This window comes from Peromyscus leucopus, chromosome 20 (assembly GCF_004664715.2).
Source record: "Peromyscus leucopus breed LL Stock chromosome 20, UCI_PerLeu_2.1, whole genome shotgun sequence".
In the NCBI taxonomy this organism is placed as follows: domain Eukaryota; kingdom Metazoa; phylum Chordata; class Mammalia; order Rodentia; family Cricetidae; genus Peromyscus; species Peromyscus leucopus.
In genome coordinates, this window is record NC_051080.1 from 51,659,982 (window position 1) to 51,863,449 (window position 203,468).

General features: G+C 37.5%; 2 protein-coding genes and 1 long non-coding RNA gene across 3 annotated transcripts; all 3 read left to right on the forward strand.

Moving 5' to 3' along the window:
- The first annotated feature begins 11,472 nt into the window (after positions 1-11,472).
- Positions 11,473-159,834, forward strand: Pkhd1l1 (PKHD1 like 1). Its single transcript, XM_028867944.2, has 78 exons — positions 11,473-11,620; positions 13,359-13,448; positions 21,255-21,399; positions 23,345-23,453; positions 25,232-25,289; positions 26,538-26,631; positions 29,485-29,538; positions 30,025-30,098; positions 31,355-31,397; positions 35,490-35,560; positions 37,090-37,200; positions 38,862-38,951; positions 41,499-41,767; positions 43,112-43,203; positions 45,393-45,552; positions 45,943-46,078; positions 46,686-46,829; positions 47,411-47,568; positions 48,826-48,939; positions 50,833-50,982; positions 51,586-51,710; positions 52,003-52,166; positions 52,727-52,899; positions 59,037-59,184; positions 60,672-60,826; positions 62,773-62,895; positions 63,622-63,727; positions 65,379-65,489; positions 66,703-66,867; positions 67,768-67,889; positions 70,771-70,903; positions 71,631-71,823; positions 73,428-73,570; positions 74,201-74,305; positions 76,653-76,841; positions 77,572-77,742; positions 78,005-78,231; positions 78,954-79,938; positions 83,681-83,929; positions 84,546-84,695; positions 86,388-86,562; positions 87,454-87,610; positions 87,981-88,137; positions 90,151-90,230; positions 90,892-91,021; positions 91,948-92,077; positions 96,180-96,421; positions 98,147-98,283; positions 99,932-100,961; positions 102,640-102,831; positions 105,521-105,672; positions 106,910-107,069; positions 108,034-108,205; positions 109,586-109,674; positions 110,142-110,290; positions 112,214-112,343; positions 113,583-113,701; positions 114,449-114,578; positions 116,086-116,259; positions 120,840-120,943; positions 122,275-122,404; positions 123,789-123,910; positions 125,882-125,972; positions 129,381-129,529; positions 129,612-129,734; positions 130,908-131,019; positions 131,100-131,216; positions 133,486-133,651; positions 135,953-136,185; positions 136,390-136,557; positions 144,739-144,896; positions 146,365-146,500; positions 150,052-150,393; positions 153,602-153,753; positions 154,891-155,037; positions 155,346-155,499; positions 156,452-156,709; positions 159,619-159,834. The coding sequence occupies exons 1-78, from the start codon at positions 11,548-11,550 to the stop codon at positions 159,627-159,629; spliced, it is 12,750 nt and encodes a 4,249-aa protein (XP_028723777.1). The 5' UTR covers positions 11,473-11,547; the 3' UTR covers positions 159,630-159,834.
- Positions 159,835-177,376: 17,542 nt separating this feature from the next.
- Positions 177,377-196,107, forward strand: Ebag9 (estrogen receptor binding site associated antigen 9). Its single transcript, XM_028867945.1, has 7 exons — positions 177,377-177,457; positions 181,760-181,857; positions 185,532-185,610; positions 186,297-186,455; positions 187,945-188,052; positions 191,448-191,539; positions 194,893-196,107. Exons 2-7 carry the CDS (start codon positions 181,775-181,777, stop codon positions 195,011-195,013), a joined length of 642 nt encoding a protein of 213 aa, XP_028723778.1. The 5' UTR covers positions 177,377-177,457; positions 181,760-181,774; the 3' UTR covers positions 195,014-196,107.
- An 863-nt stretch (positions 196,108-196,970) lies between these two features.
- Positions 196,971-202,314, forward strand: LOC119086390. The gene is made up of 2 exons (XR_005089676.1): positions 196,971-199,673; positions 202,136-202,314. It is a non-coding gene; the product is annotated as an uncharacterized LOC119086390 (long non-coding RNA).
- The last annotated feature ends 1,154 nt before the right edge of the window (positions 202,315-203,468 follow it).

Here is a 203,468-nt window from a genome sequence, read left to right on the forward strand (position 1 = left end):
ATAGCTGGTGTTGGAATTGATCCTGCATGTATGTTGTGTGTGTGTGTGTGTGTCCATGTGTCACACATGCAGCTGCACGTGTCTGACCCTTGCAGAAGCCTAGCTTGTGTTTGACTTCCTAAAATCCTATATATTTTCTACTAGGAACCTTTGAACAGAAATTGAATGAACCTACCAAGGAAACATAAGTACAATCAGATCATTCAGGTTCTGAACTCATGATACTGTGTTAACAGATAAGAATGACTCTTCCCTTGGTTTCTCTATTTAGATAGTAAATCATAATGTCCTGGCTGGAATTAATAAAGACTTAAATACTGATAGGATAACGAAAGCATATGGATTTATGTTACCAAGAAATTTAGAAATACTGTAATTACACGTTTTACCATGCTTGTGTGTGAAAAAAAGAAATCACATTTGTCAGGAGTTTCTGGATAGTATAGCTGCTGTGAAATGTACACAAAAATGTTGTCCCTGGGGTGGGGAGTAGTTGAGTTTTAGGTGCATACTTGGAATGATTCAAAGTTGGTTCCCAAGATCAATGTCACTCTGTAGCACTTAGCAAAAAGGGTTGAAATTTAGCCATTTTTAGCCTCTTAACTCCTCTGTGGCTTGGACTGTATCACATTTACCTTTCTGTCTTTAGTACTTAACAGAAATCTTAAAATGATCTTTTACCTGAATCAACAGCAAGAAAAATACAAATAAATTTATGGCAAGTAAATTCAATATTTTCCTTTTTATTCCAGATTTCAAATTATGTTTGGTTACTCTACTTGTCAGCCACAAGGGGGCCCCTGGCGCCCATACTTTGATCCTCTCTGGGACTCACTAATTGAACTGTATCACATTTTACCAGGCCCAGTTCCAATTTAGAGGCCAATCAGCTTGTTCAAGATGAAAGTGTTGGTTTAAAACTTGATGTGAGAACATCAGAATGTCCTTCTGGTACAAATAATATGCCTCTGTCATTCATTGTGGATGTCAGGCTGGGGTCTTCAGTAGTCAATTTGGGAATTCAGGAAGTTGATTTAAAGGGCATATACAATTCCCAAAATAAAATAAAGCATGTACGATTCCCCAAGTAGTTTTATTTCACTGACTTATAACCAGAAAGGGAAAAATATTTTAACTAATTGACCCTTATATTTATCACAGTGAAGGGGATAAACATGGGACCTCGTGCATGCTAAGTAAATGCTTATTGCTGAGCTGCATCCCAAGCCCAAGAGTCTTAACAAATGAAATAAAAATATTTTCATTGTTCCCAAAAGAATAATATTCATGTTTATCCTTTTCATTCTCTGTTATATTTTAAAGAGAAAAAAAATACAGGGCATATGTAATACCCCAAACCTACGGACATTCAATGATGTGTTTTACAATGACCGTAGTAATCAAAAAGAAATCAAGGAATAAAGGCATGTGGAGTCTATACTCATGTTGCTATGTTGCATTAGCATAATTCTAAATATAGGAGCCGTGCCATATTTATTGCATGGTTTGACATTGTGCTTGAATCGCCAGAAGTAAGTAATAGTAAATGACTTCCACTTGGCCTAATTGTATTGTTGTTGAGGACATATCCTTCAAAATGTATCCCTTCTAGACAGTTACTTATATCAAACTGGGGCTTTGACAAGGTAAGAGCCACACCACAAAACAGGATAATAAATGTCCATAGAGCTATAACTTGGTTGCTATTCAAGTGCTATAAGTAATAATGTACATTGTATGATTTGAGGCATATTCAGTTTGGTGAAGATACTGACACTGTGGCCAAGATGCTAACAACATGGGAGTGTTGTTTCTACCATTAATATGGTTAAGGACTTCTTCAGTTACTTAAGAGTTCCACCTGACAATGCCTATCAATATGGTATCTCTTGTTTTGCTAGGGACATTCATACTGCAATGAAGTATGAGATTATGGGTGTGCCTCAGGAAAGGTGATATAAAAATCAAAGTAATGGAAAGATACTAGCACATATATTCTGACATCTAGTCCTCATAAAACGGTTCTATGCAGAAGGCTTGCCTTTCATATTTTACACACCCTTAAAGGCAGGTTTTGCACACAGATATACACGCATATTTAGTGGAAATGAAGACATTTATCCGCTGCATTTTCTGTTCTCCAATTCTGCCACTTTGTAGCGCCTTAGTACAGACTTCAGTGAAGTCACTATCCCTTTTATTCTTATAGTAACTCTACAGAGCTGCAAGTACTTCACTTGAGCTAAGAGTCTGTGGTTTATCATTAGAGCACCCTTGCCTGCTTCTCCTTTTTTCTAATCACACATGGTCCCATTTATTAACTTCAACATGACTGCCCGACACTTATTTTGTGGAGGTACCTATCATTTGAACTTTGTTGAAGAACAATTCATAGCCCTACATTTGCTTAAAAATAGCTGAATTCTGACTACTACTTGGCATAGGTTTTGATGTGGCATTCACTCTTGGGTGTCAGAGGATTCTTCTCAAGGTCACTTGACCTTGTGCACTTGGGCAGAGCACTGAAGGCAGAAGCCTGTGGTGCAGAAGGCCCAGCACTTCCTGTCAGACAGAAGGGGGACAGAGACCATCCCCTCCAGCTCGGCTCCCCATTCAGAATTCACCACCTCCCAAAATAGAAACAAAGCATTCAGTACATGGGCCTATGGGAGACAATTTATATTCGAAGTGTGACAAATCTTAATTAAGTGTGCTCGGTAGTTTTTGTTAGCCTGACAGAAAATAAAGTCATGTGGGAAGAAGAACCCTCAATTGAGGAATGGCCTCCAACAGATTGGCATGTCTGGGCATGTCTGTGGGACCTTTTCTTGACTGCTGATTGATGTGAAAGGGCCCAGCCTATAGCAGATCTCTGAGTTTGAGGACAACCTGGTCTACAGAGTAAGTTCCAGAACAACCAAGCTTAGGCAGGAAACCTAGTGAATATGTAATTGAATGAGGGTGCTGTGCTCCAGCGCCAGCAAGCAGCAGAACTTGGTAGCTTCAGCCACATGGTTCTGACTTCAAGGACAGAAGGAAGGCATTATGGAACCTTCATCCACAAGTAAGGAAAGCCATTGAAGTTAGACATGTGTCAGGAATGTCCCTGAATGGAGGCATAGAGGGGCCATTGTATGAAGCTGTGAAGATGAAGCCTGGATTGTCTTGGAGCCCCCAAGACGTTGGACATGCCAGAGCCATGGGATACCTGCTAAGGTTGTAGTTTGTATGGTTTCCATTGTAAACATTAAGACCATTACAGCCTTATCTCCTTAGAAGACTACATAGCCTATATCTTCTAGTGTATACCTTTTTCTTCTTCTAGTAGTCTTAAAGTTTCAGGTTTTCTGTTGAGGTCTTCTATCTGTTTTCAGTTGATTTTTGTGAACAAAGAGAGAAGGCTCTGTTTTCCTTCTAAGTATGGATAAACAGTTTTCCAGTATCATTTGCTAAATAAGGCTACCTCTTCTCTAGTGTGCATTTTTGTTCTCTATCAAAAATCAAATGGTTATAATTGCATAGGTTTATGTCCAGGATCTCTAATCTATACCACTGATCTATATGGCTGTTTTTGTTCCAGTACCAGGCTGTATTTATTTTTCTTGAACTCTTCATTTTCGGCAAATGGTACTCATTGGTATAGTTGCTTAAGCTGGAAACTTTTTTTAAATTTAAATACAAGAATTTATTTGACTTACTGTTTCAGAGGGATAAGAGCACATCATAGTGAGGAAGCATGGCAGCAAGCAGGAAGCTGAGAGCTCATATTCTCAAAACCCAAGCAAGAAGAAGAGAGAAAACTAAAAGTGGTGTGAGGCTTCTAATATTAAAGCCCATCCCCAGTGACATACTTTTGCAAACAAGGCCATACCTCCTAAATCTCCTCATCAGTGTCACCAGCTAGGGACCAAGTGTTCAAATGCCTGAGTCTACAGAGGACATTTCTCATTCAAACTACCACACTCTACTCCTTGGTCACCATAGGTTTGTGGCCATATAATACAAAATCTGTTTGATCTAACTTTACAAGTCCTCACAGTCTTTCACGGTCTCAACACTGTTTAATGATCCAAAGTCTCTTCTGAGACTCAATCTTTTAATTGTAACCTCCTATAAAATAAATAAGCAAATTACATACTTCCAACATATAATAGCATAGAATATGCATTACCATTCCAATAGGTAAGAATGGGGACATAGTAAAGAAATTCAGGTCCAAAGCAAGACCAGATCCCAGTTAGGATGAAGTCCTGTATCTCTGTGGCCATCATCAAAGGGCTTAGATGGCTCCACCCTTCCAGCTTTTCTCCCTGCAACACACAGCTCTCTTCTGGGCTGATTCCATTTCCTGTACGCAGCTCTCACAGAGTGATATCCTATTGCTCTGACATCTCCAATATCTTTGATCTCCAACGCAATCCAGGCTTCACTTTCACAGCTTCATACAATGGCCTCTGAGGGCCTCTTTCCCTCTCATGCAGGGACTCCCCTGACACACTGTCTGGCCTCAGCAGCTCTCTGAAACTACAGAGGAATAATCCATGGCCTCTTTACTCTTTCATCCTTTATGCCTGTAAAGCCAACTCCATGTGGACAACACTGCCAAGCATGGCTCCAGTATGGGATAGACCCTGATCCCCATGAATCCCATCAGTATCAACATTTTTGTCCAGTTCCTTTCTGAGAAAAGAAAATCGCTTATGCCCCTTCACAAATTGGAAGCTTAGCTGGGTGGGGTCTTTCCCAGAGGACACCCTTCACTTAACTCCAGTGCAGAGCAGATCTCTCCTTAACTGTGCTGTTCTCCTTAATAATCACAGTCTCTCTTCTAGCATACACCTCGGCTGTGACATTAAATATCCTTGTGCTCTTTTTCCCTCAAAACTGTGCATTTTGTATTTCATTTTGGCCCACTTGCTCTTTTTCACTGTAAACTTGCATAGGGGTTATCAATAATTACCATACCACAGTTCCAACATCATGCACTCTTGAAATTTCCTCTGCCAATGAAATTAGTCCTTTGCTTTTTAATTTAGCTCCAGGCAAGTTCTCAGGATACAAAGAGAAGGCAGCCAGAACTTTTTGGCTAAAATATCATACAAGTAGTCTCTAGGCCAGTTACTGTTAAAATCTTCACTTCCTTCTGAAACCTCTTGAGCTAAGCCTCTACAGTTCACATTGCTTTCAGCACTGCTGTCTTTAGGACTCCTACTGGAACAGTGGGAGCTCTGCTTACCACATTCAGTGGCTTTTCTAGTCTAAAGTTCCAAAGTATTCCACATTCTTCCAAACAGCAGCATGCTCAGGTTCTCCACAGCAGCAGCCCATTCTCTGGGACCAACTTCTGCATTAGTTATTCTGTATTAGTTACTTTTCTGTGGCTGTGATTAAAAAACACCATTACCAAAAGCAATTTATAGATGAGTTTATTTGACTTATGGTTCCAGAGGGATAGGAGTCCATCATGTCAGGGAAGCATGGCAGAAAAGAGCAAGCATGGCAGCTAGAGCAGGAAGCTGAGAGCTCACATCTTCAAACACAAGCATGAAGCAGAGAAAGTGATCTCAAAGTGGATCAAGGCTTTTAATCTCAAAGCCTAGCCCAATGACATGCTTCTTAAGCTAGAAACCTTTGAGTTATCCTTAATTTATCCCCTTTTTATCCCACCTCCCCTCTAATCCATTATTTCTGTCTATTTACTAAACTTAATCACTATATCTACTTCCACCACCAAGTAGTCAGTCTCCCATCTGTACCCTGAAAACTGGATTACGTCTGCAAATAAGGATACCTTGACTTCTTCCCATCCTATTTGTATCCTTTTAATTTCTTTTTCTTGTCTTACTGCTTTAGCTAAGACTTCAAGCACTATATTAAAAAGAAGTAGAAAAAGTAGAGATCCTTGTCTTATTCCTGATTTTAGTAGAAATATTTTGAATTTTTCCCACCTAGCATAACGTTGCTTATAGGCCTGTTGCATGTAGCATTTATTTTGTTGAGATATGTTCTGGAGACCCTACTCTCCAGGGCTTTTATTAAGAAGAGATGTTAGATTGTGTTGAAGGCCTTTTCTGGATCTACTGAGGTGATCATGTAATTTCTGTCCATGAGTCAATTCATATGATGAATTATATTTATTGATTTACATATGCTGAGCTGTTCCTGACTCCCTGGGATAAAGCTAACTTAATAGTGATGGTTGATCTTTTTGATGTGTTCTTGAGTTTGGTTTGTAGCTATCATTTTCTTGCAGTTTTTTTTTTAAAGTGTACACTATAAGTATTGAGAGGTAGTTCAGGAGTAGAGTACATATCCACCATGCCCTGGAGCCTGAGTTTAATATCCACCACCATAAAACAAACAAATGAAGACAACATTCTATATTTGTAGAATAATAATCACAAATGCCCCTTTTATTGTACACAAAGTTCAAAAAGTATTTGAAGGGGATAAATCAGTAAGTGGAAGAAAGTTCATAGATCACCAAACTACAATATTTCTATTTCTTCACAATTTTTTAGCAAGAATAAATGACTTTAACATCAACAATTGTCTTAGTAGTCGTATGTATTTGACATTGCTTCGGCTGTGTCGCTTCTTAGAGAGTTATGAAATTTTACTTATTCCAGTTATCTAACACTTTAACACACAGTGTAAGACTTCAACTCTTCCCAGGTATTGAATACAACTGCTATATATCCTACACATTTTCCTTACTTATTGTCTATGGCAAGAATATAGCCTCTATAAATATGGGACATTTAAAGGATTAACCATATTCTTATTGTCCTGGATGCTAAATATTTGTTAAAGGCAAGCTATTGTTTTGTACATACTTCATTTTGTCATCGTCACAGTTAAGTCTAGTCATAAAATCAGGCTCCAGCATTCAGCTGGGTTTCAAAGTTAAGTCAAACACCCACAGTTGGAGGCTCCCTCCAATTCCCTCGGCTTCCACACAAATTTTTACCAACACCTTTCACTTTCTCGTTGTTTCCTAGTCAAGGGATGATTTTAATATCTCTGTGTCTCAACACACAATTAAGAAGGACAGAAGCACCGTTTTCACTTTTCGAGACAGCCTGCAAAGTGAAAACAAGGAGCCTCTGACTCAAAGTGTGAAGGATTCAGGATGGAAACTTCAGAGCACTAAATGACACAGAGGACTCCAGCGCTCGGGTGCCCATGACACAAGCCTATAGACAAGGATTGGTTAGAGAAATACATGACATCAGGGGTTGCTTTCATGCTTCCCCATTGCCCATGATGGCTGTAAATTACAAAAGCTTGAAGATTTTAAGGACGAATACTGTTTTAGTCATAAACCACATAGCCACATATTTAGACCCTAGAAGACCTTTAGTTACATGAATGTTCATCATGTTATAATTATTTATTGCCACATTACCCACTCAAATTATTTTAATAATTCAGGATTAAAACTCTCACTGGTGTGATCTTATCTCATGGAGTTTATTTATCATATAAATAAGTACCATTTAAAGAGGGAAAATCAGGTAAAGATGCTCATTCATTCAACAAAAGCTTATTAAAAATTTATATATGCCAAGTACAGTGCTTGGCTATTTAAGAAAGCAAGCATTATAAGAAAACAGGCTAATTTGCTTTTTAAAATATTAACTATTTTAAAGCCAATTAGCCAAATGATCTATTTGTTGAGTAACCAATTTGTCAAGTCAGATGAATAGAATGACTGTAGAAATATTTGTCTGCTTTTAACAGGACTTTTTTAAATTTGGGATACCAATTATTATACATAATATATATAAAGTATATAAAATATAAAATGAATCAGTAATAATGTGACATCACATATTCATATGCATCATGCACATATGTAGCAATATACATGCAAACATGTATTTATGCACATACACACATAGTTATATACACACAACTTGTTTAAAAAGGCTAGAGTTAATGAAGGTGAGGCTCAGTAGAGAGGACAACTGTAATGGACCAGGTAATTAGTCTTCGTTCAGCAGAAACGCAAAATAGGACACAATAGGTCCAGAAAGATGTCTCAGAGAGTCCAGGCACTTATCACCAAGTCTAACGCTCTGAGTTTGACCCCTGGGTCTCACAAGATAGAAGGGAGGAACTGACAACTGCAAGTTGCCTTCTGATTCCCAGATACTGTAGCAGAGACACCGGTGCCCACACATGAATGTTCATGCAAATAAATAAATACATGTAGATTTTAAGATGTTAAAAAAATAGAATATGATTGAAGTAATCAATATTATATTTTAAATAGCGATTATTGTACGCCACTTTTTAGGCGACAGCTGACATGTTGTCTAAAAAGTTTTAGAAGAATTGTAAAAGCTGGCCTTAGTGATGGAGGCCTGTAATGCTAGCTACTCAAGAGACTGAAGCAGAAGCATCACATGTTTTGAAGGCCTACCTAGGCCACAAAGTGAGTTCTAGGTCAGCCTGGGCAACTTAGCAAGGCTTTCTCAGATTTAAAAACAAGCAAGCAAATATCAGTTCTAAGTAAGTAGCTGAGTGGTAAAACATTGACCTACCGTGTGCTGAGCCCTGGATTCATTCTCAATACTGACTTCCTCACCCCGCCCACTGCAGCAGGGGTGTGTGGGGGGGGGGAGAAAGAATATTAAAAACATTAAATATTAAGGAGCAAAAATACATTGTTAATCACTCTGTTGATGTGCCCGGAATGCAGTACTGTTTTCCTCTTCACTGTAAACTGTTAGCATCCTTGCTGCAGGAAAGCCTGCCTCATCCAATGATCCTTCATTAGAATTCAGAGCTTCAGTGTACAACAAGGACCAACTTTTTCAACCGCTTTTCTAATCTTTTATAATTTCTTCCAGCATCATTTTCAGAATTTTAATAACCAAACCATTTTAATATTCTTTCAGTATCACTTAACCTTGTCCTCAAATCCATCTTGTTTTGTAAATTCAGAAGCATCTGAAGGAGGGGGATGTATTCCAGAGGTAAAGTGTTTCCATAACATGAAAGGGCTCCTGGGCTTAATTCCACAAAGGATAACATGAAAGTATCTGTAAAAAAAAAAAAAAAAAAAAAAAAAAAAAAAAAAAAAAAAAAAAAATCCCATTTTAGGTAAACCTCTTAAAGTTTAATTCAGGTTAACTTTAATACCAAATCATCTAGAGAAACCGAAATAAACAATTCATATTGTTTTATTTTGGTTACTGTTGGTTTCCTGCTTGCTCTCTGCTTCTATAGAAGAGTGGGGTGCAGCATGAGCTGAACCTGGAGCAATGCTGATTTTCAGAAAGAGTGCGGGAGAGAACTGTGAAGAGAAAGGTAAGACGGCTCAGGGAATGGGATTTCCCATGTCAGATGCGTGTGTGGAAGACCCCTGGTGTGCCTACACAGACTAATTGCTCTGAGTAGCTCCAGCAGTAATCTGAAGGTCAGTTTGCCGACAACTGTGAGATGTATGGAATGACCTGGATGATGAATGTTATTTTTGCAAGCTCAGCTTGATACTAAAAGTGCCTCAGCTCCTCAACAGCAAGGAATTTATCATACTAATTTTGGAGTTGTCGTTGGTAAATAATAAGACAAACACGAGTTAAATTTGAATTTCAGATATGATATGAAAATTTTTAATACAGGTTATGTCCTAAACATTGCATTTCATCAGATATGCATAGGCAGAGGAGGAGAAAGGGAGGGTGGCTATTATCTTGAATTCAAATTATACTTATTTAACTTTTGCAAAATTAAGCAGATGGCTGCTTCAGCTGTCAAGTGTCCCTCCAAATTCTACCTCTCCCCCATCCTTCAAGCAATCGGGAGAGAGCTTGGAACATGGATTGCCTCTTGGAGTAAATTAATACTGTGAGCAGTGGCCTTGGACAAGGAGTTTATTAAGTAGGAAGTAATTTTGAGAAGTGTAAAAACAAAATAGTTTGGGATTTTGCCATTTTTTTTTAACAAGATAAAGGTCTAACTGGGTGTGGTGGCACAGGATTGTCACTCTATCCCTTTTGGGCTGAGACAGGAGGATCCAGAGTTTGAGGCTAGCTTGAGCTGTATAGTAAGATCCTGTCAGGAACACACACACACATATTACACACATCCCGCTCAATATTCACATTGTTTTTAGTCTTTACATAATGAAAATTGTGCTGATTTCTAGGAAAAGTGGGCAAGAAGAAGAGGCACTCATTAGAAGGAGGCAAAGTGGGTGTTTATAACGCAATAAGCTGGGGAAGAAAGAGTTTTGAGAATGCACAAGACAATGGAGAGCTTGTCATGGAAGAAAAGTAATTCTTCCCAAAAGAGTGAAAAGTGGAAATGTGAACTGAGAATTTTAAATGATCTAGTTAGGAAAATTTTCAAAATTACAATTTTCAAAACTGGAAAGCATATGGAAATGTAGATACCTAAATTTGAAATTATTTAAAAATTCTAGGTTTTATTTAATCACTACTTTCATTTCACTTCACATAATTTCTTTGGTCAAACGAAATGAGACTAATTCTAGGCATCATGATGCTGGGACCCTAAACGCTTCAGCATGTAGATCTAAAACATGAACATCTCCCTCATGGAATGATACTGTTACTCTACTTATCCAAACACTTCCGCCATGCCTTAGCTCTCAGTCCAAAGTCAGCTCCCTTAAGCATCCTGTAAGAACAAGGTACCTTGAAAACTAGGATGTGTGGAGTAGAGGGAGGGGGTGGGCAGTCGAAGGATCATGAGGTTAGAATGTTAAGGACAGTGAAGATTCTGGAGTTGCCCTGGGGAGCATTCAGTAGTTGTGAGAACCACAAAGCCCAGACGTGGGTACTGATGGCTCTCATTCTTCTGCTACCTGGCACCCTGACAGCAGTGGCTGTTACCCGTCACCCCGCAGCAAGCTCTCAGCAGAGAGCTACCTACTGAGGCTCTGGGTAGAATAAGCACACTGGCTCCAGGCACACCGCTAAGCGCTCGCTCCATCAGGTGCATATGCCGGAGCAAACTGCCCCAAGTCACTCTGCCTCAGTCTGCTATGACAGAGGGGCCAGTACCAGCAAGGAGGTTATCAATCGTGAGTTGTGTCTGCTCTGCCATAGACACGGTGTCTGGGAAACTTGGAGCTATCACTTAAGGTTTTTATCATTGTCAGCTGGAGGGATAGCACTATCCTGTGTGAAGGAAAAATGAGCGGGGTTTGTGTATTATGTGGTCTTATAATTAACGTATCTCGGACGATTAATGAGCAAGGTAGACAGGGAAATAAAAATATATAGCTCTAGAATTTAAAAGAAGGGAAACAAAGGTGGGGGAAATAAAGAGAAGTGTGTGTGTGTGTGTGTGTGTGTGTGTGTGTGTGTGTGTGTGTGTGTGTCTATGAAGTCCCACAGGCACAGCAGGAAAGCTGGGGGCGGGGCGGGGCGGGGCGGGCCTCTGTGGGCCAAGTTCTCCTTGGCTTCTGGGGCGAGTCCCGTGCGCAGGAGCAGCGTCCCGAGCCAAGTTTCAGCGCAGGAGGCTGCTGCGAGCCAGCCGCTGGTGCAGACTCTGCAGCACTGGCTTGCGATGGGACACCTGTGGCTCTCGGGGACCTGGTTTCTCTTGGGGCTGTTTCGATATGCAGCAGATTCCAGCACGGGTAAGCAGTCAGGACGGTGGGGGAGCCAATCCAGACATCAGGCTACACGGGTCACAGAGGGGCTCCGGGACCACCTGTCATCTGCCCTGGGCAGAGGCACTCCTGGGAACCTGGGGTCCTGGGAGGAAGGCCTCACACGGGGCCTTCTGACATGGTACAGAGACAGTACTGGGAGAGACTGAAACAGAGGTACGGTCCAGAGAAAGACACCACCGGTAGGGCTAGCTCGGAAAAAAAAAAAAAAAAAAAAAAACGCTCTTACAAATGTTATCAGTGCTGGGGTTTGAACTAAGGAAGTTCTTCACCTCCCTTCAAAATGGCACAGTTGAAAAGAGATTAGAAAAGCTGCTACGTGATGGGTGAGAGACAGTTAGTAGACACCACCTGAGTTCTCCCTCCCCTTGGTCTTCTTAGGTCTCTTTCTCTACTGAAGGGAAGACTAGCCCCAGGAGGCAAGGAATGGGTTCTTGTGGCGGGTGTCAGTCAATTACAGGGTAAGCTGCCCAGCATCTTCAAAGCAATCCCCAGGAGAGGGCTGGGGAGAAAGTGATAAGAAATTGGAGTTGAGTGCTGAGATAAGGAGAGGATGAACTTGAGATAGGCGGCAATGTCTGGAGATAGGATCCAGCTCCCCGCCGATCCTCTCTTGGCTCTCTAGGAGCAGGCACTGGAAGTAGGAACATATTGCAACACGTGGCAAACTCGAGATCTGTGCTAACCTGAAGCTCACAGGCCTTGGGTCTGGGCACCGGTGCCTCCTTTATACTGACAAGCTATGGAGGCCACAAATCAAGTCCATGCTACATGTTTACAGGCCGCAATGAATAATGCAATCATAATTTCCTTAACATTTTTTTCAAACATCCATTCCAAGCAATAATTTCCGTGGCTGTTCTTTGTGTCTTAATATTTTCTACTTACTCCGATAAATTGTTTTTGCTTCTAGTTAAACTGCCACTCTAAGTAGAAAATAAAACACTTGTAGCCACTGCGCATTGTATTTCCGACTCATGTTAAAAAATTTCGAGCAGTTCTCCAGAGAAACTGCTAAGGTTTGCTCTGCTGGTCCAGCAACTCCTTCTATTTCTTCATGGTAGATCCAGGCTGACTAGTTCATATTTGTCGTTCACAATGCAGCGGAGGAAGCCCATTCTAGAAACTAGTGCGGTCCCAGAAGTATGAGTGAAATGTCTTTTCCAAGGACCCAGGACCCTATGCTCTTTCTATCATTTTGTACTAAACTAGACTTTGGGGGAGCCGGCACTAATGTCCACTTTTCTATCTGCAGGAAGCTAACCCAGTTTGAGGAGATAAGTGGTCTTCACACTAAGCCCTCAGCATCACTGAGTCGCTGGAAAGCTGTCAGGAACTATCTGTCATTCCTAAAGTGACAGGAAACGCTTTCATCTTCAAACGCAGCATCTGTCTTTGTCCCTCCTTATCACGGCACTCTGTCCTCTGCAGCAGTCCATTTCTACATGTATGACATACGATTAAGGGATTCCAAGTGTCTTATAATAGGGTAGATACGAATGTTGAAAATGGTTATGTTAGTCTTCCTCTTTGTAAACCCAAGAAAGTTCTTTACACAAGGCCAGTGAGTGTTAGTAAGTTATTTTAAGTCCTTAAGTCCCTGTTCGGGCATCAGTCACCTTTGATTCACATCTTAGAATATGAATGTGAAATATGGTGCTTGATGATGATTGATTCACTGCTACTGTCTTCGTGTGTCTTTCAGATGGCCCGGAGACAATTCCCAAAGTGACAGAAGTTGTACCTAAATATGGCAGTATAAATGGAGCGACAAGACTGACTATCAAAGGAGAAGGTATGGTGGCCCTTGCTTGCCCACGGGCAAACCCGGCATTTTCCTCTTTTAATTTTGTGGTACTGGGGTTCCACTTTATTATTCCACATAACTCAGTGCTGCAGACATTCTAGGTGGATACTCTTCCCCTCTTAGAGTTTTATGGTTAAAGTAACCCCCAACACAAAAAACACACACCACTGATATAGTTTCTGCACTTGGCCAATGTGGTTGAAATCTTCCTCCTTGAGAGCAAAAATAAATAAATGAATAAACAAATAAAATAATCAAAAAATGCAACAACCCCATGCTATTGTCCTCTTGATCACCCGGACTCTAATTACAATGACTTCTTTGACATTGAAAGATCTGGATTTAATGGTTACGGTAAAGAGAAAGGAATTACTTTAACTGAGCTCCAGTTCTTTCCCTTTTTCCTCACAGGTCTGGTGATTTTACTATTCAGTGTTTGAATGTAATATGCTGGGGGTGGAGAGGCCGGATGTTGATGGAGAAATAGAATGTTAATGAAAGATGTAAGATAACAGAGAGCAAAACGTGGGCTCCCTCCTGCTGCCACCCAAGCCCTATCACATGCTGCATCAAGGCATGAGTTATGTATGATGCTTTCTCCTGCCTGGTCTCAGAGTGAAAGCATAGACGGTAGATAGAGTCAAAGTGCACTTCCTCCTAGGATGAAATAAATATATGGTTCTGTCAGCCATCAGGCCTTTGTAATAAAAACAGCAATAGTACTCAGACACTTAGGAATTTTTGAAGAATATGAAAGAATTACTTGAAAAAAAAGAAACACTGACAAAATCTTCTATTTGGTCTTTAAAACAACAAGTAAGCCTTTGGAGTCAGAATTTGGCATAAGGAAATAGTTATTATTATATATATTAAAATGTATTTTACTACTTTTAATGCTTCAAATCAACATGCCCCAACTTTTCCTTCTGTCTCTAAACTTGAACTCCTGGTACAGACACCACAGCTAGTTAAGCTACACAGAGTCAGAACAAGTCTGCTCAGGAGTTTTCAAAGCCACAGTTCCTCAGCTGTAATCTTTGCCCTTTTGTGACCCTTGAGGCAATCATGCTTAGACTTCTCAGCTATGAAGTGTAAGGTGTTAAGGCAAATTTTTCCTTTTCCTTCTGATCCCTACTATCTACATACTTTTGGTAGAGTTTATAGATGAGTGAGATACCTTTTGAATTGGCGACACCTGCATCCTCACCTTTACATCTTTTCCCTCTCTCCTCTTTAATAACTCTCTGTGGCTAACTAAAACAGTATTGGTACATGTCTTTCTTTCCCAATTGAGTTTAAATATTGTTTTTGCTACTTTATAGAAACAGAGTTTAGCATGGTAGGTGTCAGGGACTGGGAGCAGGTGGAATGATGGCTATTGGCTAAGTTGCACAAAGTTTTAGTTATGAGAAAAGAGTATGGCCTAGAGGTCTGTTGTACATCATAGTGTCTTATTGGTGATGGTATGACATGCATACTTAAAGTTTGCTAAGGGAGAAGATTGCATGCTAATTGCTATTATTACAACTTTTAAAAATAAGTGAAAGGGCCTAGGAAGAGACATTTCAAAATGATGAATATGTTTGAAGAATTGCTAGTAGTGATGTTTTATGGGTATATTTTAAATCTCTAAACTGATTAAATTATATACAGTACATTAAGTCTGTATAGCTTTTTGTATGATAATCATACTTCAGTAATATAGTTTTAAACAAAAAAGTAAATTTAAAATTGGTTTTTGGATGTCTGTGATGTATATAGAAATTTGTATACAGCAATGATAATGAACTTATACACCAAAGCTTATGAATGAATATTTTATTTATTTATTTTTATATATTTTTTTAATTTTTTTCGAGACAGGGTTTCTCTGTGTAGCCTTGGCTCTCCTGGAACTCACTCTGTAGACCAAGCTGGCCTCGAACTCACAGAGATCCACTTGCCTCTGCCTCCCGAGTACTGGGGTTAAAGGTGTGCACCACCATCACCTGGCTTTATTTTTATAAAATGTATTATGCAAAAGCAAGATATGGGAGAAAGTACAGATTTGCAAGTTGAGTTCTCTGTGATTCTGCCCACTAGAACTCTGACTACTGATACTTCACAGTATCTAAATGACTCTTGGCTCTTAAAAGACAAAGGTTTTCTAAAGGTTATTTTGCTCAAAAGGCTATGCTTGAGTTTGAGGTTTGTGTAGCTCAGTGGTAGTTTGCTTGAATAATAGACATGAGACCCTGGGTTCCACTCCAAGCACTGAAGCGGAAAAAAAGGAGTGTGTTGGGGAGAGCAGCCAGGTTGTTTCTGGGAAGGCAAAGAAAGACATAAGCTATTTTGGTAACCTTTCTGTTTATCTATGACAATGGCTGGCACACACATTGTGTTGAAGCATTCAATCATAGACACTTTATATTTCGGAAAAGATACAGGTTTTGGTTCAATCCAACTGGCTTTTAATTGGACTTTACATTGGAGCAAGTTAATTCTGTGATTGCTGGCATTCTCATCAGTAAAATAGATATCATTTCCCAGCTGCTGGTGCTCATGTGAGTGTGGAACAGGGTGTCATAACCTGGGTACCTGTCACATAGTCTTATGCTCTATCCATTGAGCTTTTATTTTTGTTCTTCTGTGTTCATAGGCTTGGTTTTATTCTTCCACTTATTCCTCTGTATCTTTTTCCCCCGTGGTTTTACAACATTGAAGGACATCTCACTTTCAATGCCAGCTTTGTAAACTAGAGAAGCCAAAACACCCTACACTGCATGACAACGGCCAGTTTAAACAACACTGTCCCACGATAACAGCATGGGTGTAACTGCTGGGTTGCTGCTATCAGGGGACCCAGCCCTGTGTACCTGGCAATGCCTATCTCCAGCTTAAAAAAAAAAAAAAAGAAAGAAAAGAAAAAGGGAAATCAACATGTAAGGAATTTCCATCCGAAGTCTCATCCTTTCTGTTTCCATGGTACACCCAACCCTTCCTGTAATCGTGTGCTTTGGAAAACTTCCAAGATGTCAGCTTTTTATCCAATGACTTATGTAGAATTATACTTAGAATTAATTTTACCAAGTAATCTGTTTGCACTCCTTTTTATTCCTTGGGTTAACTTAACATCAGACATATCTCTATTTTTCAGCATTTCTTTTTGTTATTTCTATTTATTATTTATCTATTTATTGGTGTTTTTTTTTTTTTCCCAAGACAGGGTTTCTCTGTGTAGTTTTGGTGCCTGTCCTGTAGTTCGCTCTGTAGACCAGGCTGGCCTCCAACTCACAGAGATCCATCTGGCTCTGCTTCTCAAGTGCTGGGATTAAAGGCGTGTGCCACCATCACCCGGCCTTATTTTTATTTTTAATTTATTTACTTATAATTTTATTTATTTATTTATTTATCTATCTATCTATTTATTTATTTATTTTGCCTTGCCAACATGCGTGTCTGTCATCACATGCATGCCTGGTACCCATGGAAGCCAGAGAGGGTGTCAGATCCTGTGGAATTAGAGATACAGATGGTCACAAGCTGCCGTATGTATGCTGCAACCCAAAAGCAGTTCCTTTGGAAGAGCAGTTAGTGCTCTTGGCTACCAAACAATCGCTCTAGCCCCATTAATCTGTGTTTTTAAGGCAGAATGTATAATTAAAATGTTTAAAGGTCTTGCTAGTTTTCTTCATATTTTCTCATTGGTTTTACTTGGACAATGTCACACATTCATGCTTGATATTATAGGCACTCCTAAGGAAAAACTGATGTAATCATTTGATAGTATTGTTGTTGAATATTGTACTTGTCTTCAGAATGCCAAAGTGCAGACCTGTGTTAGCATATCATTGATGCAGCATGTACCCAATATAAAAATAAACACGTGTGGTGTGTCACATCCTGAAGCAGATCACAAGGAAAACTTCCCATTCTTTAGTTTCCAGCAACACTCCTGCATGCTGTAAACTCAATGTGAACCCCAAAGATAAGCAGAAGTTGGCAAAAGAAAAAGATTGGGTTTGCAAGTGCTTGCCTTGGGATTTTTATGTATCTTTTCACAACTCTATTTTATTACTAACTGCCTTTATACTCTTCAAACTTTAAATTAAGTGATAGTATCTTTCATATGCAAGATTTATAGTTGTATTTTTTGTAAATCTATGCCTGAATAAGTTGTCTGATTAAGGTTTCAGTTTTGAGGAATAAGGTCTCTATCCTTTGATGAGTTTCTTCTTACTTTCATTATTCATGAAAGAAAGGATAGGAGAAGAATTGAAAAAGAGAGGATGGTGGAAGTTAAGTTTGGTAACAAATAATAAACAGTGCTTACTGGGTCCTGTGTTATGTTTAAAAGGATATTAACACTGGATCTGAATGGTAGAGTTTTTAGGATGACAGCAGCTGATTAAAGAACTCCTAGATGAGATCTTATTGAACTAGTACCAAGTTAAGCACTACACATCACTATTTAGCATTTTGGCAATCCACAGCAGAGGTGATGGAGGTGTTTCTGATGAGGAGAAGAAGAGAGTTTATAGGTTTGTTTAAAGTCAACTTGGCAGGAAGTGCTGGCACTACGACTTCAGCCCAGGATCTGACAGTCGAAGCCTGGATTCTGTCCATGAAAAGGCACCGTCCCAGGTAGCTTTATCTGAGCTGGAGGCCAGGAGCTTGGGGTGTGATGGGCATCTGTCACTACATGCACATTGTCTAGTGGACCTTTGCAGGCTATGAAAATGTCTAGTTAATTTGACAGCAGTCACACCATATCTTTCTGGATTTACTTATATTTTCCTAACATTAATTAATATAATGAACAGAATATTAATGTCACGGTGTCATTTGTATTATTATAAATAATGTTATACAAAGGAATTAAAGTTTATTGAACTTTTAGGATTCACCATTTTTTTCTTATTCGTTGATATTAAGTTATTGTTCAGGAGTCACAGTCTGAAGGTAATTATGTTATAAAATGTAAACAGCTTATAATAGACATTGATGACATAAAATAAAAATTTTGGTAATTTCAAACTCACTATAAGTCAAAAATTTTGCCATAGTGGTATTTTAAAGTAAAGTGCTTTGATATCTTTAGGAAAATATTCTTTTTGTATTTTTTTTTTTTTTTTTTTTTTTTTGGTTTTTTCGAGACAGGGTTTCTCTGTGTAGCTTTGCGCCTTTTCCTGGGACTCACTTGGTAGCCCAGGCTGGCCTCGAACTCACAGAGATCCGCCTGGCTCTGCCTCCCGAGTGCTGGGATTAAAAGCGTGCGCCACCAACGCCCGGCTTGTTTTTTTTTTTTGAGACAGGGTTTCTCTGTAATTTTGGTGCCTGTTTTGGATCTTACTCATTAGACCAGGCTGGTCTTGAACTCATAGAGATCCTCCTGGCTCTGCCTCCCAAGTTCTGGGATTAAAGGTGTATGCCACCACTACCTAGCTTAGGAAAACATTCTTAAATGTATATATTTTTAAAATTCAAAATTTAATAATTTTGGATTTTAAGCAATCTGAACAAAACTGTAAGGAATTAAATTTATAAAACAATTGTATCTTAGATAATTCCATAAATGTATATGATTTATCTTTATACTAGAATAACAGTAAGTACCTCTTTAACATTATTTGAAAAACAATTAAAGATGTATTTTAATTAATCAATTATCTAATTAGTCTCATTTATTGGTTTCATTTCTTAGGTTTATTTCGGTTAATGTTATTTAACATCATAAAATATTTTATGCATCATAAACTACTTAGTGTATCTTTAAATACTCCTATGTATACTTTTTCATTTCCATATAAGATTAAACTAAACAAATAAGATTAAACTAGGTTTCTACTGTTTTGCACTAGCCATTTGCTATGTTCAGTTTCATTATCTCCATCAGCCTGACGATTGTTAGCAAGTTTCGTCTTTTGTGCTTATTGCCTTCAATGTTCTCTTACATGAATCACTAATCCGAACATTTTCCATCATTTGTTGAGTTCATGGTCAGAATAGCAGTGAACCTAGGAAGACCACTCATTTGCGTCAAAACCTTGAGTGTTTCTCTACACACAGAAATTATCCAAATCCCTACATTTCTCCTGTTTTTGTTCTTCTCTTCATTTTCATACTTAGACTTCTCTAGCCACAGCTTTGATTAATTGGCTCTAAAATATGGTCCGTCTACTGCCTTGGTACATTCTGTTCCCTCTACCTGAAGTGCATTTCTTTTAGATATTCTTAGGCCTTCCACCCTCTGAGTAGTTCCCATGACCATCTTTATATGTCTCTTAATGTCTCTGTTACTTTAGAGCATCACCTCTGATTTCAGTCACGGATTATGCAAAGTCACTTTGAAAGCTTGTCTCCCTTTCCCACTGCCAATGTACTTGGTAGTTTGAGCTGTAAAGATCGCACAGTCAGTGATTTGACATGCAGAAGAGAGTGGTTCAAGATTAAGTGACATCTGTCTATGGCTCCAAGGTTGTAGCTAATGATTATGCAGGGTCTGAAAAGGAAAGCATTGAAAGATCAGAACAAGAAATTCTTAGAAATGAGCAGGAGAGGGGACTCATGGCACCATGAACAAAGTAGGTAAATCTACGTCTCAAGCTAAGTCTTACAAGAGAGTGTCCTTACAGAGGAGTGGAACATGCAGGCTGATTCCATGACTCAAGACACTAGCTTCCCTCATTGGCCAGCTCAAGGCTTGTGCAATAGGTCTGTGAACAACAGGCCTGTGATGGAGGCTGCAATGTCTGTTTTTCACCAAAGCTATCACTGAATGCCTTGTCTGCCAGGAGTAGAGAAATCTTAGTTTATGCTGGACTTGAACTTACTGTCCAAGTTCCTAGGTAGGAAAGGCTTCTCCTAGGGATTACAACATGAGTTTTGATGTTAACGGACTGGAAATTACCAGTAATACTTATCAGCTTGATTTCATCAGGCATTTTGAGTACACGACTAGAGATAATTCATTCCGCTTATCACAGAGAAGTAATGGTGTTTTGCTTCATAATAACGGGGAGGAGTATATCTGGAATTCATGGTATTTGGGGGACATATCTCTTGGCTCCAATATCCATGGATAACTAAGAAAGGGTAAATGTAGCAATATAATTCATTAAAGAGAAGGCACTTAAGACTTCTGACCACTGAGAGATGAAGGTTGCTGTTACCCTGTTAGCTGTGGCAATGCTTAAGGATGAGAGGCATCTATAATGAGAATCAGGAGTTCAAGGCCAGCCCGGGATGTATGATACTCTTGATTAAAAAATAAAAGAAAATTAAAGAAAGAAAGTATAGGGCATAGCAGTTTTGTGTAATACAAGGAATAACCTCCACTCAGTCCTTTAGAAAGAGTTAGCTTTACATACTCTTGCTCTTACTTTCATTTCTAATCATAATTTCAGCAAACAGTTTTTTGTGTACTTTGGCTCAGTCTCTGCCTGTCTTCTTTCTTGAAGTTTCCACATGTCTTTGTTGCCTCAAATGGCTTCTCTGGTGAAGTTAAGTAGAACATTGGGACCTATATAGTACATGCTCACAGGAAGCTTCATTATATAGGATTGTAGAGTATATAAATAAAAGTGTGATCTCTCTCCACCTTATGTGTACTTAACAAAAAGTCATGAATAAGTTAATTCAAGGCCAATATTTATGCTCTCAGAGTATGGACATAGTGCTAAGTATGTAATAAATTTAACTTTTTCCTTCAGTACTGTTCATTATTATGTTATAAATAATGGTTCAATACCGGTTTATATCTGTTAGAGTTCAAGAAATGGAATGTCATTAATAATAGTTTTATTACTTTTGCAGGTTTTTCTCAAGCAAATCAGTTCAACTATGGAGCTGACAATACTGAATTGGGAAACCATGTGCAATTAGTTTCATCTTTCCAGTCAATTACTTGTGATGTGGAGAAAGATTCAAGTCATTCAACTCAAATTACATGCTATACTAGGTCTGTTTAAATACGCCTTTAATAACATTATTTTCATCATGTCAGAAATCAGTTATGTACATTGGTATTTTAACAGTTTGATCACTCTGCCTATTACAGGTAATAATTCAGGTTACTAGTCATTGTATTTGATTTTGTGATGTTGATATTGGTTTATACTGTTATTATGGTCAATCATAATGCTCTTTATACATGATGACATCATAAATATATACTCTGCACATATTCTGCTGTTATTGGCACTATCATTTTATTTATTTATTCATTTTCAATTTTTTTTCATTTTACATACCAATCCCAGTTACCCCTCCCTCCCCTTCTCTCACCCTCCCCACCTCCCCCCATCCCACCCCCATCCACTCCTCAGAGATGGTAAGACCTCCTTTGGGGAGTCAACAAAGTCTGGCATAATAAATTGAGGCAGGACCAAGCTCCTCCCCCACTGTGTCAAGACTGAGCTAAATATCTCACCCTAGGGATTATGTTCCAAATATGTTCCATTTCATGTACCCTGGATAAGTCCTAGTCCCACTGCCAGGGCCTCCCCAAACAGATCTAGCCACATAACTGCCACCCCCATTCAGAGGGCAGTTCGGTCCCATGAATGTTTTCCAACTGACAGGCCAGAGTCCATAATCTCCCACCAGCTTGGATCAGCTGTCTCTGTGGTTTTCCCCATCATGATCTCGACCTCACTTGCTCCTGTGGTCGCTCCTCCCTCTTTTCAACTGAAGTCTAGGAGCTCAGCCTAGTGCTTGGTTGTGGATCACTGCATCTGCTTCCATCAGGCACTGTCATTTTTAACATTACTGGACTCTTCTAAGAAATGGATGGCTGCTATTAGTAATTAGTAATGATGTGTCTCAAAATATTTAAATCATGCTTTCCTGTTCAGTTTAATTGACCTTTTTCAAATATTCATGTATTTACTATAATTAAAGATGATCATTTTGTATGGTAACATTTCAAATTCTTTGCTATCACCTCAAATTGATCTGTGTTATTAATAATTTAGGAGAATATTAAACCATTTTAAAATGCAACCTCTGATACTGACTTAAATGCACGTTGGAAGGATATTATCTGCATTAGGCTTGCTACCTGTTCAGGGGCTGTAGAAACTTTTAAAGGAGACCTTATTAACAGCTTTTGAAATGTGTAACCCGAGTAACTAAGTGTACCAGGATGGCACACTTTGTATGATTATTATTGCTGGATGTGGCACCATTTACTTTATTTTTTTAAATACAAACCCATATGTGAACCACAACAAGCATTTGTTTAATGGTATTATAATTTGTAATATAGAGTGGTTTAGAATGAAGTTCTTTTCATAATATGAAAGTGGACCTTACGGTAGTAGATCAATTAGGATTTGAGGCTTTATTTCAACAATGATGTAGACTGGAGCAGTAGTTCTCACTGTTACTATATGCTGAAAGAAGTTACTGTGTGTCTCATGTGTTGTAGAATATTATTTTAAGGTGTGTTACTTGTGTTTATGCTGCATTTGTTTAACTCTGTGAAGCTGTGTTACTTTGCCTGTCTAAAACGCCTGATGGTCTAATAAAGAGCTGCATGGCCAACAGCAAGGTAGGAGAAAGGATAGGAGGGGCTGGCAGGCAGAGAGAATAAATAGAAGGAGAAATCTGGGAAGAGAAAAGAAGGGGTCAGAGAAAGAGGAGTACTCCAGGGGCCAGCCACCCAGCTAAACAGCAAGAGTAAGATTTACAGAAGTTAGAGAATGAGAAAATCCCAGAGGCAAAAGGTAGATGGGATAAGTTAAGAAGAAAAGCTGACTAGAAACTAAATGAAGATAAGGCTGGGCATTTATAATTAAGAATGACTAATTCTCCCTGTGTGATTTATTTGGGAGCTGGGTCATGTGCCCCCAAAATAAAATAAACAGGCATCAACACTCATGTGTTCTTCATTTATTTTCCAGACCAATGCCAGAAGATACCTACACTGTTCGAGTCAGTGTGGATGGGGTGCCTATTGCAGAAAATAACACTTGCAAAGGACTCACCAGCAGCCGGGCATGCAGCTTCAGTGTATGCAGGAGCTTTTCATTGTCAATAATTGAGTTTATTTCTTTCTCACAAACCTGGACTTTTTTTAGTTTTATAGATTGTTATCCATTTCCACATTAAAAGATATATTAACAGGTAGTGAAATGTAATTTTCCATTTTAATTGACTTCCATAGTAACTAACTGAACCTCTTTTACCGCTGCTTTGTTTCTGCCTCCTTACATTAGTTTTATCAATGAATCAGTTGCTCATTTCCTGAACTCATTTTCTTGTTGGTCATTCATTCCCTTCCTTCTAAATTCTGCTCTGGGTTTGATTTTCTCCTTTCTTCCTGTCAAGGGAGTCACCCCTCCATTTTAAATAGTAATGTTAACTATTCCTCTTTCTATATAATTGCTAACATAATGAGCCTAAAGGAACACATTCACACCTTAAATTTAGCTTTTTTTAAATAACAGTATTTATGAAAATATGTTTCTCCAAATATTGTCTTATACATTCTTTAAAATTCCACTTAGGTTTCAAGTTGTTTAATATTGAATACCATGTCTCAGTGCCACTTAGGATGACCAATTTTGTGCATCACCTCTGCTCTTTACTTAATCAATACTACCTTTTTCACATACTAATATTTGTGTTTTTTATTAGCTATCTCTCATTTTGTTCTGCAAAAAAGGAATGGTCATGTTTATTTGATTAATTGTTCAATGTCTTATATACTATATGTCAGGCAGTGTTCTAAGTATTTAGTGATTATTAACTTTCAACTTATATAACAATCTCATTTTTGAATGCTCATATCATAATAGATGCACAGAAAAATTTTATTACTTACATGTAATCATATGACTAGTAGGTGGTTGAACTTAAATATCCATTTGAACCATTGACTATCCCCTTCTTCATGCATGTACTGGAGCATGTCTGAGAAGTAGGTATTTGTTTCTAATTTGATGCTGTAACAAATCATCCTCACAGTGGCTTGCAATAAAGTATCCTATCCTACAGCTCTGTAGATTGAAGTCTGAAGTTGGCAAGGTGCCTATTAAGGGCAGCATTCTTTCCGTAGACTCTAGAGGGAAAACATGTTTTCTTGACTTTTCATGCTGCTGGATGCTACCCACATTCCTTAGCTCCTGTTCATCTCTCATTGTTTCAAAACCAGCAATGACATTCTAATCCTTCATCACACCATGTTATTTCAAGGCCAGCTACTTAGCAATCTTCAGTCCACTTGTAGCCATCTGTGTATATCCTTATGTAGTCACAGATTGGAATATACGTGCCTTTGGGGAGCTTTTGTCACAGGTATTGGAATTTCTGTCATACTGATGACATCCCTGTAATTCTGCTCTAGAAGAATACCATTTGCATAGTGACTAAGCCTTGATGAGATTTTTCTGCTTTTCATTTTTATATTTGAAATACACTTTGTTATTTATTTTTCTTCACACGATTAATCAAAAGCAGTCTTAAAAATGTATTTCATCCATTCCCAAAAGTCTTTACTAGAGGGCTGTTGCTGTGATTTGGCTTATACAAAGGGACAATTGACTTTTAAAATTCTAGACTATGGATATTGTGAAATGCAAGACAATTTTTAGAGAATAAAGAAAAAAAATTGAAAAAAAAAAAAAACAGAAAATGCCCTAAACTTCATTTTTATCTGAAAAACTATTTTGACAGTCAGATTATGGGTAATGTTGAAATACAAATAATAAAAAAAAACAGAATCATGAAATTAGGATCAAAATAGAGATAGGAATGCTAATTGACATGATTATAAATATTTTTCACAGGCAAGAAGTTTTAGAACCCCAACAATAAGGAGCATCACACCTCTATCTGGGACTCCAGGTCTGTTATATGGCAGTTGAAATGTTTTGGGGTTTGTGGCAATTAATTTCCTTTTAGTGTATAGAAGTATATTTAATTCATAAGTATATTTTTCTGATTAAAAATAATGACTAATTTAAAATTATTTACAGAGGTTGAATCTTAATCACTAATAATGGTTTTTCCTTGTTAGAGATTTAGCTAGTATCTAGTGTTTATTATGATAACATGATCTCACCAGTTTCTAATGCTGTAGAAATATGTGAGAATGCCCTTTTCTTCAGCCTGGACTAATGGAAGTCCTAATTATTGTCAAGAATTTTGTGGTAGGCATGTCTGCATATCTAGAACTCAGGAGATGAGGGTGAAAATTAGCTGATACCAAGTGACAGTTTGTTTCAAAAAGGCTGATTTTTTTTAAAAAAAAAAAACTGCTTTTAAATCTTCCTCCTTTCTTTCATGTATGCCACCAAATTTATCTAGGATTTATTTTTCATTGTCTTCTTTTAAATGTTGTTCATTTATTTGGCTTTTTAAAAAATTTGAGACAAGATCTGGCTGTGTACCCCTGGTTGGCCTGACACTCACTTTGTAGAGCAGGCTAGGCCTGAATTATAGCAGTTCTGTTTCTTCCAAGTACTGCAATCCCAGGTGTGAAACACCTGAATGTAGTGGTAGTCATGTTTTCCATACTAGGAATTCTTTGTTGCAATGATTTTAAATGCTCATTTTTGTCATATATGTGGGAAATTATATTTTGAATTTATAATTTGCTTTAAATTTTAATAGTTTTCTGTGAAGTAGTTTTCTTCATTCAATCTATAGATTTTAATATCTCTTTTTTTCTTCCTGTTTATACTTGGGAAGACCATAACATCCTGATTATATAAATGCGTTGTAAAACTTTCATCTAGTTTTCTATTTCATTTTTATATTGTTTTTATTTAAGTTACTTTTTTTAACATTTGGGATAAAGTGGGACTTTTTTTCTTTCCAAGTAAGTCAAATACTGACTCAAATAATATTTATTAAGAAATTCATCCTGTTATTCATTTTATAACACATTAATCTATGACTTTTTACTGATGTTCTTTCATGTTTTGCTGTATTTTTAGCTATTTCAAAACAATACTGAAAAATAGTGTTTAGCAATCAATATCTGTCTGGATTCTAGTTTTATTGGGATAATCTATAATGCTTTGGAATGAAATGTACACATAGAGACTCTCAACCAGAACCAATTTGAAGATTTGGTTTGCATTGCTTTAGGTACATTAATAACAATTCAAGGCAGGCTCTTCACTGACGTCTACGGAAGTAATACTGCATTGAGCTCAAATGGAAGAAATGTTAGGATTCTGAGGTAATCTGTTATTGTGGAAATATTACAATAATCTTATAACTCATAGATGAAACATGATATTCTAAAAGTAATAAAGTCTTAGTGATATAAAATCCGACTATAATTGGATGGAACTGGTCAGGGTTTCAGTTACAGAGGAAAAAAATCAGAGTATAGCAGATTCCTTCTTTTCTGGTCTGAGATCACTCCTTTTTCTGTGAAGGTGATGTCCAGTGATAATTGGGGTATAGCCACAGAACTTAATAGAGAACCTTACTACTTATCCAGCCACATTTTACTCAGGTGAACACACCTGAGGCCTGGAATGCATAGCTCGGTGAAGGTTAGTAGTAGACTTCAAAGCTTCTAACACAAATCTACACCCTTCTACTGTATTTTGATACGGGGGGAGTATAGAAAGTAGGAACAGTAAACAGCCCCTGAGCAGCCAGAGCTTTAGTCTTGGTTGCTCTGTTTACTAGCTGTGGGCCAGAAGATAATAGCACTGGCTAGTCAAAGAAACATCAGACACATTTTGGGTTGGAGATCTTTGCTGTCGCTCGAGTGTTTTTCTGTAGCATATGTGGGGTTACGTCAGCCCTTTCTTAAAAGACAGAAAGGTCTCCATTTCCTACCTCAGGAAGTGTAGATGCCATACTGTTGTTTTCAGGATGCTTCATGCCTGCTGAATACTGGTATTAGACAGATGATGGATAAATTCAATTTACAATTTGTATAGTAGTTAAAAGATTTGCTAAATACTAAAAGGGTTATAGAAAACGATTTTACATATATAGTCTTCTAAACTATGTAAAGATTTGTACTAAATGAAATCAAAATGATTAATATGTCATGCTGTGAGCCAGAACTCACAATTGAAACTGGGTAGTATATACTGTTTTATAATCCTTTATAGTGAATATGTACATATATGTAAATAATTACAAGAGAAATATTTTATGTGCACAATTCAGTGTAAGTAAAGAGTGTTTGCTTAAGTATAATTGAGCGTTATGAAAGACTTATATTACAACTATTAGAATTTTCTCACTTATCTTTTCCTATAATGATTCTAAGAATGGAAGCTATAAGCTTCAAAATGAGATTCCAATCCAGGAAAATGGCTCAGCAGGTCAACGTGTTTGCCACCCAGCCCATCTGTCTGAGTGTGAGCCTCAGAGCTCATGGTGGACCTCTGACCTCCACATGAAAGAATGCAAGTCCCAGCCCATGCAAAGCCTCATAGATACACATCATACACACATACACAGTAACAAATAGAGCTAAAACTGAAAAAAGAGATTCCTTTCCCTACCATTAGAATTTATTTCTGTGCCATAACAGGAAATCAATGAAACCTGTTTTATGAAATCACAAAATCATTCAGAAGGGGCCTCGGAGGTCAGCCTGCTTAACCCTTGTAGCCTGGAAATCTGAGAGGTTACAGGCAAGTGTTGGAACCTTTCACCTGCTAAGAGGATGAGAATTCTCAAACAGTCAGTGATCTCATCTGCACCTTGTTGATTATGACCCTGGGGCTCCCAAGACACTTACTCTACCTGAGTTGCAAAGGGCCTGTGTACTAGGAACAAAGTGAAGAGACCTTTCAGCCAAATTTCCTAAACTGGTCTAGGCACAAATCATAAAAGACACTCAAATGAGTTGAGGAACTTGTACTATTCACAAGTTTTGACCTAGAAGTTTCAACAAGAAAAAATACTAAAACATATATATGTTTAAGGTCAAATAGGGTACTATTTTAGACACATACTTTTCCTACCCAGGGCAATTAGTACATGTGAGAACACAGAACACTTGGGTTTGGACTCTTACTGTATCCCTCAATAGCTAGACGTGGACAAGCTACTTCACATCTCTGCTTCGGTTTCTTCATCTGAAAATGGAAGAAAATGGGAGGGTAATAATTATTATATTATAGCATGATCACAGTGGCTAAATCTGTCTAATAAGAGCATATGTTAGTTGCTGAATTTATTATTTAGTTGGAATAAGACAGAAGGTTAAAAGGAGAATTCAACTTGACAGAGTTCCATAATGGGAATAATGATTTATTTTTCTTTTTATTTATTAAGAAACCTATTGTAATGGTTAAAAGAAATATATTTATTCACTTATACGTATATGTAACAATAATAAGTGGTCATGAATTTGGAAGGGAGCAGGGGAAATTTCGACATAGAAGGGTCTGGGGGAGGAAAGAGAATGGGGGAAATTTATGTAATTATGTTTTGCTTTGAGAAAATAAAAAAAGGACTGTGCATAAAAGTACATTTAAAATATCAGCATTTTCTTCTAATAGAAGTCATCAAATTTTATAGTTCATATCTATATGTAGCTTTGAATTGAGTTCACAGAAGCTGGGTAATGTATTCTGATACTACAAAAAATAAATTGGTATTACAATTTTGTAAAATCTGGTATTACAAAATAATTGTCAACTGTGAGCTTCCAAAAGCATTTGGTGATGACATTGAGTGTTCTGATATTTAATTCATACATATTAGACTTACAAAAATATTTTTACATGACTTTATTAAACTTTCAGTGGCTAAGTCCCTATTTTGTTTCATGCTTAATTTATACCGAAAGTGTCATGATTGTCATATTTAGTGATCGTTCCCAGAAAATTGTCTGTCACAAAAGTATAGAGAAGTCTCACATTCACAGATGTGTCCCAGTGCCAAGAGCAAGTACTAACACATAGTGATGATGAATAGATGTTTAAGGAGTGAATGATGAATAATAAGAGACTGAGGGAAAAAAATAAGGTAGTCATTGAGTTTGGTAAAAAGTAAAATTTTAAATAATTTATTAAATATGACTTGATTTTTCTAATACAAAATATTTATACAGAATTTATATTGGAGGAATGCCCTGTGAACTCCTCATACCACATTCTGATGACTTGTAAGTAATTAGAATAATTTTCAAAATAAAATTCATATGAATGTAATAATTTTAAGTAGTAATTGTAAACAATAATGCATACCTATATGTGTTGTAATAATTATCTTGTGTGTAGTAAATTCGTATTCATTTATGTAACTGGCTTCTTCCTTATACACATCTATATGTCATTAATGTAGTACACTATTTAGGTTCTTTTGTACTAAGAAATAGCTTTATGAGATCATTATTTCACTTGATAGCATTTTAAACTCCTTAAAATAGCATTCGCAAAGATACCAAAATTAATCATAAGCTATTTGACTGATAAATGAATTTGATTGAAATATCTTCAATAAAGCCCGAGAAGTGATTCATGTTGCTGAAATTTTAGTTGCAGCGATAGCTCCCATCTGGACCTGTGCTGTGAAGTCATGAGATGTTTTAGGGAGTGATGGTATCAAATAATCAATGTGAATTTCGATGCAAGCTTATCTACTTTGCTAGGTATGGTCTAAAACTCGATCATCCCAATGGAGACGCGGGGTCTGCGACTTGTAAGACAACCGGGACTTACATTGGTGAGTGTTGACAGCCGTCTTCTCCAGCCTGGCTCTTCCCTGGGTTAGTTCCTCCTCGACATTCCCCGGGTTACTTTCCCCTCAAATCTCTAACTTCGTTTCTTCCTGAGGTGTGCACAAGATGTAATTTGTTTCTTCTTTTGTACTGCATTCCTCCCTCAGAGGATTCATGACTAATTCCGCTGTTGTATTTATTCTTTAATTTAGCACCCTTTTTTTCTTCTTTATTTCTTTTCATGGAGATCAGAAACAGAAAGGCAGAAAAATTAGTGGTTTTTAATCTCACAAAGAAGAGAAAATATACTTAACTTTTGTATTCTGATGTTCTCACTTTTCATTCTCTTTTTTCCTGTATTTTATTTTACGTACCGACCAGTTTCCCCTCCCTCCTGTCCTCTCGTGCCCTCCCCCACCTCCCTTCTACCCCATTCCCCACCCCCACCAACCCACTCTTCCTCTCTCTCCATTCAGATGGAGTAAGGTTTCCCTTGGGAATTTTTTTTCCACCGTGTATACTCCAAACATATAGATCTTTTAATGCTTTAAGGTTTTATTAGCACATATAGTTATACATAAGAGTTTCACGGTGATGTTCCATACACGCATATAATGTACTTTATCATATTTACCCCATTACCCTCTCCTCCTGCCTCCTCCAGCTCCCATTACATAGCTTTTAATTTTTGAGCGAGCTTCCACCCTTCTGTCTCAGGCCCTGTGTAAACATTCTAGCCTGAACATTTCAGATAAAATTGTTGGCCAGGAACTCTTTCTCAGACCCCTGTTTTCCATTCTCAAACCTCCCTTTTCTTTGCTTTGATAACATTATCATAAAGGTTAGTTCTCTGTGTCATTGCTCTTGACTGGCTCTACTCTCCCTGAGATAATGTGTTGTGTTAGAAGAAGGACATGCACTTTGTTTTCATTGTACCTGCTACTGCTGGCCAAAACTCTAAACAACTTGATAGCTTTTGAATGAATGAAAGGGCTTCAGGGCAGTACACATACCATCTTTTATCATTCATCATTTGTAATAGTATTTTGTCAGATTATCCAGTTACAACCTCAAAATACCTGCTTATATAAATTTGTTGTACATACTTTAAAAATAATTCGATTTTCACTTCATTAGGGCTTTATAGGTCAAGTATATTTTTTTTATAAATTTCTCTAAATTTTAATCAGCCTTTTAATGTAGAGTTATTGTTCTCTTCTGATTGAGAATTTAATTGATTGTGTATTTTAATTAATTCCAGGTCATCACAATGTCAGCTTCATCTTAGATAGTGATTATGGAAGGTAGGCCATTTTGTAAATAATAATTTTCATAATTTATTCAAATGGGTAAATAAAGTATATATTTACTTTGCTCTATTGATGCAGAGATTAAAGGATTAATCATGTTCTTCACCAAAATTTACATTTAAAGAGTCTGTGATTCCTGTTCACTTATAACTTGTGACTCACAAAAAATGCTTTCTGTTATTACCAATCTAGCTTATAAAAACAGTGAAAAGGGACAATGTAGCTATGAGACAGAAAAAGTGTCATTTTATGTCTTTTTCCTCTTTTGATTTAATTGTAGTTCTTTTCAGAAAAAAATAAAATTTGTTTTGAATTAATGTAAGAATAAATAAAGTGTCATGACTAATGTTACCTGATATTTTCCTTTAATATATCCATACTCAGAATGTTGAAAATGTGATATAGTTTTCAAGACTGTGTCTTAGAACCACTATTAATAACATAGAGCTCTGTCTTTGAGTAAAACCAGAATTTATTTCCAAATTTCCTATTCCCATATTTCAGTAAAAATGCTTTCAAATATTGATAGAAAAATAAGAATGTACATATCTCATTGTGCTGCAAGCTCTTGGTGTATATAATGATAAAATCGTGGCAGGCATGGTGTTCGGCATGTTACCTGCATTATCCAGTTTCATCTTCCAAAGAACCTATAAAGCAAGCTATCATTCACCCTGTTTCCCACTGGAAAAAATGAGATGAATATTAAATAGTTCATCAGAAGTATCTAGTGTGTAGAACCAGCTAATGCATGCTGTCTAAATCCACGTCCTGGGCATATCATTTCAGCACTCTGCCATGATGATGGAGGGTTTCAGCATTCAGTACCACATACATCTCCTCACTATCTAAAATTCTGACCTAGGAGTTTCACCAGACAGGGCTACTGCACTCTTGGGAACATTTGAAGATGTGTGTTGGGGCAGCATTTCCTGACTGTTAGGAAAACTGTGCATGCTAATGACTCTTGTGAAGAGGACCATGATGTAGGAAACCTGCATGAAATGTTCTGTCCCAGATGTCATAGTGTCTTTCATTGAGAAAATGAGCTAGGTGACAGACATCCAAATGAGTAATACTGTTTAGTATCTGATACTAATAAAGTTATAGTGAATCAATAATACATGGGCCTTTTGATTTATTTATTTATTTTGATTGAAGAAGGACTCAATGATTAAAAGTGTGAAATGAATGACAGCAATGTAATAAAAGTAGATGGTGTCATTCCTGTCAGTGTCACAGGCTGAAGGAGGGATTCAGATTTTGTCCCTCCCTGCATGGAACTGAAATTACAATTAGGACATGGTTCACTATCATTGTATTTAGTTCTAAACACATAGAAGCAAAAATTTTCTAACAAAATGATGCCCACGCTGGATACTTTATTATAGATCAATGTGGACTGGAAGAGAAACATGAAGATTAGTATAATTCAAGCACCAATCAGGGTAGAAGATACACAAATGTGTTAGAAAACATCTTTGAAAATTATTCAATGTGAATATCAATGTGACTTAATAGCTATTTTCTGCAAGAACAGATCTATGTCCAAAGAATTTGTGTAGGCAGTAGAATTTTACCAAAGAGTTTACAAAGCAGTGTCAAAACCAACCACTACTGAGTTTTAAATGATTTCTAGAACCACATAGAGTTACTTTAGGTTCTCAATATCATTCTTTCTAAGATGAAATAAAATGAATTCTTGCTTCTGAGTCTATATAAAAAGCATTAATTGCCAAATCCATCATGCATCTCTCCGAGAAGTAATTACTCTAAAGTAAATGGTTTGAGTGATCAAGGCAGAATATGATTGTGCAGCATACATAAATCAATCCTGCTGCACCAACAGGCTTGGACTCTATCTAAAAACTCACCAAAGGCTGATCAGGAAAGCACAGACCTGTAACCTCAGCACTCAAGAAGCTGAGACAGGAGGATCGTCACAAGTTTAAGACCCATCTAGGCTACATGAAGACTTTCAGTATGGTCTGGGTTACAAAATGAAACCCTGTTTCAAAAAATATTTTTTAAAGCTTTCAAATTCACACATAATGTTGACAAGAACACTCCATTAGACTGTTAATTCTGTGGTCCTGACTTCTAATTTCATTTTCATTCTTTTTAAAGTTAATGACCAGCTGGGCATGGTGGTGCATGTCTGCAGTCTCAGTGCTGGAGAGCCTGAGACAAGAGATTTACCATAAGTTCAAGGATACCCTGGGCTACATGGTAAATACCAGACAATCAGGGCTACAAAACACGACCCTGTCTCTAAAATAACAGAAGAAAGAAAGAAAGAAAGAAAGAAAGAAAGAAGAAGAAAGAAAGAGAGAGAGAGAGAGAGAAAGAAAGAAAGAAAGAAAGAAAGAAAGAAAGAAAGAAAGAAAGAAAGAAAGAAAGAAGAAAGAAAGGGAGGGAGGGAGAGAGAGAGAGAGGGAGGGAGGGAGGGAGGGAGGGAGGGAGAGAGAGAGGGAGGGAGAAAGAAAGAATGAAAGAAAGAAAGAAAGAAAGAAAGAAAGAAAGAAAGAAAGAAAGAGAAAGACAAAAGAAAATTTATGGCTGATATTTTTGCATTAATGACATATAATTTAGAAAACAATGTTTCTATATAAAATAGTCTTAGAAATTTAAGGTAGCTTTTAAAATATGACATTTGCCACATAAAATCTTCAGTTTAAAATTACATGGTATTATTAAAAAGTGTTAAATCATTTTATAAGTTATAAAATTAGTATGTTACAAGTTTTAAGAGCACCCCTGAATATCAAATGAAACAATTAAAGGCCATATTGGCATCCATTCTGCATTTCTTTGAATGCCCAACCTTTGATGCTCTGTTTCCCCAAGTTCAAACAACAGCTGTTCCAAACTGATAAGGTTCAGATGAGGCTGTCTTAATTGAGAAATGCCTAGTCATTATCAATAAATTAGTGGAAATCACCTCAGTGTCATCCACAATAAATTACATTCAAATTTTATTTCAGGAGGCAATTTTCCTGTTAACTTCAGAAGCAGCATTCATTTTTAAGATGCAGTGTCTGGCCAGACACAATGTTATTGATGCTGGCATGGTTTCAGATCATGGGAATCAACTGAAAAGCTTATAATATGAAAATAGACAAATTAAGATGGTCTCCTTAAGTGACAAATTTAACAAAGTATTTTCCTAGACACTTCAGTGTTGAAAGTGCAGATTGTAAAACCTGGGTTAGATTGATAGCAGAGTTCACCTTTGGTCTCAGCCACTTTTGGCTTATTCCAGAAACTAGTTCAGTGTATTATGATTATGATCATTGTGTTTGGCTCTTAAATTATTATTTGAATTTCTTAACCTTTTATAATAATGACTTTATTGAAATAATTATCATAACAGTATTAATTTTCAGGATTCTTTTCAACCTTCTAGTTATGGAATTATGACTGTCTATCGAAAACATACACATCTATTAGAGCTCTGTGTTTGTGAAGGATGATTTAAACCTTGTGAGCAAAATCTTGCTCTCACTGTTTTTACTATCACACAAGCCGAGTGGACTGGCTGGGAGTACTATGCAGTCTTTAGTTCGGACCTGGGCTCTGGATACAAGGGGCCTGGGCTGCGGTTCTGGTTCTGCTTTTTCTTACTGGCTTTGTATCCTTGACTAAATTAATTCTTTGATGTGTATCTCCCTCACATATGAAGATCTGATGACACTATACACTGAGCACTCTTAACTCAGTGTTCTTGGATCCCGGGTGGCAAGCAGAACAGCTCACCTGTATAAAGCGGAGTCTTCCTGAAGAGTTCTGGTTTAATCCTTTCGCAAAAAATTTCCTAAAGTGAACTTTATTTTAAAAATATTTGGATATAATAAATGGTTGATATCTGAAATATGCAGTTTAGTAAGTTCTCCAACATCTATGTACATGCATAACCAACAAGCAAATGGGGATGTAAAACATTCTATTGTCTTCCTTGATGGTTCTGCTCTGCTACCTTACAGACTATGACATAATTTTTTACCATTGTTGTAACCAAATTGAGTAACAAAATCCTTTAGTAAAGGTGATTTTTAAAACAAAGAACTTTTGCTTTTTTTTCAACAGGAGTTTCCCAGAGAAAATGACGTATTTTGTGTCATCTCTCAATAAAATTTCAATGTTTCAAACATATGCAGGTATGTGACATTTCCCCCACTTTTGTGTGAGAGAGGTGTTTGTATAATCAGGTGTGTATTATTTTATGTACTGTTAGTAAATGAGAAATACCCACAATGAAGAATGTCACTGAAGGCATGACAAGGAGCTAGAACCCCTCAAACCTATTCTCAATGTGAAGTTGAAAAATAAACTCTCCACACTAGCAGGGAGAGCGCTGAAACATGCCCTCATCAACTTTAGTTGAGTTAAGTTAATTTCAACCACATGCCAAGTATTCTCAGGTTTGTGCTCTCAGTGTGGTCCACAAAAATCCCTTAGCACACTTTAATTTTATTTAATTATTTTGAGGTAACCTCAGGTTAAACTACTCCCAGGAGAGTATCAAAAGCAAGTATCAAGTCTGCTAGAAGAACTGTCCTTCTTCCCAGATCAGGAGTGACCCAAGGACAGGCTGAAATTCCAAGGGCATTAAAAATATAAAGGATTCTGGGGCTGGAGAGATGGCTCAGTGGTGAAGAGCACTGGCTGCTTTCGAGAGGACCCAAGTTCAATTTCCAGCACCGACATGACAGCTCACAGCTGTCTAGTTCCAGGGGATCTGATTCTGGCATAGATGGTTGCAGGCAAAACGCTAATGTGTATAAAATAACAGTAAGTAAATTATTTTTAAAAATGAGAGAATAGTGTGAGTGTTCAAATCAAATGGCTGTGGGAAATCTTGACTTGTCCTTCAAATTTGTTTACTGTATAGAACTGTAATATCATAATAATAATAGTAATAATAATTGTCCTGAGATTGAGGTTATTTTAGAAAATAGGATATCCACCTACTGATTTGATCATGTTAAATGTTACAGATTATATGTAACTACAAGAAGAAAAATATTTATGAAAACAATTAGCACCTATTTACCATATGTCTTGGACTGGGCTGTTTTAATAATAAAGCTAAACCTTTTCTGTACAAATATATATATATATAGCCATAGTTAAAAGCATTTTTTTTTTTGAGAAAGTATCAGATGTCAGTCCAAAACAAAACATAGCTCCTGCCTATGGTTCTGGCACTTGTGAGGCTGAGGCAGGAGCTTTGCAGTGAGCTCAAGGTCATCCTTGGCTACTACTGAGTACCAAGCCCACCAGGACTATATAATAACACCCTGCCAAACCAATGTGTTTTCCCATAAATATGTGTTCTTCAAAACCCTGTAGGGACAGAGGTGCTTTGACCTTAATTCTGCCTGTTTCTGGGAGCTGGTTATGCTCAGCTCAGGTTTTCTCTACTTCTGCAACCTTCTGAGGGCCACGGTCTTTTTCATACCATTCCCTACTAGAGGACTCTGTGAAAGCTGTGTTATCAACCTCTTTGCTGGACTGCACCAGGGGAAGACTGAATTCATTTCTTTGGCAGTCTGCCTTAGGTGCGCTCGAGCTTTCTTGCGTTAGCGATGGTGACGGGGATACATGGCAATCTTTGTAAAAAGAAGCAGATTGGATTTGTGTGTGACCTTTACCACATTTTACACAATATGCATTCCTTCCTCAGAGGTCACGATGATTTCCCCTTCAAAAGGCAGCCTTGCAGGCGGCACCACACTGACAGTCCAGGGACGCTTCTTTGATCAGACCGATCTCCCAGCGAGAGTTCTAGTTGGAGGTATTTTTTTTAATACTTTTTTTTTTTTTATTGTACTACTTTATAAGATCAAACCTTGCCTGTTCTTTAGGAATTTGTGTGGAAAGTTGTCTTCTCACCATTGTTATCATCTATTTAGTACCGGGTATTTTCACTAAATATTTGGCTCTGGGGGTTAATATTCTTCCCACTCCCTGAAACCTTGTGCCACTGGAATCTGAACTCCAAGTGCAGCACCAGAGAGCATCCTGACTGTCCCCCACCGTCCACTTCCTCACTGCAGCTGAGGACACCCTCTGGGATATTTCTTAAACACCCTTCTTTATCTGCAGTTACCTTTCAATGTGTTTGCTAATAATGGGAGGATTTTAATTGTTATCGGGGGATACTCTTACACTTTTTCTTGTACTCTACAAGCATTAGCAGTGACTACTGGTGATATTGGCCTTGGAAACAGCATTAATGAGTTTCCTACCCATTTATAAAGGCCCATGCCGTCTCGTTCTCTGCCGACACACCACTGTGATTTGTCTTTTCGGGATCCCGCTTGGGAGGAAGTACACAGCTATTAATGGGGTTTAGGTCAATGCCATGGTGGGGCTCCCCCAACTGGGTCAGGATATCACATCACTTGATAGCCAGGGGACAGATTCCTGCCCATGCACTAGGTACATAATTCCCTACTATAGCCCCCTTTTCCTGGTTTTTGCTACCTTCTAAGGACTCAGTCTATGACTCTGCCCAAATGGTGTATCCACAGTTTAAATATTCCAGGCCACCAAATGAAACTTGGTAAAGACACCTTCCTATTCTCCTCATCCTCACTTTTTATAGAGTGTGATGGCTATTTCAAAAATTACTCACCTTGCCCTGGCCTTATGTGAAGCCTGTGTTGGGGTCTAAAATCCAGACTCTTCTACCAAGTGCAAGTATGTTCACATAGAAGTGCTAATGCTCCTCTTAGGACCCTTGTCTGTTTTGCTCTCAGTCTACCTACAAAAATACTGTTTAAAAACTGCTGAAGAACTGCAATAAAGGCACCGAGTTTCCACCTAAGGGGGCTGGGGATCCTGTACCTTCATACAATCTGAACTTCTTGAATATTCAATTATCAGTAAAAAGCAAAATTAAAGGCTTCCCTTTGGACCCAGAAGTGACATGTGTTATACTTACATGTAGTCTTAGGAGCTTTTCCCCATATTTTTTTTTTAAAGAAATTTTCTGTCTCAGATTTGTGATATATTGCCAGGAAGCAATTTTCGTTTGTGGAAGTGTAAAAACTAGTGAATGAGGAGCCCACTGAAGACTATATGAAGGGCATAAGAGCCCCAGCTTTGTCATTTGGTTATACACTTTTTTTAATTAAAAAAGAATTTCAAGGGCTGGAGAGGTGGTCCAGAGGTTAAAAGCACTTAATGCTCTCACAGTAGATTTGGGTTCAATTTCCAGCACCTATATGGTAGTTCACAACCATTCATAACTCCAGTTCCAGGGAATCTGATGCTCTTGTCTGACCTTCCCAGGCACAAAGCATGCATGTGGTGGACAAACATCTACTCAGGCAAAACAAACATAAAGTAAAATTAAATCTAATAAAAGGTTTTAACAGTCTTTCAAGATTGGCTAGTGTGATTTACATATAAAGATTGTTTGCAACAGCTTTATATTTTGTTTCACTGTAGGTCAATCCTGTGATATTTTGAATGTCACAGAAAATAGTATATACTGCAAGACTCCTCCCAAGCCTAAGATCCTCAAAACCATATATCCAGGTAAGTTATTGTAAGTGAGAATACCAATTTCTGTATTTGCAGGAAAAATTATTATTGAGATATATTCTTAGTATAAAAATATTAATTTAACTTTTAGGAATTTTAATAAATTTCCTACAAGCCTTCTGGTTTATATTTTCTAGGCCCATAGATATTTTTTATAACAGACACTCTGTTAATTGAGCAACATCTGAACCCAAGGGCATGTTTATATTAAAATAGCTGCATCAAAGCTATACCTTGGAGAAAACTGACCCTAAATTCTAACATCTTTTTGTAATATATCATGACCTTATTAGAAAAAATGAAATGGTTTGCTTCTTTAAATCCCACTGTGGTTACTGAATATAGGCACAGTCAATGTGGAAATTTTAACAGCCTATGAGGCTTAAACCCTACACAACTAACAGGCAACTAATGAAAGCTGATCATGGGATAAACTGTCATTGCCAGGGAAGAACACACCAAATAATTACCCAATACCAAATGGTCATCCCTGATAACATGCATACAAGTGACTGTATAAAGACTTAGCAGAGTCTATTTAGGAATATCCATCTGCACACACACACACACACACACACACACACACACACACACACGTATGCATCTGCATACAATAACAACTAATAAAACGGAGGCCATGAATTTGGAGGAGAGTTAGAAGGAGTGTATAGGAGAGTTCTGAGGAAGAAAAAGAGATAAACATAAGTAAATTATATTCTCATAAATAGTGCTTTTTTCAAAATTATTTTAAAAAACTTTTTGTGCTTAAAGTATAAATGTGGGAGATTAAATCTGACTGTCCTAGAATGATCTGGGCATAAAAATAGAGGAGAAATGACACTCTAAGTTCTTTTGTAGACTTTCTCATTGTTGTGTTTGAGATTGCCAGGTATGGCAATCCTGTTTCTGCATACTGCATCTTTGAAAGGCTCTGTGGAGAAGCAACTTTTTTTTTTGAAAACAATGAAATCTATTCTTTATCATGCCATTGGTGAGGCCAACAGTTTTTTTTTTTTAATGAATTCTTGCCACGTTGGGCGCCAATTGTAGACAAAATTCTAAATGGTCTTATTAAATAAGAAACACAGAGCCAAATACAGAGTTAAAGCCAAAGAGGTCAGAGCAAGAGCAACGACTGCCTTATCTGACCACCTCGCTGCCATCACTTCCCCAGAGAGAGCTTCTTCCTGTGTGTCTTGTGTTTTATTGCTTTCCTGTTCTGCCTTCTCATTGGCTCTAAGCCCAGCCACATGACTTCCTCATCACTGCCTGTCTATACAGACCTCCTGGTCTCTATGGTTGGTACTGGGATTAAAGACTCAAGGGTCACCATGCTTGGCTGTGTCCTTGACCACACAGAGACTCTGCCTGCCATGTGATCAGATTAAGGGTGTGGGCTACCACTACCTGACTTCTATTCCTGGCTCACTAATGGCCTTTGATCTTCAGGCAAACTTTATTTATTAATGTACAAATAAAATCACATTTCAGCACAATTAAAATATCACCACATTAACAAATTATCATTTGCAACCTCCTAGACTTCTTTGCTTTGAATATAAGGAAAATGTTCTCAATTTACAAAACAATTTTTATATTAATGACCGATGATTCAGAGAAAGTTGTGTATCAGTGACTATTAACACCATAAAAGGCTGACTTTGATGTACTCAAGTTTTTCCCCAGCAAATTCAGATGAAGAGCATTAGCTAACAGAGGCAAACAAACTGAAGACTGCTGAAGGAAGGTGTTGACCTGATGGTGTTACATTTTTCAGAAAACGAAGAAAAAAGAATGTGACAATTCAGAGTTTATCTAACACATGTAGTTACATCTAATTGAAAATATTTTCTCTTTGATTCTATCCAAGAAGCAGGTAACATATTAGAGTTTATCTTACAAGCGTAGGTACACCTAATCTAGAAGCGGATGACATCTTAGCCCTGAATCAACATTCTAAAAAGCAACAAAAGAAAGCAAATACTGGGAGAAATATTAAAACACCAATATCTGTACTTTCACTCCACGCTTTGCAAGCCAGTTATTGGATAACTTTCGTTAGGGAAAATTTATCAAGCCAAGTTTTGTTTTTGTTTTTTTTTTTTTTTTTTTTTTGTAATCAAATGGTTTGAATTTTGAAGCTTTGGGACTTTGCTATGTGAAGCATCAGTCATATAGTATATAGTTGAGCAGCATAGTATGATGACATGTATGATGACATGATGACATGTTGTCATCTTACCTAAAGAATTAACCAGGTATAAAATGGTTAAAATGCATATCACCCACAATATCGTTTCTGTGCTTAGTGTGGATGGCACTATCAACTCAGAGAAATTAATAATAAGTGAACAGTGGATGGCTCTGATAGCAAGCACTGTCTCTAGGATCAGGCATATCTAGGGTATGTGTAACTGTTTATTTATATATGCTCTAAAAACATGAACTGATACAGGACCTCAGTAACGACCACCAAATAGGCCATTGAGATACAGCACCATTATCCTGATGAACAATTTCATTTATTGCAATTATATGTAGGTGGAAGAGGACTAAAGATGGAGGTTTGGAATAACAGCAGGCCAGTACATCTAGAAGAGATACTTGAATACAATGAACATACCCCAGGGTACCTGGGTGCCAGTTGGATAGATTCTGCTTCCTATGTTTGGCCCATGGAACAAGACGTATTTGTTGCACGCTTCAGTGGATTTTTGGTGCCTCCAGATTCTGATGTTTATAGATTTTATATCAGAGGTGATGACCGCTATGCTATTTATTTCAGCCAGACTGGACACCCAGAAGACAAGGTAGGTAGGGAACCTGCATGATGCTTTTGGACAGCATGAAGACACTATTATAATCTTTTTAATGTGTTTCACTTATTTTAATCAAATTAGTGAATATATTAACAACCTTATGAGAAATGATTTCATGAGATTAGGTCCTTGCTATTTTAACACAAATGTTATCTCCAATACTGTAAACTTCTAGTAGGAAGTTGACAGTCTGAGAGAAAATTATTTCCCTAATAAAATCCTTTGCCAAGGGAAACATACACACACACACACACACACACACACACACACACACACACACACACACACACAGAGAGAGAGAGAGAGAGAGAGAGAGAGAGAGAGAGAGAGAGGGGGGGAGGAGTTTTCTTTATTATGATCTAATTATAACCAGAAAAAGGGAAATTTAAAATAATTTAAAAATCTTATTACATTTTCTCAGTTATGAGATGAAAGTTTGTCTTAATGCTACAATATATTTTTGGGTTTTTGCATAGGTAGAATCATAGTCATCTTTTATTTTGTATTAGTAGTATGTGGTAAATACAATTGTTGTTTGTTGTCATTTTAAATTACTGACTATGCTGCTCCACAGGTTTACTAAGCTTGTAACTTACCACTTACCACATCTTACCACTAATGACTTTTAAACTTTGGATTTTTTACACCCATGAATAAATACTCTATTGAGTACTAGTATTCATTTGAAGTTTTAGTATTATGGACTAGTCTCTCAAGACAGTTTTAAGAGCGTGAAAATAATAAATCAATTTAAAAATCACACTTTAATACTCAATCTATTTGACAAGATGTTTTCTTGTACTGGCTATGTAGGCTTAGATTGTCATTTGCAGTTTATAAATGCTAATGCTCCAGAGCATGTTCACACAGTTATTCAAGGACGATATAATTATTCTTAATGAGAAGCATAAAGTCCTCTCACCCTCTTATGCATTTAGCTAACTTGGGTAACTTCCAAGTGTACATACAACTAAGTAATTTAGATAATTTCTTTAGGAGATTTTTTTCCACAACAGAAGTCCATTTGTTTAATAATAATAACAACTATATCTCGTTTGTATTGCTGCTATTTTCTGCTGCAATTCTACTATTGGAAAGGCTAAAACTATTCAGTAGACTTGGGTAATGATATTGGTATTGGGAAAGGATAGAACAAATAAAGATTTTATGATTTTCTTAAAGTTAATGTTGCTATGAATAACAGATCTTAGAAGAAAAAAATGGATTTTCACATTTTCCTATTGATAAAATTTCTAAAATTGAAGTAGTGATAAATGAAAATTAATTGTTGAGAAGTTTTATTTTAAACTCTTTTTTCTCTCTTCCTGGGACAAGGTAAAGATCGCATATCACTCTGCCAATGCCAATGGTTATTTTTCAAGTTCAACACAAAGATCGGATGAGATTCATCTTCAGAAAGGAAAAGCGTAAGGGCATTTTTTCCTTGTATTTTAGTTCTTGTGTGGTGTTTAAATTGTAGCTTTATATTTTAAAACATTTTAATTTGTTTTTACTGGTATACGCAATGGTCTATTGTCTTGACTTAGAGAGTTAATCGTTCTCAAAGGCTGAGGACATTGCTCACTGTAACAAGCCTGCGAAGTATGCACAAAGCCCTAGGTTCAGTGTCCTGTACCGCAAAGGTATTTATATTGTTTATTTTCCACAATTTTATGAACTTTGATTCTATATTTTCAAGAATACTGACACTAAACAGGTAAGTTTAAATTTTAAATTAATCCTATTGCATAAATTATAATTTCGTGAAGTTTAGCACTGATGCTTTTTAGGACTGGCTTTTCAGGTACTTCATTTCACTAGTTTCATTGTTCCAGTATCTGAGGGTTTGCGTATTGCTAGAGAGAAAATAACCCCACAAAATCATATAAATTTTATAAGTGCCACTGGTAATATATATTTGTCATTCATTGATGTCTTCTACATGCTGGTAAGTTTGCCCATTTTAAAAAACAAATCTTTAATGTTTTTAGGTCTCTTTCATTCCTTTGTAGAGAATAAAAATGATATCTGTTTTAATGGGGCATTTGTAAATTGAACGGAATAATGTTAATACAATGCTTAATTTGAGTTTCTAATGCATAGTTAATATTTTTATGCCACCAATAAGAATGCAGAACTTAGTGTGTCTTCCAGGGTCATGAACCTCAATCAGTCTTAGCCAATCCTTAAGGTACCTCAGAGCCTCTTGTCATCCTCCAGTACCAGTTTAACAGGGAGACTACCTAAAATTCCATGATCTCACCCATCATAAATGCCTTTCTTTCAGGGTCTTCTATGAACTTACATCTGTAATATGAAACAATTCATAGGAATGCTTATATGTAGCCTCATCAAAGATGGACATGATAGTGACATTCCCAGAGATTCCAATGGAGAATAGAATTTTACTCACATATAGGAGATGGTCAGTGACCATTAGTCAAGACCAGTGATTCTCAGCCTTCCTAATGCTGTGAAACTTTAATACAGTCCCTTATATTGTGGTGACCTCCAACCATGAAATTATTTCATTGCTACTTCATAACTCTAATTTTGCTGCAGTTATGAATTGTAATGTAAATACATAATAAGCAGGATATCTGATACATGACCCCAGTGAAAGGGTCTTTGGCCCCCAAGGGGGTTGAGACCCATAGGTTGAGAACTTCTGGCCCAGACATAAAGTTAGATGAAGGTTAGGTGTTCTTAAAAATTCAACAGTTCTAAATATTGCCCCAATCTTGTTGGAGAAACACAGTCAGTCTAAATGACAAATAGAGTTGCTTTTAAGGCATATTATTATAGATCTGTGTCAGTTTTCTGTCACTGATAGACACCTGAGATAATCAAATTAGACAGAAGAAAGATTGATATTGTTTCATGGTTTCAGATGCTATAGTTCATGGTCCCTAGGCCCTGTTGCTGGTCCAGTACATCACGGCAGGGAGTGTGTAATGGGTGGACAAAGCCTATTCCCCTCATTGCATTTCTGGGGATGGGGGAAGAAGAAATAGAGATGGGGATAGAAGAAGAAAGACTCTATCTTTCTCATGGATATGTCTTCAAAGACTTCCTTCTACTTCTCTCGACTTGATGAAAGTTTCATTACCCTAATAGTGCCATAAGCCCTCCACCAAGCCCTTATCATTTGACCTTTTGGAGAACACATGCTCCAAACCATATCAAGAACTTTCAACCCAACTCATACATCCACTGAGCTATAGAATTATGACAAATGTAAACCTAGTTGCTGTTTTCTTTGAAGCTCTAAGATTCTTCGTTTAACTTCCTGCTGTCCTCAGTGTTGTGTTCCAGAGAGGTATTACCATGGTCTGCACCATTATTTTGTTCCAGCTCCTCAAGTTTAGAGGTTGTTATCTTCTCCAGTAAATATTTATTGGCTGGCCTGAGTAGAACTACTTTTTGGTAATGTTTATATATTACATAGTCAATTTCGTTTAAACAGACTGCTATAAAACCTTGTATTAATTATACATTTATATACTATTATAATTTAATAACTTTTATTTGTGTTACTAGTTTTATTCATTTTTTAAAAATATTTTATGACCTATGCTTTGGGGAAAATATTTATCTTCCTTACTCTATTTCCCAGATATTACATTGAAATCTTGCTGCAAGAGTATAGCTTGAGTGCGTTTGTTGATGTTGGACTGTACCAATATAAGAATGTCTTCACTGAACAGCAGACAGGAGATGCAGTAGATGAAGAACAGGTCATCAAGTCTCAGTCAACAGTCATCCCGGAAGTACAGGTTTGCAGTCATGACAGATCCACTTTACTGAAAAATCAGTGTCTAGTAGTGAGGATTGTCACTGGAATATTTGTACAGCTTCTGTGAGGCCCTGGGTTCACTCTTTATCCCTTGAAAGAGTAAAATGTATGACAGAGTTCATTTAGTTATTAGGTTGTATGTTAGGGGAATGTTATTTTGTAGTTGTTGTGTTTTGTCTTGACATTATCTATATTGTATATATCTATGCTATAACCATCAGGCTTTTATTTCATAAGACTCATTTTAAAATGTTGTTTAAATATTATTTACATTAAAACAGAATAGTGGAGAGACATGGAATGGCTAAATTACAATTATTTAAAGTTCATTTATGTTTATATGTTAATTTTTTATTTATTTGGAAAATAGATTATAACATTGGAAAACTGGGAGACAACTAATGCTACTAATGAAGTTCAGCAGGTTGCAGTAACCAGCCCATGTATGGGAACTAACTCATGTTCACTTTCCCAATACAGACTCATCTACAACATGGAAAAGACTGGTATGCTATACTAACAAGAGAATTATTTGCTTTTATGTATACACCTAGGTATAAAGTATTCACTCTAGCACAATGATAAGTTAGAAAGAATCTGTTACACAAAGAAACCCTGTCTTGAAAAACCAAAGAAAAAAGAAAAAAACTTTCTCACATATATCATCATATTTATTTATAAAAATATTAATACATTATACCTAAAAGCATATACATATCTATATACATATGACTCAGAGGTATAAGTTCAGAAACTAGGAATTGAATTTATCATAATTTGTTTTAGTAATACACCTACAAAATACTAATTTATCAGTTAATAACACATTTCTATATTAATAAATCCTAATTAATAATCCTAAACATTTTTTTGTTGTCCTAAGCAAGAAATATCAATTAATTCATACAATACTTATGATTATGGAATATTAAAATAATAGGGTTCCCTACAATCAAAGACATTACTAACCAATTAAACAGCCAACATTATTATCCCAGATCAATTTTCTGCTTGATGACTTTAATGTTATGAAAAATAAATTTAAGTATAAGACACCAGTTTGGGCCACAAAGATTTCAATACTTCTATTTTCCTTTTTTAATTCGTCCAAAGTCTGGCTGCCTGTTGATGCTTCTGACTTCATGTTGCAATCAGCTTTAAATGACCTTTGGTCTATAAAGCCAGATTCAGTTCAAGTGACCAGCAAGAGGGATCTCCAGAGCTATATCTACACAATAACCTTTGTATCAGCAAGAGGTAAGCTTGTGCTTCATTTGTATTACAGATCATAGAGACATGTTGAAACTTCAGGAGAGACCTTAACAAATCCATGGCAAAATCAAAACAGGGTATATTACAATACCGTACCCAATAGAGAGAGGCAGTGGAATTCAGGGCCTTACTTGTCGCAAAGTGGCACCTTGTGCACAAGCCTTGAGTGTAAGCTGTTATTGGAAATAGACTTTATGCTCTATTGACAGTCAACAAAGCTAAACATATTTTTGCACTAAAATACTTACATTGAAAAAGCATAAATTAGTGTTTTGAATACCCTGCTGCTCTCTTCCCCTTAACTGCCCAATTTGAATGTAACCTGCTTTTCATATGTTTCCTCTTAACCCATAGATAGAATTTAAATGGATCGAATGTTACTTTGCTGTTTCTGCTGTGAATAAATCTACTATATTACAATACTCTGCATCTTTCCCATTCCTCTTTCTTTTATGTTAATAGAACTCCAAATATAATCAATTTGGTTACAGTTTTGAATGTCTCTTTTAGATGTACTGGTGTCATGTTAATTCTCTTTTTTTAATTCTATTTGGTACCACACGCAGGAGACTTTGATCTGCTTGGTTATGAAGTATTTGAAGGAAATAATATCACGCTGGATATCACAGAGCAAACCAGAGGAAAACCCAGTTTGGAGACGTTCACATTAAACTGGGATGGGATTGCTTCTAAGCCCCTTGCCCCAGAGTCATCGGAAGCTGAAGTATGCTCTAGGAACATTCTACTATGTATTTCTTCTGCATCCTTTCACAGTTCATGTAGTCCATTCATAGGCAGATGAGAAAGGACATTGCTTCATGGCATCAGTGAAAATCACTCAACATTTGGTTAACTTAATGAAATGTATATCATTCATGCTTCTGTCTCAAATGGGCACAGATCCAATCTAGTGTGACCACCCATTTCTCTGGAGAAAGCATCTAAAAGCCATCACAGCCATTCTCTGGGTTTGTGTGGGAGATGTATGCCCCTTACCCATCCCAGTATTCTCTTGCTCCCCCAATCCAAATGTTCATTATGTGCAAGTCAAAGAGATCTTTAAAGATGGATACAGCAAAGACTTAATTACAAAATTCAAATACTTTATTTTATTAAAAAAGAAACCCATCTAAATATCAATCTTATGATGTAAATAATACTTCAAGGAGATGCAATACATCTGCTACTGTCTTGGCCAATTCATTGTAAGGAAAGAAGGGAAGAAATATTACAAAGACTGAGAGAAGAAAAAAGGAAGTCTTTGACCTGTGTCAATATGACCTGTTATGCTGGGTAGGGGAGGAGTGGGGGCTGTTTTTAAAGGTAGCATGCTTGTGGGTTACCTAGTCTTGGAATGTGTACAGTGAGTTTCAATTAGTGTTTGCTTGGGGATTAGATATTATGCTTTGCCTTAAGCCAACAATTCCAAGCAACAATCATTTTCTATACTTTGCTAGACAAGTAGAAATAAAAGTTACAAGACTCATGAGTGTATAAAAATTCCTATTTAATCCAAAATATTTAGTATTTTAGATAATTAGAAATTTAGGGTTACAGTCAGTGTTTGATCTGTTCTTTTGAAAATAGAATATATTTCAGCATATTTTTCCTAGTTGATTTGGATGTATTGGGGAAATCATTTTTTTGGAATATGTTTAATTAGGTAATTGTTTATTTCAATTTTTTATTGCTCTCCTTAAAACACTACTTAATAAAATGCCTGCATTATATAAAAACTAAGATAATAATAATAGCCAATTGGACATAATTATCATGATAAGACCAATGGACACTAAAATAATCACATAGTAACTTGAAAATTCTTAGGAAATTATAGATGAAAGTATCCTAATTATGGCTAACATGGGAATTATCTCATGAAAATATTCCAATAGAGAGCTAATTAGTCAAATTAATAGTGGAGTTACTATATTCTAAGTTGATTAGAAAGAAGTTACTAAAGTCCACACTGTTCTTTTAGTTTCAGGTAGCTGTGGAAGAGATGCTGAGTGCCAAGTGTCCACCAGAAATCTCACATCTGGAAGAAGGATTTCTCGTAAAATACTTCAGAGACTATGAAACTGATTTTGAACTGGTATGTAGTGTTTAATGACCCTTGAGAGGGACTCAACCAGACTTCCCATAAGTGTTTGAGATTTTGTGATTTCTCTTGAGCTAACACTAGTTGTTAGTTCTAAGTCAAACTGCAAAGGTAATTTGGTACAGATTTGCTGGCAAGGCTCAGTCTAGCGTCTTCTTAACTCTAAGATGAGTCATTTGTGAAAACAGTACTTCCATCATGCATGAGTTTACTTGATAAGTAGACAGTGAACAAAATGGGTAAAGGTAAGAACTTCAAGATTTTGTTTATGTATTTTCTTCACATGAGTGAAGAATGTGTTCTCTTCCTTACCAGCTTCAGAGCATATAATTTGTGTGGGAAGGAATAAATTATGCAGTTAATTCGTTTTCTTGCTTTTTGAAATCACTTAGTCAATTATTACAATTCTTATTTCTTTCTTTATGAGATATATAAATTTGTTTAGTATATAGAGGAAAATATTAAAAATATATATTCTAATTTTTACTTCTGAATACTTGAGAATGTTACATGTGTACTCTTTCCAAGTAACACTCCAAGAGTATGACATACATGCATGGGGAGAGGGATCGGTGAACAAACACTCGTACAAATGTGAGGACCTGAGTTCATATGTCCAGAATGCAAGTAAAGCCAGGCATAGTGGCAAGTTTCTGTAATTCTAGCACTCATATAGTGAGATTCGAGGTGGTCATGAGAATTCCCAGAAACCCACAGTCAGCTAGCCTGTATATGCAACAGTAAGCAAGAGACCCAAATAAGGTGGAAGGTGTGGATTGATCACTGAAAGTGTGCCATGGCACATGTACACCTCACACGTAAATATGCATGTACAGATATCCTCCACATACACATACCCAAAGATAAAATATAGGGTCTAGATATTTAAATTAGATGAATACTATAGAAATAACCATGATTATTTAAAATGAATACTACATGATACTTTGCATTAGCAGATTTATTAGAGATAAAATGGAAAGTTTTAAGCTTAATGGCAGCCTTTTCAACTTAATGCTCATGTGTGTGTCTGAATGTAGTCCTACTGACTATGAGGATGAGCTTATACTCAGTTCCTTCATTACTGCATCTCCCAACACTATTCCAGAATTCGTTTCTGTGCTCTGCTTAGATTCAATATTTGCAGCACTAGGATCCTCCTTTCTTTAATGTTTTACACAGATTTTTACCCTCTGGAGTCTGTTGATTATTTCTCTGATTTGAACAATTCCAATTTTTTGGTTTGTTTGTTTTTGTTTTTCAAGACAGGGTTTCTCTTTGTAGCTTTGTGCCTTTCCTGGAACTCACTTTGGAGACCAGGCTGGCCTCGAACTCACAGAGATCCACCTTTCTCTGCTTCCCGAGTGCTGGGATTAAAGGCGTGCACCACCACCACCCGGCTCAATTCCAATTTATTTAAAGGCAACTCATTTGTCACTTCTAGTGAGGTTGCTTTTACATGAGTTAGACACCTCTCATCAAGATTAACATAATCTTTAGCTCTTTGTCCCAGAGTGTTGCCCCTTCTTAAAAAGATAGTGTTCTTCATCAGTTGAATTATGAAAAATAAAATAAATATAAACAAAAACCTGGTACCTGGTACTAAACAAATATTCATGGAAAATGAATAGGCATCTTTAATGAGATTATAGTTAAAAAAAAGATTATAGGACTTTGGAAGCAGTCACACAGAGGCACAACAGATTGTATGATTAAGGAGCAGAATGAATGTATGCAGAATTTCATAGATGGAAGAGATTATTTCAAATTAAATACCAAAGAAACAATGGGAATGAGAGTAGGATCTTGAATAACTTAGTTGGACATGTTGAAAGAAAAGCAAGAAAATAAATCATATTTTCCTTTGAAATATTGTTGTTTCTGTAGGAACATATTAATAGAGGGCAGAAGACAACGGAGACGGATGCTTACTGTGGCCGTAACTCCCTGAAAAACCCAGCTGTTCTTTTTGACTCAGCAGATGTGAAGCCAAACAAATTACCATATGGAGACATTTTATTATTTCCTTATAATCAGGTGAGCTTGTGAAAGCTATACACTAATTGAATCTGGGAAATACCCTGCTAATAAAATTTCATGAAATTTTAAGACTAGGGAAAGTGCTTGCCATTTTGAATCATGTCATGTTGGACAGGAATAATGATTCACATTCTGGCTTCCGTGATCTTTCTCCTGGTGAGTCTCAGAAGAAAAAAGAAGGAAGAGGGTCAGGGAGAGAGAGAGCAATAAATAGTAAGAAGGAAATAAACTGTCATGTTGTATGCTTTATCTTATAATTTCAGAAGAAATTATTTGCATAAAGTTTAATTTGAATTTTTAGATAACTCACTCTCACAGAAGGTGGAATATTTTCTATTTTTTTTTAAAAAGGAAATCACAGTCAAATACACAAACACATTATCATTAAGTTTTGTTTTCTGTAAGGGGAAGTCTCCCAATTCTCTCACAGCTAACAGGTTAAAAATCTACTGCTTTTGTTTGTTTTTGTAATGTTCTGATATACTTTATATGAAAATGTTCAGTAAATATATATTGATTTGCATTGTAGTCATTTGAATTGTTATCATACAAAATAATTGTAAAATATTGCTATTAACCCCCTCTGTATTTTTCATGTAGTTTTGTTTAGCATACAAGGGAGCCTTGACCAACTACATTGGTCTGAAGTTCAAGTACCAAGACAGTGGCAAGATCGTTAGAAGTGCTGATATGCAATTTGAATATAACTTTTCATCTGGAAATAAGTAAGATACATTGCACGTTCAAAAAATTTACACTACAATATATAGACTATAAAGATAGTCTCACTTCTTTTTCTTTCCATGATCAAGTTGGCTTCATTGCACCAAGCTTTTACATAGATGTGGGGATCTGAACTCAGGTCCTATGGCTTATGCAGTGAGCACTTTCCAAATCAAGCTATCTCTGTAGCCTGTTGTTTTTTTAAATTGTAATGTCGTTTATATTACATATACATACATACATACATATGTACTTATTACTAATTTAAACACAAAATTATTCAACATATTTCAGGTGGATCTACACTTGCATAGATCTTCTAGATTTCTTGCAAACCAAATATGCTGGGACAAATTTTTCTCTACAAAGGATTAGCTTACAAAAATCATCAGAATTCCAGTCCATCTATGTGGATGCAGTGTACATTGGACAGACACCTACAGTCTCAGCCTTGGGTGGTATGTTCTTTCATTTTATATATAGTTTATCATTCTAAATCTAGCTTTTAGAATATTACCATGGAAATCATTCTTATATTCAGTGGTAGAGACAAAATACTTATCTCTAAATATTAATAATATACTCTTTTACCTCAGTAGTATCATGACTTCACTTCATTTGTAATGATTAGGGCTGTGTGGTTATTTTAACAATGAAGGAATTCTTAATGGTGACTTCTTCCCATCATATCAATAATTAATTTTATGATTCTGGATTTGCTTGTTAATAAATAAACAATAACAAACATTTTTTGCTTTGCTTATCTTTGAGAAAACAATTTTGAAGAAAGAACACTGTTCTTCAAATGCAGCTAGCTATTTGACGGTAAAAACTTCCTATTAAGATTGACCTGAAAGTTTTCATAGACTTACATGATAATAATGATACAAGTGAAAATTTTATTTACACATCTTAGCATCACTTACCAAGTCCTAGTCATAGATTTGTACATATATGAATTATGTCAAAAACAGCAAAACCTTAACACTGTAATCTTATTTTTCACTTACTTTTTCAGAAATGCCAAAGAGAAGACTTCCAGCATTAGCAAACAAAGGAATATTTCTAAAGTATTTTCAAGTGAATAAGACCAAATTCAATGGATCAACTACAGCAATTCAGTATTCTGTTACCATGACTTTATATAACTGCAGCCACAATATACCCATGATGGCTGTGAGCTTTGGGCAGGTAAGCCTAGAGCTTTGTAGTTACTGCTTTCAACTTCATGACCCAGATCTGATGTAGTGCATTTTCTTAAATAAAAAATGCTAGTATACAGTTGAATAGCATTCATGCCAAGCAGTGATCATGGCATATAGGCTTATTGATCCTGAAGATGAAAATGCTTTGAGAATTCCTTTAAAAATGTGTCTTTATGGAAAAAACCACAGGTAAACACCCATAAACATCAAGACTGGAGTCCTATGATGTGACTTGATGGGTAAGGGTGCCTGCTGCTAGTTTTGAGGGCCTGAGTTCAATCCCTGGAACCACACAGTAGAAAGAGACAACCAAGTCCCACAAGTTATCCTATGACCTCCATAACACATCATGACATATCACACACACACACACACACACACACACACACACACAGAGAGAGAGAGAGAGAGAGAGAGAGAGAGAGAGAGAGAGAGAGAGAGAGAGAGAGAGAGAATTAAATTAAAATGTAATAAAAAGGAAGAAAGAAAGTATGACAGAGTTAAATAGAATTTTCCTTGTAAATATAAAAATTCATGGGCTCTTCCAGTAGAGAAATTTTTTTAAAGAATATTTTAGTTTACTTTATTCATGTGTACAGGAGCATTGCCTTCATGTATGTCTGTCACCACGTGTGCAGTGCCTATAGAGGCTACACAAGGCATCAGATCACTGGAACTGCAGTTACAGATGGTTGTGAGCTGCAATGTGGGCGCTGAAGATTAAACCTGCATCCTTTGAATGGCAGCCACGGTTCTTCACCTTGGAGCCCACATAAGAGACTCTTCAATATAAGTCATTGAAGAAAAAGTTGAATGTTTTTTTTTTCTGTTATGAACAGCAGCATTTCATTTGCTTGCATGAAAATCTGTTCAAAGGGGGAGGTTGCATTTTTCTATGGATCTAAAGGAATCTGAGCAGCAAAACTACTAAAATTCAAACATTGAACCAGAATTCAGCGCTAAAAAATATAATGAACATTTGAAAACTTAATTTTCTATAAAATTACATAATTTATTAGATTCATTTCTATGGCAAATTTAAAACATATATGAAGGCTCAAAATTAAAGTTTAATTGACCTTTGTAATTAGAGACCTACAGAAAACCTCTCACCGTGTCACCAACTTCGTAATTGAAGATAATGAAGAACTGTAATTATTCTCCAAAACATTGTCTTTACCTCATTCTGGATCAGTGTTTAGTCTTCCTGCCTTTACAATACTCATATTTCCTGTAAATTCTTTACTTAACCATAGTGTAAAATGTGCTGAGTTGGGGCTTTGGGTTCTTCCAACACAAGCACCACTATCTCATTTCCCAAGATTCCTCATTTGCACCAGTAATTGCTAATTGTAATGCAGTTTTAGTTATTTATTCAAGGTTAAATTGGAGAATATGGGACTTGCTTTGTGTTTTTAAAAGCATATTCACATGCAAGATAAATGATGCAACACACATTATTTTAGAAATTTTAACTTTGAGGTAATTGCAATATCACATCCAAAAGAAAAAATAACAAAGATAATCTCATATCCCCCAGATATTTTACCTCAATAATAATTTCTTCTGCTAATAGCATAACAACATAACAGGATAATGAGGAAATTGATGTTGGTACACCCACCAAGTTATCTTGTGAGATTTTGTCAGTTTTACATGTACAAGTGTATGTGTGTTTCTATACATTTCTATAGGTTCATCAAGCTATCAGCAGAACTGTGCTATTATGAATATCTAACTGTTATCCTTTTATAGCCAAAACCACTTTCCTTACAAGCTTCCTGCCACACATTTCCATCTGACAGACATTGATCTATTTGCATAATTTTATCATTTCAACATTATTATATAAATGGATCAAGACATTAAATAATAAAATGATATACAACCTCCTAAGATTGCTTTTTTCTCACTGAGCATAATTCCTATGAGATCCATTCACATTTAGTGCTCTTTTAGGGTGTTGTGTTCATAAAAGCTACAATTATGGGATAATTTGGTAATTACATCTACCATTCTGTAAGACACTTTATGCTCTTTTCCAAAATGGCCACATTACTATACATTCCTTCCAACAATATCTGAGTGATCCAGATACCAAACAAATTTTCCAACATTTTTGTGGTCTCCCATTTTGCTTTTCATTTTAGCCATTAGGATAGATGATACTAATCTCATTAGGATTTGATTTACATTTTAATGGATAGCGATGTTGGACATAATTTCATGAGCTTCTTCAGCACTCATGTATTGTCTGTGGAGTGCCTGTCTCTATATTTTAAATTGGATCGCCGATTGCTCATTGTTTTAGTTTTATAACATCTTTATACATTGTTAACTAACATTTTCTCTGAGACTGTAACCTGCCTTTTCATCTGCACTGTAAAGTCTCCCAGAGAGTGCTTAATTTCGGGTTGTTGAAACTTATGAATTTTTTTCTTTTGATGAATGATTCTCCTGATTTTAAATCTGAGAACATTACTTTAATTTTAGCTCTAAAGACTTTGTATTTCATACTTATTCTATAACCCACTCTGAGTTGAGCTTTAATAAGACTTGGTCTTAGGATAGTGCATATTTGCTTATGGCTAGTTGCTCTGGCATCAGTTATTGAAGATACTTGCATTCCTCTAGTGGATGATTTCCATGCACTTGGGAAAATGTTACTTAAACACATTTTGTGGTTATATTTATAGGTATGTGTTCTCTTCCATTCTCTATATGTATTTCCTTCCACTAATATCACACTCTCTTAGTTACTGTGTCTGCAAAGTAAGCGTGAATATTGAACGGAGTGGGTTTTTTTTTTGCCTTATTCTTCTTATGTTAAAGCATTTTATTTTAGGTTCTGTCTTCATATACATTCTATTACAATTTTTTTGAGTTTACAGAAAGTCTCGCTGATATTTTGATAGCAATTGCATTAAATCTATGCATTGTTTGGAGTAATAACATCATTATTATGTTGCATCCCCTAATCTATGAATTATCTCTCTTGATTTATTTTAATCTGTTTTTACAAAATTAGTATTTTAGATATTCTTTGATTACTTCTTATTACACTTTTGTAATTCTTAGGTCAGATTCAGAACATGGGTTGTGTGTGTGTGTGTGTGTGTGTGTGTGTGTGAGAGAGAGAGAGAGAGAGAGAGAGAGAGAGAGAGAGAGAGAGAGAGAGAGAGAGAGAGGAAGATAGAGAGAGAGACAGAGAGAGACAGAGAGAGAGAAAGTTTGCCAGAAGAAGATATAAGGTGATAAGGTGCCATGCTCTATCAATCTTCACCTTATATTCCTGATATAGGGTCTCTCTTTGAAGCCTAGACATGCTTGCGGTTAGCAAGCTGCACTTACGTTCCTGTCTCTTTTCTGTAGCTATGGGATCACAGGCATTTATGGATATGTCCATCCCTTTATGTGGGTGTTGGGATCCAATCTCAAATCCCCACGTTTGCATAACAAGTGCTTTCACCAGCTGAGCCGTCTCACCAGTACTCAGAAAATGTTTTGCCTGATTTGTATGCAATTATTTCAATTTTGAAGCAATTATAAATGGTCTTACATTTTTATTGAAAATATATTCTTCTCTCACACAACACATCTTGACCACAGCTTTCCCTCCCTCTACTTCTTCCAGTTCCCCTCACCTCCCATCTCCACCAGATCCATTCCCCCTCCACTTTCCTTCAGAAATGAGCAGGCCTCCAAGAGACAAAAACCAAACATGACAAAACACGATGCAATAAGATAAGCCAAAAGCTCTCATCTCAAGGCTGGATAATGCAACCATGTAGGAGGAAAAGAGTCCCTAGAGCAGGTAAAAGAGTCAGAGAAACATCTGCTCCCACTGTTAGAGGAGTCCCACAAAAACATCAAGCTAACAGCCATAACATGTATGCAGAGGACCTGGTGCAAATCCATGCAGACCCTGTGAGCCCCTATGAGCGCTGCTTAGTTGATTTCCAAGTTTTCCTGGTATCCTTCATCCTCTCTGGCTCCTACAATCTTTCCTCCCCCTCTTCTGCAGGGTTCTCTGAGCTCTGAGTGGAGGGACCCAGTGGAGACCTCCAATCTAGACTCTCTCTGCATAATGTCTGGCTGTGGGTCTGCTCCCATCTGCTGCCAGAGGAAGTGTTTCTGATGATGACTGGACAAGTGACTGATCTATGAGTACAGCAAAATATCGCTAGGAGTCATTTCATTGATCCCCTGGGGCCCCTGCTTCAGTCAGTTGTGTTTGGTTCTACCCTAGGTCTCTGGGCTAGCTATCCAGTCTCTGGTTCCTGGCCATCCAATCAGTGTAGGCCATGGGCTCCCTCTGGTGGCACAGGCCTCTAGCTAAACCAAGCATTGGTTGGCCACTCCCACAAGTTCTGTGTCCGCATTGCCCTAGCAGATTCTGTAGTCAGGAAAGACTGTAGATGGATGGTTTTGTGACTGGGTTGGTGTCCAAGTTTCTCTTTCAGTAGCCTTCAGAGGACTTTCTCACATCAAAGAGACTATAGAAGAGCTGTGTAGGTGTTGTCCTTAGCAGTGGGACTCCACTATCAGTTTCTGGAGAGAGACACTTTGTCCTAACATTAGTCTGGGTTGTTTAGGGATCTCCATGGGATCACCTCCGCCAAAAACTCGATTGAATTCAACCCAGTCCCACAACTGGCTATAACAGATGGCCAGTTCAGAGTCTGTATCCTCCATTATTAGGAGTCCTCACTAGGATCACCCTCATAGATTCCAGGAAGTTTCCACTGCACTAGGTTTCCCTCCTAATGTCCCCCCAATTGCAGTGTCTCTCCCTGTGCTCTTTCCCTCCACCCCTCCCCACCACTGGGCCCCTCCCTCCTCTATTCCCACCTGCCCCCAGTCCACCCGCAAAAATCTATTCAATTTCCCCTTCCCAGGGAGATGCACCCCTTCCCTAGGAGATGCCTCCTCTTTACCTAACCTCTCTGGGTCTGTGGATTGTAGCTTGATTATCATTTACATAACACCTAATATACACTTACAAGTGAATACATAACTGGTCTTTTATTTTAAATTGTGGTTTCCAGGTGTTCATTATTTGTACTTAGAAATATGGTTGAGTTTTTGCTGTTGCTGTTCATAGTGTATCCCTTGAGCCTTGATGAACTCAGTGAGTTTTAAAAAGTTAACTTTGATTATTGAGATCACTTTAGATCAAGGAAAAGAAAACCATTAATCCACGGGAGCTTCCCCCATGACTGCTATTTCGCCTTCTATTATCAATAATTCATTTTTTCTATTTTTAAACTTTATCCCAATAGAATCATAAATGTTTACATGATTTAAAACAAATTTTCTCTATCAATATTGCAAGATTCACTTCGTTACCTTTTGTGATAGTTCACTCTTTGAAGTTGCTGTATACTATAGTACAAATAGAGTACAGTTTGTCCTTTCTATTGATGGAGGTTTGCACTATTTCCTATCTTTAGCACAGATAAAGTTGGCGTGTACACACACACACACACACACACACATGTTTTTTTCTATCACTTATGTTACTTATTTCTGTATGGATTTCAGTTCTACAAGGACAGAAAACTTCAAAAGGCCAGAGATTGGAGACTATAATATTCCTTATTACACTTACAACCTATGATATGGATAACACATATTGCTTCTGTCAGTTGATTGGTGTTCAATACTTTAAAATTATTTAGTGAGGCTGTAACAGTCACTCTAATATATTGTTGGTTATGTATCTATAGTTATTTCTCCAAAAAGTGTTTTGGTCCTTTTATAGTGATGATTACATCTCACGCTTCTTTGCCTGCACACAGTGGTGTGCTTTGTACCCTGAGCAGAGTGCTTACTTGATAAATATTTGCTCCTTGAGTGATGGAGGGTATGCTCTGAATTAATGAGGTATTACTGTGATTCCAGCTGATGGCTGCACAGATGACTGAGTTGACTTTGGCCTCATTATTGCAGCTGTATAGGCATGGCCTGTGTTGATTTATGGAACTCTCCTTAATGTCCTGAGGAATCCTGAATATATGAGCCTCATTTATGTCACGTCACAGGATCTTACATGATGAAATGGAAATTGTGTTAGCCATTGTTAGGTTTAATCATTCTATCAATATTTATTTTGGAAATTAGATAACCACAAATGAGACAAAGAATGAATCGGTTTACAGAGGAAATAATTGGCCAGGGGACTCAAAGATTCGTATTCAAAAGATTCATGCAGCTTCTCCTCCTATAAGCGGCAGCTTTGACATCCAAGCTTATGGACATACCCTGAAAGGTATATTTGAAGTGTTCAGAATTACCAGAGATATATTAAAATTGTTCAAATACACATCTATGCATTGGATATTAAATGTTAACTATTCTTGATAATTGCTGTGTATAGTTATGTTACATTCAAATATCTAAATAAAGGATACATAATAATATGTATCATATTAAAGTCAGTAATTAATAGCATTTTTGTCTCTGACTATTCTTTTGGTAATTTAGGAAAGAACGCACCAATCTAAAGTTAGTATTATAAGTTATAGACATTTTTATTTGAAAATATAAATAAGGCCGGGCGGTGGTGGCGCACGCCTTTAATCCTAGCACTTGGGAGGCAGAGCCAGGTGGATCTCTGTGAGTTCGAGGCCAGCCTGGGCTACCAAGTTAGCTCCAGGAAAGGCGCAAAGCTACGCAGAGAAACCCTGTCTCGAAAAAACCAAAAAAAAAAAAAAGAAAATATAAATAAATAAATTCTTGAGTCCTTTTTCTGGAGGTGGTTGAAATTATGACCTTATATAGAGTTATGGCCTTATATGATACATACATTAAAAGAGATCATTACTGTGATATCCAGAAATGTTATAATATTAAAATGTTTATAAAATATGATTGGAATAGGATTTTTAAATATGATCTTAATTAAATCTTCTATACCTGTGCTATCCAATATGATATCTACTATCACATGTGTCCACTGAAAACTCTAGCTGTAATAAGCACCGTATGTAGAAATTAATAACATTTATGTATGGCTTCATACTTATTTAGTTTTAGTTTTAGTACATGTTTAGTTTCACTTTGTAAAATATTACAACTAGTACCAGAAAAAATGTTAATTTATGTCTGAGCATCACAGTCTTTATCCAACAGACAATGAGTGTTAATTTAAACAAAAGTAATATGTGTTTGGTACATTTACTTTTAGTAGCACTTTTTACATGACTTATATAGTTAAAATTGTCAATAACATGAAATAAGATTGTCCAGAACAAAGGACATTTGAGTGATTTCTTCACTGCCTTAGTATATATAACTGTTTTAATTTCCAAAATTTCTCTTACATTCATGACTTATACATTATCCATAAAGCAAACTGATATTCAAATAAAAGTTTTGGGGGTTTTTGTTTGTTTGTTTGTTTGTTTGTTTGTTTCAAGACAGGGTTTCTCTGTGTAGTTTTGGTGCCTGTCCTGGATCTTGCTCTGTAGACCAGGCTGGCCTTGGAACTCAGAGATCCGCCTGACTCTGCCTCCCGAGTGCTGATATTAAAGGCGTGCGCCACTATTTCCTAGCAAACACAAGTTTTTTAAACCAAGACAACACTGAGATGCATTACTCATATAATTCTGTTTCTCGTTAATACACATGGGATAAAAGCTCTGAATTTCTCTTTGACCAGAGTGGAGGAGGTGGGTGATTGACAAGTGATACTTTTGATACACGGTACTTTGAGGAGTGTTCAGTTTGTGAGTCTTTGCTCTCTCTGTGGTGCAGGCATCCCCGCTGCTGTGTCAGCCTCAGACTTGCAGCTTGCCCTGCAGAGCCTGGAAGAAATAGGACAAGTCTCAGTAAACAGAGAGGGAACCTGTGCTGGATACTCATGGACCATCAAGTGGAAAAGCCCCTGTGGAAAGCAGCCGCTTCTGCAGGTCCCTTCATGAGTGCAACTTTTATCTCCTTATCTCTGCTCTTTGCTAATTTGTACTCTTTCTTAGAATCCTAAAAAGGACTGGGGACCGTATAAACTGATTTTATTTGGGTTTTGTTTTGTTTTGATTTTTTGTTTGTTTGTTTTTCTTTTTTGACATAGGGTCTCACTACCTATCCTTGACTGGCCTGGTACCTCCTATGTAGACGGGGCTAGCACTGAACTGATAGAAATCTGCCTGCCTCTGCCTCCCAAGTGCTGGGATTAAATCTGGGTGCCACTGCACCTGGCTCATAAACAGGCAGGCGTTCCTTTTTATGGAGAATAGCTGTTGGTGTTTTAAATCCCTGTGAGAAAACTCTTGATGGTATACAGGGAGGGCCAATCTCACAGATAAATTCAGCTGTTAATTAAGAGAGGACAGAAGAATAATTAGCCTCATCACTTGTAATTCCTCCTCTGGAGCTGTATTCCATGGAAAACTTGTTATTGTAAAGATGATCTCTTCAAGTCAAATCTAAAGCTATCCACTATTTGACATTGTTATATTTTGAACACCAGAGAGGAAAAAGGGTGAATGCCAGCATGTGTGAAGGAGATTAGTGTAGAAGAACTGGGGATACATAGGGTTTAAAAGTAAAACAAGTCTTCCACAGACAGTGATAAAGCAGGATACTCTGGGATTTGTGTTTACAGGGCATGTACACCTTCATACACACACACACACACACACACACACACACTACATACGGGTAAACAAAAGCATAAATCAGACACACACAGAGAAGGATGATGCTTTTTAGTTATGATAAAGATTTGAGCTAGCACTTCCTTTCATACCTGTTGGTTAGAATTTAAGTAGGCCAAATGTTTTGAAGATTATGTGGTACTATCTTAATATAGCTTTCTGTGATTTGGCAATCTGTTATATAATTCCATCTTATTGAACTAATTATACAAATGGGAAATGGTATAAGCAAAAAGGTAGTCACCACTGCATCATTTCTCACCACAAAACTCTAAAAGCCTGAATCTTTTCTATGGGAGAACGATTGTTGAAATGTCAGAACCCTCGAGGACAGCTGTGTAGCCACACGTAGGACCCACATGTATTCACCTGGAAAGATGCTGTGACATAAGGTGGAGAAAGTGCGGAGCCCTACTCAGGAAACATTTGAATGAGGAAAGTAGGAGACAAAAACACACAGAAGCGTCTAACCATAAAATCCACCTGGATGTGCAGAATGTGATAGTTACAAGGACACAGAGGTTATTTTACACCCACATGCCTGGAACTAGAAGTCTACAGTTCTCTAATTGAGACAGGCTTCCTCTTGCTAGCTCTGCTCATCTCTGGTATCCATCGCTCTTTTCCCACCAGTCTCCACTGCTAATTCATCATTGCTGTCCATCAACACTAGCTCATGCAGAGTCCATCATGGAGGCATCTGTCCATGCTAGTGCCTATATATATATCAGAAGGTGGCCATATCAGAATAAAGACTTTGAAATGACCAGATTATGCATATGGACATAATTTAGCTTTATTTTTATGACTAGAAGACAATATAATTTAAGAATGAGACACCAAGGTAGCCAGAGATGAAAAAATGCTAAAGGGGCAAAATAACTCAACTTTTTGACTATTTATTAACCATTTACCAAAGTAGCTATATTGAGAAAGAACAGACAATATTTAACATAAAATTAAATAAATTTGTTTTGTTTAGTTCACTCATATTTTAAGTAATGCAATATATTATTATGCAATAATCTTACCATTTTTCTTTGAATTGATTATTGTTACTCTGGAAAAGTTTTTTTTTAAACAAATGCGACTAAAGTTTTAATTTTTTTCATCCATAAGCTTTTAATTTCTCCAGCCATGCTTAAATTGGTTATATTCTCCATTGCTACTTTAAGTAAATTCATTTTGTGTAAAAATAGATTAATGATTCCAACATTATTGGAGAGAAGGCTAACGTGACAGTTACCACAGTAAAGGAAGGTGGCTTATTTAGACATCGTATACCTGGAGACATGCTCCGCACCCCCAGTCATCAACCACAGGTATTTTTCAAGCTTTTCCTATAATATTTATAACTTCAACTGTATAACTAATTTACACTAATGTACAGAAGACCTTGTAAAACAGGAGTGTTAACAACTTGAGCTTCACGTGAATATTTTTGTTAACAGTTGACCAACTAACTCATTATTATTCTCCAACTTTTGGGGAAATTATCTTTCTAATGATGAAAGATTTTTTTTAAATCTATCACTGACAGAATTAGTAACAGTATTATGTTATTTAACCTTTATATATTTACATCAGATAATTGTTAATGTTGCCACTTTAGTGATGAGAACATTAAAATATAGAGAGTGTAGATGAGTTTCCTTAAAGCAACCTCTATTTTTCTTCATAGCACAAATTAAAACAATGCCTTCATGATTTAACCTATGTAACTTTCTAGCCTAGATTTACTATGATTATCTGTTGTCTTTCATGTATTTATTATATTCCTATTTACAACTACATCAGAAGCCTAACGGCACATTTGCTATACAAATGAATAGATGAATGAATGAATACATGAATGAATGAAATGTCAAAGCAGAAAGTATAAACACATTTTTTGCAGACAATGTTCTATTTGTTCTAAATCCTGTGCATAAAGACATGCTTTCAAGGATGATTCCTATACTTCATTACTAAATTTTGTGCATATTGTACTGAGCTCTCCTGTCTCTCTATCCTTGTTCACTTTTTGGTCTGTGTTTCTTGACTTGAAGGTTGAAGTCTATGTCAATGGAATTCCTGCTAAATGTTCAGGGGACTGTGGCTTTACATGGGATCCGATGGCTACTCCCCTGATTTTGACAACAACACCTTCTGAAGGTAACACCTGCTTTTAAACTTGAAATAAGAGGTGGAGGATAGCTAGAAAAATGTGTTCTCTGATCATGATTTTTAAATATATATTACTGTCACTAAGGCAGGCAAACAGTTCAATATGGTGAAAACTATTTGTTAGCTGAAACTATGGAAAGAATACTCATTACTTTAAAAAAGTACCACCTAGGAAGCCAACATATAAGTCATTAATCTTCCTATTCTTTACTTTCAAAGTTAGAATCAGTCTCTATAATTTCCCTGTGAATTTGAGACACTGTTCTTCTACTCTTCCAGTATATGTATTAACATTCATTGTGTGAGAATACTTCCAGCAGAGCTAGCAGCTAGGCAAGCAACAAGATAGCTGTGGTTTAACAAAAGAAGAGAATTGAGTATTCACTTTACGAAAAACCGAACGATTAATGCCAAGAACTGATCTCCACTTAGGGGAAGCATTATTATTGGGGGAAAATGTAATTTTGCTTTTTGTGTGAACTCCTAAAAATTTAAAAAAGCACCAGGGATAAGGACTGTAAGGAGTCACTTTTTAACCATAGTGATAAATTCAGAAATCATAATCTTATATTTAGTCTTTGTAGCTGTTAGTAAACTTTATCTAGTTTTTGCCCTCGTATTTGCTAGTGATTTTCCATTTTTGTATGCAGTTCATAAAAATTACTTTGGACTCAAAATAATTAACAACTTGAACTACCTTTTATTATATTTGATCAACTTAAAAATAATGGGAAAGTACAATAGAAACCAGCCATTTTTTTTCTTCATTGACAATTAACGACTGCTTACTTTTTGTTATACACATTCCAATAACCAGTTTAAAAAAATGTTATGAGAAGCCAAAATTCTTTTTAAGTATCATTCTTACTCCTAGTCTCTAGAGCTCCCTGAGGCAACTACAGTAATAAACTTTGTGTGTTTTCTTTCATGCTTTTTTAATGCCTTTTGTATTTAACATACATATATAGTAATTTGGATGTGTGTGTGTGTGTGTGTGTGTGTGTGTGTGTGTGTGGTGTAGGTGATAGGTCAACCTTGGGTGTCATTTCTCAGGGCCTGTCTACTTTGTTTTTATCTATAATTAGAATATATTAATAATACATAATAGGCTTCATTATGACATTTTCATACACGTATATATTTTGATCATATTCATCCTCCATTTCCTTCTCTTCTCTCCTCTCCTTTCCTCCTCCAGCTGATCACCTTCCTCTTTCCAGTACCTTCTCCCAACTTCCCCTTCCTCTGCCTTCAAGGTCCATCTCCTCTCCCCACATCCTCTGCAAATGAAAAATGTCACTTGTAGTTCATTCTTTCCTCCAAGGTTTCATGATGGCTTGCTGCCCTATCAACTTGCTTGTCATTAGAATACATTTTTCTTTTCTTATCTAATTCCATATATCAATGAAATAATTTTCTGATATATATTAATGCATGAAATGTGTTATCAATACAGAGAAATTATATGGAAAATATCATCACCAAATAAATGTATCTTTTCCCCTTGCTTAATTTCAGGCTTATTGTTTATATCTTATAGAAGATAGGCATAGTCTTGCTTAAGAAATATCTGATTTTTATAATAATAGGTTCTAATTTATTTATCTAAAATGTAGTGACTTAAATTTATCACTTTCAGGGTCCTCTGCAGAAAACACGATACTAACCATATCGGGCTCTGGATTTTCTCCCACATCAGCTGTATCTGTCTCTGTTGGGTCTACCAGTTGCTCTCTTCTCTCTGTGGATGGTAGGTTCTTTTAAATGTCACAGATTCCTCCAAGAGAATTGGAAGAAAAAGCTATTATAAATATAATATGTCTTCTAGTATATACAGAGTCATAAAATTAGCAACCTAGTCTGGAAAACTATATATATGATCATAATAAAAGAACATATATGTATATATATTCAAAGAATATATAATCACAGACTGATTGAGTGTTATACAGTGTCTTTATCCCATTAAGAGTGACCTGCCATACATTTATTCATATACAAAACTTACAAACTTAATGCACAAGATTTTTCATACTTTGATGTATATCTGAGACAGAAAAAAATGTTCAAAGTATGACTTTGTTGTCCCATGGTTTCTAGCCATGTTTGTTGTTACTGTTTGTTTTTGTATGTACTGGTGATTGAACCCAGGACCTCAGACATGTTAGGTAAGTGCTCTACCACTGAACTATATTACCAACTCTCTGTCTTAGCTATGACAATGCTGTAAGGCAAGAGGACATGACTATATTCTTTGACTTCTAGTTCAATAGGACCTCTTTCCAGTTATACAGAATTCAAATATCGTTTACATTTTTAGCTTCTTGACATTAGTGGAAACACAGTTACTTAATTTCACTGAAAGTTATCATTCACAATCCTAGATATTTTTCTTAATTAAATCAGATTTAAATCCCATGAGCAAGACCACTTGCCAAATCATTTCTGTTGATTTTTATTGAAAAGTATTCTTGAGGTCATATAGCCAATATTTTAACAGTATTACCTAAACTGTAGTAAATAAAGTGAAGACAATTCTTTCACTTAGTTTTACCACTTTTATTGATAGAACCTGTTATTTTACTCAATTTTGGATATAAGTAATATGTTGAGCCAAAAAATTACTAAAAATTTTTAGTATAAGTTTGAATTAAAAATTAGAATGATAAAAATTTTTATGTGTACCTTGTCTGGGCAACGTTTTGAGACATGCTTTCATTGTTGGTTCACTGTTCCTAGAAGCAACTAATTTACAGCGGTGAGTAATCTGCAAAGAGTTTACCTTCCCACTAAGACTTCCCTGTCCCAATCAAAACCTTAGTAGTTGACCTTGGATATATTTCTTGGGGGTCTAAAAGCAAATGCCAATATTTGCAAATTAATTTTACTGAGGGTTTTTTTTTTTTAATCTTAAAGACCCTGCCACATGTATTTTATCATTTTCCTCTTCTTTTTATCACAAGATAATGAGATCAAGTGCCAGATTCTGAATGGAAGTGCTGGACATGTACCAGTTGCTGTGTCCATTGCTGATGTTGGACTAGCACAGAATCTAGAGAGTGAGGGATCCCACTTCGTTTATCGGAGTCAGATCTCACATGTCTGGCCTGATTCTGGAAGCCTGGCAGGTAATAGCTAACAGTTCTCAACCGAGGTGACCACATACATTTCCACAACTGCGTTTTCAGTGTTTTATTTCTAGTGCCAGGAAAATGGCATGGACCCTAAGGTTCCCTCAGAGGACCAAGGACAGTGTCCTTTCGAAAGGCACAGAGATTAAATGGCTGGCTGATTCTTTTCTTCCTCATTGATGCACAAGTCGGGGACTGCTTATACTTACATCATAGGTTATTGAATTAATATCATCAATTATTACATGTTTCTATAACAACCTCATTAATTATGTCAAGATAAGATTTATTAGTTATTATTCTGCTTACCAGCTGCTCCATTTGTAACCAGAGTCTCCATGGAGCTACTCGACCTAGAATAAAGTTCTGGGACAAACAGGACAAAGGAAGGCTGACACAGACAATAACACATTTTTCTTGTGCTGTTTCACTTACTTTGCGGTTTTTTTTTAACCATGATTAATATTGGAAATTTGGCTTTGATATTGATTTGCATATATGTGTTTTAATTACTTATTTTTACTTTATTTTTTCTCTTCTACTTTTACTTTATTGTGTTTTTTCTCTTAGTTTTCTTCTTGCTTAGAGATATTAAAATTTAAGTCTTAATTCACCCTCGTTTCACACACATGAGCTAAAGTAAATAGAAATATTGTCACTTCTTTCCAGGTCGGAGTGGTTGCTGCTTACATATCCCAAAGCCAATATGAAAAAGCCCATGCAATTGAGAGCTTAGCCGGGCTTGGGGTGGTAATTGTGTGCACGGCTACTTCTCCACCCACGTGCCATACCTCTGGTGTGACTGGGCGATTCAGGAATGATGAGTTAGATGGTGAGGAAGTTTCTGTTGTAGTTGAACTGATTTGGGGTTTTATTTTCTTTGTTTTTCTTACAAAGGTGGTACTCTGCTGACTATAGCTGGATTTGGCTTTAGTGAAAATTCTACTGTTTTGGTTGGAAATGAAACCTGCAATGTGATTGAAGGAGATTTGAATATGATAACCTGCCGAACATCGAAAGTAAGGCCTCTGACTTCAGTCATCCCTCACCTCCAACAGACCTAACCTTATCAACTAAGAAACATGTATGCACGCAGAGAGACAAATGTTATATTTCTACAAATTTCAGAGTTTTCATGATTATCTGTAAAAACTGTTTCTTCAATACCTTTTAACTAAAATCCAAAACCAAAATATTATCTCCACATCTGAGACATTTAAAAATCACAATGAAGATATTTACACAAAACTACATCAATAAACAATGCATCTCCCTTGAAATAATAGAAATAGAGACAAAGTAAAGATGAAATTCAGTGGAAATTGGAGATCAGAAAGAGTCTTATAAAAGCATTAATGTTATATTAGCACTAGAGGGTTATCAGAAAATTTCTGAATAAACTAAAAAATGAAAAGAACTCAATATTAATACTCTGTAAATTTCAATGAAAAAAATCTAAACATGTTTAATTTTTAAAAATTTAGCCAGGCGGTGGTGGCACACACCTTTAATCCCAGGACTCGAGAGGCAGAGCCAGGTGGAGCTCTGTGAGTTCAAGGCCAGCCTGGACTACCAAGTGAGTTCCAGGAAAGGCGCAAAGCTACACAGAGAAACCCTGTCTCAAAAAAACAAAAATAAATAAATAAATAAATAAATAAATAAATAAATAAATAAAAATTTATTTTTAATTGTATTTTTGTATTGAAAATTTACATTTATTACTTTGTGTGCATGCATAAGTGCACACATGCCCATCACTGCACTTATGTGGAGGTAAGAGGACAAGTTTGCAGAGTGACATCTCTTACAGGGATCTTCCTGGGATCAAACACATCATCAGAGTTGTCAGCAAGCACCTTTACGCTTGAGCCATCTAGTTGACCTAGAAAATTATGTTTAAAAGTGATACAATTCCAATTTGTTAGCAAAAAGTTTGAAGTTTGCTATAGGTTATAAGACCTCAGAATCAGCCATTATAATTTTTTTTAATAAATCATCTTTAAAGCTGGGTGGTGGTGGTGCATGCCTTTAACCCCAGCACTCCAGAGGCAGAGGCAGAGGCAGGGGAATTTCAGTGAATTTGAGGACAACCTGGTCTACAGAGTAAGTTCCAAGGCTATACAGAGAAACATGGTCTTGAACTCCCCCACCCCAAATTATATTTAAATTTAAATCAGGTCTATGACTCACCAATTATGTGCAAAGAGATGATAAATGCAGATGCACTCATTAATCTCAAAACACAACAGAGGAAGAAGGGACATCGGTAAGATGTCTAGTGAAAAAATTCTTTGAGTGTGTATTGGACTGAATGATAGAATAAGAATTTATAGGCTGTGACAATATGAAAAACATTTTGCTTAAATCATTCAACTAAATACAACACGTGCATTAATACAATGCCAGATGGTAAAGTCTGCCAGAGAATTTGCACAGATACCATAGTGAAAGTATAAAGTGCTTTATAGTGTTTAAACTATATTTTTTAAGAGTATGTAAGTAGATTAAATACTCAACCTAGTTTGTGAATGAAGTAGAATTATATTTGAATCTATAGCAAGAGAAAAAGGGTTAAAATGGTATCTTATTCTTTATCAGTTGGAGAACCATTTGCCCAGAACATCTCAGTTGCATTGTGTAGCCCTTAAAATCTAATATTTCCCATCATGATCCTGATGCACTTGCTCATAGAATCCCTCTTCTCTCTCTTTGACTGGACTCCTGGAGCTCTGCCTAGTGACTGGCTGTGGATCTCTGCATCTGCATCCATCAGTCATTGGAGAAAAGCTCTGTGATAACAGTTAGGGTATTCATCAGTCTGATCCCTGGGGCAAGCCAGTTCAGGTACCCTCTCCACAATTATATGAGCAGTGTATCAGGATCATGATGGGGAAACATGCAGGGATAACCAAACCAAACTAGAGGGAACTCAGGAAAGTTGAATCAATGACTATGGAACCTACATGGGACTGGACTAGGCCCTCTGCATGGTGAAACAGTTGTGTAGCTTGATCTGCTTGAGGCGGCCCCTGGCGGTAGGATCAGAATCCATCTCTGGTGCATAAGGGGGCCTTTTGGAGCCTACTACCTATGATGAGACCACTTGTGCAGCCTTGAGTCCGGGGGCAGGGCTTGAACCTGCCTCTTCTGGATGTGCCACCCCATGGGAGGCCTTCTCTTCTTGTGAGTGAGAATGGGGAGTGGGTTGGGAGGGGAAAGCTGGGTGGTCGAGAGGAGGGAAGAGAGCAATTTTTGACTGATGGGTAAAATGAATGAAAAAATTATCTTAATTAGAAAAAAGGAAAAGCAAAACAGAAAAAATCTAATAATATAGATGCAGTTAAACGAATCATAAACCATGCAGGACGTTTGATCTTTGTCTTGAGAATTTAAATGCAGAACCAATGCTTAATATGACCACTTTAAATATCTGAGAACCACCTCTGATTCATGACTGAAATGAAACAATTTCAGAAGTTTATTTACAGTGATTCTCTTTCTTCAGCCACTGAATGCGTGCGTGCGTGCGTGTGTGTGTGTGCGCGCGCGCGCGCGTGCGCGCAGCCTTGGATGTAGTTCCACAAGAACTGTCCATTGTGTTTTTTTCAGATAGGCTGTGTTACCGGCTGTGTTGCCAACAAGGCTAGAGTGGGAGGTCAAGCCACCACCTCTGGCTTCTTACTGCTCTCTCGCTCTCTCTCTCTCTCTCTCTCTCTCTCTCTCTCTCTCTCTCTCTCTCTCTCTCTCTCTCTCTCTCTCTTATCAATGTGTGTTCTAAGAATCAAACATCTCCTCATGCATACAACACAAACATTGACTGTTTATCTCCCCAGCTAAATGATTAGATTTCAATACTTCATCACTTAAATTTTTCTATTTTGTTTTTTCCATTTATTTCAGAGAATTGAAGGTACAGTTGATATTTCTGTTATTACCAATGGAATTCAAGCCACAGCAAAGGATAGTTTTAGTTACAACTGCTTACAAACACCAGTTATCACTGATTTCAACCCTAAAGAACGGGCAGTTTTGGGTAAGTTCTTCCGTGAGATCAATCATTCATCTTTCTGGGTCTGGGTCACCTCATTCAGTATGATTATTTCAAGTTCCATCAATTTACCTGAAAATTTCATAGTATCCTTTTTCTTCACAGCTGAATAAAATCCCATAATGTATATGTACATTTGCATTGTCCATTCTTGAGTTAATGATCATCTAGGACAGTGACAGCTTCATAAATAGTAGTTTCTGTGTGATCTCAAGCGATTCTTCACTATGTCTTTATTGTAGCACCTGTCACATTGCTGTAATTTTGAGTCCACAAGTGACTTTTCCCACAAACACAAATAGAAAAAAAATCAATCATTTGATGAATATATGGAAACCACTTCCAAAAGTCTTTCAAAGCATAGTCTCTCACCAAGTTTTGCTCCTTACTTTGGAATATGCTCTTTACTTTCTTTTACTTTTAAATACAAATAAGTCAACTTATAATTTTGCTCTGAACATGAACAATGGTGAGAAAGATACTGTATCTTTGAAAAATACTTAAACACTTTTTTCTTTATGAAACAAATATGCATTTTATGTGTATATAGAAGCATGAACTCATTTTTTTTTTAATTTTTGCCTCTGAAAGTGTCAACGTTTTTTAAATCCAATGAAAGATAAATATGTTGATTTGGTTAATATGCAAGTTTGGTGCTGGATAAAAAGTTAAATTTTTGTAAAACAAGTTGTATTTTTTTCTTTTAAAACAGGAAACATCAATTTAACAATTAAGGGTTATAACTTTGGCAATGAAATCACAGAAAATATGGTGTATGTTGGCGGAAAAGTCTGCCAAGTTCTTCACTCAAACTTCACAGACATTAGATGTCTTTTGCCTGATTTACCTCCAGAAAAACATGACATCTATGTCAAAGTCAGAAATTGGGGCTTTGCATCAACAAGGTATGATTCTGATTATAACTGATAGAGCTGTGGAATGGTTGGGGCTAATAAAATTGAGATTAAGTAAAATCATTAAGTTCCAAATATGTTGATTGCTTTCTTTACCTTTTTATAGCTCCTTATAAAAAAGATGCTTTAAATTCTCATAAAATTTACAATAACACTTTGGTTTTTTTTTTTAACCAAATGATTTAGAACCGGTTATACAAAATCTCTGTGCGATTGGATTTCTGTATCTGTCATGTGACTAACATTCATTCAGGAAATGTTTTTCAAGTAATTTTGACAGTGCAGGGGGAGAGTATTTGTTTAATTCTGGATTTGCAATAATTTCCTGCACTAATGGTACTCACAATTTTTTTGGGAGGATTCTCAGCAAAGAATTAACTGAGTACTGTAACAATTATAAATGTGGAAAAGTGTATTAATAGTGGATCTTAGTTGTTATAAGAGTGTATAATGGAGGGAACTAGCATCCCATGGGACAGGGCAGGATTCTCTGAGAAGTGACTTAGGTAAGCTGGTATCTGCCATCCAAAGAAAGGAGTGGAGCTAGTCCCTCACTGATTCTACTTCCTGTAGGAATTTTGAATTTTCTTCCCTGAAACTGTTAATGGCATTTTTTTTCTTCTCTGAAACAATTGTTTGTTTGGAATACTTTGAAGAAGACCAAGCTGAGTCAATGGCTTTAAAAGAAGGCAAAAAGAGCAGATGTCAGAATAGAAGGACAAACAATTGCCACAAAATCTTACAGGGACGGAGGACCAGTAAACCCAAGATTCTAGGGCTGCATTCCTTGGTGGTTTTACAGGGAGGAGCTCACAGAGTTCTTGAGTTAGGAGCTCTTGCTGCTTTGGCAAATGCTCCAAGTTCAGTTCCTAGCACCCATGTTGAGTGACTCACAACTACCTACAACCCCCTGCTCCTGGATGATAGTATATACAGAGTCAAACACAAACTGTGTATTTAGATGGTTGTTGGGAAAATGGTAATTCAGCATGCTAATGGAGTTAACATAAAGCAACATGAAATTTCATTGGGATCTACAGAGATTGTGTGTCATGGTGGGACTTAGGACATAGGATGAATCTAATCAAAAGAACATTGCACAATTTGATGGCATAATATCTACAATAAAACAAAGTAAAAACTGCTTTCCCTGAGATAATGAGAAGGAAAGTCTTGACAAGTTTTCAAAAAGTAGGAAAAATTAAACAGAATCACACAAAAAATAACTACTTCAGTAATGTATGGAATTGTGTTGCTACCTTTTTTACATGTAAATCTGCCTTCATATATTATTATAGTAAAAACGTCAAATACTTTAAAGAATTTCATTTATTTCTTGTGACCTCAATTCTTATAATCATATTTTCTATATTATCTTAAGACTTTTCATCTCACTTACTTCTGCTATTAGATTTTTTAAAATTCTAGCTTTCAAAATTAACATATGCATTTGACCAAAGTAAATATTATTACCAGATTATCTGGTCTGAAAAATTTATGTCTAATTACATATGTACTGTTATTTCCTATTCCCCAAACACTGTGGGCCTGAGGTGAGGAAGCTCTTTGGAACTCTATTCTTTTGTTCTTTTCAGGAACAAGTTAAAGGCTTCCATTCGGTACATTTTAGAAGTTACCCACATGTTTCCACAGAGAGGCTCTTTGTATGGTGGCACTGAAATCACTATAATGGGTTCTGGGTTCAGCCCAATACCAGCTGAGAATTCCATCCTCTTAGGTAAAACCTTTGTCCTGCAGGGGGCTGTTAAGGTTCTCCTTGATTAAAAGGATCTGCTGGAGGCACTGGGTTGTTGCACAAATACTTGCAGTGCTTTTTTAACATTGTAAGAAAGGTTACACAAATACTATTAATTGCTGGTCTATATTTTAATGTGTGCATGGAGGGTGGGTCTATGCATATGGGTACTCATAGAAGCCAGAGGAGGACACTGGACACCCTGAAGCTGGAGTCATAGGTAGTTGTGAGCCACTCAACATGGGTGCTAGGAACTGAACTCCTGAACTCGGAGCATTTGCAAAAGAAGCAAGAGCTCCTAACTACTGAGCCTTCTCTCCAGTTCATTTTTCTATTAATGTAGAAAAGGTCAAGTGTTTGTGGTTAAAGGGCTGATGAGAAAGCGAACAACTTTGCTTTTGAATCTTTCAGTTTTAATCAATTATCACTGCGTATATAATGTGCGTAAAACACTTCTGTGAAAATATAACCATGATCACCATTGGGAACAAAAAGTTTTAGGATCCTCCCATATGACAGAGTTTGTTAAGCATTGGCTCTTTACTACTGATAGTTCATCTCTCTAGTTCACAAAGTCAACTGAAAATGTTTTTCCTATCTTTGTATTTTTAGGATCTTTCCCGTGCAATATTACATCATCATCAGAAAATGTCATCAAATGTACTCTTCATTCAACAGGGACTGTATTCAGAATTACCAACAATGGTTCACATTTCGGTACCAATCAATATTTAAAAAAAAAAAATGTTTATTCTTCTTTCATGAAATAATCCTGACCACAGCTTCCCCTCCCTCCACTCCTTCCAGTTCCCTACCTCCCTTCCTTCCCAGGTCTATTCCTGGCCCCCAGGCTCCCCCCAGAAAAGAGCAGACCTCCCAGGAACATCAGCTGAACATTGCAAAACAACATACAACAAGACCAGGCACAAACCCTCACATAAAGGCTGGGTCAGGCAACACAGTAGGAGTAAAAGGACCCCAAGAGCAGGCAAAAGAGTCAGAAACACCTTTCCCACTGTTAGGAGTGGACTCGAAACACAAAGTCAACAACCTTAAGATACATGCAGAGGACGTAGAGTGACCCAAGCAGGTTCCGTGATTGCCACTTCAGTCTCTGTGAGCACCCATGAGCCCTGCTTAGTGGATTCCCCTGGGCCATGCTCTCCCAGTGTCTTTGACCCCTCTGGATCCCATAATTCCTCCTCCTTCTCTTCCTCCTCTTCTGCCTGAGCTCTGAAATCCTAGTCATTCAGGCACTGTCAGTCATGGGCTCCCTCTCCTGGCCTGGGCCTCAAATTGGACCAATCATTAGTTGGCCACTTACACAAGTTCGATGCCATCATTACCTCATCATTACATCTTGCAGGCAGAAAAGATCATAGGTAGAAGGTCTTGTGGCTGTGTTGGTGATCCAGTCCCACCACTGGAAACCTTGAAAGCCTTGCCTCGTTACAGAAGATGGACAGTCCTAGCAAGTGTCACCCTTGTAGATTGCTGAGATTTTCCCCTGCAGTAGGTTTCTTACATCAGCCCCCAAATGCCCTCCAATCCCAGATGTCTGTCCCTGTCCCTCTCCTTCCATCCCCTACAGGATCCTTCCTATACCCATCCCCACCCACCCCTAGTCCACCCACAAAAATCTATTCTATTTCCTTTCTCAGGGAGATTCCTGTGTCTCCCTTAGATCCCTATTTATTACCTAGCCTCTCTGGGTCTGTGGATTGTAACATGATTAACAGCTATTAATCCTTTTAACAGCTAATATCCACTTATTAGTGAGAACATATCATATTTGTCTTTCTGGGTTTGGGTTACCTTGCTCAGGATCCTAGTTCCATCCATTTGCCTATAAATGTCATGATGTCGTTTTTTTTAAACTGCTGGGTGATACTCCACTGTGGAAAGGTACCACAATTTCTTTATCTATTATTTAGTTGAGGGACATCTATGTTGTTTTTAGTTTCTGGCTATTATGAGTAAAGCCACTATGAACAAAATTGAGCAAGTTTCTTTGTGGTGGGATGGAGCATCCCATGTGTATATGCACAAGGGCTGAATAGCTGTGTCTTGAGGTAGATCAATTCCCAATTTTCTGAGGAACTGCTATATTGATTTCCATAGTGGCTGTACAAGTTTGCACCCCCATCAGCAATGGAGGATTGTTCCCTTTGTTCCACATCCTCCCCAGCATGAGCTATTACTTGTGTTATTGATCTTAGCCATTCTGACCCTTGTGAGATGGAATCTCAAACCAGTTTTGATTTGTATTTCCCTGATGGCTAAGATACCAACCAACATTTATATGTTGGGAAGAAAGGGAGAGACTTCATGCTGAAATTGAGTTGATTTTTATTTCACATTTCAAGCTGTTCAAAGAATTGATGTTGTTTCTTATATACATTTGCAATGTTCTCCATATGTAGTTAAAAAGTCAAATACATACTACATATGTAGTCACATATGTGATGAGCTTGAGTTAAGAAGGCCAGGCTACATACTACATATGTAGTCATATATGAGATACTCTTGAGTTAAGGGCAGCCTATGTACTACATACGTAGTCATTTATGAGACCCTCTTGTGTGGAGAAGGACAGGCTTTATAATTTCATGGTCAGGAATTGCCAGGGACTTTGTTGCAGTCCAGGACCTCCAGAGTTACAGCAGTCATGAATTTCAGAAAGAAAATTCAAGTTGAAATTATGAGCATTTGCAGTTGTGCCAAAAAAAAAATTTATGTGCTAAGAGTTGATCAGTTCGTTACAAACATTCCAGGTAATACTTATGAACAACTTACTTATTAAGCATCCAGCAGTTTTCAGTGTCTCCTGCTTATCACTTCTGGAGTTATTAGTTACAATTTATTTCTTCCTTTACACATCATTATCCTGCTTTTTAGTAATCCTGCTTTTATTTTGGTTGATTGTTTAAATTATGTACAAACAGAAGTGTACAGTGCTAATTTAAAAGTTGTTCTCACTTTGTAAAAATAGTTGTTTTCATGGTTAATTTTTCAGACATTTACTTCTTTGTCTTTTAAAATTTGCCTCAATTCTGATTCCCAGAGCATGGACTAGGTTATGCCTGGTCACCATCCATCTTAAATGTGACTGTGGGCGACACTGTGGTGTGGCACTGGCAAGCACACCCCTTTCTTAAGAGTATAGGGTACAGAGTCTTCTCAGTCTCAAGCCCTGGAAGTGTGACTTATGATGGCAAAGGATTTACAAATGGCAGGCAAAAATCTGCATCAGGTATGTCTCTGTTTTATTGAAGTTTTCATCATGTTCCTTTTTCTTAGATTTGGTAAATATGTTTACATAAATTAGTCATTCAAATAAAACCAGGAAGTAGTTTACCTGGAATTTTATATGTACTTAAAAAATAGTATAAATAATTGTAAGCAATTATCTTAAATATACTATAATTGATTCTGGTCTTTATTATCTTTATTGATGCCATGATAATTGACCAACTAAAACGAGTTATTCAGCAAAGTACAATGAAAAGAGGACTGTATGTTTTAGTCACACAGATCTGATAATAAATAATGAACTTTTGTTGATTAGAATCAGCATTTCTTATAAAACAGCTAAGAGTTAATGTGCCTTTCAGATTGACTAGTTTTTTCTATGCTTGTAACAGTATATTTACACCTTCATTGTATGTTATTTTACTTTAAAAGTTGACAAATAAGGCCTGACTTTCTATAGTGTTTTTTTTTTTGTTGTTGTTTTTTGTTTTTTGTTTTTTTTTAAATAAAGCTGGATCTCGCCTTTTGGTATCACAATATATATGTGTGTATATCCCTTTATAGCTAGTGAATCATTCTTTACTACTTCCTTTTGAGCTATTAGACACATGTAAAATAAGAAAATTTTCATTTGCACGTACATTTAAATGATAATTTCTAATTTCCTCGCCTAGTTTTCAAAGACTCATTAATGGCTCATATTTCTTGTGTACAATCTTATTTTATGGCAGGTTCATTTTCCTACCAGTTTACTTCTCCTGGAATCCATTACTACAGCAGCGGATATGTTGATGAAACTCTCTCCACAGCTCTCCAAGGAGTCATTAACGTTTTACCAGCTGAAACCAGGCACATTCCCCTGCACCTGTTTGTGGGAAACTTTGAAGCAACATATGCTCCAGGTAAGACGGTTAAACATGGAAACTGCTCCAGATGACCCAGTCTTAAAGTGACCTTTGTAGAGTAGATATCAGATGACCGGGTCTACCCTGCATTTGTCTTTTCCTAAGGCTAGAGGGTATTTTGTAAAATTACTCTGTTAAAATACCCAAATCTCCAGAATTTAAAGCTACCCGCCTCCTTCATTAAAGTAAACTGGAGTCTGAACGCAGTTCTTGTTTTAGGATGGTATACATGGCTTACAGATCGTTCTTTTGTCTAAAGCAGGCCCAGAGAATTTGCACTTGGCAAGTTCTGCAACAGGCTGCCTAGCAACAGAACCCCTGTGTGGCCTGAATGACACCATGGTTAAAAATTCGAATAAATTATTCTTTGAGCTTTCAAATTGTATTTCGCCATCTATAAGCAACATTACTCCCTCTACGGGAACAGTGAATGAACTCATAACTATCAGTGGACATGGCTTCAGTAATCTTACATGTGCTAATAAGGTAAGCAAATCAAATCTCTTCCTCTCCCTGTCTACATACTCAATGAAAAGAAGATACTTTGATCACAATCCTCTAGTTTAATTTCATAAGATTTATGATCTATAATTAGCACACTACTTACTGACTTAAAGTTTACAATTACAAACATTTGTGTATATTTAATAGTATATTAATGGAGTTGTATACCTGTGACTGAAATAAGTTTTAGAACATGTCATAATAAAAGAAATCTCCTTGGGCATCACTCACCTCCTTTATGCATTTTGGCACACTAGTAACCACTAATCTGTTTTCTTCCCTATAGATTTGCCTATTCTGAACATTTTTCTATGATATAAAGTTCTCTGTGAACATCTATTTTTATTTGGCACAATATATTTGAAATTTCATTCATGTTTCAGTACTTCATTTATTTTCATGGTTAAATAGATACTTCATTGTATGGCATGTATATCACATCAAGTCTATTCATTTATCCAGTTTATAAGTTTTTATACTTTTTGGCTAATGTGAATAGCATAGTTGTTAACACATTTGTGCAATGATGACATTACTTTAAAGTCAATTTAAGATATGTCTTCATCCATTCCCCAAATTAATTTTATGCATACAAATTTTTCACAGTTATCTTTTTAAAAATATAATTGATGCTAATACAAACATAAATTTCAAATGAGAGTTATGTATTAATATACTTTATTTCATATTCATTTCTCTTCCAGGTTACAATTGGTAGCTACCCTTGTGTTGTAGAAGAAAGTAGTGAAAATACTATTATGTGTCATATCGATCCTCAAAACTCAATGGATGTTGGCATCAGAGAAATTGTTACTTTGATTGTCTACAACCTAGGCACTGCTATCAACACAGTGCCCAATGAACTTGACAGGCGGTTTGTACTTTTGCCGAACATAGATATGGTGTTGCCCAAAGCAGGGTCAACTACAGGAATGACGAGGGTGACCATCCAAGGCTCTGGATTCATGGTTTCTTCTGCCGATGTAGAAGTCTTTATGGGAGATTTCCCATGTAAAGTTCTAACTGTGAGCTACACAGCTGTTGAATGTGAAACTTCTCCTGCTCCCCAACAGCTTGCTCTTGTAGAACTTCTAATACATGGAGTACCTGCCCAATGTCAGGGCAACTGCAGCTTTTCATATCTAGAAAACATTGCTCCTTATGTAACAAGAGTCTTCCCAAACTCTATCAAAGGATCAGAAAATATCCTTATTGAAGGAGAGGGTTTTGGGACAGTATTGGAAGAGATTTCCGTATTTATTGGAAGTCAACAGTTCACAGCAATAGAAGTTAACCAAAATAACATTACTGTTCTTATGACTCCGCTAGCTGCTGGAATTCATTCTCTCCATGTTGTGGTTGGGTCTAAGGGCTTGGCTCTGGGAAACTTGACTGTCAGCAGCCCGACAGAAGCTTCTGTGTCACCAAGCTCTGGAAGCATTGCTGGTGGGACCACTTTGAGGATCACCGGCAACGGCTTTTCTCCTGGCAACACCACAGTTACTGTTGGGGATAATCCTTGTCAAATTGTCTTCATCAACTCCAGTGAGGTCTACTGCAGCGCCCCAGCTGGAAGGGCTGGTACAGCTAATCTGAAGATCTCTGTTAATGCAGTCATTTACCCACATTTGTCATTTACATATACCATGGAGGACACCCCATTTCTCAAAAGAATCATCCCAAATAGAGGTACTCCAGTATCTACACACCTTTTTAATGTATTGATGTCATATTACAGTCATATTCATTATTATGGAGTTATGATATTAAAGTATATCTTTTACTAAGTCCTACTTAAGCCAATTAATATAATGCATGGGATTCAACTTCTATACAGTCTTTATTTTATATTCTTTTCATGCATTCTCAATATAGAATTCCAACTTTTATATAAGAACACAATGTCCATCAACTTGACCTAAATTACAAATGAGGGAGAAATAGATGACTGTCTTAGGAGCAAATTGAGTAGTTTATGTCATTAATACTTATATGGCATAAGAAACAACTATTAATATTCATGAATGATTGATCTTATTAATATTGATAATTATACAGAGTGTTTTATTTCTTTTTTTCCTTTTATTTTATTTTACAATACCATTCAGTTCTACATATCAGCCACGGGTTCCCCTGTTCTCCCCCCTCTTACCCCCCTCCCCTTCCCTCCAGCCTACACCCCATTCCCACCTCCTCCAGGGCAAAGCCTCCCCCGAGGACTGAGATCGACCTGGTAGACTCAGTCCAGGCAGGTCCAGTCCCCTCTGAGTGTTTTATTTCTTATTAGTGTCCAACTAATTATTGTTGGGACAACAGAATTCTTTTTGAGGAAGTGACATGTTCAGATGGAGATGGCATCTTATCCTTTGCCGTGTGCCCCAGTTTCTGATCTTTGAATGTTCATCATCTGTGTGAGGGGTCCTAGAACAGGAGCTGCAGCACAACTTAAGACAATAGAATGGCTGTTTTAGTTTGCTTTCTATTGCTGGGAAAACACATCATGGCTCAAAACAACACACAACTTGTGTAGAAAAGGGTTTATTTGGTGAACACATCCTTATTACAATCCATCATATAAAGAAGTCAAAGTAGGTACTAAAGGCAGGAACTTGGAGGCAGGTTCTGAAACAGAGGCCATGGAGGAGCACTACTTAATGACTTACTCTTCATGCTTACTCAGCCTGCTTTCTTATACCACCTGGGACAGCCTGCCCAGGTGTGGCACTTGCCCATGGCTTGTACTAGCCGATTGACCCAGGCCTTTGCATATCAATCATTAATCAAGAAAATGCTCCATAGACTTGCCTTCAGTCAATCCAATGAAGATATTTTTTCAACTGAGGTTCCCTCTTCACAGATAACCCTAGCTTGTGTCAGGCTAACAAAGCAGTAACTAGCACAATGGCCTTGATGTCTGAGTTAACTTCACAATGGCATTTGGACATCTCTTTCCCTTAACATCAATTTCACTATTATGTATGTACTTACCTAATAACAATTAAAGAAATTCATTAATAATATATAACTAAGAATGTTAAATATAATAAGTGATTCAAAATGTCTTTTTTAGTTTGTACTACTGGGAAATATATTTATTATGTGTGGGTAAGATGCACTCACCACCTCCAGGAAGTTTACAATTAAGTTTTTCTTTAAAACTGAGCAAATATGTTTATTTGGAAGCACCCACTCATCATAAAGTGACATGTCTATTTGATGTCACTGAAAGTAATGGCACTTGTTTCTTGCTTCCATGACAATTCTTCCTTCCATCTCTGTCTTTAAATGTGTCCTCCAAAGAACATCTGTAACAAATAAGGAACTAGGAGAAGGTGAGCCCTGAGCTGTTTTATTTAGTAATGAGACAGGCTTTAGATCACACTAAAAGAATATAGCATTTCAAATGTCAAACAAAGTTTTAACCTTTTTAAAACAATTTTAGCTTATATTTGAAAATATTGCTAGCATGAACTATTTCATTAACATGTGTAATTTTATGGTAATTATCTCTGTTTTCATAATTCTTACTTCATTAGTCAATCATGAAGTAATTTTTATTGTAAGAATTCAATGTAACTTCTTCTTGTAAATTTTAATTTGTAACAAGTTATAAAGATCATTATCTATTCATGTGAAATCTAGGTATTTTGGTACCTGTTTTAATGCCCTATACAATTTTCATGTTTACTGCCCTCAATGTACACATGCTAAAAACAAACAAACAAACGCTGGGCGGTGGTGGCGCACGCCTTTAATCCCAGCACTCGGGAGGCAGAGCCAGGCGGATCTCTGTGAGTTCGAGGCCAGCCTGGGCTACCAAGTGAGTCCCAGGAAAGGCGCAAAGCTACACAGAGAAACCCTGTCTCGAAAAACCAAAAAAAAAAAAAAAAAAAACAAAGGAATTAACTAATTACCTGAAGGTGAGATTGGAGTGATAAGCAGAGGTATCAACAAGTAAATTCCTGCTTGCTTAGAAAAACAATAAAATTTGCTGGAAGATTGTGGCACACACCTTTAATCCCAGCACTAGGGAAGCAGAGCCAGGTGGATTTCTGTGAGTTCAGAGCGAGATCCAGGACAGGCACCAAAAACTACACAGAGAAACACTGTCTCAGAAAAAAAAAAAGAAAAGAAAAAAGAAAAAGAATGAACTTTACTCAATAAATGAGATATTAAATAATTTCAGCAGAAATGGCGGACTATGAATAATTGGCTTAATGATTAATTAATGATATCTATGTTATGACTTTGACAACAAATAACACAGATTTGGATGAGATGAAATTGGAAAGCAAGAAGAAAATTCACATGTGCAATATTTGGTCTTATACATAATAGTAATTTGATATAAAATAATAGTGTATATGGAGAAAGAGAAGCTATATAAGGAGGGCAATATTCTTCATAATCTTGGAGTCTCTATCTTCCTTGATAATTAAATCAATATAAGATTGGCAGAAAAATAGACAAAAATATTTTTATATGCATACAATGACTTCACATAAAAATGAAAGCACAAAGGCAGTTATAATTTTCATTTTATTATTATGTGTATAAGTGTTTTGCTTACAAGTATGTATGTGTGCCACTTGTGGGACCATTGTGAGCCATCACGTGGATGCTGGAAATCAAACCAGCTGAGCCATATCTCCGGCCCTGAAAAGACAGTTGTGCCTAACTGCCATTACACAAAGTAAGAGGTGTTTAAAACTAACTAGAATGCATGGGGAGGTTGAAAAATAAAAGTATTATTTTATCAAAAAAGAATTAAAAGAACAGATTAAAGTGAAATTTTTGGGTTTGTGTCTATTTAAGGCCTTAACAGCAACATTTTCTTTAAATTAGTTTCATCTCCTCTATTTTCAACTGTAACTAATTAACTACATATCATGACATATTTTTTTTCTCAAAGTATAGCTCCTGATCACATATGAGCAAAAGAAAGCACAGCTTATTCTCAAAAAAATTCCTACGATCAAAGGAGAAAATAGCACAAAATGCAAGTCTCCTGCTCAGAAATCCGTAGCTCCTTCTCTAGATCATTCTTCCCTCTTTCTGTTTTCTCTAGTGATCTAAAAAGATAAGTCATAAGTAAGGAATGCATAATAGGCTGTTATATATTATAGTAAAAAAATATATACAACACATCCTGTATGCTGTTATTTATGTAGTTTTAAAACACTGGATATTATTTTGGTTTGGTTTGGTTTTCTAGACAGGATTTTGGTCCTGGAATTTTCTCTGTAGACCGGGCTAGCCTTGAACTCAGTGATCTAGATCCACCTGCCTCCGCCTCTAGAGTGCTGGGGTTAAAGGCATGCCCAGCTCAACTGGATATTATTTTATTCACAACAGTAAAGCTACATATTTAAGTGCATATAGAAACACTAGCATGTAGTATGTATTTATATTGTTTCCTTTTTGTTTTAAGGTCCACCAGGAACTGAAGTTGAAATAATGGGGTCTAACCTTGGATTTGATATCTCGGAAGTTTCAGTGATGATAAAAGACAGTGCGTGTAATGTGACTACTGTCAATGACAGTGTGTTACAGTGCATTGTGGGAGAACATGCAGGGGGCATTTTTCCTGTGATGATGCTTCACAAGACAAAAGGCTCTGCCCTCTCCTCCATTGTATTTGAGTATCCACTTTATATTCAGAATATTGATCCAAGACAAGGTGATATGATAGTTTATATTATTTCAGCACTCATTTAGAAATATATTCTTAAAGCCCTGCCATAACTTGCACTTCCTATAAGCATAAAATACTTCATTTGTCCAACTAATTAATATATGAGTGTTAATTAAACATTCCAAAATAATAAGTTTTATATTTCTCTTATTACTGTATCATTTAAAATTTTCCCATTTTCAATTGTCAAGTTACATGAGGAAATTTTACAGTCATATTTAGTTTAACTAGAATATAGTTGTTTCCACAGAAAATAATGTTTCTAGTTTAAAACTGATGGTTAAAAACCTCCAAAGAGTATGAAGAAAATGCTCAAGGTAGTAATGTTACATGTATGTCTTGAGTTCTCAGAAATGCTTTGTGACATCTCTTTTAAATTAAATTTTAGTTTCTAGAATTATTTACCTAAGTTACCAGAAATAACATTTATTCATTGAAAATTTAAACACTACAATTAAAAGATATTTGGTTTTATTAATAATATAATAAACTTCAATCTAAGAAAGTTCATGTAAAGTAATTTCCTTTTCAGGTTTTTACTAAAGCAAATATGTACAGAGAGAAAGTTTTCTGCATACTCACTCAGTTTTGTCTGATTCAGGGAGCTTTGGTGGTGGCCAAACCATGACTGTGACAGGCGCTGGATTTGATCCACAGAATTCAGCTATATTGGTCTGTGGCTCCGAATGTGCAGTAGACAAACTTGGATCTAACACTACAAGACTGTTCTGTGAGATTCCACCTAATAATGGTAAGTACTCAAAAAAATGGCAGCCTTTGAAAAATGAAAGTTTTAGGACGATTAGTCTCTTTTCTCAAGTTGTTGAATTCTTCTGATGTAGCTGAGTACGATTTATGACCATCCTGACTTCAAGCAATTTGGTCAGAACTTTACTTTCTACCTTTGCAACTCTGAAGACTTCAGTTTGTGACATCAATTGGTGGCTGGGTCTTAACTGGGCATTCAAATGGAGAACATGTCTTTGGTTCTTGTTAGTTAAGTTTTCATTAAAAGTAGCTGAATACCGAGAGAGGGACAAATAATATTCTCCAGGGAGGAGCACACTAACTGGTTATCCAGTCCCAATTGGTCAGCCTCCCCACCCCCAAAACATACACATGAGTAACATTACACAGACTGATCATGTTGTATTTAGAAATACATATGTAACTATGTATACATACACGAATGCAATAACAATTAATGGAAAAAGAAATTATAAACTTGAAAGAGAGCAAGGAATGGCATATGGGAAGGTTTGGAGGGAAAGAAAAAAAGGTGCAAATTATGTATTTATAGTATAATCTCGAAAGATAAAAGTAACTTTAAAAGATGAATTAGTACAATTCTTTTGTGTATGAACCTCGGCAGTAATCAACAGGATTTGAGCCCTAAGCATTTCTTTGGGAAAGCTTTTGAACCTCTCTCTGCCTCAGATTCTTCATGTACCCAATTGGGTTTCACTTAGTGGCATTCTTCATAGTTACTGTGGGGTTAATATATGTAGAAGGATGGATATCTGGGACATGATACATGATTTTCTGTTATTATAGTTCTTATTTATTTTTGCTGGTTGAAAATTAAATCGTAAGCCCTGGGTAATCCCTGAATCTCAAATTCTGCCACATCTTTTTTACCTCAACTAAATAACTAGGCTTCTCCCTACTCCAGTTTTTCTGTTAAATGGAGACATTGTTAGCACTAATTTGGTTGGTTCTGAATCTCAACCATCTACTATGATGTAAAGATGTTTCATCATTATTTAACAAAATTTGAGAAGGTATATATATGACCTTTTAGACTAATAAAGAATATGCTCTATGTGCAAATGTTTTGACAATATTTTATAGTTTTGTGAACTTTTTGCTTAGTTGATATTTTTGATGTGCAGTTTTACTTATCATTCCAACACTAGAGTTTATATCTTGATAAAATTATGCAGCAGTACTGTGAAAATTGTCAGGTTGTGAGTCTCAACACTGGCTCCTCTTCTTTTGTTCCTGTTACATGGGCTGCTTGTGTTCCTGCTCCTCCCCTGCCTCCTCTGGTGCCTATGCTTCTGTCTCTCCTTTCCCCAATTCTAGTTTGCAGCGTTGGACCTGCTTGAACTAGATAACTAACTAAGCTGACAGGTTTGCAGAAGTGTCCACAAGAGCAGTTCTGAGAGAAAACAGAGAGAGAGAGAGAGAGAGAGAGAGAGAGAGAGAGAGAGAGAGAGAGAGAGAGAGAGATTTCTCTTTCTCCTTTCCTTGTTAACAGTGTATATAGGATCTGTGATATTTTTTAGCTGTTGCTAGAGGACTTTGCTAGCTTGTGTACAACCTATGGGCATTATGAAGTGCTCATAGGAAAAGCAGAATTATAATGAAAATATTTAGAGGTTTTGACAGTCAATCTGGGGCTGATGGTAGAAGTATTCTCAGTTTGAGTCTCTTCTCATAGGCAGGGGACCTGATGAAGCCTGTGGAGTGAGTGTGGTCAATGGGAAGGACTCATCCCAGTCTGCGATGCCGTTCACGTACACCTTGTCTCTGACTCCACTCATCACTGAAATATCTCCCAGGAGGGGCAGCACCGCAGGGGGCACCAGACTTACAGTCACAGGATCTGGATTCAGGTACTGTCTTCCCACAGGCGCACACCAGCATGCTTCTAGACGCAAGACGTTGGTTACACTTGCTCTCTCCTAAGCCTCACAGTAACCAAGCACAGTCTCATAATGTGGACCTTTCTGTCTGTAAGTCATGCTTGAGGTACAAAGCAGTACTAACAGCCTGCATTCACTGAATACATACTCTGTGCTCGAGATCTTCCTACCCACAGGAACACATTATAAGGTGTTTTTATCCCACTTAATGTTCAAAAGGCTAAGGTTCAAGAGATGAGATGACTTGCCCCGAACCAGTAATAAGTAGACAAACACAAAAAGTTTGTTATGCTTCCCCCACCGGCTCCTCTCCAACCACAATGTGTTTCATTGGTGGATAAGAAACATCTTTTCCCTCTTTGGATCCATTCCTTTGCATCACTCAGCTGCACTGCCATCATTTTTCGGTAGATAAAGCTGACTTCAAAGCATGGAGGACTAGTTTAGTTTCTCAAGTGTGTACAGTAACTTTGAACACACATTTCAAGTAGAGGTTACATTCTAAGGCTTGTGACTGTGCTCAAAATATTGCAAAGGAAAAAAAATCCATGAACAATTTCTACAATTTGTAAAATGCAACTATTTAGAGACCACAAAGAAAGTTGGTTGCTTGAGCCTAGGCAGGCATTCCTTTAATATTGGAACACTTACTCGTTTGTACATTTCTATATCTTGACATCTTAAAGTCTTTACTTTTTTCTCAACAAATATTTCTGAATCTTAACATAGTGTCAGCCTGCACTTTGGTAGACCATAGGGCATGATCAGTGATTTTACAGTAACATATGAATGCGGGGCTTTTAATACGTGAAGTAGAAATTCAAGATAAGCATGTATGGTTAACCTTTTCTTCCTTTGCAGTGAAAACACACAGGATGTTCGTGTCTCCATAGCCAATGATAAATGTGATGTCCGATACTCTAACAAGACACATATCATCTGCATGACAAGTGCTCATTCTCCTTCAGGGTGGGCGCCAGTTCATGTCAGCATCAGAAACATCGGCATGGCCAAATTGGTAATAAGAGCAGTTGCATATAGTAGTCACAGCAATGCAAATCTAGCACCCTGGAGGTTGGCTGATTGCTAGTGGATACCTTTTTTCACGGCTCCAACAAGTAATTTAACTATTCCTGTACTAAACTTAAGCAGTGCACATTTTTTGTGGTTTATCATTCATGTTTTATTTTATAATTTTAATTATTCTGTGTATGGAATAATTAATAATAGATTTTAACTTTTTATAATCATTAAATAATTGAGTCATCTGTAACATCTTTAAAGTGAGTTTCATTTCATTACTTAAATAAATGTATTTTGTTCTATTTTTTTGAGAAATTTTCTGATAAATCCTCTGAATTTTATGGCTTCTTTACACGTTGTTACAGGAGAACGCTGACTTCTTATATGTTGATGTTTGGTCTGCCAACTCCTCATGGGGAGGAAACCCCCCACCAGAGGAAGGGTCACTTGCTGTTATTACAAAAGGACAGATAATTCTGCTGGACCAAAGTACCCCTATTCTGAAAATGTTACTCATTCAAGGTAAATTTGTGGAAATCTGTTGCGGGAGACTGGCTCCCTCTTACTCCCCAGGTTACTCTTGAGCAGGGAAAAATGAGGAATTAGTAGATAGAGGGAAAGAGAAAGAGACAAAGAACATAGGATAGCCTTGGGAGGGCCTGGGTCTCAACCCACCAGCCCCTTTTGTCTCTACTAAAGGGCTTTATTATTTATTTATTTATTTATTTATTTATTTATTTATTTATTTATTTATTTATTTATTTTTGGTTTTTCGAGACAGGGTTTCTCTGTGTAGTTTTGGTGCCTATCCTAGAACTCACTCTGTAGACCAGGCTGGCCTCAAACTCACAGAGATCCACCTGGCTCTGCCTCTCAAGTGCTGGGATTAAAGACTTGTGCCACCACCGCCCAGCACTAAAGGACTTTTTAAAGGAATGCCAAGGGGTGAGGCAAAAGACCTCCCCAGCACAGTGAGTGCAGACCATCCCAAACACCTGGTGTTCTTGCACGTGGTCCAGCCACCCCCTAATGCAGCCCTGCTGTGTAAAGCAAGCTCAGATCTCACTAGAAAACCTTGTGGGCTCCCACAATCTGTATATTAGACTCTGGTGCTTATTTCTATGAAGTTAATTTAACCAAAATTCATGATTATGAGCATTCATCGTACTAGGCTTTTAAAATCTGTTTATGATTATGAATTTATTTAGTGTTGCCACTAGCATTCTTCAGACTTTGCTTCATGAAACTTATTTTTTCAGTAATAGTATGGGAGGATGGTAAACATCTTGATGTACTCACATTTAATTGATTGAAATAACAGCATTTCCCATGTTGAAAGTACTGAGGTGGTGGATTCCAAAGGCTACAAAATTGTAGCAGTTCACTGAAGTCAGTCTTAATCAACCCGACTGTCCTTGGAAGCTGACTATGAGTCTCTCCTTTGCCATGAGCCTGATTTCAGTTCTCACCTAGGCTTTCTCTGCTTCTTCATATTCTCACTCTACTGTAATAGTGAAATAACCGCAGCAATTACAGTTATACACAAAAGAAACATTAAACAGTAAATTATAAAGTGCTTGGAGCTTTTGTGCATAAACCTTGGCATAAGGTTTTATGTGCTTGATGACTACTGTAATTTTATGATTTTATTAACTTCTGCAATTATAAAAATGTTTGTTATCTGAAGGTAAAGTTGTCCTATCTTCAAACTGACATCCATCTTATAAAAAGGCATCTCAGTATATTCTTAACAATGCTAGTCAAGCTATTCCTGTGGCACAAAATAGTAAAAATTTCTGAGCTAACTTTTTTTTTAAGATCAGAGCTGACCTTTTATAATGGCTTCTATAAAGATAACCATGTTGTGGTGATGTTTTATTTGTGCACCCCAATAAAGCTTATCTGAGATTCAGAGGAAGAAGCCAGACACTATATTAAACATAGAGGTCAGGCAGTGGTAGCACACGCCCTTAATCCTAGCATTCGGGAGGCAGAGATTCATCCGGATCTCTGTGAGTTCAAGGACACACTGGCAACAGAGCCAGGCGTTGTGGCACACACTTTTAATTCCCAGCACTAGTTAACCATAGAGGACTGGAGGTCTGTACAGACAGACAGGAAGTGACAGAACTAGGCAGAAAGAGGAAAGTGAGGTGTCTGGGCAGAGAGAGGAAGTAAGAGGGCAGGGACAGAAGGCATATAGGTGCACGTATACAGGAAGTAGATCTCTCTGGAGGCTGAGGAGTTGGTGAGGTGAGGTTGGCTGTGGATTATCCTATTCCTCTGATCTCTCAGTTTTTACCCCAATATCTGGCTCCATTTTTTTTTTATTAATAAGACCATTTAGCAATTTGTCTTACACCATGTGTTTGTTCTTAATTTATATTTTGAAGCCCAGTTTTAAAGAATTAACTTGTGTAGTTATACTGTTTAATGATAATTGAAATAACCCTAGAATTTTTTAAATTGCCCTAGAATTTCTTTTGCTGTCAACTCTTGGGGTCTTGTGACATATTCAAATTATGTGGTTTATAGGTGGGACTCTGATATTTGATGAAGCTGACATTGAACTCCAGGCAGAAAACATCCTAATCACAGATGGGGGTGTTCTTCAGGTATAGAAAATAATATATTCACCTAATTTTGTTGTTTAAAATACTATGTATAAAATAAATAGTTAATCCCTCCAAATTTTCCTGAAGTTGTCTTTGTTTGGATGGGTTTCATTAGTGTAACAAACTTGCAGGGGGTTGAGTCTCAGAATATCCCTGCACCTTAATAGAGAAAACATAGCGTTTTGTTGAGTGTAAAGTACACGGAAACCTGCCCTGGGCCAGTCAGCATGCTTTCTGAAGGTGAGCTGGTGTGTTTTGACCCATTTGAAAATTCGGGTCTTAGGGTTGGGAGGAGCTAGCAAGAAGACACAACAAGAAAACGTGGGCAGCACCTGAGAAGCAACACTGGGGGTCCCATTCTAGTCCCCACATGTAGAACTATTGGCTCTCATCACATTTGAGGGACCAGGGTAACTTTGTTTAAAAGCTGAGTCCTTTCAGTATTGGTGTTTCCTGTGTCACAATAGCATACACATGCACCTACACACACAGGAAAACACATCCACAGAAAAAATTTAAGGCTTACATGGTGAGAGGAAGATATGAATGACTAGAGAATTCTCAAATGGGAAAGAAAAGGAAAAATAATTACCTTTGCTTGATTAAGAGTTGTGAATTGTTGAGTTTTGGTTCTCTGGACAAGGTTTGTGAATTCTTTCAGATTGGGACAGAAGCATCCCCATTTCGGCACCAGGCTGTCATTACCCTGCATGGGCATCTTAGATCGCCAGAGCTCCCCGTCTACGGAGCTAAAACACTGGCTGTGCGAGAGGGCACGCTGGATTTGCACGGTAGGCTGAAGACACCCCAATATGAACTTCCCAGGCTTCTGCTATCTTGGGAGAGTCTCTGTTCCCCCTTTCTTTCTGACTCTACCCCTTAGCCTAGAGCCCCCCACAAACAAGTCTCAGAATCGAGGTCATGCCTTCCTTCTGGGCCATCCAGTACCCTTTTTATAGTCATTTCAATGGATGACCAAACACTATTACCTCCATCAGCAATTCCCAATGTACTCTGTATACTCATTACTCTGTCTGAAAAGGCACTAATTTTGGAATTAGAAGATGGTAATATCTTCATTTTTATTTCTGAATATAGGACATTTCTAAAATATAAAAATAAATGTTCAGTGATACTTTACTATAGCGATACCTCAGGAAATTGTCATCAAGTAATGAGGTATGATCATGTTTGAGATGCCAGGGTGACATTGCGTAAGCATGAACTGAGTCATTTTTACACTGATGTCTTGCATACAGAGAAAATCATAGCTTTGTGTGAATATAAAATGCCATGAACAGGAATACTGTGACCACAGATGTCCTATGTGGTACTGTCTATCCATCCTATTATAATTTTTTAGACGTTTATATGTATGATCTGTATATCATCAGTTTAAGCAGTTCATGCTGGCAATGATAATGTGATCAGAATTTATACTATTTCTATAAAGATTTTCACAAACAGAACACATCATTGCAGAAGCACAATTTACTAATTTCATGCATGCATCCATTATTATAAAGGCATGTTATTATAAACCTGATGGTTAATTTTCTGAAGCAAGAATTTTTCACCTTTCTTTTTGGAGGTAAGTGCTGACATCCTAAGGTAAAATAAGTCTTCCCCCCAAGTTGACATAATCCAAATGCAGAAAGCACTTAAGTAACCCAGAAAACACATCTGAAGAAATGCCCGGTTTGTGTGCGGCTTCCAGGTCTGCCCGTTCCTGTGGTCTGGACTCGGTTGGCTCACACTGCAAATGCAGGAGAATGGACTTTGGTTGTACAGGAAGCAGTGACATGGAAGGCAGGAGACAGCATCGTGATTGCTAGCACAGGACACAGGTACCTAGCGATGTGGATTTATCTAAGATACAGACTTAAAAAAAATCTATGTAAAAGAGGAATGATTTGGAATTCCCCCCAAAGTATTTTGTTCTAACTTGAGTCATTTGGAAAAGAACTATAAACAGGCATCTACATGTGGGTCAGATGTTATTCTCTGTGTGATCACCACTGTATTGAGTTTTCAGTGACTGAACTTGTTATAAGAACATGAATAGATCTGAATCTTATTAAAACCATCTGTAGCAATAAAATATTTTACACGGTTAGGTACTTAGATAAGATTTTCTTCCCTGGGAAGGAGCATTCTGCTACCAAAAGTCATTTGAAAACATCAGAATGGTGCTTTAGCTAAAGACATTCTTTCATTGAAAACAAAAATGTAAACAAGCTTCTTTGGGGTCACCAGAGGACATGCTGAGCTGTGGGCAGAACTCCTTTGTCCTACAGGCTTGGCTGGCAGTGTTTCCCACTGAGCAAAACTGGAGGTAGTGATGGAGTAAAGGGAGAAGAAATCAGAAAGAGCTAGCAGAACTTTTCACAACTCAAGTTGCCTACACCCCTTAATTTCCATTTAGTTACATATTCCAGCAACTAAGAAATTAAAATATAGTACAGCTGCCCTGAGAATATTAGGGAGCAGGGATGAGAGGAACTTTAGTTTAGCTTGGTGTTTAAATTACAGACACTAAGATTGCAAGTCATTATGTTTATCAGGAAATGAAGAGTAATTACGACAAGAAACAGATCTGCCAAGCCTATGACTGACTTTAAAAATTAAAATGCAAGATGCCATTTTTCGGGTTAAAAATAGGCTTGCAGATGTTAGGGAGAGATAAATATATACTTACAAACTTAGATCTGTAAGTGCCTCTTTATTCTCCCCTTGGAAGGAAATTTAAATTATATAATGACAAAATAAAAAAGGAGGAAAATCACGGGGCTCACTAATAGAATAGAAAATTCTTATTTATAGCTTTTCTATGTGGAATAAAAGAGTAGCTTTACAATTTAGGATAGCACTGGTTTTAAGAAACATGAATTAGGGCTGGAAGCTAGGTTCACAATCAAAACATCAAGAAACATGAGTTAAGGGTTTTCCCATCAAATCTAATTCACTATTCATAGGTGAATTTGTTATGTCCAGATGGCAGGGACCCCCAAAAACCACCATGGAGACCGAATCCCATATATAAAAGCAAAGAGCCTTTATTTTCAAGCTCGGAGCTTGGACTCTCTGTCTGATGCAGCCATTAGGGCAGAGAGCCCCAAGCCCAGGCAGGGTGGGGGTTTATCAGGGCAGAAGTTGGGGTGAGGATATTTCTGGGGTTTGGGACCCTGGTTGGCTGACATTTGTCTAGGGGTGTAGGGAATGTTCAGAATGTCAGGTATTTCCTCTTAGATGTAGGTCCTCCCTGGGTGGGGTCAGCTTAAGGCTTTTCCTGGGTCCAGATGTTACCTGTCAGAAGCTGTGTCTAAGCCTCTAAGCCTGTCATGGCAGCTGTAAGGTCAAACTGTTTGGGGGCACCCCTACAAATACAATATGAGAATTTATAAAATCAGAGTTAAGAAAACATTTTTTTTCCAGATGCAGAGGTTCACAGCCAAGCACTGGGCTGGTGGGGAGGTGGGGGGAGTGGGGGGGGTGGGGGGAGTGCGGGGGTGGGGTGTGGGTTGTTGGGGTATGCGTGTGTGGGGGGGTGATAGACACAGTAGCAAAATGTGCCTCAAAGCAAGTGCCTCATGAGCTTGACATGTCACTACCGAATAAAGAAAAATGAGTTTAGGTTCATATGACATTAAAAATGCCATCTCTGACTTCCTAGGGATATAGCTCGGTTGTCAGAGTGCTTACCTGGCATGCACGAAGCCTCAGTCGGCTTTACGTTGCAGCAGCATAGAAACTAGGGCATGGTGGTACATGCCTGTAAAGCCAGCACTCAATAGGTCAGCAGGAGGGCAATGCTTAAGGGTATCCTCAGCTACACAGTGAGTTCAAAGTAAACCTGGGATAGATGAGACTCTAAAAAACAAACAAAAAAACCCACTCTCTTTTCTATAGCCTCTTGGTCTAAGACAGTTCAAGAACAGCCTAAACTGCTTCCACATTCCACCTATGAGATCTGATTTTGATTCACTCTTAAACATCCTAAAGTCTCCACCTCACCCTGTCTCTGTCCCCACAGCTCTTCTTATGGGTCTTTAGGGATTCTAGGTTCCTATGGCCACCCTACCATCATGGAAAGCAATTTTGTTTTATATCTTCTAGTTTGTTCATTATCCTTAAACAAAATCATTATACTGTTTAAAATGTTCATGTCCATGTCATGCCAAGTGCCCTCCTTCCCCTTGTACCAGAGTCTAATCCTTTACTTCCAGTGCTCATGATCCTCTCCTCCTGTGTATCAAATCCCTTCAGCTCTGCCCTTGAACTTCTGTTGCCGTCGGCTTCTCCTGCTTCCAGTTTAACTTTGGTTACCCTATCTAGATGATTGTGGCATCTGTCTTGTTTTGTTAAGTGCTCAGCAGGCAAAATAATGCAAAATAATTCAATGTGCAGCAGCCAGAGCAGAGGACTGGACAGAGAGGTACAAAGAGGACAGCAGTATGGTTGTTCTGAGTGCCAACGGAGAAGTGTATGGGTGATAATAGCAATCTAGAAGGGTTGCGAGAGAGGAAAGAGTTCATTTTTAATCTAGTTTATATATGACACTGGAATTTTATCCAGTTGTTCAAACTAAGAAAGAATTATAAGAAAAAAAAGAACAGAAGAAAAGCTCAGTCATCTCCCCTAAGTTCGCCTGTTCACAGAACCAACCACACTTTGTAGAAACTGTAAAAGAATGTCGTGGTGCCCTTAGCTTAAACTCAGAGGCCCTTTCTATTTGCTATTTCCAGGGTTTATCTCTATGCCTGGAAAGCAAGCTAGCCCCCAAATTTGCTGAAAAACTAAGTATATGAATGTACACATCATAGAATTAACAAGAGTCATTTACTGTAGCTAGAATTTTGAGTATAAACTGAATATAGAATTGAAGAATAAACTGCACCTGAGTAACTTAGAAACTTTTTTTTTTTTTTTTTTTTTTGGTTTTTTGAGACAGGGTTTCTCTGTGTAGCTTTGCGCTTTTCCTGGAACTCACTCTGTAGCTCAGGCTGGCCTTGAACTCACAGAGATCCACCTGGCTCTGCCTCCCAAGTGCTGGGATTAAAAGTGTGAGCCACCACTGCCCAGCATGCTTAGAAACTTCTAATGACTTTCTTTTGTGAGCGTTTCTCTATATTGCTATAATTGACACCTTGGACCAGGGATGATCGTGGTTGTAGGAAGGCATCATATATGTCTTCCAGGATGCTGAGAAAAGCTATAAATGACTATTTATTTTTGTCAAGTCTGAACAAATCTAGCACTTGAATTTGAAATGAGTCACAAAACTTACTCTAAGTATAAAATACTTTTCTCAAATATCTTTTTAGAATATGACATGACATTTTTAAAAAGCACCTTACTTGAGAGGAGGGAGGGGAAACTGGTCAGGATGTAAAATAAATGAAAAAAAATTAATTAATAAAAAAATGAATGTCAGGCATAATACAGATAAATATCTTATATACACATGCATGTATTCTATGCTCAAGACTCTTATAATTTAGTCCATAACTTCATTTGTATCAACTGGAGCTTTAATTATGTTATTCAGCGCTATGAGTTGAATACAAAATGTTCCCTATAGACTTGTGTTTTTGTAAACTTGGTTCCCAGCTGGGGATGCTTTGGAAGGCTGTAGAATCTTTAGGAGGTAGAGCCTGGTTAGAGGAAGCACTGGACATTTCCATCCTGCCCTCTTCTTCCTGGTTGTGGATGCCATGTGATGAGATGCCTTGTACTCCTGCCTCCACCTTCCCTGACATGGTAGACTATATCTCTTAAAGTATATTTTAAAATAAATCCTTCCAGTTAGTTTTATCTTCTTAGATATTGGTCACATCGATTAAAAAGTAATCAAGAAATAAAGCACCATACTTTATGAGTAAAGTATTCAAATGTTTAAAACAAATACGGCAAATGTGTATGCTAACTTTTTTTCTTAAAATTTTGCAGACACAGTCAAGGAGAGAATGAGAAACGGACCATTGCATCGGTATCAGCTGATGGGATGAACATAACACTAACCAGGCCACTAAACTACACACACTTAGGAATTACTGTCACACTCCCCGATGGAACTGAGTTTGAAGCAAGGGCAGAGGTTGGAATTCTTACAAGAAATATCTTAGTAAGAGGGTCTGATAATGTGGAATGGAATGACAAAATTCCATCGTGTCCTGATGGATTTGACACAGGTATACTTAGCATCCATCATCTGACAGTGATCGTGTTAATTTTCAAGACTTGTTGGTTTATATTGAAGTGTATTATTCTATTTTCTACTTTAAAGCATACCATGTAGACATTAAGTATGGAAGTTTAGAAACATTGATGGCTTGAAAGTATCTTGATCATTACTGATTCTAATTTGAAGAAATTAGTGTGCTTAGAATCCATTGATGAAGTCCCTTTCTAGTCTTGTGATTTCTTATTATGTTTCTATTCCCAGGATCCTTTATTATGTGGTCTTGATGACTACAGAGTCATATGTCATCCAGAAGCTACATCACTTAGATTTACCAAGAAAATGCAGAATACAGTACTTGGTGTTTTATTTAGCAAACTTTTAACGATTCTTTACTTCTTTTCCAAACTCTGTATTATATGTAAGGGTAGTTTCATTGTAGATAGATAGTGTAGTGAGTAGTTCATGGACAGTGCTGACTAGATGGAAAAGTGGATATATGAGAAGATAAAGAAATATGGGTGTAAATATATAGGTCTACAACTTTTAAAGATAGACTAGGGCAGCTCCAATGCCTTTGAAATTTTGGGCCGAATCATTCCTTGCATGAGGTTCTATCCTGTCCACTGTAGGATGTTTGACAATAGGTCTGACCTGTACCAATCAGATATTAGTAACATTCCTATCACTGTGTCAGCTAAAAATGGTTTCCAGATGTTGTAAAAGTATTCTCTGGAAACAAAATTATCCCTAGTTACAAGCCATAGAACTACACTTATGCTCCATAATATCCATGGTTTTCAGTAACAAAGGATGCTTCTTATTTGTGCTCCATCTGTCTGGTCTAATATGGGTCAACAGGAGTTCCTTTTCATTATAATCATTTCAGAATTCAGACGGATGTAGGCTTTGTCTCAATATGGGCTTTCATCATCTTAAAAGCAAACTTGAGATGACTAAAGAGGCAAGCCACCAATTAATTGGTTAGATTCTGAAGTGATGTATATTGTTTCTGTTTCTGTGCCATTGGCCAGAAATAAGTCAACAGCTATGATGAAGTTCAAGGGAATGAGTTAGTGAAAGGCCCTGTACACACAGTAGAGAATTATTGGATATTAATGCATCTTAATGATGTGTTTATACTATAAAGCAGAATGTCTTTTGACAATAAAGTTATCTCTTAATATTTTTGTAGTCATTAGTAAGTGATGATATAATAACAGACAGAAGTTCGTTAATAGCTTTTTCTTCAAAGGTAAGCATCAGTTCTTTGGATTTTATGTTAAATGACCTATTTCCTGATGTCATTTTATCTGCATTAAGTCTCGCTGTAGATATGAAAGTAAGTCTCAAGCTGTTTAAAATGAGAATACTTCCTGTTATGCAAAAATGGGCTGTCAGAATCTAGTGCTATACAAGCATAATTTTGTGTTATGTTAATTCCCAATTTGAAGATGAAGCTTCAGAAACAATAAACAAAATACAATTATCATTATTCACTCAACCATTCAAATATTATTTAATACTATCTCTAAAAGATGCTTTAGAATATGCAAAGATGAATAAGACCAAGCACTTTATTATCTAGAAAAAAATGATATGAATATGTAATAGTTATGTTCCAGAACGAGGTTAAATTTATATGTAAATGAAGAAATATGAAATAAGTATGAGGAAATTTTTAACAAGAATATTGTTGTAAGGTCTTGAATAATGCATTAAAATATTTTTAAAGGAGAATTTGCTACACAGACATGCCTTCAAGGAAAGTTTGGAGAAGAAATAGGAAGTGACCAATTTGGAGGCTGTATTATGTTGCATGCTCCTTTATCTGGGGCTAACATGGTAACTGGAAGAATAGAATATGTAGAGGTAAGGACCATTATTGTTAAATCACCAAGGTGTCATACAGTGAATATGTATTGAGCTCCTACTGTTTGCCATACCCTACTTCTGATATGATAGTAGACAGTAATTGAACAATTTTAATACGGCCAATTATTTGATCATTCCAAATATTTGTTTATTTTTAAAAGGGATAAATCAGATCTGGCTACATACACAATTCAAAACCTAATAATGGCTTCATATTACATCTAAAACATAAAATGCAATTCCTTTTCATGGGAACCATAGGATCTAAATTCTAGCTGTTCATGATTTTGTCACCTGTGACTTGTTCAAGTCAGCTTAGCCATGTGGGCCTCTTTCTGTAACTATGTCAAGCACATTTCTGGCTATGTTCACTGCCCTTGTTCTTTGTTCAGTTTAAAATGTTCATTCATCAAAGCTTGCACACTCCACACTCTTGTTTCCACTGGGTTTCTTCTCAATGTTACTTCATAAGAAAGCCCTCTTCTTACCATGATTACTTAAAATTCCTACCCAAACTCTTCTTTAACTTTATTTACTCAAACTCTAATATTTTATGGATTTCAGAATTTTCTTCATGTCTTTTTAATGATCAGATTTAATAATAGTCAAGACTTATCAGTTATTATCAAGTACTCAGTGAAGAAAAGAGTAGGGAAGGGATTAATACACAATATCAAAATCCATAAACCCATTTGGGCACACTTAGATAGCATTGATAGTGGCAGAGTCAATACTTCCATTTTGTCGTAGTCTTTTCTTAAGATAAATTACACATGTGACATCTGAGATATGAACTGCCTGAGAGTTCCAGGATTGAGTTGTATATTAAATATTAATGATAGTTAATTTTATAGAAAGAAAATAAAAATAAATAGCTGTTTTGATTATTTCTTTCCTTAGACAACTGGCTTATGTTAAATCATACATGTCAGCATCTTGTATATTAGATCATAGATAATTAGATAATATAGATAAATAATCATAGGGAATTAGATCACAGACTTGAAAGGACACAGAGCTGAATGGTTACTAACTGTGCCTGATCTGGATTCGTTCCCACTTGGATTGCATCAGGCTTTGCAAATGTGACAAGGCGCTTGGACTATGTACAGTTTCTTCATCTGCGAGATGAAGTACATGGTGACCTCCTATGATTATGGTAAAGACTGTGTGACCTTGCACATAAAACAATACAGTGTTTGGCACTGTAAATATCCCAAAGGGTTTCTTATATACAGAAATCAAAGGATCAGGTAAATAAAGACATAGAAATTTGTTTTGTTAAAGAAAAAAGTTCAGTAGTAGAGAGTTTTATTTTATTAAACAAAAGTTTAGTTGTAGAGAGGAGGTATAACACAAAAGAATCAAAGGTTGGTTTGGGCACATAGTAAAGAGCAAGGATACCTTGCAACAATAGGTTTGCTTATTCCATTTATGTGCTCCCTCATTCATTCATGCCCTAACAATTATTGTCTTATTGTTTTGTATTATATAACAGAGTATATTTATAATAAAATACTATTCTCAAGTAATGACATGAATAATGTGGAAGATAGTAAAATAGATATATGCATACCTTAGTTTGAAGTTGGAGGTTATTTTGAAACAGGAAATTTCTGAACAGTTCTGATTTCTGGCCTGACAGGTGTTCCATGCTGGCCAAGCTTTCCGTTTGGGACGATACCCAATACACTGGCACCTACTTGGAGATTTACAGTTCAAGTCTTATGTAAGAGGCTGTGCCATTCATCAAGCATACAACAGAGCTGTTACAATCCACAATACACATCACCTTCTTGTTGAGAGGAATATTATATATGATATAAAAGGAGGAGCATTTTTCATAGAAGATGGTATTGAACATGGCAATATTCTACAGTATAATTTGGCCATCTTTGTACAACAAAGTACTAGTCTACTGAATGATGACGTGACTCCAGCTGCATTCTGGGTAACCAACCCTAACAACACCATACAACACAATGTGGCTGCTGGTGGCACTCACTTTGGCTTTTGGTACAGAATGAATGACCACCCTGATGGTCCATCCTATGACCGAAACATTTGCCAAAAAAGAGTTCCTCTTGGAGAATTCTTTAACAATACTGTTCATTCTCAAGGGTGGTTTGGACTGTGGATTTTTGAAGAATATTTCCCCATGCAAACGGGATCTTGTACTTCTACAGTCCCAGTGCCTGCTATCTTTAATTCACTCACTGTCTGGAATTGCCAAAAAGGAGCTGAATGGGTCAATGGAGGGGCCCTGCAGTTCCACAACTTTGTGATGGTGAATAATTATGAGGCTGGAATCGAGACCAAGAGGATCCTGGCTTCTTATGTTGGGGGATGGGGAGAAGCCAATGGAGCTGTGATTAAAAATGCCAAAATTGTTGGTCATCTTAATGAACTGGGAATGGGGCCTGAATTTTGCACTTCAAAAGGCCTGGTTCTCCCATTTAGTCAAGGCCTGACTGTGTCATCTGTGCACTTTATGAATTTTGACCGTCACGACTGTGTGGCTTTGGGAGTAACATCAATCACTGGAGTTTGTAATGACAGATGTGGAGGCTGGAGTACAAAGTTTGTCGACATCCAGTATTTTCATGCACCAAATAAGGCTGGCTTTCGATGGGAACATGAAGCAGTACTGATTGACGTTGACGGTTCACTTACAGGTAATATTATTCTTCACTCTGTGATGAAAATACATCAGAACTATACTTAATTTATGTGAAGTTGAATGGTTAAGGCTGACTCACTAGGATCACAGATTGTAGCCCAGCAGTAAACTATGCTATTGACTTGAAAGTTACAGGAAACACTAGGCACTAATGAAATATTCTTTTTTGAAAAAGATCCTAACTGTCAGAAGCATCCTACAAACATGTCCCTTTTCTCTTCCATTTGCAGTTTGATTATGAATTAATGGCAGTTTTATGGAACATTGGTGGGGACACTGCTCACTGCCATTTCAATGCTAGAACTCCATTATCTGCCTTCATTTTTCATTCCCAAGTCTGGACTCAGCCACACTCCATACAAATAGATATAAATTAAAACTTCATTTTTAAATCATGCAGTCAGAATATAACCTGACTAGAATACTTTTTAAAAGAAGTGGCAGCCTGCTGTCAACTCCTTTTTAATTTAAATTCTAAATTTGTATTTTTTTAAAAAAAATATGTTAAATGGACAAGAATTATGGAAGAGGATATAATGTAGCTGTTATTTTCTAGTTCTAACTCTGTCATGTATTTTTTGTTTTTGATGGTGAATAAGCACATAAAAATATATTTGATAATGAAAGTATAAAACTCAATGTAAACTCCATAGTTTCAGAGTGGCTACTATAGCTGTATCAAAGTTTATTGAGATGTATGAACTTTAAATCTGGTTAAAGTCAGTGTGTGATGACTTTTATTTGCAAGTTTTTTTTTACAATAAAGTTTACTAAATTATTAAATAAAATGTTAAACCTAGAAAAATCAATATGTATCATAGGGTTTGTTCTATAATTTTAAGTAATGTAAGTCCCAATATGTCATATTTTCTATATATATCATGATTTCCAAAGGTTTTTATCTTTACAAATTGGTAATGATAGACCTGTCTAAACAGGATAGGAAGTATGTGTGAGTGTATTACCTAATACTTTTTAAGAATCAACTGACAGATAAGCCTAAAGATAGTAGTGACTGGGTTCTGAAAGTCTCCTTAAAAGATTAAATAACATTCTTTTCAATGTTCACATGGTCCAAGTTCTGTCTCCCTTTCTAACTGTGGCTTTCAGGAGGGAGGCTATTGTAGTGGTTCTGTCAATAGTTATGTATAACTCTTATCCACTAACTTAATGCAGGTTTTAAAGATTAGTTACTTTACCACATGGGCCTATGGAGATCACTTATCTTGCTTAGTGTCTGGGAGGCATGGTTCTTAGTCCCCTTGGTCCTTTCTAAGGGTGTGTTCCCTCTCTAATGATTATGGAGCCATGTGGGGCTATCTCTAGTAACTGATTATGTATTTGTTTAAAAGCACATGATATATGAGCAGACTTCTCAGATTCGAATCATTTCGTGAATCCTAAATCAAGTCACCTGGGCTACTTCCCCATCCCTAACTTTGACTCTTGTGGACGCTTCAGGTCTTGTGTTTTGAACACATTTGTGGTGAGTCCCTTGACAGAAAAGTCTGCCATGAAACCTATACATCCTTGTCTCTTGAAAACAGAAACCACTACCAAGGTTTCTGGAATTTACTGGTAATATTGTGGTCACAGGATCTATAAAGTTTAGATCAGTTTTATTAATTTTCTTACATAGAACTGCAATCATGATGGTTCTGTTTCTTTCCCAGGGCACAGAGGGCACACTGTCATTCCACACAGCTCCCTACTGGACCCTTCACACTGCACTCAAGAGGCTGCATGGAGCATTGGTTTTCCTGGATCTGTCTGTGATGCCTCAGTCAGTTTCCACCGTTTAGCATTCAACAAGCCTACTCCAGTATCTTTACTTGAAAAAGATGTAGTTCTCTCAGACTCTTTTGGTAAGTGAATTGGAACAGTCAAAACACTGATTTCAATGTTTTCCTAAGTGTTTGTCATCATCTTCTTCATGGTGTTCTGAACATTGCAAAGAGCACACTTAGAGTCAGATTCCAGGCAGGAGACCAGCTACTCAAAGTGGGCGCTGGAGGGATAATAAGTAGATGTATGATAGTCTGTTGACTGAGGAACCACCAGACAATATTATGACATAGAGCAGGAAAGTTACTGTAGCCATTGGAGCAATGCAGTAAAGACAGATATATCAGTCTGAAGGCAAGTTTTTGTTATGCTCACTGAATGAGATGGATGTGTTGAGCATTTCTTAGGTCAATAGATGTATATGAAGTGTCATGGACTGTGGATTTGTAGCCGTAATAATACTGTCCTTAGTACACCTGCAGTACTTGGCATCATTACCCGACTAGGTTGTATTAATTTATTATTATTCACAATCCATATGCAATTTTTTCAGCCAAAAGGAAAGCTAAATGGGGATGTGATCATAATCTTGCTTTTCATATGTCATAAATCTTTGGTTGCTTCACTGACCTCTGCAGTTCCTTACAGTGTGTTATGCTGTCACTCATCTTTCCGTTATAACAAAAGTCTGAGAAAATAATTCACTTGTATGGAGAAAGATTTATCTTGGCTCAGTTTTGGAAGTTTCAGTCTGTGATCAGCAGGCCCAGTTGCTTGTGAGCCTGAGGCCAGAAAGTGCATCCTGGTGAGGAACCCATAGTGGAACAAAGTTATTGAATCATTGTCTCCCATTCCCTTTGAGGGCCTGTTCTTGATGACCCAAATACTTCCTATGAGGTTGCACCTTTTCAAAGTTCTATTGCTCTTCAATAACACCAACCTGGGGACTATACCTTCAACACATTAGCCTATGGAGGACAGTCTCCTTGTTTATAGTCTGAGAGACATGGTTCTTAGTTCTCTTAGTCCTCACTAAGGTTTTTTTTTTCTCTCTTTCATGATCATTGAGCCAATATGGGCCTTTCTATATGCATATCTTTTCTCACACCTTAGTTAGCTTACCTTGAGTGACTCAAATCTTCACATTTATCTATCTCTTATTATACCTATCCATTTATCCATCTATTTAGAAGTTACTAATGTTCTATGATTTCCAGTGGATTGTATTCTGATAAACCTGTTCCTAGTTGAAAATGTAGTAAAGTTGAAAATGCATCTACTACACATAATTTGCTAAACAGGACACCTCCGTCTAGCTTACTTTATCCATGCTCATACACTTGCATTTGCCCCTAGTTCAGAAAAGTCATCTAACACGAAGCCTGTTTTATAATAATGGCTTGAATGTCTAATGTAATCAATTGGATAGTAAGTTATTGATATTTTATGACATACCAATGTAGACTAAAAATAGCTCATTAAGTTGAACCATCATAAATTATATCTTATTTGTATAAAATAAATATCTGTCTATAATGAAAGAGCTCTCTTTTCCACATACTGTTATGATAGACTGAAGATTCTCATAATGAGTGAAAGCCTGTGAGAATTAAGGATTTTCTAAACAAAAATCTTTATAATATTTACAAATGTTATTCTTTACATTTTCTAGGTAAAGTCAAATGATGCAGCATTTTGATAACTAAATCTGACCTGTGAATCCCGATTCCAAGCACATAAGGAATTATGACTATAGAAAGGAATCAAGTATACTTACCTGTCTTTTTATGTTATCAATATTCAACATTATTCTTTAACACTTTGTAAATAATTACAAAATGGCACTTTAATATGTTCTCAGTATTTTCAAATACCCCAACCCCCATTTAACTTGATAAGGTGACTGATAATTTGAAACAAAAACCAAGTATTTCAATAGTAGCCTATTCCATTTGAAATTTTTATAACATGAATATACCAACAATATGCTAACTGCTAAAAGTACCTAATCCACACTGACACATTGCAATATGGTTATCCTTTACCCATCAGATCCTCTCAAGAAGTTCTTTGCAAAAATTCCAAGTTCTTCCCTTGTTTCAAACAAAACTCTACATTCTACACCAATTTTACTGTGCGTTTTGAAACTGGGTAAATACCTGTGCTTCACTGATGGACTCACTTTGAGACTGAGTAAAGATTCAATCTATCACCTACCTTTAGAGTTCCCTTTCTAGATAGAGGGTCATACAAGTATGGGGTTTTGAAATGTCCACTGTTCCTTCCCTCTCAGTTAAGTGGCTTTTGCTCTTTGAATTGGTAAGGGTCTAGAAAGTAAGAAAGAAGTGCTAAATTATTCAAGTAACTTAGATTAGACTTCTGTCCCCAGACCTCATGTAGAAATGTTTATTTCTAGATGAAGTATATAGTAGCAGATATCACCTTAGTATAATTTCTAAAAATCTATGACCATGCTGGTCATGAAAGGGTAAAGTGAGGAACGACAGAGAAAGCCAGAGTCAGGAAGTGCTAATGAGAAGTAGGATGACTCATAGAAACCATACTCCTCCCTGGGGGACACAGGGACCACCAAGGCTCCACAATCCCCCCAGAGAGATAATTACAGGAACGGACTTACTTTCGTCTTCCTTCCTTGTCTGTCCCGGCACAACGAGAAAAGAGAATTTTGTATTTTTCTCTTGTTCAAAAGCAGAGGCATTTCATGAATGTGGAGATTATGGTTGCTGCTTATTTTATGTCCTCCTACAGGCACTAGCATCGTTCCTTTTCAGAAGAAACGGCTGACCCATATGTCTGGGTGGATGGCTCTGATTCCAAACGCAAATCACATTAACTGGTATTTTAAAGGTGTGGAGCACTTAACCAACATATCATACACATCAACGTTTTATGGATTTAAGGTAAATAAAGAGATTTATTTAAATGTATTTATTTAAATTTAAGCTACAAAGAACAAAACAGCAGTCTGCACTGTCATTCTCACACACCCATGTTTTTTTTTCTTCCCCTTTTTGGGTGTGTTTGCATATGTATGTGAGTTTATGTATGTGTGGTATATGTGCATATGTGTATACAGATGGGAGCATCTGTGTCTTTATCGGTCTCTACCTTATTCCCTTGAGATAGGTGATCGCCCTTGAGGTGGGTTATCTTATTTAGCCTGCGGAACTAGCCCTGAGGCCAGAAAGCCCCATCAGTCCTCAGTCTGCATGCTTACACACGGGCATCATGAGTCACACTTGGGTTTTATACGGGGCCTTGGAATGGAGCTCAAGTCATCCTGCTTCCACACCCAACACTCTCATTCACTGAACCATTTCATTCACCTTAGTCAGCCATTTCTCAACACGGAGTGCTCTTACTTCACAAATCAATCTTTTACAGCCTCATGATGCTCCCTGTATGACCCACTCACTCTAAATCTAAGAAGGAGGCAGGTTTTGGCATGTTCCCATATTATGCTTTTGCCTGCCTGCCTTTGTCCTTATTACTGTGGTAATAACTTACACTTATTGAGTCCCAAGTATCAGTTAAGGGTTTATTTGTATCATGAACTCAATAGAGAAAATTACTTACAGAATACAGTATTTGTATTTCCACCACATATCTCTATCATCATATTTCCAAACATTGACAATCTTTGAAGAGAAATAAAAGTTTGCAGAGAAGATTAGGCACTCCATACCTCAGTTCTCCAGTGCTCAGTAATTACAATCAGCATCTTGAAGTGATTCCTCCTACGTTCTTCTACTGATGCTACATATTTGTGTGGCCCAGAAACCATATCTAGCATTATTTTTTAAATTTTAAGGTATCATAGAAAAGGCACATGCCTTAAAAACATATGCGTGTGAAACATCCACATCCATGTGTACATGTGAGTGGAGAACCTGTACATGTGTATGGAGAGAGAGAAAAAAATAAGAAAGAGAAAGAAGAGAGATCCTCTTCTTTCCTTGATGGTGGAGCTAGCATTGTTGACAGAGACCTGCAACAAGTCAAACATATAAATGCCAATTGAAAGGTAAACCAGTGGTTGTAACACTACACGGGCTATGTGCACGACATTAAAACTAAGTCGTAATATGCAACATATTTCTGGATAAATCAAGCCACACTCTTCTGCAACTATCTTAGGAAGAAGACTATGTCATTATATCACATAACTTCACTCAAAACCCTGATGTGTTTAACGTGGTTGATATGAGGAATGGCTCCTCAAACCCATTGAACTGGAATACTAGCAAGAATGGAGACTGGCATCTTGAAGCAAATACCAGCACTCTCTATTACTTGGGTATGTATTCACTACGCAGAGTGATTTTTTTTAACCTAAGGATAAGAACAATTTTCTAATAGAAATATGTGACATACAGTACCCTGTATTATCAGAACCTAGTAAATATTTTTGAATAAAAATACTAGATATAAAATTTGTGTTGGAAAAGGCCTTTAATTTAAAAGCTTGTGTTTTAGTTTTGAAGATAATACTTGTATAATCCCACAAAGTCCTGATTACTTTATTTCACAGAATTAGAGGTAGTTAATATAATGGCAGCTGGTATTCGCTCCATTAATATTAAAAAATAGTTTTAGAAAATAAAAGTATTTAAGAATAAAAAGGCAGTGGGGGTACACGCCTTTAATCCCAGCACCCAGGAGGCAGAGGCAGGCAAGTCTGAGTTTGAGGCCATCCTGGTCCACAGAGAGAGTTCCAGGACAGCCTGGGCAACACAGAAATATCCTGTCTCCAAAAACCAAAAATCAAAAGGCAAAAAAAAAAAAAAGAATGAAATAAAACTCATTTTAAAGTACTCTTATTTTATTTTATGTGCATGTGTGTATGTTTATTTTTACGCTTTGCTTGCAAGTGTGTATGTGTTCTATGTGGTTTCCTTATGCTGATGGAGGCCAGAGAGGGGCATCAGATCCCTAGAACAGTAGTTACAGACAGTTGTGAGCTGGCATGTGGGTTCTGGGACTAAATCTGGGTCGTCTGGAAGAGTAATCCATGTTCTTAACAGCTGAACTATCTCTCTCACCCCTTCAGGCATCCATTTTTATTAAGATATTTTCATTCTCCTCAATATTTCATCTCTCAAAATGATACCTATTTTGTTGAAGTTTCTCAATGTCTACTTCCTGTTTATGAGTGAGTGATAGTTCCAAAATGCTATCTATGCTAAATATGCTATACGTTGTATAGATTTAAGTACTGTAATCATTATGTTAATATGTTCATTTAAGCCATTTTACTTCAGTGTCAGGGAGAAGTGACCTTCCTCAGAGCCAGCCCATTCCTGGTACGCTTGATCCTGATGTGAAAGATGTGATCATTAATTTCCAAGCTTTCTGCTGTGTTCTCCAAGACTGCTTTCCTGTTCATCCACCATCAAGAAAACCAATTCCCAGGAAACGACCAGCCACTTACAAGTACATAGGTCTTTCTCAGCTAACAGCTTTGATGTCTCTTGTTCAATCTTTTTTATAAATCTCTCCTGGGTGAGATGAAACTACCTTCCTCCTGCCCAGTGACTTTTAGTTCACAAAACACATCCATACCCATACTTTCCTCATTTTATAATCTACTCCCACTCCCCATGAAAAAAAAATGGAGAAAGCTCATAAAAATTGGGTGCAAAAGTTGCTGACAGTCTTATATTAGCAGAAAGTTAATTTGGATTGTGAGAGCTGTCCCAAGTCCTTTATTACACAAGTGGGAATGATGAAGTCCAGTGACATAAGAGAGTTGGATGAGTTCTCTGAACTGGCTCATGGCATGCCCAGTCTAGCATCATAAGCTAAGCGTCTTCACTATTACCAAGTTGTCTTGGGCGGTGTCAATTTTGATGGATATCATGTCAAACTCATAAGAGAACTTTTAATTTTTTTCAAGTATTGGTTCCAAATTTTAATTTTTCTAGTTAAAATTTTTTCCTTCTATCTTATCAGATATTACAGGTCTCTACTTTTTTTTTAACTATATGAATCATCACATTAGCAAGTAGTTTCTAGAAGGCACAATTACAAAAAGGCCAAGGCCCTTTCTTCCCAGCATGCTTTCCATGTTCATTTCAGTTTGATGTAGCCTTCATTGTGGGTGCAAACCTATCACCCCAAACCCCTACACTGTCACTGCCCAGGACATAACCTCAATTTATTCTTGACAAGTAAAAGATCATTCTTCCCTCCCTTCCATTCACAGAATCAACCCAAATATGTTCTCAAAGTGTACTCAGTGAAATAGCACCATTTGCCAGGGGCCCATAAACAGATACAGGATGCCCTGATTTTCAAGGTCCTATGGCCAAATCTTATAAGAAAATGGAATAACTTGTATATCTTGAATTAAATTAAATTAGTTTAGTTAAATTGGCATATGTCATAGTAAGGATTTGATGTGAAGAAAAGTGTTCAAAATTTTAAAAGTAATATTTTCAATAAAAAGTACATAGTTTGTATATGGTTTTTTGTTTTTGTTTTTGTTTTTCCGAGACAGGGTTTCTCTGTGTAGCTTTGAGCCTTTCCTAGGACTCACTTGGTAGTCCAGGCTGGCTTCGAACTCACAGAGATCCACCTGGCTCTGCCTCCCGAGTGCTGGGATTAAAGGCATGAGCCACCACTGCCCGGCTTTGTATATGTTTTATGAATACTACTAATTATACATATTAACTTGGCTAGTTAGTAAAATTATTAGATATCTAATTCACATTCTACCATTTGCAAGACATCTAATGAAATGCTGTACCTTAAGGAAGTGCTCATTAAATGCATAGAGGTGCCGATTAATGGAAATATTACTTTTCTTTTCAGTTTATGGTCAAATGAATCTTTTTGGCAATCATCCCCAGAGAACAATTATACTGTACCCTACCCAGGAGCAAATGTGGTCATTCCTGAAGGTAAACACACAAGTTTTATACATAAGTAAAATGTTAGCGTTTGGGTAACATTAATGCTGCAGCGGAGCAAATGTGCCAGGAGTTATGTCTTTGTCTTTAAGCACCGCACGCTGGGGAAGAGTAACTGTAAAGAGAAGTGCCTCAGGCACGAAGCACAATCTTCAGGTTTTCTGTATCTGATGACATTAGCTGGGTGTGGTGGCGTTGCCTGTTTTCCCTGAGACTCAAGACCAAGAAAGGAGTGTTGCTTCAGCACAGGCATTCAAGGCCAGTTTCAGAAACATAGCAACACTGCTTCAAAACACTCACAACAGCTACAAAACAACAAGCCTATACATCCCGTGAGATACAGGAATCATGTGGAAAGAAATCATGGACTTCAAAACCGAGACTCCAGAGCAAGCTTGTCAGTGTTTTGTCATGAGCTTCATGGTGTGGGTCGCATTATGTTTCTTATTGTTTTTTAGGCTCATGGATTGTAGCTGACATAGATATTCCCCCAATGGAAAAGCTCATTATATGGGGAGTTCTAGAAATGGAAGATAGATCTGAGGTGGGATCTGCAGCCCCTTCTTACAGAAGAGTTGTTTTGAATGCCACCTACATATCAATACAGGTAGGAGTGAAGTCTTACCATTTATACTGTTAATCTTATTAATTTCTGACAGGAAAATTTCAGGAATTGGTATTTAGTGTGTAAACACACACACACACACACACAGAGAGAGAGAGAGAGAGAGAGAGAGAGAGAGAGAGAGAGAGAGAGAGAGAGAGAGAGGAGAGAAGAGAGAGAGAGCTGTTGTAGCCCAGAAAATGCAAGCATCACACACCTCCAATGTATTTCTGCTCTCTTTTAAATTATGCTTCCTTCTTCCTTACTGGGATAATATCAGCATACACTTGAGTGTGTGCTTGTTCCTGTTTCAGTTTTACTTAAAATATTTGTTTTTTTTTAAGATTTATTTATTATGTATACAGTGTTCTGTCTGCACATATCCCCTCAGGCCAGAAGAGTGCACCAGATCTCATTACAGATGGTTGTGAGCCACCATGTGGTTGCTGGGAATTAAACTCAGGACCTTTGGAAAAGCAAGCGTGCTCTTAACCTCTGAGCCATCTCTCCAGCCCCATTTGTTTTGGTATTATATAAAGTTTAACTATGAGTTCACACCAACAAATAACAAATCCTTAGGTGTTCTAGAGAGAAAAATGAAAATATTTTCACTATTGCTGTAAGAAAACTCACAGTATTTCTTAAAAATGAATGGACATAGATGGGATTATGAAGACAAGAATAACCAATGGACTGCTTCAGTTGCTTGGAACAATCACCACATTCTTCTTTATAAACCTCAGGTGGTCCTGACCTTATAACAGCTTAATCAGCTTGTTTTGTCGTTCTATTGCTATGTATGAGAAAGGAATGACTAAACAAGAAAGCTATTAAGGCTTTATTTTGAAGAGCATTTATTGCACAAACAAACTTCTCCAATGAGATTTGAGAGCTGAACTAACAGTCCATGGGTAGAGAGATATAAATGTAGATAGTGGTCTGATACTATGTCCATTCAGCTGCATAATAATAGTAAGTTCACCCCTTAGGCCTTTGAGCTCCCCAAATGGGTTGTTAACCAGATTAAGATGCGCCAGTAGATGGCCCCATACCCATGAATATATGGGCACAAATTGGTTTAGGTGGGTTATTTACAAAAATGGGGGGGCACCATGAATTTGAGAGCAGGGGTTAGGAGTAGAGCTGGATGAACAGGAGTTAGAGGGAGGTATGGGAGGTGAATAGGATCCAAAACATTGTGTGAAATTCCCAAAGAATTAGTAAAAATGTTATATTAAAAAGAATTTGCTAGACTTTTAATGAAAGTATAAAGAACAGAAACTCCTTTTGATGCTTTATAGAGCATAAGATTATAGACAGATGTATGGCCTTAAGGAATAACGCCACATCTGTATCCTTACTTCACTGTTTATTAGTTGGGTAATGTTGGATAAGTTGTCTGACTGCTTTCATTTCAGCATCAGTTTTCTCACCTATGAAATAAAAATAAAAATACCAATTCATGGGTTTAGTATGAACGCTAAAGTTTATAATTAATGTAGATGAAGTCTTACATTAGGTTTTTTTGATTACAGCCATCATTAGCAATGATGGCCCTTGATTGGTATGGCTTAGACAGAATATTAGGAGCATATTGTGTATAACCTATGCATCTAACTACAGTGTTGTCTGTTCAAACATCACTAGCTTAGATCGTGGGAGATCTTAGTTCTAGGTCTGATTCTGACAGTAAATAGATACTGAATTTGACTTTGGAAAAGCATTTAGATTATCTGTTCTAAGGCTAAGGGCTACTAAAGTCTAAGGTTACTAAAGTTACTAAGGCTAAAGTCACTTCCAGCTACAGGACTGATCTAACAAAATTCCTCCATTTATTAGGGAGGCTTCTGTCTTCTTTTTTATGGGTGATTTTCTTTCTCCTGCTCAATTTTTTTTAAGTGCTAACAATTTTCTGCTTCACTGCAGGGAGGTAGATTAATTGGTGGCTGGGAAGATAACCCTTTTAAAGGAGAATTACAGATTGTTCTTCGAGGAAATCATTCTACCCCAGAATGGGCTTTTCCAGAAGGACCAAATCAAGGGGCAAAGGTCTTAGGTATGTGTTGTCATATATTAAATGTCTCTTGTCTTTTTTCTTAGTCTATTTCAAAATACACAGCACTAAAGCACTTAGCTCCTGATAGTATGACAGTGAAATCTTTTGTAGCCATTCATTTATACTAAACATACAAGGATCGGAGATTTAAAAATATTAAATAATGTCACATTACAATTTAGTAACCTGACATATATAAATATATATATACTTTAAATCAAAACATAAGTTATTATTAAATAAAATTTAGTAAAGCTCTATATATGCAAATTATTTCTCTAGACTGGTCTCCTCATAATCTTTCCTTGATATGAAAGAGCAATAATACTTTTTATATTTTGTGGCTTCCCTCTAAAAGACGACTTCCCTACACATAATTCCATTTTCAGTATTCATAAACACTCTGAGGTTCAGTTGACTATGCTGTCAGTTATGCACTTACAGCTGCAGATGAGCTTAATTTCCCTGAGGTATTGGTGTGTTGTGCATAGTCCTATTTAAATCTAAAAGGCAAAGGTCTTACAAGAGTAATTAACAGCTGCCTTTATTAATACTATTGCATATTCATTTAGGAGACACATAAGAATATTACTACAATACTGAGGCAGGCAAACACCGTCTTAAAGATATTTGTTTTTCTATGTTATTTTTCAAAAATGATAATCAATTATTATAAAACAATATCAAAGAAAATACTATTAAAAGCCTATGTCTTTCAAGCTCTAACCTTGAAGAAAACTTCTATTAGGTAACAGCTTTGTATCTTTTCATTTTAATCAATTCCTCTTGTGCATATATTGTTTATAATTATTGTGTTTTCCTTTTGTTGAAGCATGGTTAAAATAAATACATCATGATGCAACTTTTTGTTTCTTTGACAATGTATTATGGATATATGGTCCAGATAATCAGTGCCAACAGACAAAACTCTCCTTTTTTTAGAATACTGTTATCCACTATTAATACAATTGAAACATACTTAATCATTTATGTACATCTTCATTAATTCCAATTTTTTTGTTTTCCAAAATAACATTGTGGTAAGCCTTCTTGTTTCCTTTCATTCTGGGTTTACTGGTTCTAACTGGCAATGCTTTTTGCACAGCCAACCTCAATCAATTCATTCCATTCATTCTTAAATGTTTAATAGCTTGCTAAAATACATCAGTGAATAGTCTCATTCTGTGCTAGCTCTTAACTCAGGAATGTGTGGAAAGGAGGAATGCTTCTCTTTTTCAGGAGTGTTTGGTGAGCTGGACCTGCATGGACGTCCACATTCCGTATATAAGACTAAACTGTCAGAAACTGCAGAGGCAGGCTCAAGAATCCTATCTCTGATGGATGCTGTGGATTGGCAGGTAGAAAACAAATTATATGTTATAAGATGAATATACCATCAGTCTACTTGAAATAGTTTCTTCTCTGTTTACTTCCTGTAATTAACAGTATGAGAAGTGTATATCTTACAGTCAGCTTGCAAGGAATGGCCTGATAATGGTTAAAAATCATGATATCAAAAGTTCTTCAAACCATATCAAGAGCATCATATGTACATTAGTTATAAAACAAAAATATGTAAGCTGTTGGTTATAAATATTTGTAAATTGTAAATTCTTGCAAAAGAGACAGTAGAAGTATTTTAGATATATGTTACTGTTATCTCGGTTACCTTATCACTTGTAATTTTAATGTTATATGTTAAGCATTTGGAAAGAATACAAACTTAGAAACATGATGACATTCAAGTAATGACTATAGCAAATGAGAGAATGGTAGTAGCCTCATAATTTAAACTTTTTTACATTTTATTTATTCATTGTGTATGTGTTTCTGCGCAGGGTGGTTGAGGGTGGAGGACATGGCATGTGTGTGTTTGTGGGCATGGGGTTGTGTGTTTGTGTCATGGTACATGTATGGAGGTCATACCCCAGAATTCTTTCAGGAATTAATAATAAAGTTAGAGATTTAAATGTATACTTTATTATTTCTGGTCATACCCTGATGGCTAATAAGACATACATTTAGAATTGTTTAATGATTGTTAGTAAGAAACATAAACCTACTTTTAAAATTGCTCTTGCTTTTGACACTTGAATTTTTCTCAGGAGGGAGAAGATATTGTGATAACTACCACAAGCTATGATTTACACCAGACAGAGACCAGAAGGATTGTGAAAATTCTGCATGGGCACAAAATTCTTGTCCTCAATGATAGCCTTTCCTACACTCACCTTGGTAAGTGGCTGCTCTTTAATCAAATGCATATGTAATTAAAATGTCTGGAAATGTCCATATTTTAGTTATGTATCCTTTAATTATAATTCTTTGATTAAACTTAACAAACATTTTGCCAGAGTAGTTGGCTTTGGCATCAGTGGATTCTACTGTTTATGCCTTGGATTCCAATATCCTTGCTATATGTATTTTTTAATCAATCATTTACTCATTCAGCAAATATTCAACAAAGACCTATTATGTAACATTCTATGGAGTAAGATCCTGTCTTTTTCATTTCTAAATTTCCAAGTAATTCTTCATATACCATGGAATTCTAAAAGCTTTTATCTTGAGACTGGAGAAATGGCTCAGCAGTTAAGAGCATTGGCTGCTCTTCCAGAAGTCTGGGGTTCAATTCCCAGCACCCACATGGTGACTCATAACCATCTACAATTTCAGGGGATCCAACATCCTCTTCTGGCCCTTGAGTGCACAGAGACATGCATGTGGTGCTCAAACATACATGTAGGCAAAACACCCATACATATAAATAAAAACAAAAATATGTAAATTGTGTTTGATACACTACTACATATTTTTATAGAATTCTGGTTCATGTGCAATATGTATATGAAAGTAGAGCAATCCCAGGATTAGGATCTGGGGAAAATAGTATTAGTTCTACTCAGGGTATAGGGCAACATTTTTTAAATAACTCTGTTTCCTCATTAAGTAAAATTAAAACAAATATTTCAAATAACATTGCAATAATATTTTCATGTATAACTAGATATAATTGCAAACTGTCTTCAAAGATTTCTAAAAGTAACTCTTATTTAAAATAGTCTTAAGCACTGTCTGCTTTTCAATTTTTTCATTAGTGTGTATTCATTGTACATGGAACTATGTTATATAAGGATATTTTTATACAAGTATATAATGGACTTTAAGTCTATTCCTCCTATACTATTTTACTTTCCTTTTCTCACTATTCATAATAATTAGTCCTAGAACAATCCTAGGTATTCCTCCATGGAAAAATAGATAGGGAAAAATATGGTGTATATATACGGTAAACTTTTCAACCATAAAGAAGAACCAAGTTATGTTGTTTTCAGGAACACTGATGCAACTGGAAACAGACACATTAAGCAAATTAAGTCAGTCTCAGAAAAAAACAATACTGGATTTTTTTTTCACATTTGTGCTTCATAGATTTTACAAAAGTATAAAACTATCTAGAGAAACAAAGGGAAAAGAGAGGAAGACAATAACTCTATACTTTCTAATTTTAATAATTTTATTATATAAACAGATGCTATATCTTGGATGCATTAGCATATAAATAAAATAGCACCTTAATTTCAGTTTGCCACATATCTCTGTTTAAACAGAGTGTCCAATCAATTTATACATTTGTGTCAACATTTGGCATGTTAGAAAGTTGTAATGTCTTACGAATTATAAAGAAACTAATAAACAAATATTTCCTAGCATTGACAATGACCCATCTTTCTGTTGGCAGCTGAAAGACAGCAGATCTTTGAAACTGGCCAGAGCTACACATTAGCAGCTGATGTTGGGATACTGAGTAGGAACATCAAAATCATTGGTGAAGATTACCCAGAATGGTCCAAGGACTCTTTTGGTGCCAGGATCCTGGTTGGCTCATTCACTGGAAACATGATGACATTTAAAGGTTGGTAATATTTCAGTCAATTTTTTTTAGTGAAATATATAACATTATCTCTTGTGCTTATAATTCCTGCTTCTTCATAGGACCACATAGAGAAATCAAGGTTTAAAAGTGATTATGTAGTCTGTGTTGCTCTCTGAGTAAATTTCCTAACATTATTAACTATTTACCTCATCTTCATAGACAGTAAAAATGATCAAACCAGGAATGGCATAAAGTGGTAGCTAGACTGACTTCTAAGCCAAACAAAAATTATTTCATAGCATCTCTTATATTTGTTTTAAGGAAAACTTCAAATCTACCAAATACAGAGAAAAAAATGTAGTAAATTCCAATGTCTCTATCACCTCTAGTGTTCACTAACATACCAGTTTTAGCCAATCTAGTTTTATCTGACAATATTTTAACTCTGTCATTCCCTTCTCATTTGTAATCTAGAAAATGTTTCTTGATAAGCTTCATTAAACCTCACAGCCTTGAAGAAGAGTTCCTACAAATGCAAATGCAGGGAAAAAAATCACTGATTCCCATCTCATACTGACTATTGAATTGATTCTCCTGCATCCTTCAAAGATGGCCGTGTGTGTGTGTGTGTGTGTGTGTGTGTGTGTGTGTGTGTGTGTGCATGCACAGATGCACGCTCATGTGTGTTGTAGGCACAGATGCAGACATGTGCATATGGAAGCCAGAGCTCAACATCAGGCATCTCCCTCAGTTGTTCTCTTTATGTTTTGAGACAAAGTCTCTGAACCTTTGGCGAGACAGTTTGACTGGTGCACCCCAAGATCCTCCTGTCTCTTCTCCCCAGCACTTTAATTATCAAGACCCAATCACCATGCATGGCTTTTTTTTTAAATTAACATTTCTCATTTATTTTACATACTGACTCCAGCCTTCCTTACCCCCTCCTCCGATTCCCTTCCCCCACCTCCCTCTATCCCACTCCCTAACCCACCCCTTTTCCACCTCTGCTCAGAAAGGGGGCAGGCCTCCTATGGGTGCCAACAAAGCATGGTATATCAAGTTGAAGTAGGACTAAGCTCCTCTCCTTGTGTTAAAGCTGAGCAAAGCAACCCAGCATCAGGAGTAGGTTTCTAAAAGCCAGCCAAAGCGTTAGGGACAGGCCCTGCTCCCACCGCCAGGAGTACAGCAAGTGGACCAAGCCACACGACCATCACACATTCACTGAGGGCCCAGGCTGGTCCCATGCAGGATCCCTAGCCATCGGTTCATAGTCTGTGAGCTTCCATGAGCACGGCAGTTGCTTCAGTGGGTTCCCTTGTGATGACCCTGACCCCCCTGGCTCTTAAATTCCTTCCTCCCTCTCCTCAACAGTACTCCCCAGGCTCAGTCCAGTGGTTGGCTGTGGATTTCTGCATCTTTTATTTATTTATTTATTTATTTATTTATTTATTTATTTATTTATTTATTTATTTATTTATTTTTATCCTTTACTGGACAAAGGCTGTACAATTGGAATAGTCACCACTCTGATCACTGGAGAGGGCTAGTTCAGGCTATCCACTATTGCTAGAAGTCTTAGCTGGGATCATGCTTGTAGATTGGTGTGAGTTTCCCTTGCATTAGGTTTCTACCTGACCCTGAAATGCCACTCCCCATGGAGAAATCTCTTTCATTGCTCTGCCTTCCACCCACCCTTCAACCCAATCTCTCATGTTCCGATTCCCACCTGCCCCCAGTCTACCCAGGAGATCCCTTCTATTTTCCCTTCCCAGGGAAATCCTTGTGTCCCCTTTGGGCACTCTTTGTTATCTAGTCTCTATAGGTCTGTGGATTGTAGTGTGGCTATCCTTTACTTTACAGCTAATATCCACTTATGAGTGAGTACATACCATATTTGTCTTTCTGGGTTTTGGTTACCTTTCTCAGGATGATTTTTTTTTAATTCCAGTCATTTGCCTGCAAATTTCATAATGTCTTTGTTTTTAACAGCTAGGTAATACTCCATTGTGTAACTGTACCATATTTTCCTTATCCATTCTTCAGTTGAGGGACGTCAGGTTGTTTCCAAGTTCTGGCTATTACGAATAATGCTGCTACAAACATAGTTGAGCAGGTATACTTGTAATATGATTGAGCTTCCTTTGGATATATGCTCAAGAGTGGTATATGTGGGTCTTGAGGTAGACTGATTCCCAATTTTCTAAGAAACCACCATATTGATTTCCAAAGTGACTGTACAAGTTTACACTACCAGCAGCAGTGGAAGAGTGTTCCCTTTACTTCACATCCTCTCCAGCATAAGCTGTCATTGATGCTTTTGATTTTAGTCATTCTGACTGGTGTAAGATGGAATGTGAGAGTCATTTTGAATTGCATTTTCCTGAGAGCTAAGGATGCTGCACATTTCTTTAAGTATTGCTCAGCCATTTGAGAGTCTTCTGTTGAAAAATCTGTTTAGATCTGTACCCCATTTTTAATTGGATTATTTGGTAGTTTGATAACTAGTTTCTTAAGTTCTTTATATATTTTGGAAATCAGCTCTCTGTCAGATGTGGGGTTGGTGAAGATCTTTTCCCATTTTGTCTTATTTACAATGTCCTTTGCCTTACAGAAGGTTTTTAGTATCATGACGTCCCATTTATGAATTGTTGATCTCAGTATCTGTGCTACTACTGGTGTTCTATTCAGGAAGTTGTCTCCTGTGCCAATGCATTCAAGTATACTTCCTACTTTCTCTTCTATCAGGATCAGTGTAATGGAATTTATATTGAGGTATTTGATCCACTTTGCCTTGAGTTTTATGCAGTGAGATGATATGTGTCTATTTGCATTCTTCTACATGTCAACATGCAGTTAGGTCAGCACCAATTGTTAAAGATGCTCTCTTTTTTCCATTGTATAATTTTGGCTTTTTTTTTTTCAAATATCAGGTGTTCATAGGTGTGTGAATTTATACCAGCATCTTTGATTCAGTTCCATTGATCCACCTGTTTGTTTTTATGCTAATTCCATGCTTTTTTTATTATTACTGTAGCTCTGTAGTAGAGCCTGAAATCAGGGGTGGTGGTACCTCTGGAAGTTCCTTCTGGATTGTTTTAGCTCTTCTGGTTTGTTTGTTTGTTTTTTTCCATATGAGGTCGAATATTCTTCTTTCATGGTCTGTAAAGAAATTTTTTTGGAATTTTGATGGGAAGTGCATTGAATAGGTAGATTGCTTTTGGTAAGATGTCCGTTTCTACTGTGTTAAACCTATTGATTCATGAGCATGGGAGATCTCTCCATCTTCTGATATTTTCTCCAATTTTTTTCTTCAAAGACTTGAGGTTCTTGCCATACAGGTTTTTCTCTTGTTGGTTAGAGTTACCCCAAGATATTATATGTTATTTGTGGCTATTCTGAAAAGTGTTGTTTCCCTGATTTCTTTCTAAGCTTGTTCATCATTTGTGTATAGGAGGGCTACTGATTTTTTTAAATTAATCTTGTACCCAGCCACATCACTGAAGGTGTTTATAAGCTGTAGGAGTTGCTTGGTAGAATTTTTTAGGGTCATATATGTATACTATCATATTATATGCAAATAGCAATACTTTGACTTCTTCTTTTCCCATTTGTATCTGCTTGATCTCCTTTGGTTGTTTTACTGCTCTAGTTAGACCTTAAATACTGTTTTGACTAGATATGGAGAGATCAGACAGCTTTGTCTCATTCCTGATTTTAGTGGAATTGCTTTGAGTTTTTCTCCATTTAATTTGATGTTGGCTGTCAGTCTACTGTATATTGCTTTTATTATGTTTTGGTATGTTTCTTGTATCCCTGGTGTCTCCAAGACCTTTATCATGAAGGAATATTGATGGTTAAATCCTTTAAAAAGGAGTTAATATTTTTTAGTCTTCATTTTCCAGTTTTCCAATAGAGTCAACACTTATTATAGTTTTTTCTGGAATTAAGAACCAGTCATTTCTGTAGATAACTCTGGTTATATAACCCTGGTGACAGAGGAACCCAATGCATCCAGTTGGTTTCAGGGACTTCCTGAAGCTTCAGAACTTGGCACAGAGTAATCTCCTGTAGATTGTTACCACTCTTATTATTGATCTACAATATTATCTTTTGTCACCTCAGTGGTACTATGACAAACTGACCAGCAGATGATTGGCAATACATATTCTGAAAGAGCCTCTGAAATAGAATTCTCTTAATAAAATCTCTTGATAGCAACAAGATTGAAACATCAGGTAAATTATATCCATGCCTTATATGTGCTTTCTTAGCAAGGCAATATTACCATCAAGTAGAAGAAAATTGGTCCTTTAGATATGATTATAAATAAATAATACATAAATAAAAATTTGCAATGGTTTGTGATATTCTAAAGGGTCACTATATATTTTAGATGCATGTTAAATGTATATAATTTAAATATTATGATTTTATGGGGAAAGAAGGAAAATTAAAAATAAAACACTGGGGAAAAGATTGAGAATAATTATTTCATTCAGAGTAAAGGAGCAAAGAAAAATAAAGTTTCCATGAAAAACTTGAGTAGTTTTATATAGCTTTTCAGTATATTTTGTTTTATTCATTTTAGGAAATTTTCTTTTAATCTTATACTCCCTTAGGAAGTGCAAGAATAAGTAATGTGGAATTTTATCACAGTGGTCAAGAAGGCTTCAGAGATAGCACAGATCCAAGATATGCTGTGACATTTCTTAACCTGGGACAGGTTTGTGCTTTGATTTTTGTATATGTTCAAAATATGATATATTTTTTCATAAAAAGTCTTTATTGTGTGAAACCTGCAAGTAAAACATATAGCACAGCTACATTAACATAGTCACCTAAGCAAGCACTTGCACAGTCCCACCCAAAGTCTCTATAGTTCACTACCAATTGGATTTTTATGCACTTAACTGTAAAAATTGAAAAACCCCTGACAGAGTTGAAGTAGAGAAACAATTAGCTTTAGAGCTTCTTTCTTAACTCAGATATTCTTTACTTGTATTGTTTAACCTAGGACAGATTTGTAGTTAGTTTTTATATATGTTCAAATTAAAATATGTACATTTTTGAATTTTACTTGACTAAATAGCTGTATCTTCTAATATAAGGAAACTCCTTTGACCATACTGCCCATCAATGTGCATAGACATAGTAACATTTGCTTCAATCAAATGTTGCTTATTTAAGGTCAATAAGGCCATAGGAAAAGTCATAAAATTGAATGGTGTGCATGTTGTAACCACTTGCATGAAGGTCAGTGAAAGCTGTGGGAGTCGATTCTTTCTTTCCACTGTGTGGGTCCTGGGATGGAACTCAGGTTATCAGCTCAGTGGAAAGCATTTTTTCCTGCTGGAGCATGTCACAGGTCCAGCTTATTTTTTGGTGACAAAGAATAACTTTCTGTTAAGTGAAGTGAGTATTGCTTAAGTTTCTCAAAAGACAAGCAGAATTAAAAAATCTACATCTATGTCTCTAGCCAAAAGGGGAGAATAATTGTTCTAAGAAGGCTGGAAAGTTAAGAGAAATGGGAAAGAGCATATTTCTTAAGGGAAATAAAACTAATATTTCTGTGCTTACTGTTGAAACCTCTTGAGCCTGTGATATTCATCACCAGGTATAAATGCTTTCCACTGAGCTGACAACCTGAGTTCAGTTCCAGACTCATTCCTATCAACATCTGGATTATGATTCTTGCCTGAAGTGTTACTATTAATTTTTAAAAATCACTACTAACAATTCAATTGTTATATAAAACAATTTTTATCACATTAGCATTTTAAAGGTAATAATAGAAATATGAACACACAGAAAAAGCTCTTGAGAAAATTTTAATCCCCATTTAAGATGGCCATATGTTTTTTACTTTATTTAATCATAAATGCATGACATGAAAATCTTCCATAATTAAAAGACTATAGGGAAATCATCTCTTCTAAGTAAGAATATGTGTATGTGATCAAGGCTTGCTTATTAAAAATCACTTAATTAAAATTATTCTCTAAATTCATTTGAATTCTATTATAAAAATGTTCATTTATTCCAAATATTCCCTAGATTCAAGAACATGGTTTGTCTTATGTCCGAGGTTGTGCATTTCATCACGGCTTCTCCCCAGCAATTGGTGTGTTTGGGACAGATGGATTGGACATAGATGACAACATCATCCACTTTACAGTAGGAGAAGGTAATATAACGATATTTTGGTTCACATAGTGCGTGCTTCTGAGGCAATCTTACTGTAAACTCTATAGTCAGCTTGCTTAGTTGATCTTTCTGTGAGAGTGGAAATGGTCTGTCTGTGCCATCCAAGGACAATCACTAAGTCACATGTGGCTAATTAGCCTCTGAATTGTAGCTAGTGCAGTTGTGGAGATAAATTTATATTTTAATTTTACTTAGTTATATTTAGTTTACATCCAAATAGCCACCAATGGCTATGACTGTACTATCACACAGTAGAGACCTGAACCTAAAGTGAATTATCGAATCACTTATCTTTTCAATTACTGTGAGTTAGGCTGGAAAGATGCCTCAGTAGTTAAAAACATTTGTGGCTCTTGAAGAGGACCCAGGTTGGATTCCTAGCACCAACAAGGTGGCTCACAACTATCCCTAACTCCAGATCCAGGAGATCTGATACCCTATTCTGATTTCTGCAGGCACCAGGAATATATGTGGTGCACATCCATACATACAGGCAAAAAAATTATAAATATATAATAATCTAAAAATTTAGTTACTATGACTTTATGATACATTTTAAATGTATGTATTAATTATTCAGTGTGAATATGGTGTGGACAGGAAGGGGGCATCCATGTCATAGCATGCATGTGGAGGTCAGAGGTCAACTTTGAGGAATCTATTGACTGTTTCCACTAGTATACAGGTTCCAGGGATGAAACTTGGGTAGCCAGGCTTTGAGGCAAGCATGTTTACCCACTGACCCACTGAGCCTACTGAATTACTTTGACTTTTAGGATATTCCTCACATATCAATCATAAACATTATCCACAAGTAAGGTTACTTTAATTAAAAATTATACACAATATGAGTATGTTTCTTTCATTTCTATCATATGAAGTATACTGCAAACTTAATGTACACAAACGATACGCATTTATTTATTAAAATCTGAAGTGAAACCCATAAGTCAACTAATTTAACAAGTCTCTAGAGCAGTGGTTCTTAACCTTCCTAATGCTGCAACCCTTCAATACAGTTCTTCATGTTGTTGCGACCCCCAACATAAAATTATTTTCATTGCTACTTCATAGCTGTAATTTTGCTATCTCGGATCATAATGTAAATATCTGATATGCAACACTTATAAAAGGATCATTCATCCTCAACAGGGTTGCAACTCATGAATTGAGAACCACTGATCTAGAAGATTCTAATTCAGGAAGTCCATTATAAGAGTAAAGTTCACTACCAAAAAGATCAGGGGACCCTTTCTAAGTCTCAAACTAGAAAATAAAAATAACTTTGCAGAAACAATAAAAGACATTACACATAGTGTTTATTACTAAATGAACAAGTCTTTTGCTCTCTTTTTAAAATACAGGTATAAGAATATGGGGGGATGCCAACAGAGTACGGGGAAATTTGGTTACACTTTCAGTTTGGCCAGGAACCTACCAGAACAGAAAAGACTTGAGTTCAACACTTTGGCATGCAGCAATTGAGGTAGGGTGAACACCCTTCTAATTGCAAATAATTGTAACATTAACATCAATTCTGTGAAAGTTGTAACTCTCAAAATTGAATAGGATTTCCTCCTTAGGTATTGATGATCTGTTAAAGCAAATTAGTTCAAGAAGTGGATGAACTTTCTTAAAACTTATTTTTTCTTTGAGAATTTCATGGGCCTCTACAATTTATTTTTATCACTCCCATCTTCTACTCTTACCAGAACTCTCTCTACATATCCTTCTCCCAACTTTCTATCCTTTTCCTATCTTTTTTTTATAGCCCACTAAGTCCAATTAGTGCTGCCTTTATACTTGTGGGTGTTTGGCAATCCGCTGGAGCAAGGACAACCTATTAGGGACCACACTCTCAGGAAAAAAAAATAGCCTTCCTGTTCCAGCAATCATTACAATCATTAATTGTCTATATCTCCTCAGCTGGGGTGGAGCCTCATAAGCCCTCATCTTCTCCAGTATGGAATGTTGACTAGTTTGATCTTGTGCAGATTTTGTGGGTTCATGGGTAGAATGACCCTGCCATCTCCACAAGACACTATTTTACAGCAATCCTCCTTGGCTTTTACAATCTGTTGAGCCCCTCTTGCATCATGTTCTCTGAGTCTTGGGGACATGTGATGTGATGTAGTTGGCCAATTGAGGGCTGAATGATATTTGAAAAACATATTATGAATTATGGATGCTATTGGGTTTCTTATTGAGGGTGGTGTGTGTTCAGGCTTTCTACTCATGCTTGTTAGTTTAAACAATTATCTTTCTGTCTTTCTTCTCCAATGTTACTCATCATTTTTAAGTTCCATTATGGACCCTCTCTGCTATTATTAGACTGAGCATCTTGTGGACATTCAATGCAAGATTGCTTGTATTTATTAAGGATTACTCATTGTATCCTTATTTTCCATGAAGTTCTTTACAATTACTGCAGTATATTTTAGGTACAGAGTAAGAAAGACTTCAAACAGGAAAATGGAAATTACAGAAGGCTTGGACAAAAGTCAACTTCCCCTTTAGTTTATTTACCTTTAGTAATGTAATGGAAATGAGTTTTAAAATAGCCTTGTTTTGTAAAATGGGATAAGGATTGAGTTTTGCTGCTGTGTTCCTACTAACTATTTAAAGGAAAAAACTAAAAGCAGGAACATAGCATACATATGTGAGGTAAAAATATTCTTTTTTTAATCTATTTATAGATGTTAAAGTGTAATCAAAGATCAATTCTAGATCTATAAAATTATCCATAGGACAACTTCAAAAAAAGTTATCACAGTTTAAAACTAATTGTTTAATATGCTTCAAAGAGTGATGGAGTTTTTGCTTTTGTTTATGTTTATTACTGCTTTGTTGTTACTATGAGAAGTAGTTAAAACTTTCATGATCCACACTTTCATTTTCCATGATTTTGACTCTGCTGATATGGTAAAACTGAATACTAACTACTATTACTTGAACTAACCAGGTCTTTGATGAGAACAGATGTTACTAAACTAATCAATATCACCACTGAATCTTGCACTTGATTGTAATGGCCTCAGATATCTTTCTTTTAATGAATCAGTTAAATTGACAACAAATTGTAACAAAAAAAAAAAAAACCCTTCCTATAGTTTTGGACTTTGGCCTAGTCCTTATAAAAATTTAACGACATCTATGACTAAATTAAGAAGCAACCTCTATGGTGCACTTTTTAATGAAGAACTTAAGAACTTAATATGAGACTAGCGTTTTAACTCATTGTTACAGAACTAGCATATAAAGTATTGAGTACAACCTCGAGCACTACAAAAGGAAAAACAATGTGATTTCATTTGTAATATATATTTGAATGGGATGAGTTATCATAATTAAAACAAAATACTGAATAAGGATTTTTCCACACATGTCAAATATACTTACATTGCTTGCATAATATATACTATACTAACCCTAAGCATTTTATTTGTTCCCATGCCAGATAAATAGAGGGACCAATACAGTCTTACAAAATAACGTGGTTGCTGGATTTGGAAGAGTAGGATACCGCATTGACGGTGAACCATGCTCAAGTGAGTCCTTTAACGTAGAATTGCCAAAACTAGTGAAAAACTTGTCCAAATCATGAGAATGAGTGATTATGACTTGTCATTTTGATATATGGTATCTCCTCCTTTTAAAGACTAAAACAAGGTACATGGTTTCAAAAGCATCCAGTATAACAGATAGTTCCACTTGTTATGAGAGAGAGAGAGAGAGAGAGAGAGAGAGAGAGAGAGAGAGAGAGAGAGAGAGAGTGTGTGTGTGTGTGTGTGTGTGTGTGTGTGTGTGTGTGTGTGTGTGTGTTACTGGGGATTGATGTAGGGTCTTGTGAATCCTGGGCAAGGGCTCTATCACTAAGTTCTACCTACACTCCCTGGAGCCACTTTGAAGGAACCCTTTTCTTTCTAGTGTTATAATGCCCAAATTCCGATGGCTACATCAATTCTTGATTTAGTGGGTATTAGAAGAATAAGGACCTTGTTCCACTTCCACTCTCTCCAGATCAGCATGGTATTTAAATTTACATAGACAAACTTTGTGATGAACATACAAAGACAATTTGTGGAAGGCATAAGCAAGGGAGCAGGGTGACTTGGAATTCATAATTACACAATTTTATAGTTTCTTAACTTTTTAAACATGTCCATAAATTATTGCCGATCATAAAGGAAAATAAGAACTAGAAAGATAGATTAGAGGATAAAACATTTGCCACACAAGCATAAGGCCCAGAGTTCAGATTCCCAGAATCCACAGAAAGGGCATCCTAGAAGCAGTTATTTTTGTTTGTGCTTTAACAAATAAAGCTTGCCTGAAGATCACAGGGCACAGTTAGCCACTAGTCAACTATAGAGACCAGGCAGTGGTGGTGCACACCTTTAATCCCAGCACTTGGGAGGAGGAAGCAGGAAGATCAGGGGTTCAGGGTCACCCTGTACTACATGAGATTGATCCAATCTAAAAGAGACACAGAGCCAGGTGGTAGAGGCTCACTACTTTAATCCCAGCACTTGGGACCTCATGCCTTTAATTCCAGCACTAGGGAGGTGGACACAAGAAATGATATGGCTGGGCGGAGAGAGGAATATAAGGTGGGAGGAAACAGGAGCTCGCCCCTATTCAGCCTAAGGAGTTGGCAAGGTAAGAGGTGGCTGTGGCTTGCTCCTTTGTCTCTCTCATCTCCAGGCAAGCTTTATTTGTCAAAGCACAAACAAAATATCACCACACAAAGTAGTTAGCTAGTCTATCAAAATCAGCAAGTTCTGTGTTCAAGTGAGAGATCCCACTTAAATATAATGCAGCGAATGATCAAGGAAGATATCCAGTGTTACACTCTGACCTCCACACACATACACACATGCACCCATACAAATGGGAATGTACACACACACACACACACACACACACCCGGGGGGGAGGGGATAAATTATAAAGTTTCTACTTCACCCTTAGAAACTGAAAGAATATTAAAGAAAATGGATCTTTATCTGAAAATTTTACATTCCATTTAGTGTTGTTTCACTGGATCATTATATAACAACTTCAAGGAAAAACAACTGTGTATTTACCATAAAGTTCAGCTGCTCTGCTAATAGTCTAGTTAATTATTTTTAAGATTATATAAAACAGTATTTTCTGTTAATTCAAAAACAATTTGATTCAAGCCAATTTTATTTTTGCCAAAAAATACATTTTGAAGACATAAAGCAACTTTATCATTACATTTAACTGATTCCTTGATACGTGGTCTTATTAGGTATTTTTAAGTCTCCAACAGCTCCGAGTAGCTTTTCTTTGACATGCCCAAAACTTAAAACTATAATTTTCTAAAACTTCTATAAAGTAGTTCCTGTGGCTTTTTTATAAAAATCAAAATATAATCCTTCGATATAAATATTTACTAGTAAGGTATAATGATACATAAATACATGTTTTTCACTGACTGGTGATATCACTAGAGGAGAATGTTTATGAGAAAGGCTAGGGAGATGGCTCAGCTGTAAAAACCACTGCCTGCTTCCTTTTCCAGAGGGCTCAGGTTCAATTTCCAGCACCAACACTGTCTGCTCACAACTGTCTGTAACTCCAGCTCCAGGCAATCTGATACCTTCTTCCGACCTCTGTGCACACCAGGCTCACAAGTTATCCCAGGCATACATTCAGCCTAGACACCCATGGACATCAAGGAAAACAAATTTTTCAAATGAATGGAACAAAAACATTAAAACTTGAAAAGGATTTGTATTTATAGCAATGGAATATAAAACACAAAAGAGGAAAGGGGGCTTAAGTTCCTGTACAGGGAAGGGGATGGTGGCCCATGTGGGTCCAAAGAAGGGGCTATCTCTTTCAAGGGGCTTCACTATGTAGGAACAGGGAATGTAAATGACTCTTTTGGAGAAACAAACTCAAGCCAAGCCCAGAAAGACCAGAAATAAAAGGTACAAGTCAAAGGACTAAGAAGGAGGGGAGTGAATGGAAGCAGGGAGGAATCAGATATCAGGGGACCTTAGTGAGATCATCCTAAGTGTAATTTAGGAAGGACCCTGCTTGTTGAATATAGTTTTTCCAATGTATTTAGGTCATTGATCCAATTTGCACTTAAGTAAGACTTGCATTAAAATCTTCTTCAATTATGTAGTATATCAATAATGAGTTCTTCATAGAGAGAATTTGTACTTGTTTGGGTTATTTAAGCTGATTTTAAGATAATCTTAAACTAGACATTAAAACTGTTTACATACATGGAAATTGAGGCTCAAAGAGACTAAACAGCTTTCCCAAGATCATGTTTGCATCACTCCAAAATGCGTTTAAGGAACACTCTCTGAATCTGATGACAGACATAGTGGCTTCTCCCTTGAAGCCAACTTTCTAGAATAGAGGAAAGAAAATTCATCAGATGTCTACCAAGTGGTAACATTTGAATTGCAATGGAAGTGGACTGGAGTGTTATTGTGAATTACGGGTTCAGTAACAGCCTTTTAAGAAAGCGACTCTTTAAAATGACGTGGCCAGAAAACACATTAAAAAAAGAGAGAGAGAGAGAGATGGGATGGAGATGAATTTTACTCATGCATATCCTTGCATTTCAAGCTTATACTCGTTTTAATCTAAACTTCATGCTCTTTCAAATAAAATCCATGCTTGTTTTAAATGGATACAATAATTAAGGGAGTTAATAGTGTAAGTGGCTATACAATTTGCCGGTGACTCCACAATTATTCTGAGTAATAAAAGGCAAGTTAGATGAAGGTAATACCAAGCCAAAAAAAAAAAAAAAAACATAGCTGATTCATTAAGATATCATCACATTAAAACTTACATTGAGAATATATATGATATATATAAATAAAATCTTTAACCAATAGTGGTGATTAAAACTATAAAACATTCCTTGTAACTTTAAATTTCTGATTCCATATTTTTTTTTCAAGGTCAGGCTAATTCCATAGGAAACTGGTTTAACAATGAAGTTCATGGGGGTTTGTATGGCATTTACATGAACCAGGATGGCCTTCCTGGATGTTCTCTTATACAAGGATTTACCATTTGGACATGCTGGGATTACGGAATTTATTTTCAGGTGAATATTATTGAAGGTGGTGACGGCTTGTTTTCTCTTATGCTCACTCTTAGCACTATATAAACCTCAGCTTGTATTACAGACCACAGAGAGTGTGAGCATCTACAATGTGACCCTGGTGAACAACGGGATGGCCATTTTTTCAATGATCTACATGCCCCCTTCCGTGTCTCACAAGATTTCTAGTAAAACAGTGACAATTAAGGTAAGCTATGAATAAGGATAAAGAGCGACATGGAGGAAACCGAAATTCTTGAAGGTCTCAGGAGAATAATGTCCGGGGTGCCTCTCTGACCAGTCCATGCCTTTGAGATCACACAGACACACTTTCTCCTGACCACTCTGCCTTCTGCTCTCACCTCTCCTTATCGACATCATCTGTGACAGTTCTCTGCAATTACATCCTCTCCATCAAGGTTTTCCTGAAACAGCAGAGATGCTAATGGCACTCCCTCCACTTTGTACTTCTTCTATTTCTGGAAAGGTCCATGTTTCTATGTGGTGGTATTCTAATTGTACTGAAATATGATTTTAATTGTATGTTAATAAATAAAGTTGCCCGGGGGTCAGAGCTATTAGAGCCATAGACAGAGTGTGGCGGTGGTGGTGCACGCCTTTAATCCCATAGATCTCTGTGTGTTCAGGGATACAGCCAGCATTGGAGACATATGCCTTTAAGACCTGGGGGGCTGTACATACAGACAGTGATGAGGCAGTCACGTGTTTGGGTTTACAACCAATGAGAAGGCAGAACAAAAGACTATGAAAAGACGGACAGACAGGAAATAGGTCTCCTTTCGGGAAGCTAGGAGCTCGCAGGAGGAAGGGTAAGATTTTAGCTCTGAGCTCTGACCTCTCAGCTTTCTCTTTTACATTGGTTCTGTGTTTCTTATTTAATAAGACAGTTGGTTACATCTACATCTCTATCATCATCAAAACAGAACACTTCATTTAATATAATTATTTACATGCATAATATAATCATGCTTATAAATATTTGCATGAGCCGGGCGTGGTGGTGCACGCCTTTAATCCCAGCACTCGGGAGGCAGAGCCAGGCGGATCTCTGTGAGTTCGAGGCCAGCCTGGGCTACCAAGTGAGCTCCAGGAAAGGCACAAAGCTACACAGAGAAACCCTGTCTCGAAAAAAATAAATAAATAAATAAATAAATAAATAAATATTTGCATGAAATCAAACATAATTATTTGTTCCTGTTGCTGTCTTCAGTCTCAATTTTTGTTCCCTGAGATCTTTGTTTAATGAACAATCTACTTCTGAAATTTTTAGCTGGTATTTTGTTGTCATACAGTTCAGTATGATTGTTTCCTTTTAGGAAAAGTGAGTGTTGATACTGTCTTATTTGGCTGTCTTTGACAGAACTCATTAATTGTTGGAAGTAGCCCTGAATTTAACTGCTCTGATGTCCTAACTGATGACAATCCTGATGTAGAACTTACCTCTGCACACCGAAGTTCTAGACCCCCCTCAGGTAAAACTTTGGAATACTACTGATGGTTTTAATGTATTTGCGTATGCAACTTCGGTTAACTTATTTCTTTTTACTAAAAGGTGGGAGAAGTGGCATTTGTTGGCCGACATTTGCTTCAGCTCATAACATGGCACCTCGGAAGCCCCATGCAGGGATCATGAGTTACAATGCGATCAGTGGCCTTCTGGATGTCTCAGGCAAGTTTAGATATAGTCTTTCACAAATCTACTCAATTTCTATCGGAATATATAGAGCACCTATTAGTTAATAATGCCTCATGGTCAGTAGAATGTATTTAAGCTGATTTCCATAGTGATCTGATGAATATGTTTTAATAATTTATTTATTTTTATTTTATGTGCATTGTTGTTTTGTGTGCATTTGTGTCTGTGTGAAGAAGGTGTCAGATCCCCTGGAACTGGAGTTACAGACAGTTGTGGGTTGCTGTGTGGATGCTGGAAATTGAACTCTGGTGCTCTGGAAGAGCAGTCAGTACTTTTAGCCTCTGAGCCATCTCTCCAGCCTCTGCTGAATGTATTTTAATGACAATAAAAGAAATCATATTTTAAAATCCATTTCAAGCATGGTTCTCTAGCAAAATGCATACATGTATATGTGTGTGTTGTATGTGTGTGAGATGAATGTGCATTAGTATGTGGGTGTGAGTGAGGGCACATGTGAAGAAGGCCAGAGCAGGATGTTTCTCATCCTCTATCACTGTCTTATTGTCTTGGGACATGAAAGCTCACTGTCTAAGCTGTCTATCCAGGAGACTCACAGGACCTGCTTGTCTCTGACCCCTCAAGACATGTACAGTCATGCTTGGCCTTTTACATGGGTTCTAAGGATTCAAATTGAGGTTTTTATACTTGCAGACCAACCACTCTTACCCACTGAGCCATCTCCCTAGACCTCTAACTTTTACATATTGAAGAATAATATTTAATATTTCTTATAGAAAACAGTAAAATACTTGTATAGTGATTTAATATTAATTTTCATAATTTGCATTAGGCCCCTTTGGCTGCTTCTAACCAATCAGTTAAGTCACCTAGTGCTGACTCAAGTCTGTGTATGTATACTTCTCTCCCAGTTCACTATAATAACATATTAGAGACAACCAAAACTCCACCAACCACAGGAGTCATCTGAATTCATCATTTTATTACATTATATCTCAGGGCCCCTGCCTCTGTCAACTGTTTAGATCAGACTCCCTAGAGGTAGACTAAGAAGTGGAATTTTTTGGAAAGTGATTTGTTCAAAGTATGCTTTCAGGAAAAAGGACATTGAAAGGAAGGTTAAGAGGAAGGAACTAAATGAGTATATGGGTTCACTGGGGTCCAGTTTCCACCTGATTATTCTGAGAGCAGTGGCAGCCAAATTTCACCCCATATTTTTCCTGGCAGTCTTTCTTAACTCCTTTTGGTCAGGCCTGGCTATGCGTGCATTAGCAGTTGATGAGTAGTGTCAATTCTTAAGGCAAGGATGCCATAAGTGATCAAGAGAAATTCTATGGATATGATAAAGCTGTTACTGCTTTGCAGGTAACACTTAAAAGAAGAGCCAAAGTTGAGCTCACTGGCTTAATAAAGATCTAGGCAAGGTACAAACAGTATCTATCACTGCATCTTATTTCTACATATTTATGTTATTATTCATGCACAGAATTTCTTAAGGTAAATATATTTAATAAATGTAATAGAAAAATGTATTTAAGAATTTTTAAATGACCTTTATGTTATTGAATTTTAAGTATGATTTAAAAAATTAAGTCTTTTATTCAATCCAGCATGAGGTACATAATATAAACAGAAAGGCAAAAATAAAAACAATGAATCAAATAATTCTTGCTGCATAACAAATCACCCTGAAAACTTGAAGAGTTTTAAACAATTTTTAGCACATAATCAGTGGATTTACTATTTGGACTTTGTTTAGCCAAGTAATTCTTTAGGTATTGTCCCCTGGCCATTTTCACTGAGTGTCCCCTGGTTTATAGGTTGAATTTAGGCTGGCTGGCTAGATAGAAATAGCCTTACTTCTTTCTATAGAACTTGATGCTTGTTGACTATTGCTGGCCAATAGCTATGGTGATGGGAATGATAGAGTCACGTGTGTCCTAGGCTTACTTACACATTGAAAGTTATAGAATTCCAAGAAGCATCAAGACTACTATGCCTAATATAAAAGCATCATCCAAGTGTCTTCTTATGCCACAGTTAATATTGTCCTATTATTTAAACCAAGTGTCATAACCAAATCTAGGGAAAATGTGGGAGAGGATTACCCAGTCATTCAGATATTGTTTCAGTCATTTATCATAAATAGTGGGAGGTGCTTTTGCCATACCAGCCCAGAATTCCATGTTCTAAGTAGTGAGAAAACATATATTGGGTGAAATGATTCTGGTCTTAAATATTTCTCCAGAGAAGGATAATCACTTTTATATTATTTATGTTTTAGGTTCAACATTTGTTGGATTTAAGGATGTTTGTTCAGGAGAAACTAATGTGATATTCATTACTAATCCTCTAAATGAAGATCTACAGCATCCAATTCATGTAAAGAATGTACAACTGGTTGATACGATTGAACAATCTAAAGTATTTATACACAGACCTGACATAAGGTATCATTATGAAAATTCATCATATTCTTTATTAACATTCTGTTCTCTATCCCCTATTAAATATCTGAAAAGGTTACTATATTAAAATAACCACTACTATCTAGAAACCAGTAGTATTCACAGATATTCAGACTTTAATAATATAAATTTAAGCATTCTCAGTTGTTTCAAAAACTGAGCTTTACTGTATGTATTATCACTCTATTTTCCATGCACCATTAGTAACATCATCATTAAATGCAAAGCATGGAGATGCAGTCTTAATCTGCTTTCCACATTAATGTTTTTCCATCAGTCATCATTAAGGGATAAGAGATATCTCTGTATCACTTCATTTTATTATGTTTGTAACCTGTTGTTTTCCAAATATCCTACACAGGCACTCCAAAAATGTGCTCAGGAACAACACATTATAATTACATAATTACATAGAAACTTAGACCTGAGACCATTTCTGATTAGTTAATGTCAAGACATTTCAAAAAAAAAATGATTCCATAGATTTGAGGTCATAGAAGAATCTAGTCAACTCATGATATTTTTGTAGGACTTCTAAAACAGGAATTTAGGTGTAAGATGATATTAGAGAAAAGAAATATTCTGTCAAAACTATTTGGCCAGTTTACAGACTAAAAGGAGCAATGCTCTATAACTTAATGGGTATTTCCCCCAGAAAAACACAGTATTCCACAAATAGCTTGACTTCATATGATATGATTTTGATAACAGCCCAACATTTACTTGTTTAATCAATTTTGAACTGTGGTAGTTTTATTTAACAGAACTACTACCTACTAAACAATTTATATCTGCTATTTAGTGGTCATTGAATTCTTCAGATTTCAGGTATAATTTTAATGTCTAGGTCATGGAGACTGTATTTCTTCTAGTTTTGTTTGCAGTGGATATTGTTGGTAATCTTCCAGATCTTCCTATGACAAACAGTGCACTAAGCCTTCAAAAGCTCTAAATGTTGGTTAATAACAGCTATGGATGCCTTTTCACATTTGCTGTTATAGAAATCCCTGCATTACAAATAGTTATTATCACCCTTGCAACCCAGGGAAATGATTGACTGATTCTGGAGAATAAGGCTGCCCCACCCTCACTCAATGCAGTTCACTTTCCAAAACTTGTCATAAAATCAGAATGATGCTTGTCTGAAGACCACAGTCAGGCATGCTCTGTGTTGCTTCTCTCCCTTGATTTTGAGAGGTACCCTTCAACAACTCACAAAAATCTACCTTTGAGGCTCTTGGGAACTTGAATGAAGACAGCACACACAGCCACCTAGTTTGAGGGTCCCTGAGCACTTTACTTACAGATTTGCTTACAAACGCACCCTACACACACTTGAATATCAAAAAACACGTGAACCACTAAAATGTTTATTGAAATTCTCCCAAGCATGTGTATTATAACAAGAGATAACTGATAATATTTCTCTTATGACAAAATAATCTGAGAGGCATACTTCACTGTATACATCATAGCAATTCTAAGTACACAGTATATGATTTGAATGGGTGATATATTATTGCATATTCAGCAGTCTTTCATTATTATATCTGAGGACAAATAACAGAAGATGAAGCCAATATACCATTTTAGGTTGAACTGTGGAGAAATTTACAATATAGTTACCTAAAGAGCTGGGCAGATCTCTGTGAGTTCGAGGCCAGCCTGGTCTACAGAGCGAGATCCAGGACAGGCACCAAAACTATACAGAAAAACCCTCTCTCGAAAAACAAAACAACAACAAAAAAATGGTTACCAGGATGTAACAGGAGGATCACAATCCACGTTTATCTGTGTATGCATAGACAAGAGTCTTTAAGATTATATAGCAGCTTTGAGACTAAGAGATTAGGTAGGAAGGTGAAAAAGACAACTATTATAAAATATTTATATTATTTTGTAGTAAATATTTATCATTTGTAGAGATAAGAAGGGTGAGAAAATTAACAAAGACTACCTGGCCAACATAGAGATTTCCATCCCGTTACAACAGAATAAATGTCCATCTGCTGTATAGAGAAATGTTAGTGTATTGTGAACAACACACAAAAATCAAAAATCTGATTATACAACATAAAGAATACCAACATATAGTTCTAAGTGTATCTCCAACATGTGCAACTTGTCATTTTGAAAGGCTAATGAATGCATCATAATGGACCAAATAAACACCATGAAAGAAACCACCCTTTGTTCCAATGCTAATTGCATAGGCAACTTTGTTCCTCTAGAAACATGACTCAATCAGCGACCTCGGTCATTCATTTTGCCTTTTCTCCCCAGTAAAGTGAACCCATCTGATTGTGTGGACATGGTTTGTGATGCCAAAAGAAAATCCTTCCTTAGAGACATGGATGGTTCCTTCCTGGGGAATTCTGGGTCAGTGATCCCTCAAGCAGAATATGAGTGGGATGGAAACAGCCGACTAGGAATTGGAGATTATCGAATCCCTAAGGCAATGCTCACATTCCTGAATGGAAGTAGAATTCCTGTCACTGAGAAAGCACCTTATAAAGGTTTGTTGTTCTAATAATATAATAATAATTCTATTATTAAACCTCAAGTTAGTGGAACAAAGTTCATTTTTTCTCAAGAATTGGATGATGAACCAATAGCTTGTTGGCTCCGCTTATTGATCATATATACAAGATAAAGACAACAGAAAGAAATTTTGCAGAGATTTTCTATCATTTCTAAAATACTAACACACATGTTTCTAGGGATTATTAGAGACACAACTTGTAAATACATCCCAGCATGGCAGAGCTATCAGTGTTCTGGAATGGAATATGCAATGATGGTTATAGAAAGCCTAGATTCTGACACGGAAACACGAAGACTTTCCCCAGTGGCCATCATGAGCAATGGTTATGTGGACCTCATTAATGGTAAGTGTTCAGTATAAGTGAACTTGAGTTAGTAAAAGCATTTAATTAATGCATAGACCTACCTGAATAATTATTTACATATAAAATTAACAAACATAAAGGCTTCTTTACCTTCCATATTTAAGAAATATCTATGTGCAAGAGTGCGTTATAACTTAGCAGTTCTCCATCCAGGAAAGCCAGGACATTTATTTCATATTGAGTACTTGAAGAAAGAGGAAAAGAGCCAAAGGGAAGGAAAATGAGGAGAAAAGTTATTCCTGTAAAGACTTTCACACCTTTATTGATAAGGATATATAAATATTTTGAAGAAAAACATTACACTTTGCCTTATAAAAATTGAAAGTAAGCTTGATAATGTGTTATTTAGAATATTTAAGAAGGGAATTGCAGGCCTCTCATCTTCAGTCTATGAATTTTTTAATGTATTTTGCACTAATAGAGGTTGTTTATATAAACACATAGCTTATCCCTTTGGCTTTTGAGAAGAATTCCTGAAGGCTCTAAGTCTAGGCTCTTCCCATTCTGGTCCTAGGTAGCTGGATACAAATAGGAAGAAACAGTTTCCATAGAGATTCAGATTGACTTTGGAGACCAAGAGGTTTTCAATTAATAAGATGAACTTCTAAAAGTTACCAAAAGCATGGGACAGGGATTCGTGTATATCCCCAAACAGGGCTCAAGTGCTAGTCTCTCAGCAAGCTTAGCACTGAAGAGGCACTGAGCAAGGATCACACAAATATCCATGCTCTAGCTGTGCAGACGTGGTGTCAAAAACAGTTTAGGAGTCAACTAAATGGCTGTTATTTCACAGAATCTGCTTTTAAAAGCCTGTGAAAGAAACAGAAGACAACAAATGAGAGAAAGATGGAAGTTCCTTGATTTCTGGCTTTCCTCACTTAGCTCCTGCAGCAAGCAATCAATGTAAAGGACTGCCTTTTGGGTTCACAAAGCAGAGGATATGGGAATATTCAGAGAAGTCAGTGAATAATGGTGGAGTGAAAAAGAAGTTTTCAAATTGGCATATTTTTGGTTTCTTTTTATTTTATTATTAAGAAATTTTCTATTCATTTTACATACCAACCATAGATCCCCCTCTCCTCCCTCCTCCCACCCCTCAGCCTTCGCCCTAGGCACTGGACTCCAAAAAAGCCAGCTCATGCACCAGGGATGGATCCTCATCCCATTTGCCTGCAAATTTCATGATATCATTGTTTTTTTTACTGCTGAGTGGTACTCCATTGTGTATATGTGCCACATTTCCTTTTTCCATTCTTTGGTTGAGGGGCATCTAGGTTGTTTCCAGGTCCTGGCTTTTACGAATAATGCTGCTAGGAACATAGTTGAGCATGTGTCCTTGTGATATGATTGAGCATTCCTTGGGTATATGCCAAAGACTGGTATATAGTGGATCTTGAGGAAGATTGATTCCTAATTTTCTGAGAAACTGCCATACTGATTTCCAAACTGGCTGTACAAGTTCTCATTTCCACCAACAGTGGAAAAGTGTTCCCCTTGCTCCACATCCTCTCCAACATAAGCTGATATCAGTGTTTTTGATCTTAGCCATTCTGACAGGTATGAGATAGAATCTCAGAATTATTTTGATTTGCATTTCCTTGATGACTAAGGATGTTGAACAATTCCTGAAAGGTCTTTCAGCCATTTGAGATTCTTCTGTTGAGAATTCTGTTAAGCTCTGTAGCCCATTTTTTAAATTGGATTGTTTGGTATTCTGATGTCTAGTTTCTTGAATTCTTTATATATTTTGGAGATCAACTCTCTGTCATATGTGGGGTGGGTGAAGATCTTTTCTCATTCTGTAAGCTGTCATTTCTTCTTGACCTTGTCCTTTGCCATACAAACGCTTCTCAGTTTCAGGAGGTCCCATTTATTAATTGTCACTCAGTGTCTGTGCTACCAGTGTTATAGTTAGGAAGTGGTCTCCTGTGCCAATGCGTTCAAGACTATTTCTATTTTCTCTTCTATCAGATTCAGTGTAACTGGATTTATGTTGACATTTTTGATCCACTTGGACTTGAGTTTTGTGCATGGCAACAAATATGGATCTATTTGCAATCTTCTACATGTTGACATCCAGTTATGCCATCAACATTTGTTGAAGATGCTTTCCTTTTTCCCTTGTACAGTTTTGGCTTCTTTGTCAAGTATCAGGTGTTTATAGGTGTGTGGGTTAATGTCAGGGTATTCAGTTTGATCCCATTGGTCCACATGTTGGTTTTTATGCCAGTACCAAGCTGATTTTTATTACTGTAGCTCTATAGTAGAGCTTGAGATCAGGGATCTTGATGCCTTCAGAGGTTGCTTTATTGTACAGGATTCTTTTGGCTATCCTAGTTTTTTTTGTTTTTTCCATACAAAGTTAAATATTGTTCTTGCCAGGTCTGTGAAGAATTGTGTTGGGATTTTGATGGGGATTGCACTGAATCTGTAAATTGCTTTTGGTAAGATTGACATTTTAATATGTTAATCCTACCTATCCATGAGCATGGGAGATCTTTCCATTTTTTGATATCTTCTTCAATTTCTTTCTTCAGAGATTTTAAGTTCTTGTCATACAGGTCTTTCACTTTTAGTTAGTGTTATCCCAAGGTTTTTTTTATATTATTTGTGGCTATTGTAAAGGGTGATGTTTCTCTGATTTCTCTCTCAGCCCATTTATCATTTGTGTATAGGAGGGCAACCTTTTTTTTTTTTTTTTTTTTTTTAGTTAATCTTGTATCCTGCCACATTACCGAAGGAGTTTATCAGCTTATAGTTGTTCCCTGGTAGAATTTTTGGTGTCACTTATGTATGCTATCATATTGTCTGCAAATAGTGAAAGTTTTACTTCTTCCTTTCCATTTTCTATCCCCTTGATCTCCTTGTGTTGCCTTATTGCTCTAGTTAGAACTTCAAGTACTATATTGAATAGATATAGGGAAAGTGGACAGCCTTGTCTTGTTCTTAATTTTCGTGGAATTGCTTTGAGTTTCTCTCCATTTAATTTGATGTTGGCTGTTGGCTTGCTATAAGTTGAGTTTATTATGTTTAAACATGTTCCTTGTATTCCTGATTTCTCTAGGACCTTTATCATGAAGGGGTATTGGATTTTGTCAAAGGTTTTTTTCAGCATCTAATGAAATGATCATGTGGTTTTTTTCTTTCAATTTGTTTATATGGTGTATTACAGTGAGAGACTTTTGTATGTTGAACCATCCTTGCATCCCTGAGATGAAGCCTACTTGGTCATGGTGGATAGTTTTTTATGTGTTTTAGATTTGATTTGCTGATATTTTATTGAGTATTTTTGCATCAATGTTCATGAGAAAGATTAGTCTGTAATTCTCTTTCTTTGTTGCATCTTGTGTGGTTTGGGTATCAGGGTAACTATAGCCTCATAAAAAGAGTTTGGTAATGTTCCTTCTGTTTCCATTGTGTGGAACAATTTAAAGAGTATTGGTATTAGCTCTTCTTTGAAAATCTGGTGGAATTCTGTGTTCAAACCATCTGGTCCTGGGTTCTTTTTGGTTGGGAGACTTTTAATGATTGCTTCTATTTCCTTAGGGTTTATTGGTCTATTTAAATAGTTTATCTGGTCTTGATTTACTTTAGTATGTGGTACCTATTCAGAAAATTGTCCATTTCTTTCAGATTTTTCATTTTTGTGGAGTACAAGTTTTTGAAGTATGACCTGATGATTCTCTGGATTTTGTTGTCTGTTGTTCTGTCTCCCTTTTCATTTCTGATTTGGTAAATTTGGATGCTTTTTCTCTGCCTTTTGGTTAATTTGGATAAGGGCTTATCTATCTTGTTGATTTTCTCAAAGAACCAACTCTTTGTTTCATTGATTCTTTGTATTGTTCTCTTTGTTTCTATTTTATTGATTTCAGCCATCAATTTGATTATTTCCTGGCATCTATTCCTCCTGGATGATTTTGCTTCTTTTTGTTCTATAGCTTTCAGATGTGCTGTTAAGTCACTAGTGCAAGATTTCTCCATCTTCTTTATGTGGGCATTTAGTGCTATGAATTTTCCTTTTAGCACTGCTTTCATAGCGTCCCATAAGTTTGGGTATGTAGTACATTCATTTTCATTGAATTCTATGAAGTCTTTAATTCGTTTATTTCTTCCTTGACCCATTGGTGATTCAGTTGGACATTATTCAGTTTCCATGAGATTGTAGGCTTTCTGTAATTTTTGTTGTTGTTGAAATCTAACTTTAAGCCATGTTGGTCTGATAAGATACAAGAGGTTATTCCGATTTTTTTTTTTTTTTTTTTTTTTGTATCTGTTGAGATTTGTTTTGTGACCGAGCATGTGGTCGATTTTAGAGAAGGTTCCATGGAGTGTTGAGAAGAAGGTATATTCTTTTATGTTAGGGTAGATAACTATTAAGTCCATTTGAGTCCTAATGTCTGTTAGTTCCCTTAATTCTCTGTTAAGTTTCTATCGGGCAGAGGTGTCCATTGGTGAGAGTGGGGTGTCTCCCACTACTAGTGTGTGGGGTTTTATGTGTGATTTAAGCTTTAGTAATGTTTCTTTTACATATGTGGGTGCCCTTGTATTTGGGGTATAAATGCTCAGAATTGAGACTTCATCTTGGTGGATTTTCCCTGTGATAAATATGTAATGTCCTTCCTGATCTCTTTTGATTGATTTTAGTTTGAAGTCTATTTTATTAGATATTAGGATAGCTACACCAGCTTGCTTAAGTCCATTTGATTGGAAAGTCTTTTCCCAGCCTTTTACTCTGAGGTAGTATCTGTCTTTCAAGTTGAGGTGTGTTTCTTGTATGTAGCAGAAGGATGGATCCTGTTTTCATATCCATTCTGTTAGCCTGTGTCTTTTTATAGGTGAATTGAGACCATTGATATTAATGGATATTAATGACCAGTGATTGCTAATTCTTGTTCTTTTTTTTGTTGTTGTTGGTAGTGTTGCTTGTCTCCCTTCTTTGGTATTTGTTGGTGTGGTATTATCTATTGCCTGTTTTCATGGGTGTATCTAAGTTCATTAGGTTGGTTTTTCCTTCTAGTTCTTTCTGTAGGGCTGGATTTGTGGATAGATATTGTTTAAGTCTGGTTTTATCATGGAATATTGTGTTTACTCTATCTATGGTGATTGAGAGTTTTGCTGGGTATAGTAGTCTGGTTTGGCATCCATGGTCTCTTAGTGTCTGCATAACATTTGTCCAGGACCTTCTGGCTTTCAGGGTCTCCATTGAGAAGTCAGGTCTGCCTTTATATATTACTTGGCTTTTTTCCTTTGCAGCTCTTAATATTTTTTCTTTATTCTGTATGTTTAGTAGATTGATTATTATGTGGCAAGGGGACTTTTTTTTGGGGGGGGAGGATCCAGTCTATTTGGTGTTCTGTAAGCTTCTTGTATCTTCATAGGCATTTCCTTATTTAGATTGGGAAAGTTTTCTTCTATGATTTTTGTTGAATATATTTTCTGTGCCTTTGAGTTGGTATTCTTCTCCTTTTATCCATATTATTCTTAGGTTTGGCCTTTCCATGATGTCCCAAATTTCCTGGACATTTTATGTTCTGACGTTTTTGGCTTTAGTGTTTTGTTTTTTTTTTTTTTTTTTTTTTGTTTTTTGTTTTTTTTTTTTTTGACTGATGAATCTATTTCCTCTATTTTATCTTCAACACCAGATTCTCTCTTCCATCTCTTGCATTCTGTTGGTTATGCTTGCATCTGTAGATCCTGTTCATTTACTCAGATTTTCCATTTACAGCATTCCCTCAGTTTGTATCTTCTTTATTGCCTCTATTTCAGTTTTTACCTATTTAATTGCTTTTTCTTGGCTTTCTTTAAGAGATTCATTGATTTCTTCCAATTTTTTGTTTCTCTTTTCCTCAATTTCTTTAATGGAATCTTTTGTTTCCTCTTTAAAGGTCTCTATCATCTTCTTAAAGTAATTTTTAAGGCCGATTTCTTCTACTTCTTAGTGCATTGGGATGTTCAAGTCTTGCTGATATAAAACCACTAGGTTCTCTCAGTGCCATATTGGCATTTATGTTGTTGACTGTACTTTTGCACTGGTGTCTACCTATCTCTTCTTCCACTCTGTGCAAGTGGAATCTGTTTCTGAGGGAGCCTCTCTTGATCCAATTGATACTCTTGGTCCAATGGGAGCTCTTTGTCTAATTGAGGCTCTTGGTCCAATTGTAGCTGATGGACTGTGTGTCTCAGGGAGCAGCTCTTAGTCCAACTGGCAATCAGTGCTGGTGGGCTCTGTCTCGGGGAACAACTGCAGTCTTGGAGGGTGGGTGAGTTTGGGAGGGGTGGGGCTTATAGATTACAGGGTCTGGTTGGGAGGGGGGGTAACCAACCTGCTGCTTGCCTGAAACTGGGACTGCAATGGGTGATGGCGTGGGAGCACAGGATTGTGCCCCGAGGCCCAAAGCCTAGAGGCTGAGGTATTCAGCTATAACAACAAAGACTCTTAGTCCAATTGGTGCTGGCAGGCTCTGTCTCAGTGAACAGCTGCAGTCTCGGAGAGTGTCAAATTGTCCTATTTTTGTCATGGAGAAATTTCATATTTACGTCTTCTGACAGGAAGGATACATTTTCCACTTAATGCAATGACACATCATTTCTTTTATAAATGAATTTAAATTTAACAGTGTTGATCAATTTAAAAAGTCTACTTAAGGTGATACTAGTGTGGAAAAAAATCATGAAATTGTTATGAAAATCATGTTGGCTTAGGGAAAAATACAATAAAAATTATTGAATATCACTAGAGTTTCCTTTCAAATCATAATGTAAAATTTTATGTTTTTTTAGTTTAAAATTTTATTTTATATATAGACATTTTTTGTAGGTTTCTTTTTAAAGCCCACGAAGAAAATATATTTAAAGTAGGATTTATATGTGTGTGCTAAGGGATAAGGTTACATTCTCCTTGAAATTTAGAAGTTTATATTGATTTAAAATTTGATTGAAATTCAGTTATAAATATTAATGAGGTTTCTAAGTGAGCCAGAAAATTCAGCGTACTTAATAAAGAAATCCATCAGGAGATTTTTATCAGTCATGTCTCATGTTTTTTATTGAAATAAAATAGAGAAGTTTGGGCTGGAGAGATGGCTCAGAGGTTAAGAGCACTGGCTGTTCTTCCAGAGGACCTGAGTTCAATTCCCAGCAACCACATGGTGGCTCATGACCATCTGTAATGAGATCTGGCGCCCTCTTCTGGCCTGCAGACATACATGCAGGCAGAACACTGTATACATAATAAAATAGAGAAGTTTGCTGTGAAAGCCATGCTGTACTCATTCTGAAAATGTCTAGACTGTAGGAGAAAATCATCTGCTATGTCTTAGCTTTTCAGAGGATCTACTTGATGATAGAGTGGACTAAGATGATTTTAGTTCATTAATCATGTTTACTCTTCAGTGGTGCCAATGCTACTAACAAAAATTTACTAAGTTACTATTACTATAAGAAAATAATAAAGACTTGATACAAACAAACTTGTTAGCTGGCTCTTACAGGGCAAGACAGATAAACATCTTGCTACAGAGTGAGTTCAAAGCTAAACTGGACAACTTAGCAAAATTCTGCCTCAAAATAAAACATATAAAGGGTTAAGGAAACTGTTCAGAGGGAGGATTCCTGACTAACATACATGAGCCCTGAGGTTTAATCCCTACAGCTCTAAATCAAATGTGTTGTGCAATTTATGGATTGACTAATAAGCAAATGAACCAGTGGCCAAAAAACATGAATGAATCTTGTTCAGGAATACAATGTCCATTCTTTGCTGGCAGGCTCCATTTTAGTGAAAGAGGTAGATTATAGCACATTTCCTAGAAAACAACCCCAGAAAGCTGACGAGTCTTGACCATATTACATTAGTGTCATAGAAATCTATCACACAAATCCTGGTTAACACATTGTTATCTCTTTAACCCCAATCAGTATGAAAGTAAGGATAATAGGAGCAAGTTGCTTCTCTGCCTTCCATTTCAAGCCAAAGTTTGAGAATCAGCTTAGAAATCTGGGTAGACAGTGGATGAATAATGGCTTTAAATGCTGAGCTTGTATCTGAACTAAACCCTTGCAATTTACTTTAAGTATAATGATTCTTCATGTTTTGGGGGAAGGGGAGAGGACAAGCATTCATGAAATAAGAACATGGACTTTGATATTGCATGGATTTAGGCCCACAGGACCATGGCTGGTGTGCTGGTTATACATGCCAAAGAAGATTGTCCCTGTTCCATGGCATAGTGGCTCTGAATAAAATGTATGAGGTTTACTTCACTGGGACAAGTCCTCAGAATCTTCGGCTAATGTTGCTTAATGTTGAACATAATAAGGTGAGCCTAGATAGAAATAATGCCTTAAAGGTTGTCATAGTTACACACTGCTAGCAATTAACTCTCATTCCTGCCTTCTCTAATTTTGTCATCCTTCTAGCTCATTTAAAAAGATCCCTTAGTGTAGTACTGAAAATACTATTAATCTGGATAGGTTTTTCTCTTCTTGAAAGAATGTGTATGTACCAAATACCTCCTTCCAATATGCATTAATTCCTGAGTTCCGGATATGAAGACTAACAGTGACATTTTTGATCATGTGACTAGTAGGAAAGCCTGAATTTTTATACCAAAATCATGTATTACTTAAAGTTATGTATTTGTTTTTCTTATTTTTACATATTCTTGTATATGCATATACATATAAGAAATATAACTTTGGAATTTATTGTAATGTTTTCAGCATATTGTTTTAAATATCTTTGATAGTATCAAATCTTTGCTGTAAATGGAACTCAACTAGGAGCATTAAATTTATTCAAACTGTCAGTGGGGAAAAAAATATAATGTTGGACAGTAGTTCCACAATTCAGATTTTCTTTTCTACATATACAAGACCTCCAAGTCCTAGAGTATTAGGTACAGGAAAACATCTGACCAGATGAGGCAGGGAGCGGGGGCGAAAATGGGAGACATCCTTCTTTCTCAGGTAATAGCAAGTCCATCCTTTCCATTGCTCAAGACAAAACTTGGGCATTATTATTTTACCCTCTCACTCTGTTTCATTTCTTACCCAATCCAACTGTGAATTCTGCTGAGTTTTCAAACATCTGGAGTCAGAGAACCTCTTACCAATTCCCTTGCTACCACTTAGTGAAGCAACATTATCTTGTCCAAAGATGTAGGCAATTGTCTGCCACCTCTTCTTCCTGTGTCTTCTCTTGCCCTCCAGTGGTCTGCTCACCTCAGCCAGAGAGGGAATGTTAGGACTTTCCTCTAGCAAACACAAGATCAGTTCCACTCATCTCTGTGTGACTCAGTTTTCACAATGACCCAAAAGACTCTATGGGAATCGCCCCATGTCTCCACTGATTTTTCTGAGTCTTCATACCCAAGTTTTGTGAAATAGTTTTCAACATTACAGATTCAATTTTGTGTTTGTATAAAGCAGAACACTGTTAAGTATCTTCCCAGCTCCTGGATTCCAAAGTCTCTTTTGTACTTCATTGTCATTGAAAGGGACCCTGTCTTCAGCTTAGTGTGTGGCTCCTCTAATCATTTCTTTCTTACATTACATTCTTCTCCTGGGTCTTACCACTTAGGGGTTAATTTATCTACCTGCATGAATGGTTAAATGCAAGCATATTTTAAATTTTTGTTCAATATTTGCCCTAAGTTCACAAAAACTTGGGTTTAGTATCTTATAAAGTTTGTACATAGTTAGAACAAACATAGTTTTTAAGAACTAAATTCTAAACGGTCTGTTCTATTGCTCTAATAAAAACACATAAATGTTTGTTTTTAACAGGCAGTTCTAGTAGGAATTTTTTTTTCCACACTTCAGCGTTTGGATGTCTATGTGAACAATTCACTGGTCTGCCCCAAAAATACAGCATGGAATGCCCAAAAGAAACTCTGTGAACTTCATAGGCATCTGAACACAGGTATTTCTTTAGGATAGTGTGTGTGTGTGTGTGTGTGTGTGTGTGTGTGAATATGAATATATATTCGGTTCCTTACAAACATTCTTTGAAACACTTCATTATTACACTATTTCCTTAGCTATTGGAGAATAAAGAAGGAAGTAAATTTTTTAGCCCCATTCAACAAGAAACTAAGATGTGATCATTGATAAAGTGCTTTGAAAGATCACTGCTGGTAGAACTCTTTACCTATAGGTGAATGAAGATAAGATTTTTTGTCATGGACATGCTGAAAACTTCCTGACAAAGTTTTCCTTTGACATGTATGCAATTTATCTATTCTTATGTCCAGAAGAGATTTCTCTCAGAAGTTTTTACTTTCCCTCTGTTTTATTTCTGTTCTATAGAGGTCAATGCCTGAATTATTTCCAGTTATCAGAAGTATTGTCAAGAAAGCTATCATCATATCAACCTTATTAATTAAATGTTACATAATAAAATTGATTTAAATGTAATATATGAAAAAGACTACATTTATCTACATAGTGATATTTATAAACCAAGAATTATCACTGTTCTTTTAGGGCTTTTTATTAAACAGGATTCTAATATTGTCGAGAGTAGATATTGCGTTCTATGAGTAGATTTACATCACTTATCTGTGTTGTCCATGATCTTGGCCCACTATTGCAGAAATGTAAACAGCAAAATATAAGCTAGACCTGGAAGTATGAATGAGTGGTCAGTACTCTTTGCCATTTGTAAAACAAGTCTTGTTTTTACTACTTATAAAATAGCTAAAATTTCCAGAGACATTCTCACATGTCAGACACTCAACTCTAAGTGCTTTATATGTTACTTTATGTTGTGACTTACCATTGTACCTTAGAGCAGTGGTTCTCAACCTTGCCATTGCTGTGACCTTTTAACACAGTTCCTCATGTTGTGGTGACCCCGACTATAAACTTATTTTTGCTGCTACTTCATAACTGTAGCTTTGATACTGTCATGAATCCTAATGTAAATATCTGTGTTCTAATGTTCTTAGGTGACCCCTGTAGCCCACGTTGGGCTCCATTTGTAGCTAAAGTTTTCCTGGTCCTCCCTGGCCACGGTCAGGATAAATCTCTTTCACCTGCCAGTCCCATAGCCAAGTAAACACACAGAGACTTATATTACTTATAAACTGTATGGCTATGGCAGGCTTCTTGCTATCTAGTTCTTATATCTCAAATTAACCCATTTCTATTAATCTATAAGTTGACACGTGACTCACGGCTTACTGGTACTTTACATCTCTCTTCTAATTGCCGCGGCTGGCAGCATCTCCTCACTCAGCCTTTCACTTCCCAGAATTCTCCTCTCTCTTTGTCCTGCCTGGCTACTGGCCAATCAGCACTTTATTTATTAATCAATTAGAACAACACATTCAGAGCATACAGAACATCCCACAGCAGACCCCTGTGAAAAGGGTGTTCGAGCCAAGGGATCATGACCTATAGATTAAGAATTACAGCCTTAGACAATAACAAACAGCTGAATAAAGTAAGGTCAGGAGGTGATATCATTTGACAAAGCTTCAACTTTAGTCTCCTCAGACTACTGTGACAAAATTCAATGACATTAGATAGTAGACAGCACATTATTTCTTTCCTTTTCTTTTTACTGCACCACAAATTATTTATTCATTTTTTAATCTTTTTTTTTTTTTTGAGACAGGATTTCTCTATGTAGCTCTGGCTGTCCTGGAATTTGCTCTGTGGACCAGGGTAGCCTTGAACTCAGAGATCTGACTGACTCTGCCTATTGAATGCTGGGATTAGAGGCGTGCAGCACCACCACCTGGCTCCATGCTGGTGTTTTTTTTTTTCTTTTATCCTCACAGTTCTGGAGGGAGTCTGCTGTCAGATTCTGATGAGGAAATTTTTTCCTGGACTGCATAGGCTTCTTGCTTTGTTCCCACTCTGTGAGAGTGAGCTCTCTGGACTGTTTTCTTTAAAGTTTCTAATTCCATAATGAAGTCTTCACTCACAGTCTTACATAAGCTTAATTTTCCTCCAAAGAGCTCCACTTACAAATATCATCAAACAGAGAGTTAAGGCTTCATTTCAACAAAGGAGTTTGGAGAGGATACAGTTCAGTTCATAGCAGTCTCAAAGCCAGAACAGACAAGTGAGGACTGGAAAGTATTGCCTAGTTCTTGAACACATGCCTTTGGTAGTTATGTTGCATTGCTTCTTTATAACCTAACCTTTTAAATACAAATCATGGCATTTATTTCCAGTTTAGTTTTCATACATGTTTAACTCTTTTATGAAGCAGTATTATTCAAAGTTAGAAAAATACGAACTATTTCAATCAGCAGAATGTAATGTAGCGACAAAGGGCTGAAAATCAACACTACAGATGCCTTTTAATAGATCAACTAGACTGTGTATATGTGTTGTCAGTTTGTTTTTTCATGTATTGCTGGGGTTTTTTGTTTTGTTTTGTTTTTCAGTGCTGATGCTCAAACATAAGGACTTCACATATAATCACTTCTCCAGCCAAGCATTAAAATTAAAAAATTGCATTTTTCAGCAAGATTTCTGTAAAGCTTTAGCACATTGAATGCAGAATTCCCATATACCACAAGCCCCTCTGTAGTCTAATGCTCTACTGTCTTTATCTCTATGTCCTTCATTATAGTTATAACATGAAAAAGTCAACTAAGCTGGATGGTCCAGCATTGTTAACAAGAACATGACCTCATATCCACTATCCACTCTGTACCACAAAGTACGTTCTTTAGATTCACACGATGAAGTGCAGTCAGAAGCTACATGATTTGTTCTACCACTGTGGTACAGTTCAGCCTTTGGGGCTTACAAGATTTGTTACTTCTTAATTCTATTGATTCTCTCTCTCTCTCTCTCTCTCACACACACACACACACACACACACACACACACACACACACACATACACACACACTGGAAATGTACAATGACCTCCATTTCACAATCCCTAGGAGAATTTGTTTTGATTAATCATAGATTTTTACAAGCTAACATGTAATCCCATTTCATTGGCATAAGATTCCTCTGAGATGTTTTAATAGATCCTTCATTTTTATTACATACCTTCTGTCCTCAATAAAACTAAAAATATTAACTGTAAGTGCTCCTTTAAGAATTGGCATCTAGTACAGAATGAATTAGAAGACCATTAAATTTATACTTTAAATTACCAAATTCCTTCATCCGTGGCTTTGAAAGTCAGAATATATAAGTAGTATTCTATAAGTACAGAATTAATTCCTGGGTGTATAATTAGTTTGGTTTCTCATTTATATTGTGACTATAGAGTAATTCTTTTAGAAATAAATTTCATATATATTGACTACTAATAGTATCCTTTTAATGGAGTATAACTTTGCAAGTTAGTTTAATAAGCATTTGGTTTTTAATATGTTTTTTGTTATGAAAATGGTATCATTGAACTTTTTGGAGTTCAAACAAATATGAAATACTGTGTGTGGCCATTGTGCTAATAGAAATATATTTTGCTATCTTGGCCTTTTTCTTTTATAGAGCAATTCCTTCCTGACTTGGGTTCCGCTATCCCTGGTGAGAACTACTTTGATAGAACCTACCAGATGCTTTACCTTTTGGTTAAAGGTACTACACCCGTGGAAGTCCACACGGCTACAGTCATCTTTGTTTCTTTCCAACTGCCTGCTGTGACCGAAGATGATTTTTTTAGCTCACACAATCTGGTTAGAAATCTTGCCTTGTTCCTAAAAATATCAAATGACAAAATCCGTGTCAGCAGGATGACAGGAGCGAGTCTTCGGAGGAAGAGATCCACGGGACGCACAATGGAATTAGAGATTGGAGCCGCTCCCACTTGGTTCTTTAGCAATTCTAGCACAGGTACGGATATCAGACTTTGAGATAAAGGAATGTCATTGCCAAGTGTGAAGTCATAAATAAACCTACCAGAGCCTGACTAGCCAGGCCATAGGGAACGCCACTACCTCTATTTCTGGAACCCCAAAGGCCTACACACCCTTTACTTCTCTACTCCTATGGTAATAACTCATTGAGGAATTATGATGGGGTGGCACAAGAATAAATTAAACAAAAGGATGTGACTTAATAGGAGGTGACTTCATAGAGGAGCGATAAAGAGTGAAAATAGGGCGGGAGGGGGAGGACAGGGGAATCCGTGACTGATGTGTAAAATTAAATTAAATTATAAAAAATTAAATTAAAAAAATTATAACAGTAAAAAGAAAAGAGTGAAAATAGGTTAAAATAATCAACTAGAAAAGGAAGCTGTCAATGGAACTCTGTTGCTTAGAAGAACATAGAAAGCCTAGGCTTATGTTGTAGCAATGAGTTTTATGATGTTATCTGCCTGGAGTCATAGCTGACTTCCCTTCATCAGCTCTGTACTTCCTTGAATTAATATGGCCAGTGTTCTGGTTTCAGTAAGACTTAATCTGTAGATTTAACCTCGGAGTTGCAGCAGGCCCAGGGTACACAGACAGATTATTTACCCCTCTGTAGGAATACCAGATAAACCCTGATAAATATAAGATACAGGTCTGAGAACAGGGAACAGAAGAACAGGAACATAAGGAAAAGCAAGCCTATGGTGTTTTCAAAACACAATATAGGGTAGGGCCTCAAGTCTCAAGAAAAGCCCTAGGACTTGGCTTGAAATGGATAAATCATGGAAAAACATGGAGAGGTAAAAATAAAGATGTGTACATAGTCATGCAGCTGATACATAACATCAGGTATCCAGGCTGTACACATAGTCATGTGGCATTCACATAGTGTCAGGCACCCTAGAAAGGGGCAGTGAAAGCACTGAGGGAACCTCCGGGTGGGCAGAGTCCTCAGGGTAGGAGGAAGAAGCTTTCATGTTAAGGTCTTCAGTAGTGAGGTGGCGATCAGGAGAAACGGGAGAGCAGCATAGGAGAGGTTGGCTCTGCCACTGGCCTGAGAGCCCGTGACCATAAAGTAGCCGTGGACATGGAATGATGCACCTTGGTCATCTACCCTAGACCACAGACGCGCTCACATTTAAGAGATCTTGGAGAGGACAACTGGAAGGAGTTAGGGACAGAGAGGATACGAAATACCCCGCCTTTATCCCAGAGTCTGAGTCATGCAAGCAAGGCCTTTCGAACTGAACTGAAAATTCCCTGAGTGGGGGTTCCAATGTGTCAAGAAGGCTCATTGGCCAATGCTGCTGAGAACACCAAGCTTCCAAGCTTTCTAGTTTATCCTTAATGGGAGAAATTTGGTGATCTGAGTCCTGAAGGCATGACTTGGGATGTGGAAGATGGTGGGTCTTTTAAGCTGCAGGATCTTAATAACACCCTGGTTACAGTGGTTTTCTAAAAATCACTGACTACAGTGCCTGGAATAAAGTAGAAAATGGCAAGCCAATTTAAAAATCTATTTTAATAACCACTAATTTAGGCTAGGGTTTTGGTAGTAAGGACAAAGAAAGCTGAAAATTAGTGTATGATTAAATATGGATTGGTAGGTAAGTGGAGAAGAAATCAAGAAAAAGTATCAGACTCTATCCAAAGGAATATGGAGGTGTCAAATCATAAAGTAGGAATCCTTGTGGAGGTGGTAGGTTTAAGAGGAAATCCCAGGTCTGCCATGAAAGGAAGAGAGAAGGGAAAGTATGTGCAGGTGCAGACTTGAAAATTGCCAGAAGTCCAAAGAAGGTAACAGAGTGATAGGAACCTGATAACTTTAGCAAGTTATTAATGCACATACTAATAGTGGGTAGATGCTTATTACACTTAAGTTCTAAAAATATTCTATTCTGAATAAGTAATGTGTGGTTATAGAAAAGGCTGACAATACTTCACTTAACAAAGAATGACATGAGAAAGTTTAGTTTAAACCAGGAGACACATTCTCTCACTGTTCTTTCAGGTTGTGTGTGTGTGTGTGTGTGTGTGTGTGTGTGTGTGTGTGTGTGTGTTCTTCTCTACCTTTGTCTTTTTCTTTCTTAAACTCTATCTTATAACATTCTCTTGAGTTCTTCATTTACCCCAATTTATTAATATGACTGTCATATTCTTTTCAGGTACTAAAGTGTTAGCAGTCTATAATGTGGCGAGCCACAAGAATATATTATAGAGATTCAGATGTGTAGTAAAGCTACACTTTGGCTGGCCAAGGGTCGGTCAAAAGGCAAGCCATTTATTATGAATATTTGGTGTTATCCAGCCTTTAATATTTCAGCTGTCTTCTGCTATGAAATTCTTGTGTGCCCAGATATGCCCAGACCATTTGGCAAACAGTTCAGCTCCTCAGACCTGCTGAACTTCTAGGTAACTAACTTCCTTGCAAGAGCCAGTACTTGGGATAAGGTCAAATAGGCAAAGACAAGCTGGTGGAGACAATAACTTGGTTTCTTGTGCTAATGAAGCTTCGACTATCCTCTCTCCTTGAGGCTTAGTGGCTCTCCAGAGCAATTGACTGAGAACAAAGGAGGTTTTTACATATCAAGGTAGAAGGTAGGGCAACATTCCTGAGAAGGCAGAGAACCTAGTGGCCAGGGAAAGGACAGACAGGCATTTTTCTGTAGAGCTGAAAGAATGGCATCACCAGGGAGAACAGAAGAACACAGGGGTAATGTAGATGGTAAGGCAGGAGTAGAGAGTAGCAGAGATGGAGAATGAACAAAGAGAGGTTGAAGATGAGGCTTGAAGCATAAGAGTTTAGTCATTAGCAGGACTATGAGAGGGAACCAGGCAGAATTGAAGCTATTTAGACGGGATTTCATCCCAGAGAAATAAATAGACAGATAAGGAGCTTGGGGCATCTAGAGGTATTCCTGTCCTGAATGCCTGATGGAGCTGTAGTTGTATTGATAGAATTTTGTCCCAGAGGAAAAAAGTTAACAGACATAAGAGGGTAGTGTACGTAGATTTTTTTTTCTCTCAGATATCCCACGCTGGATGTAGCAAAATCCCAGGAATCCCTGGGTAATTCATACTATGATGTGATGAAGTATGCAAACAAAATGAAAGCCAAAACTTATGCATATTCCCACAATTCCATATTCTTGTAATCCAGATGCCCTAATGCTTTTCCCCCATAGGTCAGATGCAACTGTCTGAACTCCGGGAAATTTCTGACTCTCTTGGACGAGCGGTCATCTTAGGCAAAATTAGTACTATCCTTGGATTCAATATCTCTTCCATGTCTATTACCAGTCCTATTCCACAACCAACTGATTCTGGCTGGGTTAAGGTAAGAACACACATCTAGAATAAAAATGTGTTTTATCTTTTAAAAATGGTGTTGCTTTTTAAAAGGAATTTAAGACCCTCTTTATATTTCAAAACAGAAGCCTAGAAAGCATGTCTTTCTAATTTATTTTTTATGGGGTAACTAAAATGATAATAATGAAGTTTTAAAAAAAATACAAGACTGAGGGTTTGCATAAGGGTCAGTGACTCACAGTGCTGCTTACACTGCAAGCATGTGTCTTAGTTGGGGCTTCAATTGCTGTGATAAAGCACCATGACCAAAAACAACTTGGGGAAAAATGAATTTATTTCAGCTTACAGTTATAGTCCATCATGAAGGGGAGTCAGGACAGGAACACAAGGCAGAAATTTGGAGGCAGAAACTGAAGCAGAGGCTGTGGAGGAATGCTGCTTCCTTATACACCTCAAGGTCACCACCCAGGGTTGGCACTACCCACAGTTGGCTGAGTCCTCTAGCATCAAACATTAATCAGGAAAATGCTTGACAGACTTTCTTATAGGCCCATGGTATTGAGGCATTGTCTCAATTGAGATTCCCTCTTCCTAAATGACTCTACTGTGTCAAGTTGACATAAAACTAATAAACACACACAAGGACCTGAATTTTGAATTCCCATCATTCACATTTAAAGGTAGCCAGGCATGCCTGTAGCCCAGTTACTGGTCTGGGTGAGGGGACGGGAGTAGATTATTATGATTTGCTGACCAGGCTTAGAAACAGCTAGTTCCAGGTTTATTGAGACCCAGTCCCAAACAGGTAAGGTGGGAAGTGAAAGAAAATGACACCCTACATCCTCCTCTGGCCTTCATAGATAGGTGCATGTATCTGCATGAGTTCACACACACACACACACACACACACACACACACACACACACACACACACATCGAACATGATCATATCTTGTTCAAAACTTAGTTTTTCCCATGCACCTTGCTTTGAATATTTTTAACATTGTGTCATAGCTTTGATCAAGAGGGAAATTTATAACAATGCCAATCTTGCATGTCTCATTTACTGTTTTAAATGAACTGAATACTGCACTTGGCTTGGCTGAGCTGGCTGTGAAATGCAGTTTGTCCTGGAAAAATCACTTCCTTGCTCTGTCCACCCCAGGTGACTGCCCAGCCAGTTGAAAGATCTGGATTTCCTGTTCACTACGTGGCCTTTGTGTCTTCACTCTCAGTGGTTGCTCAGCCGGTGGCAGCACAGCCAGGACAGCCATTTCCTCAGCAGCCCTCAGTAAAGGCTGTAGATCCCGAGGTGAGTCCTGACGCGCATTGTCCTGGAGTGAATAGCTTTGACTATAATTCTGGAAGGGACCCACTTCCCTGGCAGCTTGAATGTGAGAGTTAAAACTAAAACCTGTGGATAGCCTCTTCTGTTTACTGTTTCCAAAATGTTTCTTTGAAATGAATGTGCTTTTCTGTTCATGTTCAAGATCTCTTTTGGAGAGGTTAGGAGATTCTGTAGATTTTTAATTTGTAATAGACATAAAAATTAGTAGATATTTTTTGAAAATTTAGGACAGGGCATTTGTTATAATTCTCCACTGTTCTTTTTTTCTTGAGGGTAACTGTGTATCAGTTGGAATTACATCACTTACTTTGAAGGCTATCCTAAAGGACTCCAATAACAACCAAGTTGGTGGCCTTAGTGGAAATACAACAATTCCATTTAGCAACTGTTGGGCCAACTATACAGATCTCAGTCCTCACAGAACAGGTGAGTAGACCGTATTAGGTCCTCATACATCTCCTCAGTAAAGAGCTGTGTATTTTCTTTGAATGGACAAAATATTCTATAATGCTTTGGTCAATAAACTGTAGAAATCAAAATGCTATATTATGCCTTTTTCTGAATATAGTTGCCCCCCTTATAAAATACATTTAATATACAAAAAAGAAATTAAAATAATGATTAGAGAAATTTAAATATAATTGGAAACCATACATAAAAAATCATGATTTGTATTCTCTTCTTGCCTGTTATTGCTCCAAATTTTCTCACTAAATGTGTTACATTTATAATTTAAAAATTAATATATGCATTTTTCATTTAAGAAAAGGTAGACTTGTAGTAATTTAACAATCTATGCAAGGATTCAGAGCTGAACTAGGAAGTTACTTGTAGACTTTCTGCAAACTAATAAAAAAAAAAGAGAGAAAATATATACAGATGACTATTTGTGGAGCCTTGAGTCGATAAACCAGTTTCTGTGGAGAATCAAAAGTGTTCTAATGGATTTCCTGTTGCTATGATAAACACCACAGCCACAGGTAACTTAGGGAAGGAAAAGGTTTATTTCGGGTACACATCCATAGAGTAGCCCATCACTCAGGGAAGTCCAGGCAGGAACTCGAAGCAGGAACCTGGCACAGAATCCATGGAGGACAACTGCTCACTAGTTTACCCTCTGGCTTGCTGTGGTAACTTTTTTCACATCCCAGATCTACCTGCCTAGGGACAGTACTGTACCCCTGCCTGTGGTCAGATGCAGCCTGAACTTCTGAGAACTTCTTTATCCCTCTCTGTACTCAAAGTATGTCACCTGACTCCATTTACAAAAATACTTCATTAGAAATTAGTCACAATTTTGAAGCCAATAAAGGACGAATGGGAACTGACTGAAAACAAGCAGAGGAGTCAACTACGACAATGATTTTTCTCTCCCTAGGAAAAAATTATAAAATTGAATTTATCCTGGATAATACTGTCCGGGCAGAATCGAGAGCCTTCAGCCTGTCAGCACAGACTCTCCCTGGTGGGGGCGGAAGTAGCAGCAGCAGTGGCAGCAGCAGCAGCGGCCACAGCAAAGCATCCACTGTGGGTACTCCTGTCCAGATACTGACTGTCGTAACAGGCTGTCTCGTAGGAAGACTGTTGCTCTTGGAAGTATTTATGGCTGCCGTTTTCATCTTGAGCCCAACCACAGGTAAGTACACTTCATTCCATATGGAACCTCTGTCTCCAGGTTTGCAGGGGCCAGCAAGTGTTTCCTAATCAAAAGCTGTTCATACAGCAGTTGTGTCTGGCACCACTGGAGACACAAAGAGAAATATAAGTTCGATGGCAGACAAGACAGCGCTATGGAAATGATAGCGCCTTTAATTGTAGAGTACAAGAATGTGGGGGTGGAGACGCGTGGATAATCTCAAAACTCTTCAGGTGTTGCAAAGGGCGGACACAGCTTGAAATGCTTATGCAACTAACTAGCTAAGAAGCCCAGGAGTGGTCTGTCACAGCAGAGTCAAGGACTGAGGTGATGCTTCTCCACTTCTTGGTTTTATTCTCTTAGGGGTAACTCCACTTCCAGGCTGACTCCTCTTCCAAGTCTTTGTGGTAAATGTCCCCATACACTCATACACTTATGCTTATGTTATACAATCCAGCGGCCAACACAATACACAGACACCTCCTCAACAGATCCAGCAGCCCAATCCTACAGCCCAATCACTGACCTGGGTTGGGGCACATGCTCATCACTGAACGAGTAACTGTGGCCACAGGGCTCTAATTGGTGTGGCTTGGGCAACATCAGTTATAACCTGGTGAAAATGATGTTAGGACCAGATGTGGCCAGCAGATAGTGAATTTGAAGAGATTAAAAGAAAGAGAGGCCTTTCTGAGCTAGAATGATTCTAAATGATGGTCTATGTTACTCTATGAGTAGCATGTGAAGCCTGGGAGTGTTGCATAAAATGTCTACCATTTGGAGAGAGAAGGAAAAGCAGGAGCCAAGAAAAATGTAGGAGCAGGAAAAGGCATGCCTTCAACTAAATTCGGTCAGCGCTAAGTCCTCATGTACTTCTTCTACACCGGCCTCATCTCAGTAACGACACCATGCTTTTCTGACCCCTCCAGTTCATACTTCTCAGACTCCACATCCATCACCAGCTCTTCACCATCTTCATCAGACTAGAATGTCTCATATCTGTCCTTGTTTAACGTCTCCTCGCTATATACTCTTCCCTTCATCCACTGTATTAGTCTCCAAAACCTCTCCTCATGAATTCATTCACTTTTACCCTCCAAACTGTTGTTAGATTTCACTTTTTGAAGCACAGGAACATATGGTGATAACAGTAACTGCCAGGTTTCACTGTACACAAAATGTCATCAAGACCACAGACTAAGAACCAGCTTTAAGGACCACCTTCCTGCTATTTTCAACTTCATGGCTGGCTACTATAGCTCAGTGGTAGGCTTACTAGCATGTGCAAGGCCTTGAGTTCAACCTCAGCATTGAAAATAAATAACACATAAATTAATTCATTCTTTCGACTCCACAGGCTTCCTCCATCTAGACTATGTTCGTCTACTTGTCAACTCTACCTACCTCTTTCAGCATTTTTCTGGGTTTGGCTCAAAACCCACATTCTCTAGTCTACTTTCCTTTCCCCTTCCCATTCTGTGAAACATTTCCCCCTTTTCCTTGGTCTCTTCATTCATATAATTATCATAGGCCTTTATATACTTGCATTGAATTTGCATTCAAAATATATTTTTCATCAAACTTCAAGCACCTAGAAGAGCATATTCTTTATGTTTTATATGTACTGAAAATGCAGTAGAGTTGATTTTAATTCTCCAAAGGAGAATAACACTCACCTCTGACTTAGAACTGTTCATTGGGCAGGGTCCGGCCAAGCAAAGTCTAAAGTGCTTAAAAGCTTGGCAAATATTAATCTGTTTATGATTTATTTAAAAGATAAGAACTTCTGGTTTGGGGAAGATGAATGAAATGGAGGCATCACATAATAAACAATGAAAGTGAAGAAGAATTTAAAGTGGGACAATCATTCAGACTCAAGTACTCAAATAAAAAATCCCAAACTGGAATTTAAACCAGGTGTAAAGAAGGCCAGGATGAGAGGTCACCATGTTGCTGGGTCTAGGAGTAATAATAACAGCCAAGGAGGCTAGAATCAACAGTCGGGACATGGGGAAGAGCCTGAATGGCTCACCTTCTAATGGCAGAGAATAATTAGGGTCCAGCTGGGAAGGGAGAAGCATGGTCTTGGAGACCCACTACTGTCTTCTCACAGCTGAGGACATGTGAGAGAGAGGGAGGAGAAGGAAGTGGGGCTCGAAGCTGAGGGCCAATAGGGGTCCAGGTAAATAACCAACACACAAGTTGCACGAGCCAGCTTTATGTCTGACATTGTCTCCAGAATTTTAATAAAAGAACAGATTGATTTTCAAAATTGTTTAATAGTACAATGAATATTACTTACAAGGCCATTGACTAAATGATAAGTACTGCTGACTGTATGCCAGTGCAGTTTGTGACTGATAAATAAATGGCTTGGTTTTCAGTTATTGTCCACAGTCATTCTGACTGTCCCTCACAACTTTGGTAGTTTGCCAGCTAAGAGCATACTGTTTTCAAATCAATAGTAAATTGTATAATTATTGAGTCATGTCCAGGACTTTTTCTAAATGCAAAAAATTGTCAATGGCTTCTGCTTTGCTGTTAATATTTGTAATGAAGGTAAATTTCAATTCCCACAATGCATTGGAACACTGTTTTTATGACTTTTCATTGTGATTTAATACTTTGTTTTTAAGAGAATCACCATGCTCTGCTAAATAAAATTGCAAGCTTACCTACAAAGAGCATAAAAAACTGTATATGAATTGTAACTATATACATTTCCACCAAAAGATTATCGATGGTAGTGTAGTGTAAAATTTGCAAATTTGAGATTATTTTATATGTTACTTTTACCTTGTTAGCCAAACTATGAAATATATTCAAAGTTAAAATTAATGACACATACTTTTAAATGTACCATATGTTATTACTCCTCTTTTAAAAAATGTATTATTGCTATTTTACAGCAAGCAACTAAAGTGCTTACTGAAGAACAGGCTGAAAACAGAACCAGAAGAACTGCTATGTATCAGCCATTTTGCTGCACAACAAGAAAAGCCTACAGCATTTTCAAGGAAATATACAAAAATACTTTTGTATTTTTATAATGCTTAACATGTAATCCTTATATTTAATCAAAGAGTTCAAGTTTCTTCAAAATACAAGTTTCTGTTGATTCCTTATACTTACATGTTCTGATTTCATGAAAAATTACAGGAATCTCACATGTGGAAGCAGATACTTCATCTCCAAGTACCCCCCAAAGTATCATTAAGGAGTTGAAGGAGCCAAGCATAGTGCCTCATGCCTCTAACCCTAGTGGTGAAGAGGCAGAGGCAGAATTGCCACAGTGACTCCAAGGCAAGCTAGGCTACATGCTGCAACAGTCACAAAAACAAAACAGGCAAACAAAAGCCAAGCAAAAAGCAAAGCAAAGAAACCAACCTTTCCTGGTGTTCTGTGTTCTCCACAAAGCTCCGGTTTCCAAAAGGCTGTCATTGAACTTTCTGGCAGTCTTGGTGGCAAGACTGTTCTGCACCTTCCTCAGGCTGAACACTTGCCTTTCAGATCTGCAGGTATTCTAGGAATCCCAGAAGAAAAAAGAGTTTTCTTGGTGTCCCTAAAACTGGCCATTGGGACAAATTTAGTTTCCATTTAGCCCGCATTGCCTTTCAAAACTGTCTGTACTGAGCATGTGTTCCGACTCCAGAGATCAACAGAATCAAAAGCAAAACAACAAAGAACATAATAAAAAAAAACCCACCTTATTTTACAAAGTGATAAATTAGAGAATGCAGAAAGCCACAGATTAGTAAAGTTACCCCAAAGCTTTCAGACTTTTACCATATAACTAATATAACTTTTACTCAGAAAATTTTAAAGGGAACGATTAACTTGGCAGAATTCCCACTGAAGGCATGGCAGTCGTTTTTGTGGCAGGCACAGAGGGAGCTCAAAATTAATTTAGGTTAATTGATAAAATCCTGTGAGGCCTGTGCCCTGTCTCCCACGTACCATCTCCCAGTATATTCACCCTTGGTCACTGTTAGGCATCTGTGCAAGCGAAAGGGAAGAGAGACAAGGTTAGGGGACAGAGGCAGCCTTCTGCCAATACACCTGAGGAAATTTTCTTTGTTCTGTCAGTCACAGGACACACCTTTAGCCAGATAGGAAAACATAAATTTTGGCTAAGACAAAGTACAAAGAAAGATACCACACAAATATGTAACATGTTTCAAAGTAAGTCACCTAAAAGCATAAATACTAGAAGATTTTTTTTTTCAGGAGCAGATCTTTGGAGACAGCTGTGTTTAGAGGCCACATTTCAAAACAGAGGGGATAGAGAAACCAGCTTCTAACCCCAAGCCAAGAGAAAAGGACCTTACATTTAACTCATGGAAAACAATATATGTCCTTGAAGGGCAAGGTATGCAATGGAGGAGTTTGTGGCCTAAGAATTTAATCAGAAAGCCAGTAGCAATCTTTTGTAGCGAATGGCAGAACTTGCACAGTTTCATCTTCCTGATGCGCAGGGATGAGTTATGAACGTCTGTGTCTGTGCGCTCGCGCATGCGTGCGTGTGTGGGTGGGGGTGGGGGTGGGGTGGCGGTCAGTGAGAGTCTAACAGTCAGAAGCATTGTCTAGGAGGGCTGCCTAAAAGGGAAGATGACTGGAAAAGGAAGCAGGGAGGGCCCAATGAATGGCTAGAAGCAATAGAATACGTTCAAGCCAACAGCTGGAATAGAACAAAGTCATAACTTTATGGGAACTGCAGGTAAGAGGTCCTTGACAGGAGGTTTGGAGAAGATGCATGAAAGCCCTGTGACAAACACTTGCCGTGTCAAAGGGTACTACTGATGCTTGGTCTGACATCACTGGGTAACTGAGCACTTTCATACTCGCTTCAGTCACTTACTGAGAAACATCTGGTCCTGATGGGATTGAGGAGGTCAGACACACCTCTAGTCCATGCTGAGACTTAAAGTCAGGCTTTCTAAGGCAACTCCCCTTTTCTTTCCATCTCATGATACTTCATTTCTGCTGGAAAATTAAATCCCAAGATGTGTAATTTACCATCTCCAGAACAAATTAGGGTTCTGGAAGAGATACATGCATTGCAAATGCCACAAAATTGGCACCGTATATAGATCTTTTTCTACCTAAGTTCTAGTTTCACCCACTGGAAGTTTTTGTCAGTTTTTTTTCTGTAGACATTTTTTTTTTTTTTTTTTTTTTTGGTTTTTCAAGACAGGGTTTCCCTATGTAGCTTTGCGCCTTTTCCTAGAACTCACTTGGTAGTCCAGGCTGGCCTTGAACTCACGGAGATCCGCCTGCCTCTGCCTCCCGAGTGCTGGGATTAAAGGCGTGCGCCACCACCGCCCGGCCCTTCTGTAGACATTTAAACAAGAGGTCTTATAATATGTTACTGGGCAGTAAAAGGTATTTCTAAAAGCTTTCTTCTTTGCCACAGACTTGTGAAAAGGCACTAAATTAACTGTTCAAAGCTTTTGGCTGTTTCCAAAAAAGTTTCTAGAATTATCATACTATATTCCCATAATAGATAATGGGAAAAAAAATCACATTTTAATCACTGCTTTTTTGTATTTCTCCAGTTTTTAGGAATCCATAAACAATATCACTTTATATGTCTTCATTCATATAATAGCCCCTTTTTTCTTTTGAATTCTTTGCTTTGAAATCATTTTTCTCTGGCATTTTTGCACTAGAAATGGAGTTTTTTGTATTTTTAACATTTTATTATCAATGTGTATATAGAAAAATTAGATAACATAATTTAGAAGAATGTTATGTTTTCATTATTATTAAGAAATTTTCTACTCATTTTGCATGCTAACCACAGATCCCTCCTCCCTCTTCCTGCCTCCCCAAACTCCCCCCCAGTTCTCCCCACATTCCCACCTCCTCCAAGTCAAGGTCTCCCCTGGGGAGTCAGCAGAGCCTGGTACATTCAGTTGAGCAGGTCCAAGCCCCTCCACAGCACCAACGCAGCATAAGGTGTCACACCTTAGGCACTAAGCTCCAAAAAGCCCACTCATGCATCAGGGATGGATCCCAAACTGCCTGCCTGTGGGCCCCCCAAACAGTTCAAGCTAAACAACTGTCTCATGTATCCAGAGGGCCTAGTTCAGTTCCATGGGGGCTCCACAGCCATGGGCCCACAGTTCATGAGTTTCCGCTAGTTTGGCTGGCCATCTCTGTATGTATTCCCATCATGATCGAGATGTTCCTTGCTTATAGAATCCTTCCTCTCTCTCTCTCTCATCGATTGGACTCCTGGAACTCAGCCTGGCGCCCAGCCATGGATCTCTGCATCTGCTTCCATCAGTAACTGGATGAAAGCTCTATGATGACAATTAGTGTATTCACTAATCTGGTTACAGGAGTAGACCAGTTCAGGCATCCTCTCGACTAATGCTAGTAGGGGTCATCCTTGTGGATTCCTGGGAACTTCCCTAGCACCCTGTTTCTCCCTATTCCCATGATGTCTCCATTTATCATGGAATCTCTTTCTATGCTCTCCCACTCTGTCCCTGTTCCAGCTCAAACCTCCCATTTCCTTATGTTCTCATCTCCCATTCCTTGCCCTCCATTACATCCCCTTACCCCCAGGTTGCTCATGTAGATCTCATCTATTTCTCCTTCATCAATATGTCCCGCTTAGAATCCTCCCTGAAGCTCTGAGTTGTCGTCAGGTTATCCTTTGCTTTACATCTAGTATCTGCTTATGAGTAAGTGCATACCATGTATGTCCTTCTGAGTTTGGGTTACCTCACTCAGGATGATCTTTTCTAGTTCCATCCATTTGCCTGCAAATTTCATGGTATCATTGTTTTTTACTGATGAGTAGTAATCTATTGTGTATATGTACCACATTTTCTTTATTCATTCTTTGGTTGAGGGGCATCTAGGTTGTTTCCAGGTCCTTGCTTTTACGAATAATGCTGCTATGAACATAGTTGAGCATGTGTCTTTGTGGTATGATTGAATCCTGTATAATAAAGCAACCTCTGGAGGCATCATGATCCCTGACCTCAAGCTCCACTATAAAGCTATAGTAATAAAAACAGCTTGGTACTGGCATAAAAACTGACATGTGGACCAATGGAATTGAATTGAAGACCCTGACATTAATCCACACACCTATGAACATCTGATTTTCAACAAAGAAGCCAAAACTGTACCATGGATAAAAGAAAGCATCTTCAACAAATGGTGCTGGCGTAACTGGATGTCAACATGTAGAGGATTGCAAATAGATCCATATCTATCGCTATGCACAAAACTCAAGTCCAAGTGGATCAAAGACCTCAACATAAATCCAGTTACACTGAACTTGATAGAAGAGAAAGTAGGAAGTAGTCTTGAATGCATTGGCACAGGAGATCACTTCCTAAATATAACACCAGTAGCACAGACACTGAGAGCAACAATTAATAAATGGGACCTCCTGAAACTGAGAAGCTTTTGTAGAGCAAAGGACACAGTCAATAAGACAAAAGGACAGCCTACAGAATGGGAAAAGATCTTCACCAACCCCACATCTGACAGAGAGCTGATCTCCAAAATAAAAAACTCAAAAAGTTAGACATCAAAATACTGAACAATCCAATTAAAAAATGGGCTACACAACTAAACAGAATTCTCAACAGAAGAATCTCAAATGGTTGAAAGACATTTAAGGAATTGCTCAACATACTTAGTCATCAGGGAAATGCAAATCAAAACGACTCTGAGATACCATCTTACAACTGTCAGAATGGCTAAGATCAAAAACACTGATGACAGCTTATGTTGGAGAGGATGTGGAGCACAAATTTGTACAGCCACTTTGGAAATCAGTGTGGCGGTTTCTCAGAAAACTGGGAATCAGTCTTCCTCAAGACCCAGCTATACCACTCTTGGGCATAGACCCAAATGATTCTCAATCATAGCATAAGGACACTTGCTCAACTATGTTCATAGCAGCATTATTTGTAATAGCCAGAACTTGGAAACAACCTAGATGCCCCTCAATCAAAGAAGGAATAAAGAAAATGTGGTACATATACACAATGGAATATTATTCAGCTGTAAAAAAAAAAAAACAAAATAAACAAACAAACAAAAATGACCTCATGAAATTTACAGGCAAATGGATAGAACCAGAAAAAAATCCTTTTGAGTGAGGTAACCCAGACCCAGAAAGACAAACGTGGTATGTACTCACTCATAAGTGGATATTAGGAGTAAGATATAGGATAACTAACCTACAATCCACAGCCCCAGAGAAGCTAGATAACAAGGTGGGTCCAAAGAGCGATTTATAGATTTCCCAGGAAAGGGAATTAGAAGAGATCTCCTTGTACCTGGGGACAAGGAAGGGGGTTGGAAGAATGGGAACTTGAGGGAGTGGATTGGATGAGCTGGGTATAGGAGGTGGGTAGGAAGCAGAACAGAGGAGAGAGTAATGAAAGAGATGTTTTGATGGGGGGAGGGCATGTTGGGGTTAGTGAGAAACGTGGCACCAGGGAAACCCCCTGGAATCTACAAGGATGACTCCAGCCAAGACTTCTAGCAATAGTGGAGAGGGTGCCTGAACTGGCCATCTACTGTAATCAGATTGGTGACTACCCTAATTGTCATCAGAGACATCCTATCCAGTAACTAATGGAAGCAGATGCTGAGATCCACAGGCAAGCACTGGACTGAACTCTGAGAGTCTTGCTGAAGAAAGGGAGGAGGGATTGTATGATCCAGGGAGGTCTTGAGGAGGAACCCACAGAGACATCTGACCTGAGCTGGTGGGAGCTCATAGACTCTGGACCTGCATGGGACCCACCAGGGCCCTCTGCATATGTGTGACAGTTCTGTAGCTTGTTCTCTTTATAAGGCTCCTAGCAGTGAGATCAAGACCTGTCCCTGGTGCTTAGCTGGCTTTGGGATACTACGCCCCATGCTGGATTACCTTGACCAGCCTTGACGCAAGGGGAAGAGCTTGGTCCTGCTGCAACTTGACATGCCATTATGCTTTGCTCAAGCCCATGGGAGGCCTGCCACTTTCTGAATGGAGATAGAGGAGGAGTGGAAGGGAAGGGGGAAGAGACAGGAAGCGGGGTGGGGGGATCTGGGAAGTGAGGAGGGAGGGGGAACCCGTGGTCAGTTTATAAAATTAATGAAAATAATGTTATTAAAATAAAATAAAACATAGACTGATATCTTCTCATTATGATGGGCAACCAAGAGCAAAAGAGATACCCTTTTTATGTGGTGGGGAATGCTGTGGCTTCTCTGGCCAATAACTCAACTTTACAGAGGTATCCTATGACTTACACTAAGATTTTTGTTGAATAACTATCTTCTGGGAGAAGGATTTTCTACCCAGGCAAAGTACCTCAGTTCAAACTCCCAAACTCAGTCTTAAAAAAGAAACGATATTTTGTAATTAGTTTACAAACTAGTGTATCTCCCTAGGGTTTTTCATGTTGGCCCAACTCCCATCTTGCTGCTCTCCTCCCTGCTTAAACCCTTAAGCCCCAATACTTCCTGTCTCTTTCCTCATCATGTTTCATACCTTCCAATTATATTCTTTAATTGGGTTGTAAGGTTTCCAAGGGTTTTTTCATACATTCTTCATTTGGGTCAGCCTCCCCTCCATCCTCTTTGTTTCTCACATCTCATCCGCTGCCTGCTTTAACCTTTCTGCCCCCAGAACCCCCTTCTTAATTTTTGTTTTTACCTATATTCTATTCCCTTTCCCTTAATCCACTATAGCAAATGGCCCCTTTCTGTTTTCCTAGCTTCCAAATGTACTCCAAATTAAACACAGAAAACAAAAGATTTAAAAAGCCAGGCTAAACGTACCAGGATGAACATGCAACATCTGTCTCTCTGAGCTGTGCTATGTAATTTTTTCCGGTCATAATCTGTGCTGGCTAATTTTCTGTCAACTTGACACAGACTAGAGTAATCAGAGAGGAGGTAACCTTAATTAAGAAAATGCCTACATAAGATTGGGCTGTAGGCAAGCCCATAGAGCATTTTATTAATTAGTGATTGATATGAGAGATCCTAGCCCATTGTGGGTAGGACCACCCCTGGGCTGGTGGTCTTGGGTTCTATAAGAAAGCAGGCTGAGCAAGCCAGGGGGAGCAAGGCAGTAAGCAGCACCCTCCATGGCTTCTGCATCAGCTCCTGCCTCCAGGTTCCTGCTCTGTTTGAGTTTCTCTTCTGACTTCCTTCAGTGATAGACTATGGATGTGGAAGCATAAACCAAATAAACCCTTTCTTCTACCAGCTTACTTTTGGGCATGTTGTTTCATCATAGCAATAGTAACCCAAACTAAGACATTATCCATACCATCCAAATCAGAAAAACCTATATCTTGATTTGACCCATTCTGTGGTTGATCAGGGGACTCTTATCTGCAGGGTCCAGACTCATCAGTGGGCATTTTCATTTCATTCATGTGGGCTCCAGATACCAAGAATATCCATTTCTCAGTGAAAGAAACACTACCATTTATTTCTTCTGATTTCTCTCTAGACAATAATTAGATAAATTTTATAATATCCAAAGAAAGTATCTACCAGAGGACATGCAGTAAGTGTCTGGATGCTTGTTACCCCATTCATAGGACCTAATATATTAAGTAGTTCAGTTATTATTAATTAATGATTGAATCCTTATGGAAAAACTGCAGTGCCAAGAATATTATTTGCCCATGAATGCTGACTTTATTTGACAAGTTCCTTTAGATTGAGGGTCATGTGAGGATTTGGCACACAGCACATCTTTAAGTATAAAAAAAATCTCTAAGTAAATTAAATAATAGAGAGGATAATGAAAATTTTCTTGCATTGTATATTTTTCAGATAAAAAATACTTCCAAAATATTACAGAAACTGCACTTCATCTTGACTTACAGTCCTAACATTTTAAATAACATTGTATAAAATTCACCCTCAGTGACAGAACAAATAGTGATGGTTGCTATGGCGATGGCATCTGTGCCTGTGAGCAGAGAAAATAATCCCTTTTGGGCAAGGAATTTATGAGTGTATCCAGCCACATGACAAAAGCACTTTCACTGTTTTTTTTTCTTTAGAGCAATTTATATATTTAGACTGATGAGCCTTTGTATATGTAAATTCTTCCTAAGAAGAGAAAATATATGACAAAATTTTTAGTATTTCTTGTGTGATTGCAACTTGAACTTAATCCCTCACTGATAAAAAGTTTAATATCATTTATAATATTTATTATAATGAGAGATAAGCAGCTTTGCCATAGTAAATATATATACATTTATATATATTTCTATTATATAAATAAATAGGTTTTATATATATATATATATATGGAGAGAGAGAGAGAGAGAGAGCAACATCTTTGACAAGAATTGCTAATATTATATTTTCAAGAGCCAGAGGTAGGTGGCTAGAAGGAGATCCAAAACAACAGCTAGAAATAAATTCTGACTTTAAATAGCAACTATTAAAACAAAGCCTCCCAAATAGCTTTAACTGATAGACAAGGGTAACTGAATCTATTTATTTTAAAGTTAAAGTTTAAGTTAAAATCATGAAGAAGGCTGCACCTAAAACCTATTTATAATAAGCACATAGTAAAAGTACTGAGCTGGCTTACAGGGTGCAAAAAAAAAAAAAAAAAAAACCCTTAAAACACATTATAGGATGCTTACTTGTGATGAAAGGATGGGGTAGGGAGCGTGGATTGAATTTGGCATGGATAATGTTGTGAGTAGTGGCTACAGTCTGAGGAGCCAAGAAGAGGGTTACTGTGCTTCAGTTCCGATCTCCGCACTTTCACTCTGGCTTTTAACAAAGGGCCTATATAAGTGAGAGTTAATTTCAAGTTGCAGCTTCCACCTTTAATGCTCCTATTCCTTTTTAAATAATATGCTACTGGCAAATACATCCATTGCTAATGATGGAAGGATCCTCCTCTGTTTACCTTGGAGGCAGCATTCCCAGTAGTGAGCTCAAATTTTTCCTGGATGAGAAGACTGTAAGCTTCTATGCCTGAAAACTTTCACCAATTTTTACTGCTGCTTCCAACACATTTCTGCTTACATTATGACATTTAGTTTGCAAAATAAAAGGTTTTATTAACCTAATATTGCAGATATAAAAACTGAGGCTTAAAATTATTGAAGGTCACAGCTGTCATGGCTAGCTTATTGTATGTAGCTGAAGGGTTCAGTCTTTCACTGTAAATTCACACTATTGTCAAGTTTGCAACCCACATACAAGACGAATCATATTAGTATTTCATATTGTTGTACAACAACACAACATTTACATTCCAAGATTATAAAAAGCCTTATGTCTCCACATCATATTCAGATCAGATTACTTAAACCACGGAGTAGCAGATAAATGTGGAATAAGCCAAGTGATGTTACATCACCAAGCCATAAGCCTAGACACAGAGTGAGAACTTATCTGCTGTGGAATAATCCTTCTGTATGATGTGAATATGTATTACTCTCATTGGTTAATAAAAAAGTTGATTGCCTATAGCAAAGCAGAATAAGCCAAACTGAAAATGCTGGGGTGAAGAAAGGCAGAGTCAGAGAGACTCGATCCCAGCTGCCCAGGAAGTAAGACATGCTAGAGAACAGGTAAAGTCACAAGCCACACAGCAATACATAGATTAATAGAAATAGGTTAATTTAAATGTAAGAGCTAGTTAGTAATAAGCCTTAGCTATTGATCAAGCATTTGTAATTAGCATAAGCCTCTGTGTGTTTATTTGGGACCAGGCAGTCAAGAGAGGTAAACTCTGTTTACACTTATCACTCTTTTCACTTTAATCTATTTCTAGTAGAAAGAAAATTAAATAAAACGTGTTATTTTTCTAAACTTCTATCCAGGCTCCTTCTAAAGAAACTTGGCTAACTTAAACAATTGCTCTTAGCTTATAGGTCTTCTTGTTTTAAGTAATAGGTTACTCTTGGTTGTTATATAATGTTAGGAACTATGCAATTGCTTCATGGAAAGTTAATTTTCACTTAATAGCACTGAAGGTTCTTTTTTTTAAAAAGATGCTTTAGACTGTTCAATTTGTTTATTAAATCATTAACCCCAATTAATAAGTAATGGTTTTAGATATTTAAAAAATATTTAAATTTCTAGAATATTGACATTTATTATTTTGAAAGCAAGTAAAAGTCTCTAGCAGCCAGACCAATAAAACAATATACTAAAATTATCAAAAGGTTTATGCTTTCAAATATGCCTGTTCAAACTGTCACTCTGTGTTATGAGCTGCAAGTCTTTTGTCTCGCTTGATCAGGAAATGAATGTGACTTCATAATTTGTATTCAACTATGAACAGCTGCTCATTAATAAAAATTATTAAAGTCTAAGTTTTATCAGTTGGTCTAAAATTGAAGAAAATAAAAAGAGGCACCCTTCAATGAAAAGCCAGAAATTGAGTGAGGTGATCTAGAAGTGCAGAGCTGGTCAACCTCTGAACGAGTGTCAGTGCACCAGGTTCAGCCACAGCTGGATAATTTAAACAATGAAGACCCTCCCAGGGGGAGCCTGAATAAAACGGGGAGGAGGATGATCAGAAACTTTAACATGGGCAAATATTTTATGCACAGAACAGGCAGGATGAACTAGACCCCAGGGCGAAAGGCAATCCAGAAAAAGTCATTCATGTACAGTTAGGATCAGAAACAGTTATAATCTATGAGTGTTTTCTGATGGTAATTTTAGTGGACTGTTTTATTGCCCTTTCTACTCAGAATTTGAAAATCTCCTTTGTTCTTCCTACTTTACACATCTGCTCATCTCCTTCTGCATGCCCCACCCCCACCCCCCAAGATTTGAGCAGCAGACAAGACTTAAAGTTGCACACTTCAAGAAGTGGTCTCTAAATGAGGGATCCTGAAGTGTTGGCTTGTGGGATCACCAACAAGATTTAAAATATTCTCTTTTCTCTTATAGGTATTTTAAAAGTAAGTTCGGTTTGCAATCTTTAATTTGGTTGTTGTCTTGGCTAGGGTTCTCATTGCTGTGATGAAACACTATGACCAAAGGAACCTGGGGAGGAAAAAGCTTATTGGGCTTACTCTTTCAAATCACTGTTCATCAATGAAGGAAACCAGGACAGGAACTCAAACAGGGAAGGAACCAGAGGCAGAAGCTGATGCAGAGGCCATGGAGGACTGCTGCTTACTGGCAACCTCCATGAGGCTTGATCAACCTGCTTTCTTATAGAAGTTAGAGCCACCAGTACAGAGGTGGCCCCAGCCACAATTGGTTGAACTTTTCCACTTGTGTAGTAGGACAGGCCCACAGGGTCCAGGAAATTGGCTCAGACCAGTTGCCAAAATATGCAAATAATGTACTCCTTAAGAACCAACCTGAATTCTGCCTGAGAGCAGAACTCCTGGTGTCTGTGCCGTTGATGCCAGGCCTTCTCACCCCCCGCCCCCAGGGAGCCATTAGAATCCAAGCAACATCTGGCACTCAGTGTGTAGCACGAACCCATGACCCTGAGATTAAGAGTCTCATGCTCTACCCACTGAGCTAACCCAACAAACTGAAAAGGCACTTGAACATTGGGGCTTCTGTTACTTTGTTTCTCCCAACACAGGTTCTGATGTCTCCCTCTCTTTACTAGCATTGCTTGACAGTGCCCCCAAGATGGTGTGTTTCGGTGAGAAGGCCCCTCAGTGTTGTGTTTTTTCGGTCCCTTTGGCAGGTGACCACTGGGACCCCACTTCTTTCCTTCTTTTGTGTTGTCTGTCATGTTTGTCTGCCCATCCCATTAGGAACGCACTTTTTTTTTTTTTCATTTCGGTTTGCCTGGTACCTCTACATAAGGATTGACACCCCCAGGAGGTGGAACCAAGGCTTGGCTCCTGATCGCTGTCCCTCATCTGGAGACACCATGTGGATATAGGGTCATGGCCTAAAAATCATGGAAGTCCCCCACTAAGCACAGGACATAAGGGTCCGATACAAATTTCCATCCTGTTGAAAAGATGGGCAATCTTTTCATCACCCCCACCACTTCCCTGTCAATAGCTCTACGATATCCAATGATGAGGAGAACATAGATGTCATTTTGGGCCCTGAAAAATCTGTCAAGGAGAATGTAACTGTCAGTTTGGACCCCAAGATATCTGTAAAGGAGAACATAGCTGTCAGTTTATGGCCCCACCAAATCTGTCAAAGAGAAGGCAGCTGTCATTAAGTCATGTGCTGCTACCCCCTCTGCTCCACCACCACTGCTGGCAGCTACCTCTCCGCTGCAGTATTCTTGGGGCAATCTACCCCAATACTGGCCTGCCTCAGAAGGGGGCTACTCTTCTGGGGTGACAGATGTCTTACAACCCTCACAGCCTGCACCACTGTCAGTCCTTAGGCCCATAGAAGCCTTCCCAGTCAATATGGGTCCAAATGCCGATGACCAGCCCTGGATTCCCACCCCCATACTGATCTCCCCATCATCTGGAAGGCAGCCAATAAGTCAGACTCAGATTCCCCCTGCTTTCAGCAGGTCCTTGCTCAATGGTCAATGCAGTTACAAACTTATTTCCATTGGTACCATTTGCTTAAAGCTGTGTTAGAGCCTGCAGTCTTTCTCAGTTGGAGATCAACCTATGATGATCAGGCAGAATCCCAGGGCTGGACAAACATCTTTCTTAACATCCCAGTGAACTATGATATGCTCACAGGGCATGGGGAATATGTCCATCCTGTGCATCAGGCACAAATTGTTTTGAATGCCTATTTTCAACAGGTCTCAGACCTGGCCCTTTAGGCTCTACAGGGGGCTCAGCCCAGCCTACAAGCACTGGGCATCTCTGTCAAGGAACAAGCCTCTGCCCCGGTGAGATGGAGAGAGCCTATTTCCCTCCAGTGGCAGCCACCAGCCCCCTGCTAACCCATGGGAGAGGGTATGCTTGTGTTTTTCCTCAGAGTGCCACTACACCAATATGGGTCTCAGCAAGAGATGTGCACTTGGCCATAGGTCAGCCTGCTTCCACCAAGGAGAAAATCACTCAGGATGGGTAATGTATATACTCCCCTTTCTTGCTCTCATTGCCTCTCTAAAGGCTGAAGATTTGTGGAGCCTTGTTTTTCCTCATTTTGTATAATACCTTTTGAGATGAGGAATATTAGTTTGGCAGGCTGGAAGCTAGCTAAATATATTAAGGGCCCATGGTCAGCTAAGTTTCTATATTATCCATTACAGCTCACACACGAACTTTTCCAATTAAATCAGACAAGAGCACAGATTATGGCCTTTGACTTTTTATTTTTTGAAAAGGTTTGGCATAATATAAAGAGGCTGTTAGATCCCTCCTGGATTTCACTTATGTGTTGATTGGCAGGGTGATACTTTTGCTCTTTCTCCTTTTTAACTGTCTCCTACAGCACATCTAGCAACAACAGGCAGCCACTAAGGTGACTCTATAGGTGTTTATGGCTCTTAGACATCCAACTCATAGCCCTCCACAGGAGGTTTTACAAGCCTGCCTTTCTGAAATTCAAAAGGCTACAGCCTGACACTCCCCACCCAGGGTGACTCCCCAGGGATGGATGCTCTTCAAGGGCTGGTGGTCAAAGACAGTTAAGAGCTTATTTGGCAAGCCAGCCTAAGACAGGCACAGTCTAATTGCTGAGCCCCCCTGAGGCGGGGTCAATAAGGCTGGAGCAAAGAACTCCGACTCCTGCTGAGTGCCCATGTAGTAAAATAAAAGGATGGATATGTAGTAGAACAGGCCCAAAGGGTCAAGGAAATTGGCTCAGACTAGTTGCCAAGTCATGCACATAACGAACTCCTTAAGAGCCAACCTGGAGTCTGCCTGTGGGCCTAGCAACAGGAACTGTTAGAGTTCCTAGTCACTGTCAGAATTCCTGATCATGCCCAGCCAATGAGGGATGACCACACAGACTGGGTGCTGGGAGGAGGGTATATAAGGCCTTCTGTGTTATTGAATAAATGAGCTTGTTATTTGCCTTCAATGGACTCTAGGTGTCTGTGCTGTTGATGACACACCTTCTTACCCCCTCCCTCAGGGATCCATTAGAATCTAAGCAACACACATGGATTACTAATAAAGAGAATGCCCCCACAAGCTTGCCTACAGTCCTATCTTATGAAGGCATTTTTTTCTCAATGAAATTGAGACTCCCTCTCTGATGATTCTAGCTCATGTCAAGTTGATATAAAACTTGCGAGCCAGTACAGTTGCTTTCCTTTTGTTGTATGTTGTGAGTATGCAGGCACCATGATTTCTATAGAAGTATGTACCTCCTTCCTTTTAGTCAGAAGTGGTAAATTTAAAAGAAGAAGAAGAAGAAGAAGAAGAAGAAGAAGAAGAAGAAGAAGAAGAAGAAGAAGAAGAAGAAGAAGAAGAAGAAGAAGGAGACTCACAAAAAGGAAGAAATTATCATGGGGGCATAATAAGTAATTTGTTTGCAAAGATATAATTAATCAATTTAAAAAAAAATAAAACAGCCAGGCACACCTTTAATCACAGCACTTGGAAGGCAGAGGCAGGATCTCTGAGTTAGAGGCCAGCCTGATCTACAGGGACACAAGGAAACTTTATCTAAAAGAAAACCAAAAGGAAAATAAAAGCTCATGTCAGAATTATTGGACTTTGGAAATATGAAAAATATTGGAAATTATTGATTATTGGAATTTGGACAATAAAAGAGATTACAGTTAGAATACCTGTTTAGGAGATTGCAGGGGATTTCTTTGATGCAGGGAAGTGTCAAATGGCTATAATCTATTAGTGCTTGATATGTGCCAAACAGCTGTGAAATATTATTTTAAGATGTGTTACATTTGTTTATGCCATGGAACATTTGTTTTAATGATGCAATGATGTGTTGCATTCTTTTATGTTGCATTTGTTTAACTCTGTGAAGCTGTGTTACTTTGCCTGTCTAAAACACCTGATTGGTCTAATAAATAACAGAATGGCCAATGGCAATAATAGTAAGGCAGGAGAAAGGACAGGATGGGTTGGTAGGCAGAGAGAATAAATAGAAGGAGAAAAAGAGGGATTGGGAAGCAAGAGAGATCAAGGAGAGAGAAAAGAAGGGGCCAGTCACCCAGCCACACAGTCAGCCATGGAGTAAGAGTGAAATTAAGATTACAGAAGTAAGAAAAGGAAAAAGCCCAGAGGCAAAAAGTAGATGGGATCATTAGTTAAGAAAAGCTGGCTAGAAATAAGCCAAGCTAAGGTCAGGCATTTATAAGTAAGAAAAAGGTCTCCATGTGTGATTTATTTGGGAACTGGGTGGCAAGCCACCAAAAGAGTAAAGAGAAAAACAAAACCAAAAACAAACAAACAAAAAAACAAAACAAACAAACAAAAAAAACAAAAAACAAACAACACCAGACTTCACTAAATGCTTTGTGAGCAGTAAGTTCACTTATGAGGAACTCCAGATAAAAAGATTAAACAACATATTCATGTTTACCTATAACCAGAGTAAGAATCCTAAATTCACTGTCTTCTGAATTGCAGGGTAAGCATACTAAGTTGCTGTCTTGGATTGGTGGTACACATCAGTCATCCCAGAATACCATGGAGCCTGAGGCAGGAGGGGCTTAAGTTTGAGAACATCAAGATTCTTTTTCAAAGATAAAGAAAATAAAACACAATAAATTACTAATAAAATGTGGAGCAGACTGCAGGGAGGAGGGGGAGGTGGAAAGCTGGAAGTGAAAGGGATAGATAATGGATGAATCCTGGTGGGAGAACAAGGTGGTTGTCACTTTTAAAAGGTATTTAAAGAAAATGGCTAGCTGAGCAACAATTTGAAGAAACTGTTTTCAGCTTTTGGATAACACACACACACACACACACACACACACACACACACACACACACACACACACACACACACACCTTACCAGCCATTTTCCAACAGTATTTTCTTATGTAATCTTAGTCCAATACAGCAATAAGCTCTAGCTCAGTGGTTCTCAACCTTCCTAATGCTAGGACCCTTTAATACAGTTCATGTGTGGTGACCCCAACCATAAAATTATTTTTGTTGCTACTTCATAACTGTAATTTTGCTACTATTTAGGCCCTAGACTCTAGGGGAACAAAGGTCTATGGGAGGTGGAAGAAAAAAGGGGGTAGTGCAGTCTGTGTGGGGAAGCATGTGTTCAAGGTGCAATGTATCCTTATGTGAAAACATTTTTACGGGACATAGTAAGGAATATAAAAAGTACAATAAAAAGTAAAAACAAAACAACAAAAACAAACACACAACAGAAAACTATCTGACTCCAAGATAAAACCACAATAAAGACAGGAGCTTGGTAAAATGCCTAGCCCCGGACGCAGGCCAGGATATAATGAGGGACTTAGAGGAAATGCCCCTTTATCTCCAGTTAAAAACTGAATTAAGATTTAAGCCGAGCAGGCTAAATCCTGGAAGAGACTCGTAAACGTCTCAGGTGCTGCAACAATTGGGGGTCTGTCCTAGTCACATCCCAGTAATTCTGAGACAGGAGCTCCTCTAATGTTTACTAATCTAGATGCAGCTTCCCGTTGGCCCCAATCTGGAGGATAAGTTTTACGGATGGAACAGAAAGGGGCTTGGTTACAGGCGAGACACTCATCTATATGCGAGAAAAGGAGGACAACTTGGCACAAGCCAATCGCTCCACGACACACACACACACACAAAACAAACAATCAGGGAAACCAACCACCACCCCTATCAACAAAAGGCCAAAGGCTCAAGCCTCCTTAAGGCTGTCGCGCTGGCCACGCCCTCTACGCTGATTGGCTTGCGGCTTGTACGTCAAAGAAGCCGCCTCTCCCCTATTGGGCCAGAAGATACCGGGGTGCGGAAGGGAGAGCCTGGAGACAGCCCCTAGCTCCGCCTTAGAGGCGGGGCCTGGGCGGGGTCGGGGCGGGGCTGGGGCGGGGTCCGGGCGGGTTTCTGGCGCAGGGGCGGCCATGGCGGCTGCGCGGCGGCCACGGCGGCCGCGGCGGAGCGCGCGCCCGGCTTTGAATGAGCGGAGCTGGGACTGAGCCGGGCGCGGGCGCGAAGCGCGGGCGCGAGCGCGCGGGCTCGAGGCGGAGACGGCGGCGGCGGCGGCGTGCGGGTGTGTGTGCGTGTGCGCGCGCACGCGCACGCGCGGCCCGCGGCAGCTCGGGAGCCTCCGCCGGGCGGGCGGGGAGGGGAGGGGCAGGTGAGTGTGCGCGGCCCGCGCGCGCCCCGCGAGGGGCTTTGTTTTTCTTTTCTTTTTTTAATTCCCCCCCCCTTCCCCGCCTCCTGACCCCCCGCGCCCCTGCCTCCCGGTTCGGAGGCCGCGCTTCCCCGGCACCCTCTGGGTCGTCCCGCACTTCCTGCTGTCCCGCCTTCCTCTTTGGCCCTCTACCCCGACCTCCTCCACGCCGGGCCACCGCTCCGGGGTACTGTTTCCGGGTCAGGGTGAGCTGTCTTCGGGGAGAGCCCAGCGTGGCTAGGAACCGGCCCGGCGGTTGCACCCTCTGCCACGCCGCGCTCACGCACCGGAGACCGGCTTGCCAGCTGCCGATCCGGAAAAGCCCCCATGTTCAGTCTTTCCCCCCAGGGCGATGTGCCGCCGTCCCGCCCTCCCTCCCCGGGCCTCGCTCGCACCCCTGGGCCCCCCGATCTCCCCGACATCCACACCCCAGCCCTCCCGGCTCCCACCTTCTTGCAGTGTAGAGAGCCTCACTTGACGCCCGCCTCCGGGCGCGGGATTGCGTAACCCGAAAGCTCGCTCGCGTGTTGTTTTGCTCATCCGTGCAGTGGGTATGATTTTTTTTTTTTTCCCCATCCGCAAAAATTCTAGGTGGGTGATCTGAAAGTGCACATTAGTCTAGTTAGGAAACTCTCCGTGTAGTCGTTCAGAAGACAACCCACCTAGACAGCAGCCCCGGCGGTGTCCCCCGTGAAGGCCTGAGGGTACCGAATGGTCGATTTTTTTTTTTTAAACCACCAGCTTTTCAAATCTGCACGGCTGTTTCTGCTTCCTTGCCTCTGCTGTGGACCCTTGGTTTTTCATATTTGAGTTCAGGTGGCTTTTCATTGGGAGCTTGGTGATTTTTAACTTGAGCGAGTTACGGACTTCAGTTGAGTATGTTCTGTGCTGCTGTAGATCATAGGACTTTGAAGTATTTGTGTGAAAAGACTCAGACAGACTTGGGTTTAGAAGTACAGCAGTAGATGTCTCCTTTAGTGGGTGTCAGCTGGCTTGGCTTGATGAATTGTATGGTGGATCTCTACTCCAGGATGTGATCACCGAGCACAAGGAGGGATTGACTTGATCATGCAGGATTCTTTTTCTTTATGCCTTCTGCCCCAGGTATAGAGAAATCATTCTCACTTGACACAACAGAACTCTTTCCAATCGCTCAATCGGAGATGACATTTCTTTAAAACTCTTCTTCTGGCATATATAAACTTTCTGAATTTTGTTAGTCGTTTTAAGAAAAAAAATTAATTCATGTATTTTGGTAGTAGGTTATTTCAATATTGCCTGGGTCTAGAAAGCATTTTAAAGCACCCAAATTACAAAGTAGAAACAAGGTAATGTTTTCCTAGTTGGTGATCTATAGGGTATTTTAGAAACCAGACTGTAGCGATATGCATAAAATTAAAATCATTTCAAATGAAATATGTAGGGAGAGCCAGGCCTTGGAATTCTTCTCTTCCAATTAATCCTGATTTAACTTGTTTAAATTACTCGGGACAGTTATGGCCCTCATCTATTAAGTGGAAATGGTCAAACTGTTGAATTATATCCTGAACATGTTAAGGGCCCAAGGACTGTTAATTTTTTTTCATTCAAGAAGTATTTGAGCACCTAAATGCTGGCATTGGCTAAGATTTATAGATAACAAACTGAGTCACACTGGTGGGGTCTTGTCTTTCCAGGCTTTTTTTCCTTTGAATAAAGTAAATGTAGGAAGAAACTCAAGACAATTCAGTAGCAAAGAGGGTTTCTCTGTGCAGGCAAGTGTTTTCTCCTTATCAGTGTAGCATATGTAACATAGTATGTGCTAATACATATTCATTCCTTTGAGTTGGCAACATTATATACAAGTCCTGAATAAAGTTTGTGTATAAGCCAGTGTAATTGATAAAGTGTTGCTTAATAGCTTGTTACATTTTCCTCATTTTAGTGAAACTGGTTGGAAATTTTATCCTGAAACTTATGCTATCTCCCCTGATTACTAAGGATGTTTATGACTAGTTTTTCTTGGTTTTCAAATCAAATCGATGTAAGTTTGAATGCAAGTAGTTATAGGAATGTGGAAACGTGTTTACTCTGTTTCTATTCTATAAAATGAGGAAAATAATATATCACTAGAAATAAGTTCTGTGGATTCAATTAGCTAACGTTTAGATAGTGCTTGGTTCATAATAGATGGTTAGTGATTTTAGGTCCCTTTCATTAATTACAGAAGCGGATTTATCACAGAATCAGGATATTGTTCATTGCTATGGGGGAATTCTGTTCTGTAATCAGCAATAATCTGGGTTTCTGGTTTTTCATTTAAACTTGAAATCTTATTTCTACACTTAAGGATGTTTGAGAAGGTAATGACTGTAGCTACCAAGACTCCGACTGAAGTTTGTTCTCAGCCTAACACTGAACCCTGTGCATGTTACCAAGATACTAAATGTCTTTTTTTTTTTTCCCCCTGAAAAATCTTGCTGGAGTATCTCTTTGGTTTTATGTCCTTTTCAAGTGTTGTATGCCATGAATCTTCTAGCTGCCTTTTAAATAATTTTTCTGAAAATTTGCTATATTTTTAAAATTTACCCTCAGTTTTTATTAGTGCATATTGACTGTACAAAATATTGGGCTTCATTATATTTCATTCCTTTATGTAATGTAGTTCCCTCTCTCCCCACTGACTGACCGCCATTACTATTTCTTGTTCTTCTGGTCTCCGTCTTCTGGCCAAATAGTACCACATCTATTTTCATGTCTTCTTGTATTGGAAATCTAGCTTGTACAAATGAGGGGGGAAATGCTATCTTTGTCTCTTTTGACTAGCTTATTTTGCCCAATGTTATGGTCTCCAGTTCCATCCATTTCCTGTGCAGGGCATTAATGCTGTACTCAAACTTCTCTTTAAGAAGTTTGCTTTTCTCGCCGGGCGTTGGTGGCGCACGCCTTTAATCCCAGCACTCGGGAGGCAGAGCCAGGCGGATCTCTGTGAGTTCGAGGCCAGCCTGGGCTACCAAGTGAGTCCCAGGAAAGGCTCAAAGCTACACAGAGAAACCCTGTCTCGAAAAACCAAAAAAAAAAAAAAAAAAAAAAAAAAAAAAAAAAAAAAAAGAAGTTTGCTTTTCTCTTTATTGACAGTTACTTTTGACCAACCAGCTTTAAATGAAGCCTTAATTCACCATTTTATTTGTTCAGTTCATTCTGCCTATAATGAGGCATCAAATATTTCTTTCAAGTTTTACTTTGCAAATGTTAACAACATACCAAGTCAAAAACTCCTCTAGAGAAGTATCGTGTAGGGCAGAAACAGTATGTAGATATTACTATACTATGAAGTAGAAAGTGTGGAGTTTCCCAGTAGAAAAACACTGGGATTAAGAAGACTTTATTCCACCAAGAAGGCAGGAAACAATATGGACAACATTGGGAAACTAAATAAGACTTATAAGGCATTTGGCATCTCTAAGATTCTTTGAGAAAAGGAGTCAGCTTTGTTGCATTTTTGAAACCTAGTACACCACTTTGGGGATATTTGTCAGAAATATATGTATCACTTGAAGAAGGAAACTGTTAATGTGCTCTGGGTTCCTTTTCTTTTAGAATCACTGTTCTTTGCACCTCCAGCCTTGGTCATCAAATAGATCATTCAGTTAAGATAGGCAGTCTTCATATGCACAAACATACATGACATTGCTAAGGGAACCTTGTGGGACTTTCCCATTGTGCCTTTAGTAGCCTGCATTCTACTTTTAACCCTAGAAACAGAAAGCACTAGCTGTGTTTTTCTTCAGAAGGAACTGCCAGTTAGTGACTACAGAGCAGTCAAGGTCAGGGACATGACAGTTAGTGCGTTTTCCTTGATTTCTAGTGTCTTCTTTGTTTTTCTTTACTGTTGTTGTGTGTGTTGAGCTTTTACATTGAGATATAATATGTAAATAATATATACAACAAAGCAAATCGTATTGTAACCTCTCAGGTTAAGATACAGATCTTAGTTTTCTAATGCATTTATTACCCCCCCCCCCAATTAGAGGTGAAGATTCTTACTTCCTGTTTAATTTTTAACCTACTTAGTGTAATACTTCATTTAGTTGAGGAAACTGTATTATGATCTCTCTCTCTTTTTTTTTTTTTGGTTTTTCGAGACAGGATTTCTCTGTGTAGCTTTGCGCCTTTCCTGGAACTCACTCTGTAGCCCAGGCTGGCCTCAAACTCACAGAGATCTGCCTGACTCCGCCTCCCGAGTGCTGAGATTAAAGGTGTATGTCAAGACCGCCTGATGAACTCTCTTTAAAAACCGAGAAGTTACTGTTGGATGTGATATGTCCTTATTCCGTGGAGGCTGTGGATTAATAGACTTACTAAGTGTAGACCCAAGCATCAGTGTGTCTTTGAACAGATGGCTAGATTTGCAAACCTGAACTGGATGGGCTTTATCTTTTGTTTGAACTTACTAGCTGTGCTCAGAACATGCTCTTTGACTTTTCCTCAGTTCAGTTTCTCCATCTGAAATACACATAATGAAAATACCTAAAGGTTAAAATGTTGAAGTGAATCAAATTTTAAAAGTTATAGAAAGGTTTAATATATATGATTTTATACTTTTTGAGTTTTTTAATTGTAAGTAAAGTTGTACTAATTTAGGCAGAACATTTTTCAGAGACTGAGAATAAAGAGAATTCTTCCTCACAACTACTAAAAACTCTTTATATGATTTACATTGTGTTAGAATTTACTGATATGTTTGTAGCTTCTAGAGAAACGTGAAAACGTCAGATATATTGCATAAGGACTTCTTAGTTTGAATTTAAAAGAACATGGCTTCAGCAATGAGTCTAATACATTGTTTTTGTGTGTGTGTGCCCTTTCCACAGGTTTTGGCTCTCACCATGGCCATCACTCAGTTTCGGTTATTTAAAGTTTGTACCTGCCTAGCGACAGTGTTCTCATTCCTAAAGAGACTAATATGCAGGTAAATGATTCTGTGTTCAAACTGACCTATGTCTCTCTTTATTGCTTTGGATTACTTCCTAATTTTAAAAGACATGGAATATTTTATTTAAACTAGTTGTCCTGTTTGTAATATCCACTACTCTATGCTTTTTTTTTCCCTTTTATTTTATTTTACAATACCATTTAGTTCTACATATCAGCCACGGGTTCCCCTGTTCTCCCCCCTCCCACCCCCTCCCCTTACCCCCAGCTCACCTCCCATTCCCACCTCCTCCAGGGCAAAGCCTCCCCCGAGGACTGCGATCAACCTGGTAGACTCAGTCCAGGCAGGTCCAGTCCCCTCCTCCCAGACTGAGCCAAGTGCCCCTGCATAAGCTCCAGGTTTCAAACAGCCAGCTCATGCAATGAGCACAGGACTCAGTCCCACTGCCTAGTTGACTCCCAAAATGATCAAGCCAATCAACTGTCTCACCTATTCAGAGGGCCTGATCCAGTTGGGGGCCCCTCAGCCTTTGGTTCATAGTTCATGTGTTTCCATTCATTTGGCTATTTTTTTTTCCCAATAATTGAGTAAAACCGAAATTTATTATAAGCCACAGTCATCCTAGGGACCTCCATGCTATATATATAGCCTCCATGGTTCTATGGGTTACTCTATGCTTTTTAAAAACATTTTTGCAGATCTAGAAAGGATTTTAGTTGTTTTGTTCATTCAGATTTTTTACATCTTCTATTTAAATATATTAAATAATTAGTCCTGTGAAATTGTAGAAAGAAGCAGACCAACATTAAACATTATTGTCACCACAGAAATTATGAATTCTTTCATTTTGGAATGTTTAAAAGTGGTTAGGCAAAATTAAGCATAGGTGTTTCTATGTATATTTCTATATGAATGCTATTTTTATGTTTATATTGAAAACTTTCAACAGACAGGGGTTGGAGTGATGGCAGTGGTTAAAAGTACTTGCTGCTCTTGCAGAGAACCTGGGTTTGGTTCCTAGCATCTACATGGTGGCTCACAACATTCTAAACTCCAGTTCCAGAAAAATCCACTGCCCTCTTCAGGCCTCTGTGGATACCAGGTGTGCACACACAGGCATACATGTGAAATACACAGACACATAAAATAAAAATGTATTTTAGAAACTTTAAATAAGGAAACTATAAATAAAATTAATTTGGGTGGTGGTGGTGGTGGTGGTGGTGGTGGTGTGTGTGTTCAGATTGGCCAGAATACATTGTTTAGCTTCATCTGGTTATCCTTAGATTCTAAACCCTTCTATCTTACCATATGGCCACACTCTAACTGTGGCTTCTCAACTTGGAGGTGCCTCAGGACTCACCATGGCATTCAGAAGTGTGTTATAAGGTTGAACAGTTTCCAGCAGAGCTGTTGAGCACTGATGGAATCCACATTCAAGGAGCTCATATTTGCAGAACTAGGGCCTACAGCTTTTTTGGTAAGAGATCTTTGCAAAGCTAGGTTCTTGGGTTGTAATTAAAAGTAATTATGCCACCAAAATTAATGTAGAGCAGAAAGTGAGGGTGGCAGTATTCAGTCTGATTCAAGGCTTGAGAGGCTGTGCAAGAACAAAAGGCATACATATTTCACTAGTGAAAAATTTGTAATTTATTCCAAATAAAAATAATAATTTTTAATTTCTGCCTTTTTTTTCTTTTCTTGTTTTGAAACAAAATGTTGCTGTGTTTCCCAGGCTGGCCTCTGTATTTCTGTGTAGCTTAGGCTGTCCTCAGTGTTGCATTCTTCTTTTGTCAGTTTTCTAATTGTAGAGGGAAGAGAGAGGGGGGTGTGGGTATTGAGCTTTTCAATTGGCTACTAAGAACTCAGGACATATTTAAGTACTTAAGTTGTTCAGGCCTAACTTGTCATCAGTAGAACTGAAGCCAGGCATGGTTCATGCCTTTAATCGAAGCATTTGGAAGGCAGAGGCAGGTGGATCTATATAGCTCAGAAGGCAGAGCTATAATAACTCTGTCTCAGAAGAAAAGCTATGAATCAGTGGAACTGTTAGACTGTTAGGTTTTGGGCCTAAATATTACCAGAAAAACTTAGTGATACATTTAAGGTAAGGTAGAAGAAAAACGGGTGTAAACGGTAATCAGCTCTCTTTTCAGTGGGCAGTTTTAGAAGTTACACACAATGCTAGGTTGAGCCTCTTCAGGAGTTAGCATGTTGATGAAATGATGTGGAGTGGAAATGGTCACTGGTAGATGAGAAGTCAAGAAACAGCTGGAAGACATGGGGTGGTGGACTGTTGAAATCTCCCTCAAGGATAAAAGCTGATGAAAAAAAAAAAACTCAAGGCAGAGAATGAGGAAGAGCGATGAGAAATTTACTGGGAAGGCGGCATGGGAGTGAGTACTAATAAAACACAGAGGTAAAAGGTGTTGTTAACAATCCCCATGGAGCATGGGTATCTTCATGTGTCTGCAGTTTCTAAAACTGTGGTCAGTGTAGGTTAGTGTTAGAATAAGAAACTATATTTGATTTCATATTAAGGACTTTGTTTGTAGTCACTGTGAGTTTCTGTTGCCAGTGTCAATATGTTTGGGACTGACTGTACATTCAGTGGTAATGAAAACCAGCTGTATTAGAATAAACTTGTCATAGATGTCAGAATGAACCTGGATTGTGTGTTGTAAAATTCCATACTTGTGGAATAAATTTTATAATGGGCTGTAATAGTTTTGTCTTCATCCTTTAAAAGCGAATAAAATAAAACTTGTGAATTTGTCCTAAACTAACTCCTTTAGCTCTAAGGGAATGAGTTACAGGCTTGTAGTAGCTGCTGTGTTTTAATGTCTTGCTGTGTAGCTGATGCTCTTCTAGTTGCTGTAAATCTGTTTCATAGTTAAATCTTTAAAAGAACATTAGAAATGTAGGTGTGGCTATCCAGTTTACAGATGAGGATATTGTAGGTGATAAATTGAGTAATTCTCACCAGACTCAGGAAAGTAACTTTGAAAATCTTGGTTAATAGAGATTCCATTGCTCATGTTAACAACTGATTAATGTATTTTCCTACAAATTGTTAGAAATTGGTTTAGATTGGCTAATTGATTTTCAAACTTTTCTTTTTTAAAAATATATTTATTTTTTATTTCATGTGCATTGGTATTTTCCTTGCATGTATGTCTGTGTGAGGGTGTCAGATCTTGGAGTTACAGACAGTTGTGAGCTGCCATGTGGGTGCTGGGAATTGAACCTGGGTCCTCTGGAGGAGCAATCTGCTCTTAACTGCTGAGCCATCTCTCCAACCCCCGATTTTCAAACTTTTAAATAGCTGAATACTTAATTTTACAAGAAATCTATAAAGCGTAAAACCAGCCCTACCTGGTTAATAGCGAAGAGCTTTACCTACAGAACCCGGAGCACTCGAGTAGCACAAGGCTTCAAGGGGCTTGCATTTGTGTCTGGCTTTTAATTAATCCCCAATCCTATAATTTTTGTCTATATTTATGAATCCTAACCTGAAAAGCAGCTACATTGCTCAAGATTTTGGAAAGCTTGACAAGATTGCTGAGTCATGCTTTTTCTTTCTGAGCAGTTATTATTTAAAATAATAATTATAAATTGAAAAGTCCATCTTCTGTGTAAATTACTCTCTAAAATACTTTTTCACTCATGCTTGTTTGGGTTGTCCTTGAACTATATCCTATTTCTTTCAGATCTGGCAGAGGAAGGAAATTAAGTGGAGACCAAATCACTTTGCCCACCACAGTTGATTATTCGTCTGTCCCTAAACAGGTAGTTTGAAATGGAGCACGTGCTCCAGAACACGGCTTTTCATACTAGGCTGCATCACAGTAATTGGGTGGTCGGGACTCTTGCTGATTTTCTTATTGTTTTGTATTCTGTTACTTTTACTCTATTCTTTATATTGTATCTATTTCTTTGTTAACATCTAATCCCCGCCCCCCCCCCCCCCCACACACACACACACTGGTTTTAACTACATGCTGTTACTTTTGTGGAACATTTAGTATTTAAAAATTTCATGTATGTCCTACATTTATATCATCGTGGGATTGCCATTTTATAATTAGTTTTCCATGTGATTTAGGATTCATGGATTCCTTATATACTGAAAATTCTGGCTTAGTTTTGGGCATTTGATACTACATTTTGAGACTTTTACTTCCCTCTTGTCTTGTGGAGGGTGTTGATACTTTTTTTTTAAGTCAAATGATCAGTTTGGTTAGGATTGAATGGAAGGTTCCAGTCTATCTTCTGTGAGTTGTACACGTAATGCTAGCTCAGTTTTCAAAAGCACTTGCTTGAAAAAGTTTTGGTATGTGGCTTGAATTGCATATATGTCTGTGGCTTAAAACAGTTTTAAAACCGTTGTCTTAGAAAGCCTCTTTCTCTAATAAAGATTGTGGTGATCATTGGGTTTTCCCTTCATGGCTGACAGTTCAATCAATTAAATTTAGACAGATGTGGAAGAGTGGACTTCCTGGGATGAAGATGCACCCACAAGTGTGAAGATTGAAGGAGGGAATGGGAATGTGGCAACACAACAAAGTTCCCTGGAACAACTGGAACCTGACTATTTCAAGGACATGACACCAACTATACGGAAAACTCAGAAAGTATGTTGAAAAGTTGTGCTTTGGAGATTAAAATACTTTTTAGATTCCAGTAGTTAAAACCAGACAGTATAATTATATTTTTTAGAAAGTCTGTTTATCATTTTGATTTCTTTCATATTAAGTAAAAGTTTTGTGTATTCACGTGACCTAGACATAGATCTAATAATGTATATTCCCAAGTTTTCTAACATAACTAAGCATTTCCAGAAATTCTGTTGGATCTCAGATAGTAGGTGCAAGTCTCTGCTAAGAGAAATGTAAGCGAATAACATAACAGTTTGAACACGTTCCAAGTAGGATGATATCTATAAATTAATATTTCCCACTATATACAGTGTACAGCGAGTCAGTCAGTCCATGGTAAAATACTGTAAAGTTGGTGTGAGTTTGTTAGCAGTTCTTCACTCCCTTTGACAATGAGATCACTCAGAGATGCAGAGATACTGGGAGGGGCAAAATGACTGCTCTCCTGTCTTTTCCCCCAATAGAGTATGTATTTAAGAGAGAAGACGAGCTCGTGATGAAACATGACTGACTTTGTCTCATCACTCGGCCAATTCTACTTCCCAGAAGTAGCCATTCAATAACTTTATGCTTGTTTATATATCACATATTGCTGTTTCTTGATACCAGTCATACATACTGCCCATTCACATCATACTCTCATAAATGAAGTTAGTTCTGCTTCATCTTCTAATATTGTAATATTATTCCATTTTATTCTATTTCAAATAATTATACTGAGCATTCCATTTTTTGTTCAAACACAGAAAACATTTTATACGTATGTTTGTATGTGTGTGTATATTATATATTATATGTTATATGTTATATAATATATATTATGTATAATACATATATATGTATATATATATATTATATAACACTCCTTATGTATTTCCTTGCCAGCTTTTTCTTGGTTTCAGCTATGTATATGCTTTTCCCCTCTTTTTTAACTGTGTTGTTCAAATATTTCAGTACTGAAAAGGAAGGGTACTTGCAAATTTCTCAGTTGATATATATCTTGTATTGTGGAAATATATTGCTGGGACTTAGTATATTATATGATGCCTTGTTACATTAATTTAGATTGATGGTGTTTTCCTGATATTAACCATATTTCAAGTAAATAGTCTAATAGTATTAGCCAGGAAAAGTTAATGCATGTACAGCTTTTCCACATGTTAAAGATGGTGGGGTATACTTTTGGTAGAAAATACTAGACATATTATTATTTAAATAATTTTAGGGCCCTCATAAAATAGAGAAAAGAAAAAGACAAATTTTTTTTTAAACTGAGCTACAATTTTTCTTAGTATGAAACTGGTTTTTGTTCTAATTGCATGGGAATTTTGGTACTATTTACAGGGTAATTCTTACTGCATTGTACATTATAAAGAACAAGCACAATTTAAGTCATTACCAAATATATTGATCAATTATTTTTATATAAAATATTCTTGTAATCCTGTTGTAATTTATCTTGCAGATTGTCATTAAGAAGAGAGAACCATTGAATTTTGGTATTCCTGATGGTAGCACAGGTTTTTCCAGTAGATTGGCAGCTACACAAGACCTGCCTTTCATTCATCAGTCAGTAAGTATGTTAGTAAGATGTGGGGAAAGGTTTGGTTTTTTTTTTTTTTTTTTTTTTTTTTTTTTTTTTTTTTGAAGAACAAATTTAAAAGTTTTTCTATAGCTTTACCAGCATAATATTTTATAAGATTACAAATTATATTGGGCACTTGGTCAGGATACCATTATATACAGAGAAGGTAAAGATAAAAATGTGATATTTACAAATTAGAATTTTAGGAATTGCCCCTATAATGATTAAGGTAAATTTTGACTTAGGAATTTTTTTCATCATAGAGTAAGTTTACATTTAAACTGTGATGCAATTTAAGATGAATTTGATTTAAGTGAATCTTTTTAAAGGAAAAAGTGATGGGAAAGCTAGGAAGTTGGGATACCCAACACTAAGGAGTATATCAGAATGATCTGGGGAGCTTTTTAAACCAAATGAAAATAAAACCCTCACAGATACCTAGATGTCTCCCCAGACCTAAGCATGCTTTGGGTTATTGATTACACCAGCTAACAGTTATAAACCCCAGATACAATGAATACTGAACATTCATTGTCTCACAGAGTCTCTGTGGTCTAGGAATTCAGGGGTGATTAAACTGGGAGGTTCTATCTCAGGGTTTCTAGTGAGTTTGTAAAAAATCACTGCGTTAGCCAGGCGGTGGTGGCTCACGCCTTTAATCCCAGCACTCGGGAGGCAGAGCCAGGCGTATCTCTGTGAGTTCGAGGCCAACCTGGACTACCAAGTGAGTCCCAGGAAAGGCGCAAAGCTACACAGAGAAACCCTGTCTCGAAAAACCAAAAAAAAAAAAAAAAAAAAAAAAAAAAAAAAAAAAAATCACTGCGTGGAGTCTGTAAACAGCTGTAGACTTTCCTGGGTTTGGGAGGACTAGTGTGTTCACCTTCAAAGTATACATGAAATCTTTTGTTTTTTATCATGCGCCCTTCTATAGGGCTGTTTGGCTTTCCTTGTGTGTAAGTATTGATTTTTCAGGGTGTGGGAGGAGGAGGAGATTGATTATAATGAAGAGATAGTGTTAAATGATTGCACACACAATATTCATAACACATGATGCTATGAAACTGTAACACTGTAAATATTTCGACTTTCATATCTTTTTCTTTAATGACCCAGTAGGTTTTATTAGGATTGTTTATGAAGAGCATGGCTGAGGGATTATTTACAATGGCAATTTATGGGAGCATGAACACCTTACCTGTGTCTATACCACTGAAGAAAATGTCTTCCACCAGTAAGCATTAACTGCTGCCTATAGGTTGTCAGTGTAGACTATTTTTCAAATCACATATTCTGTTCTTATCCTGAAGTTCATCATTTGTACTATGGAAACTTTAAACTAAGTATATCTGCTTTTTTCTGTCACCTTTTACAAATTTCCACTGTTGTTGGCTTCATTTGGATGTTTTTGAGGTATTGAGAGAGAGAAAGAGAGGAGAGAGAGAGTGAGTGTGTGTGTGTACATATGTGTGAGCATGTAGAGGTGAGGTCAATACTGAGTGACTTTTCACCTTATTTTTGGAGACAGGGTCTATCACTAGAACTCACCAGTTGTTGAGACTGGCCAGTGAACCTCTGGGATCTTCCTCTCTCACTTGCCAGCCACTAGGATTTCAGGCCCACACTGCCATGTCCAGTTTTTTACCCGGATGCTGAGGGTCCAAACTCAAGGTCTCCTGCTCACACAGCGAGCCTCGCCTGTCTTGTCTTTAGTTTTTTTCTTTTTTCCTTAGAAGGCCATTTTTACTCAAGAAGTTACTGTATTTAATAATAATAATAATACACACACAATTTTAAATCTCTAAATGTCATGTCAAATACTTCAGTGGAGAAATGGGCAAATATTATAAAGGGAAAGATTACCAACAAGAAACATGGCCTAATAATATCTCATGTTTTTTTTTTTTAGTCTTTTTAGAAATTCAGTTGAATAATAAGGTACAATTTTCATAAGTTTTTGCCTGGTTTATTCTATCTGTAGAGGATGGAAACAGGAAGTGCCTGTGACAACACCTTACATTTCATATGCTTAACTGGAGGGTACTGTGCGAGTTTTAAACTTAACATCCAGCACAGACTACTCCAGTTAAACATTGTCAGTAATTCTGGGATCCATCTGTATACTTTCTCTCCCTTTTGCTCCCAAAAAGAAACAGAAACAAACAAATAAAAAAGGATTTATTCTTGTCTAATCCAAACTAAGAAAGTGAAAACCAAAATTAAATAGAAAACAGTATTCTGTAAAACATATAAAATGAAGAAAGAATTTGAAGTAATCTGGTCGTCTTCAACATACTCACATAGTCTGTCTGTCTGTCTGTCTCTCCTTCCTCTCTCTCTCTCCTTCCTTCCTTCCCCTCTCTCTCTCTCTCTCTCTCTCTCTCTCTCTCTCTCTCTCTCCTTCCCTCCCTCCCTCTCTCTCTCTCTCTCTCTCTCTCTCTCTCTCTGTGAATGAATTTTAATTGGTTGCTTACTTGTCAGTGCCTGCACCACTGAAGAAAATGTCTTTGCCCCGCTCCCGTCCCCCAGCTGTCAGTAACTGTAGGTCGTTAGGTGTAAAAGGGGCCACAGGAGCCCCTCCCCACTCCCACAAGGGAATGTTGAGGGACTATTCACATGCAAGTCTTACACAGCTAATCATAGCTACTGTGAGTTCTTGCTGTGCCGTTTCAAAAAGACTGCATTTCACAATACTTTAACCATTCCTCAGTCTCTTTGGTTCCTTCTGCCCCTTCCATGATGTTTTCTGAGCTTTGGTAGTGGAGGCAGGAGGTATTGACAGAGTTGTCCTCTTAGAGATAAGCAGTCACCAGTCGCTGATTCTGGTCATTTTGAGCACTTAGAGTCTACAGAAACCTCAGCTGATTGGAAAAAGAAGCTACTCTGACCCATGCTGACAGGAGCACCAATTCATAGACATAACCCTAAATCTTTAGAAGGTAATTTAGTGAGCACAGCATGTCTGTCTAGCAGAACAGCAGTGGTAGCTGTTCCCTACTAGTGCCTATGTCCCCGGCTGCCATGGACTTTGACCAGGTTTATAGTACCAGCCGTGAATTCTCAGTTGTAGAGCCAGCCTCAAATCCAGGCAGCCGTTGGCTCCATTAGGTGTGCCGCTATTAAACCAGTTGCCTAGAACATTTTCACCACTTAGGAAAGTCACACATCACAGCATTACTGTGAAACCTGCAGATGTAGACAACCCAGAGACTAGGTCATCTATGCCCTATTTGGGGATTGGTACAGAGTTAGGGAACCATAGGAGAGTAATAGGTTTTTCTGAGTTAGGCTTCAAACCACTCTTTTTTATTGTTTTGGTTTTGAACTGCTGTATAGAGAAATGATGGCTCTTTACTGTCTTAGTTTTTCTTTGTTTTTCATTGTAGTCAGAATTAGGTGACTTAGATACCTGGCAAGAAAATACCAATGCATGGGAAGAGGAAGAAGATGCAGCCTGGCAAGCGGAAGAAGTTCTGAGGTATTTGGATGATGTTTATCGTACACCTTGAATAGAAAACTTAGATTTGTTTCCTGTATTTAAGATCAAGAAAGCCTACTCTGCCAAATATCTATCTCCATTTTTCTACACTGAACCTTATAGAACTTGTTTCTCAGTGAACATGCTCTGAATTACAGATTTCATATCTTGTTATGTGTACTATGGATTTCAAACACTGTCTGACTCAAGGGATAATAATCCCAATGGTAGACGTTGTTTGCCTATACATACTACAGGGTAGTTATGATGCCCTGCTGTGAAATGTGACCACCGTGATATGCTGTTCTAGATTAGCAGTTGTACTTTTGACTTTATTGTTTCAGTTTAATATAGTGTCTGAACTTCACAGTTGAATAAAAGTAGCTAGTAAAGCGCCCTTAAACTCTACATGTATTTTACTTTGGTGTCCATGAAAGTACCATAAAACAGGGAAGTCAGATTAACAATCCATTCTACAGAAAAGTAAATATTATTCTGTAGTTTTAAAGTTCATTTCTGTTGGATGTTCATTCTGTGTTTCTTTGAGTAATAAACTCAGTTATTGAACTTCTCTGTTGAGTCAAAAAGCAAACTGTGACTGTTGTCTCTGATGCAACCTCAAATATAAATCTGTCTAGTCTCTATGTGTTTAAGATCATATAGCAAGGGACTGGAAGATGGCTCCGTGGGTAAGAGCACTTGCTTCTCTTCCAGAAGACCCGGGTTCTGTTCCCAGCACCCATATCAGCTTTAGGGGATCTAGCCTCCCCTCTGGCCTTTGTGGACACTTGTACACACATAATGCAAATACATTCAGGCTCACACATACATGTAAAATAAAATATAAAAAATTAGCAAAATATAGTGATAGAATTTTTATTTTAAAATTATGATTGTTTTTGCCCTAAGGATAGAGAGTAAATTATCTTTTACTTGTACTCATTTTTATGTTTTTTTTTCTTGTCTTGTCTTGTCTTTGATGGCCAATTTATAGTAACCTTAAATAACCAGCAGAGGGTGCAGTTAAATAGATAGAGGTTTTGTTTTGTTTTTCTTTTAAATCTTGTTTCCGCTTGTCTTCTTTAAACAGGAAGGGGAAATCACATTTTTAAAGTTGTGAGAATTTTTAACACTTAGCTTCCTTTTGTTTTGAGTCTTTTTTTTTTTTTTTTTTTTTCTTTTCTTTTTTTTTTTGGTTTTTTGAGACAGGGTTTCTCTGTGTAGCTTTGCGCCTTTCCTGGAGCTCACTTGGTAGCCCAGGCTGGCCTCGAACTCACAGAGATCCGCCTGGCTCTGCCTCCCGAGTGCTGGGATTAAAGGCGTGCGCCACCAACGCCCGGCTGTTTTGAGTCTTTTTAATAAAGGGTATTTTTTTTAAGTTGTGGACAAAAGTAATAATGTTGCAAGGATCATCAAAAAAGACATTTTTATTATGAACTTTAAAAACTAATAATAGGTACAAAAATCAAATGTCTTAGAAAATTTGAAGGGTTTTAATAATTATTAGTTTCATGTAGCACAAGGAAAGAGCTGTTCATTTAAATCTAATAATCTTAATGACAGACAGTGTTACGGATATTTTAGCCATGAGCAGAGCATCTTTTTTTTTTTTTTTTTTTTTTCTTTTCGAGACAGGGTTTCTCTGTGTAGCTTTGCGCCTTTCCTGGGACTCACTTGGTAGCCCAGGCTGGCCTCGAACTCACAGAGATCCACCTGGCTCTGCCTCCCGAGTGCTGGGATTAAAGGTGTGCGCCACCACTGCCCAGCTATCAGAGCATCTTAATGTTACTCTAAAACATGCCCTTTTCCATCCTATCTCTTATTCCTTAAATAAAACAAAAATGATGACAGTTTAATTGAATGAGATTATTAGTTAAAAATAGACAAGTTTCATGCCATGTGCTGCATGAGTATAGTCAACACGACATGGAGGCTTGTGGCATTGTTGCCTCTAGAAAGACACTAAGCATTGTGAGAGTGTATCTGTGGTCCAAATTCTTTAAGCTCAGAATTTTTTCCATTGCCAACTTGAAATAGTCTAGCTCTGCGATCAGTTATTTGAGTATGCTTCTAGTACTGAAGCAGTTCCAGGCTTGACTCTGGGTGGGTTATATATATATTCATTCATCTTCAGTAATCTCAATTGTTTCTTGTGCCTGGAAGGTTCATTACTGATGCTTTCATTTTAGACAGGAACCATGTCCAAGTTTATCTTCTTATAACCTTTATAATTATTTTCCTTCCTACTTTTTAATGCTAATGTTTTGGGCTGCCTTTTTAGTACATATTTTCAGGTTTTCTTAGGCTTAAGCAGAGCTAGTGTGAAGTAGGTTTTCTTTCATTGTTTAAACTTGTTAATTAATGGTGAAAGTTGGAGTGTTGCCACAAAGAAATGTTTCTCCTTTGTGGAATTTTGAGCATCTGTAACTCTGCCTCCTTGCATTTGTAATTGTTACTGAAAATCAGCTGTACATGCATGCACATGCATATTTGTATGTATGCATTTGATATGCATTAACATATCACTCTGATAAACTTTAAGTTGAACATATGCTAACTTAGATGCCCCAGGCTGGATTGTTCTACATAGACCTGGATTTTTCCTATTCCATGCTCAGTGGTAACCTATGCTTTCCTTCTTCAACCTTACATGCTTGAGTTGCTTTTTGACACTCAGCTTAGGTTCCTTTCCCTCTTTCCTGTGTCATCATTCCAGGCCCAGCCTCCCTTCCTATACAAGCCCACTGGTAAAGATAGAGTGCTTTTGTCATTTCTAGTCAGTGGAGCTGTACTGGGCTTAGAGCCAGACAGAGAGTCATAGTGTACATTGATAAATCCCTACTACAGTATGCCTTATGGAGCCGCTCAAATGTTAATCTTTAAATTTCGTAGTTCTGAGTAGAAGGTACATGTGAAATTCCACTTCCTTTTTGCAGTTTCTGTTAGAACAAGAAAAGAATTAATTCCAATGTCAAACTTTTTTGGATCGTTTCCCCCTGACACACACAAAGGCTGTGGTTGAATAGAAGTAGAGTTTTGTGGAATAAGGTGAAGAAGCAAAGTAAGATGATGTGGGTTCCTACATATTAATACTATGGCTGTGTAAGTCTCAGCTCTCTCACTCATTTGCCTGTTTGTTCATAAAGATACCGTTTCTGTTTGTGAAGTCATCCTCTAAGGATAAGCAGAAATCCTCCTATTGAAAAACCCTTGAAAATTTCAGAGAAATGAGAAAATTAAAGACATTAAACATTTATTTCTTGATTAGAAGAAGGCACCCTTCTGTAATTTATTTGCTATTTTACCTGTGCAGTATTTTATAAAAGTAAAGATATGAATGTGTTTCTCTTCAGGCAGCAGAAAATTGCAGACAGAGAAAAGAGAGCAGCAGAACAACAAAGGAAGAAAATGGAGAAAGAGGCGCAGCGTCTGATGAAGAAGGAGCAAAACAAAATCGGTGTGAAACTTTCCTAACACACGCTCGCCTGTCACATCCCAGTGCCAGTAGGAGAAGCCTGGGCCTGCAGCCTACAGGACAAGCATTTGTATGGACTGGAGATAATTTCAGAATACAAACACTGCTTGATCTTAATGTATTTGAGCCATCCAGGACACCAGGATTCTCCCACAATACCTTGAACTGTTATTAATCAAGACTCAAGACTCAAAAATAATGAGACAATTATTTTCTTCAACATGTTCCAAATATAAGACAGTTGTTTGCTATAGAGAAGTTATTTCAAGTGGAATATACCAGACCAGTACCTCTCAAGCTAGTGTTTCTAGCTGAATAAATTGGGTGTAAATAATTTTATGGTAGAAAAATACTCTGCTATCTATTATGCTTTCATTCATTGTGCATAATTATAAAATAATTTTAATAGTCTTTGTTTCCATGATCACTTGACATAAATTAAACAAAATATAAGTAGGGCTTCATACCCTCTTTAATTTTGTTTTCAGGTAGTGTTGACATACATTTTCTATAATTTGAACTGGCATTGTTTGGTACAACATTAAGGAATATGATGATTTGGATTTTCAAGAAAATAACATTAAATGCAATAATTTTATTTATCAAATATTTTGTATATCCTTATTTTCTTTTGGATGGTATTATAATGTTATACAGAGCTGTAATTTATATTGCATGTATAAATGTTGAAAATCAGCTGCAATGACAAGTTTGTGTGACTTAAGAACTAGGATTAGTAGCTTTTCCCTTTCATTACAGATGTCAAGATGTTAACAGTGTCTTTAAGGACCATAGTTCTTCATCCTCCTTAAAAGCCATTAATTTTCAAATGCAGAAAGCCTTCAATTTCATTTGTTTTTTTTTAAGTGATTCTGAAAGATTTATCTTTTTTTTTCAATCTTACATGATGCAGGGTACCTATACATTCAGCTAGATAACATTACTGATTCAATACAAACCAAGTTATAATTTTTTCGTTTGTGATATTGACTTGTCTAAAGAAATATAATTGCATATTGTGTTTTATGGGGGAAAATCATATCTCACAGTTTAAAATGAATACCATTAAATTTTCTCCACAATTGAAATATAACTGGCCTGATTTTCTGTGGCTTTGGAATTTTTAAAGATGTTTTGTTTTCTTCGTGGTTATTACATGGATTAACATTTTGTGGGGCTTTACAATGTCATAGACAGTGTGCAGGCCAAATATTATTAATATGTTTGAATTAAGGCAGTACTTCATAGAAAAATCAATAACTGTGCATTGAGACTTAAAATTTTCTTAGCCTGAGATTTCAGACTAAGTATTATAGTCAGTTGACTTTAACTCTGGTAAGAAGAGTTTTTGAGCACCTGACCACATTGCCAGTTACCATGTTTATTCTTTCTCCAATATACTCACAATTGGGTAGAATTAAACTTAGAATTTTAATAATCTCTTCTCTCCCATGTATTTATTTTAGTCATTATGAGGATATATGTGATGTCTATGGATGTAGGATTCATAAAGGATAATTTCCTTTAGTGTAGTTCATCTTACTGCCTTCCCCCAATAGCAGTAAAGTACCGAGGTCTGCTTTAGTCATGTTTTTAGAGTATGTGAGCTAATTTTTATGTTTGACTCTTTAACTTTTGAGAAATTAAAACCCATTAGAAATGACAGCATATATGATCAACTAGCAAGAAATAGATTTTTCCATAACAATTTTGAATAATATTTTTACCTAAATTTCTGTGTTAAATTGGGTATGTATGATCCCCACAAAATTCATGGAGTCAAATACATATGATAAATTTCATGGTAGCAAACTGTGTTCTTCAGCTTCCAAATTTGTTTTTTCTTTTAGTTCTTTTGATTTTGATGAAGCATAATGTGTTTTTGTTTTGTTTTGTTTTGTTTTCAAGACAGTTTCTCTGTGTAGCCTTAGCTGTCCTTGAACTCACACTATAGACCAGGCTGGCTCAAACTCAGAGATCAGCCTGCCCTTGCCTCCCATGTGCTGGGATTAAAGGCATATGCCACCATGGCCTAGCAGGGTATAATGGGTTTTAGATGCTTTGTAGAACAGAAGAACTATGCCAGGTCTAAATAGTTTGTGAAGTTCAGCTCATATTCTAAAGGTGTAAAGCTTATTTCATGTGTTTAATAGAAATGTTGAATTCCCAACCTTTTCTTAATAAGCTTTAGCTAGAATGCCCTTTCTTGGCTCTTGGTGATATTTGACTGGATATTTTGAACTGATGATGTGAAAGCATTTTCATCTAGATTCCTCAGTTTTGGTGTGTATTCACTTCTGGCCACAACAGTGACTATTTCTGGATGAAGATTGGTAGTTAATAAGAAAATGGCAGTGATAGGACCTGCATTTGGACCAGGCTATTACCAAGTATAAACCTAACTATAACCAGTGTTCAAAAACCCTAAGACAATTATGGTGTTTCATGTCTAAAAGGATGGGATGAGCCAGATACAGCTGATAGATTGACCTTAATTTAGCCTATCTAGTTCAGGTTTGCTGTAATCTACTAATTGCTGTCACTTTCACACTCTATACCTTTGTTCAAAGGAAACCCTTTTATTATGTGTGGAAGGTAATGTAACCATTGCAAGTTGAATGATTATTCTAATGGAAGCCAAGTGGGGAGTGAAGCATGGGCTTCGTTCTATGGGTTGGCTGTTTTAGGAAAGGAGATGAGATTATGCCTTTTCAGAAGGAAGGTAGAGGGCTGGAGAAGATGGTAGGTTTGTGAAGAGGACGTTTGATTCACCAGTAACTTCAACTTGATGTTACCTTTGACCTAGTTCTTTGTTTTTGACTTGCTGTATGGTCAAAAAGAACTGTGTGCATGCATGTACACATGTATGTGTGTTCTTTATTTTTGCTTAGAATATTCAGTTTTGTTTCAAGATCATAGGAGCAACTATAACTAAAGATTCCCTTTTCTTCTCCCCTGCCCCCTCCTCTGGACTGGTCTGGAACTTACTCTGTTACCAGGCTAACTGTAATTCTAGCTTGCCATCCTTCTGCTTTACCTGCCTAGTGCTGAGATTACAGTCATGGCCCACCAAATTTTCATGCACAGCTTTTTTAGTTGTACTTTCTTCCTACCTTTTAATCTCAGGGTCCCTTGGTTATAGCCATTGGGCATGTTTAGTAAATGGAGGTGGTGGTTTTAGTAGTTAAATGAGACTATTAAGTGTTGACTCTAAATTGGAGATTTTAGCTAGGCATGGGGGAGCAGGGCAGGCCCACAATTTTCAAGACTTAAGAGGCTGAGACAGAATTGCCTCAAATTAATGGCCAGCTTGGACTACATAACTAGACTTGTTGTAAGTCATGAAAAAATAAATGGGAGTTGCCAGGCCCTGTCCACTTTTCTTTGTGAGGTCCTTCAGATATTTCCTAATTGTCTCTTCAGTGCTGTTATTGGCCCTTGCAGAAGGTAGGAGAGGCTGGCTAGTTAGTTACACATAGCAATAGTCTTTGCATTGAAGTCCAGATTAGTATGTCAGTAGTTAGGGTGTGATGGCGTACATCACATCTTAAGCTAATGTGCCCTACTGGCTGTTACTCGAAGGCCTGGTTGCTAGCCTGTAGTCATAGAGATATACCATTGAAAGGGATGTTGGAACATGGTCCACTCCTCTTCTGTGTCACTTCTCAGTTTTTACAGGTGAGAACCTTTCCTCCACTCTATCCTTCCAGGATATTCTGCCTTAGCACAGTCCCAAAGTCAATGGGACCAGGACACCGCCATGTGGACTATGACCTCTGAAACTGTAAGCCGAAGTAAAATGTTCCTCCATTTAAGTTGTTTGTCTCAATATTTTGTCATAGCAATGGAAACCTAAATATTACATGCTTAGCACTAAGTCTGAAAAACTGTATCCAAGCTACCTGGCACTCCCGTAAGCCAATCATCATTTCACAATACAGCTTAGGAAGTTTGAGCAACACGGTATAAAATGTCAAGCTTCAGAGTAGGTTATAAAGTGATTAATCAGAATTCCCAGTGGATTATGACTTCCATGAAATTCAAACCGGATGTGTTATGAACTGCCAAAAACATTAGGTTTTAGATGTTCTTCCCAGTTCTAACTCAATGAAGATGGAATTAATAACTGATAGTAAATAACATGTTTGTGTTTTCTAAAAACTTATTTAAAATGGGCATGGTACCACATGGCTGTAATCCCAGCACTCAGCAGTCAAGGGCAGGTGGATTCCTGAGTTCAAAGATAGCTTTGTCTACATAGTGAGTTTCAGACCACCAAGGTCTACATAGTGAGGCCTTGTATTGGTTTGGGGCTGGGGGCATGAGATAAGACATTTAATAAATTGGAAAAAAATGACCTTAGTTTTATTTTCTGTAATTGATGACTGTAGCTGAGTGGCAATGCTGTGTCTTTAGGTGTTCACAAGGGTCAAATATGGACAAAACAATAATTTCACATGTGTAAAGTTAGGTCATAAAGCTCATTTGATTGGGTCATAATTCTACTAAGGTCAAGGCTGCAGGTGTCATTCATATGCAGACCAGTATTATGCCTTGTTAGAGACCTTCCTGCTATAACCTGTGACCATCTGTAGGCTCTGGTTGAGACACAGAATAACAAAACATTCAACTTCTCACAAAGAAAATTCAAAAGACACGGTTAGTCAACGTTAGGTTTTCTTACTCTACTCTTCTGCCAGTTTTGTTTCCTTATAAATGACTAATTATCACCCCGTAGTTTAATTTGTTAAAATATTCAAACCATAGTTTGAATTCTTAACTCATAAACTGTTGCTGTTTATAAACTTGTTGATTTTTGTTGAATAAAACTGTGCTTATTTTATAGCAGAAAAGCAACAATTGCTAGATAAGATGAGACTTTCTTTTTTTCTTTCTGTTTTTATTTTTATTTTTTTGAGATAGGATCTCTGTGGTCTCCTGGAGCACATTTTGTAAACCAGGTGGTCTCGAACTCATAGAGATCTAAAATCTACCTGTCTCTGCCTCCCAAGTGCTGGGATTAAAGGCATGTGTCACTATGCCTGGAGAAACAAAACACAGTTTTTTTTCAAGACAGGGTTTCTCTGTGTAACCACTCTGGCTGTCCTGGAACTTACTTTGTAGACCAGGCTGATCTCAAACTCACAGAGATCCACTTAACTCTGTCTTGCAAGTGCTGGCATTAAAGGTGTGCACCACCACCACCCAACTCCAAAATACATTTTTCAAAAACATTTTTGAAGCTGGTAGTGGTGGTGAATACTTATAATCTCAACATTTAGGAGTTAAGACAAGAGGATCACAAATTCAGGGCCAGCTTGAGCTGCAGTGTGAGGCCCTGTCCCAAAATACCAAAGTAAATGTAATTTTTATTTTTGAATCTGCATTTTATTGTAGTGCTAAATGAAGTATGGTATGCACACAGTTATACACATACTTAACCTGCCACATTTCAGTTTAAAACACATAGAAATACAAGTGCTTTATTTTATAAAGCACTGTGTGCACCTGCATCTGATGATTTTCTAATCTGTCCTGATCAGAGGGAGCCCTTATGGATCAGAGTAGCACATGGATGATATTTTGAAAGTGCCCCCTCCCAACACACACACTGCTTTCTGCAGGGAATTAGGAAAATTGTTAAAACTGTTTTTATTTTCTCTGTACAACAAATATTCCTGAAATGATTATGATGGTGTAAAAAAGGTTAAAGATCAGTTTAAGAATGCAAGGACCTATTATTTAGTGTAAGAAGAGAAGCTGGTAAATCATTTCAAACACTGAGCTATTTTGATTCAAAGGAAGAATGGACTTTCTAAAGAAGCTGTGAGGCCTACTCTGATATTTACAGGTTGAGAGGGGATGCTGACTTCTCCATCAGTTTGTGTCACTGTGGCCCCAGATGCTTACATGGCCTCCCTTCTCTGAGTAGGAGGTAATGCGTCCTCTTCACAGTTAAACCAACATGACACTGGGAAACACATTTCTAAAAATAGTACTAACCAGAATACTATTCCAGTTAACTGAGTTTCCATATGAAGTCTTACATAAGCTGACAATTTTCAAAGACTATGGTACATAGTAAAGTGGTTCTCAAACTGTTCCAGATGTTGTGCCCTCATTTTGGTAGGAGACGGGTGAAGGCTGATGGCAAAGTCCCAGGCTTACTGTCATCCCCAAAACACCATGCTTGTGGATATGTTTTATATATTGGGCTTTTCTTGTTCAAAATGTTTTTTAATGAATATACCTTTGACAAAGTTGAATTCAATGGAAATACTTCAGTCTTAAAAATTCTGAGTAACACTTGGATTTAAAAATGACTTGGAATTTTTGATAGAATCATGTAACACTCATGACAGGCAAAATTGGTGGTCATTCCAGAGTACATTTCTAGTGGTTTATTATTATTATTATTATTATTATTATTATTATTATCACTATTGGATTTTTGAGATGGGGTTTCTCTCTGTAGCCCTGGCTGGCCTGGAACTCACTCTGTAGACCAGGCTGGCCTGGAATTCAGAGATTCACCTGCCTCTTCCTCTAAGTGCTGGGATTAAAGGTGTGTACCACTCCTGGCTAGTTTAAAAGTAACTGGTATAAGCCTATTTCATTTTATTTGGACTTACTAATTACTTGTATTTTCAGACAGCTAGGAATTTGTGGACATTGTCTCGAGAGTAGTTTGCTATAAATTTGTTTTCCTAAATTACCATTTATTTCACCTGGCAAGATTAGGACTAGATAAATTTTATAAGTACTCCCTGGCCCAAAATGGAAGTAAGGAAACAACTCCAAACTTTGTAAAAAGAAAAACCCTCAAGAGAGAAAACACAGACAAACCGCATGGGTGGAGCCTGGGACAAATGCAAATCACAGACTTCCTTCCACCGCAAATGTCAGAATGCTTGGCGTCTGAGTGCATTGTGCATGCACCCCATCCCCCACTTGGAAAGGTCAGCAGATCCCTGTGGGAAAAATCTTTCCTTATAAATTGAAATGTTTGCTCACATAACCTTAGGAAATATTTAACATTTGCTTTGATGGGATAGCAACGTGTGCAATAGAATAGAATTGTTGATTTTGTTTCCATTTTCCTGTCTGTTCGTACATCACAGGCACCCAAATTACTGAAAGCAACTCTCAGGCACGTCTATCTTCAGGATCAGATCATCTTGTTCAAAGAGCCAGGCAACGCCTTGAGCTTCCAGAAGGCAAGCATGCGCCATCCTTTTTTGTTCCAAGGAACTCATTTGAGAGACTGGTCTGAATAAAAGCAGTAATTTTCCACACATTATACATGCTGACGCTCTAGCGCAGGAGGAGGATGGGAAGGAGGCAGATAAGAGGAAAAGGAGTAACTGCTGCAGGGTCCCCTTTCACCTTTGTGACGGGTTCACTGTGCATAGGATGCGCAGGGCCTAAGGTCTCAAATGAACTGCCTTCTTTGAAGCTTTTAAATTATATGAAGGAGGCAAGGCATTGAGGCAAGGAGGAAATTGGCTGATGGTGATCATCTGTCCCCTATTTCCTCACAACTGTGTGGTTCTTGAAGATCATTTCTCATAGGAGTCCTTCCTCTAGATCCATCTTGAATTAATTGATAGCAATGTGGAGTTCTGGTTTATGATGACAGCAAGCAGATACCACAAATAGGTTTATAATTTTTTTTAAAGTAAAAGTGCCTTAAGTTAGCAATGACTAAAAATAAACATAAGGAGGGACTTCAAAGGAAGCAAGCTGTATCCAGGTTCTTAGTCTGGGCTGGACCTCAGGAAAGAACCTGAGTCAATATGGCTCATTATTTTGGAACACTTCCGAATATTCATGTCCCTGAATAGTTTCCCCTTCCCTTTTAGCTAAATCCTACTGCTGACTAGAACTACAAGATAAGTTACTGCATAAGTACAAATGTATGTGCCTCCCATATGTACATCCCAGTAGACAGGTTACTCACAGCTCTCATCGTGTACCCTGACAGGATTTTCTTTACACTTCCTTTTTTCAGTTAACCCTTTCTTTTTCTGTCTCCACTTTCTTTCCCTTCAGTGATTCACTAATCAAACTCTGACCTCATATCTCCTTGTAGGGTTTCGCATGTTTTTCTACTTCCAAGTAAAACTTAAAGCAAACAAAAACAAATTTAGCTGCACACTCTTATTTTCACTTTCTCTCTTTACCTTTTGGTTGTTGAGAATTTCTTACAAGAGTAATTGCATTTGCATCATTTCCACCCCTCTCTCCCTCTTCATTTCTTCCTATGTCCACTACTCATTGTCAAATTCATGGCCATTTCTTTAATTATTATTGTTGCATGTATACACACACACACATAGTTGCCTAACAACTTGAAGAAACGTTTCCATGCCTGGCACTGGCATTTTTGTTAGTCTATAACTCTCTTGGGAGAGCATTGTGACTCCATGTGGTATAACTCCATTCAAAATACAT

Bases quoted from the DNA above. Each gene is read 5' to 3' on its own strand.
- Pkhd1l1 (XM_028867944.2), top strand. From the start codon at position 11,548: ATGGGACACCTGTGGCTCTCGGGGACCTGGTTTCTCTTGGGGCTGTTT. The intron at 114,579-116,085 runs GTAAGTGGCTGC...TTCTGTTGGCAG, and splicing joins CCTTTCCTACACTCACCTTG to CTGAAAGACAGCAGATCTTT. The intron at 146,501-150,051 runs GTATTTCTTTAG...TTTCTTTTATAG, and splicing joins TCATAGGCATCTGAACACAG to AGCAATTCCTTCCTGACTTG.
- Ebag9 (XM_028867945.1), top strand. From the start codon at position 181,775: ATGGCCATCACTCAGTTTCGGTTATTTAAAGTTTGTACCTGCCTAGCG. The intron at 181,858-185,531 runs GTAAATGATTCT...TATTTCTTTCAG, and splicing joins CTAAAGAGACTAATATGCAG to ATCTGGCAGAGGAAGGAAAT. The intron at 188,053-191,447 runs GTAAGTATGTTA...TTTTCATTGTAG, and splicing joins TGCCTTTCATTCATCAGTCA to TCAGAATTAGGTGACTTAGA.